Below are 265,480 nucleotides of genomic sequence, written 5' to 3'. Positions count from 1 at the left end.
CATGGACTTTGACGATAATTTTGATGCTTCAAGTCAAGATACGGACAATGAAAGAAGACAATCTCATACTAACACGTCTTCTACAAAGGAGAAAAATCCTCAGACCTGTGGATATAGTACTCAAGAGATTGGGACAAACATATAAGCCACCTTATCGCCCAACGGAGTATGCATCGGTTCCTGCTCGTGGACCTTATGCATGTGGCATTTGTGCCGGACCTCATCGCACGGATCAATGCACATCTTACATGCCTGGTGCCAGTCAGTCTCCTACAAAGTGTTGGTGCCAAGTTTGCAAGTGGAACACAACGCATGTCACTAAAGATTGCGGACACATCAATAGATTGGCTAGGGAGCGTGAAAGCATGTTCCAAAATCAAGGTAATTATCAAGGCAATAATCAAAATAATTACCCACATGCTTATCCTCATTAATAAATTGCTAGACAAGTTTTGGGATCTCAACCACCTCCACTTGGAACAGCTCCAATACGTTATGCTGAAGCAGAATATCAAGAACCTAGTCAGGAACTGGTAATTACACGGTCATATGCGCATGAGTTGGATTATGATTGGGCTGATCCGCAAGCTAAATTTGGGGATATGAGTGAAGCTCATCCAAATTTCCACGAGGAATCCAATTCAATGATGCTTGTAGGTGCGATGACACCCTACTCGTAGAGACCAACAATATCCTCCTAGAAGATCAGCACCAAATCCTCCAAGGATCAAATGCTACGGATGTGGAGGCAATCACTTTGTGAAGGATTGTCCTGAACCACCTTCTCCAAGACCAAGATTCCCATCGATTGAACGATTTTGCAGTGTTGATCACCGGCCGAAAGATTGTCCAATAAGGCCTATCAATGCTTCTATTCCTAAGGCAGTCTGGAATTATATCGGTGTGATTCCATCCCCCCAAGGCAGATCGACTATCCTGAAAAATGGCTACAAGATCTCAAGCCAAGATAAATCATTCTTGCCTTAGAAAAAGGTAAACAAAGTTTAGATCAAACGATCAAGAAAAAAAGAAGACGGAAACCTCGGTTCAGACGAAGTAAGAAAGCTAAATCTACTTCACAAGAAATGCAAGATAAAGTTACGCAAATAACGAACAAAGGCGAAATCAAATCAAAAGCAAGAAAAAAGCTCTAAGTCTAGTTCAGGAGGATTTGTGATCATTGGAAAGGTGCACGAGCCATTGCAAGCAGCCTTGGATGCTTACAACAACTGAATCACTCCTTTTACAAAGATCCCCAAGAAGCTATAGGAGTACCCTAATTCAAGGGAAGAAAAGGTGAGATTAACTGTGTATCAACAACTCATTAAGGACAGTCAAACAATGTTTGAAGGTCCATCGCCTGCTTTCAAAAAGGGACTTATGTCCAAAAGACCTAATCTCGAGACCATTACAGAATGGCCTCAAGCCAAGACTAGGAAGGGAGTCATAGAATGCCTGCAACTCAGAACATGCTTGAAAATGCTAACTTGGATGGTATCCCAGAAATGGATACGCAACAAGCACATGAATTATGGGAAGAAGTTCATAAGAACGCGATGGAACATTGGTCAGACAATCACATCTCCCCACCAGTCTCACAAATGGACCTAGAAAGGAGAACATTAAACGAAAGTGAATCCAATGCTTTCCAAGAAAACCTAAAGATGCCAGAATCAAACATAAACCCATCTAATTTAGGTCAATACATTGAGAAAGCCACTACACTACAGATAGCTTCCATGAGAATGCCAAAATCATCCAAGCCAAATGATTTGCAAGCTATTTTGTCCGCTCCTACCAAGTGCACATTGCCTTTGATTGAGCTGATGAAATTAAGGCCTAAATTGTGGGAAGGATTGACCGAGCAGCTGGTTGAGCAAGGCATGCTCAATAAGGGATGCTTTGATCAAGTAAAAAATGCCAAGACCACATACCAATAGCCAATAAAATTTAAGAAAGTAAATGGAATCCAGAGCAAGAATGAAGGTAATACAACGCTTTTGATTACTTACAAGGGCATTAAATTGATTGCCATACGTGATAGTGGTGCCGGTATTAGCTTTGCTACAAAAAGCATATGGGAGAAACGGGGTCAAGATGGACTTGGATGAACCTTTAGCTGGTTGATGGAAGTCTTGAGAACCCCATAGAATTGCTTGAAAATATAATTGTAATGTCATGTGGCATAGAGTACAAGCATACCTTTGCAATAGTTTACTTTGGCCAAAATACGAACTACAAAGTAATCTTGGGTTGACCATTTATGAGATAGTTCTAAATGGTTCAAGATTGGGGATACAATTACGTATATCTCCGACATGAAATGGCAATAACAAGAATAAATCTGAAGAACCACTCCCATGGGGATGTAATGCATATGCCAATGGAAGAGTTTGATTTAGCTTCATTTGAAAATTCGGACTCTTCTGATGAAATACATGATAATAACTTGTGGATGTGCAGTGCATCGAAAGCTAGTATGGTAATTGATGGATCAGAGTGGTGTAAGGATGCGATGGATGAGGCCTACATTCCCATACCTTATCTGGAAGAAAAGCTAGAGCCGGTTGAATGGCTTCAATTTTTAGTCACTCTTGATGTGTGCTCACTCAATCATGGAACAAAATGCTATGATGAGGATGGCTACGACATCGTCCCCATCCATATGGTGGCAATAATTGAGAACGACCAACCAGCATTTTGTCAAGGAATGAGCCCATCAAGAAGAGGTCTTAATCAAAGACTTATCTTTTGAAAACAATATTGACGCAGAGTAGAGTGATGACGTTGCTTCAAATGAATGCAATTTTATTGTTTCAAAATCAAGGCTTGAGAAGGTTTGAATGCTATTGAATGGTAGACAAGAAGTGGAACTAGAGATTCCTCATGGCAAATCAAAGCACAAATTTTGTAAGAGTCACAAAAGCTCTCTGAGCTTAAAGCAAAACGTGAGAAGAGAAAACAAAGGCGAGAAGCTCTCAATGAGGATGATTGTCCACCACCCCCATTCTCGGGTAGAAACAAATATTTGTATTACATTGGAGTAGAAGATGTTGTTAAAGAAGAAGTTCAATGGAGATATGGCTTTCAACTAGTGCAACAGGTCATAGATAAATTCCTTGATCAGCCGAGTAAAGCAAAGAAGGAACGTGTCAGGCAAAAGAGCAAGTCAAAGAGATTTAAATCTAAGTAGGATGAGCAAAAGATGACAAAACTAGAGTGAAAAGCCAAGTACAAAGAGATGATGAAAGAAGCTTGGTCCTGAACTACTGAAGAAACTTCAAAAAATGAGCTTCGCGTTATGGTGCCTCATGGATTAAAGAAGTATACCATAGAAGATAGAAAGGTCATTTTGCAGTAGCCAATGTGACAAAAACAAGAAACTTTTGGAGTTTCTTATGATGGGCCAAAAGATGCCAAACAACTGAATATGGCACAAGAAGGTGCAGAGCCAAGAATTGTCTAGATTGCTACTAATCTAGAAGCAAAAAAAGAGAAACTTTTGATTGAAATTCTCAAGGAACATTGTGATGTCTTTGCATGGAGCTACAAGGATTTGAAAGGAGTGGATCCGGACATTTGCCAACATACAATCCCTATGCGAGAAGGTGCAAAGCCTTGCAAGCAAAGGCCATACACATATAACAAAAAATTTGCAAGAAAAAATAAAGAAGAGATAAACAAACTTCTTAAAGTAGAGTTTATCTATGAAATTGAAGACACAGAATGGGTCTCTCCAATAGTGATAGTCCCTAAAAAGAACAAAAAACTTCGAGTGTGGCGTCAATTTGAAGAAAGTGAATACAATGACCGTTTGATATCATTATCCTTTGCCAATCATAGAACATGTCTTGGAACAAGTCGCAGTCAATAAGGCCTATAGTTTCCTTGATGGATTCTTGGGCTACAATCACGTTTTGATCAAAACAAAAGATCAGCATAAAACAACATTTGCCACTAAGTGGGACATTTATGCATATGGTGTTATGCTGTTTGGATTAACTAACGCCCCAACAACTTTTCAGAGACTCATGTTCCATGCATTCAGGGATTATCTAAGAAAATTACTTGAAATATTTATGGATGACTTGTGTGTTCATCCTCAGATAGAAATGATCACATAGGATATCTGATTTGAAAAGTGCCGAATATACAAAATCTGCCTAAATCAAGAAAAATGCAAGTTTAAGGTGCACCAAGGCAAAATACTAGGCCGTATTGTCTCACCAAATGGGATATCCACAGATGAAGACAAAATCAAGGTCATAGTAGATTTGCTCAGGCTAATTCATGCTAAAGGAGTTCAAATACTTATGGGACACAGTGGCTACTATAGTAGAATTATCTACATGTACGCTGAGGTGGCAAGACCATTATACGCTCTTCTAGTTGTATTCAAATGGATAAAAAATTGCGACGTAGCTTTTCAAAAGCTTAAAAAGGCATTGATCTCCGTGCCTATATTGAAAGCACCAAATTGGGATCAGATCTTTCATGTTCACATAGATGCGTCAACATTTGCCATACGGTGCATTTTGGCATAGTCTAGTGAAATTACATGGATTTCCCAGTTTCTTATGCTAGCCAGCAATTGAATAGTGTTGCTCAAAAAATTGCTCCACAACTAAGAGAAAAGGGTTGGCCATGGTATATAGAATGAAAAATTTTCGACACTATTCGCTTGCTAATAAGTTTATCTTCTTTGTAGACCATCATACACTGCTATATTTGGTTAACGGGCCATGTGCCATAGGCAAAATTATTCGGTGGTTTGTGATTCTTCTAGAATTTGACTTTACGATGTCAGTAAAACCTAGACGATCTCATCAACATGCAGACCATTTATCCAAAATAATGAACGGTGAAGCTCCAACAAGCATAAATGATGACCTTCCAAATTTTGCACTCTTCAAAATTGAAATTGCAAGTAGATTTTCAACAACTATTTTACATGTCTTATCCATTAATACTTTATGGCCAACTGCAGATAGGAAGTTATCCATTGCTCTTCTAGAACAATTTGAACAATATTCTCTACTTTCAAAACATCTTTATAGACAAGGTCAAGAGGAGAATGAATGTAATGATGCAATAAAAGAAGCACATGAGGATATTTATGGCTTTCATGCCTCAGAAGAACAAACCATACAAAGAATCCTCTTAAACAAATTTTGGTGGCCGACATTACATTCAAATCTGTTTGATTATGTTCAATCTTGCTTGAAATGCAAAAACAACTCTCCAATACCTTATGCCACGTTGTACTCGATCATGACAAAACCTAGATGGTCTTCATACATTATAGAATATCTTAAGAAAGTCCACACAGACCCAAAAAAACCCAAACACAAGAAGATGCTCATTGAGACAGAAGCCTAGAACTATGTGCTCATTGAAAATCAACTTTATTGTCGGGGTAAGGATGGAAACTTGCGCCTATGTGTATCAAAAAATCAATATCTTGAAATTATCTCTCATGCCCATGCTGGAATAGCAGGAGGATACTTTTGAGGTTTAACCACAACCAAAATAATTCTATGATCGAGGCTATGGTGACCCACTCTTTACGCAAACGCTCAAGAATATGCCAAAGGTTGTGAGCACTGTCAATCCACAAAACCTCCTATGGTCACATATGAAATGCCTCTACAACCTATAATGACTACTAGTGCATTTGCAAAATGGGACATTGATTTTGTTGGACCAATCAAGCCACTTGCTCGACACACTCATGTTGAGTACATAATTGTAGCTATAGACTATCTTACAAAATGGGTTGAAGCTAAAGAAATGGTAAAAAATGATGCTAGAACCACTGCAAAAATTACATTTTCACCCAATACGGATAGAAATTGTGAGTGACGAAGGGGTACACTTTATTAATGAATTGATAGAATTTTTATTGGCAAAGTTTATGATTTTGCATAAACGAACAACTCCTTATCATCCACAAGACAATGGGTAGGCAGAAAGCACAAACAAAACTTTATGCACTGCTTTGACAAAAGTAGTCAGTGAGAGTCGAGCCGATTGGGAACAGAAACTTCATTCTATTCTCTTGGCTTATCGGACTGCCTACAAAACCACGGTCAGGACAACACCTTTCCAACTATTCTACAACTTAAACGCTATCCTTCCAATCAAATTCCTAATACCTACTCTAAGGGTTGCTAAACGATTCGAATGGATAGGACATGAATTGTCAGAGAGAGTTAATGAGCTTGAAAAACTAGATGAGACTCGGTTGTTTTGGCCATAGCTTGTATGTATGCTAAAAAACGTAGACGCAAACATTGGCATCACTAGAACATAAAAACAAACCGATTTCATCAAGGTGACCTAGTGCATCTTTACACTCTAAAGAAACATACATGAAAGTTAAAGAAATGCAGGTTGGGACCCTTTGTTGTCAGCTAATTGACCTCAAGTGGTGCGATCCGACTTGAAACCCTTGAAGGTGCTGAAATGCCAAATTTCATCAATGGGAGTAGATTAAAGAAATATGAACTACCTCTCACAGAGGATATGTTGGAAAAGCTTCATGAGTCAAAAACATATAAAGAGGGTCAAGCGCAGTTGAAGGCAGAGGCTCAAAGAGAAGCAAAAGCATGCAAGGAGAAAATAATAGCCAGACGAGCTAACATATTAGCGGTCTCCATTGATGATCAAGATGAGATTGATGAGCAAAGTATACAACCTTTTTCCATTAACCTAACACTTATTATGCCTACAAAGGTTGTTACGGAAGCTGCTCTTGTAGATTCGAGAGAGCTGATTGTAATATTATGTCCTTTGAAACATGGGAAGAACTTGGCAAACCACAATTGGCTTAATCCAAGCTTAAATTCACAAGTTTCTCTAGATCTAGCACTTTTATCTTGGGAAAACTAAGTTTAGAAGCTTATATTCAAGACCATCCAAAGATGATGATCTTTCATGTAACTCAACAAGATCAGTCTACTGTGACTTATAATAGGTCACCAATGGATGAGCCAAGCAAACTTCCAAATCAGTTGAGCTATACGGAGTTACACTTTACAAGTAAACTCTGTCAACCTAACAGGGAAAAGTTCAGAGTTGGAAGGTCCACCTTGTTGGGGTAAAGGCATATGTGCTTTTCCTGGTCGCTTGAGTCACAGCCGCCCGCCCACTGTACCCTATACTTATAGTCATTATAGTGTATAGGGGGAGCTACAACTTTGCTAGTCTCCCCACCCACATGTTGTGTGTGTGATTCTCCTCTCTCCCTCTCTTCTTGCTCACGTGTGCTTCCCAATCCCCTTCAACAAGTATCAGAGCGGAGGTTTCAACGGAGCATGGCTATGGTGGCTTGAGCTTGCAAGTTTCGCAAGCATGTGAGAGAGTGAACAGTTGTTTCCTACAAGCATCGAGCTTGTATACAGGTGTTTCCGCAAGCATTGCAGGCATAATTGCAAGTAGTGTATGCTCTACATGTATTGTATTGTGGTTACTTTGCTCTATTTGAGAGCATGACATGTACATAACCCAGAGAAGTAGGTCGCTCAGCATTGGCAACTTGACAACAATTCACTGTTTTGCTCATAACTTGATAGCAGTTCATTGTTTTGCTCATAACTTGAGCTAGAAAACTCAAAATTGAAAACTTTTTTGTTCAAATTGAAGCTAGATTTAATCTCTACAACTTGGTAGAGTAAATTGTGAGTTGATTTGGTCTACAAGTGGGTCAGAAATTCAAAACACAGAGACTGTTTTTCCAGGACAGTTTGTGTAGTCGAGTTTGCAAGAAGAGGTTTCCAGTTGCAGGTACTTGCAGGTAGGAGATTCAGAGAGAGAAAACGATTTTCTTTTTCTATTGTAGGTTGGTGGCAATGGAGAGTCAAAGAGAAACAGAGGGAGGGACTCCCTCAGTAGGCTAATGCATTTGCGGCTGTGGTAGTCATGAGTTTTGCGTTAGGTGCTCACACAGGTGACATGTACTTCTTTGCTCGATGTGGTCATCTCTTGGAGATCCATGACAGCAGATTGAGAGCACGTTGCTCTATGTACACTGTATGTGGGAGCTTTATGCTCATGTAGAGCAGGTTTTCTCTTTGGGAAAACTTTTTTCGGATTGCCAAAATTTTGCAGATTATCTTATAGGTCTTGCGACATGTGTAGCAGTTTGGTCAGTGATGCTCTTTGCATGTGTGCATTGAGCCGATTCACTCTCAGTGGCACATTTGTGGGCTCAAGACTGAGACAAAGGATATGGCATGTAAGGTCATATGAGGGATTATGGCATGTATGCTCATATGAGGTGTTCTTCATGAGAGCTTACATGACACAGGTTTGCAGATTTATGTATGCATAGAGTGCGGGTTTGATGCGCATTGATTGCTCATTGTGTTGAGCTTACAAGTAGTTGCTTGGTTATTGGGTTTATAGCCGTTATGCTGTCAGAACTCTGGCAAATTTTTTTAGAAGTTTATGAGATCTAGGTAGAGATTGCGGTTGCACTCAAATTTTGCATGCCGTGTTCTCTGCTGGTGGAAGATAGTGCGTGTATGCATCAATACCGCACGGTGTGAGCTTGTGATTAGCTCACAGTTGCAGTGTTGTGGCTACAACTTACAAGTAGCTACAGGTTCTATGATTTACAGGTACAGGGTTACACAGTTGGCAGAGTTTTTTGCAGAACCACATGTGGGATGCGTTTTGAGCATCATGTCTACTCACTACTTGCGCATATGGTTATGCACTTTACGCTCGATTGAGAGCCATTATCCTAGTGTTGTTGTTGCATTTCTTTTTTGCTTGGTTTAGTAGAGGTTGGGGACACTGCATTTCTATTATCTTTAGTAGAGCCGGACACTTGAGCTTTGATAGTGGTCGAGACGTTCTCCCGCTTACTCTATAGGTTCAAGGTACATCTTGGCAGTGGAGACTTGCAATAGTGTGGTGATTACAGAGCACAGTGTGGTTTGGACTACTGCGGGAGATTTTATGCGTTGATGCACTTGAGCACTACAAGTGCTGGTGAGCTCTTTTGAGAGCATTTTCTCCCCGTAGGAAGCTCTCTTTTAGTCTAGGTTCTGTGCATTTCTCTAAGAGCATTGGTTTATGCTCATTTCCTGGTACAGGTTGTAGAGCCACAGCTCTTGTTTTACTTTGTTGTTCACTTACGGCAGTGGACATGTGTGATGGTTTTGAGTCTATGACTCATGAGAGACAGCGGTCTTGTTCTTGTCGGCACTTGCGATGTTGGCATTGTGGTCACACAGGGCACATTAGACGACGTTGCTTCACACGCATGATGCAGCAGAGGTGATGTATGCGAGATGCAGATGTGGCTTTGCCACAGGTTGGAGAGGCAATTTCAATGGTAATCTATGCCAATGACGGTGAGGTCACGCTTGCCTCCAGTACACCTCTTGCACATATGTCTATGGATAACACATTTTCTCCACATTGGTTACCAGATGGTGACGCTGCTTTCCACGTCACACCATGTCGTAAGTGGTTTAGTAGTTTTTCTAGTGGGAGACTTGGTTGTGTGTGACTCGCTGATGGTTCAGCATGTGACATAGGGTGTAGGAGATGTATGTATGTCATTGCCTAGTGGTGCATTGTTTATGCTACGTCATGTGCGATATGTACCTTAGTTGAGACAAAGTTTGATCTCAGTGAGACAGTTGAGAGACAGCGGTTGTCATGTAGTGCTTAGAGAGCACTCTTTTCAGATGCATTGTGGATTGCTAGTGATTGCGAGAGGAGCCCGGAGTGGCTTGGTCTATCCATTTCATGTATCTGATATACGAGATGGGGTAGTCTTAATTGCGACAATGACACATGGTGGGATAGAGACAAGACGTGTCTCTTTTGTAGATGAGCTTCAGTATGCTCAGGAGACAGAGCATTTAGCTGTGCAGGACATGTTAGTGGACTCTGTAGAGACAGAGGTGGAGCAGGATTGCTTCAGTGAGACACAACAGATGTTGTCAGAGTCTGTGCAGACAGAGGTAGAGCGGGTCTGCTCCCTGGAGACACAGGCAGAGATGAGTGACATGGAGTTCTTTGACATGCTTATGTGAGATGAGTCATAGGATGATCAGACATTGGTCAAGCAAGCTGAGCCAGTTGTGCAGGTGCAGTCTATAGACAGTCAGGTAGAGTAGGTTAGCTCTAGTGAGCCACAATTGGAGACTGTGCGGACATCTTCACATAGATAGATAGAATGAGAGTGCTCTAGTGAGTCACAGCGAGGCAAGTCATTAGGTATGATGGCGGAGATGGCTAATTTAGATGCTGAGGATATAGTAGTGATGCAGTCATTTCTTGATATGCTTGTGCCAGAGCTTGATATGGACACACAAGATTCAGGACAAGGAGATACTCTTGGTATGCATGTGACATGCAGGGGGCACGAGGAGACACTCCAGGTTTCAGAGTTAGAGTGCCATGATCTCCAATTCATGGGGGAGGTGGCCACTTTCCCGGAGATCACGGATTGCCTTGAGTAGAGTTCTGAGTCACAGTTGACAGAGCTTGTCATATTGGCAGAGATTGCTAGGGTCGCATCAGCGTTTGGTGCCCTCATGTACGTGATGTTGATCTCAAGGCCCGATATAGCAGCTGCAGTGGGAGCATTTACAGTGGGAGTTGTTAGTCATATGGTGATTGACACTGGCATTGAGCATGGGGGAGTAGTGCAGGTCATTACGGGATACCTGCAAGATGTGCGTGCATGCTCTAGTAGGGATACACGTGTATGGTTATCGCTAGAGCGGATACAAGTACATGCACATAGCTCGACAAAGAGCATGGGCATTGGTTGAGAGTCAGTATATCTCTCATCCTTTGTGTATATACTAGAGGTTTAGCTAGTAGGATCTGCTTATTGGCACATTTGCCTTTAAGAAGGAGATTGTTGGGGTAAAGGCGTATGTGCCTTGCCCGGTCGCCCGAGTCACGGCGGCCCCGCCCACTGTACCCTGTACTTATAGTCATTATAGTGTATAGGGGGAGCTACCACTTTGCTAGTCTCCCCACCCACATGTTGTGTGTGTACTTCTCCTCTCTCCCTCTCTTCTTGCTTACGCGTGCTCCCTGATCTTCTTCACACCTCAACAAGCTCCAATTCACTCTGATCTCTCTACATCTTGTATTAACATAGCTAAATCATCATTTTCCTCGATACAAGATGATGACAACCCCACACATGGTTGGAAAGTCCTAAGTCCTTTATTCCATAACCAAGGCTAAGGAAGGGGGGGAGAAAAAATATACTCAATGTTGGATTCCAAAGAAATCCTACGACCATTTGCCTATTCAAAATAAATGCCAATTGTAACGGCAAAAATCATCGCTCATCAAGACAACCAATCAAAAATCAGGCTGCCAAAAATGCCTAAACCTAAATGACCTTCATCCGAGCAAAAAAACACATAACGATAGTGCAAATATGGATACCAAAAACACTCCTTAGCGCTCAATGGGATTGCACAGTGCCTGCCAAAAATTGGGTATCAAAATCAAAACCGCTCCAACACAAACAATAAACACAGAAAGAGACAAAACAGGCGACGATTACTACCAAAAACAGGTGACGGTTACTACCAAAAACGTTGATACTGCAATAACTCTCAAAAAACATGCCATCCATCTCAACAATTAAATGGGTTCCTAAAAGCAAACCACTTCAAAAAACCCATTTAGTAGAACTCTACCAAACCTCACAAAAGCAAATTGTAAAAGCACACATTCATACTGTGAAAGAGCGAGCAATACAACTACAAAAACTTCTCTTTGGAGAAAGCTCATTTGAAAACTGCTCAAACACTGTAAATAATGTACCTAAACAAATAAACAAGGAATTTGGTTATTTCCTTACATGTATTGTAGATTGATAACAATGGACCATTGTGGGAAGATACTTGTAGACCATGCTTAGTCGCGGCTAGCACAAACCCACGCCATCAAGGGTCTCATAGTATTCCCACGTTTCAGACACATTCTCGATTTTATTATGCCCCTCTATATAAAGACTATTGTGGACGATTCTTTGTTGATTTATTCATCCAGCAGTATCACCCTTTTCCACACTGCAATAGATGTGCTCGCCAAACCCTATCTCTAGCCTCCCATGCTTACTGGTAGTGCAGAGCTTATTTTCAAAGATACAGTGCAGCAGATTGTGGGTGTAACTCCATAGAGACATGATCTTGTCTCTTTGTGGAATCTCGATTCCCAACCGTAACCCTGCTCAAAAATGACTACCGGAGGAAGTGACAGCTGAAGCTTGGCATCAAGATAACCTCAAATTAATTACTCCTCAAATCTTGCAGGTTCTGTTACCCCAAGAGATTGAGTGCAGGTTTTGGAGTAATATACTTGTCTATCACGATAAAAATTTTCAAAGGCATCAATGTTACCTTATTGATCTACCTAACGTTCCAATGCCCTACCATAATGATAAAGCCTCTCACATGATTTATTTTCTTCTTAAGTGCTTACTCGTCAAGGGTCTATTTAGGTGATTGTTGAAAATTTTCACCACTTAAAATAAATGTTGTGTTCTCACTAATTATAAAAAGTCTTCGTGTAACAAAGTGTATTATATCATAATTTCATTCATCCAAAAGAAGCGACATCATTTTGGAGAAACCAGAATATGGAGAATACTAAATTCAAGTATTCTCCATAACTTCTCTGTGTTTAATCTAAGTGTGAAAGTCCTTGATTCAAGCGTGGTGGCCCAACAAAGTAAACTTTGGTATAAATAAAGAGTTTTTTCAAAACAAGTCTTGTTTCCTAGGTGCGTGGCCTGCGAAAGAGAGAGAGAAAGAGAGAGAGAATTGTTGTAATTTGACTCATGGAAAAGGAAAGTGTAGGAAAAAAGGAAAAAAAAAGAAAAAAAAAGAAAAAAAGAAAAAAAGAAAAAAACAAAAAAACAAAAAGAAAAAAAAGAAAAATAAAAAGGAAAACAAAAGAAAACAAAAGAAAAGAAAAAAAAAGAAAAAAAAAAGAAAAAAGAAAAAGAAAAATATATAATTAAATAATTAATTAGAGAGAGAAGGAGAAGAAGACAGGAGAGAGAAGAAGAAAAAAAAGGGTGTTATGTATGGCCTACCTATCGGCTTGTTCCTCTTGGTAGGTGAGGACAGTCTATGACTTTCCAAACCGATGCCGTGGATTGCAAGGAATAGCTACGCTTCAAACGACTAAGCACGCTTTTGGAGAAGGCCTTTTTATAAGGAACTAGCACCAATGCTTGTTGACTTGGAGATGGTTGCCAGTGTGCTCAAATGATGGAACTCAAATTTTCAATGCAAGCAAAAAGGCCACACCTATAATTGTCCTGCGTGAGTCTTTGTGATAGTTTTAGATGCACTAATCTGTGCTTATGACCGGGCATGTTAGGCATACTATCTAAAAGTCCTTTAATTAACTGACTTTCTAAGCCTATAGACAAAATGATAGCCTTTTCCTAAAACATTTTTACTTTAGCTTCCAAATGGTCTTAAGTAGTGAATCGACTCCACATATTCTAAAATAAACAAGGAAATTGGTTATTTCCTTACATGTATTGTAGATTGATAACAATGGACCGTTGTGGGAAGATACTTGTAGACCATGCTTAGACGCGGCTAGCACAAACCCACGCCATCAAGGGTCTCATAGTATTCCCACATTTCAGACACATTCTGTCATAATTATTGATTTCCACAAGTCTTAAAGTATTTTCAAAGCTTAAGCTGGCCCCTTAAGCACAGGGAAAATAACCAGGAAATAGGGAAATTAATATAAGAGCTTATAGGTTTAATTTAGGTCAAAGCTTGAGACCAAAGCTTTAAACCTATAAAAGAGCTAGATAATTACTTAGAAATCTTTCCTAGTCAAAGGTACGGGCTATGACAGGTTCATGAAGGCAAAGACACCTTTAGCCAGTGCGCAGGACAAACGGGAATTGATTTGAGTAATTACAGGAGGCTAAAATTAGTAAGTAATTAATTTAAATTTGGCTAATTTAAATTAACTAGTTTACTAATTGAATCTCCTAGTATGAAGCCTAGAAAGCCTGAGAAAAGATAAATTTCTAAGGTCAAGTCTAAATTTAGCAGGTTCTAAATTTAGCAGGTTTTGACCTTAAAAATAGAACCAAGCTTCTTGGAATTGTCCAAGGTACTATGCTATGGCATTGTATCAAGAAAGAAGCGTAAGGCGAGTAAATTTCTAATGAGTTAAAATTCTAAATTTAGCAAGTTTTTAGCTCATAGGTGGGAGCAGATCTAGAGTACCTCCTAGAGTGCTATGCTATGGCATTGCACCAAGGTAGGAGCTAGAAGCCCACATAGGAAATTTTAAGTTGCAGGTGACAGTCCTAAATTAGTAGGTCCTAATTTAGAAAGTGTCACATGTGCGGTCCAGGGCTAGCTTCATAGTCCCTCCATTGGTAGGTGCAAAGGTCGCACTATTAGACATTAATTCTAAGGTACACATTTCAATTCATTTATTTAAATTGAATGCTTGAAGGACTAAGGTTGGACTAGCCCTCCAAAATTAGTAAGTTTGACTCTAGGCTTGACTAGTCAAAGTGTGCATCATATTGCTGAATTGAAAAGGGGTGTGTGTGTGTGCAAGTGATGGGCAAAGCATGTGGGAGGCCACTCCCAAGAAGAATCACAAGTTTCTTAGGTTGGGAAGCTTGGACACTTGGCATTCATGCACTAGATACATTGAACCTAGTCCCCTTTTGGTCTAGAGAGGGAATATGCACAATTTGACCAAGCTAGAGAGAGGAAGAGGGGCGTGATTTTGAGAGGGGAAAAGGGAGGAAAGAAAGGGCAATTTTGGCATTCATTCCTTGGCTTCTTCATGCTCACAAAGAACCAAGTACTCAAGACATCAAGCTCTCTCTCTCACACACATGAGGGATTAGGATTTGTTGAAGCAAGATTAGGGTTTATGTTGGATGCAAATCCACTAAGCCCTTATGTGAAGAAGAAGCTAGAAATCTCTCTCTCTCTATCTCTTATGTAATCTAATGAATTACTCTTATTATTTCCAAGTGCTAAAGCATCAAGACTCTCTCTCTCTCACGCACAAGTAGAGCTAGGGTTTTGGTGAAGGCAATTAGGGTTTGGGAGTTGGATGCAAATCCACCCTAACCTAAGTGGGAAATTGAAGCTAGTACTCTCTACATCTCTCTTTTTTTTAATCATATTTGGTTATGCTAATGAAAAATTTATGTGATTGAAACAGGCACAAAGATCAAGCTCTTTTTCCTTCTCTTTCTCTATTCTCACACTATTGCCCCAACAAGTCCCATTGCTTCCTTCATCCCTGCAGTTCTTACTCCCCGCGAGGGAAACTAGGGCTTGGGAAGGAGGGTTACAAGTGGGTGTGTATGTGTGTGTGGATTGAAGAGATTTCATCTCTTCATATCTTAACGCTCGCAAGAGCTAGTGAATTATACAAAGCTCTCTATTTGGAGAGGATATAATTCAATACCTTTGGAGGGGGGGGACCGGCTCCAAGCGTCCGGTCCTCATTGTGGTGTCAAGTTAATTTCATAGCTTTAAGTCTTGTGCTAAATTAATGGTTAAATAATCTCTATAATATGTGTATGATGTTTGTTTAATGTGCTAGTGAATTAGGCATTTTCTTGCACCATGGTTAATGAATGTTTCTTAAGGAAAACCCCCTAATCAACCATAATCTTTTAACTAATAATGCTTGATTAAAGGAGATAAGCACAAGCTTGTTACACATTCTCATTTTTTTTATGCCCCTCTATATAAAGACTGCTGTGGACGATTCTTTGTTGATTTATTCTTCCAGTAGCATCACCCTTTTCCACACTGCAATAGATGTGCTCATCAAATCCTATCTCTAGCCTCCCATGTGGAATCTCGATTCCCAACCGTAACCCTGTTCAAAATTGACTACCAGAGGAAGTGACATGTTGAAGCTTGGGATCAGGATAACCTCGAATTAATTACTCCTCCAATCTTACAGGTTCTATTACCCCAAGAGATTGAGTGCAGGTTTTGGAGTAATATACTTGCCTATCAGGATATAAATTTTCAAAGGTATCAATGTTACCTTATTGATCTACCTAACGTTCCAATGCCCTACCATAATGATGAAGCCTCTCACATGATTTATTTTCTTCTTAACGGCTTACTCGTCAAGGGTCTATTTAGGGGATTGTTGGAAATTTTCACCACTTAAAATAAATGTTGTGTTCTTACTAATCATAACAAGTCTTCGTGTAACAAAGTGTACTATATCTTGATTTCATTCACCCAAAAGAAGCGACATCATTTTGGAGAAACTAGAAAATGGGGAATACTAAATTCAAGTATTGTCCATCACTTCTCTGTGTTTAATCTAAGTGTGAAAGTCCTTGATTCAAGTGTGGTGGCCCAACAAAGTAAACTTTGGTATAAATAAAGAGTTTTTCCAAAACAAGTCTTGTTTCCGAGGTGCCTGGCCTGCGAAAGAGAGAGAGAATTGATTGTTGTAATTTGACTCGTGGAAAAGGAAAGTGTAGGGAAGAAGAAAAATTAAAAAAGAAAAAAAAAAGAAAAAAGAAAAGAAAAATATACTCAATGTTGGATTCCAAAGAAATCCTACGACCATTTGTCTATTCAAAATAAATGCCAATTGCAACGGCAAAAATCATCGCTCATCAAGACAACCAATCAAAAATTAGGCTGCCAAAAATGCCTAAACCTAAATGACCTTCATCCGAGCAAAAATCTGATACAAGGGCAAAACACATAACGATAGTGCAAAGATGGATACCAAAAACACTCCTTAGTGCTCAATGGGATTGCACAGTGCCTGCCAAAAATTGGGTATCAAAATCAAAACCGCTCCAACACAAACAATAAACACAGAAAGAGACAAAACAGGCGACGGTTACTACCAAAAACGTTGATACTGCAATAACTCTCAAAAAACATGCCATCCATCTCAACAATTAAATGGGTTCCTAAAAGCAAACCACTTCAAAAAACCCATTTGGTAGAACTCTACCAAACCTCACAAAAGCAAATTGTAAAAGCACACATTCATACTGTGAAAGAGCGAGCAATACAACTACAAAAACTTCTCTTTGGAGAAAGCTCATTTGAAAACTACTCAAACACTGTAAATAATGTACCTAAACAAATAAACAAGGAAATTGGTTATTTCCTTACATGTATTGTAGATTGATAACAATGGACCGTTGTGGGAAGATACTCGTAGACCATGCTTAGACGCGGCTAGCACAAACCCACGCCATCAAGGGTCTCATAGTATTCCCACGTTTTAGACACATTCTTGATTTTATTATGCCCCTCTATATAAAGACTATTGTGGACGATTCTTTGTTGATTTATTCATCCAGCAGTATCACCCTTTTCCACACTGCAATAGATGTGCTCGCCAAACCCTATCTCTAGCCTCCCATGCTTGCTGGTAGTGCAGAGCTTATTTTCAAAGATAGAGTGCATCACATTGTGGGTGTAACTCCATAGAGACACGATCTTGTCTCTTTGTGGAATCTCGATTCCCAACCGTAACCCTGTTCAAAATTGACTACCGGAGGAAGTGACAACTGAAGCTTGGCATCAAGATAACCTCAAATTAATTACTCCTCCAATCTTGCAGGTTCTGTTACCCCAAGAGATTGAGTGCAGGTTTTGGAGTAATATACTTGTCTATCACGATAAAAATTTTCAAAGGCATCAATGTTACCTTATTGATCTACCTAACGTTCCAATGCCCTACCATAATGATGAAGCCTCTCACATGATTTATTTTCTTCTTAAGTGCTTACTCGTCAAGGGTCTATTTAGGTGATTGTTGAAAATTTTCACCACTTAAAATAAATGTTGTGTTCTCACTAATTATAAAAAGTCTTCGTGTAACAAAGTGTATTATATCTTGATTTCATTCATCCAAAAGAAGCGACATCATTTTGGAGGAACCAGAATATGGAGAATACTAAATTCAAGTATTCTCCATAACTTCTCTGTGTTTAATCTAAGTGTGAAAGTCCTTGATTCAAGTGTGGTGGCCCAACAAAGTAAACTTTGGTATAAATAAAGAGTTTTCCCAAAACAAGTCTTGTTTCCTAGGTGCGTGGCCTGCGAAAGAGAGAGAGAATTGTTGTAATTTGACTCATGGAAAAGGAAAGTGTAGGAAAAAAGAAAAATTAAAAAAGAAAAAAAAACAAAAAAAAAGAAAAAAAGAAAAAAAGAAAAAGAAAAAGAAAAAAAAAGAAAAGGAAAAAAAAAGAAAAAAGAAAAAGAAAAAGAAAAAGAAAAATATATAATTAAATAATTAATTAGAGAGAGAAGGAGAAGAAGAGAGGAGAGAGAAGAAGAAAAAAGAAGGGTGTTATGTATGGCCTACCTATAGCCTTGTTCCTCTTGGTAGGTGAGGACGGTCTATGACTTTCCAAACCGATGCCGTGGATTGCAAGGGATAGCTACGCTTCAAACGACTAAGCACGCTGTTGGAGAAGGCCTTTTTATAAGGAACCAGTGCCAATGCTTGTTGACTTGGAGATGATTGCCAGTGTGCTCAAATGATGGAACTCAAATTTTCAACGCAAATAAAAAGGCCACACCTATAATTGTCCCGCATAAATCTTTGTGATAGTTTTAGCTGCACTAATCAACGCTTATGACCAAGCATAGGTTAGACATACTATCTAAAAATCCTTTAACTAACTGACTTTCTAAGCCTATAGACAAAATGATACCCTTATGTTAAAACATTTTTACTTTACCTTCCACATGGTCTTAAGTAGTGAATCGACTCTACACATATTCTACATAAGCTAAATGTTTTACAACCCTCAATTATTTGAAAGTGTGTTACTATATCTATTTTTACTTATGCTTGCTGCTTTTCAATTCAAGGTATTTTCTTTCTTTTAAAACACACTTACACTATTTCTATTTTATTGTAGGAATGAAGCAGAGATCATTCCTTTCCAAACGCCGCACCCGAGGATGTGTGCAGACTAGGAAGGGGGGAGTGTTGCACTGCAACGTCAACATAGGTGGAACTGCGGAGTACCAAGGGACATGAGTACGGGGCATTGGACGATGACATTAAAGTCAATTCGGGCTCTCACGTAGAGTTCCATTTTGTACCCATATTTTCCCTCGGCCTCTCACAAGAGTTTCACATTGTACCTATGCTAAAAATAATCCCACATGGGGAGCTTTGTCAGCTATGTATATAAAGGAGCTCTAACTTTTGAGTGCACAACTCAAGCTCTCTTGTGAGATAGTGAGCGCCATCGATTAATAATATTCTTTTGTTCTAGTGTCCGCAATTGGATGTTTAAACGTGTGTATGTTTTTTGATTGTGTGTATGTTCCTTGATTGCAACGGTCAAGTGGAGTTTTGACACCGCTCTAGTTCACGAGCGTAACCTGAGAGCACAAGCCTCCAAGCACTAGTTGCATCCACTTGTTTGATACATGGGCGTTAAAGCTAATCCTAGATATGGCGCACACATTTACCTCGCCCATAAACATGCTCAGTGGAGTAGCATGGTGAGCAGGTAGAGCAGCTCCATTGAGATAGAGTAAGAAGATCATCTTTCTCTCTCTCAATGTTGACAAATTGCTCTTTCTATCTCTGTCTCTCTCTCTCACCATTGCGATCTATCATGATTATAAAAGAGAATTTGGGTGTTTACTACCACATTTACAGAGCTAGGGAGAGAGAGAGCTTATGCATGTATCTATCTCTTACTCCATGTTGCGTCACTGCATGCACTTGCTTCTCGCAAAAGCTTTTCCGAGAGAGAGAGAGAGAGAGAGAGAGAGAGAGAGAGAGAGAGAGAGAGAGAGAGAGAGAGAGAGAGAGAGAGAGAGAGAGAGAGAGAGCAAATCAGATGCATTGATTAAGGTATGTGTGTGTATGTTCAAGATCTTGGAGATGAATACCTCTCTCTCTTAGTCACACTCTTAATACAAAGGGACTGAGGTAGCTTAGGGAGGCAATTCAATCTTCAAAATTGCCTCCTCTTTCTTGATATGCTTTAACTTCAGTCTCCCTTGTTCCTATCTACAACCTTTTATTTCATAATAATGATATTTAAAAGTCTCAACTGCTTTCTTTGGGGTTAAATAAAAGTGTGGCCATTGACTAGGATTTGTTGACATGTGGCCAAAATCTCCCCAACAATAAAAAATATTCACTTCAAGGCTAGGCCCAAGAGAAGCAACTATTTCTTTTTTATTTTTTCAAGGGGGTATTCTGCCAAGAAAAGTTGTCAGATGTGGTGTTTGCTCCCACATGGCATCTCTCCTTGCTGGAATCCCCTCTGCCTTAATATTATACATAGATATTAGTGGCTGCTTTGCGGCCACATTCAATATACGCACACGTGACACAACTACTCTCTCTCTCTCTCTCTCTCTCTCTCTCTCTCTCTCTCTCTCTCTCTCCCCTATGCAGACCCAAACACATGCACACACAACATACAATTCACCAAAACACCATCTCTCTCTCTCTCTCTCTCTCCCTCCCTCTCTCTCTCTATTCTAGTAAGAGAAGAGCCGAAAGCATACAGACATTGCTCCCTCTCTCTCTCTCTCTCTCTCTCTCTCTCTCTCTCTCTATGCACACCCAAACACATGCACACACAACATACAATTCACCTAAACACCATCTCTTTCCTTCTCTCACTTCTCTCAATCCTCTGTTACAAGCCCCTCTCTCTCTCACACACACACACACACACTCTCTCTCTCTCTTCATCTATGCTCTCTTTGTCTCTTTCCATCTCTTTATCACACACACACACACACACACACACACACACACACACACACACAAACTCTTTGTACCTATTCAAGGGGGATTTATTTTGAAAGGAAATATCTATGCAAATAAAATTTTGTCAATTGTATTCCTCGAAGCTCTATTTGCTTTTCAAGACTTCTATTATTGGAGGATGAAGCTTCAAACTTTTTAAAAAAAAAAACAAGGCAGAGATTTATATTAACAGAAGGACGAAAATAAAATCACAATAGACAGCATCGCACTGCACGCTCACCATAAACTTGGGAGACTCTCCCATCTAGCTACGCCAACCATACAACTCGAAACCATATACAAAATATTCATAAAATCCATAAGCAATTACTCCACACCATATGCCAGAAGAGAATTGATCCTATCTTGCAACTTCTCCATGAAGTCCCCAGCTTTGGACAAAGCATCATATGCCTCTTGAATTGCTTCCTTGTTATCGCATAAGGTATCGAGTATTTCTTTATGCTGCCCGTTGTTGATTGGAAGATCCAAATCCTCTTCAGGTAATGAGAGGTGGTACCTTCTCTGCATAATGAGCAATCTTGTTGCGCAGATAGTAGATATCGGCTTGGTTGAGACCTTCAACTTGAAACCCTGCAAATTAACATCAACAAAATGAGAACTCAGGCGGGGAGCCTGGTAAGCTGCTTCAAACACATAATTGTTTCTCAATTTCCAAATTATCCACAAGAACTCAGCTCACGTACGGTTCCAATAACAGGAAAGAATACCTACTGAATCCCCTAACAACAGCTATCTCCAAGAGACCTGGGACTTAAGGACTGAATTGGGAGGAGAGATGATAGCTATAGACTGAGGACAAGACATGAAGAGGTGGCACATGGACGCCACTTTCTTTCGGCATCCAGGGCAGATTCCTAAAGTAATTCCAATTGACATGCTTTTTTCCCCCTGTCTAGATGGCTTTGTGGAGGATTAGCCAAAGCAAATTTGATTTCTTGGGTTGTATATCTTTATCCCAGATTTTCTTGAACTTGAACATCCATTGTCGTCTACCCAAATTTACATTCCATCTTTTTGTTCAGAGTGATATGGAGAGGCGGGGTTAAGTCCCTTGTCACTATGTGAGGATGTTGTACCCTTGTCACTATCTGAGGATGTTGTAGTTTGAACCCCCCTTTCCAACCAAAGGGAGCAATCTGAATCTTGTCCTTATGGGATAGTTTCCATTTGTGTTCCTTGGGGGAACAATTCAATACTATTTTCTATTAGCTTCAAACCTTGGATCAACATCTTCTTAGTAGCCGCTTTATGGCCAATCACTCATCATAAACATTTCACAACCTTTTTATAGTTGACTTTGGAAATAATTAAAGTTCTAAGTTTATAGACCATTTTGATTACATACATACATACATACATACATACATACATACATACATACATACATATATATATATATATATATATATATATGTTTCTTATCTTACTGACATCTCTGTTTCATTTTCCCAACTTGCTTCTCTACTTCTATTTCATGCACGCACTCACACACACACACACACTCTCTCTCACACACTTTTTCTCTTCCTTGTCTACCTCTCTCAAGAATTCTCTCTCTCTCTCTCTCTCTCTCTCTCTCTCTCTCTCTCTCTCTCTCTCTCTCTCTCTATATATATATATATATATATATATATATATATATATATATATATATAAGACTAGAGTGAGTCTGGAGTCCAATGAATTAGTGAATGTGCTCACATATGAGTCCCCAAATCTCTCTCTTTGTGTGTGTATGTGTGTGTGTGTGTGTGTGTGTCAAAAATATTGATTTGGTTTGGCCTAGAAGTTGTTCAACTTGGGGAATAGCCTTGTCTAGGGATTTCACGATGCGATCAAATAAACATTAACATGTTATTAACGTTTGTTAATAACACAAAATTTTGTGTGATCACATAAATATTCTATCTTGTAAGTGAAATTCTTTACTCCAAAATAATGCAACTTATAAAAAATCTTCTTACAATCAAGAACTTCAAAAACCACACACTTGATTTATAACATTATGATCACGTTAATATGTTATTAACGTTTGTAAATAACTTAAAATTTTGTGTGATCACATGAACAATAAATCCATGGCAAAATATCCTTTTAATAAAAGTTTAGCTATAATTGGCAAATTATAACTAATAAAATATACTCTCAGTATAAGCAATTAACTTCACAAATAGTACGTTTATATTTTTCTCTACAATGCACACGAACACTCACACCTTGTGGTAAAGAACTCAAATCCAAGCTCCAGTCTATTGATCAACCTGCCCACTCTTTTTAGTGGCTACTTTGCGGCCACATTCAGTACCCCCCCCCACCCCACACACACACACACTCTCTCTCTCTCTCTCTCTCTCTCTCTCTCTCTCTCTCTCTCTCTCTCTCTCTCTCTCTCCCCAACCAAAACCAATGAGACACAAATTAAAGCACTAACATGTTTATTCCTTGGCCTCCCAACACCTACACTCTTTACACAATAAGCTATTACCAACGAGAGAGAGAGAGAGAGAGAGAGAGAGAGAGAGAGAGAGAGAGAGAGAGAGAGAGAGAGAGGCACAAGAAGGGAGAAATGGACAGAGAAGGGAAAACAAATCTTAGGTGAGAGATTGAGTGTGGGCTACCTCTTTGTGTGTGTGTATTAAGACGTGCATGTAGGCACTATGAAGAGAGAGAGAGAGAGAGAGAGAGAGAGAGAGAGAGAGAGAGAGTCACTTTGTGTGGTGAGTGAGAGGACATAAATGATGAATTATGTGTGAGAACCAAAATGTGCATGTGGAAAGAAAGGGAGGGCAAGAAAAACCCGATTGCGAGTAAGAACGAGAAAGAGAGAGAGGGAAAGGGAGAGAGGACTGCATGAATAACTTACTATTGTGTTTAAGCTATAACCTCAAGCTTAAGATCTCTCCTAGTTTTCCTTCGTTCCAAGAGCTGGGTATCCTATAGGAGACAAAATGCACACTTTTGTGTACTCTTTTTGTGGAGAGAGAGAGGTGAAGAATAAGAGAGAGAATGACAGAGGTGTGGGTACCCTCTAGAAGCACTTTATGTACTATGCATGCAGAGAGAGAGAGATAGAGAGAAAGTTAGATATGTACTTGGCTATAAATAGTTAGGATGGCCTGCCTTGACATTAATTGAAGAGGACATGAAAAAAAAGAGTTATAAAAGTAAAACTACTTTCCTATACAAATTATATGAATCTTCAAATAAATTATAAAACCAAAAAGTGTTTAAAACAAACAAAAATTTGGCTAAATGGTGTTCTAATATGTCTTGTGTTCCAATCCAAGCTCCCTTGGATAGATCATATAATAATTAACTCTCTCTCTCTCTCTCTCTCTCTCTCTCTCTCTCTCATTCATACATGACAAAAAAAACACACACAACCACACACACACACACACAAATATACAACAAAAACTCTCTCTCTCTCTCTCTCTCTCTCTCTCTCTCTCTCTCATATGCACAAACAAACACGTAAGGAATGTGCCTACTTAGAGCAATGTGTAGGATATGATAAGAGGTCATAACTTATAAGTAAAGAATACATTGCCTTTACCTCTTTTAAATTTCCCAAGCAAGTAAAGCCTTTTTCACTTCCTTTTCTCAGTTTATTGATCAACTTCATGGGAAGTTGTGGGAAAGAGGTCCATTCACCTATGTTTTTCCCTATACTACTAAACCTCATGAGCTTTTGCGTCAGAGGCACCACCACATGCCTGACTAGGAGCCATTAGGGCAGGCCTACGGGACTATCGGCGGCCCCTCAACCGGGTCCCCTAACCCCGACCACACCTAGCCAAGTGTGCGATGCCTCCTAACAAAAAGCTCATGATTTTATCACACTTTACAATAGTGAGAGTTAGAGTGGGAGCTTTTCTAGAGTGGGAGAGACACTCCATCCCTAGATATCTACCATGACGGGCAAGTAATTTCAAGCAAAAATAAACTATAACAAAGTTGCTTAATTTTTTAGGAAAAAAGGAGTTTTATTCACATTAAGGAATCGCCGGTATGCAATTATATGTTGCACAAGCTCAGGATGTGAATTGGAGAAGGGTAATTTCAAAACTTCTTTTGTTACATCCAATCCATTATTCCATTCATTTATATCAATTCATTATCGTCGGTGATTTCAAAATTTATGAAAAACTTGTGAGTTTGCATATTGATAATTAGGATGTGTTTCAAGGGAAGAAAAAAGTTGTATTGCAATGGTTAAAACAAATCTTTGAAATAACACGTTCCAGTGTAAGAAAACATTCCAAAAAGTAGCAGAAGCTAGCCTTTAATAAAACAAATTGCATTTTTGACCTACCAAAGGTAGGTCTATGTGTTTGGGGGGTGCCACTTTTTTTCTTAGAGAAAAGTTATCATGAGCTTGGGATACCCCTCCAAAGCTCATGTGGCTTTTCTTTTTTCTTAATGAAAATTTGATATTTTTTTGTTTTCTTAAGTAAAAAGCATCATTGGATTTGGTTAAAGAGAAACTCATTATATAGGCAATGATAAATTGTAGTGTGTTCTTTTCTTACTCAGACACCCTTCCCATGCGACTGTCACAAAACTGGGTTAAGCAAGAAAATTGCACGTTCGCATGCTTTTTTTTTAATTTTTCTTTTAAATTTTTTTAATATTTTTAAATTATTTTAAAAATTTCCCTTCTTTATTGGTAGGCCATCCTAACTTTTTAACTAGTTACCAATCTACTAATGAGACTTTTTAGGATGCTAAATTTCTCAAAAAAACACAATCAACTTACTTTTTCCACTGGTTAGCATAAAAGTTTTTCTAGACACAAGACCCCATGTTACATCTTATGTATAAGATAAAAAAATTTGCTTTCCAGGCTGCCATGTGTCAACACCTTAGAAGTATGGGCTATGGTGTTGACACGTGGCAGCACAAGGAAAAGAGCATGGAGGAAACGGCCCTCTCACATTTTCAAAAAAATCTGGCCGTTTACAGAGTAAATGCGGAGCAGAGAGAGAGAGAGAGAGAGAGAGAGAGAGAGAGAGAGAGAGAGAGAGAGGGGCGGCCGGAGGCCGCCGGCCACACTAGTGTAAAGAAAGTAAAAGCATATGCAACAAATCACTTACAACAAATCACTTACAGTGAGAAGCATAACAAAAATCAATGTTGATTAGTGTGTCGTAAACAAAAGGGGGAAAAAAAATCAAGTCATTTCTTGAAAGTAAAATAAAAATATTCTCTCTTCCTAATTCTTTAATAAATTTGCTTTTGAAATCACTATTAATTTGATTTATTTTTTATTTTTTTCATCGTCCATATTTTTTAATTTTTTCTTACTTTAATTACTGTGTTTTTTTTTTTCGGCTTGATCCATACCCAATTATTTTACCCAACCGCCCTCGCCCATCCACCCCCCCTACCACACCCCCAAACTTAAAAAAAAAAGGATCTCTCTCTCTCTCTCTCTCTCTCTCTCTCTCTCTCTCTATACCATTCCCTCTCTAACCACCTACTTATTTTCCCTCTCCTCTCTCTTCCCTTCTGTCTCTTCTTCTTCTACTACTCTCTCTCTCTCTCTCTCTCTCTCTCTCTCTCTCTCTCTCTCTCTCTCTCTCTCTCTCTCTCTCTCTCTCTCTCTCTCTCTCTCTCTTCAAGCTCGTCACACCTTTGAAACTGCATTGAGTCCTTGACACGCCATTGAAACAACATCGCACTTGAGTTCGTGTCCACTAGAGCACAGAAACGTGCCTTGCAATGTCGTCACAGCATCGCGGTTGGCAGCATGTCCACTAGAGCACCGCCCAGCCATGATTTTGTTTGCCCTTGCCTCAGAGAGGTTGGCGATGGCGCAGAGAGAGAGAGAGAGAGAGAGAGAGAGAGAGAGAGAGAGAGAGAGAGAGAGAGAGAGAGAGAGAGAGAGAGAGAGAGAGAGAGAGAGAGAGAGAGAGAGAGAGAGAATGCCCTAGCAATGGCGCGCGCTGACAGAAAGAGAAAGAGAGACAGAGAACCCGTACCCAAGCATTAAAAAAAAAAAAGGGAAAGGGGAAAGCAAACGCCTCCTTCCCTTCCCCTTTTTTTTTTCCACTTTCAGATCCTCTGGAATATACCTCCAAAATTATTGGATTTCCTATTTCGCCAGCCACTATACTTTCTTGAAAGTAAAATAAAAATAAAATCAATAAATACTTAGAAAAATGTATTAAAGATAAAGAGGTGTACAATGAACCATACTAGAAAGTGATATTGTTAAGACCTAAAGAACCTACAAACAAAGATACAACATTACCTTTTGGGGTAGACATGGATTCAAACTTCTTCCTCAACAAGGTTCCCATCATTCTAGCATACACACATTTCTAACATTCCTACTCTAGTAAAATACCATCACATTAGCATACAAACATTTTTTTCATACATACTCAAAAATTACTTTGTATGCATACATACATACAACAAAACTTTATGAAAACATAAACACACATTCATGCATGCATGGCTTCTTATAGATTTGTGGATATTGTACATACATACATACGTGCACACTTATGATAATAATGCACACATGTTTAAGTTTATATATGCATGTATATTTATAATAAATACGTACATGTGTTTGCATATGGTTACCACACACATCCACATAAACTTTTTTGTGCATACATGTATGAGCATTTTTTTAGATTTGTACATAAATATGTGCACACTTATGATAATAATGTACACATGTTTGAGTTTATATATGCATGCATACATGGTTATCTTCTCTTAGCCATGTGGAAAAATAAAAAGCTTAGGGAATGGTATAATAAAGCATGTAGTTTAAACACTCAAATTTGTATGCATATGATTTCCAATGTGTTGAAGGAGCTTAGCTTTTTAATTCTTAATCTTCAAGAAGACAATATTGAATCGACCTCTATTGGTACCATAATAGACATTACCATAAATAGATTGAAATATTCCTTCTTGCTTCCCCAAGGTTTTGCTTCACATACAACCTATTTGAAGGAATTTTTGATGTGCTCAAAGTTTGGATACCTTGAGTTACAAGACAATAATGGATCTATGCATCATCATAATCTTGTTTTGATAATACTATGCTTACAAGGTGTGATGTTGTGTTCCTTGTCCCTCGAAGATGGTATTGGCCGTTTCTCGTCGGTAAAGAAAACGTGAGAACGATTGGAAAAAATACAAGCACTCAGTTGCTTATGTCTATGTGCCCAAAGAAATTTTGTAGCATTTGAGACTTGGCTTTGCTTGAGAGACTAAGCTCTGCCACACCATACCACAAAGCATTAGCAAAAACAACACCCTCCATTATCTTCACAGGCAATACATTCTCCATCCACCTATCGCATCCAAAAACGTGCAACATTACATGGTATGCAACATTACATGGAGGAACATCACAGTAGAGTGCACCATTACATGGAAAAGAGGTTCATGGTTCTTTATGATGCCTCACTGAATAGAATAAGTTGAAGAAATTCTTCATCAATATCCATTTGGAGGTTTAAGTAAGAAGAGAAATACACCATCATTTTTTGCAATGAAAATCTATTTCATCCATACAAAAAACAAAGATAAACAAGGGCAAGAACTAAACCCATGCAAAGTCATTATTTGAACATGGATTAAACCTGCACAAATCAAAAGACAAATACTAAACACACACTACCTATAATGTGCCACATTGTTGCATGCAAGAGAGGGAAGGATGATGTCGGCATACCCACTCTTTTCAACCTTACTGTGCCCACTCAAAACATGAAACGTGAGGATAGAAGAGAAACTTCCCTTTTGAGAGGGAGAGGGTACATGTATCGGTGCTTCTCTTGCCTTTTCCTTGCCCCTTCGCACAGCTAACTTCTTTTTGAAGGAGATAACAAGTTTTGCACCATCCAAAGAATTATGTAAACTTTAAAAACATACAGCAAAGCAAAAAAGTGGCCTAACTTAGCTCCACAAAGTAAGTGTCTTACCTCATTTTGCTTGAGATCTACCAATGTCTCAGCAAGCTTAGGCATTGCAAGCAAGTCATCATCCCCTCCACTCTCCCTACCCTCCTTTGATACATCACCCTCAGCCTCTTTTGGAACATACTTGAGAGGGTCCTCCACATCAATGTCCTCCATGGCAGCCTCCAACCATGCAGGAACATCATGAACTTGCATCTGTAGTACCATCAATAGGAAAGAATGTCATTTAAAAAGAGGTACAAATAATGGTATTAAAAATACAAAGTGAGAGCAAAACATTTACTTACACTTGCTTCATAACCTCCATCAATATTATTTTGAATATTTGCCAAGCGACGACATTTTATAGACATATACTCTTTCATCCTTCCCACTACAAAATCTTCAACGAAAGTCATCCTTAGACATTGCCTTATATTTTTCTCCCATACCCTCCCAAGACTTCAAGGCTTGAATGCACATTAAACATTGATATCGCTTGCAATTCTAGCTAAATTTATAATCTTTGTCAGTAAACCTTTTCATAGTCTTTTGTTGCCAAGCTTGCACATCACAATGTGGAAAGAGCTTGGCCCTTTGCTAAGCCTCTTTATGAGTTGGACGTCCTGATGGCTGCTTGGGAATCTTGATGTTTATGCCATGGCACTCCTTGAGGTGATCCATCATCCTCCTCCTTTTCAAGATGAAGGTTGAATGCCTAGGACAATGTGCATTGGCACAACATTGATGAGCAAGCCTGCCATCTAGAAGCTTTATCGTCAAGAACGGTAGACCTTCTTGTTGGAACCCCTCTTCATTTATTTGCCCTTCCTCGCCATCTAGCCTCACAAATGCTTGTTCCCCCTCCTCATTGACATCCTCTTCCTTGGGTTTTTCTTCGGCCTCACCAAAATTCTTCTTCTTTGGTTGCTTATTGAGGCTAGGTGGTGTCTTTGGTGTCTCAACAGCTACAAGTTTAGGACTCTTCCTTTTAGGTTGTTCCGTAGGTGCTACATGAGGGGAAGTGGGAGGTGTGCACATGCTTTTCTTCTCTACTTTGTGTCCATCTTCTTCCACCTTAACTGGACATGCATTTGTCTTCTTCTTTAGACACAGAGGAGCCCTTTTCTCCTCATTTCCCACTTACTTGTCTTCTTTGGTGGGGGCATGAAGGGCTGAACGTGTTAAACGATGAGAGGCATGACCAACATTTACTCCCTTGACCCTTTCAAATTGTGATTGCATCATAATTTACTTACATGTCAAAACCTGCAAAACACATAGAATGGGTTTAGTAAATAGAATCTGCAAAACACACACACCAGTAAATGTAAGGAGAACGTGATCTACTACTACCTTGATAGACTGTAAAGTCTTGAATAGAGGGTATAAAATTGGGCTGAGCCAAAACATAATCCACTGTGCTAGCCCCATGTCTGTGAGGAAAACAAGTGAATCCACTCAATACTGGAAATCTCTATAGGCCATTCAAAATGGCTAGTCCATGTGCAGTACCCATGTCTATCAGATATCCAATGTGCTCCTCGTCCTGTGAAAGCCAGACCAATCCTAAATCACTGACGTCCAACTCTCTGAAACATCTCGTCTGAGGTATTGTAGAAAACTGTCTGAGAGTGGCCCGTCCTGGCATTAAAGTCCCCCAGAAGGATGACATCCCCATCCCTAGAGAACTCCCATATGTCCTCATCCAGTATCATATAAGGTGATTGTCCTTGAGTGATGCATTGTGAGATGTATAGGGGGAAAAGTAGCATATTGCAATGTAGAGTGGCTTCCCTGTTTTTGCTCTCAGGCTGAGCTTTGCAGTCTGTGTTGAATATGGTGATACTGTGCTCATACTGTGGTAGTATCTTATGGTAACTATTGTAGTAGTAGCAGCTCTTTCACCCTCATTTGTGTAAATATGTATATACACTACAAATTCTAGTGTCTGAATAACTTGAATTTGCAATTTATAGTTCTGGAAAAATTGACAGAGTAGTGATAAGTGTTTCATAGGTCAAAGTGGTTATGGAATTTTGGTGTTAGTTTTTTTTGCAGTTGCCACAGGATTGACAACTCGTTAAGTACATTGGTATATATAGAGATCATTTTATCGAGCTCACAAGGGATGGTTTTGTGACCAGCCCAACCTACATGGACTTTAACTTATCCCACGGGATATGATGAATTATGGTCAGACCAGGCAAAAGAACTCCACCACACCAAATATGATCATAACCATAGACAAGACCAGATTGTAAACACGTAACCATAGGATTGCAAAGACATGCATGCGTTCAAGTTGAGTAGACTTAGACATTTTTCAAAACCATAGAGAAGACTCAGACATTTGCTAGAGCTCATAACATAAACACAACTTTGCAGACATAGTGAAGATAAGAAGTAACCATAAACAAAATGCCGGTTCAGACTAAATTATGGTCAGACCAGGCAAAAGGACTCCACCACACCAAATATGGCCATATTTGAATGACAAGAGTCACATCAACATAACCGTATCATCAAATTATAAACATACTCAAAAAATGCATCGTAAAGCCCGAACATGCATATTTCAAAGTTGAGAGCCCGGACACGGCCTAGACTCCACCGCTAACATGAGCGTAAAGATATTGACAGATTATAAGAATATTCAAAATTGCATTGTACACACAACCATGAAGCCATATAACCATGAAGACCCCACCGGATTGTTGCAACATGCATATTTCCAAGTTGAGTAAACGCGAACATCCACCATTCATAGGTTATAGTCATTTGCATCATGGCAAGAAGACAAATTAGATTTTGGCATGCTAGGTAAGCCCAAAGTTGTCTGGACTCCATTCATTGGATATGGTCAAGACTATAATGGCAATTTGGGACAACCTCCATTTGCAAATGCCCAAGTATAGTCAAGACCAAAACGTAAACACATAACCATAGGCCAGAGTGAATCATGAAGACATGCATGCTTTAAAGTTGAGTAAACCCAAACACCTCTATTTGCAAGACTATAATGGCAAGAAATATGTAACCAATTTGTGAACACCTCCATTTGCAAGTGCCCAAGTATAGTGAAGATCAAAACGTAAACACATGACCATAGGATGGAGGGGATTGTGATGACATGCATGATTTCAAGTAGAGTAAACCCAAATGTACTATAGACAGTAAAACCTAGAATAATATAGACTCAAACATTTGCTAAACATATAACCTTTTAGAGAATGTGATTATAGAAATAGAGAAGACTCGATTGCAAACTTATAACCATAGAGAAGATTGGATCGTAAACACGTAACCATAGGATTGCAAAGACATGCATGCGTTCAAGTTTAGTAGACTCAAACATTTGTCAAAACCGTAGACAAGACTCAGACATTTGTTGGAGCTCATAACCTAAACACAACTTTGCAGACATAGTGAAGATACAAAGTAACCATAAACAAAATGCCCGTTTAGATAGAATTATGGTCATACTTGAATTATGGTCAGACCAGGCAAAAGGACTCCACCACACCAAATATGGTCATATTTGAATGACAAGAGGCTCATCAGCGAATTATAAACATACTCAAAAAACGCATCGTAAAGCCTGAACATGCATATTTCAAAGCTGAGAGTAAACAAGGACACGGCCTAGACTCCAGTGTTCACATGAGCATAAAGATATCAGCAAATTATAAACATATTCAAAATTGCAGAGTAAACTTGAACATATTGTAGACAAAAACATTTGCTGGACATATAACCATAGAGAGCACGTGATCGTAGACATAGAGAAGACCGAATTGCAAACTCATAACCATAGAGAACACCGGATTGTAAACACATAACCATAGCATCGCAAAGACATGCATGTGTTGAAGTTGAGTAGACTCATACATTTGTCGGAACCATAGAAAAGACTCAAACATTTGCTGGAGCTCATAACGTAAACACAGCTTTGCCGACAAAGTGAAGATACAAAGTAACCATAGTGAAGATACGAAGTAACCATAACCAAAATGCCGGTTCATACAAAATTATGGTAATACTTGAATTATGGTGAGACCAAGCAGAAGGACTCCACCACAACAAATATGGTCATATTTGAATGACAAGAGGCACATGAGCATAACGATATCATTAAATTATAAACATACTTAAAAATGCATTGTAAAACCTGAACATGCATATTTCAAATTTGAGAGTAAACTCAGACATAGCCTAGACTCCACCATTCACATGAGCGTAAAGACATCAACAGATTATAATCATATTCAAAATTGCATCGTACACACAACCATAAAGCCACATAACCATAAGGACCCCACCGGATTGTTGCAACATGCATATTTCTGAGCTGAGTAAACCCAAACATCCACCATTCATATGTTATAGTCATTTGCATCCTTTGCATCATGGCAAGAAGACAGATTAGATTTTGGCATGCTAGGTAAGCCCGAACATTGTATAGACACCACCATTCATTGGATATGGTCAAGACTATAATGGCAGTTTGGGAGCACCTCCATTTGCAAATGCCCAAGTATAGTCAAGACCAAAACGTAAACACATAACCAAAGGCCCGAGCAGATTGTGAAAACATGCATGCTTTCAAGTTGAGTAAACCCAAACACCTCTATTTGCAAGACTATAATGGCAAGAAATCTGTAACCAATTTGTGAACACATCCATTTGCAAGTGCGCAAGTGTAGCAAAGATTGAAACGTAAACACGTGACCATAGGATGGAGCGGATCGTGACAACATGCATGATTTCAAGAAGAGTAAACCCAAACGTATTGTAGATAGTAAACCCTAACGTACGGTAGACTCAAAAATTTGTTGGACATATAACCATAGAGAGCATATGATTGTAGACATAGAGAAGACCGAATCACAAACTCATAACCATAGAGAAGACCAGATCGTAAACATGTAACCATAGGATTGCAAAGACATGCATGCGTTCAAGTTGATTAGACTCAGACATTTGTCAAAACCATAGAGAAGACTCAGACATTTGCTAGAGCTCATAATGTAAACACAACTTTGCAGACATAGTGAAGATACAAAGTAACCATAAACAAAATGACGATTTAGACGAAATTATGGTCATACTTGAATTATGGTCAGACCATGCAAAAGGACTCCACCACACCAAATATGGTCATATTTGAATGAAAAGAGGCACATCAATTAAAAAATGCATCGTAAAGCCCAAACATGCATATTTGAAAGCTGAGAGAAAACCCAGACACAGCCTAGACTCCGACGTTCACATGAGCGTAAAGATATCAACAAATTATAAGCATATTCAAAATTACAGAGTAAACTCAAACGTACTATAGACTCAAACATTTGTTGGACATATAACAAAAAGAGCACCTGATCATAGACATAGAGAAGACCGGATCGCAAACTCATAACCATAGAGAAGATCGGATCATAAACACATAACCATAGGATCGCAAAGACATACATGTGTTGAAGTTGAGTGAACTCGAACATTTGTCAAAACCATAGAGAAGACTCAGACATTTGCTAGAGCTCATAACGTAAACACAGCTTTGCAGACATAGTGAAGATACAAAGTAGGCAGAGTGAAGATACAAAGTAACCATAAATGTCGGCTCAGACGGAATTATGGTCATACTTGAATTATGGTCAAACCAGGCAAAAGGACTCCACCACACCAAATATGGTTATATTTGAATGACAAGAGGCACATCGGCATAACCATATCATCAAATTATAAACATACTTAAAAACGCATCATAAAACCCAAACATGCATATTTCAAAGCTGAGAGTAAACTTGGACACAGCCTAGACTCCACCATTCACATGAGCGTAAAGATATCAATACATTATAAGCATATTCAAAATTGCATCGTACACACAACCATAAAGCCACATAACCATAAGGACCCCACTGGATTGTTGCAACATGCATATTTCCGAGCTGAGTAAACCCGAACATCCTCCATTCATAGGTTACAGTCATTTGCATCATGGTAGGAAGACAGATTATATTTTGGTATGCTAGGTAAGCCCAAACATTGTCTAGACACCACCATTCATTGGATATGGTCAAGACTATAATGGCAATTTGGGAGCACCTCCATTTGCAAATGCCCAAGTATAGTCAAGACCAAAGATCCAATGGAGCATTGCAAGGCATGTTTATTATGCTAGCTCTACCACATGGACATGCTAGATCCAATGGAGCATTGCAGGGCATGTTTATTATCCTAGCTCTACCACATTGCCATGCTAGATCTAAATAAGCATTGCAATGCATGTAGATTGTGTGAGCTCTATCACATGGCCATGCTAGATCCAACGGAGCATTGCAGGGCATGTAGATTATGCTAGCTCCACCACATGGCCCTTCTAGATTAACTAGAGGATTGAAATGCATGCCATCTCTACCACATGGCCATGCTAGGTCCAATGGAGCATTGCAAGGCATGTAGATTATGCTAGCTCTACCACATGGCTATGCTAGATCCAATGGAGCATTGTAGGGCAGTAGATTATGCTAGCTCTACCACATGGCTATGCCAGATCCAATGGAGCATTGCAGGGCCTGTATATTATGCCAGCTCTACAACATGGCCATGCTAGTGGGTTGATGAAACAAGGGACAAGAGCAAGCGCACAGTCGGGATGCCTCGGAGCTCGTGCACGCTCACCAACCCGGGGGGGGGTCTCTCATTCCATTGATCAAGTTTGGGGGGGGGGCACCACCTTGTTTTGAAGACAACAAGGAAACTATCTCTCTCTCTCTCTTGCATGGTTGGAGTCTCACACGTGAGGTGGGATCCTCTCAATCTCGCAAACGACGTGTCAAAACACAAAGGTCATCTCGTGATGAGGGTGCCAAACTCTCGGTGGCTCAAGATCAAGGCCGCTTACGCCAGCGCAAAGCTAGCGGGGCTACGAGCACTTGGGTGCAGCAATCTCAACACTTAACGACCCACACATACACAACACAACATAAACGTAAGGGGAGAGGTCCTAGTCCGTGTACCCAATCAAGCATGTGCAGTCTAGTGTCCTCTCGGGCTTGGTGCATTGGCGGGGCTTCACATGGAAGACTTCCCCACCCTCACAAGGTTTTGAAAGTGCAACAATTATGCAAACTTAAAAAAACATGCATGCAAGCCACCCTTCCCGTCTATGTTCACGTTCTCTCTCAGGTCAATTGTCCTGCTTGGTTGCAAGGCATTAGGGTGGTCCAATTGCTGAAATTAACTCAAGCATACACACCAACTAACATCCACAATTCAAGCACGTCACCCTTCAAACGAAGTACAACATACCATCATCAATCACTCATTCATTCACACATCAAATCAAGGTCAAACCACCATAAAGAAATGTCCACAAATCTCACACTAAATCTAAGATCCCCAATCCTCAAAAAGGCAATCCTCGCACTCAATAAGCAATGAGCTTGGAGGCTACGCCCACGTGGGGTCATGATCAACACAAACACAATTCAAACACCCAATTGTCATCACCAATTAAACGCCAAATAAGGCTATACTAACCTTATGATCAACATACCTTCAATCAAACACTCTTACACACTTAATTTTCAGCACATCGCAAAGAAAAAAATAAGAGGAAGACCAACACCAACAATACGACATACCATGTAAAATTATCCGTAGGAGAATTTTGGTAAGGTGTGGGAGCCGCCGCATACGCAATCACCACCACCGTAGAGAATTAGATGAGGATTAAGAGAATTATACTAATGATCAAGCTTCCCATTGGCTTGATGATTAATGATAATAAGAATTGATCATGTAGGAGAGCTAATTCCCAATAAATCAACCCAATTCACTCAAATCCACACCTCCAAGCACTCAACTATAGCACCCAAATAACTCACACAATTCCTAGCAACTCAATTTGCATAGGGTAGATGAATCAAGACAACTCTAGGAGGGCTCTCTTGGCAACTCTAGGGACTCCTTTAATACATAGAAATAAGCTCCTTTTATAGGTGAGGAAGGCTGGCTTAGTAGCTTATTTAATTATAATGCATGGCTTAAGAAATAGGGAATTATTAGAGAGGAAAGATGGCAATTTTAGCTCTCTATTTCTTTTGAGGAGGACTCTTGATTTTGATTTTTTAGTGTGCGAGAGAGACGTTCACTTTTGAGAAAAGGCCTCATTTTCTTACTTGATTCTCTTTTCCATTTTTTGTGGAGAGGCTAAATTGGATGGTAGGGGGTGGTGGGGTAGCTCTAGAATTATTTGATGTTTGTAGCTTAGCATAAGTAGGAAAATAAAATGGGAAAAGGAAATGGCTTACTTACAACCGTGCATGCATATGACAAGCTTATGACAATATAAGCTTTGTAAGAAGTGGGCTCTACTTGTAAGAGCTTTGATCATCTCTTGTGTAAGTCCAAAGGTTGAAAAAGTGGTCCAATCAACTTCAGGCAAATGGAATGGGGGCTCCTCCAAAAAGGTTCACACATCACCTAGTATCCAAATTTGAATAAAGCACATGCATTGTTTGCTCTAACTTTTTGCATTTAATGCACCTGGTCCCTTGTTCCACCACTTGATTTTATCTTTTGACTTTGCCCTTTCTTATTTACACATACTTCATCTCCACTAACTCTTTTCTTCTTACTCGTTTACCTTCCAATGAATGGTTTTGACAATTCATGTGCACAATATGTATGCACCCATCCATGTGGAAGATGACCATGCCTCCAAGGATAGAGGGCATTCTCACCTTACTTTCCACAAGAGTGTGGCTTTCCGTTCCTCCTAGGAAGACTTTGTTCCCGCTTCCTTCTCGCACATGCCAAACGGTACTTTTCATGCTGCACTAGTCCAGCCTTATTCTTCAAACCTATGTACAAAATGTACATTAACCCCTTGATAAGGGCCGAATTCATGGGTGTAATTTACCCCCATCACTAGATCTAGTGGAGCATTGCAGGGCAATAGATTATGCTAGCTCTACCACATGGCTATGCCAGATCCAATGGAGCATTGCAGGGCATGTAGAATATCCTAGATCTACCACATGGCCATGCTAGATCCAATGGAGCAATGCAAGGCATGTTTATTATGCTAGCTCTACCACATGGATATGCTAGATTCAATGGAGCATTGCACGGCATGTTTATTATCCTAGCTGTACCACATCGCCATGCTAGATCCAATCAAGCATTGCAATGCATGTAGATTATGCGAGCTCTATCACATGGCCATGCTAGATCCAATGGAGCATTGCAGGGCATGTAGATTATGCTAGCTCTACCGCATGGCCATTCTAGATTAACTAGAGGATTGAAATGCATGCCAGCTCTACCACATGGCCATGCTAAATCCAATGGAGCATTGCAGGGCATGTATATTATGCCAGCTCTACCATATGTCCATGCTAGATCCATTCGAGCATTGCAGGGCATGTATATTATGCCCACTCTACTAGATGGCCATGCTAGATCTAATGGAGGATTGGAAGGCATGTAGATTATGCATGCTCTACCACATGGCCATGCTAGATCCAATGGAGCATTGCAGGGCATGTATATAATGCCAGCTCTACCACATGGCCATGCTAGATCCAATGGAGCATTGCAGGGCATGTAGATTATGCTAGCTCTACCACATGGCCATTCTAGATGAGCTAGAGGATTGGTAGAGCTATACTTTGAAAAGCATTGCAGGGCACTACTTTTCTAGCATCTATAGATCATACACATGATATCCGATGTACAAACCAACCATATAGGCTTACTTAGGATGTCTATATACTTAATCCAATATATGCATGCACTTAGGAACTCCCATTCATGTATTGAGCCGATAACGCTGGGGTCGAAATTACTTCTTAAGCATCAAAATGGGTGCTCCTCTGCTTGATTTGTAATCCAATTGATCCGATGGATGTGTGAGGGATTTGGATATCATCTCCAAGTTCTTTAAAGGATATGGTCTTCGTGGTTTGGTCCTAAAAACTGAAAAACGTTCGCCGCCATGAAAAAACGTCAAAAAAGTCAATTTTTTTGTCATAAAAGCGTTCTTTTGCACTTGCAATCCAAATGATGATTTGACACTTTCCAGGTAGAGCTAATGGTTTTCCTAAACTAATTGGATCATTGGATATCTAATCCCATCACTTGAATTGGCCGTACATGCATATGAGGATCTCTCCAAAAAGTGTAGTTTTAGAGTATAAAAAACTTTTTGGCCCTTATCTTGAGCTTCAAGTCTCCAAATTGACTTTTATTTGTTGTTACATATTCTTTAGAGTTTTTGTATACTAGATTTGATGAGAAATCATGTACATAAGAACTCGTTTCTATGCTGGGTGATTGGATGCTTATGGCTAAAAAATGCTTCAGAGAGCCCTTTGGTTAAAGCATTTCAACCATGTAGATTATGCCATCTCTACCACATGGCCATGCTAGATCCAATGGAGCATTGCAAGGCACGTAGATTATGCCAGCTCTACCACATGGCCATTCTAGATTAACTATAGGATTGAAATGTATGCCAGCTCTACCACATGGCCATGCTAGATCCAATGGGGCATTGAAGGGCATGTAGATTATGCTAGCTCTACCACATCGCCATGCTAGATCCGATGGATCATTGTAGGGCATGTAGAATAAAGGATATGGTCTCCATGGTTTGGTCCTAAAAACCAAAAATTGTTCGCCGCCGTGAAAAAATGTCAAAAATAGTCAATTTTTTATCATACTAGCATTTTTTTGCATTTGCAATCCAAACAATGACTTCACACTTTTCACGTAGAGCTAATGGTCTTCCTAAACTAATTGGATCATGGGATGTCTAATCCCATCACTTGAATTGGCCATACATGCATATGACGGTCTCTCCAAAAAGTGTAGTTTTAGAGTATAGAAAGCTTTTCGGCCCTTATTTTAAGCTTCAAGTCTCCAAATTGACTTTTGTTTGTTGTTACATATTTTTTAGAGTTTCCATATACTAGATTTGATGAGAAATCATGTACATAAGTACTCATTTCTATGCTGGGTGATTGGATGCTTATGGAAAAAAAATGCTTCAGAGAGCCCTTTGGTTAAAGCATTTCAACCATGTAGATTATGCCAGCTCTACCACATGGCCATGCTAGATCCAATGGAGCATTGTAGGGCATGTAGATTATGCCGGCTCTACCACATGACCATGCTATATCCAATGGATCATTGCAGGGCATGTAGATTATGCCAGCTCTACCACATGGCCATGCTAGATCCAATGGACCATTCCAAGGCATGTAGCTTATGCCAGCTCTACCACATGGCCATGCTAGATTCAATGGAGGATTGCAGGGCATGTAGATTATGCAAAGTATACCACATGGCCATGCTAGATCCAATGGAGCATTCAAGGGCATGTAGATTATGCTAGCTCTACCACATGGCCATGCTAGATCCAATGGAGCATTGCAAGGCATGTAGGTTGTGCCAGCTCTACCACATGGTTATGCTTGATCCAATGGAGCATTGCAGGGCATGTATATTATGCCAGCTCTACAACATGGCCATGCTAGATGCAATGGAGCATTGTAGGCATGTAGATTATTCATGCTCTACCACATGTCCATGCTAGATTCAATGGAGCATTGCAAGGCATGTATATTATGTGAGCTCTACCTTATGGCCATGCTAGATCCAATGGAGCATTGCAGGGCATGTAGATTATGCTAGCTCTATCACATGGACATTCTAGATTAACTATAGGATTGAAGTGTATGCCAGCTCTACCACATGGCCATGCTAGATCCAATGGAGCATTGCAGGGCATGTAGATTATGCAAGCTCTACCACATGGCCATGCTAGATACACTTGAGCATTGCAGGGCATGTATATTATGCCAGCTCTACCATATGGCCATGCTAGATCCAATGGAGGATTGCAAGGCATGTAGATTATGCATGCTCTACCACATGGCCATGCTAGTTTCAACGGAGCATTGCAGGGCATGCAGATTATGCTAGCTCTACCGCATGGCCATTCTAGATAAACTAGAAGATTGAAATGCATGCCAGCTCTACCACATGGCCATGCTAGATCTAATGGAGTATTGCAGGGCATGTAGATTATGCTAGCTCTACCACATGGCCATGCTAGATCCAATGGAGCATTGTAGGGCATGTATATTGTGCCAGCTCTACCACATGGCCATGCTAGATCCAATGGAGCATTGCAGGGCATGTAGGTTATGCTAGCTCTACCACACAGCCCTTCTAGATTAGCTAGAGGATTGAAGTGCATGCCAGATCTACCACATGGCAATGCTAGATCCAATGGAGCATTGCAGGGCATGTAGATTATGATAAAGTCTTGCACTTTATTCACCAGTTTGATGCAGCCTTTGGAGGCGAGAGCTTTTTTGAAAGCTCAAAAGTGCGTCATGTGACCATGCACTTTCAGAAATCTGATAGACATTGGTGGGCTACGTTAAGATCACAAAAGATTGCTCCAACAACATGGAAAGCATGTAGATCTGCAATCATGAAGCAATTTCTACCTAAGGGAGCAAAAGATGATGTTCTTACTACTTGGCAAAGCTTCACGCTAGAAGAAGGAGAAACAATTCAAAAGTACATTGACAAGTTTTGGGATTTGCATCTCAAAGCTACAGTCTTTTGTAGAATTGATTTCCCAGAACAAAAGCAGCAGTTCAATGCTGGGTTGACTACTGATATGCGAGCATATGTCAACGCTCAAAGGCCCAGAACTATATCTGATGTGATTCATTATGCAATAGTAGCTGCAAAGATATTTCTTCCTGCTACTGATACTACAACATCTGGAGCTATTGAAAGAAGGGAGGAAAGACGACTCCCAACAAGGGAAAGACCACCTCCTTCTAGTAATAACAACAACAACAATAACAACCGCCCAAGGAAGAAGAAAGCTAAAGGCCTCTTCAGAGGTAGAAAGCAACTCTCACTTGAAGAGATGGAGCGATATCAAAAGGAAAATTGATGCTACAAGTGTGGTGAACAAGGTCATCCTTATCGTGCTTGTCCTTTAAGGACAGCTAGAAATGACAGACCACAAGCATCTAGGATCTCTATGGAGGATAAAATAAAGGAAGATAATGAATCACGCCCTTGCTATGCTTGGGGAAAGGTACATGACCAAGATTGTCTTATTTTATTCGATCCAGGCTCCAACTGCAACTTCATATCAAGGGAGCTAGCTAGCAAGCTGGGTATTCAAGCACATGAGATGGGAGATGAACTACAAGCTGATGGAGCGTTTGATACTCAAACAGTTCCTGTTACCCCTTTAATTGGGAAGTTACGCCTTCATGTGCAGGGCTATGTTGATCAAGAGGACTTTTACATCTCTCCTCTTAAGAGTCAAGATGTTTTGTTGGGTGCACCATGGTTTCATCGCATGGCTGCTATTTCGAAATTCCCTGATAGGAATATTTCTTTTCAGCATAGAGGTAGAGAAGTTTGTTTGCAAGTAAATGATAAGCGACACACTATCCCACTTGTATCTCATGAAGCTTTTCAAAAGTCAATAAAATCAAACCTTTCAGCGTACATGATTTTTGTCAAGGATACTAATGTTCAAACAAATTCTCAAGCATCTGAATTACAAGACTCATCCAAAGAAGAAACAAGTTTTAAACTATTTCTTGATGAGTATTCGGATTGTTTTATTGACTCTATTCCTATGGAGTTACCTCCAACAAGAGGAATAGATGATCATAAGATTGAGCTTATTCCGGGAAGCTCACCGCCTAACAAACCACCATATAGAGTCTCTCTTGCTCAGCAAGAAGAGATTATGTCTCAAGTTCAAGAGCTAGTTGAAAAAGGGATGGTACGACCTAGCTCGTCTCCTTTTTGCTCACCTGTGTTACTAGTGCAAAAGAAGGATGGTTCATATCGTATGTGTGTGGACTATCGTGCACTAAACAAGAACACTATTAAGAATCGTTTTCCGGTTCCAAGGATTGAGGATCTTTTTGATAAACTCCAAGCGTCTTCCTACTATAGTAGGATAGATCTCAAAAGTGGATATCATCAGATTCGCATCGTACCAGAAGACATTCACAAGACCGCATTCCGCACTACTTTCGATCTTTATGAGTTTCTTGTGATGCCTTTTGGACTCACAAATGCACCGGCCACATTCAATCGAATGATGGACCACATATTTTGCAAGCATCGCATGTACACAGCAGTATTCTTTGATGATATCATCATATACTCGAAGAGCATAGAAGAGCATAAAGAACATCTCAAAGCTATTTTCCAAGAGCTGCGAGATAACAAGCTTTATGTTAATGCTAAGAAGAGTGAGTTCTTTCTTGAAGAGATTCGCTATTTGGGTCATATTATCTCCAAAAAGGGTATTCGTATGGGTCCCGAAAAGTTGAAGATAATAGAAGAATGGCCTCAACCAATGAATCTACATGAACTCCGAAGCTTCATAGGGATGTGCTCTTACTATAGGAGATTCATTGAAAAATTCTCCATATTAGCAGGACCACTCCATGATTTGACAAAGAAAAAGGTCAAATTTCAATGGACAGCTAGAGAAAACAATGCTTTTCTACAGCTTAAGGCAAAGCTTATGACTGAGCCAGTGCTCATATTACCTGATCTCACGAAGCCGTTTGAGGTCGAATGTGATGCTAGTGGTGACTGCTTAGGTGCTGCTCTTTTACAAGAAGGGCACGCTATAGCATATGAGAGTCGCCGATTACATGCACAAGAAAGAGTGCTAGGAATCTATGAAAAGGAATTACTAGCGGTAATTCATGCACTAGATTCATGGAAGCACTATCTACTTGGTAATCCCTTCATTATAAGGACAGATCACCAAAGTATTAAGTACTTCATGACTCAGACAAAGTTGTCTGATAAGAAAATGAGATGGGCAAACTTTCTTTCTCAATTTCATTTTCATATTGCTCATATTCCTGGTAAGCATAACTCTGTGGCAGATGCTCTCTCTAGAAGAACAAGCGCAAATGCTGTATCAATTACGTACCACAACAATCTAGCCTATATGGTAGATGCGTATGCTATTGATCCAGATTTTGCTAATGTCATGTCTGCCTTGAGCATAGGGAAGACACAAGATCCATATATCTTAAAAGATGGATTTCTTTTTTATGGCTCTAGGCTATGTGTTACTAAAGATTTGAGAGATAAGGTTATGCTAGAATACCATGCTCCTCCTTATGCAAGACATAGGGGCATAACAGCCACTACGAGTGCTATAGAGACATATTTTTACTGGCCATCTATGAAACAAGACATCAAAGATTATGTTTCTAAATGCATGGTGTGCCAAAAGGTAAAATATGATCGAGGTAAACCAGTAGGGTTGCTACAGTCATTACCAATCCCAGATGCTCCTTGGGAAAGTATTTCTATGGATTTTATTTTTGGTTTACCCAAATCAATTCATGGAAATACAGGTATATGGACGATAGTTGACAGGTTTAGTAAACAAGCACATTTCATACCTGTCAAAAAGACTATCAAACCACATCATATGGCAACGCTATTTATCTCACAGATATTCAAGTATCACGGCCTACCAAAGTCAATAGTCTTTGATCAAGACCCTCGCATGACGAGTCTCTTTTGGAGAGGGCTATTCAAAAATATGGGAACAAGGTTGGAATTCTCCTATGCTTATCATCCACAGACTGATGGGCAAAGCGAGATAGTCAACTCTACCATATTAGATCTACTAAAGAATTATGTCAATGAAGTAGATCAAAGAAATCAATGGGAAAGGTATTTACATTTAGTAGAGTATGCGTACAATAACACTGTACATACGCCTAAAGGAAAGTCTCCTTTTGAAGTAGTTGAAGGACGACCAAAAGTTCCACCCATTCTAAGGATGCATCAAAAGATTTTTGCAGCTGATGAGTATGTGCGTGATCTTCAAAGTTCTTTTCAGAAGATAAAAGACGCCATAAAAGACTCTCAGGAAAGGCAAAAATTAGCGGCTAATAAGCATCGGCGTTTCCTTGAATTTAAGGTAGATGATTGGGTATTGCTAAGGTTTTCAAAGGCTTGATTGCAGCATACAACGGGCAAAGACTGGCAAGGAATGCACTCAGGTCATCAAAAGTTCTACGCTAAGTTAGCGCGCCGCTATGATGGACCATTTCAAATTCAGGAAAGAGTAAATGAAACGGCTTATAGGCTAAGGTTGCCATCGACTTGGCACATTCATAATGCCTTCCATGTAAGCCTACTTAAACCATTCAAGGGGATACCTCCTACGGAGCCTCTTGAAGTAGAACCCCCTGAATTTGAAGAGTTGGAAGAAATTTTGCTTCCTGAAGCTATTCTTCGACATGAGGATAAAATCCTACGTAACGGTAAGGTACTTCGTAAGTATTTAATTAAGTTCAAAAATTATTCTTTTGATGATTCTAGGTGGATGATGGAGCCTCAGCTCAAAGAGTCAATGACATTGGTCAATGACTATAATGCTATCCATAAGCTAAGTACCTAAGACATCGATGTATCAATGAACAAAGATAATAAAGAAACAAAGTTTTTCACTTTTATGTGTCTCTCTTTATTATGTTGCATGCTATGTATTTTGTTTGTCACATGCTTAACTGCACCGAGTAGATTGGCACTCTACGACGGGAAGGTGCTATGGCCTATGTCAATTTTAGTTAGCTATATGATTACACACTTGTCCCATCAAGCACCTAATAGACTGAGCAATATATTATGGAATGGTGTTATGGCTCTAAGAAGTTTTACACGCTTAACTGCACCCAATAGTCTAGCAACCTATTGTGGAATGGTGTAAACGGCTTAAAAGTGGATCCTAAGCCTATGTTATGACTCGGTGTCCCTTAATACAAGCATAGTCAAGGACGACTATGATTTAAGGGCGGGGTAATGTTACCAAATTGCTATATGGTTGCTTCACAGGTCATTCTCTCTCTAAAAAGTGGCCATCTAGAGAGAGGGTGCAAAGGAAAGCATAAGAATGAGGCTATGTTTTGCAGTAAGGTGTATTTTGGTATTATTTAGTGCCAAATAAAAGAATATGCCTTTACAAGTGCAAATATGAATATTCTCTTTCTAGAATTCTAGAAAGAGAGTGTTAATTCTAATTAACACTAAGTAGGCATGACGTGCATTCAGGCATTGGAGGTGCCGGGAAGGTAATGCCAACTCAAAAGTGCCTTGGACAAAATTTACGGGACTTCAATATGATTTACGGTGGGTCAAACGGACTCCCAGGACCCCAGATAATGGCCAAATACCGCTCACGGGCGGGGGAAAAGGGCTGAAACATGGGGCTAAGGGCTTGCAGGTGGGAACCGGAGCTTAGAAAAGCTAGGCATGAGGTGGCAGAACCCTAAAATCAGGAGGAAATGGAGGCGCCCCCTTGATGAGAGAGGTATTAGCTTTTCTTGGGGCTCAAGTCACTGAAAAAGCAGGAGAGAGGTGAAAAAAGCAACACGTGAGCTTCTGGGAGCAATAAAAGAAGGTGCAGGCCTCAATTTTGGGATCTGACAGGTGCTGGAGTCTTCTCTCACAGATCTCTACACGGCAGAGCTCTCTTATGGTCTCTTCTCTTCACCTATTGGGCTGCCCTCCTTCGTAGCTCTACTATTTTACATAGTCTCTACACCAGGGCTATGTGTACATAACATCTACATACTATTCTCTACACCTTCTCTCTGCTAGATCTTGTTGTTTGCAGGTATTTGAAGGATTTAAGGGTAAGAAACACTTGTTTTCAAGCCTCCATATGCTTCTTAGCTATGGATATGGAAGTTCTGTGAACCAAAGGTTCCTAAGTTGTATTATGACTCTTGTCGATGACTGTTATCGACCTTGAGTAAAAGATAATACATAGTCCTTTCGAGGGGGGGCCGGCCTCAAAAACACCGGCCCTCAGCGAGTGTCTTGTATCTTTTGTTTATTGATTGTGCTTGCTAGAGTAGATAACAAAACTCTCTGCATATTAACGAAAACTCTCCAAATTAATAACAAATCTCTCCAATTGCTATGTTATTTCATGTGTCATGCTATAAGTCATCTGCAGGTAGTAAATTGAATTAGCCAATTTCTTTACAGTTCATGCATATCATGGTTGAGCAAGAAGCAACCTACTATGGCCACTTCTAGTTGTGAGGCTGAGTACAGGGCAGTTTTCACAGCTACGGTTGAGTGTGTATGGCTCAGACGACTTATGGCTGATTTGGGTATTGGACATGACAGTGCCAACACTATCTACACTGACAGTCAGAGCGCATTGGCAGTTGCGAGGAACCCAATTTTTCATGCTCGCACCAAGCACATTGAGGTGCATTATCACTATGTCAGGGAGAGGCTCTCAGCAGGAGAGATCAGCTTGGCTTATGTGCCGACACAGGACAACCTTGCAGATCTTTTCACAAAGGCATTGTCTCGTGAGAAGCTTGAAGCTTTCTGCAAAGCTTTAGGCTTACTCCCCTTTGTGGACTGATCATGTCCTTAGGGCATGGCACTCCCCTATACTCTATGTGCCAGCTCTCGTTCCCCGCATCACTCCCAGGGGGGATTTGTTACCATATGCATAGGTAGTGATGTGTGTGAACACACTTAGGACCGCCGGGCACTTTTTCCCTCACTAGGAGGTTTTTTCTCCCGTGCATTGTATATACGCCCATCATTCTAGGGCTATCTTATCTTTCTATTGTGAGACTCTCTATTGAGTGCAGTTCACCTCCTTCGTCGTCTCCAAGCTGTGTGCTTTTCTCTGCAACCCTAATTCCAACAGCTACAGTTGCTATGGAAATGGAAACCCTGAGAACTTATGGTTCATATGTTGTATTCTAGCTCAGACAATGATCCCGGGGAGTCCACTACATAGAATCCCAATATAAAATGTGCGTTCAAGTGTGGTATTAAAAAATCCCCTTGCCTGTGAATTTTAAGGGGGATAAAACTATCCCTTTTCTTTAAAGAGACTTACGAGTTTGTTTCAAAATTGGATTTAAATACCCCTCACGTAAATATATTTCTATAAATTTATTTAATTTTTTGGTAATAAAACCCCCCTCCTGATGAACGCACGTGGTATGCTTACATATGAGAAGGTAGACTCCCCGGGACGATGACTGTTATCGTGCTTGAGCACAAGTAATACATAGCCTTTCGAGGGGGGGTTGCCTCAAAATATCGGCCCTCAACAAGTGTCATCTCAATTATGTTTTGCTTATGCTTTGTTTATGATTTATGGCTAATCTATTCAATTGTTATGCAAATTCATGTTGTTGTTGCTAAAAGTTATCTATTTCAAAGAAGCCAATTCTATTTCAATATAGCTTTGGGAGATACATCTAAAGTGACTAGATACATCCAAAGTGACTAGATACATTTTGGATGACATAAGTGCTTAGGTCACTTGATAGAAGCGAGGGGTTGGAGATAGTTCTCACATAGCAATGGATATGGATGATTATATCCAACAATATGAGACTAGGTCTAATGAGATTACGAGCCTTTGGCTAGTAATCCAAATCTCTTTCGAGCTTAGATCAGTGGTCTAGCTTGTTGCTTCCAAACTATTGATTGAGTGGCCGACATTGGTAAACCAGGTCTAATCTAGCAGGCATTAAACCTCTGATTGGAGCTTTATGAGTCTCATTGGATAAGGTCTAAGCTTGCTTGCTGAAAGGCTCTAATCTCATGATGATCTGGCAAGAGATGAGACTAGGTCCAATGAGATTATGAGCCTTTGGCTATCGAACTCTCTTTGGAGAGCCTAGGTCGGCAGATTATGAGCCTTTGGCTATCGAACTCTCTTTGGAGAGCCAAGGTCGGCAGACCGATCTAGCTTGTTGCTTCCAAACTATTGATTGACCGGCCGACATCGTACTAAGTTTGATCTAGCAAGCATCAAACCTCTGATTAAAACTTGCGAATCTCATTGGAGCCTAGATTAGAAAAGGCAGAGAGATAAGGGAGAGCTATAAAGAGGCTCAACAGTGCTGATTTTTGACATGTAAGGGTGCCCGTCAAAATATAGGTTTTTCATAGTATTTTACTATTTTTCACACATTTCAGTGTATTTTTTGATGACCATATTAGATTTTCACCCTTGAAAAACGAGCAAAAATGCCAAAATAGGTAAAACAGGCGTCAAAGAGCAACCTTAGTTTGAGTAGCTTATATAGTAAAGAATCACCAATATAAAAGCCCCAAAGTTCAAACTTCAAGAAAAAAAGGGGTTACATTTGGCTTATAATAATGTATCATTGCTATAAAAGTCCCAAATCATCTCAAAAATGTAAAAATAAAAACAATGATTTATTTTTATTTTTTTTAAATGGGCATTGTCCTTCAAAACTCTTTGGAGGGATTCGCATGCAGGCCTTATGGCAAGGATATGCTGCACCATCATTGGCACACGAAAGTCTTGGGAGGAGGGGGGTGGCTCAACTTTGCCTCTTTTGTTAAAGTTGAGGGTTTGCTAACCTCAGCAAGTGGGGGTAAACTATGCCATGTGCGAATCCGCTCTTAGATTTTTGGTAATTTATAAGGTTTTTTTTAATGTTTAACTCTAATGTTAGTGCTGGAAAAATACCTAGGTTAAACCTGGGCCTTGAAATAGGGTACCCAAATCCTAGATTCGGTTTTGGGTGTTTAATTAATTAGTGGAGTTAGAGCCCCCCCCCCATAGGCCCTTTAAAGGTGCAGTTAAGGGGCCCTTCATAAAGGGAATGACCGCCCCATAGGCGTGTCTATTTCCCTGGACCCAACTCCACGTCATTGAAGTGGTAACCACTGCATTTTTGCTCTGGGGTACCCACACCACCCCCCACACCTGTAGAACCGCCTTTTGAACCTGCAATCACAGGTGGAGCCGGTTGATGGTCGTGACTCCTCACTCAGAAATAGAATGGCGTCCACGCGTTGCCCATGCAATTCGCTGTTGCACCGCCATGCATTCAAAGATGAGGGGAACGCCTTCTACTGCTGTTGGGCCGTGCTGCGCTGCTTCAGCTCATAGTGCTCCTACACATTGATTGTTGTTGGGCCGTGCTGCGCTGGTCCAGTGCAGGAGCTTGAAGAGCCGCCATGCGAAAGTGACGCAGAGGTGTGCATTTCCAGTGGTCCAGTAGCGCACCCTCCCGACCCCCCTCTCTCATCTCTCTCTCTCTCTCCCCAATCGCCCTCTCTCAGGTACGCTCTCCAATTTCCATAGTTGTGGACTCTGTAGTCTCCTTGTGCAAGTAAACCACCATCCATGCCTACTGCACAAGAAAGCGCAAGAGAGAGAATGTACTGTAGCTGGACACTCACACCGAGATCGGGCAGAGAGTCGGGGGGAAATTTTGACATGTATTCCTGCTGCATGCACAACACAACAAAAATATCCTGTATCCATATCCAGAGAGAGAGAGAGAGAGAGAGAGAGAGAGAGAGAGAGAGACGCGTGCACACACACACACACCATAGTTTTTTTCATATCGTATGGTAAATTTACCATGCTTTCGTACTCGTATGGTATTTGGCATATGATACGCGTATGATATGATCAAAACATACTTACCATACTATATCTATATGGTAAATTGAAAAATTATCTATGTTTAACCTTGATCAATAGCCAATGTTGTGTATAAAGTTTTTCAAGCATTGGTTGTCAAGTTTTTGAACTGCAAACACTACATAGTTGTTGCATGTAGCATGTTTTTTCCTACCCTTTATGAAATCTGACGAATGGAATTTCTTGGGGGTCTCAACCATACTTTTTCCATACTTCCATACCCGTATGCGTTTGCCGTATGGTTGCCGTATGGAAAAACTATGACACACACACACACACACACACAGCGTGAAAGGAAAAAGAGCTATCTTATGAGTATCTCGGCTTACTGCACCTAGAAGGATCCACTCATGCTGCAAATGTTTGACACAGTTTAAAGCATTTTGCATATGCCCTGCTTAATGACCTTCCACAACTAAATAGTATTTTTGCTTGTTAAAAACTCGACCTTCTTGATGTTTTAACAACTAGTTCTTCCGTAGATGCATTATCCCCATCTCCTTCACGAAGCTTACAGTCTATTTCAGAGCTCTCATCCTCCAACTCACTTTGGGTACTACTAAACGAACTTCAGCACTCTGTTGCCTGGTCATCAAATATTCGTCTGGAATCCTCTTTAGCTACAGGGTTAAATATTTCAATGCTTGCACCTTCACTCAAGCTGATTGTAGGCGAACGAGTAGCAACCTTTTGCTCCCATGCATTCATCTCACTGATGACTGTTGTGCTTTCCTTTGCCAGGCTTTGGTCCTCAGTCTCTTCAGCCATGTTACCATCTGCTCATTGTGTTTGGCATAGTATCCGTCTCTTCATTACGTTCAGCAAATGCTTCAGCAAACTTTCCTTTTTTTGAACATACATTAAAAAAATGCAGAATTATATTAACAAAGTTTACTTTATTATAACACTTCTTTGCAATATAGAGCTGCTGCAATATAACACTGTTTAATTTATCCTTTTGTTTTTCAGGTTAACACACAGTACGACTCCCACCATGGGATCATCTCGTCCCCTCGTGGACCTAAACAGTGCTTGGCTAGACGACACCGATTTGGTTCCATCATCCTATCCACTCATGGATAGTCAACTTGATGATGATGCTCACAATATCAATGTGGTGACGACGTTGGGTGGCGGCAACATCCCAAATCAACACCTCAGCACCTCTTCGCAGGACCCAATGGATCTCTCCCAAATCCAAAGAACCCCACCCTCGACACCCTTCACAAGTCTCTTAATGCGAGGCCTCTCGCCTCCCCAAACTCCACCATCAACACCCTTTACCAATCTATTAATGCAAGGCATATCCCCTCCCCAACCTCCTCCACGGGTAAGGCACACTCCAACTCCAGCAATTCCTCCTAACTCTTTATCATTTTCTCATGCCAGTACCTCTAGGCCATCTCTAATCACTCCTCCATGAGGCACACCACCAGCTCACTCCGCCCCTTTTGGATCCCATCGATATGCCAGTACTACCCCGCCGACCCCCTCGAACTCCACACAAACAAATAGTGCAGTGCAAGCTCCAAGCATGAGCACTCCACCATCACAACCAGGGACACGCGTCAACTGGCGTACACATGAAGTTTTAATTTTACTTGAGAGCAGGAAAGCATTGGAACTACCCCAAGACGAAGGGGGGATTTATGCACGCTCACGCGATTGTTGGCACTGCATCTCGGAAGCTTGTCGAGCCCGTGGTGTGCATCGCTCCAAGAGCCAGTGCAAAACTAAGTGGGAGCGTCTCCATTCCCTCTTTACGAGGGTGAGGGACTACGAGCGAAGGATTCCATCAGCATGCAATAGATTTTGGCAAATGGACATGCGTGAACGACGCGCAAAGGGACTTCCCACCGAAGAATTCCAGTTTGAAGTCTACGACAAAATGGAACAGCTTTTCGGCGGGAGGCGAAATGTTGATGTCGACGAACTTTTGTTTGATTCTCTCGACGAGGAGACCACCCCTCTAGGTATGCTATGTTCTTTGCATTACGCTGCTTAGTTTTGCTCTCTTTAATCCTTTGAAGTTAAAGTACACTTGCTATGGTGCTATTGACAATGTAGGTGATGAGGGAGACAACACCAATACAGAGACACCCCATGGAGAGCATGCTAGCATGAATATGGAGCAACCACCACAAGACCCACACGGTCCTACAACAAGTAGCGGCGCGTCCGTCGATGATGGGCAATCAGGTGGGATAAAGCGCAAACGGCGTGAGCGCACAACTGCTACTACCTTGAAGACATAGCAGAGTCTTCTGAGAGAATAGCCTCCTTCCTTGACACCTCCAAGAATAGGAAGGATGCTAGAGAAGAGGCTCGGGCGAGGAGAATGATGAAGCTTGAGTTGGCACGCCACGAAGTTGCCCGCGATAATGGGCAAGCACTCTGCTCATCCATAAACAACCTTGCTGACTCCATAAGGTCCCTCTGTGGTCTGCGCAATGAAGAACCAAGGAGTCCATGTGTTGGGATAAGCCCAACTTGTGAATGGTGCCTAGCTATGAGTCTTGCATAAATTGGCTAGACCGGAGGTCTCTAACACCTTAAGGTTTTGGGGTCTGGATGGCTAGGCCAATTTGTGGAACGTCGCAGTTAAGCGCGCATGTGCGACGACAGTATTGGGAGGGGTGACCTCCCGGGAAGGGTGCCCCAGAGATCCTACAAGTGGTATCAGAGCCATGGTTGAAAATCCAACCTCTGAGTCCATGGAGACGGCCATGTTGATGGTGATTTCAACCTCTGAGCCGGTTGGACCATGTTGGTGGGGACAGGTGAGTCCCAAGTTTGGCTTAAGGGGGCGGTTGTTGGGATATGCCCAACTTGTGAATGGTGCCTAGCTGTGAGGCTTGCATAAATTGGCTAGACCGGAGGTCTCTAACACCTTAAGGTTTTGGGGTCTGGATGGCTAGGCCAATTTGTGGAACGTCGCAGTTAAGCGCGCATGTGCGACGACAGTATTGGGAGGGGTGACCTCCCGGGAAGGGTGCCCCAGTGATCCTACACCATGAAGGGCTCATGTTGCTGCTTGCTTCTGCATGGTTTTTGCTTTTCTTCTCACGGTTCATTATTAATGCTTTTTTTTTTCATTTGTCACAAATCCCTGGTATCATTAGAAAGTTTTCAATTTGAAACCGTTTGTATTTCCAACATGGATCAGATAAACTGTATGTCTCTCTCAAATGTTTGTGTTCTATATTGGCAATGTACGCAGGGTGTCAGTTGATAATGTTTTAACCGATGCTACTGTCATACATTCCATAAAAGCTGCTGTCATTAGCTTGATTACCTATTTCCCTTTACTCTTTGCCATGCTCATATATTACCGATTTCATCTGTCATTGTTCCTATCTCCCATACTGACATATCCATCATACATTCCGACAATTAGTTCAGTTTCTTACTTCATTGTCATTTCCTAGTAATTCTGCGATGTGAGACCGTGTAATGGCATACAAGCGCAATTCATATTAACATGGGCCTTGTAAACAAGTGTGCCTCACAGGGATAAGAGCTTCAGTGGCCAGCCATTTTGATGTAGTGGCACCTCAAGCATGGCCACAGGGACGCGCCGCCTCATCAGCCGCCTCACATGGCGCCGCAGTGACACCTCTGGGCCAAGCATGTGATGGGATGAGTAAAAGCGTCTTACAAGCACATACCCTGCTTTTGCTTTTCATCTTCATTAATTAGCACCATTGATTTAGAGCTTTGTGTCAAAGTTTGTTGCTTTTCATCACTACTTATAGCACTGCTACCTCACAGCAGCTTATACATGGGCATAAGTGAAGGCCTGCACTAACACACAAATTAAATGTTCCCTCACATGCATAGGGAGTGCTAAGGCTGCAAGTAGTGCAATGCAAATGTTCACATCGTTCAGCCTATCAAATGTTCACATCGTAAAAAGAGTTTTGAGAAGTTTGGAACAAGAAGACGTGGAAGTGCGCAAACTTGGATAGGCGGATTCAGCTCACCATATGCTTACCATGCTGCCTTAACCGCTCCTAGAAGTAGCAGAAATATAACATTGATACTGACAACATTCATATACAATAAACTTGATCTGGCATTCATTGAAACACTAGCAACAATCGTTCAGGGCCTTGTTGAAGTTTTATGGAAAACTGAATTCGTTTCTTCAGCGTTGATAATCAATTGAATTTGCATGTGGGCAATGCACACTGTGTGGCCCGGCACTCTCTCCAATGCGGGATCCTCATTGCTCGCAAATGGAGGATTTGAACTCTCACCCGGCCAATCCGTTAACATCCAAGCTCCATCAGGTTGGTCCGGGAGGCTCTCGGGCCGAACTGGCTGCAAATTCTCCTTGTTTGGGGTTGGGAGTTGTGCCTCGGGTGATTGCGGTGGCAAGCTACAATGCCAAGGCACAGGTGCCGCTACGCCAGCAACATTGGCGGAGTTCACAATTGCCGGAACCCAAGCAAATGTGAAGCAAGACTTCTATGATGTTAGCCTGGTCGACGGGTACAACATCCCAATTGTTGTGGTGCCAGTATCGGGCTCTAGTGTGCGCGGGACTTGAATATGAATTGTCCGGTAGAATTGCAAGTGGTGTCGGAGGATGTTGGAGATGGAAGGTCGTCTATCGTGGGGTGCAAGAGCGCGTGATGCATTTGGAGAGGCCGAGTATTGCTGCTCAGGAACGTATGCGAACCCAAACACATGCAAGCCATCCACATACTCTCAAATGTTCAAGTGAGCTTGCCCAAAAGCTTACAGCTATGCATTTGATGATCCCACAAGCACCTTCACTTGCACCAAAGCTGATTACACTATCCTCTTTTGCCCAACCTCTTCAAGGTACCTACTTGCTCCTAACTTCATTCAAAGATACACACACACACACACACACACACACACACACACACGACCAATTTATTACAAGTCACTGGGGTATTAATAAAGGTTGAAATATCTATTTCTCCAAAAGAAAACACCTTGGTAATGACCAACACACACACACACACACACACACACACACACAAGACCAATTTAGTAGAGTCTTAATCAAGGTTGATCAAATGTATACATCTCTTAAACTAAAGACAAAGACCTTGGTAATTTGACCTACCTCAATCTTTACACATTTTAGTAATCCCACCCTTAATCAAAGAGTATGTTAAAGAGGTTGAGAACTTGTTTTCTAAGCCATACATATTATACACTTGATCAAGGCTGAGAGCTTATCAAAAGTGCAGGGATTTAATATTAAGAATTCACTACAAAGCAAAGCATGCACTACAAAGCAAAGCATGCACACATAGCCAAACATGCATATAGGAGTACAGTGGAGCTACTAGAACCCAATGTTGTGATATACAAAAATGTATCGCAAATCAATCCATATGACCTGCACACATATAGGAGTACAATATGTCTCTGGTGTCAGCGTCTTGTTGCATGTCCACCCCATCGGAAGGATTTGTGGTCTCCTCGCACCCATCACACTCATGTCCCTCAAAAGCACCAAACTGCAACCAAATGTTGTGAAGAATGCAACATGTTGCAATAATCTTTGGCAAAAGCTCGATGTCAGGATGTTTGATGCATTGATGCAGGTAACCCCACATCTGCTTCAGATGCCCAAATGTCCTCTCAACGACAATCCTTGTGCTGGACAACTTGAAGTTAAACTGTTGTGTTTTCTCATCCGTGTCTGGGCCAGGAAACGGTGTGACAAGCCACGGTAAGTCGAGGTATCCACCATCAGCAACAATGTACTCCCGTATGCAATGCCTTGCATGCTCAAAGGAAGGCCAATTGAGGACCGTGTTTGCCTGAGCCTTCTCAAAAAGCGAGGAGTTCCTGAGAATACGAATGTCGTTGCATACTCCAGGCATGCCACACATGATATTCAGGAATCGCATGTCACTGTCGACCACTGCCTACAAAGTCATGGAGTAATTATGATTCCTGTCATACCAATGGGCATGTACCTCACCCTCAGGTAGCTCCATGTTGATATGAGTGACATCTAGAGCACCGCAACAATTAGGGAACCCTTGCTTCTTCTGGAAGCCATCTTTCACATGTTGCACCTCCAATAGCCTCCTTGGCCAACGAATGAAAGTGGAGGTATGTTTCAACATGGCTGCAATGAATTGGCGAAAGACCCTGCTTACTGTAGAACGCCCCATGCCATAAATATTTGCAACATTATGTATTGGTCCTCCAATTCCTAGGAGATGCAATGACATTGCCACCTTCTTCTCGACAGTTAATGTTCTTGATGGGACTGCCTCCGCAATTTGTCGAGGGATTGGTTTCTGTTGCAAGTCCACCCGCAGCAAGTCGCACACAAACGCAAAGCACGTACAAGGAACTCTGATGTTCTCCTCGAAGCAGATGTCATCTCCTTCGGTGTATTGGAAGAACGTGTGCCAATAGTGTCGGCTTCGTGGTTTGACATACCACACCCCCAAGGCAGATTTTTTCTTGCGTCGTCGAGCAAGCGCACATGCAGCCATGCAATTCACAATGGAAAGCATAACCTCCGTAATAACCTCATCAGTATCTTCGTATGAATCATGGAGGGTGTAGTCTTCAGTTCCATGAAATAAGAACTCGATCGAAGACTGCCAATGTAGCAATGCTATCGTGACTACACTGATAGCTGCACCAATGACTCTCTCCTGAATTTCTATGTCATTCATGGTGCCCCTGTAGCGGCTAAAGTGGCAAGGGAGATGCGGAGAAAGAAGAAAGGCGGGCGAATGAAGAGATCTGTGATGTCTAAAATGAGCAAGGATGTAAATAGTGCCCGTGTAGTAGGGAATTCAGCAGCTTGTTTGTTGTTTGCTGATGTAGGCTTGTGGGAAGGACAAAGAGGGTTGCCTTAAGGTTAATGTGGCCGGGCAGCCAAGCTTCTTCCAGGGGTGAGGAAGAGGAAGCACTATGCACACCATAGAATTTTCCCAGAGAAGGAGAGCGTGCACAGCCTTAATAAGTGTAGCAATGTGAATGAAAGGGGAAAGAGCTGATAGTGATTTTGTTGCGCAGCCAGCAGGAAATCATAACGAAGGTTAGCGCCTATGGGGGGGGGCTCTTATACTATGGACGTATTTCAATTCTTCTCTTGTCGAGAGAGAGAGAGAGAGAGAGAGAGTGAGTGAGAGAGAGAGCGCTCTGAAATTTGCAGGTTTAGTGGTAATAGCCATGGCTATGGTGATAATTTATGATTATTGTAGTTAAGATGTCTTCCTTTAATAGACTTTTCAACAGCACAGATATTAGAAGCGCACAAAAAAACACAAATACAACTATTTCTCTGCATGGTGGATGTAGGAAATATTATAGCTAAAGTTAATAGATCAGGTGTTTGCTCGAATGTTGTGTTAGCTATGGAGAAAATGGCAGGAGGAGAAGGACGAGGAGGGGGAGGAGGAGGAGGGGCTCTATTGTTCATTATGACGGCGCTGCAGGAGTAGGGCAATTTGGGTGCAGGTGGGACTCGGGAGGTTGGTCCGTTGACTGTGGACGTTGGTAACCGGAATGCAGGCTGTTATATGGGGCGTGATGCACGCAGGTAGAGGGGGGATGTTGGAGACTTGTAATGGCTAAGTCCAGTAGGTAGAATTAGTATTGACTAGCTTTGGCATGACCCTCACAATATATAAACATACATACATATGTATATATATATATATATATATATATATATATATATATATATATGTATGTATGTATGTATATACATACATACATACATACATACATACATACATATGTATGTATGTATGTATGTATATACATACATACATACATACATATATATATATATATATATATATATACACATACACACACACACATACACACACACAAATAAATAAATAAATAAATATAAATATACATAACACACACACACATACACACACACAAATAAATAAATAAATAAATATAAATATACATATATATATATATATATATATGTATGTATGTATGTATGTATGTATGTATGTAGGTATGTATGTATAGTTATGAAAATAAGAGGAATTACTTAGTAGCAATAGTGATGCATGCAACAAGAGAAGGTATCACGCATAAGAGAGAGAGAGAGAGAGAGAGAGAAGAGAATTTGACACAAGATATACGTGGTTCACCAATTATGGGAAAAGAGCCACTTAGTGCTTTAATCTTCAAATTGGAATGGTTACAATGAACCTTGAAGCATCCTCTATGCTTCACCCTATCTTGCACTCTATGAGCTCTCACAATACTACTTTCATGTGAAGAAGAGGCCTTGTTTTATAGAAAAAGGAGGTTCCCTACAAGACAAGGGAAATCACCCCATGTGTGAAAACCGCCAATGTGTGGAAAACGTCCACCTTCGGCCGTCCATTGACTGCCACCCGTGGACCACCCCCGCCGACTACCGGCCACCGCCTTTTGACCGTCACTGTTAAGCTACTTTCGGCTAGCCATATTGTAATGTCCCCATTACTAGGCCTTATATATATCCAAGCCTATCATGTTCATATTTGTTAAGTCAATAAAGATGGTTTTTTTATCATCCTTGTGCAAGTTTGTACCCTTGTGCAAATCTATGCACACTTTGAATGTCTAACTAGTTAACCATTGTACAATAGTTGCTTAAATGAATAAGAGTACCTTAGGATTTGAAATTTAAATCAATAAAGGAACCTTGGGATAAGAGTGGATAAGAGGATAAGATTGAGCTGATGAGACAACTCAAGATGGAAAAAGGAAAGTCGACTTTATCCTATTTTCTATTGGACAGAAAAGGGGTTATAGTGGGCTAGTCTGGGAAAGGTAATTAAAAAGGTGGCTAGGTAATTAAGGAAAGGGGAAAGTGGGGGAAAGTCTCCCTTATCCTGAATCTGATTGGTCAAGAAAGGGGCTATGTCACGCTACCAAAGGAAAAGTTAATTAGCTGCTGGGCAGGTGATTAAGGACTTGGGTCAACAAACTTAGTCAAACTTGCCTAAACTGCCCAAAATGGAGCCCCACTTGTAAAATTCAAAATTTATGGAGTCCTAATCACTTGCCACATCCTCCCCTACTACCCAGTCAGTTGCCTTGGAGCCCAAGTCATCCCAATGGCGTCCTAGTGGTATCCTAGCTGGCCGGTACAGTCATCAAGCCTAAATTTTTCTATAAATACCTCCCTCCCCCCTTCATAAAATTTTCATAGCTTGAATCCTACCCCAAGCTTGAAGGAAGGCCATCACCTTGCAGAAAATACTGAGAATATTTTCCTTACATAACAAAATACTTGCGTGGTAAGATTTAATGAAATTTTTCATTTTTCATGAAAAATTTTATGACTTTATATTATGTTTTCATACTATACTACTCTATTATGTGATTACTCTATTACATGCATAATTCCAAAATTATGCTTATTTATTTAACTATCCTAAAAATAATATTAAAAATTCTTAAGTCATTTGGGGTTTCATATTAGCTATGCATATTATTTTTTCAACTTCATAATAATAAGTGTTGTATTCTCTACTACACATAAGTAATGCCAAATTTCAAATTTGGATTACTTTATTATTTAATAGTAGCAAAATAATGGTAGAATTTCTTTAGAAAATTAGCCATAAATACAAGTCTAAATAATTTATGCATTTAATTATATAAATCAAAGCTCTTAGGCTTAGTGAATGTGTAGTAATTTTCCCAAGAAAAATTAATAATATTTAGACATGTTAAATGCATTAAGTAAGCTATTTTTAATTAATTTCTTAAGGGAAAAAAAGCTAATTATATTGGAATTTAATTAGATAATTATGGTATGTTAATTAGGTATGTAATTATACTATAATGATTTAAAATCAATAAGAAAAATTTTTAGTAATGATTTAGAGCCAAATTAGTGTCATTTTTTATCATTTTTGGCTATTTTTATGAGCTAAATTAATATTTTCATGAAAGGAAAATTAGTAAAATTAGTCCATTATGAAAATTCTAAGCTCTTTTATTTATCCTAAATTTTTTTAATTTTAAAACTAAAATTTTAATATTTTTTATGCATTTTTAGGCCTAAAATGCTATTTTCTACTTTTTTTTAAAAAAAATAGCTAAATTTTTTTTAGGAAAAAACTAGAAAATTTAGAATTGAGATAAAAATTTTAGCAATGCATTTTTGATATCCCTATGTAAAAATAATGCTTAATTCACCTTGATTTTTCACTATTTTTGAGAATAAAAATGAAGATGGCACTTAAGCGCATGCAATGCACCCCTAATGCCGAGATGCAACCTTTGGATGCTTCCTTAGCACCACAAGTGAAGGAGTGCCCGTCCAAGCAAAAAATGTGGTTGGTGTCCTAAACCTTTAGATTTATTTATTGTTTAATGGTTTAATTTTACGCTAAGGTAGGCTAATAAAAGTAGAAGGAAAATGATAATTAGAAAAACATTAGAGTGATTGGACATGAATACAAAGACTTGTTTTTGCACAATTATTTTATATGCATGGTGATAAGGGTAACACATATTGCACCCACAATTAAGGTTTGTGTGCTTGCGGGTTGCACATGGTGCATGAATTTCAAGTTATTAAGGGGGGGAATATAATTCCATTTTAACGTTTATTAATACTATTGGTATGGGACAATAGTGCTAATAAACTATGTGATTCTTTGTACCCCAAACTGTTTGGACCGCAAGGTCAAAAATTATACTTGTTTTATGATTAACACCCGCTATTTGGGCAGGGTGTTGAACCCTCGGTTCTAGAGGGGCTTGATGGATGCTAACCCCTAAGGCCATCGAGTTTGGTTCCCACTAGGTGCTGGATAATTGGGGGCGGCGGACCTAGGTGGGTGAGCTGCTAGCTACCTTGACCAAGGAGCTAGTGGTGGATTGGCAACCATGAAGGTTACGAACCTCTCTTATGGGGAATGGATGCTTAGCAGGGGCTCTAAATGTCTTTGTCCACCTAGAATGGAGAGGGAAGGGTACCCATGGATTCCACTGGGACTGAATTCTAGATAAAGCAATGGAAAGGTTTTATGTGTATATAACCACCTAGGGAACTTGGGTTGAAGGTGGGGTATATACATCCCTCGTTTTCAATTAAGGTCTTTGCTTTAACATACATTGTTCTAAGGTTTATAATAAAGGAACCTTCTTTAACATGTAAATAGTGTGGTACCCATGGATTCCACTGGGACTGAATTCTAGATAAAGCAATGGAAAGGTTTTATGTGTATATAACCACCTAGGGAACTTGGGTTGAAGGTGGGGTATATACATCCCTTGTTTTCAATTAAGGTCTTTGCTTTAACATACATTGTTCTAAGGTTTATAATAAAGGAACCTTCTTTAACATGTAAATAGTGTGGTAGTAATTAAATAAAGATTACTCTCTCTAAAAGAAAGTGGGAGATCGATACCCCAACGACACCATTCTATGGTTGGGTGGACCCAATCAGTCGGGTAAACTTTCCAAACTATTTTAGACTAGGAACTACCTCACCTTAGGGGACAGTATAATTCTTTGAGCCTTGGGGAGCCGAGAGTTGTACCTTAAACCAAGGGTGGATCTTTGGGGAAAGAGTTCACGACTGTGCCTTGCATTGATGGGAAAAAAGAAGTGAATTTCATGAACCAAGGGTCAATCGCACAGGATATTTGACTATCCTAAGACCATAAGGCTTTTTAGATCTCTATGTTTCCCCTGCAAGATAGGGCTAGGGTTCTCTCATACACTCTCTTTCCAGCATCCAACAGGTGTTTGGAAGGTATTTGCATGGGATCGTCTGAGCCTTGGTTGTCTAATCATGCGTATCCGAGTCCTTGGGGGCTCGGGTACATTACACATGGTATCAGAGCAGTAGTTTTGACCTTGGATAAAACCTAATTGTATGTGGATTTTGACCTCGAGAAATTTCCTTGGTGGTTCATAGGATGGAGACTTGGCATTGTATACCAAGTTTCTTATATTCCACTTGATGTTCCAAAGTGCATGTGATTCACCAGACTATAAGGTGCGTAATCGGATGATGCGCATAGTCAATAAGCTAGTACATCCCTACTACAATGGAAAATTTTACAAACAAACACGTCAAGATTATTGAGATCAGGGAGAATACATTGTAATTGATGCAAACCAATTGACAACTCTTAAACAAAACCTGAAGAGGATCAAAATTGTAGAAAAGTTAAAGGTTATTCATTTATATTGGTTCCAGAGAACAAAGAACCCAAATGCTCAAATCATCATTGACGGTGAGTTAATTTTGCAAGACAAGTGGGTCTATGATCAAGTAATAAAGATCCTTCATCCTCATTGAGTTGTATTTAGAGATCTTCCACTCCCAGGAATGCCACGATTTCCTTTTGAGTACTGGGTACTAGAGACTAACCTAGGAGCACCCTTTTATACTGGTCTTTTTACTGGGGAACATTTGTCCAAGGAGGTCTTGGGCAAATACTTTTTGTAAAAAAGGGATCAAACTCAAGTCCATGTATATATCTTTTGAGATGAATAAAGATGAGTGATTTTCCTAAGATGTGCTTAGATGCCAATAAATCCAACTGTGATTACTGCCAGAGTGTACACCAAAATCCAAGAGAAGAAGCTCTTATTAAAGCAAGCCCAACCACCCTCATTCAATGGAGAAGGTTCAAAAGTCGAGCAAGATGTAGAAGTTTGGGTTGAAGCCATGTCAGATTACTTCTCAACTGCTGGAACTATGCCCACGAATCAATCTATGTTAGCCAGGTTTCGCTTAATTGGAGATGCAAAACTCTAGTGGAAATAGTGGTGCAAGGACCAAGGAGTTTTGGAAGACTCCCAATCTTGGGAGAATGTCAAGGATATGGTGAAGGGGAGATATTTACCCCCGGCACATGAAGCCATAAAGATGAATGAGTTCTTTGTCTTGAAGTAATCTAACCTAACCTTGGAAGAATACTATTCTAAATTTGTAACACTGCGGAGATATGCACCAGCCCTATCTAATGACCAACAAGTTGCACGCTTTTGTCAAGGCCTCATTGAACCCTTGAATACAAGGTTGGAGGCTATGGGACCCTCTTCAATCCAAGATGCACTTATAAGGGCAAAGCCACTCGCAATTGAACTTATCTTTACTCCTATAGGTGGGAATTCATCCCAAAATGCTCAAGCACCTCAGTTAAGGTGTAACCAAGTAAATCCCCAACCTGCTCCATTTAGGCCTCGTGTTTATTTTGCAAATGAGGCTAGAACACCCCGTGGAAATTGTTTTCAATGTGGAGAATTTGGCCACTATCAACGAGATTGTCCAAAACTTATATGTCCAGTTCATACACCTCAAGCTGGAAGAGGTGGACGTGGCAGACATAATGTGTGAGGGCCATGCCAAGGCTAGTCAATGCCAATCCTACTATTGGACTCGGCCATTACCAGCCTCCGACATCCCTCCCGCTTGGGACCGACACCAAAACAAGACTCCTCCTGCTCTTCGATGCCAACCCAAGGGGGTGTCAAAACAGCAGTCTCAAACCCTTCAAATTTCCCATTCCTAAATTTCCTCTTTACTCAATAAATAAAACTTCCCCTTTACTCGAGGTCATCCGTCTAGGAGCGTACTCAACCTTTCTAGGGCCAACTGGAGGGAGCAGCACTTTAGTTGTTCCTCCTTGGTTCAAAGATTATGCTGCTGGCTCACTCCATCTTTCAGGAGATCATTGCTTTTCCATAACGGTCCCCTAAGAGGAGGGATTTCTTACCTCTGTGCTACACGCCTTCCCTCGTTCCCTGTTTAATCCCCACTCCGTAAAATAAGACCCCAATCCCCTGGAGAAGAAAAATTTGAAATCAACGTCCGGCCAACAAAAATACCCTCCGGACTCCACCCGCCCACCGAACCATTCCAACAATTGTCCACTTTCCCAAGGTAGTACTATCTACTAAGAATACAAGATTGGAAGACAAGGGCATACATTGTCAAGATTGGAAGACAATGACATACATTGTCAAGCAGCAGGCAAACTGTTGCATACCCTTGAGTAAGGGACAATTGGCTGGCCGTTCCCGCCAATTTTTCCTGATAAGATTTTAGTTCCTTTGTCCTTATATTTATACTATTTACTTGTAGCTAATTTTCCTAGCTAGACATGCAAGCACATATACTTCTCCCAAGATTCCATCCTCAATAGGCCATGTACTCTCGGTCTCCTCTGCCACATGCAGGCAGCGCCTGACACATTATATACTTTACTCTTCTTAAGTTTGGGAAAGGCTTATAGTAACCTAATCAATGTATTCCTTTTAAGTTTTTCCTATGCAGAAGTTGGATCGCCAAGGTGTTTGGCAAAGAGGATGACCATAGTTCCTAGCCTTTCCAGGTTCCTTTTTCCTCAAACAAATTCAAACAAGATTCCTTTTTATTCACATCTCCCATCTTTTATGCATAAAGGCTTGAGCAAACAACCGTTCGACTCCTTCCTTCCCCGGCAAGAGGTCTCAGGCTCTCTACCCAAACCTTAACTCTACGACAATATCGGCATCAGGCTTACCCCGAACTAAGCCGTTTTCCGATCCCAGTTTGCGGGTCCTTCACCCGATCGGGGCATCTACTCAATGGTTCTCAGCCTTAGCCGAAAAGGCTCTAACCCAAGGAGTCTCACGGACTCATTCTCCGTGCCGGCCTTTTCCAAGAGCTCAACATATCATAAATTCCACGGTTATCAACCCTAGCCAGAAAGGGTCAGTCCCCGAGAAATTCTACGGACTTCATCCGCACTGGCCTTTTCAAACAGGTTAGGGATACACCTTAGTAATCCTAAGTTAGATACTATGTTATGCTGGGTCATCCTCTAACCAACTTCTGGGTTCATTTTTAACTTTACTTTGAAAAACAAGACTTCAACATTCAAACAAATGTTTACTCGAATCAAACAAGCGGTGGTTTCAGAAGGTTTGAATTAGGTTTCATCGTTCTTTTAGTTTACCCTCGATTCCTACTCGTATCCCAATTTTTTTTGTTGCATCCATTGCCATCCATGGGGCGACTCCATGGAAGCTGTGGGAGTTTTTGGTTCAGGTGTTCGTGGTCACGACATCCACGAGACCATCCCCTTGCTCCCCCCTTCCCCGTGAACTTGAATTGAATACAAGGAAGTTCCTACTATAAGTTTTTTTTAAACACATTTTCCTTTGCACGTTGTTTTCTATATTTGCACGTTGTTTTCTATATTGATTTAAAGTGGTTCCCCACAAACAAGTTCTTTGGGACTAATGAGATTAATTTTAAGGTTCATTCAAAGAGCTTAAGGATTAACCTTAACTTGATTGCATTAATCTTCATTGCAATAGAAAGCATACCTGGCATTGCTTATGAAGAGGATTCCTTTGCTTAATAAGGTAAGAATAGATCATTTAATTTTGGTTTGAGAGATTTACTTGAGAGTGTTGCCATTGCAGAATTGAGTAGTTAAGTAGCCACCATAGCAAGAGTGAAAAGAGAATTCTTCCCTTAAGATTAACTTTAATCTTCCTTAAGATCCAAGATGATTTAGGGTTGCGAGAAGTGATTAGATCAAATAAGGTAACCTTAAGAAAACCCCTAAAACTTTATGGTTATTAAGAGAGGAAACTTAGGAAGCTCTTTGATTGCAATAACTTGTGTCTTCCTATGAATCTTTATATGGCTTTAGCTTTGGTAAGATTGTTACTTGAATTGAATCCTACTTTAAATAATTACCCTTGAGTCAAGAGAGTAGAATCCTTGAGTATTTACTTATGGTTCTCCTCAATACTTGATGAGGTGAATCCTATCTACCATTTAGATAATGCATTGTGTGTGTGGGGAACAAGAGAAGAAGGAGGTGCGACCATATCACAAGACCACTTAATTGCCTAGCCTTGATGAAAGAATATACATTTGGGAGGCTGCAAGCTTAAGCTTGACCTCGTTTTGAAAGAATACAAATTACATAAAGGAAATTTAGGATCCATCCTCTTGATTTAACTTGACATACTTAATTGAAACACTTTCAAATCAATTATGCTCTTAAGTGCCTAATGCAAGTTTCATTCAAATTGGGGAATGGGTTTCAATGATGCAAAATGATAATGGTGGAAAGGCACTCTTGATTAGGGATGATTTAATTCTTATCTTCCTTTAGTGAGCTTAACTTCAATGAGAAGATTATGAGAAAGCATTACCCTATCCTTGCTTACCCTTAGTTAAACTTCATACAAGCTTCCCAAGCTTCTTGAAACCTTGCTTTACTAGTATGCATTCAAAACTTCCTATGAATGGGAAGATGATTCTTGCATTATGAAATACTTCTTTGCTTAAAAGAAAAGTGAGTGAAAAAGGATGAGAAGAATGAGAGATTATCCCTTTTATCTTCTACTTGATTCAATGCAAGACTCCTTAACATTGAGACTTATGAAAGCAAGAAACTTACACATACCTCACTTCTATGAATGAAGAGACTTTTATGAATGATTAAGAGACTTTAATAAAATCAAGATTATACCCTAATTCCTTCTATAATGAGAAAGCCCTTTCCTAAAGTATACAAGACCATGCTTACACATTACCCTCTTCTTGAAAGCCTTCAAGAAGTGAATCTTTCATGACCATCATTAATGATTTAACTCATTTACTAAAAAAATATTAGGAGAAACATGCGTTCCTTCCATTACTACCTTCAAAACTTTCCTTCTTTATGACATGAAATAAAGAAATGAAATAAAAGGTATGAGCATGACAAGTTAGGCTAATCTCTTTGAATAATCAAGAATGCCCATGTCTTATGCATATGGAAAATTATAACTCCTTTATGAATGCAAGAGAAAAAAAGAAAATTGATTTATTTCTACCCTTTCCCCCTTCTATGGTTCACAAGCAACAAGAGGGTTATGCATAAAATTATGCATAATAATTCTAAAAAAAATTGGACATAACCTCCCCTCTTTATGCATGATTTTTACCATAAAACAAGAGGGTTTTCATTACCCCTTATCATAAGATAATAAATGAAAGAAATAACTTGACTAGAAGCTTTAAATTGAAAGCATAACACTTAATCTTCATGCCCTTAATCACTTATCAAGAACAAGACATAAACTTTGAAAAGATAAAGAGAAGACTATGTATGAAAGAAGCATAAGCATATAGCTAAGAAGAGGGTTTCCCTCTTCTTAAAGAGGCTTACCTTGATGTATTATTGATGCTCCTTGCTTGAGGAAAGGGGTGAAAGAAGATGGTTAAGCTTGAGGGAGAAGCCTTGACGTGAAGAGGATGCCCTTTGATGAAGAGCTTCAATGGAGAAGCTTCATTTTCCCTCTACTTCTACGGCTATGTAGAGCCTTCAAATGGCCTCCAAAATGAGATATGAGGCTTGAAATACAAGGATAATGGGGTTAGGTAATGGCCAAAGGGTTCTCTTGAACCAAAACATGAGCTAGCAAGGCATGAGATGAAGAAAAGAGCATGTAGGTGAAAAACGAAATTAGCATGGAAGAGGGCAAGCTCCTAGCTCACAACTAAAGAAGCGGCTATGGCCAAGCTACATAGGGTTTGGTTAGCTATCATGGGGGCAAGCTTCCCCTAGAATCTCATGAGCAAAGAAGAAGGGAGGTGAGAGCTAGAAGAGAAGAGGGTTTCACTCACAAAGCAAGCTTTCCATGAAAGCTTCAAAGTGAAGAAATGAGAATGAGAGTTAAAAATTTTACAAAGCAAGGGGTCCTTTATATAGCAAAGGGGCTCCCCAAAATACACTAAGCCTCTAGAAAGTTCCCATAAGCCCCCATTCTCCCCTCTTGAAAGGATTAATGAAGAGGTCTTTCAAAATTCCCGCGGCTCACTATCTTAGGAACGAACCCGTAAAATAAGCTATCTTTTAAAATTTCCTAGATTTTCAATTATTTTGGGCATTGGCCACTGCAATTCATTAAATCATGTTATTTTATCTTGTTTAGAACTCTCAACTCATATGGTAATAGCTGGCCTTAAGAAATTTGAGAAAAAGACTTTTTCTGTCCCGGAAGTGCCAAGTAACTCAGTCTGATGAGGAATTTCTTTGATTAAAGACTTAGAGAAGCTTGATATTTTATTCTTAAAGGATAAGTAGCCCTGGGGGAAGGCCATTACATAATGGAAATGGAGGACGTAATGAAAACAGAGGAGGTAATGGAAACGGAGGACAAGAAAGATGACGTGGAGCAATTGCCCAGGCCAATGCTGCCAACGTCGATGAACCCACTCTTGCAGATGTAGTTTAGAGTCGGCTACTTTTTTATTTTGGATAGCTACCTAGGTGTAGGTATGTTCAAGATGAGGACATCTTGACCCTTTTTAAGGGGGTTTGAATGTAATGTCCCATTACTAGGCCTTGTATATATCCAAGACTATCATGTACATATTTGTTAAGTCAATAAAGATGGTTTTTTTTATCATCCTTGTGCAAGTTTGTACCCTTTTGCAAATCTATCCACACTTTGAATGTCTAACTAGTTAACCATTGTACAATAGTTGCTTAAATGAATAAGAGTACCTTAGGATTTGAAATTTAAATCAATAAAGGAACCTTAGGATAAGAGTGGATAAGAGGATAAGATTGAGCTAATGAGGCAACTCAAGCTAGGAAAAGGAAAGTCAACTTTATCCTATTTCCTATTGGACAGAAAAGGGGTTATAGTGGGCTAGTCTGGGAAAGGTAATTAAAAAGGTGGCTAGGTAACTAAGGAAAGGGGCAAGTGAGGGAAAGTCTCCCTTGTCTTGAATCTTATTGGTCAAAAAAAGGGCTATGTCAAGTTGTCAAAGGAAAAGTTAACTAGCTGCTGGACAGGTGATTAAGGACTTGGGTCAAACTTAGTCAAACTTGCCTAAACTGCCCAAAACAGAGCCCCACTTGTAAAATTCAAAATTTCTTGCTTTATATGGAGTTCTAATCATCTACCACATCCTCCCTTATTGCCCAGTCAGCTGCCTTGGAGCCCAAGTCATCCCAGTGGCGTCCTAGTGGTATCCTAGTTGGTCGGTATAGTCATCAGGCCCAAATTTTCCTATAAATACCTCCCTCCCCCCTTCATAAAATTTTCATAGCTTGAATCCTACCCCAATCTTGAAGGAAGGCCATTACCTTGCAGAAAATATTGAGAATATTTTCCTTACATAACAAAATACTTGCGTGGTAAGTAAGATTTAACAAAATTTTTCATTTTTAATGAAAAATTTTACGATTTTATTTTATGTTTTCATACTATGCTACTCTCTTATGTGATTACTCTATTACATGCATAATTCTAAAATTATGCTTATTTATTTAATTATCCTAAAAATAATATTAGAAATTCTTAAGTCATTTAAGGTTTCATATTAGCTATGCATATTATTTTTATAACTTTATGATAATTAGTGTTGTATTCTCTACTACACATAAATAATGCCAAATTTCAAATTTGGATTACTTTATTATTTAATAGTAGCAAAATAATGGTAACATTTCTTTAAAAAATTAGCCATAAATACATGTTTAAAGAATTTATACATTTAATTATATAAATCAAAGCTCCTAGGCTTAGTGAATGTGTAGTAATTTTTCCAAGGAAAAATAATAATATTTAAATAGTAAGCTATTTTTAATTAATTTCTTAAGGAAAAAAATAGCTAATTATGTTGGAATTTGGTTAGATAATTATGGTATGTTAATTAAGCATGCAATGACACTATAATGATTTAAAATCAAAAAGGAAAACTTTTAGTAATGATTTAGAGCCAAATTAGCATATTTTTTATCATTTTTGGCTATTTTTATGAGCTAAATTAATATTTTCATGAAAAAAAAATTAGAGAAATTAGTCCATTACTAAAATTCTAAGTTATCTAATTTATTCTAAATTTTTATAATTTTAAATTTGAATTTTAATATTTTTTAGATTTTTTAAGGCCTAAAAATGCTATTTTCTACATTTTTTTTAAAAAAACAGCTAAAAAATAGGGAAATACTAGAAAATTCAGAATTGAGATAAAAACTTCAGCAATTCATTTTTGATATCCCTATGTAAAAATAATGCTTAATTCACCTTGATTTTTCACTATTTTTGCGAAAAAAAATGAAGATGGCACCTAAGCGCATGCAACACACCCCTAATGCCAAGATGCAACCTTTGGACGCTTCCTTAGTGCGCGCAAGTGGAGGAGTGCCCATCCAAGAAAAAAATATGCTTGGTGTTCTAAACCTTTAGATTTATTTATTGTTTAATGGTTTAATTTTATGCTAAGGTAGGCTAATAAAAGTAGACGGAAAATGATAATTAGAAGAACATTAGAGTGATTAGACACGAATACAAAGACTTGTTTTTGTACAATTGTTTTATATGCATGGTGATAAGGGTAACACATATTGCACCCACCACAATTAAGGTTTGTGTGTGTGCAGGTTGGGTTGCACATGGTGCATGAATTTCAAGTTATTAAGGGGGGAAATATAATACCATTTTAACGTTTATTAATACTATTGGTATGGGACGATAGTGCTATTGGTATGGGACAATAGTGCTAATAAACTAGGTGATTCCTTGTACCCCAAATTGTTTGGACCGCAAGGTAAAAAATTGTACTTGCTTTATGATTAACACCCCCCAGTTGGGCAGGGTGTTGGACCCTCGGTTCTGGAGGGGCTCAATGGATGCTAACCCCTAAGGCCATCGAGTTTGGTTCCCACTAGGTGCGGGGTAACTGGGGTCTGTCGACCTAGGTGGGTGAGCTGCTAGCTACCCTGACCAAGGAGCTAGTGGTGGATTGGCAACCATGAAGGTTACGAACCTCTCTTATGGGGAATGGATGCTTAGCGGGGGCTCTAAATGTCTTTGTCCACCTAAAATGGAGAGGGAAGGGTACCCATGGATTCCAATGGGACTGAAGACTATATTCTAGATAAAACAGTGGAAACGTTTTATGTGTATATAACCACCTGGGAAACTTGGGTTAAAGGTGGTTATATACATCCCTTGTTTTCAATTAAGGTCTTTTCTTTAATATACATTATTCTAAGGTTTATAATAAAGGAACTCGCTTTTACATGTGAATAGTGTGGTAGTAATTAAATAAAGATTACTCTCTCTAAAGGAAAGTGGGAGACCGGTACCCCGACGGCACCGTTCTATGGTTGGTGGGTGGACTCGATCAGTCGCGTAAACTTTCCAAACTATTTTAGTTTAGGAACTACCTCACCTTAGGGGACAATACAACTCTTTGAGCCTTGGGGAGCCGAGAGTTGTACCTTGAACCAAGGATAAATATTAGGGGAAAGAGTTCACAATCGCGCCCTGCATTGATGGGGAAAAAAGGCATGAATTCCATGAACCAAGGGTCAATCGAATAGGATATTTGACTATCCTAAGATCGTAAGGCTGTTTAGATCTCTATGTTTCCCCTGTGAGATAAGGCCAGGGTTCTCTCATGCACTTGCTTTCCAGCATCCAACAGGGGTCTGGAAGGTATTTGCATGGGACTAACTAAGCCTTGGTTGTCTATTATGCATATCCAAGTCCTTGGGGGCTTGGGTACGTTACACATATATTCCGGCGAGGAATATTTTGACAAAAAAGGAATATTCCAGTAAGGCCCAATCTCGAGCAAAGCTCTCAATCGGGGCTCGAAAACTTTGTTTTTCCAATAAACATTTTATTTTTCGATGAACAAGTTAGGGTTAATGCACATGGCTTCTCCTCATAATGGGGGCCTTACAAACGTGCATCTTAGAGGTGAAAACAAAGGATAAAAATACATTTACATAGAGTAAATTAGGCTCCATACATAACAATCTCCCACTTGGAGATTGATGTCCACTAAAAACTATGGCTCCTTTCCATCCTGGCTTCTTAACTTTGAATGCCAATTGAAGTCAAGCAGAAGCTCAACTTCTCCTTGTTAACCACCTTTGTTAACATGTCTGCAGGATTTTTACTTATGTGTATTTTGGCAAGCTTTAGCTGTCCCTCTTCCAAGAGAGTGCGAATGAAGTGATATCTCACTTCTATGTGCTTTGTCCGTGCATGATAGGCTGCATTCTTTACAAGATGATGAATGGCACTTTGGCTATCACTATTCAAGACACAATTGTCTTGTTTATGTCCAAGCTCCTCCAAAAACCTGTCAAGCCATAGAATTTCTTTGCTAGCCTCCGTGAATGCTACATATTCTGCTTCCGTGGTAGAGAGCGATACTATCTTCTGTAACTTTTAAGCCCAGGTTATCGTTGTGCCTCCAATAGTGAAGACATAACCTATAGTGCTTCTACAAGTATCTTTGTCACCTGCCATATTTGCATCAGCATATCCTTACAAACAAATGTTAGTTCCTCCAAAGCATAAAGTATGAGTGCTTGTTTCCCGTAGATACCTAAGTATCCATTTCAGAGCTTGCCAATGCTCATTTCTTCGATTCTCCATAAACCTGCTCACAACTCCCATTGCATGTGCAATATCTGGTCTTGTCCAAACCATAGTATACATTAAAGAACCTACTATTGAAGCATATGGAACTTTAGACATATAATCTATCTCATCTTGTGTTTTTGGACACATATCCTTGCTTAGTCTAAAGTGACTAGCAAAAGGTGTAGAAACTGGTTTTGCATTTTGCATTGCAAACCTTTCAAGTACCTTCTCGATGTACTATTGTTGAGATAGAGTTAGTGTATTCTTCTTCCTGTCCCTTGATATTTGCATACCAAGTATTATCTTTGTAGCACCTAAATATTTCATTGAAAAATATTTAGACAACTCTTCTTTTAGTTCTCTTATATCTAGCATGTTAGCACTTGTGATTAGCATGTCATCAACATACAACATTAAGATGATGGTTTTCCCATCTCCTAATTTCTTTATGTATACACAGTGATCCGAGTTGCATCTTTTGAATCCATGATCTAGCATAAACTTATCAAATTTTAAGTACCATTGCCTTGATGCTTGCTTTATGCATGTGCAAAAGTGCTAATATATACGCATTAGCGCTAATGCATGTGCCTTAGCACATTAGCGCTTTATGCATGTGCATAAGTGCAATGACATGTGCGTTAGTGCTTTATGCATGTGTATGTGTGTGCATGCATGTGTGTATGTGTATGTGTATGTGTATGTGTATGTGTATGTGTGAATATGTGAGTGTATGTGCTTGTGCATAAGCACTAATACACATGTGTGTGTGTGTGTGTATGCATGTGTGTGTACATGTGTGTGTGTGTGTGCACGTGTGTGTGTGTACTTGTGTGCACATGAGTTATCACTTTATACATATGTATAAGTGGTAATGCACACGCATAAGCAATAATGCATGTGCATTAGCACTTTATGCACATGCTATAGAGCTTTATGCATGTACAAAAGCGCTAATACACATGCATTAACACTAATGCATGTGCATTAGCGCTTTATGCATGTGCATAGGTGCTATGACATGTGCATTAGTGCTTTAGGCATGTGCATTGGCACATATGTGCTTATGCATATGCGCTAATGCTGGTGTATAAGCCCTTTATGCATATACATAAGCGCTAATGCTTGTGCATAAGCGCTAATACACACGTGTGCATGTGTGTGTATGCGTGTGTGTGTGTGTGTGTACATGTGTGTGTGTGTGTGTGTGTGTGTGTGCATGTGTGTGTGTGTGTACTTGTGTGCACATGCATTATCACTTTATGCATGTGCATAAGTGGTAATGCACACGCATAAGTGCTAATGCATGTGCCTTAGCACTTTATGCACATGCTATAGCGCTTTATGCATGTGCAAAAGTGCTAATATACACGCATTAGCACTAATGCATGTGCATTAGCACATTAGCGCTTTATGCATGTGCATAGGTGCTATGACATGTGCGTTAGTGCTTTATGCATGTGTATGTGTGTGCGTGCATGCGTGTATGTGTATGTGTATGTGTGTATGAATTTTGGTGTGTATGTGTGTGAATGTGTGCATGCGTGTATGTGTATGTGTGTGTATGTGTATGTGTACATGTTTGCATGTGTGTGCATGTGTGAATGTGTGTGTGTGTGTGTATGTGTATGTATGTGAATGTGTGTGAATGTGTATGTGTGTATGTGTGTGTGTGTGTGTGTGTGTAAATGTGTATGTTTGTGTGTGTGTGTGTGTGAGAGAGAGAGAGAGGAGCACTCACATTGTGATGTGTGTGTGTGCGTGTGACAGCGAGGACTCCGGTGGCGACGGCTCTAACGGTGGCGGCAGCTCCGACAGCGGCGGCCTCGGTGTTTGGCAACAACTCCGGCCTCGACGCTTGGCGGTAAGGAGGAAGGAGAGGGCTGCACAGTGGTCAGGGCTTGGAGCAGGGAGAGGGTGAGAGAGAAAAACAAGATCTCGATCTGGGAATTTTGGGTTAAAAGTTTCGCGGCATCGGTGTCATTGTCGGAATATGCATCGATATGAGCGTCGATATTTGCGTCGATATAACCGTTGATAAGAGCATCGGTATAAGCATTGTTATTTGCTTTGGTATCTGATTTTGTTTAAAAAACTCCCTCCATACTTTTTGCCTCCAAATTAATTGGTGAAGGAATATACTGACGCCCGCCTAAAACGTCGGTAATTTGGCGTCGATATGCTAGGAACCTCTAGTAGTGGAATCGCTAGTTCCACATCTTCTCTGCCTTTCAATAGCATTTGAACCTTCTCAAGCTCTGATTTTGGGACAATAAAATCTCCATCATCCAAAGCAACATCATCACTTTGCTCTTCGTCAGCATTGTTTACAAAAGATAGGTCTTTGATTGAAACCTCTTCTTGGTGGACTTGTTCCTTGACAAATTGCTAGGCTTTTTTATGATAGTTCCCAATTATTGCAACCATATGGATGGGGATGATGTTGTAGCCATCCTCATCATAGAATTTTGTTCCCAGATTGAGTGTGCACACATCAAGAGTGACTAAATAGTGAACCCATTCAATAGGCTCTAGCTTTTCTTCCGGATAAGGGATGGGAATGTAGGCCTCATCCATCACATCTTTACACCACTCTGACCCGTCTGTTACCATACTAGCTTTTGATGCACTGCATATCCACAAGTTTTCATTATGTGCTTCATCAAAAGATTCAAAATTTTTAGACAAAGCTAAATCAAACTCTTCCATTGGCATATGTGTCACATCCCTATGGAAATGGTTCTTTAGATTTACTCTTGTTATCTCTATTTCATGTCGGAGATATAAGTAGTTGTATTCCCAATCTTGAACCATTTGGAACTATCTCATAAATGGTCGACCCAAGATTAATTTGTAGTTTGTATTTTGGCCAAAGTCCACTATTGCAAAGATATGTTCGTACTCTATGCCATAAGACATTACAGTTATATTTTCTAGAAATCCGATGGGGTTCTCAAGACTTTCGTTAGCCAACTAAAGGTTCATCCGAGTTTGTTTGACAGCGGGTCTGCCTCATTTCTCCCATATGCTTTTTGTAGCAATGCTAATATTAGCACCACTATCAAGTATGGTAATCAATTCAATACCTTCATAAGTAATGGGTAGCATTGTATTTTCTTCATCCTTGCTCTGGATCCCATTTACTTTCTTCAATTTGACCGGCTTGTAGTATGTGGTATTGGCATTTTTTACTTGATCAAATCATCTCTTATTGAGCACGCCTTGCTCAACCAGATGCTTTGTTAATCCTTCCCACAATTTAGGCATTAATTTCATCAACTAAATCAAGGGCAATATGCACTTGATAGGAGCACACAGAATAGCTTGCAAATCATGAGGCTTTGATGCTTCTGGCTTGTTCATGGAAGGTATCCGTAATGTAGCAATTTTTTCAATGTATTGACCCAAATCAGATAGGTTTGTGTCTGATTCCGGCATCTTCAGGTTCTCATGGAAAGCAATAGTTTCACTTTTGTTCAATCTCCTCCAATCTAGGTCCATTTGTGATAATGGTGGGGAGATGTTATCGTGTGACCAATGTTTCATCGTGTTCTTATGAACCCCTTCCCTCAATTTATGTGCTTGTTGCTCATCCATTTCCAAGATGTCGTCCAAGTTAGCATTTCCTAGCATGTTCTCACTTGCAGGCATTCCCTTCCTGCTCTTGGATTGAAGCCACTTCTGTGAGCTCTAGATTAGGTCTTTTGGACACAAGTCCATTTTTGAAATCAGGCGATGGACCTTCAAACATTGTTTGAGTGTCCTTAATGAGTTGCTGATGCACAACTAATCTCACCTTTTCTTCCCTCAGAGTAGGGTACTCCTGTAGTTTCTTGGGGATCTTTGTAAATGGAGTGATTTGACTATTGTAAGCATCCAAGGCTACTTGCAATGGCTTGTGCACTTTGTCAACAATCACAGATCCTCCTGAACTAGACTTAGAGCCTTTTTATTGCTTGTGATTTGGTTCTAGCTTCTGCTTGCCTTTGTCCATTACGTCTGTAACTTGATCTTACACTTCTTGCAAAGTAGATTTAGCTTTCTTATGTCATCTAGACCGAGTTTTGTGTCCTATTTTATTCTTGATTGTTTGATCTAAAGTTCATTTATCTTATTCTGAGGCTAGGATGGTTGTCTTTGCTTGAGATCTTGTGACCACTTTCAAGGATAGCCAATCTGCCTCAGCTTTTGAGCTATGGGGGGATGGAATCACACCGATGTAATTTAGGTTTGCCTTTTGACTAGAAATAGAAGCATTGACTGACCTTATTGGACAATCTTTTGGCAAATTATCAACACAAAAACCTTTGAAATATCTTTCAATTGGTGGGAATCTTGGTCTTGGAGGAGATGGTTCAAGACAATCCTTCACAAAGTGATTTCTTCCGCATCTGTAGCATTTGATACTTGGAGGATTTGGTGTTGATCTTCTTTGCGGATATTGCTGTATGGGTCTCTACGAGTATGGTATCATTAGACCTACAAGCATCATGGAATTTGACTCCTCATTCATGTCTATAAATTCAGCTTGAGGGTCAATCCATTCATAATCCAACTCTTGCGCATACGGCTGAGTAATTACCGAATCCGGACTAGGTTCTTGATACTTCGCTTCAACATAATATATTGGAACAGCTCCAAGTGGAGGTGGTTGAGACCCAGTACTGGTCTTGCAATTTCTTGACAAGGGTATGTCTATGGATAATTATTTTGATTATTGCCTTGATAATTAACTTGATTTTGAAACATCCTTTCACGCTCCTTGGCCAGTGTATTGATGTGTCTGCAATCTTTAGTGACATGCATTGTGTTCCACTTGCAAACTTGGCACCAACACTTTGTAGGAGGTTGATTTTCACTAGGCGTATAAGATGTGCATTGATCCATGTGATGAGGTCCAACACAAATGCCACAAGCATAAGGTCCAGTAGTCAGAGCAGGAGTGAGCACATATCCCATTGGGAGATAAGGTGGTCTATATGTTTGTCCCAACCTCTTGCATACCATATCCACAAGTCTATCAGGATTTTTCTCCTTTGTAGAAGATGTATCAATGTGAGTTTGTCGTCTTTTAGTGTATGTTTCTTGACTAAAAGCATCAAAGTTGTCGTCAAAGTCCATGGCATCAAGACAACAATCATTGAATGTTATGTGTCTGCAAGCATAAAGGTGTGCGTACAAATTTCAATTTTGAAGTCCTTCCAGGAAGATGGAAATCAATCTAGCCTGGCTTGGCTTCTCTTTTTCAAGGCATATTATGATTAATTGCTTTAATCTGTTGATTCAGTCTCTTATAGAGTCATGATCTTGTTACTGAAATGAGAAGATTTGGGCTACAGCATTGTGCTTTATGCCCATCTTGGAAAATGCACCAATGAAATCCTTTTCAAGGCGTGCAAAGGACACTTTGGATTCTATCCCAAGGGTTTAAAACCATGTCAAATCCTTGCTTTCCATTGCTAGGGTGAAGCCTTCAATTTATGTGTGCATGTCCGTAACTTGTTATTCCTCATGGACAACTTGCTTTTAGGCAGCCACATGATCGTGTGGATCTCCACTTTCGTCATATCTTTTGACAAGTTTTTGTGAAGTGAATGATCTCATTCATTGATGATGTTCATCTGCATGTCCACTGTGAGCTCTTGCTCTTCTTTGTTCCTAAGACTCTTGGCCTTCTGCTTTCAAGAGGTGCATATTTTAAGTCACCTAAGACTCTTGGCCTATTCCTTTTCAAAATTTGTTCCAAAGTGGCTCTCCCAGGAGAAGCTAGACCCCTTCCTATTGTCCATTCCAAAAGCATTGCATCCCTTTTTGAAACTGAGAAGCTTTTGTTTCACCATTGAATCCTTCTTGTCCGGGTCTTGCTGTTGAAGTGGGAGGTTCTAAAGTAAACACGGATTTTCCCTTCCATGGGAGCTTCCTTGCTTCATGCCATTCTAAAACACGGAACTCATTTCCATGCAAATCTCTAATTCGGGTATCAAATCCATCATGCTCTATAATTAACACATGCTTTGTGATATACTGCAAGTGCAACAATCTAGTTGTGTCATAATAAACTCTAGAAGAGTCCCTAAAGACCTCTTGCACTTGATCATCCTAAAATAGTCTAGTCACGGTGGCTATTTCTTGGAAGGGCTTCCAATCAAAATTGTATTCCTCTTCCGGTAAATGGAAATTTTGGAACAAGTCTTCAAGAGGAGAAGATGTTGTGGTTGCTTCTCGGGATTGATGCCCAACTAAATTTAGCTTGGAAGTGTTAGCCTCATAGCATGGGATTTCATTTGGCTTTTCTTTAGGTTTAACTATTCCCTATGGATCAATTTGATGTGGATACTTTTTTACTTCATATCGAGCACCGTCACTACCAATGTATAGATTGCCTTGGTAATTTACCAGAGGGGATACTTCAAATGGCATCATATACTCGTCCATTTTGAATGCATATCTATGAAGTGGATCCTCATAGATGTCCATCCCAAAAGGGTTCATATATAGAAATTGAAGGGGTATGTTGAAGTCTAGTTCTTGGTGAGGATCATCAAACGGGTTTGTTGTGAACTTTCCTTTGGTTATAATTGCATCTTGTTCCATCGATCTCATTTCACTTGAGTCCATTTCATTTGCTAATGTAGAAGACTCTAATGAGTAGGCTCCCAAAGAATCTTCTCAATTAGGATCTAATGGTTTAGCTGTTTATGTTCCGCTACCTTGAGTCAAAGCTCTTAAGTTGCATCAGCAATGAATGTCCCCAACGTCCAACCGTAGCACAGGTTGGGCAAAAGTTTTTTATTGATTTTGTTTCATTTTGCGGGGGTTACCTTTCATTTGTCCAAAAAGTACAATCCTATGCACATATATATATATTTTTAATAACAAATTAATTAAATAATTTCCTCTTTTCTCTCTCCTCTTTCTCTTTGATCTGCACCTACCACTCATCCAAGATCCCTCTATCTCTCTCTCGCAAGCCATGCCCTCTGTTCCAAATGAAGCCACACGCGCACTCACTCATGTGCGCTTGCACTCTCTCTCTCTCTCTCTCTCTCTCTCTCTTTTGAATCTGCAACCAAGAGTGTCTAATTGGGTGTGTGTGTGTGTTTTTTTCTTTCTTTCTTTCTTTTCTTTTATTTATTTATTTATTTTTCTATTTCTTTTCAATTCTTTTTTTCTTATTTTGACCTTTCTACTACTTTTATTTTTCTTTATTTAATTTTTTTCTTTTTTTCTTTATTTTTCCCTCTCTTTCTCTCTCTCCTCTTTCTCCTCTTTTTTTGTTCTTTCTTTTCTAATTTGTTTTTTCCTTCTACTCTATTTTTTACTATTTTTTCTTTTCTTTTTCTTTTTTTCTTCTCTCTATTTTCTAATATATTTTTCTTTTATTTTTTTCTTTTTCCTCTTCTTATTCTCTTTCTTTCTCCTCTTTCTTCTTTCTTTTTTCCCTTTTTTCTCTAACTAATTAATTAGTTTAATAATATATGTAATTATATATATATATATACATATATATATATATATATACATATATATATATATATATATATATATATATATATATATATACCCTTTCTTTTTTCTTCTTTTCTCGAATCTCTCTCTCTCTATATATTTATATTATTATTATTATTATTTTGTTCTTTTTCTTTTTCTTTTTCTTTCTTTATTTATTTTTTTCTTGTCTTTTTTTTCCCTCTCTCTTACTAACCTTCTCTCTCTCTCTCTCTCTCTCTCTCTCTCTCTCTCTCTCTCTCTCTCTCTCTCTCTCTCTCTCTTTTAGCTAATTAATTAATTTAATAATATATATATATCCCCTTTTTTATTTTTTCTTCTTTCTTAATATTTTATTTTTATTTGATTTTTTTCCTTTTATTTAGTTACTTTATATATATATATATTAAATTTTTTTTCTTTCTCTCCTTCTATCTTTCTCTCTCTCCCTTTCTATCTTTCTCTCTCTCCCTTTCTATTTCTCTCTCTCTCTCTCTCTCTCTCTCTCTCTCTCTCTCTCTCTCTCTCTCTTTTCCTTTCTCTCTCTCCTTCTATTTGTCTTCTGCTACGCCACACCACAGAATATGACCACTCTTTCTTTTGCTCTCTGACAGCCATGCCAACCCTATCTTGCTCTCACTCTTTCTTTTGCTCTCTCACAGCCACGCCAACCCTATTGTGCTCTCTCTCTCTCTCTCTCTCTCTCTCTCTCTCTCTCTCTCTCTCTCTCTCTCTCTCTCTCTCTCTCTCTCTCTCTCTCTTTTCCTTTCTCTCTCTCCTTCTATTTCTCTTCTGCTTCCCCATGCCACAGAAGACGACCACTCTTTCGCTTGCTCTCTGAAAGTCATGACAACCCTATATTGATCTCACTCTTTCTTTTGCTCTCTGATAGCCACGACAACCTTATAGTGCTCTCACTCTTTCTTTTGCTCTCTGATAGCCACACCAACCCTATCAATTTTGGGCTTTTGTCCTTCTTGTTGGCCACCAAGTGGTGATGGCACGGCTCAACACTGGGTGTGGGTGTGTGTGTATGTGTGTGTGTGTGTGTGTGTGTGTGTGTGTGTGTGTGTGTGTGTGTGTGTGTGTGTGTGTGTTTGACACCCAGAAGAGAGGTTTCTCTCTCTCTCTCTCTCTCTCTCTCTCTCTCTCAGCCATTGTTCTACTGTTTGATTTGCAGCCAAGGTTGATTCCTTCCTCTCTTAATTTGAATGCAGGAAGCCACACAACGCAGCCTTACCCTCTCTCTCCTCAGTCCCAAAGGTCAAATTAGGCATTTCTATGAGTTTTACCATGCCTTGGAGTCGAGACATGTGGTGATTCCTTCTTGAAAAGGTCTCCAAAGAGAAAGTCTTCATCATGAGAGGTCCCTCCTTAAGATGTCATAAGAAACTCCTCTCAAACCAAACAAGTAAGGTGAGGTCATACACACATGGCTCAAGCAATTATAGCTTAATGAAAGTCAATGAAATGTCGCCACAAAAAATTATACAAATAATGGGAGATACATATTGCATATAAAAACATAATGAATAGAAAAAAAATACTAGTAGAATATATACATGGATATTTGTGATTGGTATACATATGTAATAAATAAAATAAATATAAAGATAATAAGATGAGTGCCAATAGTATTTTCTCTTCTATTTTTGAAAAAATATGAGTTTGTTTTGTGACTGCATTAAATGGGTGCACTCAAGTGCAAGATTCTTATTTTTTAAAGTAGTCTAAAATAAAAATATGAAGATATATAATGGAAAAATAAGAGAATGATCTAGAAACTTCGAAAATAGCATTTACAATGTAGTCACTCTTTACTATAAGAGTGAATAGTGAGAATAAATCTCAAAATCTTTGTGCTAGAGTGGGTGCACATGAGCAAGAAAATTCTTGTCATCGAGACTTATTGTGCAATGTGATGTGAGACCTAGTCAAGCACATAGGTGATTTAGTAAATGTATTAGGATAAGAAAAAAATAACATTATGTACAAGGAGTGATGATAATGAGGAAAAGAGTGCATTGTGCAAGATTTTAAGAAAAGTGAGTGGTGAAGTGCATTTAAAGATTGTGCCTTAATGTGTAGTGTCAGGGGCAAAGACTGGTGCAATGTGTGAAGTAGGCATAATGTACCCATACTAAGTGCATGTGAGTACTGCAAAAAATCCTCGAGATGAAAAAAAGGCTATCATTATCCCACCCCCAAGAAGATGGTTCACGTCATGGATTTAGCTTGCTCTACCAAATTTGAGTTTTTTGATTCATAGCATTAATGTTTTGGCTTTTGAGAAAAGGTGCATGCTTCTCCCTCTTTAGCATCTTGTGGGAGATCTCGACTTAGATCAATAGCCGTTTACTTTCCTCTTGTGTAGAGTGCCATCTAGGTCCATCAACTGGTAGTATACTGAAGAGAAAGCTTGAAGGACCACAAAAGGGCCTTCCCATATAGAAATAAAATTTGCATCAAATCTATTATCTAACTTGTTATTCCACCTTAAAACCAGACTCCCTTCTGCGATATTTTGTCTTTGAGCTTCTCATCAAATAATTTCTTTTGCTTGATGGCGTGTCGGTGATAGCATTCAATGGATAGATTTCTCTTACCATTTAACTCTACCCACTTTCAATTTGATCTGCCAAGATCTCCTCTTTCCTCTTTCTTTCATTCCTCATTGCTTCTATGGTTGGTATTTCAAGCTCAATGGGTTGGAGGGCCTCCTATCCATACACTAAATGAAAGGATGTAAATTGTGTGGCATGCTTGTGAGTAGTGCGGTAAGCCCATAGAGCTCCATCCAAAAACCTATCCCAAATCTTTGGTTTATGCTCCACCATATTTCTAATGATCCATGCAATAATTCTAGTAGATTTTTCCACTACCCATAAAGTGAGGATATTTGGGAGTGCTATGCTTATGCACAACTTTGAGTTATTTATAGACATTAGTTAGAGAATATTCTCTAAACCTCGAACCATTGTACAAAATTACTTCTTTGGGGGGCCCAAAACGGCAACAAATGTGTGAATAAACAAACTTGCTTACTTTCCTCTCATTTACCTTTGCCATTGATTGAGCTTCTATCCATTTTGTCATATAGTCAATGGACACCAAGATGTATACTTTACCATTTGCAGTCCTTCAAAGTGGCCCCATTGCATCTATTCTCCATCTTTCAAATGGACCATCCACAATGATTGGATGACACAAACCATGCATCAATATCTTATTTCTTTTTACCTAGTACACATGGCAACTTCTACACCAATATTGCACATCAAAGTGAAGAATTGGCCATACATACTCTACTTGAAGTATCTTCTTTGTAGTGAGGTCATGATCAAAATGGACACTACATGCCTTCTCGTGGAGTCCTTGTAGGATTTTTGGGATTTCTTTTGATGTTGGTTCTTGTCTGCACACTGAATCTTTACCTCTTTGGTAAATCACTCCTTCCAACAATAGAAATGTGCTTGCTTTCCTTATGAGTTTTCTTCTTTGATATTTGTAAAAACAATTGTGGAATTCACCTTCAAGAATGTATCTAATTATGGGCTCTAGTGATTCCATACCTTCAAACTTTGGAGACTTTAAAGTGGTAGTAGCTATCATGATCTCTGCTTCCATTTTCCCTTCCACTGCTTGTGCCAATTTGTTTGCTTCTTGATTCTCTCTCCTTGGAATGTGATAAGCTTTGAATTGAGACAGCGAGTTGCAAATAGCCTTTACCTTTGTTTTGAGTTTGTCATTCTTATAAGCCAAGATATCCAAAACCTATTTTACTATCAACAAGGCATCTCCCTTAACCATTAGCTTCTCAATCCCTCTCTTAACACATGCCGTTAATCCCAAATTTAAGATGTCATATTTTGCCTCATTATTGGAAAGAGATTTGGTTAGAATTACCTACTCTTGAAATTCAATCTCACCTTTTGGATTTACCAAAACCAGCCCATCTCTTCTAGAGACCTTCCTATATGCTCCATCAAAGAAAAGAATGTGATCTCCTGGAATTACCTTGGGTGGTGGCGGTAGAGGGATGGGTTTGATGCAGATGTTGTGCCAAATGTAGTTACTAGTCTTTTGACAAAGTCTAATAAGATTTGTCATGATATAGTTGTGGAGCATAGGAGGAGGGCACTCCAAGAAGAGAAATATCTCAAGAGGAGCTTACAATCTTCTATCCAACTCTTGGGATGCAGATGGCTTTGATGACCCCTTTTATAGAGATAGAGCTTGCAATTGCTTTTCAGTCATCTCAAAGCGAAAAATTGCCCAAGAGAGGAAGAACTTTTTCGCCTTTACAACTTTCTGGGAGGAGAGAGGCAATTGTCTGAGTCTTCCTTTACAACTTTCTGGGAGGAGAGAGGCAATTGTCTGAGTCTTCCTTTACAACTTTTTGGGAGTAGTTAAATAAGCCTTTGTTACTAGTAGCCTTTCAGCGGATTTTCGGTAGTGGGAGGATGCCACAGAGTTTTTCAACAGGGCTTGTCTCGCTCATCCCGTAAGCTTGAGGCAATGGAGGCCTATAACTCTTTTGTCAACCATCACTAGAGACACGAGAGTGAGCATTTCATGGGATTCCATTATCAAACCTCAGCGTGAGGGCGGTTAAGGGATTTGAGACCCAGAGATATAGAATATAGCCTTGTGGTGCAAGCTTATTATCAGAGGACTTACTCCAGGTGGGCATCCTTGGAAACGCTTACTGTAGGAGGGATTCAGACATTGTCGCTAGAGTTAGGAGGCGTTTGGAGGCCATTCGTTAGATGGATCTTCACTTCTGCACAATTTACTCTTCCTAGATCTCAGTTTCTTAGAAGCCTTTATAGAGTGTGGTTTTCTTTGAAGTCATAGAGGAGCCTCACCCTGCCTGAGGAAGTGGATAGAAAATCACTCATTTGGAATCACTTGATTCACGATCTCAATGGGCACATGATTGGAGAACATACACATGTTGGATGGGGCCAAGTGGGAGAGAGGGCTTGGCACTTCCCTATACGTTGAGTGCCAGCTCTTTTTCACCGCATCACTCCCAAGGGGTATTTGTTGGTATGATATTGTCACATCTTGGAGATATGCAAGTGTCCAGTCTAATGACTCCCTGGTAGAGCATTTGAGTGACTCCCTCAAAAGTGCACTCGCATTCAGGGCATATTTTATGGGTGCCATTGGTTCTTTAGGTTGGATCAGTGGAGAGAGCTTCAAGATGATCAGCCTTTTTGGTAGGGGTAATTTTCGAAGACTAGTATCCCTCTTTTGGTTACTTGCGGGTGAGGAGGCACAAGTTCTTTTTACTTCCAAGTGGCAAACCACAAGAGTCTATTCACAATTGCCGCTCCTTGTGATTTGGATATTTTTTGCTTCTCCTTGGTAGAGAGCTAGAGTCGTTGCGCTACAAGACAAGCAATGGCACTTAGATCGAGACGTCTCAGTCTCATCCTTCGAAAAGTGGAGAATGTGGTTGAGGGAGAGACAAGCACTATATCTGAGGTTGATTGGGATCCAGGGGGGTGGACCTGGCCTCCAATCTCAATGACACAGCCCCCTTCTTTCAGTATTTTGGGAAGCTTGCGAGAAGAGCTATGAAGATAAGCGAGAGACCTCATTCTCATTCTAGGAGCCTATACTAAGCATCAAAGGATATTTCAAAGCCTTTTTTGGAGAGTTTCTGAAGGAGGCTATGGGATTCTTGGTGTCCAAGGAGGATCGCCTACTTTTTATGGATGGTCATGCACGAAGGATTGCCAATTGGGAATTGGCTTGCTCAGATGGGGATGCCAGGAGATTGTTTCAGATGCATTGACCCTACTCATGAGACATTGAGCCATTGTTTATGGTCATGCGACTTCGCACATATGGTTTGGAGAGGCACATGCACGACTTTTTTGAGATGGACACTCTTGATATGATTTTCTACATCCATTCAGGGTCTTGTGTTCTAGAGGATGCAATTAGTATTCCTTTATCTGCATTAATAGAGACGTCTTCATAGAGTTGCACAAAGATTTTTGATATAATGGCCAACATTACAGGATGGTGTATATGGAGAGACAAAAGCAAGTTTGTGTTAGGAGGTCGGTCCTCCTTCTACTGACACATCATTGCTGAGATTAGGGGAGAGATTAGCATGAGGGGTGGTGTTGCGAGATGGGAGTATTCTTCTCCTTGGTGGCTACTCTTATATTTCTATCCCCCACCATAGCGCTTTTGCACGATTCTAGAATATAATGAGACATGTTTTATTGTTTTTTTTTTAAAAGAAAGTCTTAGAGGTCGTGGCTTGGATCTAAGCTACAAAGTTCTCACAATAGAGTATATTTTGTTACATGGACATCTAACGAATAGGTTTTTTTTTCCCAAAAAGGGCAGATAGTTGTATTAATTAGAGAAAAAGGTGGAGAGAAAAAAAAAGAGGCTTAACTTTGTTTTGGGGAGTAAGCTATCTGTAACAAAAAAGGATGAGATTCCAGTCAAGCCACTAAACATTACAATGCAGGTTTGATGTGACAGGTTTCAGAGAATGCCTTCCAGACTGACCTAATGTGTGCAAACACTTGAGCATCCCTAACGAATAGGTTAAGAAAGCAGCCTCTCAAATAATGAAGAATACATTATTCACACTACATTTGCAGCCTCCTATTTTTAGTCCATATGTTACTTGCCAATCATGGCCATACTTCCAGGCTAGAACACAAAAGGTTTGTACATAATATAAAATTCAATCAAATAAAATAGCACAATAATATTCAACAGTTTTCTAGGTTTTCAATCATTGACTAGCATGATATCCTCATTGAACTCACCTCAGGCAGGGAGGGGCAGAATAATAAACATTTTGATCCAAGATGCTGCGTGCTTTTTCTCTGGCTGGCGGTCACCAGACATGAACGGGGCTATGGTCAATGTAAGCCATCATCAGGAGCATGATTTTCAAGACTTGTTGAATGTCATCACCTTGGCCAGATAGCAAAACAATAGTAGAGGTGCAGCAAATTTCAGATCAGAAGTTCAAAGCTATCAAGAGCACAGGCTGCCAGTCACGTGCATTATCAGAAGCATGATTTTCAAGCAAATTGATACAATCATAACACCTTAAATGTCATCACCTTGTGCCAGCTAGCAGAACGAGGAACTGAATAGAACTAAAGAGCACCCGTCTCGTGCAATTTCCGCGGGGATTTTCAAGCGAATTGATACAATCATAACACCTGAAATGTCATCACCTTGTGCCAGCTAGCAGAACGAGGAACTGAATAGAACTAAAGAGCACCCGTCTCGTGCAATTTCCGCAGGGGGGAGGGGGAGGGGGGGGGAGAGCACTTTTCTCACCTATGACGGAACTTTCGGGGCAACGGATAAGGTGTTAGCCTTTATCCAACAATTCGACGCAGCTTTTGGAGATGAAGATTTCTCAGAATCTTCAAAGCTCCGAAATGTCTCCATGCATTTCACAAAGTCAGCACGGCAATGGTGGTCAAGTCTTAGAGCGCAAGGCGAAGCTCCTAAGGCTTGGAAGATTTTACGAATTGCTATCATGCAAAATTTCCTTGCCAGTGATGCTGAAGACAAAGTCTTAACAAAGTGGAGGAGTCTTCAAAAAGTTTCGCATGAAACAGTCCAACAATATGTGGACAAATTCTGGGACTTGCAACTAAAGGCTACGGTCTATAAGAAGATCGACTATGCGGAGCAAAAGCAACAATTTTGCGCAGGCATCGCAGAAGAGTGGAGTGAGTATGTGAACTCACAAAGGACACGCTCAATTTCTAAAGTAATCCACCATACTATGGTTGCTTCTACAATCAACTTCAGCAAGAAAGGCTCTAAGCCTGGGGAAGATAGAGAACAAGGTGAGCAAAGACGAAGGACTCAAACGTCTCAAGCTCCTTCCAGGACTCACAACAACAACAAGAAAGCCAAGGGAAAAGACAAGGCCTTTAAGGGCAAATCTCGTCTTTCTCCTGAGGAGATGGAGCATTATCGTAAGGATAACAAGTGCTTCAAGTGCAAAGAACAAGGGCACGTGTCAAGGATATGTCCTTAAAAAGGGGAGAGGAATGATAATCCTAGAGCTACCATGGTGGAAGCTCTTCAAGCGGAGGATCATTCCAAAGGTTCACAACTCTCCTATGCATGGGGCAAAGTGAAAGAGCATGATGCACTTATCTCTTTGACCCTGGTTCTACTCACAACTTTATCTCCACCGAATTGGCAACCAAGCTGGGAATACATGACTTTGAGATGGGAGAGGTAATCAAGGCCGATGGTGCATTTAAGGGTTAAGAGGTCTCAATCACACCATTGATTGGGAAGCTCAGTTGCCATTGGTCTGTATTTTCTTTTAGTTTTGCACCGTCGTTTTTGATGCGTCATGAAGTTAGAGGAAGTGTTTGATTGTCAACCTTCTCATTCCTATAAAAACATCTAAATAAAAAAGATAAAAAGTTAAAAGAAAAATAGAAAATTGTAAAACAAAATAGTGCTCATCACTAGATTTGGCCAAGGGAAAAAACCCTGTGCAAAAAAATTGCCCTGGCTTTGGCTATTATTTTGTTGTTTGTAGATCATGTGTCATCGTTATGGTCAGATGCTTCCCCTTTGCTTGGTTGAGCATCATTGATGGATTCCTGGTGTAGAGTTAGTCCATGCTGATAGCCTTGTGTTGGAAACTCTGAAAGAGGATAAAGTCATTCATCATTATAATAGGCATTGAAGTGTTAGGTAGATCAATGAGATAGCGTTGGTGCCTTTGAAAAATTCTATCCTGATAGGCAAGTATATTGCTACAAAAGCTGCACTCAATGTCTTGGGGTAACATAATTATAAGATTGGAGGTGCTATTAAATCGAGGTTCTCTTGACACCAAGATTCAACTGTCACTTCCTACGATAGTCAATTTTGAACAGGATTATGCTCTAGATTCCACAAAGAGGCTAGATCATGTCTTTGTGGGGTTACACCCACAATCTGCTACATAGTCCTTGTGCTGTATCTTCAAAAATATGTTTTGCACTGCTAGCAAACAAGGGAGGCTAGAGATAAGGTTTGGCTAGCACATCTATTACACTGTGGAAAAGGGTGATACTGCTGGAAGAATAAATCTCAGGGGGGTCATTTACAAAAAAAATGCCTACCATGTGAGTTCAACAAAAGGATATTTTAAATATTTCAAACTTACAAAAATACATTTACATAGGGGATTAAATTATTTCATTTTGAAAAAAAATTTACAGATTTGAATAGAAAAGGATAGAATATATTCCTTCAAAAATTCACAAATAAGGGATTTTGAAAATAGGCCTTGAACACATGTGATATATTAAGTTTTCATGGAGTGAACCCCCCAAGGAATAAATCAACAAAGAATCGTCCACAACAGTCCTCTTGCAAAGGGGCATAATAAAGTCTAGAATGCATCTAAAATGCAGGAATACTATAAGACCCTTGATGGCATGGGTTTGTGCTATCCGGGTCTAAGCATGGTTTACAGGTATCTTCCCAATGATCCATGTTATCAATCCATAATACAAGTAAGGAAATAATCATTTTCCTTGTTTATTTGTTTAGGTACATTATGTACAGTGTTTGAGCAGCTTTTAAATGAACTTTCTCCAAAGAGAAGTTTTTGCAATTGTATTGCTTGCTTTTTCAGAGTAGGAATTTTTGTATTTACTATTTTTTTCCATTTTGTTTGAATGAGTTGTTCTAGATGGGTTTGTTGAAGTGTTGTGCATTTAGGAACCCATTTAATAGTTGAGACGGATTGCATATTTTTGAGGGTTTTTGCAATATTATTCCTTTTGGTTGTAACCGCTTCTTGTTTGTCTCTATTTGTGTTGATTGTTTGTGTTGGAGAGGTTTTGGTTTTGGTACCCAAATCTTGGCAGGCACTGTGCAACTCCATTGAGCCCTAAGGAGTGTTCTAGGTATCCATCTATGCACTATCGTTATATGTTTTGCTTTTGTGTCATATTTTTGCTCTAATGAAGATTGTTTACATTTAAGCATTTTGGTATATTTTGGCAGCCAAATTAATTGATCGATTGTCTTAATTAGGGATGAAGTCTACTATTGCAATTCGCCTTTGTTCTGAATAGGCAATTGGGCGTAGGATTTCTTTGGAAGCCAACATTGAGTATATTTTTTCTCCCCCCTTCCATAGTCTTGGTGATGGATTAAAGTAATTGGGACTTTCCAACCATAAGTGGGATTGTCATCATCTTGAATCTAGGAAAAGGATGATTGAGTTATGCTAATAGATGATGTGGAGACCTCATTGATAATTGGATGATGAGGTAAATCTTCCAGTTCTAAACTTTTTCCTTTTAGGTTGATAGAGTTTACTTGTAAAGTGTAACTCTGCGTAGCGCAATTGATTTGGAAGTTTGTTTGGCTCATCCATTGGCAACCTATTATAAGTCTTATAGTAGACTGATTTGGTTGAGTGACATGAAAGGTCATCATCTTAGGATGGTCTTGAATACAAGCTTCTATACTAAGTTTTCCCAAGCTAGAAGTGCTTGATCTAGAGAAACTTGTGAATTTAAGCTTGGATTATGCCAATTGTGGTTGGCCAAGTTCTTCCCATGTTTTGAAGGACATAATATTATAGTCAGCTCCCAAATCTATCAGAGCAGCTTTTGTAACAACATTTGTAGGCATATTAAGTGTTATGTTAATGGAGAAAGGTTGTATAGTTTGCTCAGTGAGATAGTAGTGCTAACCATGGTGAATCTATGAAAAAAATGGTTAATCTCTAGAAAAAAATAGTTTAATTTAAGTACGAAAATATATTTTTTCATCCATTTTATGTGAAAATGGCTCTACTTAAGGAGTTTCTTTCCTTTCAAGGTATCAAGCTTATGTGAAGATCCCTAAGGTGGCCATGCATGTGACCACGTATCTGACATGTCACGTGCACATGGCATGCATTCTACCTCAGTGTGCCACTACCTTATTATTGATGACATACTATGCCACCTCATCATTGATGACATGGCATGCCACCTCATTTGATATGATGTCACATGTATTGACGCATCATCAAGAAGGAAGAGTTGGCACCTCACTCTAATTACCACATCATTAGTCCATGTCATCAAAACATCCACCACACGATGTAGACATACCACATTATCTTGGATTTGGTGCCACATGTCACACACTTGTATGCCACATCAGCAATCCGTCTTGCCATGTCTTCAACTTGAGTTATCATGTCATCATCACCCCATGCATGGGTGTATTCATTCATAGTTTCACATGCATATAAAAAATATATATTTAATTTATAGATAATCTATGCATATGTATGTAAAATACTCTTATGATATAACAAATATACATGAATTAAATAATATATTATTATACCTGTATGGATATCATTTTAGCTAATTATTATTTTAGGTAATAATATAATTTAAAGGTATGATTTTTAATTAATTAAATTTTATTACTTTTTAAATAAAATAAAATTTAATTTCTTTTAAAAAATAAATCACATATAAATTAAATAATATATTATTTATAACTAAAAGAAGTATTTTTAAATTTTTATTTTTTAAAAAATATATATCTATTTAAAAATATCTAATATTTCAAATTTCTTTTCCATTTTAAAAATATAACTAAAGATACCAAAATTTATTGCGAGTGTTCAATAAAGCATTGCAAAAAAGAGTCTCAATGGGTGTGTTTATTGAACATGGGACTTGCTTTGTTGAGGTGAGTTAGATTGAGTTATATAATCGGTTTGTGGGGGCACTCCCTTACCTCAGAATTGGCCAAAGATCTTGTGAGTAATACAAGCCATGGTTTATGCACTACTCCATTGCTTTGATTTTGGTAGCTAGCTCCATTGCCTTGAGTATTCTCTTTAGGATGGTGACCTACACCCATGTCTACTCCATGCCTTAAGTAGCCCTTTCTTTACATTGGTAATAGAGCTAGATTCCTTTCTTGCATTGGTATCAGAGCATTGCTTTGATCTTGCTAGCTTTTGGATTTGATCTTGGTATTGCTTAAGACTTAAACATTTTCAAACTAAGTTTTACACAATTTTTTAGGATTGCTTTTATCTTTATTTGCATGGATTAGCAATGAGATTAGTGTTAATAATTTTTGAATATATATTAATCACTATTTAAAAAATCTTATTCTCTGAGTTAATCACTATTTTTGAATATATGTTAATCACTATTTTTGAATATATGTTAATTTTTGAATATATGTTAATCACTATTTAAAAAATCCTATTCTCTGAGTTTAGTGCACAATTTCCTTGATTAGTGATTTCTCTCATCAAATCTTTTCATAAACCCTAGTTTCCTTCAACATTTGCCTAGTTTCTTTAGATTCTTAGCGATTTAGGAGGTATTGGTGGTTGCTATTCAAACCTTGGTATAGAGTTTATCAAGAAAGGGTATAGATTGGAGTTCTATTTGTTGCAGATTTATGTGCAGTTTGTAGGTGTACTTGTAGTTTTGTTACAGATTGCAGTTTGCAGTTCTGTTACACATTTTGTGCAGAGTTGTGCAAAGTGGAGTCTACATGAATCTTGCTACATATTTATAAAACTTGCAAATCAAATCTTGAGCGAACTTAACATTAGTGAGTGATTCTTGATCAAATCTTCTTAATCTTGATCATTTCTTGCACAAGCAATGGTGTTTCTTTAAAAATTTGCTACAAACTTCAAGAAACCATGAATATGGTGGAAAAATCAATTAAGAAAAGAGTAACTATTGGATTCTTACAGAAATTAATGCAAGAAAAGCAAGATTAGTGAATCTTATGGAAGTTATGCAAGATTAAGTTCATGCAATCTTTTGTACACATTTTACATCACTGGGTAATTGAGTGCGATCTAAGAAGTTCTTGATCAAGAAAGTGGTTAACAATAAGGATGACTGTCAATCAATGTGATTAATCATTAACCTTAACAAGAACTCATGAGAACAATTTGATTAAGATTCATTATATCAAGTGAGACATGCAATGCAAGTTTCTTGCCCTAAGTTACAACTTGACTTATACAACCATTGATGGTTAGGAGATGGCCAAGGGTTCAAGCGTTAGAGTTGGGGGTCGGGGAAGCGCCCCAACTAGGAGGTCCTAAGTAGGGAGTGTGGCCCACCCCCTAGTGGGGGTCGCGGACAAGCACAGGAGCCCTAGCTTGACGATACAGGTTCATTATTAGTAAGTGATGGTCAGTTGGTCGCATTTTAAGAATGGTTCGCCTGCGTAACCACTCGCGTTATATATGCATCTACCACACCACGTGCAGCACCATATATGGACATAGTTATCACAAGCTAAGGTATCTAATGCTTGTGAGTATACATCCTCTACATTTAGTACTTCCTCCATCAAGATTATGTCTAGATCGCCATCTAAGCTCTGCGCTTGAGAGCGTATGGGTGGACAACACCATCACATTGTACCTGTCTCGAAATTTTAAGTTCTTGATCTATTACATTGTGTATTGCCCTTTGTTTTGCTATCTATCTTTCTATTGTGCTATATTGTTATAGATATATTGCATACACATACACATGATATTGTATTGTATATACATACTCATGTGATGATATTGCTATGCATGCACATAATGATACATATACACATGATGATATTGATACACATGCACATGATGATGACATGGACACATGCACATGCTGCATATGGTGATGATATATGTGGTATTACTGTGTGTTAGCTAGATCATGTGGACATGATCTCGAGGGTAGGTATAGTATCAAGTATCGTGAGCACACCTATGTCTATCTACCTTCTTAGGGATCATGGGGATGCATTAGACGTTAATGAGGGTCTACTAGAGGATCATGAGTATTTGACTAGTGATGCATCCATTATTACACACGAGGTTACTAATACTTCACATGTGGGTTTATGGGATACCTATGAGCATAAGCCTAAGCTTCTTATATTAAATATGTTAATCTACTCTTCTATAGCCTACACATGTTGGCTCATTCTTAATTTGACCACTACTCTTGGATCTCATAGCTTTCCTAGGAGCATTCTTGTGGTTGGATATAGAGTTCATGTATTTGAGCACTTAGACATAGTGCATGAGTAATGATGATTTTGCTGAGGTGAGGCCTTGTAGGAGAGGTAAGATTATGGATATGGAGCATACTCTTACTAGATCATATGTTATTGGTCTTGAGATATTTTTATTTGAGATAGGCATCATCTCAGATTTCATATTAATGGAGATTGATCTTTCATAGGATATAGGTCATATAGGGGCATCCTTGATGGAGATAGACTATGTCTATAGGGACGACTTTAGAGACCTTGAGAATGATAATCTTGTTTCTACTTTGGATCATACACATGTCGATGATATTGCACACGAGGATATGATATATGGTGTGGATCATACACATGTCGATGATATTTCACACGAGGATATGATATATGGTGTGGATCATGCCTATATACATATTAATGGAGTGGATCATGCCTCAAATTATTCGAGAGGTGCTACATGTGACGAGATGACATTGTTTCACACCTGATCTTGCATGATACCGACCTTGAGTTATGTTCATTTGGCTTCTACCATTGTCGACATGGTCCTTTGTTCTTTGGAGCTGTGATATTTCTCTTTGGATGGATTCTATGCCATTTGAGGTGTATGGTTTTTGATTATGTGGCATGTTATTCGGATACACATGTGGCACGTTTTGTTTTGGGGCTACTTCATGATTTATTTATGCCAAGACCATTCGATGTTATGGCCATGAGCTATGGATCCATTCAGTGGATACCTTGGATGATGTTAGATTCACATTATAACTAGATAGGCTTGCGAGTTTTCTCTTCGACCCAGAAGCTATTACTTCTTCAGTTTCAACAATCCATGATTTATATCGCAACTATCCATTTGACCCAGGAGGATATTTAGCTAGCTTCATCATCGATGATGGTTCCTTACACTTCACATTTGATCTAGGTTTAGTTGGAGCCATTCTTTTGGAGTTTTTATGGTTTAGATTCCCATTTGATCTAGGTGGCTACATGATTAGTCTCATCTTCGATCACATTTCACCTTCCTTTCTATTTAATCAAATGGTCATGTAACTTTGGTAGTAACATCACGCGACTCATGTTGTTGGCATCCATTTTCATTCACATTGACACTATTATGTTTGACGTTTGGCTTTTATATATAGCCTCTAGTATGTGTTGTTTGTGCATAACCACCCTTTGATTTCAAGGCCAAAATCACTACAGGAGGGGATGCTTTATTTTAGTATACACATGCACATGGGGCATGGGCCTAGCTTAGGATATCTTTATGAAAATGGGACTAGGGCACATGTGGCCTTGGGACTATAAAATGTACATGGCCTATGTACTTTGTACCCTTTTGATATCTTTTGATAATATACACTTTATCTTTCTTCGAGCTTATGGCCCAGCTTTCATGGTTGTGTCATGGGGCAGACTTCCCATGTCTAGGTGCTACTCCCTATGGTGACTATTCTATTTAGGATGGTGACATGCACCTATGTATACTCTATGCCTTGAGTAGCCCCTTTCTTGTAGGAGATGGTAGTGACATCGAGGGAGTAATTGACGGCAGCAAGATGAGTATGTAATGTGCCAGCTTGATTGTGGGGTGCAATCTAGGAGGTTTTAACTTGTGGATTGGTCACTAAATCTTTTAGAGCAGATGACAATGACATCAAGGTAGTAACTTACAGGAGTATAAGCATGTAGTGAGCCAGCTTGATGGTGGGGTGCAGTCCAAGAGGTTCTAGGAGAAACATGCTCTATATGCATTATTCACTACATCTTTTAAAGAGCACATCTACAAGTGGCAAGACTGCCAATTTCATGCATGCTTGGAATAGTTTCCCATTGGTGCAGTTATCTCAGTGGGGTGGACTTTGTTGAGAACTACATGTTCTCGCCTTACCGAGATATACAATCTGAGTACAAGTGACAAGACCGCCAGTTTCATGCATATGCTTGGAGGTGTTTTCCATTAGTGTGGTTATCTCAATGGTGGACTATATGTTTTTACCTTACCAAGAGATACAATCTGAGAACTAATTTATAGAGTAGGTATGCTATCTTCAATAGATAGCTTCCAATTAACATATTTAAGATAAAATCGTATTGCACTTTTAGGTTACCATTTTGGTGCATATCAGTTATCATCATGCAGAGATACACTTAGATGGAGTTGCCAACATGCCAAAGGCTTGCATCATTATCGGGGAGTACTATTTTTTCATTAGTGATGATCACTTGTATGAGATACATTTTTGTACAACATTGTTTCTCCCTTCATGATGCATTTACAAGGATTCATGGAGTCACATGGCATCAGTAGTAGATTTGGTCTAATGTACATGGTAGGTAAGTTCCAATCTTCAAGGTAGTTCTATTGGGTATATAGGTGTGGCACTTGGAGACTAGCACATAGGTTATTTGGAGTTTTTTTAAAGATTGGCCATGGAAAGGGTGAGCATGATGGTGCTGGTGCATGCATGAAGCGTGCTTTACGGTGTCATCAATGCTGAGAGTTTTAGAGATGCAAAGCAGGTGGTGGAGTGGTGTGCAGGACACTTGAGTGGCAGCACTGATATCAACATAAAATAAAGTAGCATACTCACACTTATATACATGGATAGTAGCTCTAGCATCATTGGATTGCTCCGTGCTTTTTGCAATATCAAAGTATTAATAATGTTGTTCTCTACATCTAATAAGCATTAACATCGTCAAACCTCTTCTCTGCCTTTCCATTACAAATTCTTTCCTGAGTTCTCAACCAGTTTACATGATGGTCTCTTGTTATCGAGTTCTCATAATGTGCTTTTATAATAAGTCATCTTGCTCTATATGCTCCTTTCTGATTGGGTATGGACTTCAACATCTTTCACCCACATGCACATCCATGAATTGGTTGAATGCAGTGAAGGGAGGTATTGAATACTTCCAACAAATGCATGGAGAACTATAGAGATCTGGTATTAGCAAATGATTATATGCAAGATGCATGATGGACACGACACCATGTAAATCTGTAACATATAATGTACAGGGTTTGTGTGATCCTAGTAAATGGAGGTTGCTTTGGCAAATCCGGACGTTGTTTGCTTCTTGCAGGAACATAATCAACATGCTTTTGTTGGAAAAGTATGTTATTTTAGAGGTTTTACTATATGTATGCGGAAACTGCTAATTATTCGAGCACATGCATAATAATACAGACATCTTGAGGCCAATGCTTGCCTATAATGATCCTCTTGGTAGATACATTGTGCTACAATGTATGTTGTATGAGCAGACGCATGAATTTGCCAGTGTATATGCACCGACAATATTAGCTAAAAGGAAAGAATTCTTGAGAAGGCTGGCTATCTATGCATGGTTTGTCTTAGGAGACTTCAATAACTTTCCATCGGTGCAAGGCAACACATCTAGGAATTCACACATGATTGCAATAGAAAAAGTGGCATGGTAGACATTTATTAGACACTGTAGCAATGGATATGTGAAATGTGAATTGTCATAACAAAACAAGATCCAAATTTTAGCATAATGCTAAATTAGATTATCAAGTGAGGCTTGATAGATGCTATATATTACATGTACACAGTGGGGATCCAAGCCTTGCAAAGGTATGGGTGGATTATACATCACAATTATCGGATCATTATCCCCATTATGGGTGGGGATGCATTTTGAAATTGCTATGGACAATGCAAGACTAGCATGTAAACGATTGTGTATAGTCAATAACTCCTCCCTATCACATGATACTTATGGAGAAAAAGGTGTACAAAATCATTGCATTACTTAGAGAAGATGTCTCCTATGATCTGGACTTAGCATGCAGAAACTTCGCAAAGAAGGATGTAATCCATCATTATAGAATATCGCACATGGTATATTAGGTGGCAAAGAAAGGAAATAAACCGGTGCAAAGTAGACGTGCAGGCATTACATGAGATTGCATAAATAAAACAATTAAATCAGGGGGAAGAAGAAAATCTATTAAAAGCACGATATATGATAGATTGCAACAATCAGAGGAAATTGAAAAAATGGCAAATACAAGCTAGGCAAAAGCCTTTACTAGATAAAGGTTGCTCGTCAAAACATTGTTTCAAAAGCTTGCATGCTAAGAGACAAAAGAAAAGCATATCGTGTGCAAAAACCTGATGGTCAGTGGACCAATGATGTAAATGCCCTTGAAAGGGAATGTGTGGAACATTTCCAATTAGTCTTTGCTACACCAAGGCACTTCTCGCGAGAAGAGTTGAAAGCGAAAGCTAGGATGCTTATAAATGTGACACCAATTCTTTATCAACAAGAAGCTGCATAGTTGGAATCCCCTTTCATGAACATGGAATAGCAAAGTGCTCTTGCCAGACTGGGTAAGTGGAAGTCACTAGGATCGGGTGGATTGATTGTGGAAAATTTTTAACTTTTTTGAGAGGATTTGGAAGACACTTTATTGGCACTGATAAATGTTACATGGTTATAAAGAGTGATGCCTGCTTCTTGTTGGCAAGAGGGCCTTGTGAAATTGGCCCCGAAAAAGAATCTATGCCTAAATTTTGTTGGATGTTTTACAATTGTTTGGGACAACAGCAGGGGGGCTAAAAATTAACTTTAGAAAGTCGAAGTTGCTACCACTAAAACAGGCAGATTGGCATAGTATACTCTGGCCAGGAGATATACTACCCCCAACCTAAATCACTAGGCATTTGGGATACCCTTTGGGTTGGAACATATCTTTCAAAGAAGAAATTGCATGGGTGCTCACAAGAGTCAAACAAAAGGTTGATTACTGGCACTTGTCTACATGACCTTTGCATGTCACGCTGGGAATAGTACAATCCATCATAATGGCTTACATATAGTTCTTCTTGTCGTTGTTGATTTGGGACAAAAAATTGATCGACACATTCATGTCATCAGCAATGGAATTGTTATGGACAAGTAGCTTTGATAAGAAGGCTTTGAGGCTATTGAAAATGGAGCATGATTGTAATGTATGGTGGGTTGAATATCTTGAATGTGCATTACCATGTATTGGCTCTAAAAAGTACCATGATAATAACTTTCGTAAAACAAGGATAGCCATGGGCATGAATGCTGCTGCTGCAATGTGTACGTGTTACGAGGTTGATTCATATCGACATTGAAATCTTTCCTACTGGGATATCTTGGTAGGTCATGTACAAGGACAGCCATGGGCATGAATGCTGCTGCTGCAATGTGTACGTGTTACGAGGTTGATTCATTTCGACATTGAAATCTTTCCTACTGGGATATCTTGGTAGGTCATGTACAAGGAAAAATATGAGGCTACTCCTACTCTTCCAGATTTCTCCAAGACTACAAGTCTATCGGGCACATAGGCCAATGCCTTCTGGTAGATAAAAATGTGCATTGGAGCAGAGCATTTGATATGCCATTGGCTGTGAGACTGAGCCAAGAAAAGCTTATTTTTTAGCACAAAAAGCAATTTTCACAACATGAGATATCACTTGTAGACCATTGTCGTTTTCACAAGCACAATGTTGATGGCAGTTGGGAGCCCATTACCGCCCTGTATGGAGACCTGTTGTTCAACTAGCAAGACATGGGGATATGTCCTATATGGAGATTTGTTGCTCAACTATAGCAGGACATGGGGATATGTCGTATATATCGATTGGGTAAAGACAGGATGATTAGCTACTAAAAAACTACCAACCAAGTTATATTATGCAGTTTCTTCTTTATAGACTGATAGCGGCAAGGGCATATAGATTATTGCTTCCATAGCCATGGATAAAGGAACATGCGGATTAGGTGTGGCATATGAATACTTAAGTCCTTAGGTTGGTGGAAAGGTAATTTGGAAAAGATATGGCAAAGCAAATTGCCTTTAAAATAGAAGGTTTTTCTATGGAGATGCCTCACGGGAACGCTCCCAGTCGGAGATTTTTTGGCAAAGCGAAAAAGTGTGGCTCTAAATTGTTTGTGATGCCATCATCAAATGGAGAGTACTTATCATCTGCTATGGGCTTGCACTAACACAACGGAGTTTTTGAATCGTCTATCCTCGAATATGTGAATAAGATTCCTTGGGTGCCATTTAGGAAAATGTTTGGAAGATATCCTTCTAGAGTGCACAAATACACTCTTTTCTTTGGCTGGGCAAGATATTGGGCTATATGGACAATATGGCTGGATCATAATTATGAGGTGTTTGCGCAACCTAAGATTAACAAGTATATTTACTTTCGTCGATCATTACGTCAGTTATTGCATGATGATCAATAGAACTACGAAGTGTTTTTCACTCTTGTTAGATGTACTTTAATAATAGCCTCTCATTTTGAGGGTTCAATATAAGATAAAATAGTGGTTTCACAAAAAGAAAAGAGTGTGTGCATGAGAGAGAGAGACATAGAGATTGATTCAAAGAGAGATTTGCTTCACAAATTTTGAAAATAATAATATATTCAATGACAACTTGACTGATAAACTTCAAACACGAAATAGATTTCGCAATTATGCTATCATCAATTTCATACATATTTTTATTGGTATTCAATTACTCAAGGAGATATTACTACTTCCTTTTATATACACGTTAGTGATTTCCTCATTGTTTCCATAGCCATGGATAAAGGAACATGCAGATTAGGTGTGGCATATGAATACTTAAGTCCTTAGGTTGGTGGAAAGGTAATTTGGAAAAGATATGGCAAAGCAAATTGCCTTTAAAATAGAAGGTTTTTCTATGGAGATGCCTCACGGGAGCGCTCCCAGACAGTAGGAGATTTTTTGGCAAAGCGAAAAAGTGTGGCTCTAAATTGTTTGTGATGCCATCATCAAATGGAGAGTACTTATCATCTGCTATGGGCTTGCACTAACACAAGGGAGTTTTTGAATCGTCTATCTTCGAATATGTGAATAAGATTCCTTGGGTGCCATTTAGGAAAATGTTTGGAAGATATCCTTCTAGAGTGCACAAATACACTCTTTTCTTTGGTTGGGCAATCATAATTATGAGGTGTTTGCACAACCTAAGATTAACAAGTATATTTACTTTCGTCGATCATTACGTCAGTTATTGCATGATGATCAATAGAACTACGAAGTGTTTTTCACTCTTGTTAGATGTACTTTAATAATAGCCTCTCATTTTGAGGGTTCAATATAAGATAAAATAGTGGTTTCACAAAAAGAAAAGAGTGTGTGCATGAGAGAGAGAGAGACATAGAGATTGATTCAAAGAGAGATTTGCTTCACAAATTTTGGAAATACTAATATATTCAATGACAACTTGACTGATAAACTTCAAACATGAAATAGATTTCGCAATTATGCCATCATCAATTTCATACATATTTTTATTGGTATTCAATTACTCAAGGAGATATTACTACTTCCTTTTATATACACGTTAGTGATTTCCTCATTGTTAGAGACCATGTGGATGCACACGCGTAAGCAGGGACACACACACACACATAATGTTACTTTATAAATTTACAAAAGTCCTCCTCCTTGAAAAAAATGATTGATTGAATCTATTTTATAGATGTTTTTATGAAGCTTCATGATGAAAAACCAAAAAACAAAAAAAATTTTAAGAGGCTTGCCGTTGTTTGGGAATGTGGAGAGAGACAGAGACGAAGTCGCTTTACGTCAACTTAGAGGGTTATACACCGAATCAACTTAGAGAGAGAGAGAGAGAGAGAGAGAGAGAGAGAGAGAGAGAGAGAGAGAGAGTGTGTGTGTGTGTGTGTTAGTTTCTTAAAAAAAGAGTATATGGGGGTCAAAAAGTGAAAGAAATAACTAAGTCTATCAAAGTCAAGCCAATCCAGATTGGAAGAAGAAAAATAAATAGCCTTGGGTACCTCAGTAGATATTTTACGCAATTTTTTTAAAATAAAATATTGCTTGTACGGATGTGTAAATCTAGGGGCACCTTAGGGTGTCATATTATTTTAAGTTGCAAGTAGGAGTTTGACAAACTTGTTTTCCTTATCACACGAAGAATATTCATTACTGATTCCATTTCCTCGTTCTTGTAGTAATGCATGAATTTCACACTAGTTGTATTAGGGAATGGCAACAGATGTTGTTCCATTACATGGGGAGGGCAGAATGTTAATGATGACTCCAGGAATTCTTGAAGGCTGATTTGATGGTAGGACCATGAAGTGTATAGTATGTTATATAAGAAGATACGATTTTAGCGAATGCAAAGATCAATACCATCCCTTCCAAATGGGTTCGCGTTTCGCTTGTGATGTTATAAATTCAGAGGAGCGAGCTTGTGATGTTATGCACTCATCAAACTAGAGGAGACAACAGATGGAATGATTATTTTGTGAAAAAATCTGCTATAAGACCTTGTGACATTTCCTTACATAGTAGGCCAAAAATGCCAAAGATTCTATACAGGATCAAAAAATGTGCTACCAAGTACAGGTTTTTCAAACCATGTATGTCATACCTACCTCCATGAGATGAGTATGGGGAACACTTAGGGCTTCACCAGTGGCCCTACAATTTCGTGATAAAAAAGCATAAAAGTAATTGATGACAAGTTTCTTGATAAACCACGACTGCTTTTTCGCCCGGACATCTTCGTGACCAAGAAGATAAACCACACCGGATTCTTTTGCATCTCGCAGGACTGCAAGCTCCATGATGGCATTATCATCAAGGACAATGGAGCTGGGTGCAACCGACGGCAGGTCTGAAAAGGAGCTCCCAACCGATTGGTCAATGGAAGTATCGATATTTTGAAGTACTTCAGTTGATAGGAAAGGAATTGCAAGTGGGTTTGATGACGATTGCCTGCTTGAGAGAAGATCTGGGGGTGCAAACTCGCTCTCACTATCATCTGATTCCTTTCCGTGGCTATCGAATTCCAGTGCATACTCCTGAGCCTCTTTTTGAATGAAGGTCTCCAGGCTCTGGAGAAGCAGCTGCTCAAATATGTAATGGTTCTCCTTGCGGACATCCTTATAACCATATCTTACAACACATCGAAAGAGATGGTAATCACGAGGGCAGACCCGTCGGAACAGAAACCGCTCAGACTGTGGCACAACTGGGACGGGCACATACTTGATGCACACAAAGACGATAGTTGAATGTATGGCTGGAAGGCTTTTCATGAAGTAGCCAAAGATGGCCGGAACACCACGAACTAGATCATTATAAAGCAAGCCTACACCTGGAACCCTGACTGTTCCAAGGTTAGCACCCAGCTCTAGCATATAATCCATGGAGATCCTCTGTTCAACCTCACTCTGATATTTCATTCTGGTACCATAATGCCAAATATACATGATGATGAGAAGAACTAATGCCAAAGCCAGCGGTATCCAGCCGCCCTGTTGCACTTCCAACAAGACTGCCGACAAGTACACCCACTCCACAGCTCCGATTACTAGCATGAATGCAAGGGCTAACAACAGTGAAGTTTGCCAAATCATGACCATGATTAAGGTCACAAATGCTGTGGTAACAAGCATGTCACCTAAGACTGCAACACCTGAATGGGAAAAGAGAGAGCATATATTAGAGGAAAATATAAGTTGATAATTCAAGTGATAATACTCCAGGTAAAAATGGTGAAAAAAGGAAATAACTGCATCAAGTGGACCAAGCCCAGAGTCGGTAAAGAGCAGCCCAGCACACTCCTCCCCCCTCCCCCTCCCCACCCCGGCACCTGCCCCTTGTCTCTGCTTCGTGCACCCCTTCCCATTGTCGCCCCCCTTGCCCTTGCCTCCTCCCTCCCATATATATATATATATATAATATGCACATGGTGCAATGTGGAGTAAATCACGGATTGGTGGGTTAGTTTGACACACAGACACAATAATTGTTTGGACAGGTTCTCAAAGAAATAGCTTTTACAAGTCATGAAGGAATGCCTGTCCTTGGCTGCATGCCTATCAAGAGGCTAACCGGTTCAAGGCTAGATGCTGCGTGAGTGTGTGAAAGAATGTGTGACACACTATGATGCACCAATACGGACACATCTAGAACCAAGGTTAAGGTGCTGGAATAAAGAACCGGAGTCTGAGCAGTGTATGACATGCTTTTCCTAACAAAATATTAATATTTAAAGGTACTAAGGCTGGACATTAATGCTCTGCCTGCCATGTTCACACCCCCATGGGCGCCTTGCCCAGACCTGGTCCAACCTGCATCCACGTGTGAAAATGCTTTGTCCCACAGCAGCTCCTCCCGACAGAGGCTGCCTATGGAACCAGATGTGTCCAACCTTGACACCAAATCCAAATCCTGACTCATTAGCAAACGAGATGTGTTCGCTGAAAATGAGCTAAATAAAGAGCCCTATGGAATTTTTCTCGAGATGAATTTACTTACAATAAGCATGCCCAAGCCGATATGTAGTTCTCAAGCAAGCTGTTATAACCACACACATGATCATCAAAAACCAATTGATCACAGGAATGTAGATCTGTCCCATAAGGCGCTTTGATGTGTGAATTATCTTCACTCTTGGGAAGCAGTCCAATGCCAATGCCATTTTTATGACAGAAAATGTTGCCAAAATCATTGACCGACTAGCTATCATTGCAGCTGACATTGCAAGCAAAAACATAGGCCAAAACAAAGCCCCTGCAAAAAGTATTAAAAAAAGGGTTTTAGAAGCAGACATTACCAAAATAAAGGTGCAGATATCCATAAGCAGTATTTCCATTAGTATGCAGATACAAATAGAACTTAGGCTGCATAGATCCCCACCTGTGCAACAGGTGGGGAGCTTGGACAGGCAAGAATGTCTGACCAAGCTTCATGGGCGGTCATGATGGGCCCCTCCCACAGGGACTAACTGTTGGGACCAGCCTTAATCTTTGAGGTTTCAAAAAAACATCCAAAAGCCTTTCCAATGTCAAAGGTGTATAAAAAGCTTGCCTGGAATTGAGTTGTAGAATGCATCATTTACATCTTGAGGATTTTCCACCAGGTATGCGGCTTGACCCATGTATGCCAGCAATAGGCAAGGATAAACTATGATAGAGAATGCAATCTGTACTCAACATCCAGGTGGAAACACATCAGGTCAACAAATATTGGAAGCTAGGGAGGAATCCATGTCGAGGCATCAGATAGAAATCAAAAGAAAAATTCAAGCAGTAGATATATTAACAATTACAGGGATGAACATCTATTGAAAGATGAACAAATGAATGGCTCCACCATCACTAATTTGAGTCTCTCTATAAAAGGGACTCCATCCTCATACACTACGCTCCACTTAATAAAAGTTTTTTTTTTGGGAATTCTCTCTCCCTACCTCATAGCCCCCCATGACCAGTTTCTTTCAACCGACCCAGGATGGAAGCCCCCGCCAACAACCATGAGAGAGCTCTTAACCAGATGCCCCTATTCGACAGACTCGCACTGCGAACCCACGTGCCACATGTGCCACCCCAGCTTGCAGGCATCTCCCTAGACAGAGTGATCCAGATTCTAGACACCCGCAACCCACTGGTCCAAGGACATGCTCCACTCGACAGCTTCAGATCCGATAGATCTTTGAAGACACAGGAGTGCCCCTCATCAGGCAGTGGACATGGAGAGCCTCTATACAGCTGCAGATGACGAGGACCCACTTTGATCTCATCACATTCTATCATCGTACCATTGGCAGTTACATGGCTGTTTTTTCTTCCAGTTCTAGTTGGGTTTTTTATGTTTTTTCCATGATTCATCCACTTCATGGACATATTGTAACAATTTGGTCTATAGACCCTTGGGTCTACTATAAACGTATCTCTCTCTCTCTCTCTCTCTCTCTTTCTCTCTCTCTCCCTTTTCTTTCAGTTTTCCATGGCTCGGAATATCCATGGTACCGTTGTGTTATCACTCTGGTCTCAAAGAGTCTTGGGGTCTTTCATGGATGTTAATATTACTCTCTATATTATGTCCCAACCGGTCTTGGGTTAGGTTAACCAGGGACTAGGGATGTGTGCTAACCCAAGATTAGGGTGAAGGCTTAGCAGGGCGTGGGGACCTGGAGGGTTCACACGTAAGCTAAGGGCACTAGCAAGATGAGGTTTGGATTGGCCATGGGCTTATAAATAATAGCTAGGGAATAATTATGGCGAGAGTGCAGAGATACCCGATAGTTATATGATTCTTGGATAGGGAAGTATTTGCTGATTATCCCTCCTGTTGGGCAAACAGGAGGGGGCATCAGGTTTTGGAAGATATGCTTTATGCATACGTCTCCAGGTGACCATCTAATTGGGAGAGGTACATTCCTATGGTTTGTTTTGTCTATGTTGTACTAGCATTCGGATACTGATTAATGTACAGTTTTCAACCTGCAGCTCCGGTACCTAGGGGACTTGAGGGTATTTGGATTGATGTGGCTAGAGAATTTCAAGAGGATAGCTAGTCAGTGCATCAGATCCTATTAGGAGTGCTCAGGAGAGAGCACAATTATATTCTAATAGGAGGCATTCACCAAGTTACCTACTGGAATGCTGGTTTGTTTTAGAGTACCCAAGAGTTCTAAGATGTTACGATCGGGGAAGGTTGGGAAGTTATTCCCTAGGTACGGGGTAATATGTTGTAGCTAGAAAACAGTTGTCTTGGTGATTTCAAGTTTTCCAACTTCCTGAGGAGTTGGGGGATTGAGGGATTGTCGTGTTCCTCAAGAGCCTAAGTAGGTTTTGGTTTTGTCTTATTTCCACAGTGATAGTCTAGAGACAACAGCTTCAATCGAGTTGATTCTTGGATACCTAGCTATGTGGTTTCGTTCGACAAGTATGAAACTTGATTTCAAAGAAAGATGTTTGAGGTGGCTATGTTTCCCTTGCTTTATTTCCAAGAGTGGAAGTGTCTTAAGAGGGGAAGTATGTTACGTACCTAATGCTAATCCTCGAGATTAGTGGCCTAATCTGGCAAGGTTAGGGAAGCCCTCGGATTAGGAAAAGCAGGCTGGTACAGGCGGCTAAGGCTCATGGTTAATAATACCAAGTATACTGGGTATTTATGACCGGACAGTTATTTGTAGTAGTAGTAGCCACGATATAAGTGAGACTTGGGTTATTATTGTTCACAAAGAGTTATTCCCTCTGTGGTCTGTGATGGACTAGGATTACCGTCGGGAACATGATTAGATTCGATGGATCATGGACAATCATGCCAAAGGCCTCAGCAGGTAGGCGTTGGCGGTATACGAGCGCTAACTAGCATGGTTCGTAACATTGGAGCCTTAGCCTCCGGCTCGAGGGTGATTCCGGAGGTGAGCTAGCCTACACCCCTACTAATTTGGTTGTTTGTGTCTAGGGAGATCATGGTGGTTCTTATAGTAGCAGGTGGTACACTCATGTCTTATCTTGGAGCTACCTTCACTAGTCCACGGTTCTCTATGAAACATGTAGCAAAGGATAGTCTCACTAGAGGATATGCATTTCTAGCCCTATTGGAGAGGCAATGTTTCCAGGCGCATTTTCAAGAGCCGAGGACGAAGGATTGGTTTTTTGACACCCTAGTCACCCCGCATTTATGCATGCAGCTTCCTTCTAGGCACTAGATTTATCCTTGGCAGATTGGCAATGCATAGAGCGTCCTCACATCATGATGTTATCACGGATGATATGCAGCAAGCCATCTGTTCCCCACCAGCTCATCCAGACAGCGTTTGCTACGGCTCCAATGTTGATGGAGGCCCTGTTCCAAACACTCACTTATATACACACGGTGAGGGAGTTGGATCCACTTCAACTCCCCCAACTTGCACTACAATCATCATAGCCTAGAGGAGAGCAATCATCCTGGTATGGCAGAGTACTCACTTGGTTTCACGCACATGGATTACAGATGGACTCGCTCCCTCCATTTCAGTATGATCCACATTCCCCATACATTAGGCTTACACATGAGGAAGGGAACCGGGTGATCCGATACGATCTACTCAGGCTATACACACGTAACACATGGATCACACTGGTAGGCCCATTGCCTACCAAGATGCAGTACTACAAAGATCATTTCCTCAGATTCATAGCAGATGGTTTCATGCAAAGACCAAGTTATCTCCATGCCTTCATGTCCCATGCTATGAGAATAGCTATTGGCCAGCTTAGGGTATCACCCCATAGACTAAGGATAGAGACTAGCAAGGCTGAGCAGATACCCAGAGAGGACATGACATGTAGACTATGTCGGATAGGTGTTGAGTCGGAGGAGCACTATATTTGCCAGTCATAGCAGCCAGGTACGGGACGGGACGTATATTACGGCACAGTATAATACGTGTATAATACGTCGTTTTTATCAAGCCAAAATAAAAAATGCCATTTTTTCTAATAATAAAAAACGTGTGTGTGTGTGTATATATATATATATATATATATATATATATATAATGTATGTACACACACACACACACACACACACACACACACACATACATACATACATACATACATACATACATACATATATATATATATATATATATATATATGTGCGCGCGCGTGTGTGTACATACATATATGTACACACACACACACACACATGTATATATACACATGTGCATATACAAATATATGTACATATAGACATAGGTGTTAACATGCATACATACATGAAAAACATCAAAAAAGGTTGTATATATATATATATATATATACATATATATACATACATATATATACATACATATACATACATATATATACATATATATACATATATATATACTCATATATGTACATATACATATAGGTGTTAACATGCATACATACATGAGAGCATTAAAAAAGGTTTTTATTAATGTATGTATTAGAAAAAAAAAACATTCAGTAAGTTTTTTATTAATGATAAAAAAACTCGCGTTTTTTAAATAAAAACGTTTTTTATTATAAAAAACGTTTTTTATTATAAAAAACGTTTTTTATTTTTAAAAAAACGTTTTTTACGTTTTTTTTTGGAAAAAAAATTGATTTTTTTTTCCACGTTTTTTATCAATTGGACGTTTTTTACTATAAAAAACGTCCCGTTGCGTCCAATATATAAAAAACGCGTTTTATAGCTGCTATGTTGCCAGTGCCCAATCTACTATGAGATCAGAGGGAGATTTCATTGTGTCTATTCAGAGAGAGCTTTGGACCCTTATCCTGGATCATGGAGTACCCAGATTAGAGGTGCCTTGGACTCTTCCTATTGGAGCTCAGCTGACATAGAGAGTCAATACTCAGACATCTTTGCCCCCAACAATCCTCCTCTAACCTTACCATCACCAATTTTTTCCAGCCTAGAGGGGTGGATAGGGAGACACCCGAGCCCGTCACAGTGGATACGGGAGCCTATACCATAGTGCCCCCTCGCAGCAGGCCCATGGGAGTCACATCAGATCGGGCAAATGCTCTCCAGAGAGCTAGGCGCCATCGTCCCATCGGACCCCGGCCACCCCCAGCCACAGATTTAGGAGATCTTGGCCCACCATTGAGCAGCCTCATCCTCATAGCAGACTATCGACATCTCTAGCCTTCTTGCATCATCTATGATGGACTGGGCCCTCGCCCGGCATACATACAGGGTTGATTGACTGTTTTTATTCAGCTCTCCCATAAGCCATCACTTATTGTAACGGAAGGGCAATTGAAATACGGAAATCTTATCTACCATGAATACTCATCAAACACATAAACATGCAAGAGAAGAGAGAGAAGAAAACAATTATGCACAATACACCACACCAGGGGCCAGAAGATGGGCTGAACAACCACCCCCCCCCACCCCCCCCTTTTATGGTTAGGTTACGAAAAAGGAGTCTCCTTCATATACAACTTTGCGGGTGCCCAGGGATTCTCCAGTGGCAAGCACCTGAATATTCCAATACAAGATGAAAACAGTAACAAAACATCTGTTGAATTCAGTGTTCCTTAACAGAACCGGAGAGCTTTCCCAGCTTAAAACACGTAGGACAGACATGGACAGCCCACAACATTCCCACATCAGCCTGGGACAACTCTGTATGGTTATCTCCAGCTCTGCCAAGCCCACAGAGCAAAATGACCAGCCTCAAGGGGCTGGACCAGCCCTCAGAGCTTCTAGTAGGAGTCGGCCAGCAATCTTTTCATGCCAGAAGGAGTTGGCCAGCACATAGGGAAACAGTCCACAAGTCGACTAGCCCTCTGGCTCCACCAGGAGAAATCGACCAGAAGCTTTTTAATGTCTGAATTCAGCCGGCCAGCACAAGGGAAGGCTCAGATCCAGTCAACCAGCACACAGGAAAGTCTTGATCTCGACGGCCGGCAGTTTTTGCTCTCCAAAACAAGTCGACCAGCTCCCACCAGCCACCTGCCACTTGTAAAACACATGTAGACCACCTGTCAGTCCAAAAACAAGTGTGCACATGCTCGTCCACAGAATGCCCAGGTGTCCCCGGCCCCATGAACAACACAAGCAGTAATCTTCAGGCATTGTCTAGGCAAACAAAACAATTCATCCAAATATAAAATTAAGGCCATGCACACGTGTGAGTGCAACTAAACTGGAAGAAACACCTATCTGCTCAATTGTGTCAATCAGGTAAAGTGTTCAAGGATCCAAAATCCTTCTGGAATCTTCCCAAAACCATAAGTACAAGTGAACACTAGGATTGCTAGTCTCGGGAAAACACACCATGTCATGCTCCACAAGCCATACATGAAACACACCATGTCAAGCTCCACAAGCCATACATGTACTGTCATGTCAAGCTCCATATGCCACACATGTACAATATAAAACAGAAGCGATGAGGAATTTTGTGACATTCCTCCCGGCTTCTAAACAGTTGGCCGCAACTAAAAAGCTTCCACATAGGCCGTCAAACGTTCCGGATAATCCTGAAAATAGTCCTCGTCCATCCATTTTGTGTCCATAGCCGAATAGTTTTTAAATTTCACAAGATACCTACGTACCGGCTTGTCTATAGGATATGGGGTCCCACATAACGCCTCAGCAAGCTTACATGAAACGCATTATATATTTTCCAATGATTGGGTAATACCAATCTATAATCCACTTCATTTATCTTCTGTGAAATATGGAATGGCTCATAATACCTGTTTGAAAGCTTAGAGTATCGGCCTTCTTTACCTGGCCGCTTCCGAAGACGTGCTTTCTCAAACTGAAGTAACACCCAATCACCTTCCTTAAAAATTACCTCTCACCTATGCTTGTTAGCTGCCTTTTTATGCTTAGTTTGAGATCTTTCTATGGTTATCCGAACCTATGCAAACGCAGTATCCAAATCTCCGACATACTCATAATGCTGCAAAGATTTCATCTGATAGGTGGTAGCACCACCTTGCCATAAACTATCTCAAACTGAGCCTTGTTAGTTAAAGAATGCACAATATTGTTGTATGCAAATTCAACCAAAGGTAAGTATTTCTCCCAATTTGTTTTCTGCTCAGATACATAACATTTGAGCAAATCCAGTACAGCTAAATTTGTGATTTCACTCTGGCCATCTGTTTGAGGATGATAAGTTGATGAAAAATTAGCTTCGTACCCATGTTATCAAACAATGTCCGCCAAAATAAACTAGTGGTTCAAGGATCTCTATTCCCCACAATAGATTCGGGCATACCATGATGTTTGAAAATCTGAGCCAAGAATAGCTTTGCCATGTGCTCTGGCTTAATTGTTTTCCTCACAGGAATAAAATGTGCCTGTTTGCTAAAGTGATCAATGGTAGTCCAAATAGCATCATTACCATGAGCAGATTTGGGTAGATCCATAGTAAATCCATGGCAATGCTTTCCCATGGTTCATGTGAAATGCGTAAAGACAGAAGCAAACTAGGTGTTTTATGCATGTCAAATTTGATTTTCTAACATACCAGGCACTCACAAACATAAGTTTCGATATCCTTGCGTAAAGCTGGCCAAAAGAAATATTGTTCCAAAGCCTCTATAGTAGCCAAAATGCCACGATGACCTCCATATGGAGGGGCATGACACTCCTCCATAACCTTTTGACGCAAATCTTGGACCACACAAATGTGGTTTTACATCATTAGAAAACCATCTCGTATTGAATAAGATGGGACAGCAATTTCCCCATTCAAATCAGCCCAAATAAATTGAAAATTTCTGTCCAATGAATACATATCTCCCATTCTTGACAAGTCCTGATGGTAGGCGGTAGTCACTCACTGCATGCACTTGAGGCCTCCGTGACAAGGCATCTACTACCAAATTTTTCTTGCCTAAAGTATGAAAAGAAATTCGCCCACCTTAAATGATTCTCTAAGAGCTTAGGCTGTGTGAGAAAGTGTCGTAAACTCTAATGATATGTTTTAACCATAAACTCAACTCCCAAAAGGTAATGTTTCCATGTTTGTAGGGCATGAATGACGGCGAATAACTCTTTCTCATAAGCATGCAAATACAATTCTGCATGTTGTAGGCGGCGGCTTTCAAAAGCCACTGCATGACCCTCTTGATTCAAAACAGCCCCTAAACAATCTCCATATGCATCACACTCGACCACAAAGGGTCTATGCAAATCTAGAATGATAAGAACAGGCTCTGAGATAATGACATCCTTCAACTTTTGGAAAGCTGTTCTCTGTGAATCAGACCAACAGAATGCACCTTTCTTCTTCATTAAATCATGTAACGGAGAGGCCAAGAAAGCAAAATGTCAAATAAATCGACGATAGTAAGAGCATAGGCCAATGAAACTCCTGACTTGATGTACATTTTGAAGCTTTGGCGAGTCCTTAATAGCATGGATCTTGGTAAGATCCATGCGTACACCCTCTTTCGAAACAATATGCCCTAAATAATGGATCTCGGACAAGAAAAATTCACTCTTCTTTCCATTGATGAAAAGGTTGTGTTTCCTAAGTTCCTCAAACACAATGGCGAGGTGCTCCTTATGCTTTGCCTCACTTTTTGAAAAGGTAATAATATCATCAAAGTTTGTGTCCATGAACTTGCGGTGAGATCTAAAAATTCAATCCATCATTCTGTTGAAAGTGGCGGGTGCATTTGTAAGACCGAATGGTATCACCAAGTATTCATAAAGCCCAAAAGATGTCCTGAAAGCACTTTTATGAACATCTTGAGGCATCACTCTAATCTGATGATAAACCACTCTTAAGATCAATATGACTAAAACAAGTGGCTCCCTCAAGCTTGTCAAGAATGTCATCGATTCTAGAAATTAGAGACCTGTTCTTGATGGTTATCTTGTTTAGAGCTCTGTAATCTACACACATACTGTATGAACCATCCTTTTTCTGAACAAGTAATACTGGAGAACAGTAAGGTGAAGAACTTGGTCAAATCAACCCTTTGTCAAGAAGGTCATTCACTTGAGTCATAATTTCCTCCTAATGGGGAGCACTTACCCTGTAAGGAGGTTGGTTAGGAGAGGAGCTACCAAGGATTATGTCAATACAATGATCCTCTGGCCTCTCTGAAGGTAATTGTCCAAGTAGGGTGTCAGCAAAGCAATCAACATAATCACTTAAGAAATTAATCTTGTCTTGATCTATGAGAGTCACAGAATCATGTTTGACATTATCACGTATAAAAACAAAGTAAGAATAAGCTGATTTCTTTATTGCTTTGGAAATGGAAATATGGCTTACAACTGGTATGGTACTCCCAATGGTACCCACATCTATACAAATTTCCCTACCCCTATGAGTAAAATTTATCCTTATGCAAAATCTTGGGATCCAAACAGTAATGCCAAGGCATCCCAAGTATCACATCACATCCCGTAAGCGGTGCTACCAATAAGTTTTCATGATCCAAATAGCCCTGAATCTGTATACAAAGCTTCCCTATGATGGGAGTGACTTTAACTTCTTTGCCCTCAAAGGCAACATCTGCATGAAAATCCATGTTCAGCTCCTCAGGCTTTAACCCAAGAGCACTAGCCATCTGAATAGATATGAAGTTATCAGTAGAGGCATTATCAAAAAGAAACAAGGCTGTTTGGTCCCTCAATTTGCCCCAGGTCTTGCATAAAATTCTACTCTTAGGTTCATGTGCAGTATTTCCCTGTACATCGGGTATGACATTCACACTTGGTTTTGCATTCTGCACATTAGACTATTTGACATTCTAAGCCTCTAAGACTTCATGTGATCATTACTGCCACATAAGAAACATTTCCCTGTACATCGGGTATGACATTCACGCTTGGTTTTGCATCTTGGACATTAGACTTTTTGACATTCTAAGGCTCTAAGACTTCATGTGATCCTTACTCCCACATAAGAAACATTTCCCTCTTTCATGCATTCAAAAATATGCTGTCTAGACAGCTTAGTATCATCCTTCTTACCCCCGTCTTCTTTTCAGAGGCCCCTTTTGAATCCTTTATTAGGCATAAATTTGTGGTTGTCCACCCTTTATCTGCTCATTTCCAGCTCTGAGTTTTCCTTATATGAGCTGAATTCTTTCCCTTTTGATGCTCCCTTGCCATGCAGTTCTTCAGAAATAGTAGTTGAATATATCAGCTCCTGTAAAGTACTATGGGAGGATAAACTGCCAAACTCTTCTAGATGATTCATTGCAGCCTTGACTCGAATTTCCTTTTCTTCTCGTCCTCACTTATTGTCATGAAGGGTGTGACCTTGAGAAGAATTTGCCAGAATTTCGATACATACAAAGAAACAGATTCGCCTTCATCTAGTGTCAACCGATCCCATTCCTTCCCTACATCTTTTTCAAAGTGGGGAGGAAGGAACTAACATAAAATTGCTCCTCCAAGTACGAGCAGCTATTTTGTCTAATAGCTTTGCCATCCACCAATCACTCGCAGTCTCTTTAAGACGCATTCCCACATGCCTAAGCATGGATGAAATCCTCAGTGCAGAAGGCTATTTCAAATTGCCTTATGAATGCAAGTGCCTTAGTGGTGTCCTGTTTTCCATTTTAGCTCTCAAACTTTATGTACTTGTCCCCGACTTGAATTCTTTGGCCTTCTTGTTGTGCTGAGCATATCCCATCACACCTGTTCATCATCTCCTTCGACATATCTACAATGACGGCGATGCCCAGATCTAGGGTTGTTTTCGCGTGCAAAACCCACCACTCGGGATGGAACTCTTGGGGCAGGAACATACCTAGAGGGCAGGGATGCCACCAACAATGCATTTAGATCTTCCTCATCTCTCAAGTGGGCTGAACACCCTTATTCATATGTTCGGGCTGCATGCCCACTCACATCACTTGCTCGGCTGCATGCCCTCTCACATCACTTGTTCGAGCTGCATGCCCTCTCACATCACTTGCCCATCTATTGTACAATCGCATCAAAAGTGACCACATTTGCCTTAGCCTGAGACTTGGACTCAATAGCCCTTCCTACATCTGGATTCCTTTGTAAAGCAGGAGCTCTTCAAGCTTGTTCATCAAAGCATCAAGATCTTGTTGATCTTCAGCCCTAGCAGCTAACGGTGAGTCGCTCCATGCCAAAGCCCCAACACGGTCTCTATCTCTATCCTCTTCCTGCTTGCATCGAATACGAGTGATAGAATCCTCCACACATTGATCTGAATGGCTAGCCATGATGTATTTACCAGTCTTCAAACAAAAAAAGAGTTTCCGTGCCCCGGAATCGCTCCCTACCAGCTTTCCAAGAATGATATTGAATAGATTGCAAGGGTGCAACTCTGCCCCTACACAGACACGAGGGCCACAAAGTCTTTCCACACGCTCATTGCCGCTTAAACCAAAGGTAACCTCTATCGAAGCGCGATAGTAATACGAGGGCTACCTCAGAATCCCAACCTTCTTTCATGGATAATGACTCCTTACAGCCATATCCAGCATCATGTATGGCATAAGCTCTGTAGAAAGCCAAGCTCTGATAACAATGTAACGGAAGGGCAACTGTAACACGGAAATCTTATCAATCATGAATACTGATCAAACACATGAACATGCCAGATAAGAGAGAGAAGAAAACAACTCTGCACAGTACACCACACTAGGGGCTAGAAGATGGGCTGAACAACCCCCCCCCTCTTTTATGGTTAGATTACCAAAAAGGAGTTTGCTTCAGATACAACCTCGCGGGTGCCCAGGGATTCTCCACTGGCTTTACAAGATTAAAACAAAAGCAAACAATATACTGAATTCGGTCTTCGCTCACGGAATAGGAGAGCGTTCCCGACTTAGAGCACATGCAGGACAGCCATGGACAGCCCATAGCATTCCCACATCAGCCAGGGACAGCCTTGTAAAACCATCTTCAACCCTGCCAAGTCTACAGAGCAAATCGACCAGCCTTAAGGGGTTGTTTCAGCAGTCGACCAGCTCCCAGGAATCTCAAAGGAAGTCGGCCAGCAGGGGTTTACACACCAGAAGACAACTGGCCAGCAGAGAAAAGTCCACTCATAAATCGATCAGCTTCTGCTCTGCAAAGATGAGTCGGCCAACACTTTTCAAGGCATGTTAGCAGTCGGCCAGCTCAAGGGAAGCATCTGGTCCAGTCGACCAGCTCCCACCAGCCACTTGGATGATACAAATCTTGACGACTAGCCGAAAAACAGCTCCAGATCAGTCGGCCAGCTTCACCATGCACCAGTAAAGCATGCGATCAGCCCAAAATCGACTTCTCTCCAGTAATAGAGCTTGTCCCGCCAAAAATATCCAAGCGTGTACTTTTTAGGTCCAGAGAGGGGCACCTACAAGCAATCAGCCTATAAGTTTGTCCAATGCCCATCCTTTGGCCGCCACGTGTATTAAAATAGTCCTACCCACTGTGTACACTTATAAGTTTTCCCGGTCACTTATCTGCATCAATAAATATTAGTATGTGAAATCATAAAGCTATAAATTGAGTTTTCAGGGACACTTACCACCTGTAAAACACATGTAGACCTGTTAGTCCAAAACAGGTGTGCACAAACACATCCACAAGGTGCCCAAGCGTCCCCGGCCCCATGGACAACACATGCAGTAATCTCAAGCATTGTCTAGCAAAACACGAAAAGTCATCCAAATATAAAATTAAGGTCATGCACACACATCAGTGCAACTAGACTGGAAGAAACACCCATCTACTTAGTTGTATCAAGTAAAGTGTTTAGGGATCCATGATCCTTCCGGAATCTTCCCAAAACATAAATACAGATAATTACTAGGATAGCTAGTCTCGGAAAATCACATCATATTAGGCTCCATGAGCCATACATGTACTGCCATGTCAGGCTCCATATGCCATATAAGCACACCATGTCAAGCTCCACAAGCCATACACAATAGAAAAACAAAAGCAATGAGGAATTTTGTGACATTCCCCCCGGCTTCTACGTAGTTGGCCGTAACTAAAAAGCTTCCGGATAGGCGTCAAAGTTCCGGATAATTCTGAAAATAATTCTCGTCCATCCATTTTGCATCCATAGCCGAATAGTTTTTAAATTTCATAAGATACATGCGTAGTAGCTTGCCTCCCGCATGCTTATGCTCTGGTTGCAATACCTCCTCAAGCTCATCCACCTCTGGTGGATCTTCCTAAACTGGTTCCATAAGAGGTGATCCCACATAAGGCCTTAGCAAGCTGACATGAAATGCATTATGTATTTTCCAGTGATCAGGTAATACCAATCTATAAGCCACTACATTTATCTTCTGTAAGATCTGGAATGGCCCATAATACCAAAGCTTAGGATACCGGCCTTCTTTACCTAGCCGCTTCCAAACACGCGCTTTCTCGAACTTAAGTAACACCCAATCACCTTCCTTAAAAATAAGCTCTCGCATGTGCTTGTCAGTTGCCTTTTTATCCTTGGTTTGGGATCTTTCTATGGCTGTTCGAAACTGTGCAAAAGCAATATCCAAATCTCGGACATACTTATCAGCTGCAAAGAATTTGTTCGTGAGATAGGTGGTAGCACCACCTTGCCATAAACTATATCAAACGGAGCCATGTTAGTTGAAGAATGCACAATATTGTTGTATGCAAACTCAACCAAGGGCAAGTATTTCTCCCAATGTGTTTTCTGCTCAGATACATAGCATTTGACCAAATTAAGTACGACTGAATTTGCGATTTCACTTTGACCATGAGTTTGAGGATGATAGGCTAATGAAAAATTCAGCTTTGTGCCCATGTTATCAAGCAATGCCCACCAAAATAAACTAGTGGTCCGAGGATCTCTATCTCCCACTATAGATTTGGGCATGCCATGATGTTTGAGAATCTGAGCCAAGAATAGCTTTGCCATGTGCTCTGGCTTAATTGTTTTCCTCATAGGAATAAAATGTGCATGTTTGCTAAAGCGATTAATCATGGTCCCATGGTTCCTGTGGAATGGGTAAAGGCTGAAGCAAACCTAGGGTCTTGTGCCTGTCAAATTTGACTTTTTGACACACCAAGTACTCACGAATATAAGTTTCAATATCCCTGCGTAAAGCTAGCCAAAAGAAATATCGTTCCAAAGCCTGTGTAGTAGCCAGAATGGCATGATGACCTGCTTACGGAGGAGCATGGCACTCTTCCATAACCTTTTGGTGCAAATTGTGGACCACACAAATGCGGTTTTGCATCATTAGAAAACCATCTCGTATCGAATAAGATGGGTCAGCAATACCACAATTCAAATCAGCCCAAATAAGCTGAAAATCTATGTCCAAAGAGTACATATCTCGCATCCTTGACAAGTCTTGATGGTATGTGGTAGTCACTACATGCACTCGAGGCCTGCGTGACAAAGTATCTGCTACCAAATTCTTTTTGCCTAGAATATGCAAAATCTGAAAATGAAACATGGACAAGAAATTTACCCACCTTAGATGCTTTTTTTAGAGTTTCGGCTGTGTGAGAAAGTGTCATAAACTCTAATGATCTATTTTAACCATAAATTCAGTCCCCAAAAGGTAATTTCCATGTTTGTAGGGAAGGAAAAGTGGTCAATAACTCTTTCTCATAAACCTGCAAATACAATTTTGCTTGTTGTAGGCGGCGGCTTTCAAAAGCCATTGCATGCCCCTCTTGATTCAAAAGAGTCCCCAAACAATCTCCACATGCATCATAATCAACCACAAAGGGTCTATGCAAATCTGGAATAATAAGAGCAGGCCCTGAGATAATGCTGTCCTTCAACTTTTGGAAAGCTGCTCTTTCTGAATTAGACCAATGGAATACAGCTTTCTTCTTTGTTAAATCATGCAACGGAGAAGCCAAGAAAGCAAAGTGTTGAATAAATCGACAATAGTAAGAACATAGACCAATGAAACTCTTGACTTGATGAACATTTTGAAGTTATGGCCAGTCCTTAATAGCTTGAATCTTTGCAGGATCTATGTGTACACCCTCTTTCGAAACAATATGCCCCAAATAATGGATCTCTAACAAAAAGAATGCACTCTTCTTTCCATTGATGAAAAGCTTGCGTTTTCTAAGCTCTTCAAACACAATGGTGAGATGTTCCTTATGCCCTACCTCACTCTTTGAAAAGATAATAATATTATCAAAGAAAGTTCTTGTGAACTTGCAGTGAGGCCTAAAAATTCTATCTATCATTCTGTTGAGAGTGGTGGGGACATTTGTAAGACCAAATGGCACCACCAAATATTCATAAAGCCCAAATGATGTCCTGAAAGCAGTTTTGTGTACATCTTGAGGTACCACTCTAATCTGATGGTAGCCGCTCTTAAGATCAATGTGATTGAAACATGCAACTCTCTTAAGCTTGTCAAGAATATCATCGATTCTAGGAATTGGAAACCTATTCTTGATGGTTATCTTGTTAAGGGTCCTGTAAACAACACACGTTCTGTACGAACCATCCTTTTTCTGAACAAGTAATACTGGAGAACAATAAGGTGAAGAACTCGGTCAAATCAGCCCTTTCTCAAGAAGATCAATCACTTGAGTCATAATTTCATATTAGGCAACACTTACCCTGTAAGGACGTTGATAAAGAGAAGAGATAGCAGGGATTATATCAATACAATGATCCTCTGGCCTCTCTGGGGATAACTGTCCAGGTAGGGTGTCACCAAAGTGATCAACATAATCACTGAAGAAATTAATCTTATCTTGATCTATGGAAGTCGCAGAATCATGTTCAACATTATCACATACAAAGACCAAGTAAGAACAAGCTAATTTCTTTATTGCCTTGGAAATAGAAATATGGCTTACAACTGGAATGGTACTCCCAGTGGTACCTGCATCTATACAAACTTCCCTACCCCTATGAGTAAATTTTACTTTCTTCTCCTTATACAAAATCTTGGGATCCAAACGATAATGGCAAGGCATCCCAAGTATCACATCACATCTCGTAAGCGGTGCTACTAGGAAGTCTTCATGATCCAAATAACCCTGAATCTGTATACGAAGCTTCCCTAAGATGGGAGTGACTAACTTTTTTGTCCTCAAAGGCGACATCTGTATAAAAATCCATGTCCAATTCCTTGGGCTTTAACCCAAGAGCAACAGCCATCTTAATGGGTATAAAGTTATCTGTAGAGGCATTATCAAAGAGGAACAAGGCTCTTTGATCCTTCAACTTGTCCCAAGCCTTGCATAAAATTATGCCCTTTGGTTCATGTGCAGTATTACCCTGTACATCGGGTATGACATTCACACTTGGTTTTGCATCCTGCACATTATTCTTTTTGACATTCTGAGGACATTGAGATTTCATGTGATCCTTACTATCACATCAGAAGCATTTCCCCTCTTTTATGCATTCAAAAATATGCTGTCTGGACAGCTTGGGACCATCCTTCTTACCCCCCGGCTTCTTTTCAGAGTCCCCTTTGGCAAGCTGAAGCTGAATTCTTGCCTTTTCGATGCTCCCTTGCCATCTAGTTCTTTGGAAATAGTGACTGAATATATCAGCTCCTTTAAAGTGCTATGAGGATAAACTGCCAAGCTCTTCTAGATGATTCGTTGCAGCCCTGACTCGAATTTCCTTTTCTTCCACTCCTCACTAATCGTCATGAAAGGTGTGACCTTGAGAAGAATCCGCCAAAATTTTGAGACGTGAAGAAACGGACTCGCCTTCATCCTGTGTCAGCCAATCCCATTCCTTCCGTACATCTTTTTCAAAGTGGGGAGGAAGAAACCGGTCATAGAATTGCACCTTAAAAGTACTCTAGGTACAAGCAGCTATTCTGTCTAAGAGCTTTGCCATCCACCAATCACTCGCAGTCTCTTTAAGATGCATTCCCACATGCCTGAGCATAGATTTCTCTGTGAAATCCTCAATGTAGAAGGCTATTTCAAATTGCCTTATGAATGCAAGTGCCTTAGTGGTGTCCAACTTTCCATTATAGCTCTCGAATTTGATGTCTTTGTCCCCCGACTTGCATTCTTTGGCCTTCTTACTATGCCGAGCATCCCATCGCACTTGTTCATCATCTCCTTTGACATGTCTACGATGGTGGCGATGCCCAGATCTAGGGATGGAACATACCTAGAAGGTGGAGATATCACCGACAATGCATTTAGATCTTCCGCATCTCTCATATGGGTTGAAAACCCTTCTTCATCTGCTCGGCCTACATGTCAATATACATCATTCCCTTGGGCTGCATGCCCATGTACATCATTCCCTCGGGCTACATGCCTTCTCATTTCAGTTGCCTAGACTGCATGCCCTCTCATAACATATGTTCAGGCTGTATCCCCACTCACATCACTTGCTCCAATTGCATGCCCTCTCACATCACTTCTTCAGGCTGCATGTCCTCTCACAACTTTATCAGAATTCCCTGCACGGGATTGTCTATGAGGTTGCCGTGTGAAGACCCACTTGCCCTCATCATTGGAGACAACATCGCCACGGCTTTTCAAATAGGCAACAACCAACTCTCGAGGTTTCTCAATCCCCATCTGCTGAACAATTGTATCAAAAGTGACCACATATACCTTAACCTTCATCAAAGCATCAAGATCTTGTTGAGCTTCAGCCCTGGCAACTAACTGTGAATCGTTACCTGTCAAAGTCCCACCTTGATCCTTGTCTCTATCCTCTTCCCGCATGCAGCGAATACAAGTGATAGAATCCTCCACAGATTGATCTGAATGGCTAGCCTTGATGTATTTTACTAGAGTCTTCAGAAAGAAAAGAATTTCCGCACCCCAGAATCGCTCCCTACCAACTTTCCAAGAATGGTACGGAGTAGACTGCAAGGGCCCAACAATGCCCCTACACAAACAGGGGGGCCTTGAAGTCTTTCCACGCGCTCAGTGCCGCTTAAACCAAAGGTAACTCTTTTAGTAGTGCGACAGTAAGACGAGGGCTACCTCAGAATCCCAACCTTCTTTCATGGATAATGACACCTTACAACCGTATCCAACATCATGTATGGTATAAGCTTTGTAAAAAGCCAGGCTTTGATACCAATGTGACGGAAGGACAGTTGAAATACGAAAATCTTATCTATCATGAATACTGATCAAACACATAAACATGCTAGAGAAGAGAGAGAAGAAAACAATTTTGAACAGTACGCCACACTAGATGGGCTGATCCCCCCCCTTTTTATGGTTAGATTATCAAAAAGGAGTCTGCTTCAAATACAACTTTGCGGGTGCCTAGGGATTCTCCACTCGCAACAAGCACCCGAATCTTCTAGTACAAGATGAAAACAGTAACAAAACATATGCTGAATTCGGTGTTCCTTAACACAACCGGAGAGCTTTCCCGGCTTAAAGCACATGTTAAGACCATAGTTTTTCCATATGGCAAATGCATACGGGTATGGAAGTACGGAAAAAGTACGATTCAGACCCCCAAGGAATTCCATACGTCGTATACCATACGGCACCCTAAATTTAAGGAGAAACAGCTACATGTGACGTAAAAAACCAAAGAAACTTGAAAATGCAAAGATTTTGGGGTTAGAAAAAACATAACTGATGTAGAACCAATCCAAACTCCGGACTTTGTATTACATGTATAATCAATGATGTAACATGTTACATAAGTAGGGAGCATGGAGTGGACAAATGCCAAAACCTGTCACCTATAGGCTGTGGACAAACACGAGGAGGCCTAAGCCTCAAGAAACTAAATAAAACATGAGTGGAAGCGAGCAAAAACATGAATGATGGGAGTGCTCACTGCTCAGTGGGCAAGCCGCAAAACCCCTGAGCGTAGTGAGGAAAAACATTAGTAAGACAAAACATAAGTAGTGAGTGGAAGAATACTAAGTAGCCCTAAGCCTCATCAAAGCTCCTCTCAAAACTGGCACTTGCTTGGCTTTGCTTGCGGGCCTCAAAACTGTCGCGTACAGCAGCAGTAGCAACAGCAGCAGCGGTGCACGTCAAATCGGCAGCGCAGTCCTTGAGCACCATTCCTTGAGCACCATGCACAGCCCAAAAAACGAAACATTTCAAAAAGCCCCAAATTTTAGGGCAACGTACAGAAAATGCTTTCAGACGTGGGCGGACGGCTGGAATTCCAACCGTACGCGCACACAACATTCCCACATCAGCCCGGGACAACTCTATATGGTTATCGCCAACCCTGCAAAGCCCACAGAGAAAAACGACCAGCCTCAAGGGGCTGTACTAGCAGTCAACCAGCCCTCAGAGCTTCTAGTAGGAGTTGGCCAGCACATAGGGAAGCAGCCCACAAGTCGACCAACCCTCTGGCTCCACCAGGAGAAGTCGACCAGCAGCTTTTTAATGTTAGATAGCGGCCAGCCAGCACAAGGCAAGGCTCAGATCCAGCCGCCCAGCACACAAGAGGGTCTAGATCTCGACAGCAAGTTGACCAGCTCCCACCAGCAACCTGGAAAGCATGCGACCAGCCCAAAACTCGACTTCTCTCCAGTACTAGAGCTTGCCCGCCAGAAATATCCAATCGTGTGCGTTTTGGATCCAGAGGGAGGTGCCTAAAAGCAAATAGCCCATCATAAAATCAAAATTAATGAGAGTAACTCTTTTGAAATAAAAATAAATTTCTTTGTGCATCTTTCTATATGCATAAAATCAAAATTGATGAGAGTAACTCTTTTGAAATAAAAATAAATTTCTTTATGCATCTTTCTATGCATAAAATCAAAATTGATGAGAGTAACTCTTTTGAAATAAAAATAAATTTCTTTATGCATATTTCTATGCATAAAATCAAAATTGACGAGAGTAACTCTTTTGAAATAAAAATAAATTTCTTTATGCATCTTTCTATGCATAAAATCAAAATTAATGAGAATAACTCTTTTGAAATAAAAACAAATTTCTTTATGTATCTTTCTATGCATAAAATCAAAATTAATGAGAATAACTCTTTTGAAATAAAAATAAATTTCTTTATGCATCTTTCTCTCGTCCTTTGGCCGCCACGTGTATTAAAATAGTCCTGCCCAATGTGTACAACTTATAAGTTTGCCCGGTCACTTATAAGTGAGTGTGGACCTGCATCAATAAATGTTAGCATGTGAAAACATAAAGCTGTAAATTGAGTTTTCACGAGCACTAACCACCTGTAAAATACATGTGACCACCTGTCAGCCCAAAAACAAGTGCACATATGCTCGTCCATAGGGTGCCCAGGAGTCCCTGGTCCCATGGACAACACAGGCAATAATCCAGGCATTGTTCAAGTAAACAAAACAAGTTATCCAAATATAAAATTAAGGTCATGCACACACGAGTGCAACTAAACCGGAAGAAACAGAAGCTTTCTATACATCTTGTGTTCTTGCTCTCTCTCATATATGTTGCTCTATCTTGCCATCAACTATTGCTTCCGTTGTGCATACTCCCCATTATTTTGACATGGTATCAGAGCCTTGCAAAGGCTAAGTTCCCCTTCAATCCTCTTTTTCTTTCTCTCTCACTATCATAAGCCATTCACATCCTCATCAAGAAGGACGGTGGTAGAAGAAGGTGAGAAGCAAAAAGGCGTCAAGAAGGAAGGCAACAAAAGAGCTTCGTCAAGAGGAGATTCCGTCATCATCAACAAGTTCTTGAAGCTTGGAAGAAGAAGAAGAAGGCAATCCTCATCATCGACAAGAAGAAGAAGAAGAAGAAGAAGAGGAGGAGGAAAAAGGAGAATGAAAAAACGCAAGCAAAACTGGTAAAATTTTTGGTTTTTCCGTCGAGATTCCCGTCCATTTTTTCCGTCAATCAAGTTCCGTCCACCATCGATTCCGGCCATACACATCCGTGGGGCTGTTGTGAGTATTGTGTGTTGAGGGCTTGTTAACCCTTGCCGAACCTCTACATGAGCTTGCCCTTAAGCTTCACAAGAAGCGACATCGTAGGCATAAGCAAGGAAAAAAAAACGCAACACGTCCATTTTTTGCGTTTTTTGTCTGTCGTCGTCCGTCACTGCAATTTGTCCATCGACGTCCATTCTGCCGTTTCAGTCACCGTTGTCCGTCCGACGCTGCAAGGTGCAGTCGTGCACTCTAGGCGCTCATCTCTGTGTGTGTTGCAAGTGCTATAACACAACCTAAACAAAGCAAAGAGCAAGAAGCTTCAAGGAGCAACGCATCATCAGCGACGGTATAGCGCTTGAAACACAAGCACATTTTTTCAGTAAGAAAAAAAAAACGCAACAATCCGTCCAGACCGCCTTGTATGGTGGTAGCTACACTTCAATGACTGCAGTCACACTGCCTCGACGACAGCCGGCAACAACGGTTCAACGATAGCAGCTTCAATGCAGCAACGTGTGTTTTCATAGAAGAAAAAAAAATGCATTTTTTAAAAGGTTTTTTTAAAGAAAAAAAATCCTTCTCCAAAGGTTCTTTAAACCTTTTTATAAGGTTCTTTTTCAACCTTTATCTCAAAGGTTTTCAACCCTTACTCATCCAAGGGTATGGTAAATTTTTTTTATGAAAACCAATCCTCAAAATTTTTTTTGATGAACTCATATGCATGGAAGTCATCTATCGTATTGTAATGGAGTTAGGCATTGCCCTTGTGTTGATAAACAAGTGGTAAGACCTCTCCTAAATCAATGTTCACATTGGTGCATGTATTTATGCATCATGATGAAGTGGAAGGTGGAAGCAAGAAGCATATTGAGAAGCACATGCATAAGCTATTGAAACATAGGTGGTAGCCTTGTGTTAGTCTATGTGGCAGCTGGACTAAGGAAGCTAGCATGATTGGAAGGAGACATGTACGCATGAAGCGTGTCTACCATGAGAAAGAATTGGAGAAGCACGAAGATGCAACCAATGAAGCCAATGTAATGAAGAATGGTACATCCAAATCCCACTTGAAGATTGTCTTTTGCAAGAAGATGGTTTCATCAAAGCGAAGGAGCAACAAGGGTGGTGCACGAAACCACTATGAAAGAGATGGTAACAAAGATCTTACTAAGGTTGAGGGGAATCATGTAAATTCCTCAAATGTTCTCGATGAGAAACTCTTCTAGTTGAAGAGTGAAGCATGTTTGCTAGAGTTGGGAGTGAACCACATTACTCTATAACTTATCACTTTTGTAAAAGCCTAATTTATAAAGGCTACCTACCTTGTCATCTATCCTATGGTTGAGAGGGGGTCATTTTGTTCTTGTATGTCCAATGCTCACCTTGCTCCATGTTTGGCATTGTCCCATGGTGGCATTGAGAGGGGGTGTTGAAATATATGATGTACAAGTGGTAAAGGGTGAGAGAAAGAGGTCATGTAGATGTTAACACACCCCAAATAAAGTGGGCATGTGGGTGGAAAAGGGATCTAGGATTGGCCCAACCCTAGCCCTTGGTGAATCCTATATATAAAGGGCAGGAGGCCTCACTTTTTGTAACACAACACAACACTTGAAGGTGAAGGTTAAGCCAACTTTGGAGTGGCTAAAATAGAAGGTAATTTAGAAGCTTTCTATACATCTTGTGTTCTTGCTCTTTCTCATATATGTTGCTCTATCTTGCCATCAACTATTGCTTCCGTTGTACATACTCCCCATTATTTTGACAACACCAAGATAGCTAGTCGCGGGAAAACACACCATGTCAGGCAAGCCATACATGTACTGTCATGTTAAGCTCCATATGCCACAGATGTACACACAAGCAATGAGGAATTTTGTGACACTTGGCATAGTAGAATCTAGATTTTTCATCTTGTATAATCTCAGAGTCTGAGATCTTAGCTTTCAGTTTTCAGTTTTAGTTTACCATTGTCTTTTCTTATTTCATCCATGACAAGATTTCATGGACACTATGTATACATCATTTTGGTCGCATAGACCCTTTTGGTCTTTTGAGAACATTAATATAACTTTCTTTCTTTCTCTCTCTCTCTCTCTCTCTCTCTCTCTCTCTCTCTCTCATACACACACGTACACACAATGCAAAGTCTCCAAGCTAACAGACCCTGCAATTAAGCATGAACAAAGAGGAAACAAATGTAGACACTGGAATCAAGCTCGCCGCCCAAACAAAGAGCGCCGCCCAAACAAAGAGCCATTCAGGTTTAACCCCAGCACAGAAGGATAGTAGCATCTGAGATGGCTCCACGTGCAAAGTCCTAGGCGTTCCATACTACCAGTCACACCCATCGGATATAAGCACGGAGTAGTTTCGAGTCCATAATAACAAGAAAAGCCATTCCCAATGGTTTGGAACGGCATAACGGCGTTTCCTATGCGCAAGGTGTCACCATTTGGCCACCCAATTGGTCCACCTGTGCTTTCTCATCATGTATGTACATTGGATTGGTGTCCATGGTAGTTGTATATGTTGGGGATTGATGCCACTCATGTGATACTGTGGACTTGGCTTTCCGTTGGGACTTGTACCGATGTGTACATGCCCGGAAATGCTTGGTGGAATTGGTGTTCCATTGGGTCGGGTACCTCGTGTACTTGCCTGAAGCACGTCTATTTTGGTAGTCTCATGAACGGGGATTATCCATACCAATGCTGCATTGCATAGCATCTTTATGTGCTTGCTTGCAATTGAAATTGCATGTTGTTTTCATGTTTGCTTGACCAATGTGTAGTTCCGGGTAAGGGAACGCTTGCCCGCAAACCGTGCATGTGAAACTGTCTACTGACATGGTTATGTAGCATGTGACAGGTGGTAAGTATTGGTCATAAACCTAGCCTTAGGAGTTAGTACTAATTTATAAGTGAGTGTGTACACACTTTATTAAGTTTTGGGCGACCAAAACTCACTTATAAATTAAGACCAGCCCGGTGTTCACACACACTGATGTCCCGAGGTGGACATAACCCAATGTCCACCACCCAGACCTTATCCCCTTTGTACAAAGGGAGTAACTAGCCATGTGTCCACTCTAGCTTGCTCCACAAAGCACCTGCCTGCCACCTACACTGGACAACTCACCACCTCACTCCTCCTCCTCTCTCTAGAGATTGGCGCCTCCTTCATGAGGGCTGTTGGACTGCATTTTCTGCACTTTCTCCTTCCCAACTCCATTTCCAAGCTTGGTAGGGTGTTTCTCAAGCTTCCAAGAGTGTTTCCGGATGCTAATCACTCTCCTACACACTCCCAATGACTGAAATTCAGCAAAACAGCTCCCTTTATTGCTGTAATTTCTGTCTTTTTGCTGAAACCCCTAATTTCAACCCTCCTTTCTCAAGTTGAACCATAGGGGAAACTTTCCCAAGGTTCCCTTCATTCTCTTGAAGACTTTTGTCCCGAAGAAATGCGACAAATCGAAGATCTCTTCACTCCAAGGACTTCCATCGCGAAGACTTCCGCTATCATCGACTCTACTTGCAATTGGTAAGCTTTAGTGCTTAAATATGGTAGCAAGTAGCAGGAGGGAGGAACCGGATTACAAGATCACATACCCTGTGTAGTGTTATCTTGTCCTACGTGCTCTCTTGCAGATTGTTACTACCATGTGTTGGTGGAACAATAGAGAGCAGATGGTAGGGAACATGGGCACTTGAGAGGATAGTGTGGGTTGCAAGTCTATATCGACAACCACTTGTTTGCAATACTGTATTCATATGCATTGGTATGAAAATCTGGTCAGAAATGCCCATGACACTATATACTTGATTCTCCTAAAATCAATATACTTTATTTGAGGGAGGGGTCGGCCGTTCCGGTTCATTGTGTGTCTCTTGTCAATTCAGCAAATTACTTCTTGTATTTAAGCAAGTATCCATCAAATCTTAGTGTATTTAAGTGTATTGATTAGCATTGTGTTCAGCCAAGTTACATTGGTATCAGAGCATACGGTTCTCCTTCACTTCTATCGTGAGAAACGATCACCGTGAACACTAGCTATCTCTACACTTAGAACATTATGGATAGCCATACAATGAATGTTGGAGATGCCAACACAAGAGGCAGGGACAATGAAATGCATGCCTCCAATGCTTTACAGGATGAGCAAACTCATGTGGTGCACAATAGGGAACATGAATATGTGGGACAGCCGTCCCGTGGTACTCGTATACAGGCTCTTCTCCATGCATAGCAGAAGAATTAAATCTCTACCGCCGAGAGGATCCATTGGTACATGACCGTTTGAAGGCCAAGAAAGCTGAATCTTATATGGATCATGCAATGGCAATGATTGCTCAAGAGTTGCACATGCAACCGAGGGATGCAGCACATGCATACTTGGCTCGTACCGAGGATGCCTATGCAGAATAGGCAACCATCCCGCATGTCATTGGAATCCCCACAGGTGCCCGAACAAGAACTTATGTCTAAGAGGATGAATCTCCATGCTATGGGAGAGGAACAATCAGTGACTTCACGCCATGCAGGAATACCTTATGTAGCTTGTGAAGGATACAATGTTTATTGTAGTGGTCAAAATGTATGTCAAATGCCATTGCCGGCTGAAAATGTGCATGCACAACACATGCAACATGGACTGCAATTTTCTGTTGGTGCAAGTATTCCGCGTATCTCTCATGCCACTCATGCCTTTGAGTGTACTCGTGAGGGAGAAGCTATGGCTGAAAATGTACCAATGCATGTTGAGGACCTCATGCTTACAAGACACATGTATCTATGCCTTATGCATCACCTTTTGGTCCTAAAATGATGCCAAGGGGCTGTCCCAGTGGACAAACACGGAAAAAACATATTGAGATGCAGGCACATGCATCAAAGTCTCGTGACTTTAAAGCCGGAGACAAATCTGTGAAGTTTGACGCATATCATGGGGAATATGATGCATCAAAGACACTTGCTTTTATTGCCCAGTTTGGTATTTCTTTCAGTGATGAGGATTTTACTCAGAAATCCATGATCCGGCATGTAAGCATGTTCATGAAAGGCACTGCTGCCCATTGGTGGCTCACGGAGAAGCTCTCACCGAATCCTGTTCGATCATGGGAAGAGTTTAAGGAGAGGCTATTCCCAATGCATTGAATGAGATAACAATGAAGTGGGATTGGGTGAAGCAAAATGAGGGAAAATCAGTGAATGCATATGTACAAAAGTTTTGGAAAGTGCTTTTGGAGGTGTCTCCATTTATGCATGTTACCAAGGCCAAAAGGAAGAGAAGGTTTCAATCGGGATTGCAACCCATGTACAAAGCGGGACTACAAATGTATCCTCGTCACACCTTACACCAATTAATTGTAGCCACCACTGCCACCGAGCAATTGGAACTCACATTGAGTCGATCCAATAAGGTTAAACCCTCATTTCAAGGCAAAGAGAGGGCTGTCCAAAACCTGCAAAATAATGGACAGCCACCTAAAAAGGACCAAAACCAAGATAAAAATGGTGCAAAGGCTGAAAATAACACTACCAAGAAGCGTCCCTTCAAACTGAGAGACTATGGTCTCACTCCGGAGCAAAAAAGAAATATATGAGCGAGGGGAAATGCTTTACTTGTGGTAGCACCGAGCATATTGCAAAGGCATGCCCAAACAAGAAGAAGCGTGATAATGCAAATGCATCAAAGCCTAATGTCCATCTGGTTCCGGATGTACAAGGCAACACTTCACATGATAGCAAAGACAAGGTTGTATGTAAAGCTTGGGGACAACTTAAGGATCAGCCCGCTTTGTTCATGTTTGATGATTGTGCATCTGAGAATTTCATATCCTCACACATGGCAGCTGCTTTGGGTATTGAAGTGGAGAACATGGGTCCTCAAATTGAAGCAGGGGCTGCCTTTGTTGGTAGAAAAGTGCAGGTTATGCCTATTATTGGCAAGTTGCGCATACACATTCAAGGCTATGTGGATCATGAGGATTTTCTTGTGGCGCCTTTGAATGGCTGTGATGTATTGCTTGGAAAGCCTTGGCATACACATATTGATCCGTGTGCAAGGCTTACAAGACCAACAGGATCACCTTCATGCATAAAGGCCGAGAGCATGTAATTGATGGGGCTGGTGAAGAGGGTGATACCATTCCCCTTGTATCTCATGTACAAATTAAGAAAGTAATGAAAAAGAGTGTTTTTGCATACTTGATTTTTGTACGAGATCATGTTGAGGAAAATAATGTATATGTAAACACTCTTAGTAATGATAGGCTGAAATTCTTGCAAGAGCACAATGATTGTTTTGCTGATGAGTTACCAAATAAGTTGCCACCCATACGACCGGAGGATCATCGCATTGATCTTGTGCCAGGTAGCTCACCACCTAATAGGCCAGCCTATCGTGTAAGTGTATCCCAAAAAGAGGAGATCATGAAGCAGGTGAATGAGCTTCTTGGGAAGGGTTTGGTTCAGCCAAGCTCTTCCCCATATTGTTCACCCGTCCTCGTGGTTCAAAAGAAGGATGGATCCTTTCGTATGTGTGTGGATTATAGAGCTTTGAATAAGCTTACCATCAAGAATCGGTTTCCGATTCCACGCATAGACGACATCCTTGACAAGTTGGATGAATCGGCATGCTTTAGCCGAATTGATCTCAAGAGTGGATATCATCAAGTACGTGCAGGGCCTGAGGATGTACACAAAACTGCTTTCAGGATAGCATTTGGACTTTATGAGTATCTTGTTATGCCTTTTGGTCTTACGAATGCCCCAGCTACATTCAATAGAATGATAAATCGCATATTCCGTGGGTATAGGAAATTTACAAGTGTCTTCTTTGATGACATCCTAGTCTTCTCGAAGACCGAAGAAGAGCATAGAGCTCATTTGGCCATTGTTTTTGAAGAACTCCGTAAGCATAAACTCCTCATAAATGCAAAGAAAAGTGAGTAGTTCTTGTCAGAGATACATTATCTTGGACATATTGTGTCCAAAGATGGAGTGTAGATGGATCCTGCAAAGATTGATGCAATTCGGAATTGGCCTGAATTGAGTTCGTCGGTGCATGAGATCCGTAGTTTTCTTGGATTATGCTCTTACTACCGCAGGTTCATTCGGCACTTTGCATGGATTGCTTCTCCTTTGCATGATTTGACAAAGAAGAAGGCCGTGTTCAAATGGACTAATGTAGAGAGGGATGCATTCCTCACATTGAAAGATGCAACTACTCATGGTCCAGTGTTGATCATTCCGGATTTGCAAAAACCTTTTAGTATGGAATATGATGCATCTGGAAATTGCATAGGAGCTATCCTTAATCAAGAGGGACATGCCGTGGCTTACGAGAGCCGTAGATTGCATGATACAGAGCTATCTCTTGTAAAGACAGATCACCAGAGTTTGAGGTATTTTCTTACCCAAACTAAGTTGTTAGAGAAGCATATGAGGATGGCCAATTTCCTCTCTATGTTTCATTTTCAGATCTTACACACCCCAGGAAAGAAGAATGTAGTGGCAGATGCATTGTCTCACGAAAGCCGTATGTTGCAGCTATCTCAGTTGCCTCTCATCGGGACTTGTCTGCCATGCGTGATTTGTATCATACGGATGCTGATTTTGCCACTATTTGGGCTGATTTGATGGCTGGTCATGCACATGCCTCATATGTGAGCAAAGAGGGTTATCTCATGAAAGATAATTGCCTGTGTGGTATCTGACATGAGGCTAAAGGTTTTGGATGAGTGCCATGCTCCTCCATATGCTGGTCATAGAGGCATAATGCCTACTACGCACATGATTGAGCGGTATTTCTTTTGGCCAGGTATGTGGAAGAACATAAAGGCACATGTACGTGCATGTATCACTTGTCAAAAGGTGAAATCTGATAGACAAAAGACACCAGGTTTGCTTCAGCCATTGCCTATTCCCACGCAGCCATGGGAGAGTATTACAATGGATTTCATTATGGACTTGCCACGGACCCAACATGGTAATGATGCATTTTGGACAATTGTGGACAAGTTTAGCAAGCCAGCTCACTTCTTGCCGATCAAAAAGACCATCAAAGCTGAGCATATAGTTAAAATATATCTTGCACAAGTGTTCAAGCATCATGGAATGCCAAAGTCCATTGTGGAGGATAGAGATCCCAGGACTACAAGTCTCTTTTAGCGGGCCTTATTTGATAATATGGGCACCAAAATAGACTTCTCATCAGCTTATCACCCTCAAACGGATGGACAAAGTGAGGCTGCAAATTCAGTCGTGTTGGATCTCTTGAAATGTTATGTGGCGGATCAGAAGTCTTCTTGGAAGAAGTACTTACCGCTTGTGAAATTTGCATACAACAACACCATGCATGCATCTACAGAAAAGGCCCCGTTTGAGATTGTTTATGGTAAGGTGGTTTTGCCACCCATTCTTCGCACAAAGGATGAGATATTTGCAGCTAATGAGTATGTAAGAGACTTGGATATTGCTTTTGCTCAAGTACAGACAGCCATTGCAAGGTCACAAGACAAGCATAAAAAGGCTGCCGACAAGCATAGAAGGCAATTGGATGTTAAAGAGAATGATTGGGTATTGTTGAAAATTGAGAAGACAAGACTTGCAAAGAGGCCTGGCAAAGAGGGTGCATATCCTAAGCTTGCAACTAGGTACTATGGGCCTTTTCGAGTGATCGAGAAGATCAATGAAGTGGCTTTCAGATTGGCATTACCTAATCATTGGCACATACACAATGCTTTTCGTGTGAGTCTCCTTCGTAAGTATGTAGGGCCGGAGCCAGTGAAACGGTCATTGAGGATCCACCAGAAGTGGATGAGCTAGAAGAGATCTTGCAGCCAGAGCAGATTGTGTATCATAAGAAACGCAAGCTTGCTGCAGGCAAAGTTATCAGGCGTTACCTTGTGAAGTTTAAGAACTATCTTTCCATTGATGGCTAAATGGGTAGATGAAGAGTTCTTTAGAGATTGCCTCCATGTGCTTCAGACATATTTGGATGCTTTTCAGTTGCTGACAACTGTTTAGAAGCCGGGGGGGATGTTACCATTTGGCCACCCAATTGGTCCACCTGTGCTTTCTCATCATGTATTTACATTGGATTGGTGTACATGGCAGTTGTGTATGCTGGGGATTGATGCCACTCATGTGATATTGTGGACTTGGCTTTCCGTTGGGACTTGTACCGTTGTTGTGTACATGCCCGGAAATGCCTGGTGGAATTGGTGTTCCATTGGGTCTGGTACCTCGTGTACTTGCCTGGAGCACATACCAATGCTGCATTGAATTGCATAGCATATCAGAGGGCTGTTGGCTGCAAGAAAGAGGATGCTGGATGCCAGAATAGCTGTCGGCTGACGTCAGCAGAGTTGGAGCAACAAGCGCATCATTAACCAGGAGTATCACCAAGTCGGCTGCATGAAAAAGGATTTAATGAATATATGAACTGGCCGACCAGCAGTCAGCCAGTTCCCCATGAACTTCAAGGGGCTATAAATAGCCCAAGTGCCCATCATTGTAGTCATTCTCTCCCACTAGGGGATTGGATCATTAGCCCAAGTGCCCATCATTGTAGTCATTCTCTCCCACTAGGGGATTGGATCATTAGAGGTCCCAGGGGGGGACCTCTAATGATCCAATCCCCTAGTGGGAGAGAATGACTACAATGATGGGCACTTGGGCTATTTATAGCCCCTTGAAGTTCATGGGGAACTGGCCGACTGCTGGTCGGCCAGTTCATATATTCATTAAATCCTTTTTCATGCAGCCGACTTGGTGATACTCCTGGTTAATGATGCGCTTGTTGCTCCAACTCTGCTGACGTCAGCCGACAGCTATTCTGGCAGCCAGCATCCTGGGACCTCTAATGATCCAATCCCCTAGTGGGAGAGAATGACTACAATGATGGGCACTTGGGCTATTTATAGCCCCTTGAAGTTGGGACCTCTAATGATCCAATCCCCTAGTGGGAGAGAATGACTACAATGATGGGCACTTGGGCTATTTATAGCCCCTTGAAGTTCATGGGGAACTGGCCGACTGCTGGTCGGCCAGTTCATATATTCATTAAATCCTTTTTCATGCAGCCGACTTGGTGATACTCCTGGTTAATGATGCGCTTGTTGCTCCAACTCTGCTGACGTCAGCCGACAGCTATTCTGGCAGCCAGCATCCTCTTTCTTGCAGCCGACAGCCCTCTGATCCATGCTTTGCTCCAAGTCCTGCTCCATGTCCATCTTCTACTGGTTCATGGTCTTTATCTGTTTGCCTCTTCTGGATCTAGCTCTGAGAATGTCCATGGCATCTGTGATGCACATGACACATAGCATCTTTATGTGCTTGCTTGCAATTGAAATTGCATGCTGTTTTCATGCTTGCTTGACCAATGTGTAGTTCCGGGTAAGGGGACGCCTGTCCGCGAACCGTGCGTGTGAAACTGTTTGCTGACATAGTTATGTGGCATGTGACAGGTGGTAAGTATTGGTCATGATGTCCCGAGGTGGACAAAACCCAATGTCCACCGCCCAGACCTTATCCCCTTTGTACAAAGGAAGTAACCAGCCATGTGTCCACTCTAGCTTGCTCCACAAAGCACCTGCTTGCCACCTATACTCGACAACTCACCACCTCACTTCTCCTCCTCTCTCTAGAGATTGGCGCCTCCTTCATGAGGGCTATTGGGCTGCATTTTTTGCACTTTCTCCTTTTCCCAACTCCATTTCCAAGCTTGGTAAGGTGTTTCTCAAGGTTCCAAGAGTGTTTCCGGATGCTAATCACTCTCCTACACACTCCCAATGACTGAAATTCAGCAAAACAACTTTCTTTATTGCTGTAATTTCTAGTCTTTTTGCTGAAACCCCTAATTTCAGCCCTCCTTTCTCAAGTTGAACCATAGGGGAAGCTTTCCCAAGGTTCCCTTCATCCTCTTGAAGACTTTTGTCGCGAAAAAATGCGACAAATCGAAGATCTCTTCACTCCAAGGACTTCCATCATGAAGACCTCCACTGTCATCGACTCTACTTACAATTAGTAAGCTTTAGTGCATAAATATGGAAGCAAGTAGCAGGAGGGAGGAACCGGATTACAAGATCACATACCCTGTGTAGTGTTATCTTGTCCTACGTGCTCTCTTGCAGATTGTTACTACCATGTGTTGGTGGAACAATAGAGAGCAGATAGTAAGGAACATGGGCACTTGAGAGGGTAGTGTGGGTTGCAAGTCTACATCGACAACCACTTGTTTGCAATACTGTATTCATATGCATTGGTATGGAAATCTGGTCAGAAATGCCCATGACACTATGTACTTGATTCTCCCAAGATCATTTACTTTTTATTCGAGGGAGGGGTCGGCCGTTCCGGTTCATTGTGTCTCTTGTTAATTCAGCAAATTACTTCTTGTATTTGAGCGAGTGTCCATCAAATCTTAGTGTATTGATTAGCATTGTGTTCAACCAAGTTACACAAGGCACACCGGAACGGGCTGGTGACGTGGCAATTTAGTCAGAACGGTTGTTGCTGTTTCAGGAACGGTCATTTCTTGTGACGACTAAGAATGCAACGACTGCCAGGTATTGTTTAAAGGTACGTTAGGTACTAAAGTACCTTCAAACAGTACATTCGCTAAGGATTTTTTTTAAAAAGGACTGCAATGTGTATGTGCTCGCTGTTGGCCGCCCCTCCCTGGGATTGAACACAGCGTTGTAACTTGCCACTCGACCTCCTTCAAACTTGAAAGTTCACAGGACCATGCTTGGAAGTTTATAGTGTGCTCCTCCTCGCCCTACTTTCATCTTCTTCTCCTTCAACAATCATTCAATGGCATCTAGAGCTTCAGGCAGCAAGCGGTCCAAGAAGCAAGCTACTTGGTCATGGTGGGAAGAGGTGGATTGTGATGAGACGTATGCAAGTGGTGGTGCCAATCGTGTGCGAGCTCATTTGCTGCATGAACCTGGCCATGATGTGGCTTTTTGCCAATCAGTTCTATCAGAGAAGGAGTTACAGGAAAGGCTCAATGCACAGGTGTTTCGAGCTCCACCTCCAAGGTCTATGGCTGTAAATCCCTCTTTTTTTGCTAGTTGATTGTGTAATCTGGATTCTAGATCTATTTTTCTTGAGTACTCAAGAGTCAAGTCTCATGATCAATCACAATGGCTATGTATAATGTATCGTGTTTGTCATGCCTAACCCCTAGGCTATGGTTAACCTAACTTGAAGGTCTTAACCCTAATTAGCCTTGGGCTGTAACACACACACACAGGCCACACAACACAAAGACAAAGAGATAGAAATGGGCATGCATGAAAAGAGAGAGAAAGAGAAAGAGAAAGAAAGTTATATTAAACATCTTCAAAAGACCATAAGGTCTATGATACATAAGGGCTTACACATATAACAAAAAAGACAAAATAATGCTGCCTAGCTAAAGCTCTAAGGCCCAAAGTGTACATCATGTAGCTGGTGTGTCCATGCCATGCACATCTACATCTATGAGGTGAGACACATCTACTGCTTGTGGGGGGGGGGGGGGATGGGGGGGTTTCGATACTGCTCAGGTATGTCCTAGATCTGGAGTTGATGTGTCCACTGTCTGCACCTGGGTGGGCATGGACGTCGGGCCCATCGGATCTGGCATGCTCTCTCAATGGTGACCCCTCGCTGATGGGTACTGAGAGAGAGAGAAATGAAATGAAATGTTATATTAACGTCTTCAAAAGGCCAAAGTGACCTATGGGACCAAAGTTACAACCATATGACATCTGATACACTATCTGGAAAAGAAAAGAAAGGACTGAAGGTAAGTATCTAGCCCTACAATACATCAGTAGGGAGCATCCGGAAGTAGCAACTAGGGAGAGTGGGAAGCTAATGCTACTAGTCAAAATGGGGTACATGAGTACATGGATACATGAATACATGGCCTCTTAGAGAGAGAGAAATGAAATGAAACGAAATGATATATTAACGTCTCTAAGAGGCCATAGTGGCCTATGAGACCAAAACTGAGAGTACATCTGAAGTTGGTGTCTCATCAAAGAGAACAACTAAATGAGACTAAAAAGTACAATAAACTGATTGTCCTACAATTATAAGCACAGAAGTGTAAGACTCCGAGATAGCGCGCACGGGCACGGGCACGGGCACGGGCACGGGCACACACACACATACACACAGCAAAAAAGAAACTTATATTACATACAAGATAGCATGCAAGGATGGAGAGAGAGAGAGAGAGAGAGAGACGCATACAGACACGCGCGCACGGGTGTGCGCGCACCCACACACACACACACACACACACACTTTTTTTTTTTAAAGTGGAATCATAAGTATATTAGATTTACAAGATGACTATCCAAAGTAGATAGTCCCAAAGTACATCAACTGAGGATGTCAATATAAGACATATATACATCATGATCTATTTGGTCAACCTGCATGCAATCGAAGAAAGATTGATGCAGGGAGTACCGAAAAAAAGAAAAAGCAAAAAAAACCGCATCACCAAAAACTGCATGGTTGCGAACTTTCCATAGTGTCCATAAAGCCCAGTAGCGCACCCATGAGAAGAAAAGAGAGAACTCTGGTTTGGGCAAAAGAAGACCAAATAGCTAGAAAAACTTTCCAAATATCATATTTGGAAATCTAGCCCGCAGAAGCTGAATGAGAGGAAGAAAAAACTAACGAGAAGAAGGCCAGCTCCAAAAAATATGAATGACTGTCTCCCTGGAAGCAGAGCATCTACGGCAAGTGGATGAGGATATATGTCTGCGTGCCAGAAACTGTCCTGAGGAAATAATAGCCAAAAGAACGCGCCATAAAAAGAGCTGTTGTCGAAGAGGAAGCTTCGATTGCCAAAGAGATCGCAATCGTCTTTTCCACCACCAAGATGACCGATGCATATGCCAGAAGAGATTTGCCCGTTCAGAAACCCAAGGCAATGGCAACAAATGTTTATACAGACCAGCAACTGTAATATCAGATAGCCTCAAGGGATGGCATGAAGAATCAAAAGAGGAGATAGTCCAATCCTACAGGCGATCTCGAATTTCCAACAGTGGAATCGGCAAAAAAGGCTGAAGCATCTGAATTATATCACGCCAAAGACGACGATAATGAGGTCCCAAGCCATAATGTGCAGCAGCCTGTGGAAAAGAAAAAGGGGAGCCATCAGGATGGATGACATCTGCCACAGAGGTAACACCCTTTGAGTGGAGAAAATATGAACGCCGGGGTTCTTGCACCGCCAGGGGAACTGAAAATGCTTTGGACCAGTGGATGCTCTCAGCGCGGAGAGAGTTGCCTTGTAAGGAGCCGCGACCATTCCATTTTAAATTTGAAAGGACAAGCTTCCAATCAGCAAGTAAGCCAGAAATGAGAGGACAGCCCTTAATTTTGCCAGTAATGTAACCAAGAATAAAATCCCAATGAGTAGGTTGCCAATGGCCAAAAGCCGAAGTCGTCAAATGAAGTAACAAATGACGGATCATCGCTGTCCAAGGCTGAGTGCCTTCCAGAAATTGAAGCATCAGTTTACCTTTGTGGGCAAGAATATGCACCTGTAAATTAAGGATATTTAAGCCTCCATGCATTTTAGGGGTGCACAAACGATTTGCCGAAAGCAAACGTACACTCTTTTTCCCTTGCTTTGACCTCCAGAATATCTCAAAGATGGTGGACATAAATAATTTCAGCTCCCCTTTAGAAAACCTGATGAGAGGAAGGTAGAACTGAATATAGGCAACCAAGATGGATTGGAGAATCCGTAAACGAACATGCAATGGCCATGTTGCAAGTTTCCAGTATTCCAACTTTTTCTTGAGCTTTGCCAAGACCCAATCTGTTTGTTGACGGCGAGTGACTGACCATCCCAAAGGATATCCCAAATGCCGAATCAAATGAGTGGAGTGAACTATTTCTCCTGGCCATAGCAAATTATGCCACCGTTTTGAATGCAGAGGCAACAATTTAGATTTCTGAAAATTGATTTCTAGGGTAGCCGCAAGGACAAACAAAGAAAGAGCTTGCATCAAAGTAGAGAGATCCTGATGTGTGTTGCGAGGAAGAAAAAAAGAATCGTCAGCATATGCCTGAGCAACCAACTGACGTCTATTCTGAATGTCCAATCCATAAAGACTGCCAGTATCAACCAAATGATCTATATAAAGAAGCATGGTATGCATCGCTATAGCATACAAAAGAGCACTTAAAGGGCATCCCTGCCTAACTGAACGATGCAAAGTCCATGATTCTGAGAGATCTCCTGACAATATACAAGCCGCCTGGCTATCAGCATAAAGCCAGTGAATGATATTCTGCATTTTTTCTCCAAATCCCAGAGCACGCATGGTTTCTTGAATGAAACCCCATTTAATAGTATCAAAAGCCTTAGCAATATCCACTTGCACTACATTCATATTAGAAGAGACTGGCATTTTGCCTTTTTCTTGAGGCATAACAGGAGTCTTTAGACTTTTGTTTTTAACCCCTGAAGGACCAGGAGTGTCCTTATTCTGCATTGGGATGGGCAAGGCATCAGGCGGCATCTTATGGAGGACCAGAGGACATTGAGATGCCATATGTCCAAACTTTTTGCACTCAAAGCATGCGCCTGCAAAAAGACCCCATTTGAGTCTGAAAAAAGCACTCCCCATGGAGACGTTATTTATGGTAACAGCATAAGATTCCGGAGTGGGCTGATCCATGTCCCATAAAATACAGAATCGATTTGAGTTGCCATTTGGTCTAGGAGGGCATACAACCTTTCCTAGAGATGCTGCAATTTTAGGTAACAAGGAGGCCAAACATTGGGGGAAGTCCACCACTTCTACCCAAACAGGACAGCGATGCTTAATCAAAGCCTGATAGTCTCTGGTGGGGAACCATGGCAATACATGAACCATCTGTTGTCCATAGAAGAGAGGGGAGTGCTCTAAAAGCGTTTGCTTATGGTGCTCATCCACCATAATGACCTCAAAGAAACCTCTTGCCACATAGTGGACTTTGCGAACAAAACAACCACCCAATGTCCGTGTCAACCAATTCCCGACATCAGCAGCAATAGGCATCCTGCCTGGAAAAAAAATAATCACAGCATGCTTCGCATATTCTCGAATGGGATCTATGATTTCATCCACATCCACTGCAAGTCCCACCATAGGAACAGGATCTTTCCAATTCTTGCGTGTATCCTGAAATCCTTCATGCATTACCTCATAGATCAGCCCAGCCTCGGGCGTTTCATGCACAGGGTCATCCTGACCTACAGCCTGCTTTTGTTTTTTATGAGCGTAATATTTTATAGGAGAAGCCATGATGAGATAATAGGCACTAGGTAAAGTCGGTGCAGAAAGGCGGTATCAGGACAGCTGGACAGAGAATCGAGGGCGCTGCAGAGGCACCAGCGAACAGTCTCAGTGGACCCACGAGCAGGGACGGGCACTCCAGAAGCAGAATCCGGCGACCAAAATTCAGAACTGGGCGATTGGGATAATGGCGAGGCAGTCTGCTGAGCAATTTCGGCGACGAATTGAAGCTGCGAGGGAACCAAGTGTTCACGGGAGCAGCAAACGATGGAGTCGAGTCGAGGCTGATGGACCACACAGGGTCTCTCTCACACACACACACACACAGACACCTAGCCTGTACACACACACACACACACACACAGGGTTGTACAGAGAAGAGCGATAAACAGTAGCTAAGCAGAGGGTATAACAGCGAGCAAAAAGTGAGTCAAAACAGGGAAGACGTGAAGGTTCGTGCAGCACTCTCTCCTGCGCGAGCTCTCATCCACACACACACACACACACACACACACACACACACACAGCAAAAAAGAAACTTATATTCCATACAAGATAGCATGCAAGGATAGAGTGCTTTATGAAGAAGAATTTATCCTTGAATTTTATATATACTTGAATTTTATAAATATAGAAGCATACATGGAAGAGAGTCAAAGCAATGATGAACTTTCTGCTTCACTAGGCTTTCCTTGTAGGCCATCAAGTTATGACAGAATGGCAATGGTTTCTTTTTGTTTCATGAGAGCCTCCTTGTGAACTACTAAACCCTTTAAATCTCGACATGCTAAAACACTCTACTTCACCCTACTTACATTCCCACATGCATGCATGAAGGCTTAGAGAAAAGACAGCTACAGCAAGGTTATTAAACCTCAAGATTGCTACAGCCCTTCAATTGCAACTATTATGACATTTTTTTAGCATTGATTCAGCACAAATACCTACATGATGTTTATCATTGAGACAGGTGGTTGGATCAAGACTGGGTGCTCAAGCCCAGATTTCTCCACTAGCTAAGAGTTCACCCAAAAACAGTCATTGGAGCAGAAATTACCTGAATTGACCTTGCTGAAAAATTTCCAAGATCGGCAAACATTGCCTCCCCTCCTGCATGGATCAGTGTACCACTATCAGAACTACAAGTAGACCTTAAAAAGCAAAGTTATCAAAACAGCCAGACCAAATTAATACCACCACCCTCAGAAAACTTTGAAATCGACAAAAAATGAAAACAAAAACCAACTTTAACACCATGTCATCATGCGGTCAGGCATGAGTTGATTAAAACACATGTTTGCAGCACCAGGACGAGTTGGTTGAAGATGCACCATAATGGCAATGGTGCAGCTTCACAGTGCTCAAGATCTCTTCATGGGACGAGTAGGTAAATATTGATTTTATCAAAGAGCCTTTTACAGCATCCTTGTGAACTTTTTGTCACAGTCAAGGACAAGGTCTCGGTGGAGAAGCAATCTACTCCACTTGTTTTCCACTCTTACAAAGTCAGAATGGAGCAAACCTGACAGCATTCTGTAACGACGTGACATGTCACAAACTGCTAAGCTCAGCTGTCTCCATCCACCACATCCTTTTTTTCAGAATCTGAGGTGTCAGACACTCGCGGCCTGTCCCATCTCCACCAACCTCCAGAATCTTACACATAGTTGCAATGAAACATGTTTCATACCTTTGAAAAGTCAGAACCTTTTGAAAACCTCTCATTAGCTTCATACTCTTTCTCCAGCTGCCAAATGAGAAAATGGGGCTGCTATCAAATAGCAACTTGCCTTACTGAAGAAAACCCTAAGTAGTGAAGTTGGGGCTTAAGACTCTATTTGTAACTCCATTCAAATCTTCAATAAGAATCAAAAATCAGGAATCAAGTTTCACAACACAATGCTAGGTTTTCATGATAGAAAATTGCAAAGATGGGAAATTTTTGTACGTTCTTTGAATTTACAAGGATTTTAGGATGTTCCTGGGCCAATTACGGGAATTATAAGGCACTTTTACCCCCCCCCCCTCCTCCCCACAAAAAAAATGGTATGAAGCGTTTCTGAAACATTTCATTAAGGTGTGAGCCCGTTTCATAAACATTTTTAAAACATTTCATCACGGTGTGAAACACATTTCATAAACGTTTTTAAAACATTTATGAAACGTGTTACTTTTAATGCCTGGCAACTATAATCTGACATGTCATATGCAATCATCTGTCTCCATCAGCAAGTCCCCCATCATTGACAGCTGTCCTTTCCCTTCACTGTCACATACAGTACACTTGCGAAACCTATGAAGCCCAAATGTTTTTTCGATGAACATACCAGCATCTCTTCAATCAGCATCAAGAGATCGACCCCTAAATAACGCAACCATTCTGAAACTCGTTTATTCTGAAACTCGTCTATTCTGAAACTAGTGGCTCTTTACCAATCTCAACACGAAGTCATGAATACACACTCCTGTGGCAACTCCACCAATTGGCAATTAACCAATCTCAACACAAGGTCATGGAGACATTAACTTCTACAAGGAAAAAATGAAGACGATGCCAATCCAGCTTCATATAAGGCCAAAAGAATCACCTAGTCAATGTTAGCATGAAAGTGCCATGTGATTCAGATCCTTCAAAGACAAACTCCAAACTTTTCATCCTTTACCACACACAAGGGGACTATGTAGTAAAACCATAAAGGACAGGTACCAAAATATTTTATCATCATGCCCTATAAACATTTACATGCTTGGTACAATCAGGATACTTCACCTTCAATGGAAGAAATTAAACCAATGCCCACGTCTGCTAAGGGCATTCCCCAACGCATTCTCTTTCACTCCATATCCAACTGAATTAAGACAAAAATGCCATGGCCTCACTGAAAATGGAGACGCCTCAAGATAAGATATACACTGAAGAGACTAATCAAAAAACTTCTGCAGGTCACATATCAAACTCTGCCTTTCCAGATTTCCTTCTCTTACAAACCACCAGATGGCCATTCAGCTGCAACACACCTTCAAGACTACCTTGCTGGCATCAAAAACAAGGGTGAATTGTTTCCCCTTCTTTGAGATCCACGACATATTCGCGCTAACATCACCTCTACTAGCATCAAAACTAAGCGTGAAGTGTTCCCTGTGTTGAGGGTATCAACACAATAAACCTCTCAAGCTTCCTTTACAAGCCCCTTTTAAAAAGACAATATCTTCTGTCGTGACATTTGTTAAGGGATTTGTGTTTGGGCATAATGGGTATTCCCCAAGATGAACCCTCCCTGTTTACTGAGCAGGAAAATGGGAGAGAGAACCACACTTGAGAGATTGACCCTCTCCCTGCCTTCCCCAAGATGAACCCTCCCTGTTATCTGAGCAGGAAAATGGGAGAGAGAACCACACTTGAGAGATTGACCCTCTCCCTGCCTTGATAGGTGGTAAGTTTAACATGAAGACTTAGATATGCAAGAGTAGGCCTCTCATACAATCTCTTTGGGCAGAGTGGCTGTGGAAGTGCTCTTGAGGCCATCTTGGACATGGAGGCAAACCTCGTCTATCATTACACAGAAGGGGCCTGATAGCAAGGGCCACACGACATCTCATTCTTCTTACTGGGCTATTAAAAGATAGACTCAGTTTGTTCTTTTTAACTGCTAGCAGCAATTGTAGGGCCTCGCAGCGGAAAGCCCCCCCGCTCCTATAGCTAATTTGGGTGTTTACATGGAATCAATTCTTGTAAGTGTTTTAGCACATACATAAGAAAAATGAAAGTATACCTTTATGCCAAGTTTCTAAAAGCCATCAAAACGGCAAAAAACTCACAAAGAAGTTTTCTCATATATTAATTAATCATTTAACACGTGAACATACTTATTTTTCACATACAAGCCTTCAATGTTTTTTTCCTTCCCTTGTTCTATTAGGGAATGAGACAACAAGAGTACATGTATAATGGTGAGATACTGTAGCATTATTTACCTGTGATGCAAAGAACAAGGCCTCCAAGAGCATGCCATGCCTGTCCATTGTTCCTTCTAAAGAAGTTGTATATGAACATGGGATTGAATGCCTGAAAAACACTTGAATCATACTTGATGATGTTGTATATACCAATGGCCGCCAGCGCAGCAAACCATACACACATCACCGGTGCAAATACAAGGCCAATCTTGCCTGTGCCAAATCTTTGAATGCTAAAGAGAAAAATTAGAAGCACAATTGCAATTCCCACCAGGATATCTGCAGAAAACAACAAGCTATAGCAAAAAAAGAAACACTTGAGACATAAAAGATGATTAGACAATTAATCTAAAAGAGATTACAACGTTTAGCCAGGTCAGCTTACCTCCTGACAGGGTAGGTACTGCTACTCTGAGGCCACTTACTGCGGATGTTACTGCTACCAAAAGAAACATGATAGTCAAAACTTGATAGAGTACTGTATAAGATCATATCTTAACTCAAGCCTTGACTTGTTAACAAAAGGAAAAAAATTAGAGAATAGAAAATCTCAACATCCACCATGTACAAAACCAAAAAATGTTGCTTTTGACCTAGATGGCTTAAACGCGGGGTCTTCAGGCCAAAATATCCGTTTCAGGGGGGTCTCTGGGCCCAAAACAAGTTTCTGTCATGGATGGAATGTTTTGTCTATTTCAGCAGTTTTCTCACTGCCATTTTGGCCGTTTCCATGACAACACCTGGAGTTTCCACCCTCCATTTCAGGTAACATTCAGGTAAATTTTTCAATCTATCTTCTCACCTACCTTCTGTCACCAATTGGCCGACCATTTGGTCCATCTCCAGTTTTTGCGTCTCGTTCACTTGAGGCCAGGCCGGTGTCTCGTGTGAAGAGGCCAGTATTTTGCTGACATGGACGGGAGCCAGACTGGTGCCACCCGTGTGTTAGCAGGATGGTGTCGTATGGACGGGAGCCAGATCAGTGCCACCCGTGTATGACCTGGACTGTGTTCGACCCATGGGATTGTCACGCCATGGAAGAGCCAGTATTCGTGCCGTGTTTTGCCTATGGGACTGTCACACCATAGGGAAACTCGTGCCTGGAACTGTGTCTTACCTATGGGACTGTCACTCCATAGGAAGACCAGGTTTATATGTTTTTATGTCGTGCCAGTTTTGTGCCGACAGATATTTTGTACTTGTTCCATGAACGGGAGATATGTCCATGTTACTATTTGCACATGCACACATGATTTGCATGCTTGAAACTGTTTTCGCATGACATGTATTTGTGTGTTTGCCTGCTTGACGTGTTACTTACTGAGCGGGGACGCCTGCCAGTGAGTCGTGAAGTCTGCTCTGTATTCTGACAAGTTTTGGTGCATGTGAACAGGTGGTAAGTATGTCGCACTTGTTGTTTTAATGTTTTATATTCTAACCCTTTATTTTATAAGGTTAGGTGTTCACATTTATTTAAAAGTGGGCACCCCCTTTGGGCACCCACTTAGGGGCCAAGGTGGGGAGCCCCACTTTTTAAGTGAGTGTGGGGGTGGACATGGTCACCTACCCCCACTAGTTCCCCCACATGCAAACGTGGGTATCACAAAGTTAACTCTACATTAATTTTTATTAAAAAGCTCCCTTCTTCAAGCGTGAGCAGCATCCGCTTCGTGGAAAACCAGCTGCCGGCGATCATCTTTCCCTCTGGCGCATGTCTTTCATGAAGGCGAAGTATCCTCTGCTGCTGGCTGCGCCTGCCTCTCTACAGGCGGCTGAATACTGTTGCTCGTAGCTGCGTTGAATCTTGCAGGGGACTGCTTATGCTGCTGCTGCCCGCACCAGCTCTTCTATAGACGGCTGTAACTCCAACCAGCGCTGATTACAGGTGCCGTCTATGCTTCAGCTGCACCTCAGCCTCTCCTACAGGCGGCTGTCACCTACACAAGGCTGCACAGCTGCAGCTGCTCCCACAGGCGGCTGAATTTCAGCAGGCTGCGCTGTCCTCACCTCCACGTTGAAGTTATCTGCAGATAACCCATCTTCTATCAGCTGTCACCTCCAATAGGTTGAGCTGCTGTACAGGCCAGAGGCGGCTGCTTTTTCCTATGCAGGCGACCATAACAAGCAAGTTGTGCAACCTCTCCTTCTCCTCCTCTGCACAGTAGCTACTATCAACAAAAGGATACAATTGGCTGCACCTCCACGCCATCTTCCTTCCTCCACGCTGCAGCCAGGCCTCTCCACCCTTGCAAGTGGATGCTTCTTCTCTCACAGCAGGCGGTTGTACCCTTTGTGGTGGTGCTTGTCTTGTTAGTTCTACACGAGGCAACTCTTTCTTCAACAAGGGTGGCTTCATATTCTACACAAACACCACAAGTATTGGTTTTCTATCAACCAACTACAAGTAAGTGATTTTCAGATTTGAATAAAGTATTTTTATGTTTAAATCTGATAAAGGATTCATCCCGCTCGGCCAACACCCGTTCGGTGCCGGGTTGTCCAAGCTTTATTGGAGAACCTCGGTCCAAAGGTGCTGAGATCGGGAGAGCCAGGCGTTAGTACGAGAGCGCCTGTTTGTGCGTGGTCTCGGAACACCAGTGAGGCGCTCTCCGCGGAGTCCAGTGAAAGCACAGGACCGTAGCGATTGGACCACACTAGTGGTCGTTCTGCTTCGAGCTTCTACATCGAAATTCGAGCCTATTTGTTTGGTACTGTTTTCATATGTACATGGACATTATCTGGTTCTTGGAACCCATGGAGCATTGTATTCATTAAATACTCCCAATAAATATATCATATATTGAGGGGGGGGTCGGCCCGTTCCGGCCCCAGTGCTGCTGTCCATCTTTCCATTTCATTTCATTTCAATTTCAAGTTGTATTAAGTTGTCCATTTCAAATTTGTGGTTTTAAAGTTGTGCTATTAAGCATGTGGGTGTCCAACGGAGTTTTTCCCACTTGACGGGATCGGTTTCATTGGTATCAGAGCACGGTTGTTTCCCTCTTCCTAGTGGGGAAACGAACCTGTGTACTGGACATCCCGCTTTTAGCAAACTTAAAACACAATGGACAGCCAAGGCAACCCTTTGGAAGTGCCAAATTCGAGGGGTCCATCTAGTGCCTCTCGTGGGTCTGATGCCCTGCGAGGAAGACACAAGCCCCTTGAAAGGGTTATGGATAGTGAATCCAAGGGTCAACTGTCTCCAGGAAAGACAGTTATGCTTGAACAAGAGCCTGATGCTATGAGGGCTGAAATGGAACATATGAGAAAACTTTTGCAGGCTCAAGAGCAAGAATTAAAGTTTTTGCATGAAGATCCCCATCTACAAAGTGCTATTGAAGCCAGGAAGGCTGATGCTATGGTTGATGTAACTTTTGAATCAATGGCTCGTGAAGTGGGCAAGAAACCTAGGGAGTTGGCACTTGCCTATCTCCTTTGCAAAGGTGATATCAAAGAGGGGGATGACGGAGAGCTGAAATTCAGAAATCCACCTCGTTTGAAGCATGGAGATCCTGCATCCCAGAGGTTGAAATCTTTTATACAAAAGGAAGAGGTGACTGTCACCTCTCGTCATGCATCCTCTCCACAAGGCACAAAGCCTGATAGATATATGTATGCCAGTGCTCATGAAGGGCATGAAGGTCACATGCATGCAAGATATGTATCTCATGGTGACAGGTCTACTTCCAGAAAAATTTTGCCTTCTGAGTTGTCTCATGGAGAGACCATGCCATATGCAGGTAAGTCACATGCATCCGAGTTTCGAGTTCGTGGAGCACATGCCACCGTGCCCCATGAAGCTTCTATGACGGCCCATGGAGCCCATGCAGACAGGGCTACCCCGTTGGATAAGGGGAAAAGAAAAAGAGAAGACCATGAGCCTCATGCCAGGAAGCTCAAGGAATTCAAAGCAGGTGATAAATCTGTCAAATTTGATGTCTTTCATGGTGGTGAACATGATGCTTCTAAGGTGTTAGCATTTGTGGCACAGTTCGACATTGCTTTTAGCGATGAGGATTTCACAGAAAAGTCGAAGGTGCGCCATGCTAGCATGTTTTTGAAAGGGACTGCTGCTCATTGGTGGATCACTGAAAAGATCACCAAGGATCCCATTTCTACTTGGAAGGAATTCAAAGATAGATTTTATGCTCAGTTCTTGCCACCCAATGCGGAGCAAACTCTCACTCAAAAGTGGGACAGACTGGAACAAAAAGATAATGAGAGTGTGCAACAGTATGTTAACAAATTTTGGAAAGTGTTGCTGGAAGTGACTCCCTTTATGCAAATCACTGAGGATGAAAGAAAGAGGAAGTTTCGTTCTGGATTGCAACCTGCTTATAGATCGGGTATTGAATTGCACCCAAAACATACGTTGCAACAACTCACAGCTTCTGCTCTTGCTACGGAGCAATTGGTGCTCAAGATCAAGCAGGATCAAGGAGGTTCCAAGGGGAAGGACAAGGCTGTCCCAAATCAGCAAAAGGGTGGACAGCCACCTAAAAAAGAACTTCCGGGAGCCTTACAAGGGTGGTAAAGCTGAAAATAACACATCAAAAGAACAGGGCCCAAGGAAGAACAAATTTGGATTAACCCCAGAGCAAAGAGAGCAATATGCTAAGGATGGAAAATGCTTTTCTTGTGGTAGCAAAGACCACATGTTTCGGCAATGCCCAGATCGCAAATCAAAGCACGAGGACAAGCACACCAAAGCTAATGTACATGCAGTTCCTGATGTGCAAGGAAATACAGGTCATGATGCAAAAGAGCGTATGGTTTGCAAGGCTTGGGGGCAAATCAAGGATCAGCCCGCACTCTTCATGTTTGATGACTGTGCAACTGACAATTTCATCTCTATGCAAATGGCAGCTGCATTGGGTATTGAGGTTGAAAACATGGGACCTCAGATTGAAGCTAAAGCTGCATTTATTGGCAAAGAGGTGCAGGTTACCCCTTTGATTGGGAAGTTGCGTATCCATATACAGGGCTATCTTGATAATGAGCATTTTCTAGTTGCTCCACTGAATGGATGTGATGTATTGTTGGGCAAGCCGTGGCATCATAGGCTTGAGCCCCGCAAAGACTACAAGTCCAATATGATTTCTTTTATGCATAAAGGCCGCATGCATTTTCTTGATGCTGGCAAAGAAGGGGATTCCATCCCAGTTGTATCACACATCCAAATTAATAAAGCAATGAAAAAGAGTCTTTCAGCGTACTTGGTTTTTGTGCGTGATAGTCTTGTGCCAAATCATCAAAATGTGGATGCTATGTCTAATGATAGGCTGAATTTTCTTAATGCATTCAACGACTGTTTTGCTGACTCATTGCCAGGTGAATTACCTCCCCAAAGGCTTGAAGATCACCGCATAGATCTTGTGCCATGTAGTTCTCCACCTAACAAACCCGCATACCGAGTGAGTGCTGCACAACAAGAAGAAATCATGAAGCAGGTCAACGAGCTTTTAGAGAAAGGTTTGGTTCAGCCCAGTTCCTCACCTTACTGCTCTCCTGTGCTTCTTGTTCAAAAGAAGGACGGATCATTCCGTATGTGTGTGGACTATAGAGCTTTGAACAAGCTTACCATCAAGAACAGATTTCCTATTCCACGTATTGATGATATCTTGGATAAGCTTGATGGTTCGGCTTGCTTTAGCAGACTTGATTTGAAGAGTGGTTATCACCAGATACGTGTGGTGCCACAAGATGTCCATAAGACTGCATTCAGGACAGCCTTCGGATTATATGAATTCTTGGTAATGCCTTTTGGTCTCACCAATGCTCCTGCTACTTTTAATCATATGATGGATAGGATATTCCGACCCCATCGCAAGTTTACAGGAGTCTTCTTTGATGATATCTTGGTTTTCTCCAAGAATGAGCAGGAACACAGAACTCATTTGGTCACAGTGTTCGAAGAGTTGCGGAAGCATAAACTTTTCGTAAATGCCAAGAAAAGTGAGTTTTTCCTTTCAGAGATTCATTATCTGGGACATATTGTATCCAAGGATGGAGTTACAATGGATCCTGCAAAGATAGAGACTATTCGGAATTGGCCCGAATTGCAAAACGTACATCAAGTATGTAGTTTTCTGGGATTATGCTCGTACTACAGGCGTTTCATAAGGCATTTTGCTATGATTGCCACTCCTCTACATGATCTCACGAAGAAGAAAACTGCTTTCAAATGGACCTCAAAGGAACAGGATGCTTTCTTGCAGCTCAAGCATGCGATCATATGTGGTCCAGTATTGATTGTTCCTAACTTGCACAAGTCATTCGTGGTTGAATGTGATGCTTGTGGTGATTGCATAGGAGCTGTCCTAAATAAAGAAGGGCATGCAGTTGCATACGAGAGCCGTCGTTTGCATGATGCTGAGCTTCATATGGATATCTATGAGAAAGAGCTCTTGGCTGTAATTCACGCCTTAAAGATTTGGAAACATTACCTTCTTGGGGCTGAATTTGTAGTCAAGACAAATCATCAAAGCTTGAGATACTTTCTATCTCAAACCAAGCTTTCAGAGAAGCAGATGAGAATGGCAAACTTTCTTTCCATGTTTCATTTTCAGATTGTGCATACTCCAGGAAAGAAAAATGTCGTGGCCGATGCACTATCTAGGAGGCCTTATGTTGCTGCAATCTCAGTGGCCTCTCATGGAGATCTATCTGCTATGAGAGATTTGTATCATTTGGATGCTGATTTTTGCCATATATGGACTGATTTGATGGCTGGTCATTCACATGCCTCTTATGTTATCAACGAGGGTTATCTTATGAAGGATAATTGTCTATGTGTGGTGAAGGATTTGCGTCCAAAGGTTATGGACGAATGTCACGCTCCACCTTATGCTGGTCATAGAGGTATTATGCCTACTACTCGCATGATTCAGAGGTATTTCTTTTGGCCAAACATGCGTAAAGACATTGAGGCTTATGTGCGTGCATGTATTACTTGCCAAAAGGTGAAATTTGACAGGCAAAAGCCTCCAGGTTTGGTTCAGCCATTGCCTATTCCCTCGCAACCTTGGGAAAGTATCACGATGGATTTTATTATGGATTTGCCTAGATCCCAGCATGGGAATGATGCTATTTGGACTATTGTGGACAGGTTTAGCAAGCAAGCTCACTTCTTGCCCGTCAAGAAAACCATTAAAGCTGATCATATGGTAAAGCTTTTTCTTGCTAATATTTTCAAGCATCATGGTATGCCTAAATCCATTGTTGGGGATAGAGATCCCAGGACTACAAGCCTATTTTGGAGGGCTTTGTTTGATAATATGGGTACTAAACTTGAGTTTTCATCAGCTTATCATCCCCAAACGGATGGCCAAAGTGAAGCTGCAAATTCAGCCGTGTTGGATTTATTGAAATGTTATGTGGCAGATCAAAAGAGTGCATGGGAGAAGTATCTTCCACTTGTTGAGTTTGCCTACAACAATACGATCCATGCTTCCACAGGAAAGGCTCCGTTTGAGATTATTTATGGCAGAGTGGTCTTGCCACCCATCCTTCGTACAAAGGATGAGATATTTGCAGCTGATGAATATGTTCGTGACTTAGATGTTGCCTTTGGTCAGGTGCGGACAGCCATTGCAAGATCTCAGGATAAGCATAAAATGGCTGCTGACAAGCATAGAAGGGACATGGAAGTCAAAGAAGGTGATTGGGTATTGCTGAAATTTGAGAAGGCTAGGCTTCGGAAGAGGCCAGGACGAGAAGGATCATATCCTAAGCTTTCTCCTCGCTATTATGGACCCTTCAAGGTGATTCACAAGATCAATGAAGTGTCCTACAGGCTTGCTTTACCTAGTCATTGGAAGATTCACAATGCTTTTCATGCGAGTCTATTTCGGAAATATGTGGGGCCAGATCCTGATGAGCCTGTCACAGAAGATCCGCCAGAGATTGAAGAGCTTGAGGAGATCCTCCAGCCAGAACAGATTGTTTTCCACAAGGAGAGAAAGCTACCTGCAGGAAAGCTTTCCAGGAGATACCTTGTGAAGTTTAAGAATTATTTGCCTATTGATGCCAAATGGATAAATGCGGATTATTTTGCAGATTATCCGCAATTGTTGCAGGCATATCTTGAGGCTTTTAAGTTGAGGTCAACTCTTTAGAAGCCCGGGGGGGGATGTCACCAATTGGCCGACCATTTGGTCCATCTCCAGTTTTTGCGTCTCGTTCACTTGAGGCCAGGCCAGTGTCTCGTGTGAAGAGGCCAATATTTTGCTGACATGGACGGGAGCCAGACTGGTGCCACCCGTGTGTTAGCAGGATGGTGTCGTATGGACGGGAGCCAGATCAGTGCCACCCGTGTATGACCTGGACTGTGTTTGACCCATGGGATTGTCACGCCATGGAAGAGCCAGTATTCGTGCCGTGTTTTGCCTATGGGACTGTCACACCATAGGGAAACTCGTGCCTGGAACTGTGTCTTACCTATGGGACTGTCACTCCATAGGAAGACCAAGTTTATATGTTTTTATGTCGTGCTAGTTTTGTGCCGACAGATATTTTGTACTTGTTCCATGAACGGGAGATATGTCCATGTTACTATTTGCACATGCACACATGATTTGCATGCTTGAAACTGTTTTCGCATGACATGTATTTGTGTGTTTGCCTGCTTGACGTGTTACTTACTGAGCGGGGACGCCTGCCAGTGAGTCGTGAAGTCTGCTCTGTATTCTGACAAGTTTTGGTGCATGTGAACAGGTGGTAAGTATGTCGCACTTGTTGTTTTAATGTTTTATATTCTAACCCTTTATTTTATAAGGTTAGGTGTTCACATTTATTTAAAAGTGGGCACCCACTTAGGGGCCAAGGTGGGGAGCCCCACTTTTTAAGTGAGTGTGGGGGTGGACATGGTCACCTACCCCCACTAGTTCCCCCACATGCAAACGTGGGTATCACAAAGTTAACTCTACATTAATTTTTATTAAAAAGCTCCCTTCTTCAAGCGTGAGCAGCATCCGCTTCGTGGAAAACCAGCTGCCGGCGATCATCTTTCCCTCTGGCGCATGTCTTTCATGAAGGCGAAGTATCCTCTGCTGCTGGCTGCGCCTGCCTCTCTACAGGCGGCTGAATACTGTTGCTGGTGGCTGCGTTGAATCTTGCAGGGGACTGCTTATGCTGCTGCTGCCTGCGCCAGCTCTTCTATAGACGGCTGTAACTCCAACCAGCGCTGATTACAGGTGCCGTCTATGCTTCAGCCGCACCTCAGCCTCTCCTACAGGCGGCTGTCACCTACACAAGGCTGCACAGCTACAGCTGCTCCCACAATCGGCTGAATTTCAGCAGGCTGCGCTGTCCTCACCTCCACGTTGAAGTTATCTGCAGATAACCCATCTTCTATCAGCTGTCACCTCCAATAGGTTGAGCTGCTGTACAGGCCAGAGGCAGCTGCTTTTTCCTGCGACCATAACAAGCAAGTTGTGCAACCTCTCCTTCTCCTCCTCTGCACAGTAGCTACTATCAACAAAAGGATACAATTGGCTGCACCTCCACGCCATCTTCCTTCCTCCACGCTGCAGCCAGGCCTCTCCACCCTTGCAAGTGGATGCTTCTTCTCTCACAGCAGGCGGCTGTACCCTTTGTGGTGGTGCTTGTCTTGTTAGTTCTACACGAGGCAACTCTTTCTTCAACAAGGGTGGCTTCATAAGTATTGGTTTTCTATCAACCAACTACAAGTAAGTGATTTTCAGATTTGAATAAAGTATTTTTATGTTTAAATCTAATAAAAGGATTCATCCCGCTCGGCCAACACCCGTTCGGTGCCGGGTTGTCCAAGCTTTATTGGAGAACCTCGGTCCAAAGGTGCTGAGATCGGGAGAGCCACGCGTTAGTACGAGAGCGCCTGTTTGTGCGTGGTCTCGGAACACCAGTGAGGCGCTCTCCGCGGAGTCCAGTGAAAGCACAGGACCGTAGCGATTGGACCACACTAGTGGTCGTTCTGCTTCGAGCTTCTACATCGAAATTCGAGCCTATTTGTTTGGTACTGTTTTCATATGTACATGGACATTATCTGGTTCTTGGAACCCATGGAGCATTGTATTCATTAAATACTCCCAATAAATATATCATATATTGAGGGGGGGGTCGGCCCGTTCCGGCCCCAGTGCTGGTGTCCATCTTTCCATTTCATTTCATTTCAATTTCAAGTTGTATTAAGTTGTCCATTTCAAATTTGTGGTTTTAAAGTTGTGCTATTAAGCGTGTGGGTGTCCAACGGAGTTTTTCCCACTTGACGGGATCGGTTTCACCTTCTTTCTTCTCTTTCCCCTTTCTTCCTGCTTCCAATCTATTTGTTCCCCCTCTTTCTTCTTCTCCATTCTTCTCCCCAGTTTGGTTGGCATGCCGGTTCCTGTTTCGTCCCCATGAAAAATGCCATTTCTGTTTCCATTTCCCATAACTATGCAACTAAGATCAACAATATAACCTCTTTTAAGTTATAACTACCTGCAAATGGTGAAACCAAAAGAGACTAGCCCTTTTGATGTAGCTCACTCGTGACTAAGGATACCCACAGCTAAGGCTTTTCTCAGCTAGAAGAATCTTCATCTTTAAGCGGAGCTCTTTCCTTATCCTCTAAGGCCCTAGCCAATTATATCTGGTAATTATAAAATTACAGGGAGGAGGAATCATTGTCCTTGAATAAACAGGAAAGTGTAACCGATATATCCTAGACTAGGGGAGAAAAACTTCAAATACAAACAGAGAGCAACAGCAAAAAGATAAATAGACAGCACACTAAGCCAGAACGGCCGGCTTACGTAGAAGCTTTACAAGGAATCCGAGGTGAGGGTGCAACTTGCACCAGATTTTCCACAGTTCCTAAGTAGCCTTCTTCACAAAGCACACCTGAGGTTCTGACAAAGCTCTCTTATCTGAGACAAGACAAATCAGTCCTGCAGAAACAGTCCCGAAACTTCCCCAAAACAACCCTCTGTTCAAAGCCTGTTCCATGTGAGAGAACCCAGAGGACAACTGTCTACTGTATGGCCAGCTTCTGCTGCAACCAGTCGAGAGAAGCAGAGAGAGATAACCAGCTGCTGTCAGTCTGCCTGAAGGCGACCACCAAGAGTAAAAACACAACACTGCTGTTGGCCTGTATGTGTCGACCAGCAGAGAGGGAGAGAAAACGTTGCTGTACTATCAGCTTGCAGGGAAAGAAACTCCCAGTTGCTGTACGGTTAGCCTCTGTGGCAGCCAGTCAAGAGAGAGAAAGGAATCACTGTTGTACGGCCTGTCTGTGAGCAGCCATCAGTGGAAAAACAGCACTGTTGTGGTATACATTGAGGGCGACCAGTAAAGAGTAGCTAACAGTCTGCAGTCGGCCAGATTTGAAAGCAAATCAAAGAGAGAATCAGCGCTGTACGGCCAGATTCCCTGTGTGCATATCTTCCAAGCGAGCAGCCCCACCTGTGCGCATCTCCTCAAGAGAGCAGCTCCCACCTCATTTAACACTTCAGCCCATTCCTTTTGAGTCGGCCAACTCTAAACATAAAGCCCATGCTTTTTTCCTTTTTTGCCAAAAGTGGCCTTCCTTGCTAAAGATGTCCAAAACCCTTGCTTTGTTTAGCCACCACCTCTATAAATGACCAAAGTAGGCCTCTTTAGTGTCTACGCTATTTAAAAAATCCCTCACAGATGGACACCTAGCCTTTATAGTCTTTGTGGGCCAAAAACTATCCTGCATGTCCATGAATCCACACCCAAACAATAAGATGTGCAACCAAACTTTAATGATGTCTGAACACATTGACTCATAAACCTTATAAGTCACATAAATGATTAAAATCCCATGATACTCATGCTTTGTGACCATCTTTCAGGCCAATCCATGCCAATGAATCCTTCAGGTCAACCCCTTCTTTTGTGGAAAATCCCCGTTCTCAACTTGGTTGCGTTCTATGTGGGATTTCCCCAAAACACTGATCAAAGCTGGTGAAGGGACCAAATGGTGACAAGAAGCAAGGGGAGATCATTTTACCCCCACTCTCAGCTGCACAACTAAACACTTGTTGCCTCCCGTCTCTTCCTACTGTTTTCTCCTTGCTTCTGTCAATTTTACCAGGCCCCGTCTCCTTATTAAATTTCCCCACACCCGGTGAAGGTCCCTTGACATTCATACCAGTCCCACACTCCTTAACAATCACACAAACACACATCCCCCATCCCTTGCTCCTCTACTAACCTCCCCCCCTTCTCCCTCTCCACTTGCTTTTGCTACTCCTCCTCCTTGTCACTCTCTTTAGACTTCCCTTTATGCTTAACATTCTTGGAGCCCTCACCTGACTCCTCCCCCCTCTTGAGACCTTCCTTCCATGGTAGAGGGGGTGTTGGAGAAAACTTACTTCGAGGGCAGATAGTCAAACAGCCGGCTCAGTTCTATGGGAACAGCTAATAATCCTTCAGAAGGCAGTGGTTGGTTTAGTCACTGCTACACGGACGGTTTCAGAGTCTCTGAGGTGTCTCCTTACAGAAGTAACCCTTACGAGGTGGAGAAAGCAGGTACACAAACCCACTATGTGGGTGGATTTCAAGATGCAATTTCAAGATGAGTTCGATGCAGTGTCTGAGTTGTTGACTTAGATACGGAGAGCATGTCTTTGACACATGTTAAAGTGTTTTTAGAGACTTACTGGATTTGAGCATGCAATGCCGGAAGTGTGGTATCTTCTAATACACATTTTGTGCCCTTTGTAGTACGAGAGGGGGACACATATTTTATAGTGTGGATCCTTGTGATTGTAGGCTACCATGTGGATACCAGGGGATGATGAGAGGAATGTTTGACAGCATGGCTTGGATATCTATATTTTGGCCAACATGTTTGTCATGTTTACAAGAATGACATGGGAAATCCTTCTTACACTCTTAGATTCAGGGATAACTTTGGTTACTCTGGACAGTTTATCTGTGATTTTAATAGTTAGCAATCTGACAACCATCCACAAAGAAATTTTGTCAGGGTTGTCACTTCAATCGCAATCCACGTTTATCACGGCCAAGTGCTAATGACTAGTTGTGTAGTGAATATTCGTAGTTGTTGTTACTTTCATGTACGATCATTGATCTTGGCTATTTTAACACTATTGATTAGGGAGCCTTGGTTTTACAATCTAGTCCCAAGGTCTTATCCATTGTACACAGGGATCATGGAGGAGATTGGGCACATTTCTGTTGCAATGCACGGTACTCTTGGAGGTACTTTTTGAGCATCCTTTGATAGAGATTATGGCTTCCTATGTAGGACTTAGCTATGGTAGCAGTACTTAAAAGAGTTGTTAGCCATTTATGGCTATGCTCGGTGCTAGTGAGTAGCTACGGGCACACTATTCGTTGCAGTATTGACATAGTTTGTCATGCACTTATGGTAGTCCTGGGATTGAAGGAAGTCTTAGGGAATGTTGTATTGGCAGATTGATGTAGGGGTCTAACTTGAAAAAGGCTGACATTCAGGTAGGTGTCTGGTTATCTCAAGACAAGGTCCAGGAAGGAATTGATCACTCTAACCTGGATTCATGGGTCTACAGGAGGTCTTATATGGAGTATATCTTGGTGGTATGGGACGCTAGGATATGCTGCATATAGGATTTTCGGATGCATCCATATTTCTGTTTGGGTGTGTAGCAGGCCTTCGCAAGAGCTATGGCACGGATACTTAGCTTATCTTCAAGAAAACAACAAATTCACATGTAAAACCTTGAGAAAATCTGAAAATAAATAAAAGAGAGAGAGTACAGAGAGAAGACACCACACTAGGGGTCGGAATAGCCTTGGGCCGACCCCCCACCCCTCCCCCCTCCGAGTTATATTAGATAAAACTCCTTGGAGGAACCTTGAGTACAAGTTCTTAGAGCTACAAAGCTCTCTTGTTTTTTTACATGTCTCAACAATAAGAGAATAGCTGAATTTATAGTTCTTGCCCAAAAGCACTTGAGAAAAGTGCTTTAAAACTCACTTATAGCCCAAAAAGCATCTTTTTAATAATAAAATATCTTCTCTTTTTAGTATTTAAAAAGCTTTTAATCTTTTGCTTCTCAAAAGCTAGTTGCATCATTCCAAGCTTGTAAGGTGGCCCTATGCTACTATATTGCCACGTTATCAGCACCACGTCACCTTTTTCCGCGTTGCGTTTTTTCATATTAGCAACCTGTATTTTGATGCTTCAGTGACATCCCCCAACTTATTAAACAGTTGTCCTCAACTAATAGGTCTTGCTTTTCTTTCTCTTTTCTTGTTCTGGGCCTAGCTCTTCTCTCTCTGGCTCTTGAGACATGGTTCTTCATGCGGAATGTCCTCCTCTTCTCTTGTGCTTGGCTTTGGGAAGCATCCTGCCCCCACGGTTTTCACCCTTCACATAAAGTGACCTTGGGTTTGACCTCTTTGGCACATACTCCCACCCTTTGCACCTCTAGAGTCACCCTCAGGGCAGGAGTTTCCTTGCATGATTATGTTCCTGTCAAGATCAACACGCATCCATTATATGTCAGAAGACACTAACACGTGCACAGATGCTCGTCCTTGGGTTTAACTGGGCCTCCCCAACCCTTGGCACACATACACACATATGCTCACAAGCATAAATCAAATGAACAAATGAATGCAAAAACAAATGAATGCAAAAACAATTCCTTGGTTTTGATACCAATTTCTTGGTTTTTACACTAGTTCCTCCTCACCAGTGCCTCCTCTAGTCCAACTACCCATGTTAGTGTCTAACTATGGTAGACTAACAGTATTCATATCCATGTACTCAGTTCTGATTTCCTTCACTGATAAACAGTGTCTCCATGAGATAGCTAGTCCCGTGACTCTTGTACAAAAGATTTAGTGTTATTCAATCTCAAAATTGCTCCTTTTGGATACAACTTGGACAACAACCCTCAAGTTCTAGAATACTCAATTCCCTGTAGTGAAATATAAACCTTGAGCATTCTCCTTTGTTCCCAGTTCCTTGGATGTCAAAATACAAAGGCCAATGACATCCCCTCGGCTTCTAATCACTTGTCCTCAACAGAAAAGCTTTCTGATATGCCTGTAAAACCTCTGGATACGCCGCAAAGACGTTCTCATCCACCCACTAGGCTTCCATAGCCGAATAATTCTTGAACTTGACAAGGTACTTTTTAGTAATCTTGCCATGCGATCCCCTTCTTTCCATATGAAAGACAATCTGCTTTGGTTGAAGAACTTCCTATAGCTCTTCAACTTCCAGTGGATCCTAGTTCACTGGTTCCAAATGTTCGAGACCCTTATAAGCTCTTGGGAGACTCACAAAAAAAGCATTGTGAATCCTCCAATGATCAGGTAATGCTAGTCTGAAAGCTACATCGTTGATCTTTTCCAATATTTGGAAAGGTCCTTAGTACCTCTCTTGGACAACTTCTCTTTGCCCTTCTGCTTTTGAAGCCTTGCTTTCTCAAACTTAAACAATACCCAATCACCTTCCTTGTACTCCACTGCCCTTGTTTGCTTATCCATAGCCTTTATCTACTTAGCCCTTGACCTCTCTATGGTTGTCCGCAACTATGCAAAAGCCATATCCAGATCTCTCACATACCCATCTGTTGCAAAGATCTCATCCTTAGTCCTTAGAAGCAGTGGTAGTACAACTTTGCCATAAACAACCTCAAACGGTGCCTTTCCTATGGAACTATGCACTGTATTGTTGCAGGCAAACATTCAAGTGGAAGATATTTCTACTACTCTCTTTTCCTGTTTTCTGTTCTATCACATAGCACTTTAACAAATCCAATATGGCTGAATTTGCCATCCGTCTATGGATGATACCAGAAAGAAAAATCCAATTTTGTCCCCATATTATCAAACAATGCCGCCCTCCAAAACAAACTAGTGGTCTTGGGATCTCGATCGCCAACAATAGACTTGGGCATTCCATGATGTTTGAACACCTGTGCCAAAAAAATCATTGCCATGTGATCTGCCTTGATGGTCTTCCTCACTAGAATGAAATGAGCTTGCTCACTGAACCTGTCCACAATGGTCCAAATACCATCATTCCCAAACTTTAACTTTGACAAGTCAAAAATGAAGTCCACATTCCCATGGTCTCTCGGGCACAGGTAGAGGCATAAGCAGTCCTAGAGTCTTTGCACGATTATACTTAACCTTTGGACAAGTCAAACACTCAGATACATACTTGTCAATATCATTTCTCATGCTAGGCCAATATAAGTACCGTTCCAGAAGAAATACCTCTATACCTTGCATAAGGTGGTGCGTGTGACTACTTAATCACTTTTTGCCTCAAATCCTGGTTAGCATAACCATGTATTCATCATCAAATATCCCTCTTTCAAGGAATAGTGATTACCTGTCTGACCATCTTCTAGCTTCCGCATAATCCCACCAAAGTCCTCATCATGCATAGAGTGATCTCTCATGCAATCCAACTCTCTATGATAGGCAATGGTCACTGAATGTACTTGTGGTCTACTAGATAGAGCATCTACAACTACATTCTTCTTTCCAGGTGTATGGATAATCTGAAAATGAAACATGGACAAAAGTTTGCCCGCCTCATATGCTTCTCGAAAAGCTTAGTTTGGGTCAGAAAATGTCTCAAACTTTGATGATTTGTCTTCACCATGAAATCAACCGCAAGCAAATAATGCTTCCATGAAGTAAGGGCATGAATCACGGCTAGAAGTTCTTTCTCATAAACCTGCAAGTATTTCTCAGCATGTTGCAACCTTAAGCTCTCAAAGGCAACCACATGTCCTTGTTGTTGTAAAACTGCCCCTATACAATCCCCACTTGCATCACATTTCACCACAAAAGGTTTCACTAGGTCTGGAATGACCAATACCAGTCCAATAGTAAGCTTCTTCTTCAATAGGTTGAAGGCATGTCTCTGACGCTCACCCCATCTGAACACTACTTTCTTCTTGGTTAGATCATGCAATGGAGTAGCAATGGTGGCAAAGTTTCTAATGAACCTTCTGTAATAGGAGCATAACCCAAAGAAACTGCACACCTCATGTACGGATTTCAATTCTGGCCAATCCTTGATGGCCTCAAGCTTTGCTGGGTCCATCTGCACTCCTTCCTTAGACTATATGTCCAAGGTATTGTATCTCTTCTGAGAAAAACTCACTCTTTTTTACATTGATGAACTTCTTGCGCTCCCGCAACTCATAGAATACCTTAGCTAAATGCTTTATGTGTTCCTCTTTGGTCTTGGAAAACACAATGATGTCATCAAAGAAAGTGCCTACATACTTCTGATGTGGTCTAAAGATCCGATCCATCATGGAGTTGAAGGTAGCCAGAGCATTTGTGAGTCCAAAAAGAATCACCAAATACTCATACAATCCAAAAGTGGTATGGAAGGCAATTTTGTGAATATCCTGTGGCTGGATCCGAATCTGATGATAGCCACTCTTCAAGTCAATTCGACTAAAGAATGCCGCGCCTTCCAACCGATCCAATATATGATCAACCCTTGGTATAGGAAACCGATTTTTGATTGTAATCTTGTTCAAGGCTCTGTAATCAGTGTCCAAATTGGTCATAGTTTCTTTGACCATGTGGATTCTTGGGTCTTCTTGGTTTTGTTTTCCACTTTTGGTGGCTTGGCGTTGAGTGCTTCTCATTGCTTGAAGAAAAACCAAAAAGCACCGTGTGTAAAGATCGTCATCCCTCGTAGGAGATAAACATAACCTTCACTCTAATACCACTGTAAACATACCTTCATAACGGCTGTGGCATGGTACTTAGCTTATCTTCAAGAAAACAAATAATTCACACATAAAACCTCGAGAAATTTTGAAAATAAAAGAGAGTAGAGAGAGGACACCACACTAGGGCTAGGAATAGCCTTGGGTCGACACCCCCCCTCTGAGTTATATTAGATAAAATCCCTTGGAGGAGTCTTGAGTACAAGTTCAAAGAGCTAGAGAGCTCTCTTGTCTTTTTAAATGTCTCAACAACGAGAGAATAGCTGAATTTATAATTCTTGACCAAAAGCACTTGAGAAAAGCGCTTTAAAACTCACTTATAGACCAAAAAGAATCTTTTTAATAATAAAAGCTCTTCTCTTTTTAGTATGTAAAAGCGTTTAATCTTTTGCTTTCCAAAAGCTAGTCGCATCATTTCAAGCATGTAAGATGGCCTTGCACTGCTATCCTGCCAAGTGTCATTGCCACATCACCATCACCATGTCACCTTTTTTACCCCTTCTTTTTTATTTTCGTGTTGCGTTTTTGCATATCAGCAACCTGTGTTTTGATGCTTCAGTGACAAGGTGTTCATTGACCGAAGGTGAGAGGCGCTGATTTTTGAATCAACCACAGGGAAGAGGGAAAATGGATTGGGGATTGCAAATGATTGGAGTGTTGTTGCAGAACGATTGCATCTATGATTGGACCTAGGATTGGGGTGGTGAAACTCTTTGTTTCATCACTGATATAGTAAAGTTGTTATGTTTTGCATGTTCCGAGTGGTGTTGGGAAACAAGTTGGGTTACCAATGAATCTTGAGTCACACACATATTTTGTAGAGATCCATACGCAGAGATTGTATCACTGATGGTATTTCAGAGGATTTAATGGATAGATTTACTCTTCTATGAAGGGTTAGTTTGTGTATCAGCTGTCTCTGCTTGCCTCCTTGGTTAGTTTGTGTATCAGCTGTCTCTGCTTGCCTCTTTGCTCCTGACTGTCACCTCCTCTGCAGCCCGCCCACCTGTTCGTCGGCTCTCCACAGCCTGTCTACCATGCCCATCATCTGCTCTCTGGTCGTCATCTCCTCTACAAGCCATTTGCTGTGAGCCGTGGCCATCATCGACTTACCTTTCAGTGCCTCCACCTTGCCTGCTTCCGTCTCTCACGAAAGGCAGCACCAATCTGTTAGCCCCCTACAGTCTAGGCCACCATTTCTTTACTCTCCACACGTGGGCATCTCTTACATCTTCAAGCATATCTACCAGATTCAGAGTTGTCATTACCCTCTACATATACCATGGATCTAAACAGAAGCAATGCTGTTTTCGAGAAGTTCTCCGGAGCTAACTTCCCTACTTGGCAGAAAAAGGTTCATCTACTACTCATGCGTGATGGTGTTTGGAATGTGGTCAGTGTCCTTGCCAGCCAAGCATGCTTCTAGTCCCTGCATGCTGGTCATGACCCCATTGAGAAGCCCAACCACAAGCCTATTGGGTACAGCCACCGTAGCCACAAGTGGGTACCCTGCCTGCCCATGCTTTCCAAAAACCAGTGCACCATCTCCCCACCTCCATTGCTTCCCACCTTCACCAAATTTACTTCCCTTCTTTCTTGCCTGTTCTCCCTAAAGCATAGGAGTGACCTTAAAGAACCTTAAACTGGTAGCCCCATGACCAACGAAAGAATCAATGAGAACACCAATAGCATAGCTGGTGCCCTGTTTGGTGTTGGAGAAATGAGACTCCCTACAAGCCTTCGAGACAGTCATTCACTAATTGTTAACTATCATGACCTTCAATGCTTGTCCACAACCTCTACTACTTTTTCAGTGACAAGTTATAATATTGAGTGAGAAGTTAAAGCATGAAAATAAAATCCCAACAAGAATTTCATACAAACTACTATCTGACACACTTTGCAATATAGTAAAAGAGAACATGTTGGTGATTACCAACCGAGAAAAATCTGTAACAATCTCCACTAACTAGGCTTTAAAATCTCTGCTAAACGGGCTTATAGCCAACTCTTTCTTGCCTAAATACATGAAAAGAAGGAAAAGAACCTGATATGCAAGGGGTAAGTATGCCATCACCCATTACTAAGCTGGCTCCCAGGAGAGCCATAATAAGGAGCACAGTTTTCCAAACAGTGTTCTTCTCTAATTTCTCTTTCATCCTCAAGGCTCTCTCCAGCCTCTCTGTTGGAAGTTCAATTTTGAAATGTGAAAGCTCATCGTCTGCTGGTTGCCTGTTTGGTATAAGACCTACTTTTGCATATTGACAAATCAAGGAATATAGAGAGAATGTGCCACCTGCAAAAACAAAAATGCCATTTTAGAAAATGATACTTCAAATTATCCTTTCTCTCAACTTCATGATAGCTATATGTAGGACTCTGACCAGATAGTGGTCATGATGATATGTATGGTCATGGCCATGAGCATGATCATGGTCACGAAGGTAATCACTGTAGGCATTAACATTGTCATGACAATGAGCATGATCATGGTCATGGCCATCACTATGCACATGATCATGGCCTTGACAATGACCTTGAGCATGATCATGGCCATGAACGTGCTGTGACCGTGATCATGGCCATAACCATGGCTGTGAGCATGATCAACGGCCATGGAATGACCGTGAGCATGATCATGGTATAACAGTAAATCCTCTCCCTGTTTCACAAACCTAAAACAAAGAGTTAAGAAAATATGCACACATTTTTCGTTCCAACTTACTCCCAACTTGAAACTTACTAAGCTATGATGCAAAAACAAACAATGATAGCTCAAGAAGAAGTTCCTCCGGCCAGTGACCTTTGAAGTCATCTTCCCCGTTGTTATTTGTACGAAGCACAACCAGAACATACTTTATAAGGGGAATGAGAGTGAGAGTATAAATAATGATTGAGAGTGCCCCCAAGATATCGGGGGCGCCACCGATTTCTACTTCATTAAAGGCACTGCTGTACACATACAATGGACTAGTTCCCATGTCACTGTAAACCAAGCCAATTGTCTGAAATGTCAAATGCAGGGTCATTGCGAGTGTCTGCTCCTGCAAAACCATCAATATCAAGATTATAAAAATCAATTTAAATCACATTTACATTTTATCTTTCACCATCAGAGTTCAGCAAAAACAATTTTTTTATACTGATAGAAGTGTTTTAAAATCAACTCCAGATTTTTACATGTTCAAATCAACATTACCCTTACATAAAGGGAGTGTGCATCATAGCCAAGTCCAAGAATAAATACATGAGAAAGGCACTAATGATAAAAAATGCAGTGTTCACTTCACTCTCAAATATAAACCTGTAATTCAAAGAGAAATCACAATAAATCATTTTTTGGGCTCGTCCCATTAATATGTTCCCCTCACACAGAAATCAGGTCAGCTCAGTAATAAAAGGAGAATAATCACTCCGTTGAATATTCGTTTGTGAAGGTTTCAATAGTCAAATCAATGAGAATATTGGTAATATTGGTATGTTTCCGTGTGTCCACTCAGCATGCAGGGGAGTGGAGTCTCAGTTTTGTTTCAGTTTTCCGTGACGATGATATTCCATGGATACTTGTATCATCTTTTGTCTCATAGGCCCTCTCTCTCTCCCCTTCAGAGGGCAAACACACACCACTAGGGGGGAGCATGGTTCATCATATGCTTACAGTGGTTAGACAGGATGAGGAAACCCCATTCATGTGGATACCGTTAGCCAGGCCTGGCTTGAGATTGATGCACGTTGCTGTATCCTACTTCCCACCCAAATAATTGGCATTTGCATGTGCCTTGACACCGAAGGGAGAGTCCCCATGTACACCGTTGTTTGTAGACATTGCACAGTTCCTCATGATCAAGGGTGAGTCCAAAGGACTCTATGGTTGGGTGGTGAGTCACTAGCCACAATCTATCGTGGTCATGCGATGCATATGATATCGGGACGTAGCAAGAACCATGCATGAGCTGATTATATACAACGAGATGTCTCGTGGCCTATGTCTGACAGCCTTACATGCAGGAGGCTCTAGTACAATGGATTATCTTATGGGGTCTCCTACTTCCATACCACACATCCAAGACTTCACGATACCCTGCAACCTATAAAATCTGACCACACTAACCTCTTATACACTGTCTCATGTCCTGCCTTACCCCCAACGTCAGCCAGTGAGGAATGTAGAGCAACAAGGCTCCGCCTCCTATGTGAGAGAGAACATGGATTGATCTCAGCACGTGAGATGCAAAAAATATTCCATTCACTCACCTGCAAGAAGCAGCGTGCGTTTCTTGCTAACCAAGAACAAGAGTTATATATACCAGCTCTTCTTGAGCAAGAATAACTCATACGCTTTTGGCGCATTCTTGAGGAAAAAAGAACCCCCACACCCATCACAAATCCTAGCCTTTGGGAGGTCTATGCACAACCGCTTTATGATGTGTCGGGTTAGCCCATACTGCAAATGTCACACATCCCACGACCCAAGTCATTTTCCCTCTTTAATGCCACCAGTCACTCAGGCTCTTAAAAAATTGCATAATGGGAGAGCAAAAGATCGTGAAGATCTACGCGCATAACACTTTGCCCACAAGCACCATGTGCTTGCAGCCTTGCTCCCATCCTTGCAAACCTCTTTAATAGAGCCCTTTGTTAAGGCTTTCCCCCCTCCTGGACCACAATCACTTTGTCCCCATCCACAATGCAAGAGACCCCATGGATCCAAATAACTACAAAATTATCATGAATGGCCACACAAGGGCCAAGATCTATGGTGCAATGTTAGGGGTAGAATCAGGTCACGTGTGAACACTCTTGGACACGCTTCGTAAGTAGTTTAACACTTAAACCCTTCACTTTAATGAAGCAACACAAGACAAGGTACAAAAGCTGTATATGAGATTAGATTACACAATGAACACCACCACTGAGGCCGGAAAGGGCCGAGACCCCCCCCCCCCACCCCCACCCCATTACTGATGTATATTATTGGAGTATTTTACTTCATGCAATGCCAGAGTTTCCATGACCAAACTGCATGGAAAACATGTTACCAAACAAGAATGTAGGAGTAGACTTTCAGAGTAGGGTTTTCGTCTTAGAAGATTGGTTACGAGCAATCCTCACCTTCCTGTGGATGAGAGAATGCGTCACTGGCATTCAGGCACCACGCATGACAATTGCGCTCCCGGACAGGCACCTAGCTTTCTAAACCAGCAGTGACAGGAAAACTGGTCTCTAGAGGTCACTCCCACACATGAATAGGGTAGGGTTGTAATGTCGAATTCAGGAAGCGCCAGCAGTAGCTACACTACACTGGCAGCACCCACCATAGGTACCAAATAAGCATCACGAGCTCCGAGCAGGCACCAAAATCAGGGCACAGAAGAGTCAAGGGGTTGGACACCATGTACACACCAACTGGCAAGTTCCGTACAGTTGTACAGCCGGTAACCAAATCCCGCTAGCGGCAATATGAGGGAGGCGACCAGCAATAGAAAAACATTTTTGAGATGGCAATGAAGATGGTGGGGCCAGATTCTAGTTCAGGGCAGCCGGGTGTAGGCTATGGAAGCCTTCATTCACTTCATTTTCTTGCCTGCAGAGGTGTCGTCGCTAGCTTGCCGAGCAAGACACGAAGCAGAAACGTGAAAAGGTTACGTGTGCACATGGCAATGCTTGCCCAATTGGGTAGGGTGCCCACGTGGAGGCATCCACTCACACGACGACCACCCATTAATGAAAATGGCACCCTCCATAAATTTGGGCCCTAGGAACTTAATAAGTTGGTCCCCTCCATTTTTAACTTATAAAGCTATAAAACCTTACATTAAAATTAATTTGGGCCCTAGGAACTTAATGAGTTGGGACCCTCGGTTTTTTAATGAATTGTCAACTTATAAAGTTATTAAACCTGACATTAAAATAACACACGTGTTTAGGAAATACTTACCACATATTCACATGCCACAAACCACGTCAAAAGACAAGGCACACTCCTCGCTCTTGGGAGGGCATCCCCGACCCGTGAACTGGACACACATGGCAGGCAGTCACACAAAAACAATTCACTCGAAAACAGTTTCAAGCACGCAAACATGTGTGCACATGCAACTTTGCCATGGAAAATTTCCATGAAACTTGTAAAACACGGGCATTTCTTGGCTCACTGAAAAGCACGAGTCTGGGCACTCGGGTCCACACATTGGTCTCAATATGGGCGGCACGAAGGATGCCTGGCCTCCAGTAAAGCGACTCAAAACTGAGGAGAATTGCTTTGCTGACCACCTCGGCTTCTAAACAATTGACCTTAACTGAAAAGGCTCAAGATAGGGCTGCAAAAGCTGCCTGTAGTTGGTGAAGTAACCCTCATCGACCCACTTTGCGTCAATAGGTAGATAGTTTTTGAATTTCACAAGATACCTCCTCGAAAGCTTGCCACCAACTAGCTTTCTCTATTGGATCTAAAGCTTCACAAGATCTGGAGCTCAAGCTATGGAGGGTGGAAGATTTCCATAATGTGACTATAGGAGAGATGAGGCTTCAAGGAGAGAGATGAAGTTCGAGCCATGACAATGATGGAGAGAGAAAGTGTCATGGCCCTGTGAAAATGGAACAGCACAAGTGTGGGCATGGTGGTTGCAGAGTCAGAATATTGAATGATTCACATGGGGGGTGCCCGGATAGTGTTAAAGATGTGTGGACATCCCTAGGTGTGAAGGGGGGAACTAGAACATTAAACTTTTAATGTTTATTAAAGTTGCCCCTAGGCCTTAGTGGCCCCTAGGGACTTTTAAAGTTTGGGGCCCTAGGATTTTTATGGGGAGGAGGCCACTCCACTTTTGGGGTGTGTGCTTCTCTCTCCTCCCCCTCTCTCTAGCTTTTGGGAAAAAGAGTCGTGTAGCACTCTTGTTGATGCTCATGCGTGGAAAAGCAAGGAGGGGAGCAAGTCGACTGCAGAATTTACTCGTTGCTGCTGTTTTCTCTGTGCAAACCAGCCGTACAGCCTTGTACGGACAGGCTGCAGGTTCTCTCTTGGTACAGGCTAGGTACAGGAGCTGCTGCGGGTCTTTTTCTCTGCTGGACAGGCTGTGCAGACAAGTACACAGCAGGTACAACACTGTACGACTGCCGTACAGTGTACGGACAGTCCAAGTACAGCAGTACGGCTGCTGGCGGCGCAGGACAGGTGTTGGACAGATCTGGCTGCGCAGATTCAGGCGAGCACAGGTGCTGGCTGCAGGCGACGCTTGCAAGGACAACTCTTGGCACGTATCCCGAGGTAGTACAGACGGGTACGGGGCTGTTTTTCAGATCTGTACAGTCAAGTACAGCATATAGTGAACACGAGGAGGAGGGTACAGACAAGTACATACTCAGGTGTGAAGCAGGGTTGTGGAAACAAGTGCCTGCAAGTACACATTGGTACCGTTGCTTCCTCCAGTGCTGATTCACGAGCTGATTTTGGTAAGCTCCTCGTCTGTTCATCTATCTCTCTTTCTACTGCTTGATGTCTGTTGCAGATATGAGCTATCTGGCCCCTTGTGAGAGGAGGGGTATGGCAGATTGACAAGGGTTGAGACAGAGTTTGGACAGTATATGTATGTATGAGCTGAGATGTTGAATCATGTACTTGAGTTATGCCAGATGTATGCTCATGGCTGCCCTGCTTAGTGGTCTTGGCTAATCAGAGGGAGGCACAGTGTGTTATTTTGAGACACAGATCTGTGTGCATAGATCCTCTGTGCTAAGAGGTATTGTGGGCCGTCAGATTGGACATACAGGTGTAACCTCTTGGTTGATTTTTGTTGTACTCAGCCATTCATATTTTTTGGAATTGAATAAAGAAATACCGCAAGGGGCGCCAAGCTTTGGGGCCAACGGGTGTCGCCTTGTTTTCAGATTTGGGCACTCTAGCTCCAATCTGTTTTGTTTTCACATCTAGACTACAAGTGGACGGGTGACTGCTAGTCTACCGCACTCTGGTTTCTATCAGAGGCCGGTTTCAAGGTTCCGTTTGCCGGGACCAATCATCAACTTTCTGAAGGGGGTGAGCTCGTGGTTGCCTCGAAGAAAGCCATCGCTGAAAAAAAATTCAGCAAACATGTCTGATACAGAGGATGAGTACTTCTATCATGAAGAAGAAGAGCAAGAGACTTCTCCTGAGAGAGATGTATCTGAGGATATTTTTGCAAGAGAACAGGCTGCAGATGTTGAGCCTTATGAGGATGTAACACAGCCAGAGGATGTGCTTGGTAAAGAGGATGATGATGCTCGGTTCAAAGATCGTTTGGCTGGTGTTATGGAAACTTTTATGCAGCTCACACAGAGTGAGAGATGAAAAAAAATTCATGAGCTCGTGGTTGCCTCGAAGAAAGCCATCGCTGAAAAAAACTTTTATGAGCTCGTGGTTGCCTCGAAGAAAGCCATCATTGAAAAAAAATTCAGCAAACATGTCTGATACAGAGGATGAGTACTTCTATCATGAAGAAGAAAAGCAAGAGACTTCTCCTGAGAGAGATGTATCTGAGGATATTTTTGCAAGAGAACAGGCTGCAGATGTTGAGCCTTATGAGGATGTAACACAGCCAGAGGATGTGCTTGGTAAAGAGGATGATGATGCTCGGTTCAAAGATCGTTTGGCTGGTGTTATGGAAACTTTTATGCAGCTCACACAGAGTGAGAGATTTGCTGAATTTATGAGATCCCGCACAGAGCCCGAGAAAAAGAAGAAGAAGGTTCGTTCAAAGAATCTTCCGCAGGGTCATAGTGGTGCCATCCCACAAGAACCATCTTTTGGCCAGTTTCCGAACATGCAGCATGCTTATGGTGCAAACTCTCAGAGTTCCTTCTATGGACAGCCACCTATTCCTCAGCAGAATATGCATCCAGGTTATTTTGGTGGTGGCTCGGTGTTCCATTCTATGACTGGGGGTTATCCTCAAGGCGGCATGGGTATGCACGGGCCTTTTGGAGCTAATTTTCAGCCTGGCATGCAAGGGAATATGTATGGTGGTATGCAGTCCGGTATGGCTGGAAATATGTTTGGAGGCATGCAACCTGGAATGCAAGGCAATATGTTTGGTGGTATGCAGCCAGGTATGCATAATGGAACGTTTGGAAACATGGCTGGAATGTATGGTATGCCTGGTGTGGGAATGGGAAATGTTGACCCAATGATGGGCATGAATGTTGGGGGCAGCAATCTTGCGAAACCACTTCCATATGATAATCTAACGCCTATGAGAAAGGCGAAGGATTACAAGGAAGGGGGAGCTGCAGTGAAGTTTGATACATTCAGTGGGGCCAAGGATAAACTTAAAGCACTTACCTTTTTACAGCAGTTTGATGCTGCTTTTTCTGGTGGGAATTACACAGAGTCCTCTAAGGTGAGGAAAGCTGCCACTTTTCTCAAGGGCAATGCTTTGCAGTGGTGGTCTACTCCTCTTTTGCAGGACATAGCACCCACTACATGGGTCCAATTCAAACAGGTTTTCTCTTCCGTATGGCTCACATCTACATTTGAGGTGGATGTTATGACCGCATGGCACAAATTGGATGCTTCAAAGTGTGATAGTTTGGAGGATTATAACAAGAAGTTTTGGGAAGCTTTACTCCCAGTGACTTCTTATCGTGCGGTGCCATTATCTGAGCAGGTAGAGAAGTATTGTTGTGGGCTGCCCAAGGAGGTGCGAGATTATTGTATCAAGACAAGAGTAACGAACATGTCACAGATGATTGAAAATGCTATGACAGCTAATGCGTTACTCACTAGTGGATCCTCTGGGTTTAAAGGCAGTAAGAAATTGGGCAAGAAAGCTGAAAAATTTAGGCATGCTTCTCGTGATGCTAAAGGGTCTTCAGAGACAAAGTATAACAAGTTGCCAATGCCCAAGAGGACTTCTGAGGAAAGACAGGCTTTGAGAGATGCTCATAAGTGTTTTTACTGTACTGAAGAGGGGCATATGTCATTCAGTTGTCCCAAAAGAAAGTCCCAAAAGGACTCTGACAATAAAGGAGAGCCCACGTCAAAGAAACCAAAACCTTCTGCAGGCTTAGTTCCTAATCTTGTGGGGGAACAGCCAGGTGGTGAAGCTACAGAGTTGTGCAGGGCATGGGGCAAAGTGAGATCAGAATGCCTTGATCTTCTTTGACACAGGTGCTAGAGCCAACTTCATTTCACCAGATTTGGCTGGCCGATTGGGGATTCGCGCAGAGGAGATTACATGAGGCTAATATGGCTTGTCCAGGGTATGCAGAACCCGTTACTCCTATCATTGGGAAGCTTCGGCTTCATTTGCAGGGTTATGTGGACAGCGAAGAGTTCTTCATCATGTCTTTGGATGGCCGTGATGTTTTGTTGGGGATGCCATGGTGCCACAGGGTACATGCGGTGGTGGATACTTACAATAGGAAAATCACTCTGACTCGTAGAGGGAAAGAACATGTATTGGATGTAAAACTCAAAGGGGAATCTGTTCCTATTGTATCCGCTTCGGCGATTTCATCAGTAATGAAAAAGCATCTTTCCGCGTACTTGATTTATGTAAAGGATGCACAGGATGATGAGTCTAAGTCTAATTTGTCTATGTTAGATAAGGACAGGACTGATTTCTTATGTGGGTTTCAAGACTGTTTTTCCGAGTCATTGCCAGGAGAACTTCCTCCTGAGAGGCCAGAAGATCATGCCATTGATCTGATTCCTCGTAGTACTCCACCGAATAGACCGCCGTACCGTGTTAGTGCAGCCCAACAGGAAGAGATTATGAGTCAGGTGCAGGAGCTTCTGAATAAAGGGTTGATACAGCCTAGCTCGTCACCCTTTTGCTCACCTGTGCTCTTAGTGCAGAAGAAGGATGGTTCTTGGCGCATGTGTATTGATTACAAGGCGCTGAACAAGAATACCATCAAGAATCGATTCCCCATACCGAGGATCGATGACATTTTGGATCGCTTACAGGGCTCCACAGTTTTTAGTCGTATTGACTTGAAAAGTGGGTATCATCAGATACGCATTAGACCTGAGGATGTGCATAAGACAGCATTCCGAACCACGTTTGGGTTGTATGAGTTCTTGGTTATGCCCTTTGGTTTGACGAATGCGCCGGCCACATTTAACAAAATGATGGACAGGATTTTCAGGCCTCATAGAGAGTTTGTGGGCACGTTCTTTGATGATATGATTGTGCATTCACAAACTGAGGAAGAGCATAGAAGGCATTTGGCCATTGTGTTTGCAGAACTCAGAAACCATAGGTTGGTTGTTAATGGCAAGAAGAGTGAGTTTTTCTTGCAGGAGATACATTTCTTGGGGCATATTGTGTCTGCGCATGGAGTCCGTATGGATCCAGCAAAGATGGAAGCAATACTTAATTGGCCAGCTTTGAGGACCGTGCATGATGTACGCAGTTTTCTAGGATTGTGTTCCTATTACAGGCGTTACATACGGCACTTTGCTGAAATTGCTTCGCCTCTTCATGCTTTGACGAAGAAGGCAACTCCGTTTAGATGGACTGATCGAGAAATTACAGCATTCAAAAAGCTCAAAGAAAAGCTTACTTCGGACCTAGTATTGGTGTTACCGGACCTCCGAAAGGCTTTTGTTGTCCAGTGTGATCCATGTGGAAGTAGCATTGGTGCAGTTCTCATGCAAGAGGGACATGTGATAGCCTATGAGAGTAGAGTTTTGCAAGATGCTGAGAAGCATTTACAGGTTTATGAGAAAGAGATGTTGGCTGTAATTCACGCTCTTTCTACATGGAAACACTACTTGCTTGGGGCTGATTTCACTGTACAGACAGATCATCAGACCTTGCGATATTTCCTCACGCAGACTAAGCTTTCAGAGAAGCATATGCGTTGGGCAAACTTTTTGTCAATGTTTCACTTCCAGATTGTGCATGTGGAAGGCAAAAAGAATGTAGTGGCAGATGCTTTGTCACGCAAGCCACAGGTCTCTGCAGTTTCACTTGCTTATCATCATGAGCTTGATGAAATGAAAGAGCAATATGCCCATGATGAGGACTTTGAAAGGTTGTATGATCAGATGTCTGAGGGTCAGCGGCATGAGCACTATACTCTCAGAGATGGGTTTTTATTGATGCATGGCAGACTGTGTTACCAGGCCATTGCGACTCAAGGTTATGATTGAAAGTCATGCTCCGCCGTATGCAGGTCATAGAGGTATTGACGCCACGGTCAAAGCAGTGGAGACTTTCTTTTATTGGCCAACCTTGAGAAGAGATGTTGATGCCTTTGTGAGGCAATGCATCGTATGTCAGAAGGTAAAGTTTGACCGTCAGAAGACACCAGGGTTATTACAGCCTTTACCTATTCCGGATAGACCTTGGGAGAGCATTGCCATGGATTTTGTATTTGATCTTCCACGGACACAAACGGGAAATGATGGCATCTGGACTATCATATGCAGGTTCAGTAAGCAGGCTCATTTCATTCCCGTGCGTAAGACGATCAAAGTGGATCATATGGTGAAGTTGTTCATGGCGAACATCTTCAAGTATCATGGCTTGCCTACGTCTATCATTAGTGACCGTGATCCACGGATGACGAGTTTGTTCTGGAGAGGGTTGTTTGACAACATGGGTACAACTCTCAAGTTTTCATCGTCATTTCATCCACAGACAGATGGTCAATCACAAGAGGCTAACTCTACAGTGTTGGATCTTCTCAAGTGTTATGTGTCAGAGCACAAGCAACAATGGGAAAAGTATCTTCCTTTGGTGGAGTTTGCATATAACAACACTGTACATACCTCGACAGGCAAGGCGCCTTTTGAGATTGTGGAAGGAGGGAAGAAGGTACCACCCATTTTGCATACAAAGGATAAGATCTTTGAGGCTGATTAGTATGTGGAGAGTTTGGATGAAGCTTATCGGAGAGTTAAGTTGGCCCTCCAGAAAACTCAGCAAAAGCAAAAGAAAGCCGCAGACCGTCACAGACGTGATTTACAATTTGCATTGGGTGATTGGGTTCTTTTGCGCTTTGAAAAGGCTAGACTCAAGAAGATGAAGGGTAAAGAGCGCTTATTCCCTAAGTTGAGCATGCGATATTATGGGCCTTTTCAGGTTTTGGAAAAGATTGGTGAGGTAACCTATCGTTTAAAGTTACCAGATCACTGGAGGATTCACAATGCTTTTCACGTGAGTCTTCTTAGACCTTTCTGTGGGAATGTGCCTGAGGATGTATCAGATGAGGCTCAGCCGGAAGTTGAGAAACTTGATGAGGTTCTGATTCCAGAGCAGATACTGGCACATAAAGAAAGGAAGGTACGAGGTAAAGTTTCCCGTCGCTATCTTGTGAAGTTCAAGAACTATTCACCGATGGATGCGAAGTGGATGGAGGAAGGTGACTTAACAGATTCACCTCAGGTTTTGCAGCTTTATCTCGATGCCTTTGAGTTAGAGCCGACTCTTGTTGTGGCTCATTCAGGTTCAGCAGAGCATGGGTATTATATGTACATTATGTGTGCTATGCTATATACACATTATGTGTGCATATACTAGGAGACTAACCCACATTAGGCTTGTGAGCATGGGAGCATGGGAACAAGCTCTAGTGGAGCATGGGTTAGGACTAACCTTAAGGTTTAAGGTTAGGGTCAGGCATCCAAGGGTCACACATGAGAAATGGAAAGTCAAGAGTCACTTGAGGGCCCTCCTATATAATAGGGGCATGGGGCACACTCAAGGGGGCTTGGAGGCTAGGAAGCTTGAGGCTTATGCTATGGTCTCTTGTGTAGAGACTTATATCTACTCATCTACCATTTCACACTTTAGCTACATGCTATTGGATTGTGTTATACTTCTTGATGGGGAATACCGCCACGGCCGGGCGAAAAAAATCGCCCCCCCCTAGAAAGAATCAAATCGGCTAAAGCTAATTAAAGCTTATTTTATTTTATTTTCATTTTTTTTATAAAATGAGTGTTTTATTTAAAAAAAGAGCTTTTTGAATTTATTTCAAAAAAAGCTTGGAAAAAGCCTGGAAATTTCTGAAAATTACTGGATTTGAGTAAAAAATTCTCTGAAAATTTTTACCTTTTCATCTTCTGGAAAACCTTTGGCTTTCCGTTTTCCCGAAACCTTTTGGCTTTCCGTATTCCGGGAAAACCGTTGAAATTCCGAAATTTTTTAACCGTTCGTATTCTAAATGCATTCGGGGTAATTTAAAAATTTCAAAAAATTCTTGAAAATTAGTGAAAAATTAGACAAAGGTTATTTTAAATTTCGGAAAAATGTGGGGTTTGTGTTTGACATGTGGTGTGTCCATTCGGGCGCCCATGACCATTCAAATTCCTTTAAAAATATATTTTTTGACCCAGAAAATTAGAAAAATCCATTAAAATTGAAAATTTTCATTGGATTTGAGAATTGTCGGGCGGAATTGAAAATTTCGTGAACGATGGGATTCTCCGATAAAATTAGGAATATTCTAGATATTATTTTTAGAAATATTAATAATTGATATTTTTAAAATATCAATGGTATTTTGGTAAATTAAATTGCTAAAAAAATTTTGAAAAAATATAGGTTTAGAATGCCATAAGATAGGTTTGGTGGACTTCAAAATTATTATATTTTGAGGCCCTGTAAAATTTGGAAAAATTTGAAAAAATTCATGATAATTCATTTTCTCGAGAATTTAATATTTTCGAGGGTTATTTAATGTTGAAGTACGTTTTCTCGTGCTGATATTAGATAGATGCGGGTTATTCGCATATTATTAATACGATTATACCCCGTATTAATGGATAATTATATTTGGATTAATTCTAAACGATGTATTCATGATTTTTTACCATTATTTAGCCATTCTTTTCGGACATGTTCCTTAATTTCTTTTGATGGCTATAATTTTCGTTCAAAGTGTGTTTCACCTTTGACACTTTTCCATGATAATTTATTTTGCACTTATTTAAGTGTGGATTGTGCTTAATTTCTTAAGTCTAAGACAAATTCTATCATGGGTTAGTTGATCGGTTTGTTTTGGTGGGTTTTTATTGGATGTTTTCCAAGTTTTATATGGACTCATCAGGTTTTGCCTAGATCACTTGTGTCTAGGGTTTTTTTTTAATTGAGTGTTACACACATGTGTTTCACTTTCTTACTTTGGAGTTTTATTTGAACAACACAACCTTCCTATACTCCGGATTGATGAGTTGGCCACCAATTTTAATGCTTCTTTTGGCATGATTTATGTCCATTAGATGGTATGCATTGATTTTTATGATCAACTATGGTTTTTATGGATTCGAGGAGCTTCTATGCTTTTATCCATGGTTTTATAAGGATCTTTTGATCTTCTGAATAATTACATGTGCTTTGAAGATAGCATTTGCCTTCGTTTTTTTTTTTAGTATATTTCTTGTACTCTTGTACATATTCCATTTCGGATACCTAGTTGCTTATATATCTAGGTGAGTTATTTTTCTACCCTAACTTTATTGTGTTTTGGGTAGTTATCATTAGAAAGGCGCCAATAATTCAATTTCTTTTCTAATGATGTACTCAGAAGGAGTTATTCCTTGATGTAGTCTCAGGTATATAGAGACAGGTTTAGTATGTGAAAGTCTGGATAAGGCCTTCTTATTCCTTTTATATAGGATTTTATTCATATTTTCTAGACGGCATACTAGGGAGTTTCAAATTGTTAAGATATGTATGAGTGGTATCATGGTGGTATGGGACGCTAGTGATCCCTCATATATATTATCTTATGGGATAATTTGGGCTCAAGATTGTTGCTTTGCTTACATCACTTAGCATGTTGACCTCAACATTCAAAGACAATCTTATTTTCTAAATTCACTAGAAGTTTTAGTGTGGGCATTCTCTAGATAAACTTCTTTTATCTATAGCCTACATGTTATGATGAGGGTAATCTCATCGGCATTTTCACTTGTTGAAATCTCTTTCTTTAGAGTTCAAACAAGTTTATCTTGTTGTGTTCGGATAAGGAAATTTGGATTCCTCCTTTGTTGGCATTTCTTTCTCTAGTTCCGTACTTTAAGTGATTTACACAATCAACCTGATAGGTTTACGGATGGATATATGTGACTCATCGAGACGTTGATGACTCTCTATGTTGATATGGGTAACTCGAGACGTCGATTATTCCATATGCAGATGTGGGTATATCGGGGCGCCGATGAATCCCTGGTTTCTGCTGTTATAATGCCATGCTTTCCTACTTTATTCCGAAAGGTTTACAACAAGGAAGTTACTTTGAATGTGAATTGCTCTGATCATCCGCAGTCTGATGGACAAACAGAGTGTATGAATCAAATTATAGTGTATATGCTTTGTGCATATGTCTCTAGAAAATCATCATATTGGAAAAATATCTTCCAATGATGGAATTTGCATATAAACAGTTTTAAATATATGGCTATTGGTTTTTAGTCCGTGCATACTTATGTATGGGTATCAACCCAGGGCACCTATTGATATCAGTCTTAAGGACATCGAGCTTGATGCATCAAGGGATTGCTTGCGAGATATGCAGGAAATTCTGACTGAAGCTCAGGATTCTATCAGGAGTGCTCATGATAGAGCACGGTTTTATGCTGATAGGAGACGCTCATCTCGGTCTTTTGAACCAGGAGCGTTGGTTTATTTTAATGTTCCTAAAGATTCTCAGACTTTGGAAAATGCTCGAATTTATCTCCTAGATATTGTGGTCCATTTCGAGTTATACATCGGATTAGCACGGTTGCGTATGAACTAAAACTACCTCCAATTGTTAGAGTTCATCCAGTCTTTCATATCGATAGATTGAAAGGGAAACTGGGAGGTGAGGATGACACAGTTACTTCTCAAGAACTCGTTGAAGTCGATGAATTATCCTATGTTCCACATGAACCTGATAAGGTACTTGAATTCAGGGAAAGGAAACTTTGTAGTTGACTAATCCCTGAGGTTAAAATTAGGTGGAAAGATAGGGAAATTGAGAATTCGACTTGGGAGTCGGTTGAGATTGTTCAACGCAGTTCTCCTTCTTTTCATTGCAAGAGTGCAATGTTTTGAGAGAGGGGAAGTATATTATATGTACATTATGTGTGCTATGCTATATACACATTATGTGTGCATATACTAGGAGACTAACCCACATTAGGCTTGTGAGCATGGGAGCATGGGAACAAGCTCTAGTGGAGCATGGGTTAGGACTAACCTTAAGGTTTAAGGTTAGGGTCAGGCATCCAAGGGTCACACATGAGAAATGGAAAGTCAAGAGTCACTTGAGGGCCCTCCTATATAATAGGGGCATGGGGCACACTCAAGGGGGCTTGGAGGCTAGGAAGCTTGAGGCTTATGCTATGGTCTCTTGTGTAGAGATCTATATCTACTCATCTACCATTTCACACTTTAGCTACATGCTATTGGATTGTGTTATACCTCTTGATGGTATGGGACATCAAGGTAGAGGTATGATGTATTTCATTTATTATTCATGTGTGCATCCCTTGGGCTCGGGGGTGGTTGGGTGGTTGAGTTTATGCCTGATTTATGCATGTTTATGCATAACAATTATTTAGAGAGATCTTAGGGTTTTAACAATGGGTTTGGAGCATTACCTGATGCTCAAGAGGGGGTTAGCACCTCCACTCCCTTGATACAGACAAGCTCAAATGACATCTAGAGGTCGCTTGGTGCAGTTTTAATCTCACCCGAAGGTACTAAGGCTGATATATGTATGTTTATGGGACTTCTATGATATATGTATACTAGTCACATGAGATTTTGTGAATAGGTATGGTTCACAGTGGTATACAACTTGGACTATTACTATGCCATTGGTTTGCAGTGAATGTTGATACATGTGTATGGCTTAGAGAGATTGGGACGCTGATCTTGCCATATTGTATATTTCACTTTGGATATTTTGCTCTATCACCAGAATGCAATCGAGGACGCTTGCGATTTTTCAAGAGGGGGGTATGTCATGGCCCTGTGAAAATGGAACAGCACAAGTGTGGGCATGGTGGTTGCAGAGTCAGAATATTGAATGATTCACATGGGGGGTGCCCGGATAGAGTTAAAGATGTGTGGACATCCCTAGGTGTGAAGGGGGGGAACTAGAACATTAAACTTTTAATGTTTATTAAAGTTGCCCCTAGGCCTTAGTGGCCCCTAGGGACTTTTAAAGTTTGGGGCCCTAGGATTTTTATGGGGAGGAGGCCACTCCACTTTTGGAGTGTGTGCTTCTCTCTCCTCCCCCTCTCTCTAGCTTTTGGGAAAAAGAGTCGTGTAGCACTCTTGTTGATGCTCATGCGTGGAAAAGCAAGGAGGGGAGCAAGTCGACTGCAGAATTTACTGGTTGCTGCTGTTTTCTCTGTGCAAACCAGCCGTATAGCCTTGTACGGACAGGCTGCAGGTTCTCTCTTGGTACAGGCTAGGTACAGGAGCTGCTGCGGGTCTTTTTCTCTGCTGGACAGGCTGCGCACAGGCTCTGTACAGGCTGTGCAGACAAGTACACAGCAGGTACAACACTGTACGACTGCCGTACAGTGTACGGACAGTCCAGGTACAGCAGTACGGCTGCTGGCGGCGCAGGACAGGTGCTGGACAGATCTGGCTGCGCAGATTCAGGCGAGCACAGGTGCTGGCTGCAGGCGGCACTTGCAAGGACAACTCTTGGCACGTATCCCGAGGTAGTACAGAGGGGTACGGGGCTGTTTTTCAGATCTGTGCAGTCAAGTACAGCATATAGTGAACACGAGGAGGAGGGTACAGACAAGTACATACTCAGGTGTGAAGCAGGGTTGTGGAAACAAGTGCCTGCAAGTACACATTGGTACCGTTGCTTCCTCCAGTGCTGATTCACGAGCTGATTTTGGTAAGCTCCTCGTCTGTTCATCTATCTCTCTTTCTACTGCTTGATGTCTGTTGCAGATATGAGCTATCTGGCCCCTTGTGAGAGGAGGGGTATGGCAGATTGACAAGGGTTGAGACAGAGTTTGGACAGTATATGTATGTATGAGCTGAGATGTTGAATCATGTACTTGAGTTATGCCAGATGTATGCTCATGGCTGCCCTGCTTAGTGGTCTTGGCTGATCAGAGGGAGGCACAGTGTGTTATTTTGAGACACAGATCTGTGTGCATAGATCCTCTGTGCTAAGAGGTATGTGGGCCGTCAGATTGGACATACAGGTGTAACCTCTTGGCTGATTTTTGTTGTACTCAGCCATTCATATTTTTTGGAATTGAATAAAGAAATACCGCAAGGGGCGCCAAGCTTTGGGGCCAACAGGTGTCGCCTTGTTTTCAGATTTGGGCACTCTAGCTCCAATCTGTTTTGTTTTCACATCTAGACTACAAGTGGACGGGTGACTGCTAGTCTACCGCACTCTGGTTTCTATCAGAGGCCGGTTTCAGAAAGAAAGAAAGTTATATTAACGTCTACAGAAGACCCTAAGGGCCTATGAGACCAAAAGTAATACAATGGTAAACCATGGATATACTGAGCCATGGAAAACTGAAAGACTATTGTGGGCAATGGATTCCGATGTGGATGTGTGTACCACAAAGAAATCTGTGAGGGGTCCTATCGAAGCCAGGACTGTCTCTCAGCATGCTACCTCCACACTACATCCTTGTGTCATCTAAGCTCCATCAAGTACATGCCCAAGCACTTCTAATCCTCAAACTGTATCACCCATGTGAGTGGTCCGAATCCCTCTTGGAAGAGGCAGTGGCATCTCCCCGTATCTCGTAGTAAGCCGGGCAACAAAACATATAATGGGCCTCATTCTCTACTGCTCCTATGGTGCACACTGTGCATGTCCTCTCCTCATGTGGAATATCCTCAGCTCTGCCAGTCTCTACTTTGAGCCGGTGGGAGGATACCCTGAGCTGGCCGATCGTGAAATGAAATGAAATGAAATGAAATGTTATATTAACGTCTTCAAAAGGCCATAATGACCTATGAGACCAAAAGTTACATCACGGTGGAGAGGGAGAGAGAGATGTGAAAGACCACAAGAGAGATATGCTGCACAGCTCAAATGATACTCATTGTTACAATGGAACCACCCAAGTACGTGCTTTTATAGGCATTAAGCCTCATCTTTTGACCTAGACCTTATTAAGGGCTGTTCACACCCTCAGGGAGTGTTCACACCAATGGACACACTACTAGACTCCAAAATACCCAACAAAGCCCCCTTCAGAGTGGTGGAGGTAATGTCTAGATAGCCTTCAATAGTCCATGTACTCTAACACTAGCAAAGAAACAAGACATGTTTCTTGCTTCAAACTTAGAGGGTAGAAAGCATAGCTCAGAGCCTCAACAAGCAAGGCTCAAAGGCTTAAAAGTTAACAAGTATGGTCTTTGCGAAAGACTCAAAGGTCACGTCTTGCCTCCGGAGACAAAGACAACCTACATCAGCATACCAAAGCAACCCCCCTTGCTCCAAGCAAAGGTAAAAAGGTTCAGGTGGAGGTAGGCAGTGCGCACAAGTGCAAACTGCACAGTAAGAGGGCGCTTTTCAAAACCTTGATGATGGTGACGATAACGATGAAGATGGTCTTCACACACTCCACGGTCTCCTTCATGATGCTACAAGAGAGGTTCAAGCCTTTTTATACTTGAAGAGGGCTCTTCTTTTTGCCAAAAGCTTCACCAAGCTTTTGCTTTTGCCTTTTTCCTTTTGCTTTCCACTTTATAATAAAATATTACTCACTTTTTGTTGGGTGTTGGACTCACACACTCACACACATAAACCCGCACATTAGGGTTAGGTGCAGGGTAGAGAAGCTCACACACAGAAATGAGAGAGAGAGAGAGAGAGAGAGAGAGAGAGAGAGAGAGAGAGAGAGCCAAAAGTGTGGTATCCACAAAATGCAAGTCAACCTTGCATGTGTGCCACATCCATAGAATATAGAAGTACAAAATATTATATGTGTCCTTTCACACTTGATGTCCAAGGGAAAAAACCACATGGGAAAAAGTGCCCTTGGTTAAGCCCTGTTCACACATAACACTACCATAAGTGAGCATATGCCTACAAATCCCCCCTGTAGTGGAAGTGTGAACCTGTACAAGGTAGCAGATCACTCTCTGTATGAGAGTAAGCCCAAAGCTTTGCGGAAAGCTTCAAACTTTTCTCGAGGTAAAGCCTTTGTGAATAGATCTGCAACATTATCCTATGTAGGGCAATAAGATAAACTGATCTCCCCTGCATGTAGCCTCTCTCTGACATAGTGATAATGAATCTCTATGTGCTTGGTACGTGAATGAAATACTGGATTTCGTGCCACGGCCATAGCACTCTGGCTATCAGTGAGAATGGTGGTGGGTGTCTACTGACACTCACGAAGATCAGCCAATAGTCTCCTCAACCATACACAATCTACTATAGCTGTAAAGACTGCCCTGTACTCAGCCTCACAAGTAGATGTAGCAACAGTGGGTTGCTTTTTACTCAACCAAGATATGCATGAACTGCCAAGAAAAAAACAATTCCCACTCGTGGATTGCCTAGTATCATAATCACCAGCCCAATCTGAATCACTGTATGCATAAAGCTGCAAGCTGCCCCCCCGGGATCCAGGGTACCCTTAAGATAACGAAAGATGCGTTTCACTGCTTGCCAATGCTTTGTGCCTGGGCTGTGCATGAATTTGCTCAACAAAGACACCCCAAAAGATATGTCTGGCCTCGTGTTACACAAGTAAATGAGGCATCCCACTGCCTGGCTGTAAATGCCGGCCTCAGAAGGCTCTCCAATATCATGCATAGTAAGCCGTACACCTGGTTCTACCGGAGTAGAAATGGGCTTACATTCATCCATGTGAAACCTTTTTAGCAAACTTTTTATGTACTTAGTTTGCTGCATAACAATGCCATCATCTGTATGCATAAACTGTATGCCGAGATAGTAGTGTAAAGGCCCCAAATCTGACATATCAAATTCGGCTTTCAAATCAGGTTTGAAATCTGAAATTTGTGCTTTGCTTGTACCTGTAATGAGCATGTCATCTACAAAAAAGATGACTATGAGAATATCGGCATCGGTTTTCTTCACATACAATGTGCTTTCAGCTGGACTATTCTCATAACCTTGGCTGGTTAGATGAGCATGTATCTTATCATACCAAGCTCTTGGAGCTTGTTTTAACCCATACAATGCTTTGTGCAACCTGCATAGTTTATGTTCCTCACCAGGAACTACAAAACCAATGGGCTGATTTACATATACTTCCTCCTGTAAATCCCTATTTAAGAATGCAGTTTTGATATCCAATTGGTGCACTTTCCATCCTTTATGGGCAGCCAATGCAATCACTGATCTTATTGTGGTCATTCTCGAAGTAGGAGCAAAAGTTTCTTCATAATCTATTCCCTTTTTCTGGGAGTAGCCTTTAGCCACAAGTCTTGCTTTGTACCTGTCAATAGTACCATCAGACTTTCTTTTGACTTTGTACACCCACTTTGTTCCAATTACATGCTTGCCTTTAGGCAATTCCACAAGATCCCATGTATTGTTCTTCATGATAGAAGAAATTTCAGCTTGCATAGCTTGCAACCAATGCTCATTCTCATGTGCTTCTTCATAAGAAGAAGGTTCTTCTGAATCAAAGAGACCACCCATTGCGAATGCAGACTCCCCACGATGTACATTCAAAGCATGGCTGGAACTAGCCCTTGTTCTACCTGTGAGTGGAGCTGCAAGTTTGCTTTCTTGCAAAGTTTTCAGCAACCATCTTGGCACTGACTTGGCTGTGTCTATGGCTGTTTGCTCTTCCCTGACAAGATCTTCCACTTCTTCCATAGAAGGGGGCTGAATGGCTGGCTGGTCCACATGTTCTACATGTGGATTTTCTTGTGTAGGGGCTGGCTGATTTGAATCCCCCCTAATTGCAATGGGTAAAAGTCCATCAAACATGTCCTGTATGCTTGTATCATTGCTTTTATACAAGCTGACCATGGGCTGTTCTGAATTTTCAGCAAATACCACATCTCTACTGACAAAAATCCTTCGTGTAGTTGGATTATAAAGACGGTATTCTTTGCTCTCATTGCTGTAGCCCACAAAAATGCATTTAATTGCTTTGTCATCTAGCTTTGTTCGGAGTTGTTCTGGCACATATGCATATGCCAAACACCCAAATGTACGCATATAATCCACTGTTGGCTTTCGGCTATACCAAGCCTCAAATGGTGTTATGGTTTTCAAAGCTTTTGTTGGACACCTGTTCAACACATGAGCTGCACACATTATAGCTTCCATCCAAAATTTGTGAGGCAACTTTTGTGCTTTCACCATGCATCTTGCCATCTCCATTAGAGATCTATTTTTCCTTTCAGCTACACCATTCTGCTGTGGTGTATAAGGCACAGTACATTGGTGTTTGATGCCCTTTTGAAGCATATAATCCTTGAATGCATTTGACATGTATTCTCCACCTCTATCTGAGCGGAGTGTTTGGACTTTACATGCACACATATTTTCAGCCTTTGCTACAAAGTGTCGAAAGCATGTAAACACATCTGCTTTCGCTTTCAAAGGGTAAGCCCAAGCAAACCTGGAGTAGTCATCAATGAATGTGATGAAGTAAAGATGCCCCCCTATGGATGGTGTCCGCATTGGACCACATACATCACTATGTATGAGCTGTAATTTACTTTCAGCTCTAACAGCTCCATCTTTGAGGAATGGTTTCCGTTGCATCTTTCCCAAAATACACCCCTCACATACATGTCTTGGTGGAGACTCAAGAGGCGGCATATTATCAACCATATGATGCTTCTGCAAAAGCATCAAACTCTGAAAATTTACATGCCCAAAACGAGCATGCCATAGCTCTGCATCATGCATGGCAGGAGTGTGGGCAGCCACTGTATTTGCATCGTAAGTGCGCTTGTCATAGCTGTCCAGCTTATACAAGCCTTTGTATCGTGTTCCAGAAGTGACTATTTCATAATTCTTTGATGGGTCTTTTACCAAACACTTCCCGTCTTCAAATTCAACCTTTAAACCTTGGTCGTTTATGGCTGAGACGGAGAGCAGATTTTTCTTTATCCCTGGAACATACAATACATTTTTCATACATATATTGGCACCATTGGCTGCAATAAGTATGACATTACCAATTCCCTTTACTGGATATGTGGTATGATCTGCACATGATACAATGCGGCCATTGGAAGCATAAACCAAGTGCTGAAATACATCTTTTAATGAAGTGATGTGGCTCGAAGCACCACTATCAAAATACCATGATGCATTCTGTCTGTCAGATGCAATGCAAGACATATCAGTGTCTAGAGCACTTGGTGTGTCACTAGTACATGTGACCAAAAAAGTGTACTCTTCCTGGATTACATTAGCCGATTGTTGTGCTTTGTCATCAGAAGAGTCTGCTACTGCATGGCCTGCTTCTTTCCTTTTCTCTTTTGCAATCCGCTTTCTACATTCACTGATGTAGTGTCCAGGCTTATGGCAGTAGTGACATTTGCCCTTCTTTTTGGGCTTGTTTGCATCCCCTTTGTCAGACTTTTCACCACTAGAAGAGGGCTGTCCATGACCAGCCTTGCTAGACTGTTGTCCCCCATGCCTAAAGCTCTTTGCTTTACCCTTATCCTTGGCTGTAAATGCCTTTTCTCCACCACGGTTGCTCGATAAGTTTGCTCTTGTTTGCTCTTCTTGCAAGAGTAAACCCACGAGCTCTTCAAAAGTGACGGGATCACCACCTCCTCTCATTGAGAGGTTGAGAGAGGTGTGAAAACCCAAGTAGGAAGGCGGTAAAGAATGAAGAGTGTTGGTGACCATCTGTCTGTCTGGGATAACCTCATCAATGTTGAGCAATTGTTCCTGCAAATCTTTCACTTTGGTGAGATGATCTGCCATAGAGTCACCCTCATCCATAGAAAGAAGATCCAATTGCCTCTTCAAGTAGGCAACTCTTGCCTCGTTGCCTACCTGATACATTGCTTCCAATGTGTCCCATGCAAGCTTCGATGTCTTGCATGAACGAATGTGCGGAATAATAGTCCTTTTCATTGAAAGGGCTATCAATGACATGGCCTGTGCATCCCTAGAGTCCCATCTCTTCTGCTCTTGTGTGGGAGCAGGATCTACATCAGGAGCTCTTTGAGCACCTCCCCTTTGAGGCGTGGCTCGCTGTATGGTAAGTGGGCGCGTGTCATCACCACACACGATGCCCCAAAGCCCTTTGGCTACCAGCAAATTACGGATCATGAAACTCCAGAGGGAGTAGTTAGATCCATCCAGCTTATCCTCCTGGGTGAGCACACCAAATACATCTGTAGCATTCTGTGCCATGTCAACAAAATATACCTGCAAGCAAACCAAGCACCAATGTGCACTGCGAGGCAACCAAATGTCCTGTGCAAATGTATGCCTGCAAACCAAAGCAAGTGTAAACGTGCACCAAATTGTCCAATTACACACAATGTGTATACATACTCGTCAAATCGCAGCTATAATGCCCAATTACATGCTCCAATCAGAAAATCCCCAATTTTTATGCACTCCAATCGCTTCAATGTACATCTAATTGGCCAATTTTCACAAAACCCCAAATTTCTGCAAGTGAAAGAGGCTCAATTTGCTGATTTTGACCTCAATTTTGAAAACCCCCCAAATTGCAGGCAAAGCAACATGCCCAATTTTATCAATTTTTCCTGAAATTGAGAAATCCCCCAAATTTGCCTGAATCCTGTACTACCTGCAAACTTTCAAATCTTCCTTTGTTTCCTTTGTTTATTTTTTCTGTTTGCTGAAACAAAGGTACCTGGGCAGCAATGATGCACAGCCAGGGAAGTTGAAGTACGGAAGCACAGTCGGGAAGAGACCTGGGCGTTGGAGGGAGTCGGTGCAGGTGGAGACTCAACGAGCTGCAGGCGGGTATTTGTAGCCGGATGGAGACGTGAAGAGAGTGTCGAGGAGCTGTCGGCAGGTAGACTCTTTTGTCGACGGGCAGCAGCCAGGTGGAAGCGAAGGTGAAGCGCGTTGAGGCGAATGGCAGGCGTTGACGGACAGGCAACCGTGTCGGATGCCGGTGGCCCCCTACGTAGCAGAAGCGCTGGCGCGAACAGAGTTGACGATGCGCTGGCGGCGAACGCAGGCGACGAACGGAACGCCTGTTTTCGACGGAATTTCGCAGGGTTTCTTCCAGCTGCAGTTTTCCAAGGCCAGCTCCCAGCTCCCAGCTCCCAGCTCTGATACCAAATGTTGGGTGTTGGACTCACACACACAAACCTGCACATTAGGGTTAGGTGCAAGGTAGAGAAGCTCACACACAGAAATGAGAGAGAGAGAGAGAGAGAGAGAGCCAAAAGTGTAGTATCCACAAAATGCAAGTCAACCCTTGCATGTGTGCCACATCCATATAATATAGAAGTACAAAATATATTATGTGTCCTTTCACACTTGATGTCCAAGGGGAAAAACCACATGGGAAAAAGTGCCCTTGGTTAAGCCCTGTTCACACATAGCACTACCATAAGTGCGCATTATGCCTACACTTTTGGCAAAGTTCTTTAACTTTGCTTTTCTAACTTTAGGGCCTTGCTTTTTGGCCTTGGAGCTGCTTTTTGAAAAAGCGGCTTTTAGCTTTTTGGTCTGGCTCAGTCTCTTCTTGCCAGTAGTGCCCCTGGCTCGTAGTCAACCCAGTTTGACTTTTTGCTTTTTCTTGCCTTCTGACCAAGACTGGTGCTTTTTCTTAAGCAAACCTTACAGTCCCTATCCCCATGCCTTCTTCCACCTGTCTGGTGTCCGGGCAAGGGTTCTATCATGTGAAATAGAGCTAGGAGGGCCAAAAAGTTACATTCCCTCCCTCTTACATCGCAATTGTCCTCAATTGCGGACTACAAGTAATAAATCCATATGTTCCAAGTATATCCATATGTTTCCAATACTAGCCATGTCTGGTGAGCTTGTGCATCTAGTCTTTCCTCAAGTCTGTGGTGTCATCTGCTCATCAGGCGACATCTCAATGCCTTTTCTTCAACCAATGGCATTGTTCTTGAAGGTACTTCTTCATGGCCTGTCACATAAGTTAGATAAAATAAATGCATACTTACCTCCTGCAAAAACTAGACAAAAGCTAGTCAACAAACAAGTATGCATCATTCGCATCTATTGGCTATTCCATGTATTGGCAGGTAGTCTGAAGCCCAGTGGACTATCACATGCCATAAATCCAAGCATTTTCCACACATCAAAAACAGCACACAAAATCAAAAAAAATCAAACATACATCAGTATGCAGTGCAGAAGTAAAGATCCTCATGTTCATGGATATTCCTGTTTGGTTTCATCGGAAACTGATGCTGAGCTATCTGGCTCTCCCGAGGGAAACCGCTCAGACTATCCTCAAGGCCATCTGGTCACTAGGACCGCCCGAGAGTTCATCAATAGTTATCTGGGCCATCTGGTCACATTGACCGCCCGACTATGAAATCCAATATAGTCATTTGGGCCATCTGGTCGCAATGACCACCCGACTGTGAAATCCAATACAGTCATTTGGGCCATCTGGTCGCAATGACTGCCCAACTGTGAAGTCCAAGATATCTCGCATCGTTGCCGTCCAATGGATCCTGGCATTGTTGCCACCCAAATACAAATCTTGCTCCTTGGGCTATCGGGCATCGTTGCCACCCCAACTAGAGCATGTCCAAGTAACCATTATATAAGCAAAATAATGATAAATTCCAGTCCAATATATATACAATAAAGAGAACTAGACGTACGATCCCTCCCTCTTGAATCTGTCTTAATCGCAAGACGTCTATATCTATACTGCAAATACATCAGGACCAACCACTTCCTCGTACGCTCGTAGTATATCTGGATAGTCCTTGAAGTACTCTTCTGGCATCCATTTCGCATCCAATAGCGAATAACTCTTGAATTCCAAGAGAAACTTTCTGATCACTGTCTTTTCTCTTTTTCTCTTAGAATGAAACACAATCTGTTTTGTATCTTTCATCCCTGGTGGATTCTCCAAAACAGGCTTGTCTGAGCATAGTTATTTTCGTACGGCGTACAACACCATATCGTACGGAATAATGTACGGTACAATACCGTACGGACTCATATGGATTTCTCTAGAAAAAAATATATATCTTTTTTTTAAATAAAAAAAATCCCCCAAAAAAATACTTTTTTGGGAGGTAATGGTCTTATTTTTGCTTGTCTATGGCTGTTTGAGCTTCCTCTGTACTATGATGCTTCCCTCCTTTTTAAAATACTCCATATCTCAAATTGGAAATACCTAAGTTTATAAGTAATTTTTTAAAACACCGTATTTTATCGTACAATAAGAAAAAAATTTATACCATACCGTATTTTCCCATACGGTATTGTATCATACGAATCATACGGTATTGCACCTCACAACTATGCCTCTGAGGGTAACCTCTACATGGCTTCAATAAATTGTCATGGAAGGCATTATGTGTCCTCTAATGATCTGAAAGGTCCAACCAATAACATACATGGTTGATCTTCTTGGTAACCTGAAAAAGGTCCATATACCATCATTCCATATCCTATCTTTGGCTATCCAAAGATAAAATCCATAGCAATACTCTCCCATAGAACATTCATTGGGTGCAATAATCCTACTAGCTTTTATTGAACTTGACCATCTGACAAACCAAATATTCTCAAACATATAACTCAATGTCTGTTCGCATGCTAGGCCAATAAAAGTCGCTCTGCAAAGCTTGAGTTGTATGCCCATGTAAGGTGGAGCATGGCATTTCTTCAATCACTTTTGACCTCAAATTCTTTGTTACACATAATCAAGGTTTGCATCATAAGAAAAACCGTTTTTGATGACATAAGAAGTCACCAAATCTTCATTCTGTAATCTGTTCCAAAACATCTTTGAAGTCCTCTTTGGTAGCATAAAGATCCTTCATCAAAGTGAAATCTATAAGGTAACCCATAGAAACCTCATGGCTAAGAGGTCTCCAAGATAATGCATCTGCTACCTTGTTGTCTTTAACGTTCATAGGCCACAGTATGGCCCTGTTAGTTCAAGACTACTCCAATGCAATCTTCATTATGTTCAACCACAAAAAGGTCTAGAATAACCAACATTGGTCCTTTGCCAGCATAAAGTTTCAATGCTTCAAAGGATTTTGTTTCAACTTTGGTCCACAAAGATCCCACAGCTTTCTTTGTCAAAAACTTGCAATGGTCTAGCATCCACTACAAACCACTTGATGAACTTCGTGGCATGATGTCAATCTGATGATCTTCTGGTCTCTCTGTCTTCTTGCTGGACCTGAAGAGGCTGTATCTAAGATAGCAGGCCTAGGAATGGTTTCCTCCACAAGAAGCAGACCTGGTGGCTCTCGATCCTTTTGCAATGGTGACTCTTTTGGCCCGAAGATAGGCTTTGTCAGCTTCATCTCCTTCAGCTTCAGTGGCTCGAACATTAATGAAATCTTCAAACATTTGAGCCGTTCTTTGGTCCTATTTCCTCTTGGTTCTCCAAGCAAAAAAAAAATATATTCGTCACTGAGAAGTTGTCTGAACTACTGAAAGTCATGGTACTCTTCTGATGACATGGACGCGGACTCATGAGTAATGGATCGGTGACCCTGGTTCCATCCTGAAGTCCTAGTGGATCGGCCTCATAGTTGTTTCCTTCATTAGGCCCTTGGTTACCCTCTTCTCTCGACATGGTTCTGTCACCCCAAGAAAGATTCCTCAAAGGAAATTCTACTCTGATACCACTGTAAGCCCAGCAGGGCGTGCTGTGATCGACTCAACCATGTATCCAAGCGACAAAGATAGAGAGAGAAAGAAAGAAAGAAAGAAAGATTTTATTAACGTCTTCCAAAAGACCGAACTCGGCCTATGAGACAAATCGGAGTACCTGTATGGGGTATCCTCTGTCATCCCAACAAAATGAAAAAGTACTGAATAAAAAAGCTGAATCTGGGTGTGCAGGGGATGGAGCTCTACTACTAGGAGAATGCAAAGCTATATGCATGGAGTATACAATCATGATATGCACAGTACACCACACTGAGCAGGGAACAGACCCCGCTCCCTTTCAGGAATTTATTCAAGAACAATCCACGAGCACGCTGGCCAAGATCAATACAGCCAATGAATACAAAGTCAAATAAATATGTCGGTGTAGAAACCCAAGGAGTCGATGTCGAGGCACGAGATCTCTGCTGCCGAGCACACCACAGGGATGACCCAAAGGAATCTCTCACCGGGCTAGTACCAGATCCAATATCCAATATACAATATCCAAATCCAAGTTCAAATCTAAGTCCAAGTCCAAGTCCAGATCCAGATCCAAGTTACATCAACCTTCTTTCCATGACAAATCTCTCTGAATTAACCTATATGTTTGAAAAGCAACTTAGGACCACAAAAGCAGTCCTACTTTTTACGATGGAACTCTCTAAAATAGCTTGAATGGTTGAAAAGCAACCTTGAGCCATAAAAGCAATCTACTTTTCGTGATGGAACTCTCCGAAGTAACATGAGGATATGGAAAACACCCTTGGTCCACAAAAGCAACCTGCTTTCCGTGACCAAACTGTCCAAAACATCTCTGAATCCACTTGTCCAATAGCGGGCAACCCCTATATAAGTTTTGGGATGGAAAGCACCATAAAAGCACATAGTAAACCTCGTTGCTTTTCTTATTTACCTGCTGTCCAGCCCTGTATTTCCTGTTTTCAGCACCTAGGCAGCCCATAGAATCAAGGATGATGTTTGGAAACTTGTACAAACATGCGACCAACCTATGTAGGCGTGCACACTGCCATAGGCAGCTGTTTACAGCTCTGTCCAGCCCTGTGGGTCAGTGCTTCAGTCAAAAACAGCATGTAAGAAGGATGCTTTTCAGCCCGGGAGCCTCACATATCAACAATCAGCACGTGTGCGCTTTCCTTGCAAGAGATCAGCCTTGAAAACCCGCTAGGAGAAGACGAAGGTTCTGGTGGAGGCAGGCAGTGCGCACAGGTGCAGGCTGCACAGAAACAGGGCACTTTTCAAAAGCTTGATGATGGTGATGATAACGATGAAGATGGTCTTCACACACTCCACGGTATCCTTCATGATGCTATAAGAGAGCTTCAAGCCTTTTTATACTTGAAGAGAGCTATGCTTTTTGCCAAAAGCTTAACCAAGCTTTTGCTTTTGCCTTTTTCCCTTTGCTTTCCACTTTATAATAAAATATTACTCACTTTTGTCAAAGTTCTTTAACTTTGCTTTTCTAACTTCAAGGCCTTGGTTTTTGGCCTTGGAGCTACTTTTTGAAAAAGCGGCTTTCAGCTTTTTGGTCCGGCTCAATCTCCTCTTGCCAGTGGTACCCTTGGCTGGTGGTCAACCCAGTTTGACTTTTTTGCTTTTTCTTGCTTTTTGACCAGGATTGGTGCTTTTTTCTTAATAAAACCTTACAGTCCCTATCCCCATGCCTTCTTCCACCTGTTTGGTGTCCAGGCAAGGGTTCTATCATGTGAAATAGGGCTAGGAGAGAAAAATAGTTACAAAGGGCAGCTGAGGCCGAGGCTGCTGTAGGTTGAACCCAAGAGAAAAAAATAGCAATGATAATGATGAGAAAAATGCATGTGCTGGTGGCGATGATAGTGGCAGCAGCATTAAAAACGCAGCCATGATGATGATAATGATGGTGGCCACAGTAGGATCAAAAATGCAACCATGGATATTGACGCACATATTGCCGTTGTGATGGTGAGATCTCACGTGGGCAGCAGCATAGAGATGGACAGAAGATGGTTGATCAGCATCGAACCCTAAAACGCAGAAATCAGAAAAACTACATGAAGATTATAAACGTGCTATGATACCATGTTGGTATTCACAAGATCCAAAGCTCAAGCTATGGAGGGTGGAAGATTTCCATGATGCGAGTGTAGAAGAAATCAAGGTTCAAGTACACATGCAAGTTGTTAGAAGAATGCTTGAAATTCTCTGCAATGTTGAAAACATTATCCTCTTGTTTGATGTCACATGTGGGTAAGGTTGAAACAAGTGTTATATCCGCTTTTGTAATCTCTGTGACTTCACAAAAGTCCATCGTTGGTGACTCATCATCTTGAGATAAAGAATCCAATGACTTTTCAATATCATCTTGCTGTTCTTCTAAAGTCATGCTGGAAGAATCCTCAATGTTCATCAAGTGACTCAATAAAGTTTGCAATAGATGTCCCAAGGTTAGGACTAACATGAAGTGCATGAGCTACTGCATGTTTTCCTTTATCGGAGCAGTCTTTTGAAGTTGAAGATTCCACATTACGGTTTTGAGGAGCATTGGGTCGTTTAGGACATTCAAACCATCTATGGTTGCCATTACAAATTGTGCACAATCCTATCTTTTGTTGTTCACAAGAAGGCAAAGCTATTGCAGGACGAGGAGTGCGAGATTGGTCACATCCAGAGTCCCGTCCATGATCAGATGCACATGGTTGAAAGGATTGCTAACGCTGAGAATGATAAGAAGATGACCCTTCTTGTCAGAGAGGTTGCTGCAAATGTTGCCAAGGGGAATCAGATTGGAATTGAAAGTTGTCTAATGAGGATTGTTAACCTTCAAGAGCCATACATGAACCATTGCCATAATGACGTTGAGAGGCCGATGTTCGAGAATTTGGATTCACATCCTGAATACACTCAGTCCACGACCACATTAATGGAGGAAAAATATATAAATTACCCGATAATAGGTACAGCCCCAAAACACTAAGATGCATAAATTCTAACAAGTAGCAAGGTCGACAAGGTTGTACTTTTGCACATCGGTACAAAGTGTGGAGCTTAAACCTTCAATGAAGACATGAAGCTTGTCCGCTCAGGACAAAGAATCAATCGTCAATATCAGATTAGTGAACTATGAGATGTAAGAGACCAATGACCCAGTTTGGGTCAAATGGCGTAGTCAAGATCATGCTTGAAAGTCTACCTTGGCAGGTATTAACAGTTTATGGATCACACGCTCAAATTTCTCCCACATCGTAACCGTTTTTCCAACATGTCGCCGTTGCCACCAAAGTAAGGCAATATCCTTGAGTAAGAACATGGAAAATGTAATCTTCTTGGCATTGGTAAGGACCATCGAGTCAAAATACAAGCGAAGTTTGTGAAGCCATTGTTCAAGTGTACGCTTATTGCGTTGTCCTCCATAGGACTCAGGGGGTTTAACTTCTAATTTCTTTGTTTTCCTAAGACAATAAAGAGTCTTAAGATCGTCACCTTCCACCTCAGGGGGAATGTTGTCTTCATTTCTGGTATTGATGTTGTAATGTCGACTGCTGGTACAAAACTAGTATGAGAATGGCGATCCATCTGCAACTGTTGGATCTAAGAAGCCAATGTGGCCATGGACTCTTGAAGTTGTTGTTGAAACTGCTGTTGCATCTGCTACAAAGCCTGCTACCAATCCGCTGGAGCTGGATTGCCAAGTTGGTGGGTTTGGTCCTCCAGAGTAGTGTGCTGTGATGAGGAGACCAAAGGTTGAGGCTCGGGGGGTTGTGTGCGCTAATGCCTTTGAGCCCTAGTGAGAACCATTAGTAGGTGGATGAGCAGAGGCATTATGTGAATTGAAGAAGGTAGGTCACAAGCTGGCGAGGCTGTTATAGACCATCCTATATAAGGAGGAAGTTTGGGTGGAACCAAGAGCACTAGGATTGGTTGTTGCCGATGAAGAGGGAGCAAAGGGGGTTTTCATTTCTATGTAAACCATAAATCCCGATTTGCACACCTGAAGTGTGTGGTACACATATGATGATGAATTGTGGTTTTCTTGAACATCAAAGTGCCGCATTGTTTTGGCTATTCTTTGTGCTGTATTTTGTGCCCTTTTTTTTAAATGATGAAAATAGCAAGGTCTATGGGTTGTGTTTGAAGAAGCCTAGCTGAATGCATGTACTGCAAGAGTCAGGCACTAAGCAAGAGCTACAAATAATGAAGAATGGGAAAACTTGTGCTGTGTATGTAACAAGACAAGGGCACACGTATTTTTTTTTTGTTTTGAAGTTCGTATAGAAGCGTGTTAGCACTTTCATCCCCAGTTTCTGCTCTGTATGGTGCCCATTTGGTCCCCTTTTGTTTGGCCCTTGCTTGTGGGCTGGCCACCCCTTTTTTAGTATTTTTCTGGGATTTTTCCCAGCCATTCTGGCATTTTTCTAGTGAGCCATGTCCAACAGCTCCAGTCGGCCTGTTTCTATGCTCCAGTCGGCCAGCTCTTCCCCACTATAAATAGTGGGTGCTGGCCTCTCATTTTTCATAGAGTCTTGTACTTATTTGCTCCCTCACTTATGAGACTATCACTGTCTCTTGCTTGGGACTGTTTTGGTTCAGTATATTCAGCATAGTTTGCTCCATATCTCTCTCTCTCTTGCACTCTTTGTTCAGCACATTCTAGTGCCACTCTGCTTCCGCTCTGTGCACTCTTTCATGGTATCATCGCTTCAGGTTTAGCAACCTTTCTGCTGCCCCAGATTCAGCCCTGTTTTCAGCACCTTCTCCTCTGCGTTTTCTTCCAGATCCATAGCTTTTGCTGCTGCGTTTTCTGGACAGCACTCTGCTGGTCGTTTTTTCTTCAGATTGGCTCCACCGATTCAGCCGTCTGGCTCTTGGAGATCAGCGTTTCATTGCCCACTTGGAGATTGGACTGGAGGCGGCCTGTTTTCTACAGGACAGCACTTGTTCATTGCTGCGTTTTCCTCTCCAGTGGTCCTTTCCCTTTGCAGAGGGGGCTTGTGGTGTTGCAGGCTTTGGTGGCACACTTGGTACCTGTGGAGGACACCTTTTCTTCAGAGATTGTGCATTTCTTGAGATTGAGCCCAAGCTCTTGTGATGGCTGCTCCCACTTCTCTTCATATGTTTGCTGAGTCTGCCAAGTTGGATGGTTGGAAGGTGAAGGTGAAATCGGCCTTGCGTGGCGTGGATCTCTGGGATTGGCTTGTTACACCAGCCAATGCCACCCCTCCCACCCTTGCTTCCGGTGGTGTGACTCAGGCACAGATTGATATTTGGCAGTCGAATGATCGACGTGTTTTCTCCTTCCTGATGTTGAACTGTCAGGATGCTGTTCTCTCTCATGTGCGTACAGCAGATGCTGCACATGAAGTTTGGAAGGCTTTTGCAGATCTCTATGAGATTAAGTCTCCGGGTCGGATTTTGGCATTGGAAAAGCAACTGCATAGTTTGCTCCATATCTCTCTCTCTCTTGCACTCTCTGTTCAGCACATTCTAGTGCCACTCTGCTTCCGCTCTGTGCCCTCTTTCAAAGCGTAGGCTGGTCGTCTACATGTGGGAGCCCCAAAACGCCGTGCAAGTGGGGTTTTTATTTATTCTATTTTTTCTCTCTGGGCTAGCCGTGCTACAAGGGGGGTTACTCCTAAGGTCCTTTTTTTTTGCTCTTCATTGGCCGTTTGGGAGCAGGGATGCAGGCCGATTCACCACTCGTCTCTTTTTTTTTATTGGGCTGCCCCTTTTGTAAGGTGTAAAGGCCCGTTTTTTTTTTATATGTCACAAGGCTTTATGCCTTAATGTCATAGCATTGGCTGAAATTTGTTTTCTTTTTTATAAATGTGCCAAAGTTGTGGCTATTCGAATCGAAGGGTGGCGGCTCCTCGCACATGACAATTCAGCCTAGGAGAGAGTAAATGCACCAAACGATGCCTCATACAAGTGGGGAGGGAGCCAATCAGTTGTCAAAATACGCAGCGGAGATGATAACCAAATCTGAGACCACAAGAGCAAGTAGAGTGTAGAAAACAGACAGCACAAGAGAAGGAGAGAGATAGGCGTGTAACTCTTCTCTACACACAAGATCCCGCAATGAAATGATGATACCATGAGTGGGGAGCCATGGGGCCATTTTATATGGCCCCATCTATGCAGTCGGCCTGCAATAGGGACAGCCAACATGACAAAAAATGCCCACGACCAGTGAATATCGCCAGTCGGCCAGCTTCTCAAGGTCAGCCCTCACATGTGGAGTCGGCCAACAAGCAGAGAGAATCTGGGACTGCCTGTGACCAGTCGGCCAGCATCTGGTACAGCCGACAGGTCCAATACTGCCTCCCATACCCTGGAAAAAAAGGGAAAAAATACGGGGAGTGAGGAAAAATGATAAAACACCTACAAAGGGCGGGCACACCCACAACAGAGGCCCTGGTGTCTGATAAAGACAGGAGATGACTTCTAACACCCCCCTCTCAGCTCCTGGCTGTGAAATCAACCCTAGGGAGCTGGAGTGCCGCTTGAGCGTAGCCTGAGGTAGAGACTTCGTGAAGAGGTCCGCCGCATTGTCCTCCGTCGAACAATAAAGTAGCAAGATGTCACCAGCCAAGATCCTCTCACGTACAAAGTGATATTGTATCTCTATGTGCTTGGTCCGGGCATGGAAGACCGGGTTCCGAGCAATAGCTATACAACTCTGGTTATCACACTGGATGATTGTGGGCTCCTTCTGTGGAAACCCAATCTCGCCTAGCAGCCTCCGCAGCCACACAACCTCGCAAGCAGCACCACAAGCAGCCCGGTACTCTACCTCTGTAGAAGATAGGGCAATAGTTGGCTGCCTCTTACTGCTCCAAGAAACTACTCCTGAGCCAAGAGTAAACTGTAACTTGAAGTGGATCTCCTCGTGTCTTGATCTCCTCCCCAATCTGAGTCAGTCCAACCTTGGAGTCTGACTCCATCCCCTCCTGTGTAAAAGAGTCCTAGATCCTTCGTACTCTGCAGATACCGCAAGATCCACAATCCTGCGTCCCAATGAGACTTCAATGGCGTCTGCATAAAAGAGCTCAACAGCCCCACGGAGAAGCTCAAGTCCAATCTGGTGTTCAGCAACCAGATCAATGAACCAACCAACTTCCGATATTGCGAGGCATCAACTGGCTCACAAGGATCATTAACATTTAACTTTGTGATTGGGTCCATCGGCGAAGTAATAGGCTTCCAGTTCTCCATCCCAAAGGCCTCAAGCAACTCATGAACATACCGCTGCTAAGAGACAAAAAACCCCCTCTGGGTCTGCCAGATCTCCAATCCCAAAAAGAAGTGGAGTAAGCCTAGGTCGGTCATTTCAAACTCCTTTGACAAGGCAGCCTTCGTCATGCCAATGTGCTCCACATGACCGCCGATGAGAATGAGATCATCCACATAAAGGATGATAATCGTAACCATGCCGCGTTCCCAAAAGAGATACAAGTTGGGATCTGCAACCCTGAAGAAGCTCCGCTGAATTGCTTTTGTCGCGGACTCTGTGCGATCTTCGAGGGCCATCCTATGTGGTCCACTCAGAGGGTAACTCCGTGACACCTGACTCCCGAAGGATGTCCAACAACCACCTGGGTACTCGAACGGATCGTGGAGCCTCCTGCCGTTGCGGGGACTCTACTCCTGCTGCGGGCTTAACCTCCTGTACTGACTGAGGTTGATTAACTGGAACAATGGTCTGGGAATCATCATCAGACTCTTCTGGATCTCCAAGAAGTGGCGGCTCCTCGACAGTGGATACTGGAACATGCTCATCAAAAACCACATCCCGGCTGACAACAATCTCATTCCTATCTGGATCATACAATCTGTATCCCTTGGAAAGAGAATTATACCCCACAAATATAAGCTTGCGGGATTTGGAGTCAAGCTTCCCCCTCTGTTTCTTCGGAATATGTACATACGCATCACTCCCAAAAACACGGAAGTGCGAGACATCAGGTTTCCCTACCAAAGTATGCCTCAAACGGAGTCATATTAGCTACTAAAGTCGTTGGAGACCGGTTGAGGGTATGGACAGCCGTTGCCACAGCCTCTCCCCAAAGTGGACGAGGAAGATCACGATGCTCCAGCATGGTCCTCGCCATCTCCACCACAATCCTGTTTTTGCGTTCTACAACTCCATTCTCTGAAGGCGATCCTGTATTGGCCAGTTCCCTCTTGATGCCATGATCTGCACAAAATCTGAGAAATACATTCTAGGAGAATTCACCCCCTTTGTCAGCCCTGAGAGTCTTTACATGCAATCCAGACTCTTTTTCCACCATCACGTACCAATCCTTGAACCGTGCAAAAGCTTGGCCCTTCTGTCAAAAAGTAGACCCACGTGAATCTGGTACACTCATCAAGCAGCAGCATAAAATAGAGAGATCCTCCCAGTGATGGTGTCTGCTGAGATCCACACAAGTCAGTGTGAATCAACTCCAATGGTTTTGAAGCCCGCCTGGAAGCCTACTTCGGAAAGGATTCCCTGTGTTGCTTACCATGTATGCAAGAACTGCAACGTCCTTGCCTGCTGCCAACATCTGGCAAGCCAACCACCATCTGATCCCGGAAACCTCGCCGCAATGCATCCACATTTAAGTGGCCAAAACGAAAGTGCCACAGATCTCCGACCTGAGAACCTATCAATGAGGACAGTGCAGAGAGCTTGTAGATACCATTCTCCACACCGCCTTCCCAAACAACCTGGCCAATCTCATAGTCCCGTAGAGCAACTGAATGCTCCTCAAATTCCACCCGAAAGCCAGTCTTGCATACTTCATGCACTGACAGAAGATGAAAACCAAGAGCAGGGACGTAAAGAACACGGGAGGCATGCTTGCCCCCTTGCGTAAAGAACACGGGAGGCATGCTTGCCCCCTTGCCGTCGCGAATAATCTCCATCTGGCCCTCACTGTGTATCGGAATGGTGGAGTTGTTGCCAATGAAAATGCGACCTGACTGCCGTTTCATATCCAGAAAGAAGTCACGGGACGGAGTCATGTGCCTAGAAGCACCACTGTCAAGAATCCATTCCCGGGTATCCTTTGCGGTGAAGCCAACTGCCTCCTCGCTCAAAGACGATGAAGCATCGAAGTCCATCATCTCTAAGTGCACAAATGCAGGAGTCTTTGCAGCTGAGGCTAAAGAATCAGCACTCTTCCCAGTCCACTTAGGACACTTCCTCCACTAGTGGCCTTTCTCGCCACAATCATTGCAGGACCGCTCGGCCTTCAGTTTCTCTCGTTCTGTTTCACGCTTCTTCTCAGAAGACTTCTCCGGTGAAGCCTTCCCTTTGCCCTTGTTGTTATTCCGGCCTTTCGGACGTTGGCCAGTTAATGCCTCTGAACCTCCGCTGTGAGGAGGGTTCGTAAAACGTTCCTCCTGGTCCAAGACCATGGGCACAAGCTCCTCGCAGGTAATGGTGCTGAGCCTGCCACTAGTAATCAAAGAGGAGAAGAAAGCGGAAGACTGAGCAGGCAAGTGGGACAGCAAAGTAATGGCCATATCTTCTGATGATATCTCCTTCCCAGCTTGGAGGACTTCCTGCTGAAGGGCCTGCAGCTTGTTAATGTGCTCCCGCATCGTCGACGACTTTGCAGGGTTCATAACCCGCATCTGCACTTCCAAGGAAATCCTCTTCACGGGCGATACCCTGTTATAACGAGAAGCAAGTGCTGCCATATGCCTCTGGCCAGCGTCATATGCTTTACGTGATTGATTACTAGTGGTATGCAGTTGAGGAAGATAAATGACTGGACCCTGGCGTTGACACGATCCCACATCTGTGCCTGTGCCTCGCGGTCCTTCATCATTGACAGTAACTCCCCTTCCTCTGCTTCCGGCCGTGGAACCCCGATAACGATGAAATAAGCAAGGTCATATAACTCCAGCACAGACTCCATCATCACCTTCCAGATGCCGTAATTGTTCCCGTCCAACTGACGGTAAACTGGGAACGTGGGGAGAGTTGGGATCTTCACATGCTTCTCGGCCAGCTCTAACAAATCTGCCATTGCGGGGATGTAACTGAAAAGGGTGGGTGGGTGGGAAAAAAAACTTTAAACCTGCAAGTGGCTGTCCAGCAACTTAGCCCGCCTTCCTCTTGCTACTTCTCTTCCTGAACAGTCCCTAACAGTCCACCAATCAGCAACGTAACAATCCCCCTCCTGCTCAGAAAACTCCCAAGATCTTTCAAGAGCCCAGGGCTCTGATACCATGTCAAAATACGCAGCGGAGATGATAACCAAATCTGAGACCACAAGAGCAAGTAGAGTGTAGAAAATAGACAGCACAAGAGAAGGAGAGAGATAGGCGTGTAACTCTTCTCTATACACAAGATCCCGCAATGAAAAGATAATACCATGAGTGGGGAGCCATGGGGCCATTTTATATGGCCCCATCTATGCAGTGGGCCTGCATTAGGGACAGCCGACAGGACAAAAAATGCCCACGATCAGTGAATATCACCAGTCGGCCAGCTTCTCAGGGTCGGCCCTCACACGTGTGGAGTCGGCCAGCAGCAGAGAGAATCTGGGACTGCCTGTGACCAGTCGGCCAGCATCTGGTACAGCCGACAAGTCCAATACTGCCTCCCATACCCTCGAAAAAAAGAGAAAAATGGGAAAAAAATACGGGGAATGAGGAAAAATGATAAAACACCTACAAAGGGCGGGCACACCCACAACAGAGGCCCTGGTGTCTGATAAAGACAGGAGATGACTTCTAACATCAGTACCATGGAAGGAACCCATGTTGCCCGGTAAACCAAAAGCTTCCCATCGTTTTTTTTTTGTTCTCTTTGTAGAAGAGGCTTACTACATAATGGGGAAATGGAAAAATCAGGTAAAATTGGGCAATGGGGACAAAATTGACTAAAGCACTCTCTCCCCTTCTTCCATTCAACCCTTGCTAAGGCCAATTTTAGGGTTAGGGCTGGCTGATTTTTAGGGTTAGGGTTTTCTCATTTTTAGGATTAGGGTTTGGTTGTGGGCATCCTACAAGCTGGAGTCTCTTTGCTCTGATACCACTGTTAAGCTTTTAGCTTAATAAAACATGATTAAAATATCTTAATGCTTAAATACTTAAGTAACCATGAGGCCAAGAGCGGAAAGCTGTGTTGTTGCATTGAGACACAAGGCCTTGTTAAATAGAGCCTAAAGAGGTACAAATGAAGAGGCACATCCCTGATGAAAGAGTGACTCTTGAATGAATAGTTATGTCCTTTGGACGTAGAGATGTGTCCTTTGATCAATAAATATGTCCCTTTCAATAGTTGTGTCCTTTCGTGATGACCTGTGTGACAGGGTGTGACCCTTCACTGGTGTCCCTTCAATGATTAAGAGTAATTAAGGGTAATTAAGAGAGATTAAGTCACAATCGTGACAAATTGGCCATTCCACAACCTTCTGAACCTTATCTAGATCAATCTTTGCACCATCAACAGAGATGATGTGACCAAGATACAGGAGTTCCTCCTTGAAGAAGTGTCACCATTTGGTCCATCTCCATTTCTAGAGCCACTTCTATGGGATTGTCACTCCATCATAGAGCGGCCAGATTTGTGCCATGTTCACATGGGGCCAGGCCGGTGTCCCATGTGAAAGGGCCAGTCTTTTAGTGTCACATAGATGGGAGCCAGATTCGTGCCACCCGTGTGACAAGTACTACATCACATGGATGGGAACCAGTTTTGTGCCACCCGTGCGTGACCTGCTTCGTGCTGTATGGACAGGAGCCTGTTGGTGCCACCCGTGTATGGCCAGGATGGCGTCTTACCTATGGGATTATCACTGTCAGAATATGCAGCAGAGATGAAGACAAAATCTGAGAACACAAGAGCAAGTGCAGAAAAAATACAGCAATGGAGAGAGAAAGAAAGAAAGAAAGCTGTATTAACGTCTACTACCCTGCAACAACATCATAATCATCCTCTGTCTTGAGGAATTCTTTCTTGAAGACGTCTTCGAATTGTGCCCAAGTTGTTGGCTTAGGGTTGAGTTCCTTCCACCAAAGCAAAGCTTTGCCGGAGAGGAAACCTGCTGCTAACTGGATCTTTTTTCCATCATCATATGGATGAAACTGAAAATGGACCTGCCACTTATGTAGCCATGTGTCCACGATCTCCTTGGTACGCTGCTTTTGCTCGCCCCCGAACGGTTCCGGAGTAATGTTGGGGCCTAAAGCAGAGGCCAAGGTATCCATACCCGAAAGAGTAGAGAGGGTAGTGGTCAAAAGAGCGATGGAATTCTGCAAGGCTTGCATCTGGGTTGCGATTTGTGTGCCTGACATTCCGACCAAGAAGCTTCGAGAGCTACTTTGAACTCTTGGAAATCTGATTTTGACACATTATCGTCAAAAAGATCGGCATTGGCATCTTCCGTAGCCGGCAAGCCGTCGCGTTCGACAAGAGGCTCCAACTCCGATTCTTGGGTCGACATCGTGAAGAGGACAAGTGGAGAGAAAATTCGATCTTTGCACAATAAAAGTGCAAGGGAACTTGAGAGCTTGAGAGCTTGAAAACTTGAGAGATGTGTGGCAAGAAGCCCACTTAAGGGGTTTATATAACGATCCCCAAAAGCTACTTGAGCTTTTGCTTTTGTGTTTATATATATATATATATATTCTGTTTTTGAAAAAAATAAAACACCTTTAAACGTTGGAGGGGCTTTTAAACTTTTTTTTTTTTTTTAATAAGCTAAAAAATGAAAGCAAGCCCAAATCGGCGAGTGCTTTCCTTGTTTTTTTTTTTCCTCTTCCCTCCTGGATTAATGTCGCCGGCTGCCTGCGTTGCTAACGTCAACCACCGGCTGCCTTCGCCAGCCTTCCTGCCGGCGCCACCTTTGCTCAGGCGACCAGGGCGGCCTGCGCTGGCCTACGCCTAGGCTCGGCCACCTGCACAGGCCTGGCCCAGGCGCCCGCCAGTCTGGTCGCCTGGCTGCGTAGGCCAAGGCGCCTGCCACCTGGCTACATAGGCCTAGCCGCCTGGCCGCCTACGTAGGCCTAGGCGCCTGCCTACATAGTCCTAGGCGCCCACCAGCAGGGCTAGGCCTATGTAGGCCTGGCTACGCAAGCCTAGGCGCCTGCCTACATAGTCCTAGGCGCCCACCAGCAGGGCCGCCTACGTAGGCCTGGCCAGCTGCCAGCCTGGCCGCCTGCATAGGCACGGCTGCTAACGCCTGCCCAACAGCATATCGCCCAGTACGACCAGCACGAGCATGTGACCCGCAGAGTCAACCGAATACTTCTTTCGCTCTCTCTCTCTATCTTGTTCAACCCAAAAGCAACCATGCTTTTTTGAACACGTACCTTTCTTCGACCTCATCTTCTCTACCTACCGACTTGGTCGTTCACGAGGCATGCTCTGATACCACTGTCAAATCCCCAAGGATCTCCTCGTAGAACGCTCACGGTTCGAGACTCGAAACCTGCAAACAAACAAACAAACAAACAAGGGGGTGCAGACCTAACTCACCTCCCAACCATGACAGCCGTGCGCAAGCCCACAGACTTGGCTGTCCCCACCGAGCCACGAGCTGAGCTAACTAGGTTGACGTACCGATCAGCCTCTGCCTTGTGACGTCCCATACCGCCACAAAGCTACCCTCGCAGGCCTCGAGACTGCTGCCGGCCTCGGCTGCATAAAGCAAGTGCACGTCTGCACTAGATCCAGGCTCCAAGACCATAGAGCTCTCACAAACTCGCGAGTGTCTCTATATGACCAATGACTAACCTTGGCCACCCTTTTATAGGCTCTTGGCCGGTCATCGGGCGTCCACACTTGGGTGCCCGCCCGTTAGTCTATCCCTAACTCAGCTCGCCAATCAGCCTGCCTAGCTCCAAGCTTCCCCAAACCTCGAAGCTAGTCTTGCGTGCGTGTAGCACACGGTAGATACACACTGTGCACATGACATGTGTGGTGAAGGATATGCATCCAAAGGTTATGGAGGAATATCACGCTCCACCTTATGCTGATCATGGAGGTATTTTACCTACGACACACATGATTGAAAGATATTTCTTTTGGCCAAGCATGCGTAAAGACATTGAGGCATATGTACACACATGTATTACTTGCCAAAAGGTGAAATTTGATAGGCAAAAGCCTCCAGGTTTGCTTCAGCCATTGCCTATTCCCTCGCAGCCATGGGAAAGCATTACTATGGACTTCATTATGGATTTGCCTAGATCCCAGCATGGGAATGATGCTATTTGGACCATTGTGGACAGGTTTAGCAAGCAAGCTCTTGCCCGTCAAGAAAACTATTAAAGTTGATCATATGGTGAAGCTTTTTCTTTCTCACATCTTCAAGCATCATGGTATGCCTAAGTCCATTGTTGGGAATAAAGATCCCAAGACTACGAGCCTCTTTGGAGGGCTTTATTTGATAACATGGGCACTAAGCTTGAGTTCTCATCGGCTTATCAGCCCCAAACGGATGGCCAAAGCAAAGCTGCGAGTTCAGCCGTGTTGGATTTGTTGAAGTGTTATGTGGCGGATCAAAAGAGTGCCTGGGAGAAGTATCTTCCACTTGTAGAGTTTGCCTACAATAACACAGTACATGCCGCCACAGGAAAGGCCCCGTTTGAGATTATTTATGGCAGAGTGGTCTTGCCACCCATCCTTCGTACAAAGGATGAGATTTTTTGCAGCCGATGAGTATGTGCGTGACTTGGATGTAGCCTTTGCTCAAGTGCGGACAGCCATTGCAAGGTCACAAGACAAGCATAAGAGGGCTGCTAACAAGCATAGAAGGGACATGCAAGTCAAGGAAGGTGATTGGGTATTGCTGAAATTTGAGAAAGCTAGGATTCGGAAGAGGCCAAGACGAGAGGGATCATATCCAAAGCTTTCTACTCGATATTATGGAACCTTCAAAGTGATGGAAAAGATCAATGAAGTGTCCTACAGGCTTGCTTTACCCAGCCATTGGAAGATTCACAATGCTTTTCATGTGAGTCTTTTGCGGAAGTATGTGGGGCCAGATCCAGAAGACCTGCCCAAGATTGATGAGCTTGAGAAGATCCTCCAGCCAGTGCAGATTGTATTTCACAAGGAGAGAGAGTTACCACATGGGAAGCTTTCCAGGAGATACCTTGTAAAATTTAAAAATTATTTGCCGATTGATGCAGTGGGTAGATGAGGATTATTTTGCTGACTACCCTCAGCTTTTGCAGGCATATCTTGAGGCTTTTCAGTAGAGGACAACTGTTTAGAAGCTTGGGGGGATGTCATCATTTGGTCCATCTCCATTCCTGGAGCCACTTCTATGGGATTGTCACTCCATAGAACAGCCAGATTTGTGCCATGTTCACATGGGGCCAGGCCGGTGTCCCATGTGAAAGGGCCAGTCTTTTAGTGTCACATGGATGGGAGCCAGATTCGTGCCACCCGTGTGACCAGTACTACGTCACATGGACGGGAACCAGTTTTGTGCCACCCGTGTGTGACCTGCTTCGTGCTGTATGGACGGGAGCCTGTTGGTGCCACCCGTGTATAGCCAGGATGGCGTCTTACCTATGGGATTGTCACTCCATAGGAAGACCAGGACATATATTCATATTTTTGTCGCGCCAATTTTGTGCCCGACTGGAACTTTTTGTACAAGTTTCATGAAAGGGAGATTTCGTCCATTACATGTGCACATGCATTTATGACTGCATGCATAAACCTGTTTTTGCATGATTTGTTTGCGTGTGTTTGCCTATTTTGCCGTGCCAGTACACTGGACGGGGACGCCCCTAGTATACCGTGGGAGTGCTGCTTACTGACACATTGGTGTGGCGTGTGAATAGGTGGTAAGTATTGTCATTTTGCCCCTTTTAAAATGTAAAATCCATAAGCTATGGTTAACTTTAATGTTTATTAGTAAATGTGTTCACACATTTAAAATTTGGACTGGACATTTATTTTCTAGTGTGGGTGCCCATAAACTAACCTTTGATATATCGGTGAGCCCTCGAACGAACTGACGACCTCGCCTGCGAGCTCCGCTTCTCCCCCCCACCCCCCCCCCCGCTGCTTCTCGCCATCGCGCCCCCTTCTCCCCCCGCCAGTCCTCCGCTTTCTCCTCCGTCCTCTCTCCCGCCTCCTCCTTTGCGCCCCTCTTCGCCATCTCTCCCCCGCCTTCTGCCTCGCGTCCTCCCCCGCCTTCGCTCCCCCGCCTCCCTCCTCGTTTCTGCCTTCTTTCCCCCCGCCTTCCCTTCCTTCGCCACCTTCCACGCTGCCTGCCCCACCATTCCCCCCGCCGCTTGCTTCCTTCCCCCGTCATCTTTTCCTCCGCCTCTCTAACCCCTTCGCCTCCTTCTCCCCCGCCTCTCCTCTCTCCCCCGCCACCTCTTCCCCCTCCGCCTTCTCTCCCCTCCCTTCCGTCTCGCCCCTCCGCCCACCGCTAACTCCTCCCCGCCTCCGCTCCCCCCCCCCCCCCCCCCCCCCCCCCCCCGCGGCCCCGCCCCCGCTATCCGGTAGCCCTCCGCCTCTCTTTCTTCCTCGCAGGGCTGTGTCCCTCCCGTTGGTGACCCCGGTTTCTGGCCTTTTCCCTCTAGAGGACTCCATGGAAGCCGCTCCGACTAACCCTGCCGATTCCGGTCTCCGTCTGGAGTTCACAGCTGAAGATCTTCAGTTGTTTGTTTCCACAGTTTCCGCTCTTGAGGCCTCCTCCTTGGTCTGCAAGATAGTGGGTAGCCGTCCGATGCGGAGAGAGCTTCGCGACCTTCTGCAAGGCAGCCTTGTTGGCGTGCCCGCCAAGATCGTCAGCGTAGATTTTTTGGGACGTGGCTACTACCAGGTGGATTTCGAGTCCCCACAGGCAGCTCAGATGGTGCTGGCTCGGAGCCCCATTGCCCTCCGCTCATCCCGGGCGTTCCTGGCGCGATGGACTCATGGTTTCGACCCCGCTTCTGACCCGCTAGCAGGCGCGACAGGTTTCCCCGTCACTATCTGCTTTCCTGGACTCCGTAGGGAGTACTTGCCCCTCTTGTCATCCATTGGCAAGGCGTTCGGGCAGGTGGTGGAGACGCCTCAGACAGCGGCTTCAGTGATTGCTCGAGCAGCAGGACTCCCGGCCATTCGGGTTGTGGTGCCGTCACCGGAGTCCCTCCCGAAGACGATCCTTCTCCCGTGTCTTTCTGGAGGACATATGGTACAGCGCGTGGAGTATTCGGGCCTCCCCGGCCAGTGTTACACATGTCGGGAGATGGGCCATCTCGCACGCGCCTGTCCCCGCAAGGGGGCTCATCCTTCACGCTTTGCCGCCTCTGGACCCCCTGCAGGAGACCCGAGGGGTGGCCATCCACCTCAGAGACCGGACATCCCTGGCTCGCCACAGCAGGCGCCATCATCTGACGAGCAGGCCCCGGCGGAGGATGCCGCGCAGTCCCAGGAGGCTGGCGGATGGCAGGAGGTTCGCTGGCGGAAACGCCCGGCCCGCAGGGACCGTCGCAGACGCCAGCAGGCAGCACAGGCTGGCGGACAGGCGACTCCGGTTGGCGTACAGGCACATACCCGCACTTATGCTCCTGTCAGGGATAGGCGGCCAGCAGGTCCCACCCCGATGGACGAGGATTCAGACTCAGTGCCCGTTGAGGCCGCTGGTGGAGCCTCCCACGTGGAGACCCCGCTCCCGCCTCCCCCCGCGGGGGGCCCCGCCCCCTCCTTGGAGCAGATTCCTGAGGATCCAGGGCCGCACTCTTCGACCCCCGGCTCCCCTTCCCCTCACCCGGAGAGCACTCCTTCCACCCTCCCCTCTCCCCCCCCAGCCCCCCCCCTCCCGCCTCCCCCGGCTGCCCCCCCTGACACCTATCCTCTGGCAGATGCCTCTCCATCCTCTCCTCGCTCTCCCCCCTCCTCGCCGCGAGCCCCCATCCCTCCCTCGGCCTCTCCAGGATACTCCGCCAGACCACCCACTGCCCCGGGGCAGCGCAGCTGGGTAGGCCAGAGCTCAGTCCAGCGGCTGTTCCACCGCCACTCCGGGCCGGTGGAGATGGCGATCCTTGCTTCGCCCGCCACAGAGTTCTCTCCAGCCTCCCCTGGGGGGCCCCCGCGAGTGATGGGGCTACCAGTGGATTACGGTTTTTTCAGGTGCCTCCAGCTGGATGCTAGCCCGTTCGAGACACTGGTCGCGCCCTTGCGAGTTTGCGTGGTGTGCCATCCCTCTCGTTCTCCCTCAGTGGTGAGCAGCATGGTGGCTTTCTCCTTTCCTCTCAGTGTTGCCCCAGACACAGCATGGGATTGCAACTCTGTAGAGGAAGTTTTGCGTGATCAGATACTGGAGTTTTCTCACCACTTCAGTGACTTGGGGCTCACGGACCTATTGCAGACCCGATTACACTCAGCCCGCATGAGCTTGTTTGGTATAGGAGACTGGCGGGCGGATCCGGTCCACACCTCAGTTGAGGCGGTGCTTCTGATTCTCCTCCATGCCGCCCCGAGGGTGCAGCCTACCTTTAGATACATATAGGATTGGTCTCACGCCTATGCCCTGGACAGGGCGAAGGCGGAGTGGGGCTGGACACAGAGATAGGTCACCCTCTTTTTGGAGAGACTCCGCACCCGGACAGACAGTGATTATTCTCCCTCCAAGCCGGCGCCCAAGACTCACAGAGTGGAGGGCAGATCATCCGGGCCGGCTGAGAGGGGTGAGCCAGTGGAGGCTGCTTCACTCGCCATAGCTCATCCATGAGGATCCTCTCATGGAACATCCAGGGTCTCGGTGGACATCGCTGCTACATTGGTCGGGGCACACTTCGCCAGGAGATCCAGAGGGCTCTCGTTGGAGGACCCATAGATATCCTTTTCATCCAGGAGCACCACCTTTCTGCCGGGCGTACCCGCACCTGCGGGAAAATCTTGCCAGGCAGGAGTCACACTTTTTGGTCACCGGCATATGGCTCCCAGGGGAACCAGGGTGGAGTATGCATCTCAGTCAGCGAGCAGCTTCTATCCGAGGTTGTGGACTCTGGCATTCTGGTCCAGGGTCGTGCGCAGTGGATCATCCTTCGGGTTGGGGAAGACCGCATTGGCTTCCTCAACTTCTACGCCCCTAATGGGGCGACCGGGAGAGCCGAGTTCTGGAGCACCATTAGGCAGTCCCTCCCCTTGGCAGACCACTGGTGCCTCGGAGGGGATTGCAACATGCTGGAGGATGCAGAGGACAGGATGGGGGGCAGCCAGGAGACCATTCATGGGCCGGAGGTCGCTGCCTGGGAGGAACTAGTGCTACAGGTGAGAGGCCAGGATCCGTGGACTCTCCCGGAGTTTGGCAGGTTGCAGGGGAGTCTATCTTTCTCGCGCTCGGATAGACGGGCCACAGGAGTTAACCTTTCCCGCATCGACAGGTTTTACATTGATGAGTGGGCCTGTGATAGAGGTGGCACAGTGGGCATACTTGCAGGCTCCTCGTTCTCCGACCACTTTCCAGTGCTTCTCCAGATCGAGGACCCCACGAGAGGAGAGCAGGGCCAGAGCGTCCGGATTCGAGATTGTCTCATAGAGGAGCCCGAGATTGCGATCAGAGTTGAGCAGGTCTGGCAGGAGCTGCAGTTCAGGAGAGGATCGGCAGCCAGCGATCTTGCCAGTGGCTTGCAGGAGATCAGCCAGTTGCTCAGACAGGCTGCCTTGGACCGGCTGGAGACCTTCAGAGAGCAGGAGAGGAGCCTACGGAGGAGTCTAGCGTCCCTCCAGAGACTCCAGGAGAGGGATCCTACGAGCCCTTGGATCTCAGAGCAGATGGAGTCAGCTCACACTGAGATCAGATCCATCGAGGAGAGGAGAGTGGAGTTCCGATTCCATGCTCGGGCTTCTTTTTGGACACAGGCTGGAGACAGAGTGACTCGAGATTTCTTTGAGGCGACAGGGCCTCGCTTCAGACGAGAGGGTCTCAGGCGTCTTCGGCAGGCTGATGGCCAGGTTGTGGTGGATCCCCCCAGGGTTCGGGCTATAGCCACAGATTTTTACAGGGATCTTCTCTCTGCTAAGCCAGCAGATGACAGGGTGAGAGAGGCTCGGGAGGCAGTCTGGAGCTTCACGAGACCGGTTGTGCCGGCCCATTTGCAGCACTCCCTTCTCTCCCCCTTCTCGGATACGGAACTGGAGGAGGCTCTTCAGGCATTACCTCGGGGCAAATGCCCAGGAGAGGACGGTCTTTCGGTGGCTTTCTTCCAGAGGTACTGGGGCCTCTTACATAGGGGCTTCAGATTGGCATTCCAGGAGATTATGGAGTCAGGAGTCATGCCGGACAGCATGGCAGAGGGGCTGATCCACTTGATCCCCAAAGAGGGAGGAGACAGACTGGAGATTAGACAGTGGAGACCGATCACCTTGCTAGGCACGGCCTACAAGGTCCTAGCTAAGGCGATCAGCAGGCGGCTTCAGCCTCACCTTCCGGACATCATCCACTCCACGCAGAGAGACTTCATCCAGGATAGGAGCATTCTGGATAACATTTTCTCTTTCTGGGAGGCTACGGCTCTGGCTAGATTTCGACAGGAGGATCTGGCAGTGCTCCTTCTCGACTTCGAGAAGGCATATGATCGGGTGGACTGGGCCTTCTTGGAAGGCACTATGGAGAGGATGGGCTTCCCCCCTCAGTGGATCCGTGGGGTCTCTGCACTCTACACATCGGCTCATAGCCAGGTGCTGATACAGGGCGTGCGCGGAGAGAGGTTCCAGCTCTCGCGCTCGGTGCGGCAGGGGTGCCCCTTGGCGCCCTTTCTTTTTCTTTTTGTGGCGGAGGCCATGAGCACTTTTTTGACGGCACAGGATACAGGCTTGCGGGGCCTCCAGCTTCCCATCCGCACCTCGGAGGAGCTCCTAGACTCGGAGTTTGCGGATGACACTGCTGTCTATCTTCAGGGAGGTGAGGAGAACCTCCGCCGCTTCGCCTTAGCCATGGACAGGTTTTGCAGAGCTTCGGGCGCTTTGATCAACTGGCACAAGTCGTGTGGGTTGTGGGTCAGCTCTATGCCCCCCCCGACTTGGAGGCCAGTTGACGGTTTTCAGTGGCTGCCCCCCGGCACTACAGTGCGTTATTTGGGATGCTATGTGGGCATTGACATATCTCCGGAGCAGCAGATAGCCCCTCTTCTTCTGAGCATTCGGAAGAAGCTTCTGTATTGGAGTACCGCTCGTTTATCTCTGGCTGGCCGAGTAGTTGTGGCCAACCAGGTTCTGCTTGCTACTATGTGGTACATCACTTCTTGCTGGGCCTTCTCTCGGGCGTGCATTGGCCAGGTGCAGAGGCTCATCAGGAACTTTCTTTGGTCCGGTGGCGACGGGCGGCCCGCCAGGGCCAAGGTGGCATGGGCGGTGATCACTCAGCCGAGGGAGAGAGGCGGCCTGGGCATTGTTGATCCTATTTGCCAAAGCCGAGCATTGCTTGGCAAGTTGGTAGTTCGTGGCCTCCTGCCAGGCGCTGAGCCGTGGAAGGAGTTTCTTGTTTCCAGGATGCTCAGCCGCACCCCTTCTCTTAGCGGCCCCTGGACCCCCAGCATCAGGTGGATCTTTACAGAGCAGCGATCCAGAGGAGTGGGCCTTGGCTTCGAGGAGCGTTTTGCAGCTAGCCTTCTGAGGGCCTGGGCGCATCTGAGGCCGTCACTCTTCCAGACTCCCCCGGGCACCGATGAGGAGCGCCTGAGGCAGCCTTTGATCTGGAACCCCTTGATTCGTCTCCCCAGTGGCCATATGGTTGGATCGCGGTCTCACGTGTCGTGGGGCCCGCTGAGCTCTGGCCCAGCCCAGTCCCTAGACGACTGGATAGGTTTTCAGCAGTTGCCTCTAGAGGCTCAGGAGAGGAGACTCAGTGGGATGAGGGGCAGAGAGTTGATGAGACAGGACATTGAGGCGGCCATTCCCCGGGAGTGGCGGACCCCAGTACAGGACCCTCCACCTCCACAGTGGATGGGTGTCTTTACTCAGCATGAGATTCTTCTAGCGGTCTGCGGCACAGCGGAGAGAGTCGCCCCACTCACTTTCGAGGTGGGAGAGGGTGGCCAGCTTCAGAGGACACGACTAGATTTGGATGGGCTCCAGGGATGTATTCTTCAGAGGGTGCGGGTGGTCGGCTTTCATCAGAGACAGTGGCATGTAGACCCCTCACCGGCCTCGATAGGGGAGGACTGTTCTTGGAGATTATGGGCTTGGGACAGCAGGCCTCTTATTCGCCTTCAGTGGGATCCAGGTGAGTGGTTTTGGCGAGATCCCTACTTGGCCCCTACCAGCCCAGGCATCCCCTTTTTTCAGTACACAGCGAGGCTGGGGCGGCGGATTCAGAGACACAAGATAGCGAGCACCCCGGCGGCGGCCGAGCATTGGCGGCGACAGGGGCTCTCCCCTGCCTTTCTTAGGGACTTCTGGCAGCGCCTTTGGGCCAGCTTCCGGCCCCGGAAGGTGACGCTGTTTCTCTGGCTCACTGCGCACAGAGGACTGGCTGTGGGGGCTTGGCTAGCTTTCGGCAGTCACCCAGCGTCCTGCCCTCGGTGCGGCCATGCACAGGAGTCGCAGCGGCACTACTTATGGGATTGCCCTCAGGCACAGCAGGTCTGGCAGCGCACTCTCAGGATGGTTTTTGCAGGCTCACCAGGTGAGATGCTGGTGACGTGGGGTGCGGTGGCTTGGGCCACGGACAGCGGCCCGGCCCTTGGATATGAGGACGTCCCTGGCAGTGCGACCATCCAGGTCTCTGACAGGGCGATGGCGGTGGTTCCGACGCCAGACTTCTCTTCGGTAGCCCCTCAGGAGGGGGTCGGGCACAGATGGGAGTTGATCAGCAGCATGACGGCTTGGCACATTTGGAGAGCCCGATGCAGGGAGGCCATTGACCGCCAGGCGACTCCACCGGCGGAGGTCATACAGGCCCTCTGGGTGGACATCATTCACACCTTGAGAGGACACTGGGGGAAACTCCAGGGCGACTCGGATCGCATGAGAGGGCGCCGCAAGGCTTTCCTCCGCACTTGGCAGCCTTGCCCTTTCCTCACCGCGAGGGGCGAGGACGTCACTTGGCACTACAGGCCTCCAGTTTGGCTTTTCTCACCTCCCACATGTACTACTAGGTAGCCCCCCCCAGAGAGCGGCCAGCCACGGGGGTGGAGCTCAGGAGTTCACTGTGTTTTTTTATCCCTCCTTGCGAGGTGAGCTTTGTAGCCTTATGGCGTTTTCTCATTAACTAATAGAAGGATCTTTTTTCCGGAAAAAAAAAAAACTAACCTTTGATTAAAGTTTAATAATACTTAAAGCAACTATTGCATGGAAACATTAGTATTTTTCCCCACGTGGGTGGTGAACAACTACCCTCTCTCCATCGCCTGCTGCCCATGTGTTGTATTCTGCTCTATACCCGCCTCCAACCTGTACCTGTGTGTTGTACCTGCTGAACCCACCTCCAGCTACTGCCCGTGTGTTGTACCTGCACCCATGTGCTGTACTTGCCCTATACAAGCTTGCAGCTGCTGTACGATTGATGTACCTGCACCCATGTGCTGTACCTGCCCTGTACTTGCCTACAGATTGCACTTGTACCTGTTGTACTATATTGAACCTGTTGTACCAAATCTGTTCCTGCTGTACCAAACTATACTTGATGTACCAGCCTGTACCAGATTATACCAGCCTGTACTAGATTGTACCTTGCTGTACCTGATTGAACTTCTTGTACCAAGACCTATACTTATTGTACTAGATGGACCTGACTGCATGGTGTTAGGAATTCATCTCCATTGACTCCTGCTACAAGTAATACCAGGTGCCTTGTATTTCTTATTTGTGTAAAATTAAAATTTGCTAAATTAAGTTCAAAGATTTCTTTAAGTTTTGTGCAGAGCAGGAACAAAGCATGTTTATGCTAACGATGCTCAGGAAGCTTTCCTAGTTTGGTTAGTTTTTCCCTGAGTACCGCGCCCTCAGAATTTCTAAGAGTCAATGAAGGTTAGAAACACTAGGGAATCCGGGAGCAAAGCTTAGCTAGGAGAACTAGGCAATGTTCCCTCCACGGTGTATCCCGTTGCCTGTGCTAGTACGGGCGTGCCTATTGGTGCACGGTCCCGGAAGACCAATGAAAGACAGGTGTGCACCCAGTGAAGGTGGGAGTGTGCCTGTGACTTGGGACTTCTTCGATTGTCCAGACTTCTTCGACAAGTACCCAATTGTTTGAGTTGTATTCACTCCATGTGAGGAGAAATCTGGCCTATTGGCCCGTGACACTCGTACATATAAATTCTCCAAGAAATACAAATGTATTGAGGGAGGGGACGACCCTTTCCAACCCAGTGTTGGTGTCAAGTGTTATTGGTCATTTTTAGTTTTAATGTTGCTAATAATGTCCATTGTTGGTATTAGTTAAGTGTTCTAAACATATGTATTTTGTCTTCCGATTTGTAGGCCTCTTGTAGGGAGCGGTTACAAGAAGTCCCACTTTGACTCCTTCATACAACTTCTCTCGTCTAAGTATCTCCAAGACGACTCTAAGATGTTGTATGTGCTCTTCAAATGAGCTATTGTAAATGAGTATGTCATCCAAGAAGACAACAATCCACTTTCCCAAATATGGACGAAATAAATCATTCATCATCTACTGAAAAGTAGCAAGAGCATTGGTCAACCCAAAAGGCAGGACCAAAAACTCAGACTGGACATAGCACATCCGAAACACAATCTTAGGCACGTCCTCAAGTTTAATTCTTATTTGATGATAGCCTCCTAATCGTAGTTCAATCTTGGTGAAATACTTAGCACCCTGAAAACGATATACAAGTCATCCATCCTCGGCAAAGGATAAATGTTCTTGACAGTGAGTTTGTTCAAACCTTTGTAATCTACATAGAGGCACATGCTACCATCTTTATTCCGTGTGACAGAAGAACGGGAACGGCCCATGGAGACTTACTAGATTGAAGAAAACCTTTGTTACAATAATCTTGCAATTGCCTTGCAATTTCATCATCCTCTTTTTGCCTAAACCGATAAGGCTGCCAAGAGACAGGATAACAACTAGGCAATAACTCAATCACATGATCAACACCCCTCTCAAGTGGCAGATCATTTGGTAACTCACTCAGAAATACATCACGAGACTCTTTTAAAATATCAACCAAAATTTGTTGTTCTTTAGAAACGTCACTTCTTGAGATAGAATTACATTCACAAGCAGATGATCTTAATAAAATTTCAACATTGAAAAGATCATGAAAACAACAAAATATATCCTCAACAGAAGCCTGAGTAGAGTTTACATCACAAAATCCACGAGGGACATCACCTCGAATTACATACAATTCAGCATCATGAATAAATGAGAGCCTATGAGACTGATATCTAACATCATCATTGTCACATGCACTCTACACTCAGTGCATGGTGACAAGATGGCTCATCATCAGCAGTGCAACAGTTGTACATTATTAGAACCCAGTAGGATGATAATTGTCGTATGCCGTGACCCCATTGTACATCCTCGGTCCAGGATAAGTCAGGCACGAGCTACGTAGGTCATTCCTCAGCCTTAGCGGGTCAGTCAGTCAGTCAAGTCCCTTAACCCACTTGGAGAGAATCATTCATGCATGTAGAGTCAGTAGAAGCCTTAGGGTTTGCATCAGAAAGCACTCTACATTCTGCATAATATGCATTTATATGCCTGTGCATCATTTAGAACATCCCAAAAGCCTTAGGGAATTTACTAGGATTTATCTGGTATTTTTTTCATATTTTATAGTATTTATTTAGCATTTATTGTCATTTATAAATATAAACTTTATTAAATGACCAGCCAACTTGACCAACCTCTAGTTAGTATAAATAGGCTTGCATAGGGCTTAGTTTCTCATTCAGTCTTCAGTGTGCTAAGAGCTTTCCTCCTCAGCCCTAGGAGTTCCCTTGCCTTCAGCACTAGACTAGTCTCATCCAGCCCTTGGAGTGCTTGAGTTAGCTTCAGCCAACCTTGGTTCTCCAACGCATGCAATTCAGCAGTCCCTACAGCCATAAGCGCATCAGATCAGCCCCAAATCAGCATAAGACACCTGCGTTTTCTGCATATGAACAGCCGCCTGCAGTTCAGTCCATTGCAACCTGCGTTTACCGATCTTCAGCCCTTCAAACTGTCCAGCAGCAGCCCTGTAGCTTGCGTTTCAGCCCAGCATCAATCCTACGCCAGAAAACAGCTCTACAGCCCTGCGTTTGCAGATTTCCAGCAGTTCTTCCATGCGTTTTTCAGTCCTACATCAGTTTACATCAGTAACCAGCCTTCAGTACATCATCCAAGCATACACCAGCCCTCTGGTGACGGTAACCAAGCATTCATAAGCATTTACAGCATTCTAACATAGCTTAGAACAGTCCACCATCTCCTTTTCTCAGCCTCAGGTGTGCATCCCTTCCTCATGCCCTTGGGAAGAGTGCATAGGCTCGAGATCAGTTCATCGAGGTGTTTCTACAGCCGTGTACAGTTCAGCCAGGCTTCCGATCCTCCGAGATCTTGCGTTTGGCTTATCTACAGTCCACCGTCATTCTCTCTAAAGAAATAAGGCAAATACTATGTCATTATCGGGATAGGGGGCCCTTCAGTGGGTAATTCGGGACCCAATCTAGTGTACAGTTCTCATATCTCTCTCTCATATCTCTTTAAAGTTTAAAGTATTAAAGTGGATTGCTAAACTCACAAAACTCAGGATACAAAAGACGGTGTGAGCATTTGTGTGACAGGATCTTCCAATACAAAGACTTCTGCTACATATCACAATCATGGTCTCGTTCTTATCAAAAAACCAAGACCTTCCCAAGATTACATCCACCTTGTCAAGGTTCATGACATGGAAGTCCAAAGCCTACCGGTAGTCCTGAATCTAGACTTCTAACCTCAGCACCATTCGATCCCACACTTCCACGTTGATACCCCTGGCAAGATTGACCACATAACAATGATCACTTGCCACTGTGGGTAGCCGAAAAGTGTCTCCACCTACATGAAGAAATAAAATTGTGAAGAGCCATTGTCAAATAGAATCCGCACCCAATGGCCGCCTATAGATCCCTTAGCTCGGGGGAGATCATGCAGACCAAAGGTAGACTCACTAATCTGACACCCTTGGCTACTACTATCTAGATGACACCAAACGTGAAGAAATAAAATTGTGAGTGGAGCCGTTATCAAATAGAACCAGCACCCGATGGCCACCTATAGATCCCTCGGCTCGGAGGAGATCATGCGGACCAAAGTTAAGACTCACTAATGTGACACCCTCGGCTACTACTATCCAGATGATAAATTTCAATAGAAGAGTTCAAAGAAATACCTTGTAGTTCCGTAATGTGTACCGAGGTCTTACCCTCCGAAGAGAACGTCTTTGGAAAATCCCTGTAGTGATGACCGGCCTGGTTGCACTCGAAGCACAATTTATCCTTCTACACCTTCACCACCTAGGAGCATTTTTTGGAGTAGATACAACTCACTGAGGTCAACTTTCAGCCCACGCTTCAAGCATGCATACTTTTATGAGCTTGTTACGAGAGAGAGAGAGAGAGAGAGAGAGAGAGCAAAATCTTGGGTGTGAGGAGGCAAGAGAGAAAGAGAGAGAGAGCATGCCTCGCGTGAGGTCTTGTACTTGCTCAGTTGAAGGTGTGGAAGAGCAGGAAGTTGCCTGTCTAGCACGTAGAAGCCCTCTCTCTCCATTGATGATGTGGCACGATGATGTGGCATTGATGACGTGGTAGTTGGGTAGAGGTGCCTGACAACAGTACTACTGACTGACTAGGCGCATTGGTGCATATATATATATATATATATATATATATATATATATGTGGGTAGCCAAATTGTCATATTCATCTGTTTTCCTCAGTGTTGGACTTCACAGAGCATTTCTTTGTAGGCGAAGTGCTAGCCAGGGGTGTACACTTCTTTCTTGTACATAATACAGAGCAATAGTTGAGGACTCTTGTGTGTGCAAGACTGCCGCACTCTTCTTTCTATCTCTAGAAACTCCTAGCAGGCGCACTACACGGGTGACTCGCCATCTGAAAAAAGCATGTGTATGGGGCATTTTGGGCAACATTGACCATTAGTAGCCTTTATGCTAAAAAGAAAGCTGAAAAGTTGGTGCCCAGTTATTTTAGGGCTATACTTGTTATTTTGGGTCTTTGCTTGCTTTTTTGGGGTCTCACACACACACACTTCTCTCCACCCCCCCCCTCTCTCTCTCTCTCTCTCTCTCTCTCTCAAACACCGACACACACCCCTCTCTTTCTCTCACACACACACGCAAACAATTCTTTCTCTCTCTCTAATTACTTTGATTAGTTTAAAATCTAATTAGTATTTAGATTTTAATTTGTGTCTAATTATTATTTACAATCTAATTAGTGTTTGATTAGTTTAGTTTAATTTGTACTTAATTAGTTTAGTTTAGAGTTATCTAGTTTAAAATTAGAATATGGATACGAATTAATCCTAATTTTATGGACTAGGCAAAGCGATGGACCCGTACCATGGAACCTGCACTATCCAACTCTGCCTGTCGGATGCTAACTGATGTTTGGCTTTGCCCTTCATACTTGTAGGTGTGTCACAGTGCTCATGCGTGCAGGCCATCCTAGCCTTGCTGTCCGCCCTGTAAACAGGAACATGTGGGCCTGGATTGTGTACCCATGTGTCATAGTTAGCCCCATACCATGTGTCTCAACAGTCAGCGCTAAATGGCAGTTTTTGACACGCTGCAGTTCTCAACCGCGCTGTATCTTCTGTAAACCAGTCCCACGTTTACATGTGGAAGCTCTGGAGTCTTCTTTTAGCCCTAAACACCATCATAAAACATGCTGATGTAAAATGTAAGCAAATGATAGAGAAGAGAGGGAGAGATGGCTGAGTATTCAGTATATTCTAATGTACAAAAAGGTAGTACAATCTTGCAGCCATAGGCTGTCTTCTTCAAAAGGTAGATACCCTAATCTATGCCTAGTCTATGAGTCAGCCCTTGGCTGGACTGAATCAGTGAAAACGATGAGCAAAGTCGCCTTTTATAGGCCTTGGAAAATACCAGTGAACTGGCCAACTGTTGGTCGGCCACGTCCTGGACAAACACCTATTGAATTGCTGCAGCCGACTGGTCCTAAACCCTGTATGCGCTAGCCGACAGCTCTTCCATGTCCTTCACCAATCATTCCCTGCCCACAACAGCAACACATGTTCTTATCTGGTTGTTTATTTGTTGCCCCTTCAGGATTAGTCCTGTGATAGCCCTGCACATGTCTTGCACATGACATCCCCCTCTGCTAAACTTGATGTCGGGATTCCAAATTCTATCCTTCGATGACTATCATCATCCCATTGTCTATTCACGGAGTCCCAACCGGTCATCCTTCCTTTCCTAGCAACCTTTTCACTGAAAAAGCCTGCCCAGTCTCCAAATCCACTCTGATGAGATCTGTGCATCTATTCCATCCTGTCTCCTTTCCATTCCTGCCCTGTCCCTGAACACTTTCTTTGGTCTTCTTTCCTGAGTATTTTGAGTATGGCACTCTCACTCCACCCCTTGGAGGATCATGCTCCTCTGGAACCATTGCCTGAAAGCCTTTCCTGGTGTGCCCCAAGTGGCACCCGACTCACAGGACTACCATTCCCCTTGGGCCTCGTGGAACACCACCAACCAACCTCTTGGGAATTTCTTCCATGTTTTGTGTTCCTTTCCTTGGGCCTCGTACCTGTGCACTTTCCTGTACCTTTTAGCCTTGCTAAGCCTGATGCTGAAACAATGTTGCCCGGTCCCACACCACCACAAGATCAAGACACGGGTGATGGTTTCATCCATGCACGATGTAGTAAGGGCAGGTGGGACATGGGCAGCAACAATATCTCAGAATGCTCTGATACCAATGCTACATGTGGAAGCTCTAGGAGTCTTTTTTCAGCCCTAAACACCGTGGAACATGCTGATGCAAAACACAAGCAGATGATAGAGAAGAGAGGGAGAGATAGCTGAGTATTCAGTATATTCTAATGTACAAAAAGGTAGTACAATCTTGTAACCATAGGCTGTCTTCTTGAAAAGGTAGATACCCTAATCTATGCCTAGTCTATGACTCAGCCCTTGGCTGAACTGAATCAGTGAAAACGATGAGCATTTCCAACCAACTCATGGCCATCAACCATACTCTCAACCAGCTCCACCTCACGGCGCTATTTTCATGATTTATGTAATTTTGCCCCTTGCCATTTGAGCCCAACGTTTCTTGTTCTATACCTACATTGAGAGTGTGATTGTGGACCACAAAAGAAAAAAAGAGCAATCTTGAAGTTACCAATACCTCAAAACTCATACAAAAGAATTTATGTGCAAGCCCTAACACATCTAGATAGCCCGGTGGATCATCGACACCAGACCCATAATCGATTATGGGTATACCTGGACAATTGACTTTATACGCATGATGGCCCACATCTATAGGCAGATTCTATACACATTGATTATCCGTGACTGGGCGAAATTCTAACAAATTAGTATAAATCATCTTACAGAGGATCAGCACTTATCACCTGAACATAGAAACAGGGAAAAAAAAAAGGAGAGAGAGAGAGAGAGAGACAAGAAAAACCTTGGCGGGAGTATGGGGTAGTCCTGCCAATTGCATGGCTTCCACGTCCAGGGAGTCTATTCGGGGTACAGCCCTTTTGAGTGTCTGCCTAAACTCCCCTTCTAGAAACATCCTGGCTCCATCACTTGCGGTTGAAGAGCGCCTGTCTTCACTGCTGCTGATGATTGACCCTCTCTCTTCATCAAGCTCCCGAGGACCCACCAATGGAGTGTACGAGCTTCCTTCCCCAATCTGATGAGAATCTTCCATGGTTTCTCGAAGCCCAATTTTTCCAAAGAAACAGTTCAATCGACTGATTTAAGCTTCCTGCCTTGCATTATCAAATCGCCCACATCCCGCGATGAGAGAAATTTACACGAAAATAGGGTTTTCCTATAGCCTAAAAGCTCTGCTCATCGTTTCAACTGCATCAAGCGATCGCCTGCATCCCGCGATGAGTGAAATTTACAAGAAAACAGGCTTTCTCCATAGCCTAAATAATTTGAGCTGCATCAAGAGGCCTGCAAATACCCAAACAGTAGAGTAGAAAATCTCAATGTTGGGACTTAGATTCAGGTACCCAAAAGTAGAAATGCACCGCCCACTTTGGATAAGCACGTGGTAAGGAAACATGCGAAGGAGCGCTTGAGGCTTGAGCCAGCGACTGGATTCACGACAAAGCTATATTTGTGAATACGGAAAAAGCGATGCACACGGTGTTAGATCGCACGAAAACAAACCGATCCAGCAAAAGGGGCAGCAGAGAGACACCTAACAGATACTGTATTGTAGAAAGTACTGTCTTGGACTGGCATGGAACCACTCTCCAAGTAATATATTCAAAGGTGGGTTTCTTTTCAAGGTTAAAATGGGCTTTCAAGCCTACTACCATAGCCTTCTAACCACTATCGAGTCGAGTCGAGTCAGTAGCCCATTAAACTTTTGCAAAGAAACATTACCCTCGAGATGCTGTCCAAGGTGTAGATCTGCTCTGGAGGATGGGAATCATAATTTCTGGGCTTGCCTTGCTATTAAAAGTTTTTGGTTCAAGCTAGGGAGATGGGTGGCTAGGTCATTGAGAATTCTGGGATTCTGGAGGACTGGGTGTTGGGAAGGGGGGGTGTACATTTGTGAATCCCACCTTAGTTTACACGCCTCTGACTCTTTACTCTAAAGTAGTGTTGGCTAAGTGGTGCCTTGATTTAACATTTATCAAGTTCGAATTTCAAAAATGGGCCGTCCATGTTTTTAATCAATAAAAAACTTGTGTACAAGAATATTATGTGACTTGTATGATAATTTTGCCTATTTTATGGACAAATAGAAGGGAACATGTATGTTACTTCAAATACATTCTTGAACAATGCACCAAACTCCCAAGTGCATCTAGGCTATGGAGTAACAGACACATCATATGAAAATTTTATAGCCATTGCTTTTACACCCTTGCACCATTTCAAAATAAAAGTCTACTCCAATGAGTGTGTCTGATTAGTTGTTGTGCCTTACAAGTTGCAACTTTATCCCTTGGATGAGCAACACCCCTCGGCACACAATGCTAGATCCCCAACTAGGGTATTTCCTTGTGTAGCCAACTCAACAAAAATATGAGGAGTTCCATAGCACAACAAAATATGAGGAGTTCCATAGCACAACAAAATATTTAACAATAAAGATGTATGGAGCAAAATCTTTGCTTTAGGTGTCAACTCCCTTAGTGCTTGTTCAGTGTACTTAAAAATTGGTATATGTGTATGAATAGCTTTAGAGATTTTCTAATTGTACATGTGTTGTACATCACACACAACAAAGTTTCCCATCACAGTAACATGTAGGTTGGAAAAGGGTTATGAGTAAGAAGCCCTAGTCAACATCGCAATTAAAGGTACTCTTCATGTGTGTAAGAACCCACACATGAATACCACCTTTTAGTATCCCCCCCCATTATTTTGACGATAAGTGCAACAAGCAAGTTTCTTGTGTGTAACCACCACAAACATTGTCGCAAGCTTTCCTTCATAAAATTGAAGCATGAACATCCTAATTATTTTATAAATGAAGCATGAAAATCCTTAGGGGATACATGAAGCATGAACATCCTTGGGACATACATGAAGGATTCCTCACATGCTTTCCACATCCTTCCCTACACTTTGTGCCACATCCATGCTTTCCCACATCCTAGACTACACTTTATACCACATTTTGCTAATGTCCATGTTCACCTGTAGGACAAATTTGTTTGTTTTCAATGCTACACTATAAATTATGGTGCAAAGATTTATAGAGTCTATCTCCCATGATGTTTGGATATTTATCTATTTATTTTATACTTCAAAGAGAAGTACTTAGTACCTTGAGCTTTAAGAGAAGTAACTATCGACCTTCCCTTTATGGAAGGTAAACACTTTAAGTTGTGATGGTACAATTATGATTGCCCCTTTGTTCTAGATCTTTAAAGTGTGGAGGTGGGCTAAAGTTGGGGGTCCCCATTCTTAATTATTATATGTTTGAAGATACATGCAATCATCTATTACAAGTGGTGCTTGCTTCGTGAAGTAATTCATAAACCATTTCACCTCAAATTTGAAGCATGATAATATAGGCCAAACCAGTACTACATGTGAGGTTGATAAACTTTAATTGTTGAAAGTTTAGCTCTTTAGATAGTTGAAGGCCCTTGTCTCTCAAACCATACCTCAAATCAAGGAGCTTCAAAAAGCAAAAGTGTACAACTTTTTACGCTTTAAATAACTTGCAAGCTTTGTGATCATGGTAGGGATGAAAATGATGTTGTTTCCCCCATCATTCATCACCAAGCTTGTAGTTGTGTAGAGTTCAAAAAATCATATACTTATGCTCACTAATCTAAGAAATTGTTCAAGAAATATGGATCTTTAAATATTGAAGGCCAACATGGAGAAAGATGGTAAAGATGTATAGAGAGAGGGAAGGAGAGGTGATAGATAGATTTATCTAGAGCCTACAAGAGGTCAAAATATGGGCTATGTATTGTAAAGCATAAACCATAATAGGTCCTTTGACCTGATTTTAAAACATGGAATATTACAAAAACATATTATATATTTATAGTCATATCTCATCCATTTGCATCTCTTGTGTGTGTGTGTGTGTGTGTGTGTGTATGCGTGTGTGTGTTTGTAGAGAGAGAGACAGAGAGAGAGAGCGATGGAGAGAGAGCGAGAGAGAGACAGAGAGAGAGCGACAAAGAGAGAGCGACGGAGAGGGAGAGCTAAAACAAACTGATCTGGCAAATGGGGCAGTAGAGACAGGGAAGGGCGTGAAATTCATGCCTCCTTGTCAAAAAATATTCTCGAGCCTAAGCTCTAGAGTTAAACCCAAGCCCAAGAACATCTAGCAAAGAAAGCTGCTCAAAACTGACAACTCTCCTCGACTCCCCAAACCGAGCCGCAAAAAAAAAAGGGTCTATGGTTGGATTGTGCGATTATGTAATTGTATGTGTGCAATGCAATCTTGTCTGAATATCCCTCCCACTGATAGGCTCAATGTTTATGCACAAGACATATGTGTATTAAACAGAGATAATCATCTTCACAAGACACAATCAAGACAAAATGTGTATATCAATGCTAATATATTTATGTCACCACATATAAAATATTTTCATTGCACACTTTGACAGCAAATAATCTTTGTTTGAATGTGTTTTTATTAGCATAAGAGAGTGTTACAATTTATAAACAATGGTATTGAACAAAAGAAATATCTTATCTCTAGCTTTCTTGGTCAGTCTGAAGATTCGCAAGCACTTTCTGCTCGTTGATCTTTTTAGTCATATGTGCCATGCTCGTTTACTGTGTCTTCTTTTGGAGTTGATGTGGAAGGTAGTGGAGTCCTTCTCTTGCCGTGTAAGGTGATGTTGCTTTTTTTTTAAATGTCCTAAAGGTGGCTATCCCTCTTGATAGCGAGTCTCTCTCTTTTTTTTCTCTCTTTGTGTGCATAGGCGATAGGCCTTCTTTTTTATGTCTAGAAAACTGCCCTTTTGGGCAAGGTTTTTTTAAATAAAAAATAATTACTGCTCCTTTGCTTCGCTTACGTGCAAGCATTTTTTTTTTGGCAAGCATAGCATAGGGTAGGTTCTCACACCACAAAGCAAGGATGCAAGCCGCCCTCAGAAGCTCTTCTCGTGGGCTGTCGTAGCCCTCTCCACAAAAGGTCCCTTCACTCGCCACCTCTTTTTGAAATCGATCTTTCAAAATACTTGGGCCACCCACTTTTTTTTTTCTTTGGCTAAAGTTTATTTCTTTTTTGTGCCGTCTTATCCAAGGGTTGCCTTCTCTTCTTTCTTCATGGTTCTTTTGTTTTCATGGTTGACGAGCCCTGGCCACTTCTCACATGGTTCATCGATTTTCCTTCATATTACTATCTGGTGCTTGTTTTGGCGTTGTTGTCCATGTACAACCTTTTTGACTACCTTGGATTGCACGTGACAAGCCATTAATCCATATAACTTTTCAAGTGATTTGTACTACCTTGTGCTCTTGTTGCATTGTTGATCCACAAAACTTGTCAAAATAGCTCCTCAAGGCCAACCAAGTGAGATCATCAATGGTGTGAGATAAATATTATGCGAGATGCACATAACGGTAGTAAATGGCCACGTGCGGACACAAAACACATGGATGCATGCGATGCTCACATAATAACATGCTCCCGAGGCTCCAAAAAAAATGCAACACTCCTTACCTAACACATAGTAGAAAGTACATGTCTTGGATTGGCATGCAACTAAGTACTTGGCCTTCAACTTCAATCCTAATTTTCATAGGTGAGTTTCTTTTTTAGGTTAAAATGGGCTTTGCACCCTATTGTAGCCGTCAAATTTCAACACCCAATGGAGTCGAGTTAGTAGTCCATAAAAAAATACCCTTAGCACATTATGTAGAAGCGAGGCACTTAGCCCCTTCACATCACACGTCCAAGAGTGTTCCTAGCACTCTTGGACATGTGAGTGTTGCTAGCACTCTTAAACATGTGAGTGATCCTAGCACTCATCGAGGTGCCCCTTCTTCACAAGTGGCAAACAAGTTAAAATATTTATTATAATCATCTTTTGGTGCCCCAAGTGATACACAACTTAATTGATAAAGGTACATAGTTAAAATCTTGATACCCTTAAAATTTTGTGAAACAAGTGGTGTTCGGCTTAAACATGACATACGAGTTTTGGTGTTTGCGCGTCTATGACTAAACGTGGTAGGATTACGCTATATGTAGACTTTGTAAAGTCAAAATTCAGTGCACAACTCTTCATAGCAAGTCATGCAAGGTGGGATGGTGTCAGAGCAAAAATTTGTGAATCCCATCTTAGTTTACACACCTCCAACTCTTGACTCTACAGGAGTGTTAGCTAAGTGGTGCCTTGATTTAACATTTGTCAAGTTAGAATTTCGTAATGGGCTATTTGGGTTTTCAATCAAGAAAAAACATGTGTATAAGAATATTATCTGATTTGTATGGAAATTTGGCCTATTTTATGGAAAATTGGAAGGGAAAATGTATATTACTTCAAAATACATTTTTGAACACTACTCCAAACTCCCAAGTGCGTCTAGGCTATGGAGTAATAGGCACATCATATAAAAAATTTATAGCCATTGGTTTTACACCCTTATAATATTTCAAAATGAAAGTCTACTACAATGAGTGTGTTTGATTGGTTGCTACACCCTACAAGTTGCAACTTTATCCCTTGGATGACAAGACCCCTTGACACGCAATACTAGGTCCCCATATTTCCTTGTGTAGCCAACTCAACAAAAATATGAGGAGTTCCATAGCACAACAAGATATTTAACAATACACACATATAGAGAAAAAACTTTGCTTTAGGTGTCAACATCCTTTGTGCTTGTTGGGTGTGATTATAAATTGGTGTGTGTGAATAGCTTTGGAGCTTTTCTAATTGTACATGTGGTGTACATCGCACACACAACAAAGTTTCCCATCACTCCAACATGTAGTTTGGGAAAGGGTTATGAGTAAGATGCCCTAGTTAACATGGCAATTGAAAGTGCTCTTTATGTGTGTAAGGAGTACCCATTCATGAATACCACCTTCTAGTATCCCCCATTTACTGAGCTTAAGTGCGAAAAGCAAATTTTTTCTGTGCAGCCACCACAACCATTGCCACATGCTTTCCTTCAAAAAAAATTGATGTGTTAACATCTTAATTATTTTTAAAAATAAAGCATGAACTTCCTTAGGGCATACATGGAGGATCTCTCACATCCTTCCCTACACTTTATACCACATCCATGCTTTCCCACATCCTTGCTACACTTTATACTGCATCCATGCTTTCTCACATCCTTGCCTACACTTTATACCACATCCATGCTTTCCCACATCCTTGCCTACACTTTATACCACATCACGCTAATGTCTATGTTCTAGTAGGACTCCTAATAAGAATGATTATACTTATGGAATGGGGTCTTTGTCAAGACGATTCCTAAACTTCTCCTTTGACCTTAGAATGAGAGTGAGATGATTGAAATGAGAAGAAAAGGGTTTTGGGGAAGGGATATAAGGATAAATTTCTTTGTTTTGCAATGCTACACTATAAGTGTAAAGATTTGGGGAAGGGATATAAGGATAAATTTCTTTGTTTTGCAATGCTACACTATAAGTGTGGTGTAAAGATTTGTAGAGACTATCTTGCATGATGTATCGATATTTATTTATTTATTTTAAACTTCAAAGAGAATTAGTTGCTACCTTGAGCTTTAAGAGAAGTAACTATCAAGTTTTCCATTATGGAAGGTAAACACTTTAAGTTGTGATGGTACACTTATAATTGCCTCTTTGCTTCAAGAGCATTAAAGTGTGGAGGTAGGGTGAAATTGGGTCCTCATTCTTAATTATTATACGATTGACGATACTTGCATTCATCTATTCCTTCATGAAGAAATTCATAGACTGTTGCACCACAAATTTTTTTAAACCTTAAAGAATGATAATATAGGTATCATGGTTACTATATGTGAGGTTGATAAACTCTAATGATTTAAAGTTTGCCTCTTTAGATAGTTGAAGGCCCTTACCTTTCAAACCATAGCTCAAATCAAGGAGCTTCAAAAAGAAAAAGTGTATAGTCTTTTAAACTCTACACAACTTTTGCAAGCTTTGTTTTCATGGTAGGCATGAAAATGATATTGTACCCCCATTATTCATCAATAGCCTTCTTGTAGTTGTCTGGAGTTCATAAAATCATACACTTCTGCTTCTTAATCTAAGAAATTATTCAAGAAATATGAATCTTTAAATATTGGAGACCAACATGGAGAGAGATGGTAAAAGATGTATAGAGAGAGGGAAGGAGAGGTGATAGATATATTTATCTATTTATTTCAAAATCCATGTGAGGTCAAGATATGGGCTATGTGCTATAAAGCATAGATCGTGACAGGTCCTCTGTCCTCATTTCAAAACATGGAACATTTAAAAAAACCCGCTATATATTTATGGTCTTATCTCCTCTATTTGCATCTCTTGTGCGTGCGTGCGCACGTGTGTGTGTGTGTGTGTGCACGCGCGCACGCGCGCGCATGTGTGTGTGTGTGTGTGTGTGTGATTGTGTGTGTGTGTGTGTGTGTGTGTGTGTGTGTGTGTGTGTGTGTGTGTGAGAGAGAGAGAGAGAGAGAGAGAGAGAGAGAGAGAGAGAGAGAGAGAGAGAGAGAGAGAGAGAGAGAGAGCTAAAACAAACCAATTCGGCAAATGGGGCAGTAAAGACAAGGAGGGGGGGTAAAATACATGCCTCCTTACCTAACACATACTTGAAAGTAGCTATCTTGGTACTTGGCCTTCAACCTTGACCCTCTAAGTGATTCCTAATTTTCATAGGTGGGCTTTTTTTAGGGGCTAAAATGGACTTTAAACTCTATTGTAGCCTTTGAATTTTAACACCCAGTGGAGTTAAGTTAGTAGTCCATTAAAAAACAACCTTGACACATTATGTAGTAGGCGAGGCACTTAGCCCCGTCAGAAGTGTCCTCCAACAACTTAAGCCCTCCACATCAGATGTCCAAGAGTGTTCCTCGCACTCATATAGAGGTGGTGTCTGCCCCTGCTTCACAAGGGGTAAACAAGTTTAAAATGGTTATTACAATCATCTTATGGTGGGCCAACTGATTATAGTACACACTTGATTGATAAAGGTACATGGTTAAAATCTTTAAACATGACATACGAGCTTTGGTGCTTGCATGTCTGTGATTAAATGTGGTAGGATTTTGCTATGTGTGGGGTTTGGGAAATCAAAATTTAGTGGACAACTCTTGATAGCAAGTCATGCAAGGTGGGATGGTGTATCCGAGAAAACATTGGTGAATCCCACATTAGTTTACGCTTCTCCGACTCTTGACTCTAGAGAAGAGTTAGCTAAGTGGTGTCTTGATTCAACATTTGTCAAGTTGGAATTTCAAAATTGGGCCATTCAGGTTTTGAATCAGAAAAAACTTACGTACAAGAATATTATATGATTTGTATGGAATTGTTAGAAATATGGCTTATGTACTCATGAGGTTTATCACATGGAACAAGCATGGCCATAACTTAAGCTAGAGATTAAGATTAATTGAAATTAAGCATAATGTCAACATAATGATAACATGAGAGTGGAGAATAAGGGTGTACCCTTTCATTAGATAGAAACCTTTGAATAGGTAGGAGTACAAAAGATTAGGAAGATATTAAGTACTAATCTCTTCCTTGATTAAGTGCTAATCTCCACCTAGATTCTCCTAGAACTGAGCACCATCAAAATGAGCACCAAAATCATAGATAAAACCTTTAAATAGATAAGGGTACAAAAGATTAGGAAGAGATTAAGTGCTAAAACCTTTAAAACATTTAAAAAAACAAAAGTACATAGATTAGGAAGAGATTAAGTGCCAATCCCCATCTAGATTCTCTTAGAATTGAGCACCATCAAAATTAGCACCAAAAGCAAAGATGTGGGTGCCATCTAGAGTCACCAACCACTTGCTGTAGGTGTCTCCTTTCTAGCTGATACATGAACCCAAAATAACATATTATGATAGTCTAGTATTGGCCTAAAAACATTAAACCTTTGCCATTTAGGCCCATGTCACATGAATGATATTTTGGTGTGTTATTTTAAAACCCTCCCTCAACAAAATATCCATGACTTTGATGACGACAATCCTAGTCCTATTTACTGTTATAGACAATGGCATATTTCTAACGTGGGTGATTGGATGAGTCGTATCATCCCCTGTTTCAACAAAGCCTAGCTTTTTAGGATTTTTCATATCCTTGAACCACTCGCCTTGACTGGTCATATGGTTTGAAGCACCTGAATCCATATACCATACATCGTCATTGCATGCAGATACATCATTTTTTCTAACACAGCATTAAGCACATGTCCCATAACAAACAATCTTTCATTGTCCTCATTACTTCGGCTAGAGGACGCATAATTATGTTGTTGTACTTTTCCACTTCTCATGTCATTTTGCTTCTTATAGCAATCTGCTTGCACATGCCCATATTTGCCACAATAAAAATGGCATCATGTATCATTTTGCTGCCTCTGCCAATTTCCACAACCTCTTTCACTCCTTCTGCCCTCTGAACTAGCCTCTTCCACGTGTGTGTTGTTGTGATTCATTTTGCTGCCTTTGCCAATTTTCACGACCTCTTTGCCTCCCCCTGCCTTTGAACTAGCATATTCCACCTATGTGTCATTGTTGTGATTCATGGGACTATTGTTGCTGACCATAATTTTGATTACATGTTCTGCCCACCACCTTGGCCACAACATCAACCTCTACCTAAGTTGTAATCATAACTAGAGTCTAGCGTCTATCATCATAACTAGAATTGTAAACTACCTTGAGTAAGACCTACGAATGGTAAGGTGAAGTATCTTGTAGATGTACTTCACGTTTCAAATATTACAAAGAATCTTGTTTCTATTGGCCAGATGATCGAGCAGGGTGGGTTTACAGATACGCCTTAACCCTGATGGTTATTATGTCGAAGACTTTAAAGATAAGTGTAGTTGGTTGCAAAAGGCAATAGAATGGGCAGAATGTTTACACTATATGTAAATATGCCTGAAGTGAAAGTTACAATGTTTGCACAGGGTTCAAGAGTTGTTGCATATACATACATTTTGCATAAGAGAATTGGGCATGTAAATGTGCAAAGAATGAAGTCTATGTAGACTAAAGAAATTGTGATAGGACTGCCTAAGTTTAAGGTTGATGGTATGCAAAAACTGCGTGAAGCATGTCAATTTGGAAAGTAGACAAAGTATGTATTTCCACATGATAAAAATGTGAGCAGGAATGTACTAGACGTTGTGCATTTAGAAGTATGGGGTCCTACAAAAACTACATCGATGGGTGGCTGTAGGTATTATGTAACATTCATTGATGACCACACTGTTATGGGGCTACCACACCTCCAAGAGGGAACTTGATGCATTCACCTAAGGGAAGAGCAATAGAACACAACTATCATAGGGCACTTACCAATGCTTCGAACTTATGTCCCTTGAGGCCTCCAAGCTCACTTGAGAAGCTCCAATCCTCCAAGCTCCACCTCCATGATGTCACCGTAGAGTCGCTCGCACAATCACATAAGGCAATCACTCTCTCTCACTCTTCTACACAAGCATGCAACATACAAGCATAGAAGAGGAACAAGTGCTAGAATGCTCTCTCTCAAGACACAAACAAGAGCTCTCAAAAGCACAAAGGGGGATTGTGTCCATTCATTATGAGAAAATGCCTTATATACAATTGGCCCTTATTCACACTTGGGCACCCAAAACTTACTTAACTAAGACCTTGGGTGGCCAATATCTCATAATGTACAACTTTTATAGTGCCTTTGCATGACACTTATTAATGTCCTCTGGAGGAGCAAATTTGTTAATCTAAAATGGGATTAACATCCACCCCTACCTGATGTAGGTTCTGTCCCCAGAACCTGTTACGGAGGTCGAAAGACCTAGTCGCCGAACTCGGTAGAAGTTACGACGTGATTGAAGCTTTTTTAGGGTTCTTCGGAATGCTGAGTGTGATCTTCAGAAGCCGGTGTCGACCATGTCCTCGAATGTAACATGCATATAGGCAGGAAGACACCTTAGGCGATGATAATACAACATCATGCCTCTGTTAGACGATCCTTGATTCACGTCAAACTACAGCTACTCAGCATCATACCGTTCCTTGGGTTGATCGATCAGGACCACGAGCAACTTTAAGAATCGAACATTGGCCACTATTTGTCGGGTCTGGGATACGGCACCATGCCTATATCCAATTTAGCATCTGCTTCCTTTGTTCTTTTATGTCTGTAAATGTGGCTGGCATGAAGATGGGGAAGTTATAACAGACATGTGAATCCCGCTGCTTGCCATCTTGAAACTCCAAAGGTGTCCATATTCTCTTTAGTGGCATGTACAAGGGATCAACTCGTTGAGTTGGTGGCGCACACATATATTCATGGCTGTATTTTGGGATTGTGAGGAACTCCTTTCTCCAGTCTGGTTGTATGCCAAAGTCTTCTAGCTTGGGGTTCACATCATCTATGATAATTGTTGTATACCCCCCTCTTGTGTGGATTGGGTGAGCCTTCCTCCACCGATGGAAGCAATAACTGATCATAAATGTCACCATCTTGATTTCCAACCGGTCAGCCAGTTGTGGATTTGCTAACTTGGTGTGTCGTGCCACGTTAGACCATAAAGTGCCCTCTCCAGCCAAAGGTAGCAGTTCTTCTAATTTTGGGCGAGGTGCTTGGAGAGGGTATGGTATATAAGGTTTCTTTGTTGGTGTGACATCTGAGAGTATGCCTTTGGTAAAATCCACCGAGTTGGTTCAAATGGTGTTATTTGCATTAACACCTTGAACATCAGTTTTGGCTTTAGCAGTGGATTATCAGCTCTTATGAATCCTTCATACTTTGCACCAAACAAGGACTCTAGAATAGTATCATCAGTAGTGGTACCTCCTCTCGGGGGCGAGAGTGTTAGTGGGGAATTCTAAAGGTTGAGAAGGGAAAGTAGAAAAAATACAGTCTGCTTGAGACTTGTCAGTAGGCGGAGCATTAGGATACGGATTAAGTAATTTACTGTGGCTACATTAGAATACATGGGGCAAGTAGGGTTAGATGATGAACTTGAAGTCTCTTCCTGACCATGGCCAGAACTTGGGGGTGGGTGGCTAGGTTTGTGTAGTTTCATAAAGTCTTGAAGCTCAGTTATATCCTCAGGACTTATGTTAGGATATTCAATGTGTTTTATCAAAAGTGTAAAGGACATTTGTTAACATTGCCTCTAGATGCTTGTAGATGTTATGATAGAGTTTTAGAATACCAAAATGGTGATATAAAGAAGATTCACATAGGTTTAAGTGCTGGTGAGTATTGTATACTTCTAGCCACCCATGGCTTATGATCCATTGATAACTCTGGGTTACAACCTCGTAGTTAGCCGGTGTGTCAAGAATATCATCTAGAACAAATAGGTCTAATTTGTCGACGTTGTTGTCTAGGATTTCAAAGTTCTGGAGCACCCGACACCAACTACGAAGGTTTAGCACAATTGGGTGCAAGGGATAAAAGTAAATATCATGAAGTAAATATCATGAGGATTAGTTAATACTACGTCTCCCCGAAAAATTTCCATAATGATAGTGGGATCAACATTACGTTTGGTATTTTGCTTAATGAGTGTTAGTTCTCCTAGGCTTAGGTCCTCAGACAGGTTTATATCATATTGAAGCAATGAGAGGGTTAGTGTAGACAAAAAGAGAGTAAGAGTTTGAGAAGGGGCCCAAGGAGTTACTGGCAGAGCTGACCTATCTCCGAGCCTCACTCAAGGAGGAGGCGCATCTCATCTATTGGTTCTTATCGTTGACTTCGTTCTTGGATGGCCAGTTGACGTTCTTGGATGGCCAGTTAACGTTCCAATTCTTGGATACGGGAGTCCTTCGTGCTAAGGAGGTTTGATATAGCTATTTCTCTAACCATCCTGGAAGCATCTAGCTCCTCGAAGTGCCTTGTTGCTTCTTCTTGTGCTCGTCTAGCGGTAGCCTCTCTTCCTTGTGCGTTAGTGATTCTTTGAAGTCTTTCTACATCCAATTTTTGAATGTCTTAAAGCTCTTGGGTGACTTGCGCCATTGCTTCTTGGTGTGCATCATTCTCTGCTGCTGATGGTGTCATTAAGCGCTCTAATCTTCTCTACATTGGCTTTGTTGTTTTGTTCTCTTTCTTGTTGTTGCAAGTGGGTCACTTTGTTTTCTACTTCCTTTAGAGTTAAGGATAGTGTTTGGATCTGGCCTTGTACCTCTCCTTCCTTGGCTAGGGAAGTGTGCTTGAGCTCCTCTACCTACTGACATGGATAGTTGCTAGCTCTTGGTTATGGGTGATTTCCTTCTGAAGTTGTTCTTTATCCTGCTCTAGCTGCACTTTCAAATCCATATTCTCATTAATTCTTTGCACAATAGTTTGGCTGAGAACCAAATTATTATTTTCCAACGCTTGGTACCTGGCTTCCTGGTCCTCGGTTGCCTTTAAACTCTTCATGATTACATCCCATGGGTGGCCTCTGCCCACTGTTAGGTGTTCTTGTTTGCAAGGTCTGCACTTGGTTGTTTGCCTCTTGAACATGCTTCCAGAGTGTGGCATTATGGCTCGCTGCCCCTTCCAGTCTTGCATGTGGTAGATTCAAGAGCTCATCTAGTCCTTCCATAGTTCCCTGAAAGAATTTTTCATAATCCATATTGTGTAGGAATGAAGTCTCTAGTATCACCTCCTCGTCCTCTAGACACCTCCTTTTGCTTGGACTGGGTGTATCTTCAGCCCTTAGCCTTTTACCTATATCGAATGGCACTTTTGTGACTTGCACTAGGAGCAATGTAGCCTCTTCAAGTTCTTGGGGTTCTTCCACAACAAGCACTGCTTTTACTTTAGGCTCTGGCTACAACCCCACAGGTGTGTCTAACATAGTAGAATTCTTGAGGGGAGACAGGTTTTTGAAGATTAATTGAGCTGGGCTTTGAGGAGGAGTCATTTGCTATGCTTCCGTCCTCTCTTCTTGTGTGGCCTCGCTGACACTGGCTTCTTAATGCCCTAGTACTTCCTAGTACGACTTGATTTCCTGTGTGAGTTCAGCCTTAATTCTCTATGTTTCTTCAGCCACATCTGGTATGAAGCCTCTCATCTTTCTTTCAGTCTTCTTTTTCCTTTCTTGATCTCCTTCATTATCACTTTAGTCTCCATGAGTACAGCTTGTCCTTCTTGCATTTCTACAGGAGTCAGCACTGGTTTCTCTGTGAGGAGTGCCAAATGCATTCGCTCTTCGGGTTCAAGTTTAGGGAGAGGCCTCCGAGCCACATGGTTCAGTACTTGTGTCATCAGGTACGGGTTGTAAATCTTTGACTAATGGGACTTAAGGTAGTTCTCCATCTCCCTATGGATGTAATAGGCCCAATCCTCCTCCTTTTCTTTTGGCACCTTTGCAATTCAGTTTAATGGCACCCTGTTATTCCTATCCACTGGCTTCACTTGCATGATTAGTGACATAGCCCTGCCTGCATACCTTTTCTGTGACTTCATCCTTGATATTCTCATATTCAGCTCCATTAGAGTTGTAGGAGCTCTTCTTCAACATGGCATCTAGGGGTATATTGTCAAAGGCATGTGTATGGATTTTTAATGGTGAGAGCTGCAGAGCCTCATGTATTAATTCTTTAGTGATTAAAACTTGCTTTGTGGTGCCATCTGCTTTCTCACTGTCCCCCTCTTGGTGGCTTTGTTGTACGTCTTTATATATTCTGCACAAAGTTATGTGTCTATGTTCTGGGGGAGAACTTGTGCCTCCTCCCGAGCCCCACCTTCCCTAGCTTGTCTTTAACTTCTGCCTATTCTAGAATCTGGAGGCACTCCGGGCTGTGGTACTACAAAGCCACCTTTCCATGCGCCGTGTGGATCTCTTTGCTGATGATGGCACCATGGAAAGCCTGGGCGTATGGACCTAGGTAGTTCATCTTCGGGCCCCGTATTGGCCTTTTCTTTTGGCTCATCGGGGATCCCGTTACATTGGCCTATGTCATTGCGGGGGTCTCTGCGGCGGCTTCTCGGTTTGAGGTCGACATCTATATAGGGAAAAAAGATTAGTCCATAGACTGGTGGGGCATGTGCCATGCCTTGTTGTTGTCTTTTTACTCTTTTTTTTTTGAATGGTAAGAAGGTTAATTGTGATGGGAAGTGTGTTAGTAGTGTGAGCAATTAATAGGGTATGTTAACAGTGATATGACAAGGTCAAATTAAGTACCGTGAAAGTGCACGTGTTAAAGCCGTGAAAGTGCAAGTTGAGAGGGGTAACCCCGTGAAACGAGGTAAACCCATGAGAGTTAGTTCCTTGAGTTGGATTTCTATAAGGTGGAAATCTGTGAGTTGGAAATCCGTCAGGTGGATTTCCGTGAGTTTGCAGGTTTCTTTGTTTGGCGTAGCCATGAGTTTGCAAGTTGTTTGGTGTAGCTGTGAAGTATTTAGGCTTCGTTTTTTATAAATTTGATGAATGCATTATTGGATTAGACCAGAAAGCGGAGTTTTGTGCAAGGATGATCATGAGGGCAATCAATTATTATAACATTGTTTGAAATACAAATACATTTTTGACAAGCAAAGACATTGGTTGACAATAGCATGCAATGATGATCAGTGAGAAAGCATGAATCATTGTTACATCAATTTTTTACTGGCCCGTAGGTTTTGCATGTGGACTCAAAGATCTCTACATGTTGAATAGGATCCCCATCCCCCATAGAATTTTTGAACGAGCTTTAAAATGATGTGCGGCTTCATTTGGGAGGGTCAAGATTCTAGAGCAGTGCCTAGTTCCTTGACCATTCCTCGGCCCATTTCCGCAGCCATATTCAACAAATCCATCCTTGTGGGGCTGCATTAAGATCTATGGTTGGATCCACCCTTGGTCTTCAAGGAATTGCTCCCCCTACCTAGACCTCGTCCTCTTCCTCTGTTGGCTTGACCATTTCCTTGGCCCATTTCCTTGACCATTCCTCGGCCCATTTCCGCAGCCATATTCAACAAATCCATCCTTGTGGGGCTGCATTAAGATCTATGGTTGGATCCACCCTTGGTCTTCAAGGAATTGCTCCCCCTACCTAGACCTCGTCCTCTTCCTCTGTTGGCTCTTCTAGGCATCTCCGGTCTATGGGATAGTCCGGCCACTTCATTCTGGGCACCCTTCGGGGTTGTACCATTATTCATATACCTATCTAAAAAAACCTTAGTGGTACATTATCATTGTACCCACATACATTGTCTCTGTCTCTCTCTCTCTCTCTCTCTCTACCTGCATTGCTGCATCCATTGAAGCTCCGCACTCCGTGGTCAGTGCACTTCAAACTGGTATAAAAAAACAAGCCAAATTTGTCAAAACAACTGACCAAGAGAATTGCAAGAAACCAAAAACTTGCAGTGTATTTTCAAATGTTCAGTTCTGGTTACTGAGCATTTTCAACATGACAGTGACGTTTCAGATCATAAACATGCTTACAGACATCCCCAAATAGCATCAGATAAGAGTAGGTATCAATCTGCCTGCGAGAGAACCTTCCGTTTACTGTGTACAGCAATGAATGTCTGCAGAAAATGACCCGTTTTTAGCTCATAAATGAGGCATGACACTTGTCAACCCACTGCTCAAGTACAGCACCTTATGCCAGTACTAAAACTTTGGAAGTTCCACTCAAAAGCATACAACTGCATCCAAGTCCCCTGCATGTATGACCCTGCTGCCTGCAATTTTCCAATAGCCAAGATAATTTTCCCGAGCTTCAAGTTAGGCTCAAAACATCCCCAAAGTCATCTCGAGATGATTGGCATTCATGATATGCATGTATAATACATCATGTGTAGCATCCATAAAGAGGGGCCCGAATGCATTAAGCATATGAAACCTCTGACAAAACCACTTCAGCCCTAAGTGTACAGCAGTGATTTACTGTGTAAGATTGAGTACTTCAAGCCACTAGATTAGCTCCAAGTGATTGCCAACCAATAGGCATACATCCCCCAAACATTTGACATGCATACATAGGCATACGGGCATCAATGATGTATAGATGAGCTTTAATGTACCTGTAAAACTCTGTCTCAGACCTGTAGCAGTAGGTTTGTTGCATATTCCAGCAAAGGGAAGCTCAATCCAATGCCTCAAGCCAAGTAGCAAGCACCAATAGCCTTCAAACATGATTGCCAAGTGCTCTTAAGAGTGCCAAGGTAGATAGGCAATGTCAATAGAGGGCTGGAATGGTGCTACCCAGGCCTCCTAGAAACAGGCGCAACTAGCGTGGGGGCAGCAGAAGCAGGCCTTGCTAGCTAGAAACAGGGTGGGGAGGGGCTATATAAAGTGCCAATGAAGGCCTATCACAAGCCCAATCAAGCCTATAGAGGCTCCAAGCACAATAAAGTAGAAACAAGCTCCAATAGGTTGAAGCTATGGTTGCCCCTGCTGTGTATACCCTGTGTGCTCACTGAATACATGAAAAAAGACTTCAAATACCTCTGAGTGATGGCTCTGAAGGTACCCAAGTAGGCCCGGAGGATGCTTGGGGAGACGGAGACCGATCGAAGCTCGAGTAGCTCGGCTATGGTTGCCAAGAGAGTGAACCAATGGTGTAGGGATTCGAAGGGATGCTGAAGGAGTGCCCGACCTCGCTCAAGACCTCAAGAAGCCATACTCAGAAGAGTGCTGCAAGTAAAGTCTATTGGCTAAAGAAACTCATGGATTTGCGCATGAAAGAGGGCACTGCCATGTCTACTCACCTCGGTGAGTTTAATTCTATTTTCAGCCAGCTGGCTGCCTTGAAGTTCAATATCAATGATGAGTTCAAGGCTACCTTTCTGTTATGCACTCTACTTGAAAGTTGGGATACTTTCAGGACAGCTATGAGCAACTTGAATGCTATGCTACTGTACTCTGATGTAGAGAGTTCTTTGCTCATGGAAGAAATGAATCGGCAAAACAATGCATCTAGTAAGTCTTCTAGTGCTTTGCACACTAGAGGCAGATCACAACAGAAAAGGAAATCTGCTAGCAAGGGACGCAGTAAATCTCGTGGTAAGGATGTTGAATGCCATCACTATGGCAAGAAGGGTCACTTCAAATGTGACTGCTATAGATGGAAGAAATAGAAAGGAAAGGGCAAGAAGACGGATGACAGCAAGGAAGAGAAGAAAGAGAGTCAGCCTGCTAAGAAGAGTAGTGTAAAGATCGAAGAAGTGAATGTAGTTAGCCATGAGAGTGACAGTGGGAATGGTGTACTCTTTGTCTCTTCTTGCTTCAGTGCACATGCCTTGATTGCAGATATGGATGATGACATGCACACTTGGATTTTAGATTCAGGTGCCTCTTTTCATGTCACCCCTCATCGCGAGTGGTTTTCAAACTACACTGGCAGACATGGTGTTGTCCATTTGGGGGACAATTATGCATGTGACATTGCAAGCATTGGCAGTGTGCAGCTACAGTTTCAGCATGGATCTGTCTTCACTCTTCAACATGTAAGGCATGTACCACAGCTCAAGAAGAGCTTGATTGTACTACTGGGCAGCTAGATGATGATGGTTTTCATACCACCATTGGCGATGGGAAATGGAAGATCTGAAGGGTTATTGCCAGAGGTTGCAAGAGTGATACCTTGCATCCACTTCATGTATCCAGTGTGCGTGACCATGTTATTGCCGTGTCTGAGCAGCCAAGTGTTCCCTTGTGGCATGGCCGGTTGGGACACACATGAGTCAGACAGGAATGAAAGTACTTTCTCATTTGGGTTACTTGCCTTGTCTCCCTTTTGGCATGGCCGGTTGGGACACACATGGCCGGTTGGGACACACATGAGTCAGACAGGAATGAAAGTACTTTCTCATTTGGGTTACTTGCCTTGTCTTCGTTATGCTGATTTTGAACACTATGATCATTGTGTTTATGGTAAGCATGCAAAGACGTCTCATAAAAAGTCTCTTTCATTGAAATCTTTGCCTCTAGAGTTAGTACATTCAGATGTATGTCAGATGCTATGCAGGGTTATCTCTAGGGGAAAAGAAATACTTTGTCACCTTTATCGATGATGCTACACGGAATGTATGGGTTTACCCTATTCGAGCAAGAACGAAGTGCTTGACAAGTTTCAGAAATTCCTGGCATTGGTTGAGAACCAGACTGATAAGACACTTAAGTGTCTTCGCTCTGACAATGGTTGGGAGTATGTGTCCAAAGCCTTTCAGGCATTTTGTGACAGTAAGGGGATAAAGAGGGAGCTCACTGCCCCTCATAATCCACCCCAAAACGGAGTTGCAGAATGCATGAATCGGACCATATAGGATAAGGTCCGTACGATGCTGTCTCATGCTGTCTCATGCTGCATTACCCCATGGCTTTTGGGCAGAGGCTGTTATGATAGCCGTTCATCTGATCAATAGGTCACCAACAGGGGGCGAGAGTCCCTCAGGAAGAGTGGTCGGGCAAGCCACCTTCTTATGCTCATTTGAGAGTTTTTGGCTACTGCGAGGCTTTTGTGCACATATGGAAAGAAGAACGCAGCAAACTGGAACCAAAGTCCTGTAAATGCATATTCCTAGGATACGGTGACGAGGGTGAGATGGGGTACAGACTATGGGATCCCAAGAAAAGAAAGATAGTACGCAGCAATAATGTCATCTTCCATGCATAAGCAGCCCCCGAGAAGACTGAGGAGGTCAGAAGGGTTATTTTCAAGGAGGATGTACATGTTAGACAGCAGTTAGTGCCCAGTGGGGACAGCACCGTATACCTACTGTAAATGACCATGAAAATGCAGGGAATGGTGTTGGAAATGACCAGCAAGGTATTGCCCATGATGCTCCACAGTTGCAGCAAGAAAATATGCAGTTAGGACAGCCATCAGGGGCTGGATAGCATGCTGAAATTCCATGACAGTAAGCTGAAAATGCACGATTGCACGATTGCAAGTTCCATAGCCTGCTAATGCTGAGCATTCGATCTGTAGGTCGACCCGACCATCAAGGCCACCTAACAGGTTTGTTCCTGTGTGTAGTATGCTGCTGAGATTATGTCATGGTTACTGACTGTGATGAGCCGTCATGCTTCTAGGAAGCAATGACTAGACCGGACAGCAAGAAGTGGTTTAAGGCCATGCTATCCGAAATGGAATCACTTGAAAAGAATGGTACTTGGGACTTGGTGTAGCTGCCTAAAGGGCAGAAAACCCTTCCATGCAAGTGGGTTACAAGATGAAGGTCACTTCTAGTTCCTCGCCCCAAAGTACAAGCACGATTGGTTGCAAAGGGGTACAAGCAGGAACATGGAATTGACTTTGATGAGATCTTCTCTCATGTAGTCAAGATGACTACTCTAAGAACCATTTTGGGCTTGGTTCCACCTGAAGATATGGAGCTCATACTACAGATGGATGTAAAGACTGCATTCTTACATGGTGATCTGCATGAGGACATATATATGCAGCAACCTGAGGGTTTTATTGCTAAAGGCAAAGAGAAGATGGACTGTAAACTCAAACGGAGTTTGTATGGGCTGAAATAAGCACCGTGGGAATGGTATCATAAGTTTGATACTTTCATGCAGTCTTAGGGCTATCAGAGGAGTCAAGTTGATCATTGCTTGTACATCAAGAAGGCAGCAGATGGCAGCCTGATTATCTTGGTTTTGTATGTTGATGACATGCTGATTGCTGGTAGGGATACTCATGCCTTGGATTCATTGAAACAGAATCTACATGGCAGCTTTGACATGAAGGATCTTAGTGATGCAAATCACATTCTTGGAATGCAAATACTCAGAGATAGGTCGAAGGGGTTACTCTATTTATCTCAGCAGGAGTATGTATCCAAGATTTTGCAGCGCTTCAATATGGAGGGGGGAAAGCAATCGGAGTTCCATTGCCTCCATATGTGAAACTCAGTGCAAAGGATAGCCCTACATCTGATGATGAGAAGGCTGAAATGGCCAAGATTCTGTATGCTTTAGCTGTTGGTAGTTTGATGTATGCCATGGTTGCTACACATCCTGATATTGCCTTTGCAGTGGGAGTGGTTAGCAGGTACATGGCAAACCCTGGCAAGAAGCATTGGGAAGCAGTGAAAGGTATTATGAGATACCTCAAGGGCACAGGGGTTTGTGCATCTGCTTTGGTAAGTAGAAGGCATCTATCGTTGGCTTTACGAATGCAGACTATGCTGGACATGCGGACTGCAGGAAGTCCACTTCAGGGTATGTGTTTACCTTCACAGGGGGATCTACCTCTTGGATATCCAGGCTGTAGAAGTGTGTTGCACTATCTACTACAGAGGCAGAGTATGTGGCTGCCACTGAGGCATGCAAAGAGGCCTCTTTGGTAGAAATTTTTAGTTGAGAAGAAGAAGAACAATAAATTTTTAGCCTCTCATCTTGTGTGTTCTCTTCTAGGGTTTGTGTGTGTGTGTGCTTGCAAGATCTCAAGCTCTCTTCCTCCCTGCATCTTTTCACATTGTACGTACACATTGGCAAAGTTTACTCACCATTCGAGTACATTTGGTTGAATTTTACATTCCATGGGCTCAATTTCAAGGGAGGCTAGGCACATTAAGAGTAGGCCTTTGACCCGTATCTTCTAACCAAATGTTCTTGGATGGTGAATAAACTTTGCGAGTGTGTACATGTGGACCCCGCCCTCACTCTAGCAAAGTTTGGTCACCATTCGAGCACATTTACTTTAAAATGTGCAGGCTAGAGGCCTACTTTTTAATGTGTCTTGGCCTTGGCCTTAAAGAGCCCCCTCAAAATTAGGCATATGACCAGCATAATCCAACTAATGTGCTCCAATGGTGATTAAACTTTATCACCTTAATGTGTCTAGGAGTGATTGGGGGTTGTCCCACAAGGATACTCGCGTTTCTTTGTGGCGGCAGGGCGACAGGTGGATATAATGTTGTCACATTCTTTCCCCTAGGGAAATCTAGCCAAACTTTGATAAGCTCCTCTATAATGGAGTCATGGATGTCTCAATTTTAGTTTTCCATTTGCTTTGAGACTGAAGCATTGAATCTTCATTCCCAGATTTATTCCCAAAGAGTTGGTCTAAAACATCGTTTTCTTCTCATTCTCAAGAGTGGTGCTCAACATGAACAATGGCACTAAAGGACCCCTTATTATGTTTAGTCAGACTGGTTTAGAATCTTGTGAAGACCTTGATTAGGTAAATAATCTCACTATTCTATTGATCGATTAACACAAACTATCATTATAGGAACACCCGCTATGAATATACTCACACTACTCTTATGAGAAGAGAAGCCATTCAACTTTTACCACCTAAATCTATGGAGCTTGAATCCCCAAAGCCTAAACTTGACTCTACTTTAAATCTCCCAAAATTTAATGTTATATTTAAAGCATTTGGAAATATCAACACAATTCAAGGTCAACTTTATACATGGCATGAATATAATCTTATGTCCCTTGAACTCTGGGACATTATGAAAAATTTGGACTCTAAAAGGGGCCCTAGGGGTAAGGGTCTTCTCTCTCTTCCATGAATTTTCTTCTTCCTTCCCCTCCATTTTCACATTAATGGCAAAGACGAAGATTGAGGATGAAGAGGTAATGCAAAGATCAAGATTGAGGATGAAGAGGTAATGTAAAGACAAAGATTGAGGATGAAGAGCAAGTTAACTTTTTAGGGCCATTCAATTGGAACCAAAAATTTAATTTTTCCTTCATTCATCTTTCTATGCAAAGAGATCCATTGTGCTACAGTTTTAAAAGAAAAGAAAGCTATGGAGGTTTCGTTTCTATTATGTTTGTTATTTTGTCTATTATGTTTTGGTTTTCTTTTAAGGTTTAATATGATGGTTTTATATTTATATTTAATGTATTATTCTAGTTTATTGAGATGATTTAATGTTATGTTACATTACTAAGAAGATTTATTATTATTATGATTTACTTTTTGTGCTTAATGTTGTGGTTTAAAATAATATTTTAATATTTAGTTTTAATATTATAATCTGTTGTTATGATTTACTACTATAGAATAATGTTACGGTTTACTATTATGGTTTAATTCTAAATGGTTTATTAAACATGAAGTAATTTGAATTATTTAATTTGTTGTTATGTACTAATGTAAGTTTATAATTTAGGAATTAATAAGTTTGTACATAGGATGTAGGAAGAAATTAAAAAAGAGACATACACTTTCAACTAGATGCTGAATATGGCATCTTTATACAAGAGGACACATCAAAGTATGATGCAACAATCAGTCATGCAACAACTTGGAGATGCAGGTAAAGAAAATATTGCTCTTTGGGTGGATGAATCAGTATATTCACTTGATCCTCTTATTCAACAACCTCCTCAATTTTTAGGGTTAACATCTTTCATTAAGTATATATGTGAGGGTCATGCTAGTTTGTTAGGATACACAAAAAGACTTGCTAACCAAGCACATAGTGTTTATATATCTACTCAATGCCTATTGGTAAACAAGGAAGTAAGATTTGTGTATCTCTCAAAGACATAATTGAGAAAGAAAAAGAGTGTGATTGAAAGACATGGTAAAGTCTACACTCTAATCTTCAAAATTTAAATCAATCTTAGTATGAGATTGCTTGTTGCAAAAGGTGAGTAAAACTTTCACACCTATAGTGATGCTCAAGGTATATGTGATAAAGTAGGGATAAGTTGAAATCATATGCTATGATCTACAAGAATTTGGATAAAGGATTTAATACTGTGTGAAAGAGGAAAAGGGTTTTGCGTCTCTCATCAAAACCCTATCATGTAACAAAAGCACGAAAATTATTGAATGGAAAGATCTTATAACTCATCGGTGAGCCTATGCATTTGTGTCACGCACACATTTGTAAATCATCCTCAAAGGAGGTAATATTCAAGCTAAACACAAACAATAACTTTGTATTGCAAGGTACAATCTACAATGGTTAAGTTCTAAAATATGATAGTTCGAGAATGTGGTGGTGTGCTAAAATTTGTTCTTAAACTAGATGAAAGAGAAATTGTCAAAAGGGTCAGAAGCTAGAACAAGTTAGCTTGACTCCCATGAATAGAGTATTGCTTTCGAGTATTTGCTCAAATCATCTAGATTACTTCAGTGTACAATCTAAGAATGAAATATGATGGCTTAATGCATTTGAGGTGCCAAAAGAAGACCATGAGATATTGAAGTTTTTCTTTAATTTAACAGAGCTACCAGATGTCGTTAGACGTCAAAGTAGCAGAGAGTTTTTAATGATTGATTAATTTGGGGAGTACTCCCTAGAATGCATCTTGTAGGGGATCTTATAACTTTAAAGTGCATGTTTGGTGTAGCTAATGCAACTAATGTTGAATTCCCTTGCTTGTATTATATGTGATCGAGAAAGAAAGGCAAGGATGGAAAGAAACATTGGATTGTAGAGATCGATAATGATGGTGCCCTAACTTGAGATCATCTTGTTCGTCATGGAGGAATAATGGCACCAATGGATCCAAAGTGAGATCCTATTCTTGACATGTGCTTGACCAGAGTCCACTTTTGCACTTTGAATGCCATGGTGAGAATTACAAAGAAATTGGTGTATGAATATATGTGTTTTGCTTATAAGAGACAACTTGCTTCTGATGCTCAAGCCACATGTAAGAAAGTGAAACAAGTCTTATTAGTAATTGGATAACATCGAGGACAAGTGGAATTCAAGAAGGATGATAAAAACTCAGGTGCAAGTGGGAATCTACCATGTAAACCATGTTTTGGAGGGGCAAAGGCAAGGAAATATCTTTCTGCACCAAAGAATGCAAGCAAAAAATTGTTAGTGCAACAATCAGAGAAGTATGATGCATAGAAGAAGTTGCATATGGTTATTCCTGATTAGAGTAATGGAGGAAGGAGTCCGAAGGACGCAATAGCAAAGACAAATGTGTGGATTGCTCTTGACAAATCGGCACCACTTCTTCAAAATATGTTATTTACATCCAATGATGCAAGAGAATTTAATTTGACTATCTCACTACATTTTACAATTCAATGACAGAAGCTTGGAATTCAAGTAGCATCATACAGTACATGGTAAGAATCGTTCTAATGTTTGTATTGTACATATATATATGTTACATATGCTGATTGGGAACATTTTGGAGGCTCATAGTCCTTACTTTGCAAATGAGGAAAGTTTGGCAATATGGTCTACATAAGGCATGGAGCAATCTCATTGGCAAGCTCGATGTGGTTTTCAAAAGGCAATGGCTCATGGAGGTGGAATACATGATATTAAGCCCATGAGACCATTGGGAGTTAAATGGTGGTATAGCAGGATAGAGGTAAGAAGTATGAGGATAAGATGTTAAAGTCCATACCCAATCAGAAGAAGCATAAAGAGCAAGATGACTTATTATAAAAGCACGTTATGAGAACTCGATAACAAGAGACCATCATGTAAATTGGTTGAGAACTTAGGAAATAATTTGTAATGGAAAGGAAGAGAAGAGGTTTGACGATGTTAATGCTTATTAGATGTAGAGAACAACATTATTAATACTTTGATATTGCAAAAAGCATGGAGCAATCCAATGATGCTAATGCTACTATCCATGTATATGTGTGAGTATGCTACTTTATTTTATGTTGATATCTTATATCCTCTTATCATGAATAGTAACTATTTTATCTCTTATTATACTTGTGTGTAGAAGTGTGAAGTGTAGTACTTCACTTCACTCTGCTCCACTTCACTTCACTTTACTTTACTCTCTTTGCTTGTGAGTCCTAAGATACTATGTCTTGCTCAAAAAACTCTACTCACATAGAAACCTTGCGAAGATACGCCCAACCTCCTTCTAATATTCTCCATGAAACTGATAGTGAGCATACTCAATTTGATAATGTTCCTCCTTCTCAACATCCAACATCTTCTCCAATTAAGAGAGCTCCACCTCATCCAACTCCTATGTGCCTTCCATGGCCACCTCGGCAAAGTCGATTATACCAAAGGTACCTTTTGCAAGGTTGGTCAGGGAAGTGATGCAAGGTCTACAAGAGGTCATCCTCCAATAGGTTCTATGCATAATATCACACTAACTCAACCATTGGTTGACTGCATTGATGGCTATCTAGATAGTAGAGCAACTAAAGATTATTTGGTGGATTTGAGGCATGAAGGCCAATTCGCAACAATTCATGCCAAGCCTGTCACCCTCAAAGACAAATTTATAGCTCGTTCGGAGGATATGCACAACAATTCTGATGCTTTCAATCTCAATCCTGACATGATATGAGGACTTGTAGATGTTGGTGTATTGTTTAGGATGATAAATGGTTCGCGCAATAAATCAAACTTTGTACTTATTACTCTTAAGCATTTTCTTGTGTTTAATTTGTGCACTTACACCTTTGTACTTTTCTTATTATAATGTTATGATCTTGTTTTATGTAGTGATAATGATTTTTTGCATTAAGCTTATTGATATTCTTGCCTTGGTCCACAAATTTATGTAGTGATTACTGTTTTTTTTTCATTAAGCTTATTGATATTCTTGCCCTAAGTCCATAATTTTTTTAGATATTACCAAAACTTGACACAGTTGAACATTATGTAAATTTTGCAAAAAAATTATCCCTTGTAGAACCAAAATTTCGTGTGGACATTTGATACGGCATTAGAATATCCAAAAATTAAAATTTTGTCATAGAATGTGATGAAACTTAATGTGTGAGTAGACCAGGCCCTAGAGAGCAACCATAAAAAAATTGGGTTGGTCTGAGGCCTTTGGGACCCCTGGCCTCAAAGGCTCACGTATGGGGGTTGGATCTGCGCAAAAAATAATAATAAAAAATGGGGGGGGTTCTCATGCAACATTAATAACTTTGAAAATTTGACTCAGTCATGCCCTGTAGGATATCCATATAAGGAGAATCTTTCCCATCATCAGTCTCTTTTTTGCATGTATAGCAATACTTTAATGGGGCTGAGTGAATAGTGGTATCCGATCGATTATCGATGATAACCTTGCTTCCTAAAGGATGCGTGCGACCATTCTCAAGATCAACTTGAATGACAGAGTCCTGGAATTGTAAGTAGACATGGTTTTTCGACCAATCATGCACCATTTGTGCTTCCCTCATGAAGGGACGTCCTAAGATCATTTGATATGACATAGGATGCTTAGAGAAATCCATTACAATGAAGGTATGTCTTACCTTGTATCCAGAACCTTGATCTTAAGGTCCCTTAGCATTCCAATAGGTTTAGCTATAGTTTCATTTGCCATCTTAACCACTATGTTTGTGACTTCTAGGTGAGGTCTTCCCATAGATTCCCAACAGTTTTTAGTCACAATGCTCACTCCAGCACCACCATCAAGGATTCCCTTTAGAGTTAATCCCTTGGTAGTAATGGGGAGGGTTGCATTAGATTCGTCACCTTCAAAGTACTGTCCCAACTTGTTAATAGGTATTTCAACGACCGAGTCTTCATTTAGGTTGGGGGGCTGTATATCCAAATGTTCCTCCTCATCTTGAAGCATGTCGGGTCTATTCATATTTGCAAATTGTGGTAACCCTGCCTCTAGTTCTCCATTGAGAAATGCCCGAAGAGCTAAGAATAGCTCAGGATCTCCGTGTAACTTGGATATGATTGTGGTTCTGATTTCAGAGGACATGAAATCCATTAGTTTGGACACATTCAACGGTACTTTTCGAGATATTTGCCCCCCTTAAAGTAGTGGCTTTGGTCCTCATGGTTCCTATTGAATCAGAATCATCTTCAGGATCATTCATATACACGGGGTTGTCTCCTGTCCCTATATTAGTCTTTGAACTAGGTTTGGAGCTTGTGGCATTAAGCGATCTCTTCCGTCGCATTTTCTTTTTCTTTGCTCGAGCAATTGATGCAGTATCCCTCTCTTCAAGAAATGTAGTTTTAATTTTGAAGCATTGACCGTGTGATTACATTCGCGGGTACAACAGGTGTGGTTCCTATTGCCTCAACTAAATTTAATGGCGTAATCTTGGGTGCACTCGGATTATGTGGACATTGAGCAATCAAATGATCTATGCCACAACGATTACATGTAAGTACCGGCATTCCCGACGTGCTCCCTTGATTTGGTTGTAGTTGAGTAGCGACCTTCTGTAGCCTATTAGGGCACTCCGCTACACGATGCGGTCCACCACAATCGTAGCATTGAAGAGGTGGTCTCCTCGCCAAGGTATTAAGGTTTTACCCTCTTGTGGCGAGAGCAGCCACTTGATATACATGCTTGACTTGCCCGAAATGATCCTCCATGTAGTACTGGGGAGTCATTTCAAACGTATCAATCTTATATGGAACGGTGGGGTCCATATCCTCTTCATAATCCTCACACGCACTATGTGACTCACAACCCATCTGGTTTATAGGGGTAATCCTTAGATGTGGAGGTTGTGGTCCTAGCACTGGCGGTGGTAATGGCACAGAATGGACTAATTTTTTTTCCTTGGAACTATGTGTTGTGACGGTTGCTCGACAGGTGGTGCAGGCATCAGTGCGGGTACTTGAGGTGTGTTTGACCAGGCTAGTAATGCCTTATTTGCTAACATACGCTTAAGTACTAGACAATCCTTGGATTGATGGCCATACTTACCACATGTATTGCAAGTCCCATTGAATTTAACTCTGAATGTGGGACATTCACTCGTACTATGTGGTCCTAAGCAAACCGAACACCATTGTTGCTCTCTTCTTGGGTACATATGGCTATTTTGAGGAGCTCAATTACCCCTAAAGTATTCTTGGAGAGCCTTAGTAAGGTCAGCTATAGACATTTTGGATATCTTGGGCTCCTTGGTAATAGGTTTTACAGTCATTGGCTCATGACCAGATACTTATGAACTAACAGACTTTGTCTCCAAAGACACCTTTTTACCTGCAATCATCAAGTTGTCTAACTGGATTGCATTGGCAGTGACTGCTTCCCACGTCGTAAGACCTCTAATGACTAGGCCATTGTATATGTCCTGTGGCGCAATCCTCAGATGAATCTATCAAGAAGTTGGTTGTTATTAAAGCGCTCATCGGGAGTACAGCAAGAATTTAGATGCTTTAGTCGACTAATAAAGTCTCTCACTGACTCTCCTTCCTCGCGTTAATCTTTTTGGAGTTGAGATGCTACTCCCCAAAGCACACCCTCACGTATGTATTCTTTCAAGAACAACCTCTTGAGAGTGGGATAGTGAGTACGCTCTTCAACCCTTAAAGTTCGATACCAATCTCTGCCTTTTCCAGGTTAAGCCTAAGGCTTTATACTTATGTAGCTCATTGTGCTCTTCCAAGGAATCACACACGTGTTCAAAAACTTCAATGTGATTCCTAACATCTTCGTTACCACTGAAGTTCTGAGTGAGCTTGGCAACTTGTACCGCCTTGCTTCTAGGCTCTCTCCCAGGCATGCCATGCATGTTTTTTGCAATAGATCGTCTAATCGTTTGAGAAAATGTTGTTAGATCACCTATGTGAGTAGGCATAGCTGGTGGAGGAACTTCTAGGATGGCCTAGTTGACAGGAGTTTGCATTGGTCTTGATATGTATGCAGTTGACGTAGGATATGATATGTGACTAGGCATAGCTCCTCTTGGATAAGGGTTGTGATAAGGCATTCGTGGAGCATACGCCATTGGCATAACAAGAGGCGTAGGAGCTACATGAGCATGAGTAGCGATAGGTACATATGGTCGATATGCACTGGTACGCACTGTTGTAGGTACTGTACCACTAGGTAGCGTTGTTGTACTAATTACAGTGGTAACGGGTGCACTTTTCGTCATGCTCATCATCGGAGTAGGCATTGTGGATTCCCTAATGGAAAGTTGAGCCAAAGTTGGAAAGCTAAAGTTACTACTCGTGGGCTCAACCTGCATTGAGACTCCAGGCGAAACAACATACGAAAGATCTACGGGACTCACCGACCAATTGTGACAGGGTTGGTTGTTTAACCTTGCCCGTATCCAAAAATCTCATAGGGCTAGTGGGAACCAGGTTCACTCCCCTATTCTGCCTCTCAAATTGGATAATTCTATGGATAACTTCACATATCATTTGTTGTTGCTCATCTAGATTGGTGGCACTAGATGTAGATCGTATGACTTCTAACCAACCTACATGGTATGTGTAACCCATGTATAGGTCAGTGAGAGTCTCCATTGGTAGGTCATATTCCCAATTTTCATTGAGAAATATCCCATCTAAACTTGGTGTGCCAAAAGGTTCTCTCGAAGTGGACGCAATGTCGCTTCTTGTGGTTTGACTTCTAGGGACCTCTACTTTAGGAAGAGCGTCAGAAGGTGGTAGCTTAGTAGGGCCTTCATTAAATGAAGTGGGTAGAATATCCACATGGACACTTTTTGGGAGGGCAGGGTCTACATGAGATGTGAATGGCGAATCTACTTCCCCTCCTCTGTCGTTTACTTCACTTGTCGCAGGTTCAAAGCGCATAGCTCTACTAAAAGTCTCTATTAGATGACTAAACATGCTAGATCCAGGTTGTGGGGCCCAAACTGGCACGTTTTGGCTTGCTTCCTTAGAGTTCTTGGTAGGGTGCCCTTCCATGACGTCAGAGTCAGAGGACGAGTCACTAGCCGATATTCATGGATCTTGGGTTGCACTTCCTTGGGTTCCAACTGAAGGCCAAGATGCTAACGTGGAGGGATGGTGTGAGCCTGCGTAAACTGAAATGCTTTCTAGTTGCTCAGACTCTAGCACCCGACCATAGCAGCGTAGATGCATGTGACGTGGGTATCCTACGGGCGTTGGTAGACCCTTGAAGCCCACACAAGTGGTTTCTCAGGTGTTTCGCACCTCGTTTTCAACCCGTTTTTACCCCCTTACTTATGGTCGAAACTGGACTAAGGCGTGCGATAGCTCAAGACGAGCGTATCGTTCAAGGGGTTCTAGCATGCTTTACAGCACACTGTTCACCTATCCGGAGCTCCCGTGGTCCTCAGAACACTCTATTTGTGTCTAGGTGTGATGCCTAAATTTGAAAGTCCAAGGGTGCCTTTGGAGGGAAAGGTGAAGGCTTTGTCCCACATGCCCACTCCACTCCTTGGGGGGTAGACTACATATAGAGCTTCACTCCCCTTAAGTTTTCACTTGAAAGAAAGCTATGAAGGCTCACTCTCCTATATATATCAAAAGACCGAGGTCGGGGTCAATTGGGGGTTTTTTTTAATTTTTTATTTAAAATAAAAAATTTCTTTCCACTCCACGTATTTAAAATAAAAAATTTCTTTCCACTCCATGCGGGTTTTATTTTTTTAAATTTTTTAATTTATTTATTTATTTTATTATTATTATTATTATTAAAATTACGAAAAATATTAACGAAGATGTTTTAGGGCCCGCCGCGGCGCCTTGCGCGATGTCGCTGCTATTCTGCCCTCTGTGTACACACACACACACACACACACACCATGCACAGAACTGAGAAATGACTGGGTAAAACAGAATCAAAAGAATGGAAGTCAACAGCATACACACAATCACGCCTCTCTTTGCCTTTCCTGGCAAATAAGTTTGACTTCAAACAACAGCCCGAGATGCATCTAGAGCTTGGTGCAGGGCATTTCCTCGACAGCGGCGCCAAAAAATGTGCACTCTTGCCACACGTGTCAGAGCTAGGGACTTGCCAGGCAACGTATGCGAGCCACGAATGGCTGCAAGCACACAACCAGAAACCAGCAAGCTCAAACAGGGAGCAATGGTGTGTCACTCACCGCTCAGACCGCCGTTGTGAAGGATTCTCGCGCCGAGATGAAGAAGGAGCCGTCGTCGTCGCTCTACCACCTCGTCACTGCCGTGCCGCCACGCAATGCTCGATCGCTACCCTCTCTCTCTCTCTCTCTCTCTCTCTCTCTCTCTCTCTCTCTCTCTCACAGACACACACACACACACAGGAGAAAGGGATGGAGAAGATAAAGCAAGAGCACTCCTTGTATTCAACACATTAAGAATGAGAGGTTTTAGGTTTACATTTGACTCTTATATGTGACCTAGCCGTTCATACATGGGCGCCCACACATGGCCGACCGATCCTAACCCTTATCTTGATGAAATTCGAGGTGCGTCTCTCATCGGCGATCACCCAATCCCTTTATCCTTTACATGTGGTGCTGACAAGCCCGGCCCATGACTCAGAATACTTAAAATAATTATATGACGTAAAAAGTAATACGTCTCAATGTCCGCCATAGGTTAACACCGATCCCCAACCCCAACAAGAGCTGAAGTCTTATTGCAAGCATCAAGGGTGGAGACTAGGCACTACCTCCTTGTGCCAAATAAGGTTTTATCAAAAGACAGTACATAATATTATCCTTACAGCCTGAGCTCAATCCCCAACCCAACCAAAGCTTTAGCCATTACAAGCGTCGGTGTGGAGACCATGCACTGTGGCCTTGTGCCATGTAAGGTTTTATCAGAAGATAGTACACAATCTTATCTCCCTACAGCCTGAATGATGATCTAAGGTTGAGAAGCAACATGAGATTTTGGGCTCACGAGGCTAGCTATGCCAACTACCATATCGTTGGTTAGCACAAGCACAAGCACAAGCACTAGAGACTTTACAGGTGGTAGTAGAAGCATACTTAGTGGATATGTTTAGTGACAACTTGTTAGCTATTGTCTATGCAAAGAGAGTGACCATATCTCACAAGGACATGCAATTGGTTCAACGTATGTAAAGATGGAGGGATACTCTAGGGTTTGACACCAACATGTAGATACATCACATATATAATTGTGTACCTACGTAAACAACGATATGTAACTCTATGATTATGATGAATATAAAAATCTCTTATCTGCTTCTTAATTGTTTGTGTCAATTGTGTTTTTTTATAAGTTTATTTTAACATTTTAATTGTGTTATTTTAATTTTTTTCTCAAATTATGTTGAATTAAATGGTACTTTATCAATTGTGGAACAAACACATCAAATGTACAAGTGAATTTTTTAGCACATGAAAAATTGATTCAAATAATTATAAAACTGAAAAAAATACATCTAAGCGTATAATCCGAAGAAAATTAAGAAGCAAAAGATTTTCATTACATCAAAAATTATAATGTTGAACAAATACATCTAAGCATATAATGCAATGAAAATTAAGAAGCAAGATTTTCATTACATCAAAATTTACTTTATCAATTGCGGAACAAACACATCAAATGTACAAGTGAATTTTTGAGCACATGAAAAATTGATTCAAATAATTATAAAATTGAAAAAATACATCTAAGCGTATAATCCGAATAAAATTAAGAAGCAAGATTTTCATTCCATCAAAAATTATACTGTTGAACAAATACATCTAAGCGTATAATGCAAAGAAAATTAAGAAGCAAGATTTTCATTACATCAAAATTTACATAAAATCCAAATTGCTAAGTACATCAAAGAGGCTATGTTCTATGCCTCTTGCTATTTGGCTCGCAAAAGATGGAGGAGGGGCTTTGATAGACAAAAAGCAAAATTGCCTTACCCTCAATCTCCCTTTGGATATTATAGGGATTATATATCTCGATAATCTAACCAACTGCCACCACAAGTGCTTGTAAAGCACCTCCTTCTTGCTTTGAGAAGAGATGTAATAGCTTAGAGCGTAGCACGAGCACGACCTTCTCCTAGACGTCATTCAGATAGTCTTGAATGCAACAACTTTGTTAGTGCCTTTGGCTTCAACAAACTGTCTAAGCCAGTCGGGGAGCATGTCTTGTGGAATACAACAATTTTTTCCACCATCCTGCTAATGTACTCTTTCAGGGCCGAGTATCAAACTCTTCCTTAACTTCCACTTCTATTGGCTGTCCTAGATCAAAACTCATATGGTATGGGGATGTTCTTACCTTGCTTTCCACAAAACAATTTCCAGTTGGCACTAGTCCCAAGGACAAGCTTCAACTTTTGGTGAAGAGCCGACCCTTCCAAATCATATAGCTGCCCAACTCTACAAGGCTGGTCATGATGGTGTTTTACAAAGGTGCGTCTACCCTCATAAAGTGTCTCACTTGGTGAAGATGCCCACTCTAACCTTGGTGGTGGTCACTATCCTTACCGCATCTTAGACGCTCTCTTATTCCAACATGGCCTGTGGTGGCCAACAATGTTCTAAGATTCCATTCAAGTTGCCAAATCTTGTGATACTTGCCAATGGTGCAGGCAAACCCACCCTTCACACTTGTAGATGTGCTCTTTAAAAGATGTAGTGAATAATGCACATAGAGCATGTTTCTCCTAGAACCTCTTGGACTGCCACTTGTAGATGTGCTCTTTAAAAGATGTAGTGAATAATGCACATAGAGCATGTTTCTCCTAGAACCTCTTGGACTGCACCCCACCATCAAGCTGGCTCACTACATACTTATACTACCGCAAGTTACTACCTTGATGTCACTATCATCTGCTCTAAAATATTTAGTGAACAATCCACAAGTTAAAACCTCCTAGACTGCACCCCACCAACAAGCTGGCACATTACATACTCATCCTACCACCGCCAATTACTCCCTCGATGTCACTACCATCTCCTACAAGAAAGGGGCTACTCAAGGCATAGAGTATACATAGGTGCATGTCACCATCCTAAATAGAATACTCCCCACAGGGAGTAGCACCTAGACATGGGAAGTCTGCCATGACACCACCATGAAAGCTTGGGCCATAAACTCCAAGAAAGATAAAGTGTATATTATCAAAAGATATCAAAAGGGTACAAAGTACATAGGCCATGTACATTTTATAGTCCCAAGGCCACATGTGCCCTAGTCCCATTTTCATAAAGATATCCTAAGCTAGGCCCATGCCCCATGTGCATGTGTATACTAAAATAAAGCATCCCCTCATGTAGTGATTTTGGCCTTGAAATCAAAGGGTGGTTATGCACAAACAACACATACGAGAGGCTATATATAAAAGCCAAACATCAAACATAATGGTGTCAATGTCAATGAAAATAGATGCCAAAACATGAGTCACGTGATGTTACTACCAAAGTTACATGACCCTTTGATTAAATAGAAAGGAAGGTGAAATGTGATCGAAGATGAGACTAATCATGTAGCCACAAATGGGAATCTAAACCATAAAAACTCCAAAAGAATGGCTCCAACTAAACCTGGATCAAATGTGAAGTGTAAGGAACCATCATCGATGATGAAGCTAGCTAAATATCCTCCTTGGTCAAATGGATAGTTGCGATATAAATCATGGATCGTTGAAACTGAAGAAGTAATAGCTTCTGGGTCGAAGAGAAAACTCGCAAGCCTATCTAGTTATAATGTGAATCTAACATCATCCAAGGTATCCACCGAATGGATCCATAGCTCATGGCCATAATATCGAATGGTCTTGGCATAAATAAATCATGAAGTAGGCCCAAACCAAAACGTGCCACGTGTGTATCCGAATAACATGCCACATAATAAAAAATCCATACACCTCAAATGGCATAGAATCCATCCAAAGAGAAATATCCCAGCTCCAAAGAATAAAGGACCATGTCGACAATTGTAGAAGCCAAATGAACATAACTCAAGGTCGGTATCATGCAAGATCAGGTGTGAAACAATGTCATCTCGTCACATGTAGCACCTCTCGAATAATTTGAGGCATGATCCACTGCATTAATATGTATATATAGGCATGATCCACTGCATTAATATGTATATAGGCATGATCCACACCATATATCATATCCTCGTGTGCAATATCATCGACATGTGTATGATCCACACCATATATCATATCCTCGTGTGCAATATCATCGACATGTGTATGATCCAAAGTAGAAACAAGATTATCATTCTTAAGGTCTCTAAAGTCATCCCTATAGACATAGTCTATCTCCATCAAGGGTGCCCCTATATGACCTACATCCTATGAAAGATCAATCTCCATTAATATGAAATCTGAGATGATTGCTATCTCAAATAAAAATATCTCAAGACCAATAACATATGATCTAGTAAGAGTATGCTCCATATCCATAATCTTACCTCTCCTACAAGGCCTCACCTCAGCAAAATCATCACTATCTCATGCACTATGTCTAACTGCTCAAATACATAAACTCTATATCCAACCACAAAAATGCTCCTATAGGAAAGCTATGAGATCCAGGAGTAGTGGTCAAATTAAGAATGAACCAACATGTGTAGGCTATAGAAGAGTAGCTTAACATATTTAATATAACAAGCTTCGGCTTATGCTCATAGGTATCCCATAAACCCACATGTGAAGTATCAGTAACCTCGTGTGTAATAATGGATGCATCGCTAGTCAAATACTCATGATCCTCTAGTAGACCCTCATTAACGTCTAATGCATCCCCATGATCCCTAGGTGTGCTCACGATACTTGATACTATACCTACCCTCGAGATCATGTCCACATGATCTAGCTAACACACAGTAATACCACATATATCATCACCATATGCAGCATGTGCATATGTGTCCATGTCATCATCATGTGCATGTGTATCAATATCATCATGTGTATATGTATCATTATGTGCACGCGTAGCAATATCATCATGAGTATGTATATACAATACAATATCATGTGTATGTGTATGCAATAGATCTATAACAATATAGCATAATAGAAAGATAGATAGCAAAACAAAGGGCAATACACAATGCAATAGATCAAGAACTTAAAATCCTGAGACAAGTACAATGTGATGGTGTTGTCCACCCATACGCTCTCAAGCAAAGCTTAGATGGCGATCTAGACATAATCTTGATGGATGGAGGAAGTACTAAATGTAGAGGGTGTATACTAGGGTGTATACTCACAAGCATTAGATACCTTAGCTTGTGATAACTATGTCCATATATGGTGCTACACGTGGTGTGGTAGATGCATATATAACGCGAGTGGTTACGCAGCGAACCATTCTTAAAATGCGACCAATTGACCATCACTTACTAAATAATGAACCCTTATCGTCAAGCTAGGGTTCCCGCGCTTGTCCGCCCACCCCCACTAGGGGGTGGGCCACACTCCCTTAGGACCTCCTAGCTAGGGTGCTTCCCCGAGCCCCCAACTCTAACGCTTGAACCCTTGGCCATCTCCTAACCATCAATGGTTGTATAAGTCAAGTTGTAACTTAGGGCAAGAAACTTGCATTACATGTCTCACTTGATATAATGAATCTTAATCAAATTGTTCTCATGAGTTCTTAAGGTTAATGATTAATCACATTGATTGACAGTCATCCTTATTGTTAACCACTTTCTTGATCAAGAACTTCTTAGATCACACTCAATCACCCAGTGATGTAAAATGTGTCACGAAAGATTGCATGAACTTAATCTTTCATAACTTCCATAAGATTCACTAATCTTGCTTTTCTTGCATTAATTTTTGTAATAATCCAATAGTTACGCTTTTCTTAATTGATTTTTCCGCCATATTCATGGTTTCTTCTTGAAGTTTGTAGCAAAATTTTAAAGAAACACCATTGCTTGTTGCAAGAAATGATCAAGATTAAGAAGATTTGATCAAGAATCACTCACTAATGTTAAGTTCGCTCAAGATTTGATTTGCAAGTTTTATAAATATGTAGCAAGATTCATGTAGACTCCACTTTGCACAACTCTGCACAAAATGTGTAATAGAACTGCAAACTGCACATAAATCTGTAACAAAACTATAAGTACACCTACAAACTGCACATAAATCTGCAAATAGAACTCCAATCTATACACTTTCTTGATAAACTCTATACCAAGTTTTGAATAGCAACCACCAATATCTCCTAAATCGCTAAGAATCTAAAGAAACTAGGCAAATGTTGAAGGAAACTAGGGTTTATGAAAAGATTTGATGAGAGAAATCACTAATCAAGGAAATTGTGCACTAAACTCAGAGAATAGGATTTTTTAAATAGTGATTAACATATATTCAAAAATTATTAACACTAATCTCATTGCTAATCCATGCAAATAAAGATAAAAGCAATCCTAAACAATTGTGTAAAACTTAGTTTGAAAATGATTAAGTCTTAAGCAATACCAAGATCAAATCCAAAAGCTACCAAGATCAAAGCAATGCTCTGATACCAATGCAAGGAAGGAATCTAACTCTATTACCAATGTAAAGAAAGGGCTACTTAAGGCATGGAGTAGACATGGGTGTAGGTCACCATCCTCAAGAGAATACTCAAGGCAATGGAGTAGACATGGGTGTAGCTCACCATCTTAAAGGGACCTAGCTACCAAAATCAAAGCAATGCTGTAATACCAATGTAAGGAAGGGATCTAGCTCTGATAACAATGTAAGGAAGGGGCTACTCAAGGCATGGAGTAGACATGGGTGTAGTAGGTCACCATCCTAAAGAGAATACTCAAGGCAATGGAGTAGATATGGGTGTAGGCCACCATCCTAAAGGGATCTAGCTATGATACCAATGTAAGGAAGGGGCTACTCAAGGCATGGAGTAGACATGGGTGTAGGTCACCATCCTAAAGAGAATACTCATCATAAGGATTAGCATAGACATGGTAAGCCTGCCATGACACAACCATGAAAGCTTGGGCCATAAGCTCCAAGAAAGATGAAGTGTATATTATCAAGATATTGGAAGAAGGCATCTATCTCGCGTGGACACAAAAGAGAGTATATGAAATCGCAGAAACACATCATAATAGAGCTGAAACTCTACATGGTATCGACAACAACATGTGTCATGATCACAGGAGTAGTGCATAAACCATGGCTTGTATTACTCACAAGATCTTTGGCCAATTCTGAGGTAAGGGAGTGCCCCCAAAAACTGATTATATAACTCAATCTAACTCACCTCAACAAAGCAAGTCCCATGTTCAATGAACACACCCTTTGAGACTCTTTTTTGCAATGCTTTCTTGAACACTCGCAATAAATTTTGGTATCTTTAGTTATATTTTTAAAATGGAAAAGAAATTTGAAATATTAGATATTTTTAAATATATATATTTAAAGAAATAAAATTTTTAAAAATACTTCTTTTAGTTATAAATAATATATTATTTAATTTATATGTGATCTATTTTTTTAAAGAAATTAAATTAAATTTTATTAAAAATGTAATAAAATTTAATTAATTAAAAAGCATACCTTTAAATTATATTATTACCTAAAATAATAATTAGCTAAAATGATATCCATATAGGTATAATAATATATTCTTTAATTCATGTATATTTGTTATATCATAAGAGTATTTTACATACATATGCATAGATTATCTATAAATTAAATATATATTTTTTATATGCATGTGAAACTATGAATGAATGCACCCATGAATGTTGATGACATGATAACTCGTGTTGATGACATGGCAAGATGGATTGCTGATGTGGCATACAAGTGTGTGACATGTGGCACCAAATCCAAGATAATGTGGTATGTCTACGTGTGGTGGATGTTTTGATGACATGGACTAATGATGTGGTAATTAGAGTGAGGTGCCCACTCTTCCTTCTTGATGATGCGTCAATACATGTGACATCGTATCAAATGAGGTGGCATGCCATGTCATCAATGATGAGGTGGCATAGTATGTCATCAATAATAAGGTAGTGGCACACTGAGGTAGAATGCATGCCATGTGGTGCAGGTGACATGTCAGACACGTGGGCACATGCATGGCCACCTTAGGGATCCTTACCTAAGCTTGATACCTTGAAAGGAAAGAAACTCCTCAAGTATAGCCATTTTCACATAAAATGGATGAAAATATACGTTTTTGTACTCAAATTAAACTATTTTTTTCCAGAGATTAACCATTTTTTTCATAGATTCACCATGGTTAGCACTACTATCACATAAAATTATTGCATAATCACATAATTTTGAATTTTAATAATTAACTTACTAATATGTTTGAATGTAGCATGTGGCCACATTGTCCTATCCTACCTTTAAAATATATAATTATTAGTTTAATGTAATTTACCTGTAAAAATTACTCAATAAATCAAGTTAAGATCACTATTACATTTTTAATGTAATACATAATTATTAGTTAAATGTAATTTACCTATAAAAATTACTCAATAAATCAAGTTAAGATCACTATTACATTTTTTATGGGGTGCAAAGTGGGGATGGCATTGGAGTTAACAAGAAAGTTATTAACATTTTAAGATCATACTATCTATATGCTCAAATTTGGGACATGTCATGTATATTTATGGGATTATAGTTAAAACAAGAAAGTTATTAACATTTTAAAATCTTACTATCTACCTGTTCAAATTTGGGACATGTCATATACACTATATTTGTGATGTACATATTGTCTACATGTTTAAATTTGGGACATATCATATACTATATTTGTGATGCAACTTATAACAAGAAAGTTATTAACAATTTAAGATCATACTATCTACTTGCTCAAATTTGGGACATGTTATATACACTATATTTGTGGCATTGGAGTTAAAACAAGAAAGTTATTAATATTTTAAGATCATACTGCCTACTTGTTCAAATTTGGGACATGTCATATACACTATATTTGTGACGCAAGAAATTTGACATTTGGAAATTTTAATTTTTGATTAGATTATATATTTAAGTGTATGACTAAGGATGTGATGTTCTATTAGAAGACCTCAATGTTAAATTCCTTAGCCAATTGGGTGAGATTAGCCATTTTTAGTGAAAAAATGACAAAAAATCTTGGAAGGTGTACCAAAGCGAGCACCCTTATTGTACAGCCATTCTTTTTATTGGCATTGCTAACTAGTGGGCTAACCATTGCATGGAACCCTTGGGATGCCCCAATCCTAAGGTAGAGCTCCCACACTGGAACTCACCACAAATGAGCCATAATCCTAACTATATAGCCACAATGACTAGTTTATGACCCTACTATAATAAGAATTGTTTGACCGGCCTTTAATACTAGCCACATTGTTATGTCCACACAACACATGACATGAGAGAGAGAGAGAGAGAGAGAGAGAGAGAGAGAGAGAGAGAACGTACTCAACATGCACATGCCTCTTCTATTGGAATCAAGGTTAGGGTTGCAACAATGTACACACACAAGATAGAGAAGTTTGAGAGTACACAGACTCACTAGATTAGAATAAACAAATGTGTGCCAGGATACAAAAGATAAGTACACACCCCAAAATGAGTAGATAAGAGGGTGTACATACGCACGGAGGGAAAAACCTCCTAGTGAGGGAAAAAGTGCCCGGCGGTCCTAACTGTGTTCACACACATCACTACCATATAATGCTACAAATTCTCCTTAGAGTGATGATGTAACCATGTACATGGTATGGCCGATCAATCCAGAAAAGACAGTAAGCCCAAAGCTTTATGAAAAGCTTCGAACTTTTCACGAGAAAGAGCCTTCGTGAATAAATATGCCATGTTGTCATGTGTACAGAGAGTCTTTCCATGACATAGTGGTAATGCACCTCAATGTGCTTAGTGCGAGCATGAAACACTGGGTTTCTCACAACTACTAATGCGCTCTAGCTGTGAGTGAAATCCTAGTGCTAGATGACTGTCCAACACCCAAATCAGCCATAATACGTCTGAGTCACACGTACTCAACTGTAGCTGCTGTAAAAGCTGCCTTGTACTTGGCTTCACAGCTAGAAGTGGCCACTGTAGACTGCTTCTTGTTACTGAGCCATGATATACATGAATCACTAAGGTGAAATCAAAACCCACTAGTAGACACTTG

The 265,480-nt window shown here is 42.0% G+C and overlaps 3 protein-coding genes and 1 pseudogene across 3 annotated transcripts; 3 read left to right on the top strand and 1 right to left on the bottom strand.

Moving 5' to 3' along the window:
- Positions 1 to 8,951: 8,951 nt before the first annotated feature.
- Positions 8,952 to 10,949, top strand: LOC147627717 (uncharacterized). Its single transcript, XM_086815117.1, has one exon. It carries the CDS (start codon positions 9,702 to 9,704, stop codon positions 10,050 to 10,052), a length of 351 nt encoding a protein of 116 aa, XP_086671243.1. The 5' UTR covers positions 8,952 to 9,701; the 3' UTR covers positions 10,053 to 10,949.
- Positions 10,950 to 50,289: 39,340 nt separating this feature from the next.
- On the top strand, positions 50,290 to 53,467 carry LOC147627716 (uncharacterized). The gene is made up of 2 exons (XM_086815116.1): positions 50,290 to 52,289; positions 52,384 to 53,467. Exons 1-2 carry the CDS (start codon positions 51,851 to 51,853, stop codon positions 52,569 to 52,571), a joined length of 627 nt encoding a protein of 208 aa, XP_086671242.1. The 5' UTR covers positions 50,290 to 51,850; the 3' UTR covers positions 52,572 to 53,467.
- Positions 53,468 to 54,499: 1,032 nt separating this feature from the next.
- LOC147627715 (thaumatin-like protein 1 pseudogene) lies at positions 54,500 to 55,291 on the top strand (annotated as a pseudogene).
- A 47,292-nt stretch (positions 55,292 to 102,583) lies between these two features.
- LOC147627714 (putative potassium transporter 12) lies at positions 102,584 to 224,512 on the bottom strand. Its single transcript, XM_086814667.1, has 9 exons — positions 223,656 to 224,512; positions 166,137 to 166,377; positions 165,381 to 165,629; positions 146,011 to 146,061; positions 145,644 to 145,904; positions 142,726 to 142,778; positions 105,161 to 105,275; positions 104,609 to 104,863; positions 102,584 to 103,763 (listed from the first exon to the last, which is right to left on the bottom strand). The coding sequence occupies exons 1-9, from the start codon at positions 223,902 to 223,904 to the stop codon at positions 102,694 to 102,696; spliced, it is 2,544 nt and encodes an 847-aa protein (XP_086670793.1). The 5' UTR covers positions 223,905 to 224,512; the 3' UTR covers positions 102,584 to 102,693.
- Between the last annotated feature and the right edge of the window lie 40,968 nt (positions 224,513 to 265,480).

Source organism: Cibotium barometz, chromosome 20 (assembly GCF_041138505.1).
Source record: "Cibotium barometz isolate CiBa-2024 chromosome 20, ASM4113850v1, whole genome shotgun sequence".
Taxonomy (NCBI): Eukaryota; Viridiplantae; Streptophyta; class Polypodiopsida; order Cyatheales; family Cibotiaceae; genus Cibotium; species Cibotium barometz.
Note: the sequence above shows the minus strand (reverse complement) of the source record. Positions and strands in the feature narration are given on the sequence as shown.

Coding starts and splice junctions, on each gene's coding strand:
- LOC147627714 (XM_086814667.1), bottom strand. CDS start 223,904: ATGGAAGATTCTCATCAGATTGGGGAAGGAAGCTCGTACACTCCATTG. Junction 166,378..223,655: donor TACCCCATACTCCCGCCAAG/GTTTTTCTTGTC, acceptor ATGGTTTTGCAG/GAGCAGACACTCGCAATGAC. Junction 145,905..146,010: donor AGTACCTACCCTGTCAGGAG/GTAAGCTGACCT, acceptor TGTTTTCTGCAG/ATATCCTGGTGGGAATTGCA.
- LOC147627716 (XM_086815116.1), top strand. CDS start 51,851: ATGAGCACTCCACCATCACAACCAGGGACACGCGTCAACTGGCGTACA. Junction 52,290..52,383: donor CGAGGAGACCACCCCTCTAG/GTATGCTATGTT, acceptor TTGACAATGTAG/GTGATGAGGGAGACAACACC.
- LOC147627717 (XM_086815117.1), top strand. CDS start 9,702: ATGCATTGTGGATTGCTAGTGATTGCGAGAGGAGCCCGGAGTGGCTTG.